Consider the following 250,721-nt stretch of genomic DNA (forward strand, 5'->3'; position numbering starts at 1 on the left):
AAAGAAATGTTTTATTAGTAATTTTACTTTTTAAGTGAAAGCATGTACTCATGCTCATAAATTAAGGATAATCTGATACATGGTGAAACAATGCTCTGGTGTCGGTTTGCGGGTTTAAATTACCTCGGGGTATGACCACGCGGTGCATTTGACCTGCAGTCGTCGCACGGTGGTGCTGGCAGCAGTCCACATACGTAGAGGTGTGTTGGTGCATGTCAGAGTACGGTGCAGCGGGTAAGTGTACAGAGACGTTTTCAGACGTGCTAATGGTGACTGTGTTGAAAATGGCTCAAAGAACACATACTGATGACGTTATGAGGGATAAAATACTAGGGCGACTGGAGGGTGGTCAAACACAGCAGGTTGTAGCAAGGGCCCTACGTGTGCCACGAGGTGTAATCTCAAGATTATGGCAACGATTCCAGCAGACAGGAAACGTGTCCAGGCGCTACAGTATGGGACGTCCATAGTGTGAAACACCACAAGAAGACCGATATCTCATCAGTGCCTGCAGACGGCCACGGAGTAATGCAGGTAGCCTTGCTCGGGCCCTTACCGCAGCCACTGGAACAGTTGTCTCTAGACCCACAGTCTACAGACGATTGAACAGACATGGGTTATTCACCCGGTGACCTGGAAGGTGCATTCCACTGACCCCTGGTCACAGGACAGCCCGTAAAGCCTGGTGTCAAGAACACAGTACGTGATCATTGGAACAGTGGTCTCAGGTTATGTTCAGACTAGTCTAGGTATAGTCCGAGCAGTGATTTTCACCGGGTTTTCATCTGGCGTGAACCAGGAACCAGATAAAACCCCTTAATGTCCTTGAAAGGGACCTGTATGGAGGTAGTGGTTTGATGGTGTGGGGTGGGATTAGGATTGGTGCACATAGATCCCTGAATGTCTTTGACAGGAGTTGTATCAGTTCAGGTGTATCGGGTCGTCATTTTGCACCAGTATGTCCGCCTTTTCAGGGGTGCAGTGGGTCCCACCTTCATTCCTGATGAATGATAACGCAGGGCCCCACCGAGCTGCCATCGTGGAGGAGTACCTTGAAACAGAAGATATCGGGCGAATGGAGTGGCCTGTCTGTTCTCCAGACGTAAACCCCATCGAGAACGTCTGGGATGCTCTCGGTTGACGTATCGCTGCACGTCTTCAAACCCCTAGGACACTTCAGGAGCTCAGACAGGCACTGGTACAAGAATTGGAGGCTATACCCCAGCAGCTGCTCGACCATCTGATCCAGAGTATGCCAACCCGTTGTACGGTCTGTGTACATGTGCACGGTGATCATATCCCATATTGATGTCGGGGTACATGCGCAGGAAACAGTGGCGTTTCGTAGCACATGTTTCGGGACGGTTTTCTTATCACCAATACCGTGGACTTAGATCTGTGTCGTGTTGGTTTCCTATGTGCCTATGCTATCAGCGCCAGTTTTGTGTAGTGCCACGTTGTGTGGCACCACATTCTGCAATTATCCTTAATTTATGACCATGAGTGTACGTCAATCTACTCTCCTGCGTAATCCACTCTGGCATTAAGGCACTTACCGTGTAGCACAACTAGCTTTTGGATACCACCATCGTAGAAATCTGCCGTGGCAACAATTGCGTAAAGCACATTTCTTGCCGCTTGATGAAACTCATCACATAACGTTGAAATCATAAAGCTTCTGTTCTGACACTTTCATAGGGTCAGTAACGACTGAACATCCCCACTTCGTCATGCGCATTAGTACGATAATCTGTCTGCGCTAGAAAGTAATTTCATGGCTTAGACAACAGTTCAGACACAGAACATTTAACTTACATGCCAGTAGACAGTCAAGTATGCAAAAATTTGCAATTTATTTTTAAACTTTTCTTTGGCGTAATCACAGGAGTTTCGAACTGTTAACCAGTATCGGCCACCGTTGGCAATCACAACGATTAAAGTAGTATCATGTCCCCTCTAATCTATCCATCTCTCCGTAACCAATGCATTTTAACGTGCCTACTGCGTTCCTCCTTCGGTCTTCCTCTAAATTTTCCCCTTCACACTTCCCTCAGTTACCTATCTGAAGATTCCTCCGTCTCAGAATCTGCATTATCAACGGATTCCTTTTCGTAAAGCTGTACCACTTTTTTTCGCAGTTCGATTATACTTCAATTGGTCGATTTACGCATCTAATTTTCGACATTATTCTGCATCACTACAGTTAAAATCATCTATTCGCTTCTTGTCTGAGCTGCTTATCTTCAAAATTTCCCTTCTTACAGGCTACGCTTCGTACATTGAATATAAGCATTGTAACACTTAAATTGATACTGAATGGTAACAAATTCTTTTTCTGAGAATTGTGTTCATTATAAATCAGTTTTTGCTATCCAAAAAGCAACCAGTCTGACACTTAAATTTCCTAATGGAATTCTCTCAGCACAGCCTGGTTTAATTACTCTTACTTTTGTTACCCTGTATCCTAGTTTAAAGTCCCTGTCCTTTTAATTAGTATATTACTCTTCTTAGCCATTTGCCGACTGACCGAATTTCAATGTTACCGGCAAACCTGTTTCTTCTCTCTAAACTTTAATTCTTTCACAATTTATCCTTGGCTTCCTTCCCTGCTTACTCAATGTACGGGCTAAATAACAATGAGGAGAGACAGTCACATAGTCTTACTCCCGTCTCAAACATTGCTTCACTTTCATGCCCTCATTCTTAGAACTGCCCTCCGGTTTCTGCACAAATTGCAAAGTAACTTTCCTTGTTTTACACCTCGCTCCTTCTGAACCGGAAACAGTGTATTCCAATCAACACTGAAAAATTTTGAGAAATACGACAAATGCTATAAACGTTCGTTCGCCTTTCCTCAATGTGTTTAAAAGTCGTGATAGTTCCCCAGTAATGCTGTCGCTCTCGGTAACCATCCTGCACTGCTTAAATTCGTCTGAAGGTCGCAGATGCCGTTCAGCTGTGTAAAACTCATGTAACCGTCAGACAACATAGTACTTGTGATATGGCCAATAACTGTTAGGCTAGAAATATCGTCGTTCCACAACAAAATCAGCATATGAATCTTTGCTTCTGGGAAAAGAAATATTTCAGCAACACGTGTTAATTTCCGTATAACTTCGTGGTATAATCGTCCTAATCTGGATATGGCCCGTTTGCATTCATCTCAACTGGTAGACGTACGTAATGCAGGTGAAGTCACTCGTGCTGAGCTGTATTGCTATGCACCGGGAAGGGGAGAGAGAGAGAGAGAGAGAGAGAGAGAGAGAGAGAGAGAGAGAGAGAGAGACACGTGGTTCGCAGTCACTCTTCCAGACATGCTCACAGCTTTCTCAGTAACCGTGAGCTAAAGAGCTTTTGGAACCTCTTGTAGGGAGTAACCAAGTAACTACCGCGTGCGCTCGTGCGTCTCTCTTCTAGCCTTCCTGCTTACTCTCGATATGGGAGGAGATTCCTTAAATCCCCCCCAATCTCAGAACGGTATAGTTAAATGTTTCGGACGCTCCTGCATGCCAGATGTTTATACTGGACTTAATCTTGTTACGTAACCACTCAACTCTGGAATCAAGCTGATTTCCCGGGACTTCCGGCGATTTTCCATTGGTGGGAGGGGACGGTAGGGGTGCACTCGGCCTCGTGATGCCAATTGATGAGCTACTTGACAGCAGTAGCGGCTCTGTCACAAAAATTGACAACGGCCGGGAGAGCGGCGTGCTGAGCCTACGCCCCTTCATGCCGCATCGAATGACACCATTGGTAGAGGATGATCGGTCGGTCAGTACCGAATAGCCGTCAGGACCTGTGGACGGAGTTAACGTTTACGTTACTGAGCTTGACTCGCATGCGATCAAGTAACCTCTATGCAGAAATGATGCAACAGCGGTGAGAACAGCTACTGTTTTCAAGGTGTTCTCGTAGCTACTACGCTAACTAATGACCAGGAAACATGCCATCGTGAAGAATATCCATGTGATAAAGGGTACTGGTTTCTACGCACAGGGACAGCGGAACTTGACCATAAGTACTAGCTTCTGCCACACCTCGATAACCTGAAACTAAGGTCCGCACAGAAAAGTTGGGCAGTAAACGTTCTGCGGTCTGTTGGTAGACGCTTTGATGTCACTATGGAACAGCCTCCGTCTAAAGAACAGCACTAACAAATGGACCGCATTTTCGCGGTTCTTTAGTCACCTTTTAATCAGACATTGGTAACTTATAAAGTCAAGTAATTATCACATCGAAACATGCATAGTGCTCAAAAATGCAAAAGTCTTTTTTGTAGGTTTGTCAATATAAATGCTTACTGCACTGCTGAAGTTGAGCCACGACCGGCGACCTGCTCAGAGAGGACACAGAACGTATTCGTATCTTTATCAACATCACATTTCCCAGTATTGATAATGAAGCTACTTTTGTGTCAACAGTAGCACAATTTTACGTACACTCGGGGCCCTTCTTGTGATAATTTTAGGATCAATCTGTCTCGTATAAATCATAATTTTCTGGAAGGGTTACTTCTTTCCTCCCCCTGCCAGGGACAAGGAGGGTTCCATTCTGCTGTTACCAAGGGGACTTCCGCCTCATCTCGCGAGTTACTTCTTAGTGTCGACGGGAGTATTCCTACGCCTAAGTCCCAGAGTATTAGACATCTCTTCCTTTTCCCTCTGGACGTCAGCTGTCGCCCACTCGAAGCGATCCCCGCGCCAAGTCTCGTCAACTTTCATGACAATGGTTGAACATGGCTGCCATTCATGAGTTCTGATGTTATCGATTAAAAACCACATAACACTCCAACCAAACGTCAGATTTAGACGTGGGTTGCATAAACAGAATCAGGAATTCCAGCCGTATATTTTACGATATGTTTTAAGTTATGCTTCTCAAGAGATTACGTAATAGGTTCAGAAACGAAACGAACTGACACGTCACAAATTGAAAACTTTGAAATATTTCGTAAAAGTAGCCGGAAATTTGTTTCAGCTGGATGTCAGTGCTGTTTCTCAGTTAAATTAGTGTGAAAGATGAGATAGTTAGCCCTTTTTGTGCTGCACTCTTTTACGTTTTCAGAGTGCCACTTCATACAGCACTCAGCTGAGATCACCTTAAGGATTAACTATACTTAACACTAGCTGACGACGAAAGCAAATTTGAGCAGTTTTTTTGCTTCCTCCGAGTGACTTCTATCCCCGTGTTTAACACTTGGACTATAATGGATTGAGGATGGACAGTTGTCGCTGGGACGCCTTCCTCCACTTGCTAAGCCACGGAGGAGGGACTGATGACCTCGCTATTAAGCTACTTAACCTACGAACAAAGATGGGATAGCTGTCTAAAAATTCACGGAAAATGAAGATGCACAATCCGAAGTATGATCTGACAGCTACTTCACTCATGGAAAAACACACATCGCTAGGAGCGCCACTAGATTTCTGTGGTTTCTGCATTGATGTGACCCGTCTAAGAACTTTCGGCTTTGAACAGACGTCTTTCTCGGCAAAATCAATGGTACAAAGTGTTCACAACGTAGGGGTGTGCGTCCTGTCCGCTATAATTGAAGTCTGGCCTCATCTCGCAGCGTAGTAGTTCCAGATGCTGCGGACACATACAAATAGTGAACATACTCTAACTTCCTTTTACTTCCACGTTCTCAGTTTAAAAACAGGATGGCACCATCCTCTCATAAAAATACTAAACTAAGTTTGTAGTTACGTGCACTCAACTTTTTACAACTTTTTACAAATCGCGTAGTGTAAATTATTGATCTGGCCAGTGATAGCGATGACAGCACAATCTAGTTTCTTCGTCATTCGTCAAGCTTAGATATCAGTAGCCTGACTTAGCGAGTTTGGCACAATAAGAACAATAAAATACGTATGTTAATGTATCGCGTCTAATAACGAACAGGGTTTCGCAGTGCGTGTGGAAGCTTGCCTTTGAAGGGCATTATCGATCTAAACATTATAAAACTTAGTTTTATGGCTGCTCTATACAACACAGAGCTACTGACTTATTCTATATTGAAGCCTCTGAAATTATTGGAATGTTTAGAAAATATTCTCGGGTAAAAACGTTTCTTCGAATCGACATGGGAAAATTAACGGATCCTCAGTAAAAGTGGACAGTTTTTCAGATCTGGCCCTGGTCTTGATAAGTGGTCATAGTGCTTGTTCGAAGCAGGAGGTCGAGGAGGACCTAATACAGAATTATTAGACATGGATTTAAAACTGCTCCAGAATGAATCCCAAAATCTAGGACACTAAGCTCGTTAAGTTTCACTGCGTAAAACAGCTACAAAGTTAGTTCCACGTCACAGAGGTAAATATCTGGCACTAGCGCAACAAAAGTTTAAATAATACGCCGCTTTCTAGACAGAAAATTCTTGAGTGATTGAAAAAATTGTTTCAGGCGATGACTTATGGCACTTGGTTAGCCGGAAATTATCTTGACAAGACATTCCCACACAAATACATTCAATACGACAGATATTGACGACTTTGTCTCAACGTAAATTCAGTAAAAGGCAATCTCTTTCATTCTAAGACTGATGCAGGTGACAGAATATGGTGACGTACTCCTTTGCATTAACAAAACTAGAGACCTTACTTTCACTTTCGAAGAAATGCAAACTTAAGCAAAAAATTTAAGTTTGGGGCGCTGTAAAACATTTGAAGCCATAACTTCATTAAGAAGTGGTATTTGTTGCATCGGATGGAAGCATTTCTTACGATCACTGCCTCATTTCAGACGAGGAATGGTCTCTTAATTTTCAAAGGCACACTATGTTCACACTCCGGTCTTACAGACCGTACGACGGGATATCAATTATTAATTCGATAAGCGTGCTTCAGGTTGGTTCTTGAAACACGTTCGAACAGCTTTTTTTTTCAAAAGCACGCAAACTGTAGGTTCTGAGTCAGATGTGAATACAGTTTCGTTCTGTCAGTGAAACGTCCCCTTTGAAGAATAGACACTCCTGGAAATTGAAATAAGAACACCGTGAATTCATTGTCCCAGGAAGGGGAAACTTTATTGACACATTCCTGGGGTCAGATACATCACATGATCACACTGACAGAACCAAAGGCACATAGACACAGGCAACAGAGCATGCACAATGTTGGCACTAGTACAGTGTATATCCATCTTTCGCAGCAATGCAGGCTGCTATTCTCCCATGGAGACGATCGTAGAGATGCTGGATGTAGTCCTGTGGAACGGCTTGCCATGCCATTTCCACCTGGCGCCTCAGTTGGACCAGCGTTCGTGCTGGACGTGCAGACCGCGTGAGACGACGCTTCATCCAGTCCCAAACATGCTCAATGGGGGACAGATCCGGAGATCTTGCTGGCCAGGGTAGTTGACTTACACCTTCTAGAGCACGTTGGGTGGCACGGGATACATGCGGACGTGCATTGTCCTGTTGGAACAGCAAGTTCCCTTGCCGGTCTAGGAATGGTAGAACGATGGGTTCGATGACGGTTTGGATGTACCGTGCACTATTCAGTGTCCCCTCGACGATCACCAGTGGTGTACGGCCAGTGTAGGAGATCGCTCCCCACACCATGATGCCGGGTGTTGGCCCTGTGTGCCTCGGTCGTATGCAGTCCTGATTGTGGCGCTCACCTGCACGGCGCCAAACACGCATACGACCATCATTGGCACCAAGGCAGAAGCGACTCTCATCGCTGAAGACGACACGTCTCCATTCGTCCCTCCATTCACGCCTGTCGCGACACCACTGGAGGCGGGCTGCACGATGTTGGGGCGTGAGCGGAAGACGGCCTAACGGTGTGCGGGACCGTAGCCCAGCTTCATGGAGACGGTTGCGAATGGTCCTCGCCGATACCCCAGGAGCAACAGTGTCCCTAATTTGCTGGGAAGTGGCGGTGCGGTCCCCTACGGCACTGCGTAGGATCCTACGGTCTTGGCGTGCATCCGTGCGTCGCTGCGGTCCGGTCCCAGGTCGACGGGCACGTGCACCTTCCGCCGACCACTGGCGACAACATCGATGTACTGTGGAGACCTCACGCCCCACGTGTTGAGCAATTAGGCGGTACGTCCACCTGGCCTCCCGCATGCCCACTATACGCCCTCGCTCAAAGTCCGTCGACTGCACATACGGTTCACGTCCACGCTGTCGCGGCATGCTACCAGTGTTAAAGACTGCGATGGAGCTCCGTATGCCACGGCAAACTGGCTGACACTGACGGCGGCGGTGCACAAATGCTGCGCAGCTAGCGCCATTCGACGGCCAACACCGCGGTTCCTGGTGTGTCCGCTGTGCCGTGCGTGTGATCATTGCTTGTACAGCCCTCTCGCAGTGTCCGGAGCAAGTATGGTGGGTCTGACACACCGGTGTCAATGTGTTCTTTTTTCCATTTCCAGGAGTGTACACGACTGTCCTTAACCTGACACACAATATTTTTAGCGCAACGCAATCTGACTTTCAAAATCCCTACAAAAGAATGGCCCTGACTAACATTAAACTATATCTTTCAGAAATCACTTACCTCACAAAAATCTTCATTACTCGAACTACTGCAATACAGCGAGCGCCACTACTGCCAGCTAAATAAAAGATTCAAACTACGGAAGGCACTAACAACTGATAGGGATAGTTAGCAAATGAAAGATATTAATAGAGAACAATGTATTTACCTTAATATCATATATAAATATAGCAGTTCATGACAAATTTCAAAACTCCGCCATCTCTCTCCCCTCATCCACCACTGCTGGCGGCTCACCTCCAACTGCGCAACGCTATGCGCTGTTCACATCCAGCTGCCGCTGCCCAACACTACAATGGCAGACAACAATGCAAACTAGCCACAGACTGCACACAGGTGGCGTTAGCAATAAAAGAACCTAAACAGCCTACTTACATAGCCCCCATGCTCCCCACAAAAAATTTTACAAAATTTTTTGGGCAGTGCCCAATAATGATTTGATAAAATTTTTCATAATTACAATAACAAAGATATCAAATGCACACACTTATTGATACAATGTTGGTCAAAAGCTAAAATTTTCTCACAGTCTATAAAGACAGTCCTGATTCATCACAGTAAAATTACAGGGTTTTTCTTTTTTTTCAAAGTCTGAACAGTAAAAGAGAATGCACACAGAAGTAGTGGATTTCCATGCAGTTTTGAAGAAGTAGTGTTGTCCTTCCAACGAAAAGACAATGCTGACTCTTGACATGCAGACAGGTAATGGGCCACAACAGAGCAAACCCACAGCAGAGTCAGTCGAAATTTTGAAGAGTATTGGTAGGTAGGTCATCACAGAGCAGACCCACTGTAGTCCTGGTAGAGATTATGGTATTGGTGGGCCACCAGAGGTGCAGACCCACTGCAGTCCTTGGAGAAATAATGGTATTGGTGAGTCATCAAAGGTGTAGACCCACTGTAGTCCTTGTAGAGACGGCCAGCAGCCATCCGTTGCGACTGTGCAGGTGCACAATCACCTTCGAAGATTCTTGCGGATAATATAGCAAGTCCATAACCACCACTTATACACTCACGAAGTTTTTGGAATTGGCCTTAGAACCAGCAATGCTGTTATCCAGTCCCTTGCTGAATTAGTAACACACGTGCAAACACTACGAGTCCCTACTTCTCACATATTGTCCATATACTATGACCAACAGAAACGTGTGCAGTGAAATGTAACTTAATTTGAAGAACTGGTGTCTATACAATTATAAATTTACAACATGAAAATACAATTACAAAGGTACAAAATACATCATTAAAAACACAACAATACAGATAACATTTGTAGTAACACAGGCTTTACAAAAGAATCGAAATAACATATACATCAGTGTTACAGGAATTATGACATGAGTACACACATAAAAGATCAGATTAACTTTCGAAACATTAACTTCACACATGAGCAGTAAAACAAAACAGAATAAATGTCTAAACATCTTTACAAGATAAATAACATAGTATTTGAAAAATTCTACAACATAAATCTTATTAGCTAAACACTTAAAGACAGTAAAAAGACAAATACACGATGGTACATACACACATAGCAAAATAATACAAAAGGAAAGGACAGGGTTTGTTTTACTGCAGTATTTTGCATGGAGATCTCCCTTGGTTCATCATTATTCCCAAAAGTCCTATCTATACCTGCTTTCTGTACTTTTTTTCGTATAACTTCTCAATGCATTTCTTCCAATTCATTGCAACTCATTCTCTTATATAGTCTACCCCCTCTTAAGCTAACTTCAATCTACTGAGCTCAGATGCTAAACTAAGAGACGAGGCAATGCAGCAGCACAAAACGATTAACACACACAGCAATGATCAAAAATACAAATGGCAAAGCAAGCAGCATAAATTACAACTAATGTAAGGCAATGAGCAGCAAACAAGAAAAATAAATCAGTAGTAAACTGGCTTGCAGAGTAACACAAATTAAAATTCAGTAGCACTATGCCTGGCAAACAGCAGAAGCAAATGATATAACTAGTACCTAAACATGACAAAGCTCGAACAGAAAAAAATATTACACTAAAAATGGCCATGTCTAATACCTGTCACATCTTAACACTAGTGATGCATCACGAGAACTTAATCTAGCAGATAAGTTACCAAATCGTAAAGAAATTATTTATGCAATTCCTGTGAAGGGAAATGTCTATGTGCCCTCGTTTTCTTGGAAGTAGATCATTAATTTCTTATTGACTGGATCTGTAGGCATAAAATAACTATATTAGTACATATGATAAATTTTATTTTAACCAATGCTGCAGGGCAGCTAGAAACTATATATTAAAGAAAATGAGCAATATCTCAACTAGAAAGACAATGGATATAAAATGTTTATCATTTCATTAGGCATTTTAGTAAATATCATAAATTAAGAGCTCCACAGTATAATTATATGTTTTCAAGTTTGAGCGTGTCGTATTTGCGATGCTTTCTACAAAGGAATGTCGATAGCGAGGATAATGGCCTCCCTTTTTTTTTTCTTCCTGTGCTCTGAAAAGGCACGCGCTAATGGCTTTTTCTCCAGGTGTCTGACACAGCTGGGTGCCCACGACGCATTACGTGCAGGTGGTCACTTACTTTTCTTACGGAAATATTTATGACAGCAGTTTCCACCACAGTGGCAGTCTCATATAAAAAATTTCAGAGGTCGAGAATTTGCGTTGCAAATGTGTAGATACAAAATCCTGTAAATATAACAGCGTCCAAAAAATTTTCGCCAGCATTGTGATACATTCACGCATATACACACATTTCATAACTCTTAAAGTAAGATTCTTGGTTTCCAACAACCTTTTCCACAAATCAGAGTCCCTAATCACTACTCATTATTCCTTACCTTATTCATCGACACTTCTTCAGTATTTCATCATAAGAAATACGTAGCATAATCAAACTCCTCATTTACGGTATCATCATATTATTGATCATAAACATACCTCAACAGCATAATACACATCATCGTAATAATATCATAAAACGTCAGCCAAATCTCAAAATCGTCGTAGCTTCCTCCAATAGTGTCAAAACCTAAAAAAATTCTCTGCTCATGTCAGTAGTGTCATTTACCTCATACGTACTTTAAAATCATGCTCCCTTACCAAATACATCATTCAAAGCTCTAATAGTATCACAATGGTTCTGAAAAAATATGAACAGTTCACAAAGTACAGACAAAATACAATTTCATAAGTGTGAAGTTACCCAACTGTGAAATTGCGTAAATATGTGTCACTGATGTAGTAAAAAAAATGTTTATCTCTCAGTTAAATGATCAGATAGCTGTGTAATTTGTGTTACAGAAATATGGTACCGATGTGTAAAGTTGTATAAGCAAATACCATATTAGCTAGGGCTCCTTGTGCTTGCCAAACACATGGTACACAAAGTAAGCATGTACCCACCTGAGGATCAATGTAATTATACCCTCAGGTGCTACAGATTACAGCAAAGGAATGAAATGTATCACAGAAATTCTTTGTATCATTGTACTTCAAATATCTTTAAAAATAAATGATTTAAGTGCAAAATTAATCACTCAAATACGTGTCCCGTAGCGCTAAATGTGCGTCTTGCTGTAAGATAATCTCTGTGGAAGTGTCGTAGTTATTGTCCTCTGAAAGCTAAGTTCTGCAAAAGTCAATGTACTTACCTCATCATAAACAAAAGTGAAATGCTTTGCGTATAGATATCTTAGTTATTATGCTTATTGGCGTGATGAAGAAATTACTGTGCTGTAACGTATTGTTGTGCTACGGAAAAGGCAGTCTCATTGTAGCTATACCACAAAAGTTACTACTAAAACATGTTTTACTTTCCAAAAGAATTCAGAAAAACTGTGCGGATATAAAACACACACACCGCAAAAACAACATTGTAAATTGTCACTCATTAGTAGCGTCGTGATATAGTCGTGTAGCTGTCAAAGAAACCAAATGCTAAGTCATCATTAATTCCACAGAAAGTACTTTAAATCCAGAATGTATTTTCAAGTAAACCAAAATGTTGCATTAAAATCTCATTAGCAGTACTGGTAAATGTTCTAAGTATGTGAGCCTTATAGTCATTACGTAAACGTGCAACTAACAAGCAAGAATGTACACATACAATAACACTGTCGTCTGTTCACAATAACAATGCATTCGTAATTTGTTTAAATAAGTTCTCTTGGTTCTTGACTGGATATTTAACTTCGAACATTGTTGCATATTAACAGATTCTAAGTCTGACAAAGCATACTAGTAATGTAAAGTGAAAAGTTATATGGCAAAGACAAAGTTAAAAAGCAGATTATCTTTCAATAAACGGTTTTACATGTGAAATGTGGTGTAAACCTTTACTCTTCCTAGTACGCAGAGTTTCAAATTCAACGCAATTATCATGTGGTATACGTCGGTAAAGAATACTGGAATTTTTTCTCAAGGTTAGTGTCTATGTTATTTTTCGCTGAGCCAGCCGGCGCACTCGGCTGCCTGCGGTGCGAGTCATTGTCTGTCTCTTTGTTGGCGCGCGCCGTTATTGGGATTTGGAGACCTAACTTCTACAAATTCACCGTGACGAGAGGGCCCTGCCCTGTTTAAATCCCGCCAGTTCTGATGCAATTCAGGTCTGTCGTTAGGATCGTACCGTCTGTTGTCATGTCGGTAGATTCCATAGTTTCTTTCTTGTCGGTCACGTGGTGAATTTCTCCCTGAGTCGTAACTGCGCGCTGGACCGTTGTGTCTAAAGTTATTCTGTCTCCCTTGATAATAATTATTCTGGTTCCCATATTGTCTGTTTCTAAGGTAATCTGTCATATTCATTACTACGGAAATGCGATCTTTCTCTGTAACTATTATTACTCTGCCAGTGGTTGTCATATGGGTGGTGTCTGTTTTGGTCACGATTTGCGTTGTAAGAATAGACCTGTCGTGTCCAGTTATTGTTTCTGTCGTCACGGAATTGTGACGGATGTGACCTGTAGTGATTGTTTTCCTGTTTTCGCATCCTGCGACTGTGTCAATTTCTAATTCTTGTAAGAGTCCCTGAAAAGCTTCAATGTCGTCTTTGCAACGTCCTGCTAAAATATGTCGCAAATGTTCAGGCAGTTTAAGCAAATGCGGAAGAGTTCTGAGGGGCTGTATGGGTTTGACAGGTACTGATTCTTGTGCAATGTGTCTTCAAAATATTTCACAAGACTGGAAAATTCAGATTGTTCGAAATGTTTCATCATTATGATGCTATGTTTTACTCGGTCTTGTGTAGCTTGAGGCCAATATGCTGAGAGGAAGGCATGATAAAAATCTCCTTCACTGTGACAATCGTGAATGACCGATCGCATTCTTTCAGCTGGTTCATTCTCTAAGTAGCCACACATAAATTCTAATCTGTACTCTAACGACCAGTTGGGAGGAAAACAATGAGAGAATTGGTGGAGCCAAGCTTGTGGATGAATGTCATTGCCAGAATTCTTAAATGTTTTGAATTTACGTGTAGTAATGAACAGCTTATAGTCAAAATCATCGTGTCGGCGAGTCGCATATCGGTCATTGTTACATTGTTTCGGTGGTTCCATCTCAAAATTCGGTGTGCCTTGCCAATTTCTTTCATAATTTCCGAAGTGCCCTGAGTTATTATTTTGTGGCTGTTCCGTACTTCTATGTCCCTCTTCCCGTGTTGGAGAGCGAGTGTCCTCTGAAATATGAAATTTTTGTATTACTTGTGCCAACTGATCTTGTACTTCCCGGATTTCTCTTTTGTATTGCGTATTAATTTGATTCTGATTTTGTTTGAATTTCTTAATTTGTTCATACTCTTCTGTGTCAATGATGGCTACAGGTCTTGTCATTCAGATCATCTACCTTTGTAGATAAGTTAGTGACCTGATCCGAAAGTTCGGCTACTTTCTCCGATAGTGAACACATTTCCTCAGTGTGTTTTTCTGAACCAAGTTTCAGAGTGTCCATTTGTGTTGAAATCGAATCTACTGTGTCCTTCAAGTTTTCCTGAGTTTTTGCAAGTTGCGTAACCGAATCGGTAGATGCAACTGAGTCAAATTTAGCTTGCAAGGTCTCATGATTTTCATGAACAATAGTTTGCAGTTCTTTTATGGCTGCTTCGTAACTCTATAATGCATTTTAATGCCGCGAAAAAATAGGTTGAAAATGCTAACAAATTTGTGTTTTTACGTCATTACAGACTTTTTCACAGTTCGATTCGATTTTATGTAACTCAGTAGTTAAATCTTCACGTGTTTGTTCAAGTGTGGTGTCTAACTTTTGAAGATTTTGTTCCATTGTGTCTAACTGTTGCTGTGTTTGTCTCTGGTGTTGTTCCATTGTGTCTAACTTTTCAAGCTTTTGGCCCATTTGTTGCATTAATTGTAATAACAATGCACTGGTGTCTGAAACATGTTCCTCAGTGCTTTTCGGAAGTGAATTTGCACCGGCAACATTCACATTTTGACAAGCGGAAAATGTCTTGACTCATTTGAGAAAACGGTGAGGACGCAAAACCTGAATCTACAGTATTTGCAAAATTGTGTCCTGTCATTTCGGATTCCTGAGGCGAGCTGTTGCCGAGCGAACGATCGATAATGCTTCCCTGTTCACTACTTGTTTCACTGTCTACGCCATTGTTTGCAGCCCGCTCCATTTCCCTATGCACAGTTACCAAATTACTACTTTGAACATTAGTTAATTCTTTACTCGGTGGCGCTAACACACTGCTTTCATTTTCACTGTCATTTCTCAGTTTACTTTGGAGCCTAGTATTACGTTTTTCACACGCCATTATTGTCACAGTATTTCACACAACACAGAAAAACACAATTTGAAGATCAAAAATAAGAGAACACATTAACATAGCACTGAAAATAATATCTAGTTAATTGCAAGCGCAGCAGCGAAATACTTGGTGCAAATCTACATGCATGTCACAACTGTTTTACTGTAAAACAATGAAAGACTGCAACTACAAAGGAGATTTTCTCTACAATTACGCGCTAGTAATAAACAAAATCTACTCTAATTACACAAACTACAAGAAAAAATCAGAAGATTCCAGTGAGGTATCCTCGGCTAAGGGTCGACATATGAAACGTCCCCTTTGAAGAATTATACACGACTGTCCTTAACCTGACACACAATATTTTTAGCGCAACGCAATCTGACTTTCAAAATCCCTACAAAAGAATGGCCCTGACTAACATTAAACTATATCTTTCAGAAATCACTTACCTCACAAAAATCTTCATTACTCGAACTACTGCAATACAGCGAGCGCCACTACTGCCAGCTAAATAAAAGATTCAAACTACGGAAGGCACTAACAACTGATAGGGATAGTTAGCAAATGAAAGATATTAATAGAGAACAATATATTTACCTTAATATCATCACATATAAATATAGCAGTTCATGACAAATTTCAAAACTCCGCCATCTCTCCCCCCTCATCCACCACTGCTGGCGGCTCACCTCCAACTGCGCAACGCTATGCGCTGTTCACACCCAGCTGCCGCTGCCCAACACTACAATGGCAGACAACAATGCAAACTAGCCACAGACTGCACACAGGTGGCGTTACCAATAAAAAAACCTAAACAGCCTACTTACATCAGGAAACCAAAATTCCACTGCAAAATAGTCGTCAGGTTTTGGTACGTCGCAATCAGAGGTCTTTCGAAAGTCTGAAGTGTTCAAAAGTTATAAATTTAAGTACAAATAACTTCAGATAACAAAGCACTGTGTGTATCGCATTTGACGTGAAGTTAGTCACGGGGCTTAGTAATGTCAATTGAAACGTAATTCCCAGATTAAATGAACGGTAGTGTGTATGAAGTGATAGGGAACAAATTTACAGAGGCGGAGAGATATTAATCCGTTTTAGAGAAGCGGTCATTGAATTTCGTGTCTCCAATAAATAAGCTGTTGACGTGCGTGGTGATAAAACGTCGTTCAGTTGCTTCAGGAATTCAGCATATCCGATGAAATTAATCTTGCGAAGGGTGTCAGGAGCGTGACAGGGATCGAAATTTGAGCAGCAGTGCTAAATACAGCGTTGTATTCGGATGGAGCGGGTTTCAAAACCGCCTGCTAACAGCTGTAGTTTACCATAGACCACGTCAGGGGACGGTCAGGATTGTTTCAACGAGCCGCGGTCGAATTTGTCTGTTAGCCTTAGTAGACAGTGTTCCATCGTACGTTGGAGATGCCAACAGAAAGTCTGAAACTAGGCTCCGTGGCGGTGTGTGAGAGGACAACTGCCTTCAGCCTTACATGGGTGCGAGGCGATAAGTTCGTCCCAGGCATATGAAACCCATAGTCAACAAATGATTCATGCTGACTGTGTCAATACGCCATTTGTCCTCACTAGGCGGAGTTAAGTGACTTAAACGTGGATACTCAACGTAGCCTCTGTGAACATTCATTGCGCGCATCACTATAGAAGGCGTACAAAACAAAAGAAATAACATTGCTGTGGGCCGAGCATGTGTAGTAGGCATTTCTGCCGTTAGGGGTGTATAGCGCAACTCATTGCCGGTTCAGTGCCGCCTGCGTTGTCGGCATGGCTTGTTCCGTTCATCTGCAGTGACTGTTTTTGTTAACGCTGTTCTTTCGTTTTTAAGATGGCAAGTGTAAGTGAACAACGAGCAGCAGTGAAATTTTTTACTCGATAAAATGCTACTGAAACTTTTTGTTGAAAACAGCTTACCAAGAATATGGGAAAAACTAGTGTGCAAGTGGTTTATTAGATTTAAAAATGACATGTTTTATGACAAACCACGTTCTGGAAATCAGCTTCCCGAATTGACGAAAATATTGAAAAAATAGTGCTCACTGTCGACAGACTTTCAGAAATTAGTGGGTTATCTTAGAGCTCCGTTCATCGAATTTTAATGGAAGATTTGGGAAAGAAAACAGTTGCTATAAATTTTGTTCCTCTGGTTATGACTGACAAAAGGAACGCTAAGTTGAAAAATGTCGCGCTTTGAAAGAGCTTGAAAGTGATACATTTTGTCAAAGGTAATTGCTGGTGATGAGATATAGCGCTATGGTTGCGACCCAGAAACAGTAAAGCCAGTGAAAGTCATCGCCACCCTGTCCAAAAGTCAAATCAAATATCAAAACAAACGCTGATATGCTTTTTTGATACTAATGGCGTAGTTCAGAGTTTTTCCTCCAGAGATAGTCAAACTATTTATTTTCAAGTTTTAAGCAGATTGTGCAGTGTCAATCAAGAGAGACCGTGTCTGTGGTACAGGCGGCTGGTTTTTCCACCACATCGAGCGCGCGCGCGCGCGCGCGCGCACACACACACACACACACACACACACACACACACACACACACACGTCTCTATTGGGCCAGTTTTTGGTTGAAACGGCACGGTTCCGTTGCCCCGCACACTTTACTCGCCTCAACTGACTCCATGCGGCTTTTTCAGATTGTTGATATTTGATTTGATATTTTTGATATGACTTCTTTTGGACAGGGTGACGATGACGTCTCCCACTGGCTTTACTGTCTGTTTCGGGCCGTAACCATAACTCAACAGTAATCCGCACATGAAAAGGGGCATGAAAGGACACCGATTTGACAACATTGAAGCAGTCAAGAAAAAACGAGGGAGTAGCTGACACCCAATTCTAAAGATGACCACAAAAATGTTCGAACAGTGCAAATGGTACAAATGTATTAGTTATAATGAAGAGTATTTTGAGGTTAAGGTAGTTTCGTTAACAATTTGAAAGTATACCGCTTTTAAAAATTTCTTTTTTCGATCCTTCTTGTAACATCAAACTTTTTGAGAAAATTAAGTGAATATAAAGTTTTATCACTAATGATTTTCTGTTGCCAATCATTTATCATTAGCACGAAAAATTTAACCCTGTGGTGCATGATTTTTACTGCAGTGGACATCTCTTAATGGTCACTTCCCTGGCGTTTTCAATCATATGAGGCTGCAAAGCCGGCCGAAGTGGCCGTGCGGTTCTAGGCACTGCAGCCTGGAACCGCGAGACCGCTACAGTCGCAGGTTCGAATCCTGCCTCGGGCATGGATGTGTGTAATGTCCTTAGGTTAGTTAACTTTAACTAGTTCTAAGGGACTAATGACCTCAGAAGTTGAGTCCCATAATGCTCAGAGCCATTTGAACCTTTGAGGCTGCAAATGCATGCAGGGCACAACACTAGTAAGTGCCCACTGCAGTGGACTGTGCATTTGCAGCCTCAGAGCTGACTGAAAACGCCAAAGAAACGACCGTTAGTAACTGTCCACTGTATTGGACGCTATGTGCCAAAGGGTTAAAAAATTCAAAGTAACTGCCTGTGCATTTCTGTTGAACAGCGGTTTATTACACAACCGCAAGAAAATTTTTGAAGTCAATGGTTTCGTTCTGTTGTAGACCATCTTCAGGCCTCTCACCATGGTGGTAGACGGTAGCGGTGAACGGAGCAGGCGCTAAGACTACACGAACGGTAACGCTTAGCTTTTTAGCAGTTAGCGTTCGTGGGTCTTAGCGCCTGCTCCGTTCACCGCCAGTGTACGATCATGGTGTGAGGTTCGAAGTTGGTCTAAAACAGAACGAAACCGATAACCTCATAAATTCCTTGCTGTTGACTGTTGTTCATTTTCAAACTGCCTATATACAGTTTTTCAAATTTACCATAAACTTGTTTGTAAGATTGAAGTGCTGAATTTTACATTAGTTTCGTTTTTTATTAATGTGAGAAACAAATGGAAGATAAATAATAGAAACACTGGTTCTACATTTAAACAATGGTAGTATGTAATTAACTGCGTAATTTTCGGCGCAGCAGTAACTGATTCCGTTAAATCAATCAACTTTCTAGTGAAATAGGTACGTCGAAGACTATAATTTTTACACGGTTAGGTTAAATATAAATAAAATGGAAAAATCTTCTACCTCAGATACAACTAATGTTAAAACTGGTGCAAATTTCCGTCATATAGCTACGCGATCAGATATAAAAACAGAAGAGATCTGAAAATCAGGAATTCTCGTAACGCTCAGTGCTTACCAAAATTACTGCTAGCAGAAATTAATTTCCTTGGGATATATTATTTAGTCACTCTTTCTCACAACCATTGTACAATGAATAAAGTGGAACACATTTCTTCTGTTCAAAGCAAAGGTAACATACTGAATCCGTGGTGCGACAGGAACTTTATAACGTTTGGTTTCTTGCAAATAATCCACTGCAGTTCAAAATGAAAAGTCCATAATCACAAGAAAAAGACCTTCATTACACCACGTGAAGGTTGTCTTTAGCATAAAGTGTTTGAGCACTCGTAGAATCAAAATTTTTGATATCTTAATCAGTGATGTAAAATGTCTGAGGTAGCAAATTAAAATTTACACACTGAAACTTTCTCCTTGACAACTCCTATTACCTAGAATTATTTCTGTTATTATGTTGTGTTAAAGTTGGTGTGTTTGTGTTTGAAACAAATAATAAATGATCATCGTGCAGCCACAATGAATTTTTCGCTCTGCAACGGAGTGTGCACTGACATGAAACTTGGTGGCAGATAACTCAGACGTGGACTCAAACGTCAAAAGCAAAGGCACCGGGAAGTTTCCGCATTTGCAACTTCTACAAAATTTATGATGTGAATACAAAATAACATGCTCCACTTCATTAAAATTTATCGTAAAGATATCCTTGGAACATGAAACTTGAAGCGGAAACTTCTGAAGAAACTCACGAACTAAACTGGATCCTCAGGCACTAAGTCTACTGTAAAACATGAACTAAAGCTTAATACTATGCTCAGCTGCAGCAAAACACCAATAATATTTCTAAGCATGAAAAATAATCTATTAGAAACTAAATAATTTGTCTCAAACATCAAGCTATCACAGATAACACTTAAATGTATATGTAATGATATCACAAGCATATGACTACACGTAGAAAATGTGAAAATGATTGCTGAAATGAGACAGTAGAGGTGGTAAAGCAATAATACACCAGAAACCCAGAAACAGATATTTCGATGTAGCAACTTGATCACTTAGATAGAAGCGAGTGATACAGAACTGCTTACTAGAGTTCATCATTCCAGCTATGTATTTAGGAAACCGCAAGCTTGTCAAGGTTTCAATGAAGGAATGGATCACAGTAGAGGTTAAAGGTAGGAAACAGCGGTGGGGCAAACATATGATGTAGTAAGGTACCAAATTTAATTTTATTATGTAAAGTGGAAACACCCAGAACAACATAGATAATTACTATCACCATTGGAACCATGCCGTGTGGCTCAGTGGAAGAGTAAGTCTTCAAACTGGACGCCACTTCGACTTGCCTCTAATACATCCCAGTTACACAAGGAAAGGTGACGTACAGTTCAACGTGGAATCCGAACAAATGTTTCGTTCCCGACGACTGCTCACATCGTACAGGTGACGCCATATAAAAGGCAGACTGAAAATTTCAGAGATTCCACCCCGCGACTTCTGCTTCCGAGCAACCTTTTCACATGGATCAGCTGAACACAAATGACAGCTCCGCCAATGCACTGTCCTACTGTCCTTTCATACCTTCTGTAAGCGATGCTACAGCTACCTGTATACGTGCATCTCTCTATCCCTTGACTTTCACCTCAGTGTACATCCATACTCTGCAAACCACGATGAAGCTCACAGCAGTGTACTTTTAGCGCACAAATTAAGGCTTCTTTCTATTCCATTCACAAGTGAAGTATGGGAAGAGTGATGCCTTTAAACTCCTCTGTGGCATGTAATTAGACCCCCGTGATGCCTACGGGAGCGATATGTAGGAAGCTGTAGTATATGGTTAGATAAATCATTTACTTCGTAAGCAAGCTTTCTCGGGACAGTTTGTCTACCTTTAAGAATTGCTTTCTTCAGCATTTCCGTGACGCACTCACATAGGTCGAATAAATATTTGACTATTCGTGCTGCCTTTGTATTCGTTCAATACCCCTGTTAGTCCCACACACTTGAGCAATATTCTAGGATGGGTCATGAGTTTGGTAAGCAGTCTAATTCGTAGACTGAAAGCATTTTCTAGTGTTCTATCAGTGAACTTACCCCTGCCACCTGCCTTACCTACGGCAGAGCCTATATGATAGTTCCACTTCATATCCTCGTAAGTCCTTGCACTCAGTTATTTGTATCAGTTGACATTCGAAACGTGACCTGTTGATAATCACGCCATAAGATACAAAGCTTCCTCGTTTCGTGACAATACTTAGCAGTTTTTCAGAAGTACATCATGTATAAATGCATCTCCAAAAGGCTGAGGATACTACTGTTGTATGAAGATTGTTAATACAGAACATGGACAGCAAAGGTTCCAACCCACTTCTTTAACGCACACTTCAAATTATATCTAAAACTGGTAATATGCAGGGTCCACTCTACCAACCAATCTTCAATTGAGTCGCAAATTTAGCTGGATACCTCATAAGATTGTATTTTGGATAACGAGGTAGCTATCGAACCAACTCAAGTGCTTTACGGAAGTTAAAAACGGCCTTGATCAATAACTGTCAGGATATTACTTGAGCAAAGTGTGAGTAGGCTTTCAAATGTTTTCGGAATCCTTGCTGGTTGGCCTGGGAGATCATTCTGTTAGAGATAACCCATTAGTCTGAACTCGGTAAATGTTGTAAGGCTCTACAACAAATTGATGTCAAGGATATAGGCCAACAGTTTTGTAGATCACTTCAGCTACCTTTCTTACAGATTGGTGTTACCTGTGCTTTCCTCTAAATACTGGGCACGGCTTTTTGTTAGACCTAAAATACATTATGCTTAAGAGGGGCAAACTCAGTCGCAAATTCCGTGTAATATGTTATTCCATCGCGCTCGGAGCTTCGTTCAATTTGAACAATATCAACTGTTTCTCAGCGTCACTGGATATCTATGTCCATCTGTAATGGTGCGAGAATGAAATTAGGACAATACTCATGGATATTCCTTTCTAAAGGAGTTAAGCACCTTTGCTTTAGATTTGCTACCCTCAGTTTGTTTCTATCTCGCCCATGATTATTTAGAAACTAACTTTCGTACCTTTAATAGCCAGGTCAGAATTTCTACCGATACGTGAATAATCTTTAGATAACATTGATAGTTGTTGAAGGCTTCAAGCATTTCCCTTTTAACCACCAAGCAATTTCATTCAGCATCTCTGTCTATAGCCCTACGCTTTTCGCATTTCCTATGCGGTAACATATTCATTTAGAAATTCCTTTAAAGTAACTATATACCACGGATGGTCTGTACTATGAAGTGTTCTACTAGATACGTAGCTATTACGTGCGTGGTAAACTATTTTGAACCTGAATCTCGCTCGAAAAGGCTCCTCTCCAGAGCTGTGTGTGGAGTTCCTTTCCAAGATGAAGATAACACTACTGCCTCTTTATCTAGTTTGCTGAACATATTTTCTTGTTGCCCTCTGTACTCCGGTAATCATTGACACTGTAGCTGCCTCGTGGTAGCTGACGAGTTTCTATTAAGACATTCTTAAAGAGCTCAGGTCTTCTTGTTAAACTTGATCCAATATGCCTCCATCAGGAATGGGCTTTAGAATTACGCTCTAAGTGGTTTCCAGAGAACGCATTTGTTTCACAGGACGTTTTGTCATGGAAACAACCTAAGACGCTGTAATTTTCCCAATCGATGGTTGGATGATTAAAGTATTCTCCAATTCCAGCATGGTCGGGGAACTTAAGGATTACTGAGCTTAAATTTTCTCAACTTTTTCTCAACTTTTTGGTTACTTCAGTAAAGATTCGGTGCTCGATAGGATCAGATAGTAAGTTTACGCTCATCCTTGATAATGCGTGTTTCTCAGTATCGCATGCAGCTTCGGTTTCGGTCTCTCGTTCATTTGCCATTATCCTCTCTCTTCGAGATAATTTAATTTTCTGCAAAAATCTCACTACTACCATTTTAGATTTTTACCAGGAACTTGCTACTAGCATTGCTGGATTACTTCAGCATTTAACCGAGGGATTTTGAGCTAAAGGCTTCTAAAAAGCTTTAAGTACATAGTGTTCACGCATATTGTTTCCAGTTGGCAAGTGACATAACGTCATTACCAGTCGAAGTGAAGCAGAATCGGAGACAGACGACGAAACTTACGCGAACTTCCTGTCACAGGAACAATGGCCCAGTTATCGGAACGTGCGATGATCTCATTAAAAACCTGCCTCAAAGACTTAGTGAAAATGAGCTGTTGGCTGTAATATCCTTGCAGACAAGTTATCAGTGTCAATAGTGTCGAATGTCGTCACCTGTTAAGGCAAACGGCAATAATACTCTGAGAGTCAGTTCTAAACATTAAGCCATTATTTTGTTGGTGTCAATAGATGGTTCAGAATTCTGCTGACGGTACGAATTGCTTCGTACCAGTTAAGATTTCTCTTGATCGGTGTTCTTGAACAGAAACCGCCAACAAACCCGAACGCTGTGTTATGCGGTCCATAGGACAAACCAGGACATGAAACGATAATTGCTTTCATATTTACGGCGGAATTTCGGAAAAATTTCCAGTCTCTCCAAGTGGAGATACGTGAGAGAACTGTTCTTGCACCCACGTTGCTGCAAGCGTAAGATACAGGAGGATGGAAAAGAAAACTGTAGATCTGTCGCTGGACAACAAGCTTTCCTTTAGGAAAGGAAGATGCTCCAGGGGCAGTTCTGACGTTTTGCGTGATAATGGAAACAAGACTGAAAAATGCATCTCCATTGGATTTGTAGAGGTCGAAAATGAAAAATTATGTTCCAGATTCTCAGGAAAACAAATCACTCCTGTGTCAATTCTAGAATATTGCTCAAATGCATGGGACCCGTATCAAACACCACAATAGGAATATCGAAATTATATAGAGAACAGCAGCACAAATGTTTACAGGTTTGATCCGTGGGAATGTCACAGATGCTGAAGAAACAGAACTGCCTAACACTTGAAGGTAGACGTAAACTATCCAGAGAAAGTCTACTAACAGTATAAAGAAGCGACTTTAAATGGTGACTCCACCAATAAACGCCCTACGTACCGCTCACATAGGGATAGTGAGAATAATTTCAGAATAATTACGGTACGCACAGAGGCATCCAAACTATCATTCTTCCCGCGCTCCCTACTAGAAATCAACGGAAAGAAACCCCAGTAACCGGTGCAGTGGGACGTACCTACTGCCATGCACTTCACGGTGCTTTGCAGAGTACAGACGTAGATGTAAGCTCTAGGGAAAGACGGGTAATGTGAAAAGAAAAAGCAGGGAAAATAAGAGCAGAAGACAAAGAACGAGTTGCTCTATATGACAGGGTAAGGCAGTTTAGTCTTCCACCCCTACTGTTACTTCTGGGAGAAGCAATAATTGAAACAAGGAATGTTAAAATTCAAGGTGACTGTACATCAATAAAAATCGCTGATGCCAGTATCAATAGTAAAAAGTGTGGCAGGGCGGGGAAGCACAGGACACAACTTAGTTCTATGTTGCATTCGCGGCAGGGTCTAGTGCCATATTGGTATAGAGCTATATTGTTTCCTAGTTAAGGTCGGCAACGGTTGAAAATAATCCACACCGCCTAGAAGCAGTTAGTCTTCCACAGAATCCTCTGTTACCAGAAAACTGTCAAGCTGAACTGAGAGTATGAATGGCAACTAAGGATACATTCGGAAAGAGGGAAAAACAAACTTAGAGGTTTGCCGATGATATTGTAATGCTGTCAACAACGCTCTTCGGAAGACAGTAGAACGGAATAGCGTCTTGAAAAGTTAAACATCCATCCAAGTAAAATACGGGCGACATCTTTGGCTGTTTCGTAATAGAGGTTTATTAGTAGTCTAGCTGTATACGGAAGTTAAACGTGGACAGTAAACAGTTTATACAGGAAGGCAATAGCTTTTGAGATACGGTGCTACATAAGAATCGTGGACGTAGGTAGGTCGGATAGCTAATAAACTACTTAATCGGACTGAGCAGAAAATAAATTAGCAAAAGTTGACTAAAAGCAGGGGTCTGTTGATAAGACACTTCTTGAGGCGTTAAGGAATAACCAGTTTCGTTGTGGAGAGAAGTGTGAAGGGGAGATGTTACAATGTGGAGGGACAGAAAGGTTTGACAGCAGTAAGCAGGTTCAAATCTGTTCCCAGTAGTCCTTCGGAGACGACTTGCTCAGGATAGATCAGCTTGAAGAGCTGCAGCAAACTATTCTACAGACTGAGGTCCACAACTACTGTACTCACTATCGTGTCGAAGATAACGGTATAATCATGAGTAGCGATGTTTGTCCTGCTCGCAGCAGGACAGAGGCATTCCCTCCCTCGCAACAGGAGTTAAAGACGTGAACCAGCCTCTCCGTTTCTGCTGTTTGCTTCGACTGAGAGATATCTTGATAGTAAGACTCGCGTTCTATCGGCTCTCGGTAGCCCAGCCCTAGCCCAGAAGTACGGAGGTATAACATTAATATTGAGAACATAATGAAAAGGGTGAGAGAGGTATGGAGCTCAGGCGAAATTTCCCTGGTTGCAGTCTTAAAAAGGCTTCAGAGCATGGAGCTCGTCGCACAGAATGCAACGCCGAGAGGGCACTTACTCGTACCTACCCGCCCCTCATCCATCATTTTAACACGTACCACCACCACATCCAAGTCACTGAGCGCGTTTATCGCATGGAAAGAAGGCTGAGAAGAATCAAAACGCCAGACACGCCAACAGTAACCTGCTCCTCAACCAGATGATTTTTACGGACAGGATATTCGGGTGACTGCGTCCAACGTTCACCATGAGGATTCAGGTAAATTACGGGAACTTCGCGTCTATATGGCAAGTCTTCTCGACTTGGCCAGGGACTCAAAACAAAGTGATTAAAATCCTATTTTTTGTGTACAGTGTCGCGACCTGCAATTTGAGACGGTGTACCTAAAGTGTTCCAATTTTGACAATGTATTGATGTAAGTTTGTCAGTGGCTTTTCTGAATTAGACTCGTTTACCGTTGTATGAAAGTGGAAATGCATTGCTCTTTGTTCTGGTCTCAGTAATGGGCATGGTTCGACGCGGGATAGCGTGCAGCGAGAGTTCTGCAGTTGTCTCTGGAAGTGTCATGGGGATGCATTAGCCCAGTGTGTTCATGCAAGATTTTCATTACATGTAGGTCTGTGTTTGCTTGTGGTAGATGGTTATTAAGAAATTTAATAACTGTCTTAATGGATGTTTCGTGGGACTAGGAAATCAAACGTTGTCATTGTTTGACTTATGTCAGCCTTAGAGTCGCACACCTTTCCTTAACCAGGCAATACTGTAAACTAACAATACAGCTTGTAAGCTCGCTCCCTACGCAGCCTGCACGTCTCAACTAGAACCGAAATATTAACCAGCGAGAGGAGAGTACGGGACAAGGGTACAAAGTCTTTAAAGACTAAGGAGATTCAAAAAAGCTTTTAAAATATTTTTACGGATTGGTAACACAGGTCGTACATATTTGAAGTTGGTTTTCTTGACGTCACAGTAACAATGATAAAATACAGCTGATGTAAAGAACTTTGTCACCTGTTCAGTTCGATCGAAACTGATTTCTACTAAAGATTAATTTCACACTTTCTCTCTGATATCATTACCTTTGCACTAAAAAAAAAACTACCTATAAAAGTTTTTGAGAGATTGTAAACTGCACATAGAATTTTACCTCTGTATGTGCTTCACAATTTCTTAGGTGTACCGCATGTGAAATTACTCCCTGCCATGCAATTCAGTGATTTGCAGAGTATAGATTAAGATGTACAATACGGAACTGACTGCACGATTGTCACATCAAACACTGGTAAATAATAAAACAAATGCCATCGAAGTACAGATTCCACGAAGAGCAATGCGAATAGACTAGACTGTCACTTCTACTGTCTGCTACTGCCTTGTATCAGCTGGTGGCTGCCGTTCGTAACAGATGATTTTTGGAGCCCAGGAGACAGTTAAGACATGATACTGTAGTTTCTGGTGATGAGACTGTTCGCTTGTCGACACACCCTTAAGAGGGCGCTTGGAATCAGTCTCCATTACTCACAGCGATGCGCCCCGCTTAGGTAGAAATTTCATTGATCGTAACACTGAAAGTTATTTTACAGGTTATAGGTTTTGAACTCATGGCAGTAGCCGAAACGACGCAATAAAGGAAGTTCATTGATTTAGACTTTTAATCACAAAGAACTTTTAGTGGCCGCAGTGGGCGTAATCATCCACTGTTCTACGGGCAATCTTTGACTTAACGTAGTATAAATACAAAAGCATGAATACAGCTCCGTCAATCGGCGGCGTGGGCGGCGGTTGATAAATGCTTAGTCTCTACTGAGAAATACGCATATATTGTCGGCGGTAGAAAATCGTGTGAAGTAGTTCTGAACAGTGTTATCAGAAAAGTTTAGAATAAGTAGTCGCTGCTGAATCGTTGGAGAGAATTTTAGATCTTACAGCTACAGGTCCGACATTTTATACAATATCATGAGACAGAAGCGTCGATGATTCTCACTGGAACAAGTTTATAAAGCAAGTTAAGGCTACATACATTCGATAGAACTATTAATTACTGACTTTCTGATAAACTGAGAACGTCTAAATCTTACACTAAAGTGATTAACGCCCACGCACATACTAAATCATGCTATTGATGAATAAATATTCAGTTACATAATACGCCACACGCCCACAGTATTCAAAATGTCACACTAGATGCAAAAAGGACGCACAAAAAATTTGTGGAACTACACGAAGGGAATCGCGTGAAAATTGAATTTCACTTGTAGAAAAATTTCAGAAAATTCTAGAAATTTGAAAAGTAAATGAGTCAACACACATTCCATTTAGGCGTCAGTTCTAGAAACAAAAGACAAAACAAATGCAGGTACTAAATATGCATATATAAATTCATTATAGGAACGTGCTAGCGTGTCACTTAAGAGATGGACAAAGCAGTCAATTTTACAGAACTATTCCTTTTGAGACAGTAATCTGTATTGAATTAAATAGTTTAACGAACTACGTAGTTCATTTAATGTCAAAGTACCAATAAATGAGCACTTATAAAAATATTAAACATATTATAAAGCAAATTTTAATACTTCAGTTGCATACAAAAATTGAATGATCTTTAGGACTAAACCAGTGTGTATTCCTAAGACTTTATCTTTTGTCAGTGGACCCACGCCTTTACTTGGGAACCTGGAAAGTAGGAAGCACTAAAGATTAAAGTATGCCCATCATCACCAAGCTTCTATTTGCTTCCTCGTTATTTTTCTTGTCCGATGAGGTCTGCAAATAGGAAGAACTCATTCTTATTTAATAGTTCCCAAAAATACACTCTTAATGTGGGAAAAAATACTTAGGTCTTGGGAGTGTTTACTCATTATCAAGGGAAGGAAATTTGCTCACGCGCATTCAGTCTTCCAATAGGTAGAAGAAATGAGTAAAAGAACCACAGTTCACAAAAACGAACGCTCCGAACACTTCCTTTCCCAGAATACATTTGATCTAGTTCGTTCATGAACTTCACATTCTTAGTATTACCACTGGGCTGCCGGGACGAAAATGATATAAGCACACCCGATGTTAAAGGCGAAATTACACTCAAATTGGAAAAGGCAAGCTTTAGATTCGATTGAATACAATGTGGAGTAAGCAGGATTGCCAGATATTTCCAAACCAGTCGGCAGGTTTTCGAACATGACGCTTCTACATTGGACAATGGCACACGCTTAACTGAAAGGTACACGATACGGTGAACATTCTGGCTAATCATTCCATGATTCATCATTAAAATTGGTTTTAAATTCCACTTCTCTTTCGGCATTGGTTCGTTATTTGCTTCGCTGCCGACGAATCCAATTGTAGAAATGCTTCACCATAAGGAACAATAAACGACGGTTTTGATAGATTGCTGACTCGCTACGGAGTTACATGAAAGTCAGCAGACTGCAAACCTTGCTCCCACATTCACCGCCACCGTGCGGAGTGAACAAGCAACAGCTGGTTCTGCAAGCAGAAGTCGGAGGTAAAAAGTTGATTAAAAGATGTTCGCGATCAGAACTGAAATCACATGTAATGGTATTTCAATAGAGATCCTAACTGCAACAACTACGTGTACACATCACAAAGAAATCACACTCGAAATAGTGAAGTACAACTCACAGTAACAAAGCAGACAATGGGCACCTCACACAGTCCTGTCAGCTATGAAGTGGCGTTGGTTGCAACCAGAAACAAATGACTGTCGGTCGAAGTCTAAAGACTTCTAACTACTGAGGACACTCTAGCCTAAACTGGCATCGTCATACAGCGATTCAGGATTAAGGAGCCGATCGGCACACTTAGTTGAGACTCTGAACGGCTGTTGAGTGCAACTCTGACGTCTAAGAGCTGCAGTTTTAAATTGTTACCTTTACCAGAGTGCATCTCGATTCGTATTGTGTGAAGTATTACCCGTTTCGGCGTAGTCAGGATTTTTATGTATCTCGACAAGATTAAATCGGGAGTTGGGTTTCCAACGGAAAAATTGGGAAAGTTCCGCCCAAATAAGATACCTGGCAACTCTAGAAATAAGCTTTTCCTAGCTTAAATATTTTTCGCAGCAAGTACAGACCTTAACTGGAAAAGAATAGTCATTCCTGTATAAGCACAAAAGTATTTCAGTTCAGCGCCATGTACCGTAGCGATGCAGTCAGAAGACATTTGGGATCTGGACTGAATGTGAAAAAAGCGTGTCGTAATTTCTGTGGATTACGTAGCTTTCCAAGAACATCTAGTAATCGAGCAGAGCTTCAATTTTGCAAAGTTGGCACAGGAAGAGAACAGTTACCATGTCAGTTGTGGCAGGCTCCTATGAAAGTGCCGTGTATTGAAATATTGATCAGATTCTAACATCAACACGTAGACAAATTTAGTTGGGTGGCCAAACGTATTGCCGCCTTAAAGGCCCAGTGGTGTCTCCCCCTCCCCACGTACCATTAACCTTCATTAGCAAGCTGGTAGTTACTTTCACACATTGCACGTCTTTACTAACTCGTAAAGACACTAGCAAACACCGTGAACACGTAACGCCTTAGCCTTCTCTCTGTTGAGTAACAATTACGGTCTGAAGTGTTTTCAAATTGAGCCGTAATGTATATCTAACACACTATCTGCCGCAATCACTTCAGTACAAGGTTATAGTGTGTGTGTGTGTGTGTGTGTGTGTGTGTGTGTGTGTGTGTGTGTGTGTTCCTCGTCTGCGGCACATTTCGCTGCTAGAATTGTCTCCGCTACACTTAAACAGGGTGTTACAAAAAGGTACAGCCAAACTTTCAGGAAACATTCCTCATTCACAAAGAGAATGTTATGTGGACATGTGTCCGGAAACGCTTACTTTCCATGTTAGAGCTCATTTATTATTTCTCTTCAAATCACATTAATCATGGAATGGAAACACACAGCAACAGAACGTACCAGCGTGACTTCAAACACTTTGTTACAGGAAATGTTCAAAATGTCCTCCGTTAGCGAGGATACATGCATCCACCCTTCGTCGCATTGAATCCCTGATGCGCTGATGCAGCCCTGGAGAATGGCGTATTGTATCACAGCCGTCCACAATATGAGCACGAAGAGTCTCTACATTTGGTACCGGGGTTGCGTAGACAAGAGCTTTCAAATGCCCCCATACATGAAAGTCAAGAGGGTTGAGGTCAGGAGAGCGTGGAGGCCATGGAATTGGTCCGCCTCTACCAATCCATCGGTCACCGAATCTGTTGTTGAGAAGCGTACGAACACTTCGACTGAAATGAGCAGGAGCTCCATCGTGCGTGAACCACATGTTGTCGTACTTGTAAAGGCACATGTTGTAGCAGCACAGGTAGAGTATTCCGTATGAAATCATAATGTGCTCCATTGAGCGTAGGTAGAACAAGACATCACCAACAATGCCTGCCCAAACGTTAACAGAAAATCTGTGTTGATGACGTGATTGCACAACTGCGTGCGGATTCTCGTCAGCCCACACACGCTGATTGTGAAAATTTACAATTTTACCACGTTGGAATGAAGCCTCATCCGTAGAGAGAACATTTGCACTGAAATGAGGATTGACACATTGTTGGATGAACCATTCGCAGAACTGTACCCGTGGAGGCCAATCAGTTGCTGATAGTGCCTGCACACGCTGTACATGGTAAGGAAACAACTGGTTCTCCCGTAGCACTCTCCATAAAGTGACGTGGTCAACGTTACCTTGTACAGCAGCAACTTCTCTGACGCTGACATTAGGATTATCGTCAACTGCACGAAGAATTGCCTCGTCCATTGCAGGTGTCCTCGTCGTTCTAGGTCTTCCCCAGTCGCGAGTCATAGGTTGGAATGTTCCGTGCTCCCTAAGACGCCGATCAATTGCTTCGAACGTCTTCCTGTCGGGACAGCTTCGTTCTGGAAATTTGTCCCGATACAAACGTACCGCGCCACGGCTATTGCCCCGTGCTAATCCATACATCAAATGGGCATCTGCCAACTCCGCATTTGTAAACATTGCACTGACTGGAAAACCACGTTCGTGATGAACACTAACCTGTTGATGCTACGTACTGATGTCCTTGATGCTAGTACTGTAGAGCAATGAGTCGCATGTCAACACAAGCACCGAAGTCAATATTACCTTCCTTCAATTGGGCCAACTGGCGGTGAATCGAGGAAGTACAGTACATACTGACGAAACTAAAATGAGCTCTAACATGGGAATTAAGCGTTTCCGGACACATGTCCACATAACCTCTTTTATCTGTGAGGAATGTTTCCTGAAAGTTTGGCCGTACCTTTGTATAACACCCTGTGGAGATTGAAATGTTTCTTCCAATGGTTTATTCGTTATTTCTCTTCCGTATATCCTTACAAATGTTTTCAAAGTTTTTGCCCTACGATAACTCTGTTTTCATGAGGGGCCTCTCAAGTAGCGAAAGTTTAGTCTGAACCACCCTGTAATTGCCTTGTCACGAGCCCGCAACGCCTCGAGTCCGCATCCCATCTGGAGAGGGGCAGTGTTGTAATAATAAGGCTCACCAGTGTCCGTTCCCATAGGGAGTGCCCCTTTCTCTCAACATAGCTTTGTCCGAAGGATAGTAGACGTTACCCAGAAACATTTTCCTCAATGGGATTTGTTCTTAAGAACAGTGGACAATGTATAGACGGGCTTGAGATATTCTTAGTTACCATTTTTTATATTGCAGAAGCAGTCGTGCAAATTCGACTTGAGCAGGAAACGACCATTTTGGAAATCTCAAACTACCTTGGTAAGTGATAATGAGGTGAAACCACCTTGCACTGAATGAATTTCTTCAAAGCACATGTCTCCTCGCGTAAAATATTACCACGTTCTCAAAAAGCTATCTAAAATAACAGAAAACAAGAAGCCTTAACTTGTCCCTCGCGTTAATGTTAGGCAAGCACACATGCCAGTTGACTTTCACATCGCAATAATTTATCATTTCTCATTTCATGTATAATGAGAACGTTCCAAATTTACTTTATTATACGTTCCACACACACAGTCTTCCACAATAACAACAAACATAGAATGTCTTCAATGGTCATGCTAGCAGCTTTGGCAAACTATTGCAATAAATTACCTAACTTACTTTTAACGATATCATGTCGTATTTGATATGAAGCACATACCTGTACTGACCTGCAGTTCTGAGTAAGTTTAAATCAAACGTTATGAACACAGGCTTTGGGCACTGTTTGTAAGATAACATGAATAATTACCAGTGAACTTAATGTCTCGTCAAATGCAGATGGCCTTTTTGTGAGGCGTTATTTCCTCCGCTACTGAGACTCAGAAAATGATATGGAATTCCAGGAAAAATTTTTACTTCAGGAAGGTTGTTTCTGTTGACACTTAGCTACGTGCTGGATGACTTAATACCCTACGCCGAAGATGTGACAGTTACTTGGTGAGTATAGCAGCGGGGCGGCGGCGGCAGTTGGAAGGAGCACCCCATCAGACACACTGACAACCACTGGGATTATTTCGCAATGAGCCAGTCACCAACTCAGTCTACGTCTACTAAACGCAAACGGAACGATGCTAAAGATTCCAAGACGCCTCCAGCTGCACCTTGTTTCCTCTTGGTATCATGTACTGAAGGACAGTCCTCTGCTACAGTTAATCCATTTGTTATTCAGGAAAGTGTTGCGGCAATTGCTGGCCCTGTGAAATCCTGCTCTTGTTTACGCAATGGCACTGTGCTTTTGGAGACTCGGGTACAATAATTGCTTGCGCCTTGTCCATGGCTAACCTGTTTGTCAAGACTCATCGAACTCTAAGTAACACCACGGGAAGAATTCAAACAAGGCTGCTCAATGGTCTGACAGAGGTAGAAATTCAAACTTACCTCTCTGATCTGGGCGTTACTGCAGCCTATTGGGTAATGGAAAAGGTTCATTCATTCTGCGTGCCTACACGCAATCTTCTCACGTTCGATAGTATTTCCATCAAAGATCAATTCTGGCTGAGAAGTCATCAAAGTCCGACTGTACATTGTGAACCCGGTGTGCTGCTACCAATGCCAACGTTACAACCATACTCGACTGTCCCGTGAAAACCTGGCCAAATGCATTAGTTGCAGTAGGGATGCTCACGAGGGTGACAGCCCACCACCTCCTCCCCACTGCATCAATTGCAATGGCGACCACGCAGCCTCATCCCGAGAGTGTCCCATTTATCTTGATGAGCTGGCCATACAGGCGATCCGGGTGAAGGAAAAAGTGCCTAACCCTGTCGCTAGTAAGTTGTTCGCTGGTCGGAAGCCATCCATTTTACTATAGAGCCCTTACAGTACCGTTCTCGCTACACCTGGCCCCATGAAGCATTCAGCCATGCAGAGTTCGGACTTCAAATTCAGCACCGCGGTTGTAAAATCACCCAGTGTTATCATCCTCCTCCTCCTCCTGCAGCTGCGCAACAAGCTAAAAAGTTTCACCTCCGGCGGCGAATTACTTGCTACACAACCGGCAGGCCGGAAAGGACAGAAGGAATACTCCTGTGAAGACTTCTCACGTCCCGCCAGCCAACAAATACCTGGGTCTTCATTTGCCAACCACAAAGGCCCAAAGAAACCAAACAAAGGCAAACAGTCTTCTCCTTCGGCGACTTGGATATTTTCTTCCATGTTGTCACCGCATGATAACCTCACACAGCCGGCCTCCGTTTCGCCGATGCACACTGTCAACTGTTCCTCTGCCTTGGAACCTGCTGGCAAACCCAGTGAGAATGTCAACACCTCTGTAGATATCAAACAGCAGGACCCATCAGCCTCTGCACCTTGTAGCAGTCTTTGAAGGTTGGCAATCAGGAGCCACTGAAGTTACCTCATTTTTCCTCCTCACCCCTTTCTGCATCATGACTCTCCTTCAATGGAATGTTTGTGGTGTTAGATCCAACCCAGAGGAATTATGGCTACGCTTAGAATTGCAGCGTCCTTTTGATTTCTGCCTCCAGGAAACAAAATTGCGTCCTGTCAACTGCTTTGATCTCCATTTCTTTCCAGACCGTTCGACCTGAGGGGAAACGGGGCTGCTGACGCTGCTGCCAAGGCTGCAATTCTACAGGGTGGAGCAGAGGAAACGCATGTTTTTTGAACATCTAGTATGCGGCGATGAGAGGGGGTATCGACCTTGAATGAATGTTAGCAGGTTGCCAATGCAATGTAGTTTGTCGCTATGGAGCGTAGACCATCGTGTGTTCGTTGTCGAGCAGTACTTTAGAAACAATGATTCCGTAGTTACAGTGCAACCTCTTTTCCGTCAAAATTTGACGTCAAGGTGCAGTGCATGATCGAAATACTGTACTCCGATGGCTTGCAGCGTTTAAGTACTGGATCTGCGATGAAAAAGAAACCACCTGGTCTTCCCTGTTCAGTTCGTAATCCGGAAAATGTAGACAGTGAGAATGGCAGTTCTTGCTAGTCGGAAACGGCTAGACGACAGGCTGTAGCGCTGGGTATGTCACGTCGTTCGCTTCACCGCATCTTACATGATAATCTTAAGTTACACTCGTACAAGATAATGATCGTCCAGCTGATTAGTGAAGGGGATTTTGTGCAACGCAGAGTTTTGTCGCGTAATGGAAGACATTTTTACGGAAGATGCAGATACTACAGTCTTCATGAGTGATGAAGCTACATTTTCATGTAGACGGTTACGTAAATGTTCAAAATTGTCGGCATTGGGCGCCGGAGAACCCACACGAATTACATCAAAGACCTCTCCACAGTTTAAAAGTGTGGTGCTGTATTTCAAAGATTGGGATTGTTGGACCTTATTTTTTTGAAGAGGAAAGAACTGGTTACTGTGACATCAGCGCACTACATTAAAATGTTAAACAGTTTTCTTCGTCCAGAACTTGAAAGGCGTCAAGTGAACATGGGAGGAATACAGTTTCTGCAGGACGGTGCCACAGCTCACACGGCGAGAGCATCCATGGAAGTAGTTCGACAAATGTTCCCAGGACATATTTAGAGATACGTTTAGTGGCCCCCCTCGCTCAACCCATTTGTCGATATGCGACTAATTTTGTTGGGGATATTTAAAATAAAGTGTACATGAACAAGCCTGGCACAATCGACGACCTAATTTCCACTCGTCAGGAAATTGAAGCCGTGCCGAATGAAATGTTGCCGAAAGCCATGCGTAACCTTCGGGAGAGGATCCAAATTTGCATCCAGCAGGGAGGACCTCATCTCAGACATTTTTCGAACTTTAAGTATGTATATTTCAAAACTGCATTAAAAATCTCACTAACTGCTTGTTTTTATTATCAAACCGTGTCCCAGTCATCCACTAATGAAAAACATGCAGTTTCCACTGCTCCACCCTGTACTTCCTCGGCACACTAGCTCTTCCATTCCCTCTAATCATCTTTATGTTGTCTGTCAGAAGGTAGTCACTTTGGCATCATCAGTGGTCTTCCCTTCATGGAAACAAGCTCAAAGAATTCAACCTTTCCCAGCTGCTTTGCCGACCTCCCCTCTGTCCTGTCGCCGCGAGATCACTTCAGCTCGGTTGCGTTTTGGGCACTCTTTCTAGCCATCGCGATTTAAGTGGTGATCCCCCCCCACCACTTTGTTCTCATTGTCCTCAGCCTTTGACAGTTAGTCATTTCTGACGGAATGCTCCTCTTTTAACGACTTAACTGAGACGGTAAACATGATCAGAACTTACCGGCCTCATTGCGAAGGAGTTCTGAACCTCCGTTGTCTTCACTGCGTATTTTGTCCACCTACTCTAAGAGGAAGTCCTTGTTTTTAGCTATTTACTTCCGTCGATTGGGCTTAGCGTGTAGTCGCTTTTAACTCCTTCTTTCGTCTTAGCGGCATGGGCGCATATGACCTTAATTTTAGCGCCCTTAAGTAAATCAGTTCCATTCTGTTGCTGCAGTATACATTCGAACCCCTTTGCGCAACTGATTTCCATTTTACGAAACGCTAAAGGGGTCAAAAGTTTGTTGCAAGTCACTAAGTGCTCTCATTATCGAATATTGGGTGAATATTGTTTCGGTAATTTGCGTTCAGTGTGTTACTGCCTCAAGAAGTGTAGATACTTTGTAACTTTGTGTTACACTTTCAGCATAAGAGAATACCACTTAATGAGTAAAACGACAGCATTTTAGATATTTAAATTCAATTACATGAAATACTGAAAATCATATTTTTGTTACTTCTGAAAGCTGGTAGGCTGGTTACAGTATATCTTGTAACACAATTAAATCAAGAACTGTTAGTTGGGAAATTAATAAATTTTTCGTAAACAGTAATGAGAGAGAATATGAAATGCTGGTTTGTGGCGATTTGGCATAGGTAATGTTCACAAAATTCTATTTCAAAATTACGAATGATTTTTATTTTTATGACTTTGTGTTCTCAAGGGGCGTATTTCCTTTAACTATTCACTCACGCATCTATAAGGCTATGTACAAATGATGTGACAAACTGCCGTTTCTGAAGCACTCTAGAACTGCTGTAATACATGGTTTGTCGTAGGCACCAAAAGTTCGTCTTCGTCTTTAGCTCGGGTGGTAGAGAGTTGGACGGTAGTCCTCGTGCCGTGGACGGAACTGCGCAAAGTACTTTGTGTTGGGCTCTGTAACTTGTATTAAAGATGCATTTGCAATGTGTAACGAATTTGTTGAGTACAGTGATTAGTATGAAATCTTTACTCAACAGAAAACTCTAGCGAAGTGCGGAAAAATGATGCATAAAATTCATTATTTTGCCAAGACTTCATGGCAAATAGTGATGAAAATGTAAATAGGTACATTCACTAATGTTCGTGAAATTTGGAACTTTGTCATACCCTGGATTAACAGTAGTCTTGAGCCCCACACACACTCACGAAATGAGTATGAGAACTTTTGCCCATTACATCATCCGACAGAGAACTGTTTAACATTGCTGTTTCTCATACTACCTAGCTAAGTATTCACATAGCTATGTGACTATCTGAAAAAATAGTTATCAGATTTCGTCACTATAACTTTTAAATGGATATAGAATAGCAGTTTTGGACTGTGCGTCCACCGATCTGCCACTAACTTGTATTTCGTGTAGTGATTAAGAGTTAGGCACGTATAGGAGCGCCGACAATTTTCCGGCGCTAAAGATGCGTATGGAACTGGAGAAAGTCTGCAATATTCGGACCGTGTACCCTTCGCAGTGCACAGTCCAATAGCTTGTGAGGCATAAACGTAATGTGGATAAAGTTTTAGGACAAGATGCCAGATCAGAAACTGGCTGCAACAATCCTAAGGAAAGGCAATTAATCTAGAAAAGATTTGGTTCACAAAACTACTTTGTCCAATTCTTCAGTACTGCTCGTCAGTCAGACCCTTAACAGTTAGGATTAATAGGGAATATAAGTAGATCGAAAAAGTGGTGCATTTGGTCCCGGATTCGGTTACCCAAAGCCAGAGCGTCCTATTAACAGTGGCAGAAGTTGCAAGACGTGTTACACATTACGGAGAGGTTTAATATTAAAATACAGAGGGCAGTGTGTTCCCGTAAGTTCGGCAGCTCTCGAAATTACTGGAAAATTGAAGAATTACTGCCCTTGCAGAAGAGTTTGCAAACTCCCTCCCGCTATATTTTGCCGATCGGAGATCGAACATGAGTAAGGTATGATAGCGAGCAGACTTTGTACGAAACCTGAGGATGCTAAAGCGAAAATGTGTCCATTTTGTTGACGAATATTAAAGTTCAGTGCTAAGTGAGAAAGGTTGATTTGAAAGATTCATAACGTTAACTTCGTTTTAGTTCGTTAAGTGACACACGTCCTGAAAATGACTACATCCAACCATGTCGACATTGGCAGCAAATGTACTTCAATTTGACACAAAAGTTTGCCATTGCTGTACTGATTTTCCAAATGAAAATGTCACAATTTAATAGTTCACGGTAGCCTAGGTAAATAATTCAGCAAATAATTCAGCCCGCAAACGGATGCTGCTGACGGAATGACTGTACTGATATGTATACTGGTTTCGTGTGTAATTACGCTCATCCTCCATGAATAAACTCACTGTCGCTCTACTACTCGGCGGAAAAATTTCCAAATTCATTTTATCAACACCTGCAATCTGTTCACACAAGTTTGGTGCGACTCTACTACAACCGATCGTTGTACGCGAAACCTGAAGTACTGCCCTCTCCTCGCATAACGGCACTCCTGCATTGTTGAACGAAATACCAGGACAACGCATCCTGGAGCGTTCAGCTGCGAATGTTCCCGAGAACCAGCAACACTCAAGGGGTAAGATTTACATCATACCACTACCGACAAGGAGTGCTTCCCAAGTCCTCTTCGGAATGGAATAGTAAAGGAGCAAAAGAGTACCGTCCGCAATACATCGCAAGAGTCTTGCGGAGTACAGAGTCAGGCTGGCAGCAGTAACTTCTCTGCTAGTTTTACGAGGGGTAAAAAAGTGTGTAGCGGGAGCATGAGTGTCCCGCGTGACCGGATGGTGGGCGGCAGTCACGCCAAGAAATGGCGCGCCTGCGTATATCGACCTAACACCTGCACGCGGCCGTCTCAACGGGTCACGTTACCCGCTCGTTCTCAGTTGAAAGCAATATTGTAATTAGTCGACTATTTCCTTGATGTTGGTAAAATTTAGGAATATGGTACACTCCTCTGTACTGACGTATTACCTTGGATTTAAAAAAAGTATGCAGGGCTACTGTGGATTCAGGGTTTCATTTCTAGAACTCTGGCGCGTACAAGGCTATGTTAAATCGACGACTGGGTATTTGCAACAAGGTGTAACTCCATTTCAAGAGTCAGAAAAAAATCCTAAGGGAATACCTGGATGTAGTGGGAAAGTACTTGCGCAAATGAATACTCCTAGCAAACACCAGCAAAATGGTTTCCTGTTTCCACCTAAATAATAAACTCGCCTGAAAGTCTCGGCGTACAGTTCGAAAATACTAAAAAACCGCAAAGTATCTTGAGTAACCCTTCATAACTCTTTCAGAAATCAATTAACAGCTTACTTTCAGAAAGAGATTTTCACTCTGCAGCGATTTGTGCTCTGGTATGAAGCTTCCTGGCAGATTAAAACTGTGTGCCGGACCGAGACTCGAACTCGGGACCTTTGCTTGTCGGGGCAAGTGCTCTACCATCTGAGGTCCCAAGTTCGAGTTTCGGTCTGGCACACAGTTTTAATCTGCCATGATATTTAAACAGCTTACTTATCTGTGGAGCGTCGGCACCCGCCCTACTTTCCTGGCCTTTGGTCTTCTCAACAGCCCAATACTGTGTCCAGATTGGCTAACCAGCCGACATGCACAAAAATTACACGTGTAATACGCCATGAGATTGATGTTGCCAAATACAGCTGCGTTGTGGCTACTAGTACTAACCAGGAGAGGTCCCCAGCCGTGGGATCCACTTTTTGACCCCAGGTATCAGCCACTGCAGCCATTAACCCTTGTGGGCCCGGGTCTGCGAGTAATTGACGAAAAAATTGGTAATTTGTGACAATAGCGTTAAAAAAGTTGCATGGTGTAATGGATAGACTAATAGCTTCACATGCGCTAATTGTGGGTTCGAATCTCGTTAGATGTGATCACTTACTTTTACATCTAAAACTTGGTTAAAGTAAATTTTCATTTTCCATGAAGACCTGATTTCACAAAGTTATCAACGGACGTACGGGCAATGCTTAAAATAAATAAGCTACTGACTTGCTCTAAAAGCTCGAGCCAGGCTGAGTCGGTCTTGCTTGAATGTTGGCTACCACTTAAGGAGAAAGTGTCTAAACTTGAATCCCACTAGGATCTACTTTCTTCGCTAGTGGCGGATCTTCGGTTTCGGAGCTTTCAGTACCGCAAGAATGGTCTGGCGGAGGTATTAGAGAAACTGTTTCATTCAAAGGAACACTACATTCTTCACAAGAGCTCTTGGCCGAACTTAGAGACGGAGATAGGGAAAGAAATATCCTTCAAAAAGGAAAGAGCGAGGCGGTAAGTTTGCAACAGGTACTGACTAATGCTATTAGTTAGGCTGGCTCCAGCTTTTTGTCATGTCTTCTTGTTCGATGCCCACCGCGAATTCCTCTCTCGTGCCAACCTTTCCATCTGTGAGTAGCACTTGCAATGTACGTCCTCCGTTAACTGAATGTATCCCAATCGGTCTTCAGTTTGTATCCTCCACAGCTCCCTCTTGTACCGTGGATGTCTTAGCATATGCTCTATCATCTATACCCTACGTCTTGTTTACCATAAATTCCTCTCCTCGATAATTCTCCAGAGAAAGCCCACACTACTTAGCTTATCAGTCGACCTAATTTTCAACATTCCTCTGTAATAACTAGTCTCAAATGCTTAGATTCTCTTCTGATTGTTTCCCAGCCGATTTTTCCCTGCTATAAAATTTTTTCCGAACGTACATTCTCAAAATTCATTCCGGACACTAAAACCCAGGTTTGGTGCTAGTAGGCTTCCCTTGGCCAAGAATGACATTTTTGCCAGTGCTAGTCCGCTTTTTATCTCCTTGCTCTCCTCGTCATGGGTTAGCTACCTCTGCAGTAGAAATACTTAACTTCACCTATCTAAGTTTCCTGCTGTTCTCATTACTACTACTTCTCATTACATTCGTATTTTTTAAATCTCAAACCATAATATGTACTACTCAGACTGTTCATTGCATTCAGCAGACCATGTAATTCACAACTTTCCGTGGTGATAGGTCACCAGCGAATCTTATCACTGATATCCTCACCCTGAATTTTAATCCCACTCTCGAACCTTCATTTGGTTCCCCTCATTGCTCCTTCGATGTATAAATTCAACAGTAGGGACGAAATATTACATCCATCTTAGCCCTTTTTAATCCCTGCACTTCGTTCCTGGTTTTCACTCTGTTCCTTCTTGGCTCTTGTATATGTTGTAAATCATCCGTCTTTCTCTATAGCTTACCCCTGTTTTTATCAGAATTTCGAACATCTTGCACCGTTTGACACCGTCGAAAGCTTTTCCTGCTCGACAAATCCTACGAGTGTCTGGATTTTTTTAGTCCTGCTTCCATTATCAACCGCAACGTCAGAACTGCCTCGCTGGTGCCTTTACCTTTCCCAAAGCCAAACTTATACTTATCAAACACATCCCCAATTTTCTTTTCCAGTCTTCTGTATATTCTTGTCAGCAGCTTGCATGCGTTGGCTGTTAAGCTGATTGTGAAATAATTCTCGCATTTATCAGCTCTTGCAATCTTCGGAGTTGTACAAATGACGTTTTTCCGAAAGTCTGATGCTCTGTCGCCGAACTCACACTCCACAAACATGAAGAATAGTCTTCTTGTCACTTCCTCCAATGATTCCAAAAACTCCGATCGAATGTTATCCATCGCTTCTGCCTTATTTGATCTCAAGTCTCCCAAAGCTCTTTAAAATTCTGATTTTAATACTGGATGCTCTACCTCTTCCCTGCCAACTCCTCTTCCCTGCCAACTCGTTTTTTTTCCTACCACGTCATCAGACGAGTCTTACCGATCATAGAGGCCTTCATTGTGCTTTCTCCACATATCTGCTCTCCCCTCTGCGTTCAACAGCGGAATTCCTATTGCACTCTGTTACCACCTTTGCTTTTAATTTCAGCGAAGGCTGTTTTGACTTTGCTGTACGGTGAGTCAGTCCTTTATTTCTTTTCAGATTTCTCCATATTTTTCAAGTAGTCTTTTCGCCTTAGCTTCCTGGGCTTCCTATTCATTTCATTCCTAAGTGACATGTTTTTCTGTCTTCCTAAATTTCCCAGAATATTTTTGTACGTTCTTCTTTCGTCAGTCAGCTGAAATATTTTATGTTACCCGTGGTTTCTTTGCAATTGCTTTCCATGTATCTAAGATTTTCTTTCCAACTTCTGTGATTACCCTTTCTAGAAATGTGACAGTTTCGATCCTATACTTCCACGTACTTTTTGTATTGACATACAGACTGTGGTATCAAGATGTTTTAGGAAACCTTTCATTTCCAGTGTTTTCCACAAAATGGTCTTTTTATCTTATCAAAGGTTTACTCAAAATCTGTTAAACGCATTTCCAAACAAAATTCCCAACGGTTTTCAATAATTTCTTATTAAAAATTCAAGCACCCTTTAATACCTTGTCTTTATGAATGCCTTTTTTAAATATACAAGTAAGTTTTGATGTGTCCCATTCAAGCACATATAAAAAAATGGAGAAAGAAAAATTCTGATAGTGCTCTACCATACTTCACTTTGCATTAATGTTATCTAGCCAGTAGACTTCCTCTTTTGTGTTACATTTAAGGCGGCTTTTAATTCTTCTATGCCTATTTGAGCTGCAGTTTTACTAATTTTTACAGGATAATATTCTTCACTATCATCACACCATAAATTTCCGTGATGGTGTATCCATTGTTTTTCCGTTATTACATTGTTTGCAGCATTCTGCTGAGTTTATTAATAAGCTTCACAAGTTAAAACGTTGTATTGTCTTCCGCCAATGTCATGTTAAACATTAGCGATGAATCTTTCCCAGTATTCACTACAATACCTTCTTATTAAATTCTTTATTCCTTTCCTGTCTATACAGGGTGTTACAAAAAGGTACGGCCAAACTTTCAGGAAACATTCCTCACACACAAAGAAAGAAAATGTTATGTGGACATGTGTCCGGAAACGCTTACTTTCAATGTTAGAGCTCATTTTATTACTTCTCTTCAAATCACGTTAATCATGGAATGGAAACACACAGCAACAGAACGTACCAGCGTGACTTTAAACGCTTTGTTACAGGAAATGTTCAAAATGTCCTCCGTTAGCGAGGATACAGGCATCCACCCTCCGTCGCATGGAATCCCTGATGCGCTGATGCAGCCCTGCAGAATGGTGTATTGTATCACAGCCGTCAACAATACGAGCACGAAGAGTCTCTACATTTGGTACCGGGGTTGCGAAGACAAGAGCTTTCAAATGCCCCCATAAATGAAAGTCAAGAGGGATGAGGTCAGGAGAGCGCGGAGGCCATGGAATTGGTCCGTCTCTACCAATCCATCGGTCACCGAATCTGTTGAAAGCGTACGAACACTTCGACTGAAATGTGCAGGAGCTCCATTGTGCATGAACCACATGTTGTCGTACTTGTAAAGGCACATGTTGTAGCAGCACAGGTAGAGTATCCCGTATGAAATCATAACGTGCTCCATTGAGCGTAGGTGGAAGAAACTAAAATGAGCTCTACAATGGAAATTAAGCGTTTCCGGACACATGTCCACATAACATCTTTTCTTTGTGTGTGAGGAATGTTGCCGGCCAGAGTGGCCGAGCGGTTAAAGGCGCTACAGTCTGGAACCGCACGACCACTGTGGTCGCAGGTTCGAATCCTGCCTCGGGCATGGATGTGTGTAATGTCCTTAGGTTAGTTAGGTTTAAGTAGTTCTAAGTTCTAGGGGACTTATGACCACAGCAGTTGAGTCCCATAGTGCTCAGAGCCATTTTTTTTTGTGAGGAATGTTTCCTGAAAGTTTGGCCGTACCTTTTTGTAACACCCTGTATATTGCCGATGCTTCATTTGTTCGTGTTTGTAAATGCGTTAAAAGCATTTTGTTTTTCTTGAATATTGTGAGCTATTTTTGTATTCCATATTTCCGGAATCCTTTCCCGGTTAGATTCTTTGCTTTCCTTAGTACCACTTTAGCTATTTTCAATATTTCTGTTTTTAATCTTCCCAGTTCTTCAATATTCTCTAGTTTCAACTATTTGCAACTGCTTTGTCTTTAAGTTCCTTATGCTTTCTTCCTGCAGAAGTCAAGTTTTGGATTTTGGTTTCTTTGCATTCGTTTCCTCCATCTTGCCGATATTTCAACCATCGAAGTAACTACGTAGTGGTTCTCCGACAGAGTATTAACTATTTCCATCTGAGATACATTGCACAACTGTCTCCTCCTCTCTTTCTTACTACCAAGCCCATATTCTCCCTTAACCCTTCCTTCTACTCCTCCCCTGCAATTGGATTCTAACCCTCCCATGACTGTTAAACTCCCTTTACATACTTAATTGCCCATTCAGTATCCTTATACTTCTCATCTTCTGCTTGCGACATCAGCATGTATACCTGAACTACTGTCGGTGCTGGTCTGCTGTGGATCCTGATAAGAACCCTATCACTGAACTGTTAACGGTCTACCATCATATCCCCTTTTCATACTTTTGTTTCCCTACCACTTTCAAACTTCAGACAATCCCCGCCTAGACTCGCAGAACGTTATCTTTTCTGTGATTATTCAGTCCTTTTGCTCATGGTCACCTGCTCCCTTGGCATTCATCTTCTAGAGATCCTTAAGGGGGACTAGTCCGGAATCTTCTGCCAATGGAGAGATCATAACACTTTCCAATTACAGGCCACATGTCCTATGGATACACATTCTTTAATGCAGTGGTTTCCATTGCGTCCTGCATCCTCGTGCCGTTCATCATTGCTGATTCTTCCGCCTTTGGGGGCACTTCAGCGCCACAAGGACAAGTGCCCTGACCCTCTGTCCGCTCCTCCGCCCTCTTTGACAAGGCCGTTGACTGAAGGGGAGTGGCCTCTAATGCCGGAAGTTTTCGGCTGCCATTGCTCATGAATTTTATTCCTAATTCAAGCAGTGGCGGGGTTCGAACACGGGACCGAGTAAGTTTTCATTACTAATCAGACGCTCCCCCCTACACCACGTGTAAATTAGGTACTGGGTAGTGCTCAGGGATGACAGTAACATGAAAAATGCGCATTGCATCACATCACACTGCAGACTGATAAAAATGTTAGCGAAAGATGCCGTAGTAAGACCAGAATCAGTTGCGGGTATACATTGATTTTATAATACTAAGACCCTAGTAACATGCAAAACTGGATTGCTGTCACAAGCCGTCTTCAATAGTGCAATGATACGCAATAATTCAAACAAATTAGGACAGTAGTAAGAGGTCAGAGGAGAACTGATTAGTAAGAGTTGTGCCACTATTAAAAGTAGCAGTCGACATGAAATGCTAAGATTAAAATCAGGATGAATTTAATGGAAATCTTCGTCTGAAGTATACAGATTTAGACATGCACCATTGGCTGACGGAGCAGATAGTTTGAATTCCGTGTCTTTCCGGAAACAGTCCCATAGGCTGCCGTTAAACCACACAGTTCGTCCAAAAAGTTCAGAGAACTTCATTCCTGACATATTAGCAACGTCATAGCAGAACTGCGTTGGCAGCTTGAACTGTAACCGGACGTGCATTCGACCAGTCAGTGTTACGTGGTGGACGGGTAGCCGTATCCTTATTACAAATCATAATGCAGCAGCGTCCCTAAATCAGTGTTAGACATTTTCCAGAATGAGGACACGTAGAAGGCCTGAAGCAATAATGCAGATCTTTTCTCTTTTTATTAGTCAAATCTCAAGACTACTTGGCCTCAGAATTTCCAAGATAACCTTTCTTCCGTTATGTGACGATCTACACATCAAAAAAGCTTTGTTAGTGTACTTCCTCGATGGACTATTTCCTAATCTGTGCCTATATTTAGCAGTCACCAAAACGGCAGTCAGATTTAAAGGTTCCACGTCAGTTGGTATCTGAAGCCTAATCCTCTCTCTTCAGTACCTCACCTATTTCTTCCCATTCGTTCATTGTCAAACGCTTTCTCAATATCTACAAAAATTGTTGTTAAATGGCTTTCAGTCCATTAATTGCGAATTACAAAGCTAATGATCCTTCTGCGAATCTTATGTTTCGTTGATAAATTTCTTATTGCTTCTGTTGAAGAAATTTATTTTCGGTGCACGGACAACTAGGCTGGGAGTTTGGTGATGTTCCACACATCTGCCTCTCTAGTACTGGGAATTTTCCTTAAATATACGTCCGCAGTTCGTAATCATGTTACGGGTAAGACTATATAACGGGTCATTCATTTCCGTTTCTACCGCCTTCCGTAGTCAGGCAGGAAAATTGTGTACTACCAAGGATGATTAAGGTGCTAATAATTGGCAGAAATTGCCTTCAAATTTCGTCCGATCATTCAGATTTAAGTTTTCGTTTCGTCTCGAAATTGCTAAAGGCAAATAGCCTATTCGATTTTGACGCTGGATACGTTTTTCTCCCCCGTCATCCATCACTTGCGCTCGACAGGACTTGAATAGCTAATCTTGCTCATTAGGCCACGCATTACCAGCTACTTGTATAGTATTACATATGGGGCGACTAGCTAGATTCTAAGTCCTACTGCTTTCGTCCTGGCAGAGCAGTTCACATTATCTTGGTCTGCTGTAGGATTTCATTTTAGGAATCTTAAGGACGTGCACATGGTTCAAGTATGGGGCATATCATTTAAATGGTACAACTTAACTGCGAGTGTCGTTAGACTTCCGCAGTGGTACTCTGTAGAGTACGTTCCTAGTATAGATCGTAAGAGCTTGGCTTTATAAGATCTCATAAGCAGCGTTACGCGTATTCACGGCACCAAAACGATGTTGTAAGACAGGGCTTAACAACTGGCCGGTTTTGAGCGCGAGTACTCGCGTCTGCTCAGGCACCTGCTCGCGAGCAGGTGCAAGGTCGCGGAGGAGGGAGGGAGGGGAAATGCGCGCGCACGTTTGAATGTGATCTCGCGTTCTAAGCAGATTTAACTAGCCATCTGAATGCTTTGAACATTTTACTACAAGGTAAAGATCTGCTAATTACTCATTTCATAGATCGAATACGAGCTTTTAAAATGAAATTGACACTTTGGGTGAGTCAGGTGGAAACAGGAAACCTAGATCATTTTCCTAAATTATCATCCATGCAAGATGTTCACAAAGACTGTGAACGTTATTAACATAGTTTAGTTGATCAGCGCTTTCAAGATCTGACAGCACTAGACAGTGATTTTGATCTGTTCTCTCCATATTCAGCGAATATTTGAGAGATTCGTCCTCAGCTGCAGCAAGAAATTATTGACCTGCAGTGTGACAGAGAATACAGAGACAAATTTCAGAACAAGAAAAACATTTTGGAATTGTAAAGACACTTCCCTCAGGATAGATTTCCTCGTTTGCACAAACTGGCGGCTACAATAATATCAATGTTCGGTTCCACGTATGTTTGTGAACAACTGTTCTCTGCAATGAAATGTAACAAGACGCGCCTGAGAAACGCATTGTCTGATCGAAATTTAAACTGCACGCTGCGCCTAAAATGCACAAGAACAATTACTCCGAACATAGACGCAATTGTAAAGGGCAAAAAGTACAAGATAACCGAGAATCCCACACTTCAGCGACACCTTTTATTGTGTAACAGTTCACAAGTTAATGCGAATGTAGAGGCATACACTAAGCTAATAAAATTAAGTGGCATGTGTACATTCTCCTTTGTTTCATTTGTCGCAGTAATAATTCGTGTGATATCCCTGCAGGTGGCCGCGGATTTACATTGACTGGCGGCAGCTATTGTGTGCCCCACGTGACTTTCCCCACTCTCTGCTGTGGTCCCGTAGTGGGGGTAGCGTGCTCACGCTGCTCCGTGCTCGCGCCGTGAGCTTGCTTCGCGAGCACGTATGTTGCGAAGCCCTGTTGTAAGAAGTGGAAAAAACAAATTGTGGACCCAGGCGATATAAATTGTGTGGTGAAAGTTACTTGTACTATCTTTGTAATTTGCTATTATATCTAGCTCTGCACAAGAATCCAATAACATACTCGAAAGTAAAACCCCCTTAAACGTCAAAGATCTGCAGACCGTGGCATTAACCACATAAACTTCCGAATCTCTTTCTTCAGTGCTCAGTGTCGTATTCGATCACATTGTACGAAACACTGACAAATGCATACAAAAGTGGTAATATCTAGTCCTTCTCTTCACTCCATCAGAACGCTATACATTCTGCTTGCTTGCCGTCTTTATGCTGGAAACAATGGTGTCAATGGCACGCTTGCTAAAGTTTTCTTGTCATATTTTGCAAATTCTGTGGTTAGTGTCATAAAACACTGGTATAAGCTTTCATTTGTCAGTATTTGACCTAAAAATTTCAACTGTCAGACATTTAATGTCCGCTTAAGTAAAATAATGTGTATGAAATGAAATGTGTAGAGAATATTTACAAATTACTTGCCTATGCAATAAGGAAATTAGTTTCTCACATCAAAGAAAAAGCTGTCGTATATATTCTCCACTAATTATTTTCTGTGAAGTATTTGTTACAGTAATTTGTGGCGGTCTTATTTCTTTGTTAGTGTATTGAACACTGAACGTAATCTTATACTAATCAATAAAATTACTCAAGATTTGTTAGTACTTGTGTTTAGACATAAGGAATCTCTTATTGATACCAGGTTTTGTTACAGGCGAAAATGGGCCGCAGGCGGCTGAAGACTTCTTCAACAAGGTAAGCGTTCAAAATCATTTGCAGCATAATGAAATCATGTGACAATATGTAATCAGTGTTACCTGTGGTTTGAAGCAAATGGGAAATTAGAACTATCGAAGTAAAGAGCTTCAGTGAAGAAAATGTTACAAGCGTAAATTATGATTAAACTATTCGAGCAGTTAGTAAAAAGAAGCTAAGTGTAAGGTTAAAATGAAGAGCCCATGTCCTTCACCTCGCCTTGTACGTACTGAGTTGTTTAACAACTGTGATCGTTACGTGGCTGGAATAGACCTCAGTTTAGTCCGTGGACGTGGCTTCTCCACGTCTACAATTTGGAAACCTGTTTATGAATTCGTTGTATATTGTCAAGGTATATTGGTGGTCCGAAAGAGAAACGGATAGCGATTATTTCCTGGGTGCAAATGTCGGCTGTGGGTAGAAAATAGGAAAGACCTTGCTTTGTCCGTTCAGCGTGATAATACTCATACCTAACGTTATGGTAGAAACTGGCTACACAGCTTGTCACGCAAACCAATTTTAAGATATTACATAATCATTACAAATTACGACTAAATGCTCTTCAGAGGAAGGCGATAGTTCGTGAGTACTGGGTAGGACTCAGTCCAAGGAGCGATACGCTTTGAAAATTATAGTACAGAAAGTCTTCAAAGAAGTGAGAAATCTTCGTGCACTTCCACTATGGAAAGTGTCTAGCTCGCGCTTGATATTTCCAAATCAGCTGTGAATTACGCGCTTCGGCAGACTGTCATCAAATTGAAAAACAAAGAATACAGAACTCTTTGGTACATTCCATGTTGATGAATTTTTGAATCTGTCTGTCGAAACAAGTAATTAAATGTCACGAAGAACAGTGCAATTGAGTACTTCAATCACTGTATGATTTTCAGTAGTTGGGTTGTATGTTCCCGAAACTTCATACAGCCAATTTGTGGCTGGTAATTTGTGTGTCTCTTTTCATTAATAAAAACCCTACCTTTCCGCTGGATTTCTAGAGTTCCTCCTTTTTATCGCCCTCGGTTTCGATCTTCATAGCGTTGCACCTGAGTTTGAAGTACTCTAATAAATTTCTGTATGTCCTCATATGTGGGGGGACCTGCAGAATCTTTAGAATTGGACACCTATTTAGCGTGAAGTGGCAAAGAAGGGTAGTTAAAGAATACTAAAATGTAGATTCGGCTCACGTTCCTTAGAAAAAAGGTTCAATGACAGTGGATCTCTGGAGTTTTTGTGTTCATCACATCAGGATTCTCTCCCACAAATTACGTTTCTTCACTTTTACTGTATCAAAAAGACAAGAGTATTAAGGCACCCGAACGGAATCTCACTTTAATCGCCCCGAACAACTGGAGTTGGGTCAGCTCTAACCCTGTTTATCGGCATATAACATTCCAGACTACATGAAATCGATACTGTAGTACTCGCACCAGGAGATAGTCTTATCGTCTGCATATTGTCGGATAACTAAAGCGGCCTCAGAACTAAGGCGCGCCAAAAAAGTGATAAGCTTATCAGGTCGATTTATTCAGGAGAGGTGTCAAGTCATCCGAAAAAGATGGTTTTAACGTTCGGTCGACGTAAGTAGATCACAAGCCAGGATTGTTAAAGGTGTATGGTTGGAAATTGTCCTATTGAAAGGGATCGTCCCCACATCGTGTAATTTTGGAACGCAGTACTAGTAGAGTGCCGTTTGTCAAGTCTGTAAAATAACTAAGAGTAACGTTACAAACTAGCATGAAATGGAACTCTCACACAGTCAGTTGCCGGGAAGGCGAATGGTGGACTTCAGTTTATTGGGAGAACTGTCGAAAAATGTAGCTCACCTACAAAGGTGACTGCATACAGAGTTCTTCTAACCACTCTTTGGTACTGTTAGTGTGTTTGGGGTCCGCACCAGGTCAGATTAAATCTCGACATCGAGGTCTGTTACTAAAACTGTTACCAGTAGTTTAGATAAACAGGCGATTATTAAGGCAATGTTCTGCCACTTCACTATCCCTTGATAGAAGACGTTATTTTCGCGAAGCACTATTGAGAAAGTTTAGAGAACCAATATTAGTGAAAGAATGCAGAACGATTCTACTGTCGCAAACACGTATCACACATGTAAACTGCAAAGAAAAATCAGGTCCTGTACAGAAGCATATAGACACTAGTACCTTCCCGTCGCTTCATTTGAGGGTGCAAGACTAGCTGTGGTACATGCTGCCGTGTGGCAGCTTGCGGGGTAGGTATTCAGACGTAGATATAGATAACGCCGTAAGCTGTTTGGAACCATGTAGAACATTAATTGGAATAAAAAGACAGACCTGAACGTCTTCGCGTGAGTCAAGAGCCTTTACCCCTCAGCCACCTTGCTCGACAAAGTCAGTTGCAAAGCTTCATTTTCTGGTTCTACTGAGGTGAAGATGAGGTATCATATTCGCCAAGCTTGACGCCTCGGTAAAGGACACAATATTTCTAAACTAATTTCGCCTATGTTGTGTATTGCTGGGCGGGCCGACTGAGTTATACAAGAAAACGTAGTTTTCTTCGTTCAGGTCTTGTTTTCCCAGCAGCTTTCGTTTGCTGCCAGAAGCTTTTGTATATCACTCAAAACCGTTTCCTAGCTCCAGACGACGTCTGGGATCACGTTTCAATTTGAAAATTTTGACGCTTTCCTGCCAACTGTGTCAGCAGTCACCAAAAATAATCGTGAGCGCTTTCTAGAATTTTTGAAACTATTCCGCTTGTGTTAGTTTCTCAATAATGAAATATCAAATTATTAGTTGGCGGGACATCACCCATGTTCTTTGAGCAAAGCCTCAGTGTAATAATTCTTCCTCAGATCTTGTGAATGTGTGTCCAGCAACCTATATTTTTGTAGTTACAAGCTTTCAATAGTTCAACCATTTGTAAATCTCACTTCACGTCTGCCCTTTAAGCGTTGACTTTTGGATATTCAGTGGTATTTCCTCTCAAAAAAAAGTTCTTGCTACTCTACCCAATTAGGAAGTTCCCTGGTCATTAGCATCAGTCAAAACATTGTTCATTCTCTAGTACATACTACAGTCTCTCCATTTCTTGCTTTATTTAACCGCCCGAACATCCCAGCACGCCATATGTCAAACTTTCAATTTTCTCTTTATTACGTACCTATCCAGCTGCATTCAATCTTTATGGATACACAGCGGCTGTAAATTTCTTCAAGGAAGTCATTTTACTACGAAGGGTCATTAATTTCGGTAAATATTTAAAGGTAAAATAAGCCTCCGCACGAAAATGACTTCTTCAAAGAAATTTTTGGTCTTCAATTCGTGTACAGTTGTTCAGACTTAACTATTTTATAATAGAACTTTCTGAATTACCGTGTAATTTGGTATATTCTGCATCATTCAATAAAAGCATTTCTTACTGGTTTCGTCTGTTGTGAAACATGGTCTGAGAATAGTACTTCTGATGATTTTAGTTGCCGTAATCGGCACCCATGTTGTATATTTCAGAACTCGTTCTTTCCTGATGGGAAAGCATCAGTGATAAATTCTTCCAATGTTCCGTGCTAAAGCGATATGCAGTGTTAGTTGGCAGCCATGTGATGAGCTTACAGTGTCTGAGTATATGGAATGGTTTCGTGCTGTTAATCGTTATGATCAGACAACTGAGTAAATCAAAACCAAATTGGAATAAATTGATACGGACTCTATACATTTGTCTGAAAGCAGCAGTTACTTTCTTAAGAAATTTAAGTGGTAGTGTTAGTCAGCATAGAAGACATCAGACCGGAAGCAAAGAGAAAGTTACTGATGTAAAAGTTGATTACAAAACAAAGGTGCATGAAATGCATCTAACACGATGCAAAAGTCGTCACGAACTTGGTGGTGATAAGTCCTATGTGCGCGAGTTACTGAAAATTTTCACCAAAAAGATAAAAAGGAAATGTCAATGCAGAATATAGCTACCAGTAACTGAGTGTAGACACGTATGTGCTGGATGCAGACTGAATCCATCATTGCACCCAGAACCATGCATGAAGTTCGCGAAAGTTCACAAACGAAGAGGCAGCTACAGTTCTGCTGACTAGGAAAGTGTAGACCAGAGATAATTTTCAAAGATTTAAATCTCATGTTAGTCAGATAAAAGCTGCACTGTAACACCCTATATTTTGTTTAAATACTTAGGAAACAATCCACGCACTAACATAGCAGCAGTCTCCTCAACAATCGTTAGCAGTCACAAAAGCGAAAACTGATCAGTTAGGACCCAAACTGCGTTCAAAGTTTTATTCCCCTAATTCAGTATACCGATATCAAAACTACGGTGTTTAGGTAAGAAATTCTTATCGAAGTTCTAAATGATAGGATAAAAATATCGGGACCTCGGTGGGTTAAGCGCATCTCCCTTTAGCAAACAGTTAAGAATGTTTAACCTTTTAAATAGTTCAGATTTGATATGCGGAACGTGCAGTCTCAACAGCAGGCAGCTCAGCAGACGAGGCGGTTGCTCAGTTGCGTCCGGAATGTCACGTCAGGAAACAAAACTTTCACTAGCGCGTTGGCTGCTAACTGATATGAATACTTCGCCAGGCCTGCGGTACGCCTGGAAAACCCTAACCGTTAGCAGGCTGAGAATACACGCATCACTTTCCTCCTAACGTTCTGCTTCAAGCTATCGGTACCAATACCTTTCACTGCTACGTTAGAGGGCAAAGTGATTCAGAGGGATGAGGAACAGGTTTTCACAGCTACTGGATTCAGTGTTTTGCGTGGATTTTAAAATAGCCCCTCAAAGTTTGCATTTCAAACTCTCTCTCTCTCTCTCTCTCTCTCTCTCTCTCTCTCTCTCTCTCTCTCTCTCTCTCCCTCCCCCTCTCTCCCTCCCCCTCTCTCTCTCCCCCTCCCCCCCCCCCCCTCCCAGAAATTGCGACCCTGATGAGAAAACAGCCCTGACTAGCCATCTTGATGTGATGTACAGAACCAAAAATTATCAAGGCTTCACATACTGTCAAGGGGAGAAACTTAAGAAAACTGACTTGCTAAAACACCTTCAGTCTCATGTCATACACTATGTACATTGTAACTAGTTTCATTGAGGTACTGGACATCTACAGATTGTAGTTCGGAGCAGTCATTTGCAGGTTCTGTGTAAAGCATTTGTCATTAAGGTAAGCAATAAAAATGTTAGCACGGGACCGTTGCATTCCCAAAACAGGCTAAACATCATGGGTCCCGATGATGGATCTTCCCTTTTATCGGCGCTGCTGAATCCACGTGTTTCCACAGCTTCTTTTGCTTAGTCTCGCGATCATACTGATACACGTAGAACTCGTCCATGGCAGTTACGCAGCAAAAGCAACCTTCTAGATTGGCCTCTCACAGCTGCGACATTTTCCGCTGTTGTCTAGGTTAGGCGGTCTTTCCGATTGGCTGTGTTCAGTCGCGTAATCCAGTCAGTGGCGAAAGTTGCTTCAAAATTTTGTGAAAGACGCTAAAAACTGTTTCGCAAGTGATTTTCACTTACTCCACTGTCACTTCGATTGTGATACGCCGGACTCCTGCGGTTCTTGGTTCGTTAGAGAGATTGAACGCCACTTCGTCATTAACAAGTCTTCTCGACTTGTTTGGCCACACTGGAAGATTCTGCGCCACCTAATACGTGTCATACGATGGTGCATTGTACACTTGGACCAACTCAGCATGGATTATTACCGAGCGAGATGGCGCATTGGTTAGCACAAAGGACTCGCATTCGGGAGGACGACAGTTCAAATCCGCGTCCTTCCATCCTGATTTAAGTCTTCCGTGATTTCTCTAAATCGCTTCAGTCAAATTCTGGGATGGTTCCTATGGAAGGGTACGGCCAACCTCCTTCCCCATCATTCCCTAATTCGATGGGACTGATGACCTTGCTGTTTGGTGCGTCCCTCAAATCAACTAACCAACTATGGATTATTGCAGCCTTGGCCCTTTCAAATGAAAAAAATGAATTACAGCGCCGTACTTCATTTAATCAATGAGCTGTGCTATTTATTATTAGCTCCTTCAGCGGCGTGCCACGCTACTGAGCCGAGGTCATTCCAATGTGCACCACTACCGCAGGCAAGTACCTGCAAACAAAATTACATAAAATTTTGGAAGTGATAATTGAAACTTTATACCTCGATGTGCTAACTGACTTATGTTTCCTTAAATTGAAAGCGAAAACAAAAAAATTGCATTTGATTCCTAACAATTAAGACGCGCGCGCTTAAAGGGGCAATCAGTTTACGAATGAAAATTTGGTGACCAGCTGCAACTGCTGAAAACAACCACGAAGGCAGTGGTATCTTCGGTGGGTACGCTGCCACGCTTTTAAAGTTAATCCGATGATCTGAGAACAGGTCCCGTGATAAGATAGTCCACGCAGCGCCTGCCGATCTCGAGCAGTTAGTTCCCGCGGCTATCTGGAATGAGACAACGCTCGCCGACAGGTACTACTGATATCATCTCCAACATTGAAAAGGTCTTGAGATAACTGCAGCTGGTACTACTACAATGCTGTCTGCCAATTGATGCTGCAGTAAACGGTGTTGAGGTTTGTAATTCAGTTCAGTGACTTGTAGTTCTTGGGTGAAAATGAAATAGAATCTGTTCCCGAAAAACTCAACGCTTTAGATGTTATAGTCTAAAACCTCAGTGTAGAGATACTGTCAATTTGGCATGATGGAATTAAGACTACTTTAATATTCTGAGTGTCCATCGTTCCACAGATCGTTGCGCGACCTCGGCCGTTCAACACAAAATGTCGAATCAAAACACCTTCAGCTGTCTAAATGTCCAGTTATTTGAGCACCCATTTTCAACGCCACATGATGCCATCTTCAGACCCCCGACAGACGTGTAAGGAGAATCATACCTCTGATACAGCCAAAATAGGAGCAAGCATTCAGACTGGTATCTGCAGATTTCTTTTTAACGCAGCGATTCCTTCCATCGCTTGCCGACTGTTCCACCTAATGATGATCGAAGGGATCGCTGTGTTAAAAAAACCTGCAAATACGTCACTGAATGCTGGCCCCTGTTTTGGCTGGACAAGAGGTGATATTCTTTCTACAAGTCAGGGGGGGCCTGAAGATCGCGTAATGTAAAACTGAAACTGGTTGCTCAAATAAAATAACTGGAAAATTAGATGGCTGGAGAGGTTTTGATTAGACATCTAATACTTCAAAATTACTTCTACACCATAAACCGAAATAGAGCGACGTGAGACTAGCGAATCAATAAATCACTTCTTTGCAGCTTTTAAATCGTAATCAATAGGAAAAGTACGTACGTGGAGAGAAAGACGTTGTCTGGGTGGATAAGCGATGAGAGCTGCATTAAGCTATTCTTCGCTGAATAAGAAATCGGTAACCATAGCACATTATTGGACTAGTTCTATGTATTCTACTAATTCCCGAAACTATTCTCTCTACCATATAAACTCCTTTCATGTCGTCACAGTTCATATTTAATACGTGGATCGTTAGTGGACGTTTCCTTCGGTATTCAGACAGTTAATACTATAATCCGTTAATCATAAGAATAAATCTGATGTACACATTGCATTATGTATTCTTCCGCGTTTGTTGGAACCTCTTTGGATTTTCGTTTCACGTGGGACTGCAGCCACGCTGTCTCGAGTACTGTCAAGTACGATAATAAGGGTACGTTTTGTGCTGTGCGTTACGCGCTCGTCGACTTGGCGATAATACGGGACAACAGCTCTACCGGCGCATTTAACTTGGACAGCACTGGCCGGTCAGCTGGTACAGTAAGTAGCCTGCAGTAACGTTGCCAGCTGCATGCAGTTCACCCATAAAGAGACGAGCAGAGGAGCAATACAGCTTCGAATGTCATTTAATTTTTATGCAGAATGAAATAACACAGCAAATCTCCCACAATAATTAGACGACTAGACGAAAACCGCAACACGTTATCGTTTTTAGCTAACTTACTACTGTAATTAAAACAAGAATAATGAAAATTCCTAAACCACAGAGTAATTTTTGTGCATAATCTGTGTGTAACGTAAGACAGTAGTGACGGATTTCACCGTATACTTAAAATTGAAGCCAATGAAGGTATTACTTAGTCACTCGTCAGGTAATCACTTAGCTCCTTCCATATCTCAATCCGAGAAATACATGGTGAGCACAAAGTCGTCCCCGATTATAAAAATTTCAAACAGAGTAACCGTTTAACATGTTACATTTGATGCCGTTACATAGGTTAGTGTTACTAGTTTTTTAAGACAACTTTCGTTAGTAATCCTCAACGTGTGCTCTCTTGGTAGCTCGGAGAATGTCGAGGCGGTATTCCAGTTCCCTCCAGGTGTTTCGTAACATGTGTTCTGTCACAGTACCCACTGCAGCTTGTATCGTAGCCTTCAGTTCGTCGACGTCAACTGGTATGACGAAGACTCTTCCCTTGATATAGCCCCTGAAAGAAGCCAAGGGGCGTAATGTCTGGAGAGCGGGGTGGCCAGGGCGTTGGACCGTTCCTTCCAATCCACCGATCCGGACGCTAGTCCCCTCTCCAGACATAAGGACAGTTCGCCGTGCTCTCCCGATCTACCTCAAGAGATGCCATTGCTGCAGATCTGTCACTAAAGACACCTTTTCATGGGATGACGAGGGACTGGCCCTCCACGACTCACTAGCTACTACGATTAAAGAGTACTAGAATAGGTTTAAAGCAGCATGGAGTGACGTACCAGTACCTTTAATCCAAGCTCAATTCGACTCGATGTCCAGCTGGGTTAGAGGTATTTCTGTTACCAAAGGTGGCAGTTGTGAGTACTAGATTTCACATTACGTATACTCACAAATTAACGAATTTAATCGTGTATTCTTCCTACCATGCCGTATAAGCACAAGAAGTAAAAATAAGTTTTCCTATCCTTCTTGTTGAATTTTAAGGCTTTATCAATTATTTCTCCCTAAAACTATCATTTTATCCATTATATTTTTTCAGTATCAGATCCTTCAGCAAGAAACCACCCCTGCTATTGCAAGAGAGCCCTTTTAGTACTCGGAGATACTGCTAACAATATGGTACATTGGAGTCATTCAGTTCGAAGCACGAGTCGGGGCGTGATTATAGGAGATCCACGGATGATGATGATGATGATGATGATGATGATGATGATGATGATGATGATGATGATGATGATGATGATGATGATGATGATGATGATGATGATGATGATGATGATGATGATGATGATGATGATGATGATGATGATGATGATGATGATGATCATCATCATCATCCTCGGAGAAATGCGAAACAGCTTTCAAATACAGCTAATGAAATGATGAGTGATGTAAAACTGTGTCCCACTGGATCCAAAGTGAAACCACACGTTAAAGTAGATTGTTTACTTCCCAATTTCTTCTCTTATTTGCTGCTTACTATGATAACGGTCAATTTTCTGAAAAACGTGAAAATTAAATGTATGACGTTGAGACTCAAAGCGTTAACCGCGAGCAATGTATTTGTACCTCAGGCTTGAGAATTTCAAAGCTCCCTAAACTTCTGTACATGTATCTGACAGGATAAAAGCGTTACACAACTTTGGAAGCAAATTCGCTGCCAACCAGGTGGATGTTCTTTCTGCAGTCAAAATATTCTGCTCCTTAGCCGTCGCCGTGATCAATTGTTACCAATGTTACTGTACCACTGGTGGTAAGACACTGACATCTTGCTCAGGTCCGAGATTTGCTTTCGTATTTACAACACCAGATACAACACTGTACATTTAACGACGTTTTAATTCGTAAAACTGCTTTAATACCACGTAAATAAGATTACTTGCTACTTGAGGTACAATGCCTATACCTTCTGACAAGACGTGCTATTGACCCCACTTTGCATGAATTACGAAACAATTGCTAGATTTCAAGTTGGCTGGGCACTGACAAGAGTCCATTGCACAGATTCACTATTTTTGCCGACAGGCCAATGAACTTATTTGATCACTATAAATCTTGTCATTGCTGTTCCTATGAAAGAAAGTTATTGGACATAACAATCTAGACGCAGTAGTTTTGGTACTCCGAAACCGTTAGTAGCACTAAAGTACGTGCTGCACATACTTTAGGAACATTGATCTCTCTCATAAGTCTTGCTATTTTAAAAGCGATCCCTATATTCCTGTTTGATTCGTATTTTCGCCATATACCACGGCTTTTGAAGAGCTTGATGGCTCGTAGAATTTGGGGAGGAAGTTAAATTTTCTGTCCCAATGCACTCTCATGCAAAGTCCCGCTGAAAATCTGTTACGTACGGTACATTCATCAAATGAGCAACTGAAATTAGAGCAGAGACCTCTACATGACTATACAGGAAGGATATCTCGCCACGCTACTAAACGCAGTTATCTATTAGCGATTTCACAGGTAAAATAGAAATAGGGCGGGCATTGACTGTGGCTGAGAAGGATCACATCATTTAAAAATGAATTCATTGCTAGTGAAATCTTTCACTCTCGCAGCACATATTGTGAATCAAGAAAAACCATGATGTCCTAAGTTGAGTTACGGGTTACCACTAGCATTATCTTTAAGATCAGCACATGGACTTCATGGGGACAGGAGGGACTATGGATAGATCAGGAAACAAAATAGATTTGAGACAACACATGAGCATTCGCACGTCAGACAACTACAAGGGATTTTGTACAATGTATTAATGCAGCATGCACTACAATCACAGATGGCTCCACTGAAAAGAAATCAACCAACTACACTGAATAAGTCAAGTTTGATAAATTCCTGTCGGAATATTCGGAGCCATATAGGCATTCGTCCTGATCAGCAAACTGGGTGCGATGCAATTAAATCAGTGTACAGTGGGTGGAAAATTGTGAGGATAAAGTCGTAAAAATACAACAAAATTTGTGACGCTTGAATATGCATATGGGTATTCAATCTACTCAATGACTTCAGAATTATTCGATTAACACTAAATTCCACTTGAAACTGAGAAACTTCGCAGAATAGAGACTGCCTTTCTGGAATGAATCATTTGACTACTAATATAAGTAAACGCGATAATAGCACACTTTGCAGAACGAAAATTTAGTTCCGACCAAACTGAAACACAGGATGAGAGTGCACAGAGGAACGAGATACTAAAGACATTATCCCGAGGAAGTGTCTAAAAAAACTGCCGGCCGTTGGTCGCCGGGGTCCGCCCCCCCTTTTTTACGTGCTGGAAGAGTGCTGGAGCAATCGAACAACTAAAAGCCGTTGGGTGCTTGACTCAGTGAAATACGCTAAAAGCAGGCAGGATGACGGTTTAACTACATCACACAAGTTACAAGAAACGTCTGAACAGGACTCGGTGGAAAATTTTCACGACTATACCAGAAAAGAATTTTTACCAGCACATACGTACTCAGTTATCCACACAAGATAGAGCTTATTCATAATGTGAGAGAGTTCGATGATGGGAAATAAAACTAAAACAAATTGGTCTGTATGCATTCTTTCGTAAAGCACAGGATGGAAATAGGATAAAACATACCAGGAAACTTAAGCTGTTAGGTTGATTCCGAAGTATAATAGACGTTTATATGGAGGCAGGCTGAAACACACTTCCAATTTTACATGTATCTTCATTATCGGCTCCTCACCTAAAGGGTTTTACATTTTTTAAACAATTTGTAGTAAACATGTCTCTGCTCCAGTTACTTCTATGAACTAGCTATAAATAAAACAGCTACTAACTTATCCTCAACTACCACCTTCCATCCAGTATTAGGAAACATATGTGTACTATATGTACTGTACGTTCCAGCTGGCAATTTGCATGACTTGGGTGTGATCAGTTCCTCAGAACGATATGGCTTTCTAATATAAATCTTGTTCACTTCGTCTCCCATAATGAACACTAACTTGGTATAGTTGTGCCGCACCTAAACCAACAGTAAATCAGGGTATTTTTGTATATCAGTTGCAGACGCTCAGAGAACCAACGGATCATTCAGCTTGGATGCTGCGCAACACTTTGGAGCTTGATAGCAACAAGTTTGATGATGACAAAGTATCATTGTTTAAACATTTGCTCAGCTAAACCTATTTCTTATTAATCAGTATTTACAGCATGTGGACAGCGTCACCATGTAATATACACAATCTCCCACGATAGCCAACTGTTATGGAAGATTTAGAGGAAAAATACTCTGATCAAAAACTTTCCTGCTTTTGGCTGTAAGTTTACAGATTTGTGGTGTGGCTCCGGGGAATAGACAATTACTCTCATGTGTGTTCTCACTCCACTCGAACATTGTTAGCCATGAAAGTGGAAAAAGACGTCAGCTTACCATTTTTTTTTGGATATCACGGTTAGAAGGATGAAGAGAACGCTACGCTAGGACACTGTCTATTGCAAGTCTACTCACAGTTACATTGGCAGGCCTAATAAGAGGAGGCAAAAGAGAATTGGCAGATGGACGACATCAGGAAGGGGCTAACATCCAGAAAGATGAAGAAAGATGCTCAGAGGACGTGGTGCAGAGCCTCCAGTTGAAACCTGACACCTACTTAAGGAGAGCTGTCATTACCCTGCACAATGCCGTATTCTCTTACGCTCCCTGGTACATAAAGCGCATGCGATCTCTGGCTATCCGCCAGGTGAGATACAACTTATAAAAACGGCGTTCAAGAGAGCGGTTATTGCGATAAACAGAAATGTGCCGCGCCGCAGTGTGTTCAGTCCTTTCTAGGGATGAAAGTGAAAATGCGGAGGCACCTGCTGCAACGGTTTTCGTGATGAATTTTGGGATATGTACTCAATAATAAAAGATAAAATATATAAAGCGAATCTTTCGTCCACCGATAAAATTGAGGAATTTACATTAAAGACTTCCGTCCTGAGAAAAAGGGGCGTATATCATATTCCGTGCCACTGTGGGAATCCTTAGATTGGACGGATGTGTCGCATCGTGCGAGAACGTGTTGGACACACACACACACACACACACACACACACACACACACACACACACACACACACACGTTCTGATATTCACCCTGGAAGCCTTAATTAGCCATGCGGCAATAAATCTCAACAGGAATGCGGGATTTCATCAAAGCTTATGAAGTATTGCCTGAAATCCAGCGCTGGTTGCCATTAAGGAAGCGAGAGAGAAACAAGAACCTCCGATTAGATACGGCGCAACTCACGGCAGAAATCCAATTCAGCTTTTAGCCACAGTAACGTTTACTCGCGTAAAAGACCTCTTTTCGGCAACCAACAAGGGGCAGTATGGGCGGTATTTTCGTTCAACACTAACCTTTCCCTGTGTGCTTGATCCCTTTTCGTGCGTCTGATGAATCTGGACACCGAAGCGGAATAACCCCTCCGTCACATCAAGCAGAAAAAGCCATAGCAGCCACCTGGTGATCATGGACAATTGCTACCCTGTACTGTAGGGCATAATGTCATACGGCGGCAAATCGTAAAGGCGCATTTGCAATAGACCCGCCGGGAAATCAGGGGTTCAAGGAAAAAATAAACATTAAATGTTATCCCGAGCACATCGAAATGAGCGCTACACACACATGCGCTAGAATCACGCTATTGGCTGATGTATTCTACACTCCTGGAAATGGAAAAAAGAACACATTGACACCGGTGTCAGACCCACCATACTTGCTCCGGACACTGCGAGAGGGCTGTACAAGCAATGATCACACGCACGGCACAGCGGACACACCAGGAACCGCGGTGTTGGCCGTCGAATGGCGCTAGCTGTGCAGCATTTGTGCACCGCCGCCGTCAGTGTCACCCAGTTTGCCGTGGCATACGGAGCTCCATCGCAGTCTTTAACACTGGTAGCATGCCGCGACAGCGTGGACGTGAACCGTATGTGCAGTTGACGGACTTTGACCGAGGGCGTATAGTGGGCATGCGGGAGGCCGGGTGGACGCAGCACGGATGCACGCCAAGACCGTAGGAGTAGGATCCTACGCAGTGCCGTAGGGGACCGCACCGCCACTTCCCAGCAAATTAGGGACACTGTTGCTCCTGGGGTATCGGCGAGGACCATTCGCAACCGTCTCCATGAAGCTGGGCTACGGTCCCGCACACCGTTAGGCCGTCTTCCGCTCACGCCCCAACATCGCGCAGCCCGCCTCCAGTGGTGTCGCGACAGGCGTGAATGGAGGGACGAATGGAGACGTGTCGTCTTCAGCGATGAGAGTCGCTTCTGCCTTGGTGCCAATGATGGTCGTATGCGTGTTTGGCGCCGTGCAGGTGAGCGCCACAATCAGGACTGCATACGACCGAGGCACACAGGGCCAACACCCGGCATCATGGTGTGGGGAGCGATCTCCTACACTGGCCGTACACCACTGGTGATCGTCGAGGGGACACTGAATAGTGCACGGTACATCCAAACCGTCATCGAACCCATCGTTCTACCATTCCTAGACCGGCCAGGACAATGCACGTCCGCATGTATCCCGTGCCACCCAACGTGCTCTAGAAGGTGTAAGTCAACTACCCTGGCCAGCAAGATCTCCGGATCTGTCCCCCATTGAGCATGTTTGGGACTGGATGAAGCGTCGTCTCACGCGGTCTTCACGTCCAGCACGAACGCTGGTCCAACTGAGGCGCCAGGTGGAAATGGCATGGCAAGCCGTTCCACAGGACTACATCCAGCATCTCTACGATCGTCTCCATGGGAGAATAGCAGCCTGCATTGCTGCGAAAGGTGGATATACACTGTACTAGTGCCGACATTGTGCATGCTCTGTTGCCTGTGTCTATGTGCCTGTGGTTCTGTCAGTGTGATCATGTGATGTATCTGACCCCAGGAATGTGTCAATAAAGTTTCACCTTCCTGGGACAATGAATTCACGGTGTTCTTATTTCAATTTCCAGGAGTGTATGATATACTGCCCTTCGCTAGCCCTTTGCCACTGCAGTTTGCCTCCCTCACTCGCCTTTCTACGCGCACATCACTCTGCGTTTTAATGGATCTATCAATAACTTCAGACTGAAAGGTCTAAATCCCACACTGCTTTTGACGACAGAATGTCAGCTTCATTGTGGCACGCCTTATATTACTCTTCTTTGTTAAGATAATTTATCATTGTGTGTTCGGAAGCTTCTGATCACTTAGCTGAGAGGCTATTACTTGAGTCTGAAATGTGCTAAAAGAACTGGGAAGAACTGGACCCACTCTCAATGTTTACATTCGGGAGCTGACTCCTTTCCCTTTGAAACTTAGATTGTAATGAACTGAGAATTTCTAGTGAAAATTTAGATTTTAGTTCACAAAAAATAGGCCTCTTACTTCATTGTGAAATAGTTTTCAACACACAGAAATGCTTCAGTTTTGTTGAAAGCGCTTTTCCATTTATTGCCTAGGTAATTCCCACGAAACACAATCAAATAATAGCTCATCAAAAAAGGGCCAAAACTTTGCTAAAAGATATAACTTTATGCTAGGTACAGCATCACCCGAAGCTGTTTACTAAGTAATACAGATACGAAGAAAAGCGAGATACAGGGTCGGGTCGCAAGGGACGTGATATGCTTAGTGTGTCTGTAAATCGAAATTATTTCGACCAAGCGAACCTTTAAGACGAGAAAAGGACAGGGCTTAGGAAGGATTTCTTCAGACGAGTTTTGTTAAACATGTCTGCACACTCAGAACTTAATATAAAATATATATGAAAAGGTATGATGACGGGATGCATTTTAATACCACAACAGTTTTAACACTGAAAGTATTTCTTTGGAGTCATAAATCAAAATTTTGACCTAAGTTAGCATTACCTAGCCCGACTAAGCGCGGAAAGATGTTAGAAATGTGCAGAATAGAGTAGTGCAATTATTTTTTATTCTTGCTACCACATTCTTGGAAAAGTTGTCAGCAAAAGAGGACGACCAACGTAGTTCCCACTATAGCACAGAAGTAACTATCACTGCTCCAAATAGCCTAAGGATAAGTCACCCAGTTGCGTGTCCAGTAGATTTCGATTCCTTTCCTGAGTATGACTGCGACAAGAGATAGCATTTAACAGCCGTGAGCTGGTGTTGAAGCACTTGTTGCGTAAGGTGACAGCGTTAGACGTTCAGAAACTTGTCTAAATATTCCCTGGCACAGACTGAAAGATACCTGGTTGCTATTAACAATATCCAGCTATCAAAACTATTTGTAAACACGGTGTGACCAGAATTAGCATCACGATCACATGTACGGCCATGTATGGACAGGAAAACACCTGAGCGTTACGTCTGAAGGAGAAACTTCAGACTTTCATAGCAGGACAGGAGCATGTAGAGGAGCTATGGCTCAAGCTTAAAAGGATAATTGGCCATGAACTGGATAGATACGTATCCAGCAGAACAGTCCATAACTGAAGAAACAGCGACTGTGCATATTAGGTGTAAAACAAAACATATGACTATAGGTAGAGATACTGAATGAAACGCATTTTGCTGTCAAGAGAGCAATGCGTGAATTGTTAATTGTCAAATAATCCTTCACAAAAATCAAAAACTCTGGTGATATAAAAGGCTGTTAGTGCCACCAAAGTTCGTGTCCATCCCGGACCAAATGCGGCAGGAACTGAAACTGAGGGTAGCAAAGCAAAAGCTGACGTACTTAACTCTGGTTTTAAATGTTTCTTTACGAACGAGAACACAGAATTGTCCCAATATAATCATCGTACACTAAAAAGATGAGTGAAGTAAGTATTAGTGTCAGTGGTGTTGATAAACAATTGAAATCGTAAATGAACAAAGCTCCAGGGTCCGATGGAATCCCTGTCAGATTCTATACTGAATCCGCGGTAGAGTTAGCCCCCTTTTACTACATTCTATAGCAAATTCTTGGAACATAAACCTTGGCCAGTAGTAAAAAGAAACCTCAGGTCGCAACCATCTACAAAAAGCTAGTAAAAATTATCCACAACACTGCCGCCAGCATCCTTGAGATCGATTTGTTGTAGAATCTTAGAAAATCTTCTAAGCGCACACAGTGTGATATCTTGAACAGAATGACCACCTCCATGCCAACCGGCGTGGATTACGAAAGAATCGTGTGAAACCTTACTCGCACTTTTATCACACGACCTGCTTAAAGCTTTGGACCAAGGCAGGCAGGTAGATGCAGTATATCTTGATTTGACTAGTTACAACACCTACGCTTATTGTCAAAATTACGATCATAAGGGGTATCAAGTGAAATTTGTGACTAGATTGAGGACTTTTAGGTAGGACGAAACAACGTTACATTAGATGGAGTAACTTCGGGTGTGTTGAGCCCTTGTAGTTAATGTTGCATATTAATGACCTTGCAGACAACGTTAAGTCAAATCAGGCTTTTGTAGATGGTTATCCATAATGAAGTACTATCTGAAAGAAGCTGCATAAATATTGTCAAATCTCCATAAAATTTCAGCGAGGTGCAAGGATTGCAACTTGCTTTAAATGTTCAGAAATGCAAGATTTTGCACTTCTCAAAATAAAAAAGATAGTATCCTATGACTATAACATCAATGAGTCACTGTTGGAATCGGCCAACTCCTACTAATACCTGGGTGTAACGCTGAACAGGGATATGAAATCGTAAAGGTTCAGTCATGGATAATAGATGATAGACTTGAGTTTATTAGTAGAATACTGAGGAAACTCAATCGGTCTACAAAGGAGCTTGTTTACAATCACTTGTGTGACCGATTCTAGAATACTGCTTAAGCATGTGGAACCCGTCCCAGATACGTCTTAGAGGATATTGAACACGCACAAAGAAGGGCGGCATGAATGATCAGGCTTATTTGATCCGTAAGAGTGTGTCACAGCGATACTGAAAAATTGTACGAGAAGACTCTTCAAGATAGACTTAAACTATCCCGAGAAAGTCTACTAACAAAGTGTAAAGTAGCAGCTTTAAATGGCTACTCTAGGAATATACTAAAACTCCAAACCTGTCGCTCACTTAAGGATCGTGATGACAAGATTAGAACAATTACAGCACGCACAGAGGCAGGCAGGCAGTCAGTCAGTCATTCTTCCCGCTCTCTATACGTGAATGAAGCGGTAAGAAACTCTAACTTACAATGCGACGTACCCACTGCCATAAACTTCACGGTTGTTTGCAAAGTATAGATGCAGATAAACCACTTGCTGTTAAGTTGGTGAAACGTACGATCAAAAGAATGTTGCGTATGAGGTGAGCACAAGGGCGAAACGATAGTGACGCCGTACAAGGAACATAATACCAAAGAGACAGAAGCATGTGCTGTAAAATACGGCGCCAACCCGCAGGTTTAGGGAATTACTGATAAATACACAGGACTAGGAACAGGCGCGGGGAGTATAACAGGAGATTTGTGCTGAAGACCAGACTTAGAATAACTGTACTGAGCCAATGAAAACGGCGAGGACCAAGAGCGCCCTGAGAACGCGTTAGTAACTTCAGGATAAGGAACTAGAAAAGAAACAGCAATGTACACGCAGATCTAGCAGGGACACAAACTTGCTAGATGGGAAAAGGGGCATGAACTTCACAAAGAACGACTTGGCCATGCAAAACAAGGAAAAACAAACATTCCCTGTCTGCGATGGAGAGAAACTCGGACAAGCACAAGGTCTACCACGGTCATCGTTCAAACTGAGTGAACGACATGGAGTAAGAGTACAGGCACGCATCATTGATAGACTTGTTATCGTCAACGCGAACAGAGGCGAATTAACGATTAAGATAAGTTTCCCGCAGTATTCGTACCGCAGCCGCAGACTTTCTGATAAAAGGAATTACTACTGGAAACCTAGTATGTGGATATGAGGCAATACTGAAACCCTGGAAAGAAGCCGGCACAGCTGTTTAGACGGGTTACAATGCACGCACCTAACAGTTACTGAATCAGCTTGCGGTATCGCAACTCACTTCCTAGGCATACAATTATCTACGCTCCCTTGGAAACAAACACCGTGCAAGAGCACAGTTTTTCGCCACAGAAATATCTAGACTAAAAATAGTATCAGTACACAGCGATTGTTGCCGGCGAATTTGTGTACTTACACAGATCAAACATCTAAAAGGAATTCTATCGTTGAGCTAGAAAATTTAATCAGTGGCTTCAAATTGACACCTGGTGGTTAAAATACCCAGAGAGCTTTATTTGTACATCACAGATAAATTTGAGAGGCAGTTAGGCCGCATATAAGTATCACAACTTGCAAAGAAAATACACCTGGCAGAAATTTGTCCCAAAGCCTTATCTGATCATTTCGCACGTGTCAGTGTTGCTCATGCAACGCAAAAATCCACTGAGGTAAGAGACATGTGAGAAAAGTAATAAGTCAGATTTATCCACCAAAGTTTTTATTTTTTCAAACAATATTAACTTCTTTCGTCCCGATCCATTCGGCACCTATACACTGGTGTAGTCGTTCCCAGTCTCGGTAGCAGCGGTGAAAGCCTACAGCTAGTAGGCGTTTAACATGTCGGTCAAATTCAACTGAATGTTCTCGAGAATCCCAAAATGACGTCCTCTCATTTTCTTAAAAAGAAAAGTCACAAGGACTCAGGTCAGATGAACAGGGAGCTGTGGAAAACACGAATGCCTTTTGAGACCAAAAATTTCTTGATGGAAGTGGCAGTGTGACATGGGGCGTTGTCATGATGCAGCATTCGCTTGCCTGCAATGTCGAATCTCACTAGATTTAAATTTTTCATGTGCTTCTGAAGGACATCTTCAGAAAGCACTTGGTTTACACTTTGTCTTAAAGGAACAAATTCTTCACACACTAGTACTGTCATATAAGCAGATCAGCTTTATGGTCTCAGATTTGCTTATTAAAGATCGTTTTCGATCGAAGAGATTTAAAAATGTGCCACTCCTCACTTTGCCGCTGTATCAGGATCGTACCCAAAAATTCAAGATTCATCACGCGACTGAACCATTTGTGGTCATTGGCAATCCTCTAAAAATGATCAATGTACGCGTTTCTTCTGTTCCCCTGCTCATATCTGACGCTTTTCGGCACCATTTTGGCACAAACCCTCCGCTTGTGCAAATCATCCATGTACGGTGAAAAAATGGTCACCCATCTTCCTTATTGCTAAACATCGGTCTGACATCATAAGAGCACGCTCACATTCGGTCTTGATAGTTTCTCTCAGCGAGGTTAATCTTCAATGTGTTCTCGGCCTTCCAAAATTGGTTTGTGCCAGCGGAAAACTTGTGCTCTTGATAACGAATGTTTTCCGTAGGCCCGTTTCAAATTTCCAGAGGTCACACTCGTAGATTCAGCAAGTTTAACGCAAAACTTGATGGGATAACTTTGATCTATATCCGCTGTTCCATTTTTATAACAGTTTCACTGATCTTGCTCTCAAAAATCGCGTGATGGCTGTATCGAGCTGAAATTCGCACTAAGCGTCTAGAAGAGATGAACTCACCAGTCTACACGAGAATAACAGAGTTGCCAGATCACTCTTTGTTGTCAGTATCATTGTTTATGGCAACTTCATTGGAGCTTACTTCATGATTCTAAAATCAAAGATAAAAATAAGGCAGAACTGGAATATACTGACACTATGTAAAGAGCAGAGCATACCTGTGATCCTGTGGTGGATACCGGAAGGTAAGACAGCATTAATCAACTGTGTGAAGGAAAACGCGACGCAAAATGTTGCATGGCAAAAACTAAGGCCAGAATATTACCCCACTGCAAGGGTTACACAAGGCAGGTAAGCGGACAAATTACACGCAATAACATACTAAAGCCAAAATTATTAACTTAAAACAAGCAAACGACAGGTTATCGCATCTCGGCTAGGGACGGAAACGATACGCGGAAACAATGAGAAACAACCCATCAGGCACAAGAACTTAAAAATCTGTGTCACCCTAGTTAGACTATTGCGGCAAAATTTCGCTTCTTCGTGTTCTAAAGAGTGGCACTTACGCTTAATGAAGACTTGGTAAAGTTCGCAACCCTGCAGTAGGGCGCCGTCTTTTGTGACGCTTCTCAGGCTTCTAAGGAGCGGAAAAGGAATCTACTAACAACAGTTACTAGCGATGAGAATAATGATCCAGTCCGAAAGGCGCCAAGGCACAAATCGCTGGGTACCGAGTGTTGGGTGATGGAATTCTGTGTCAAATTCTGGCTTGTACTAGTGGTGCTCAGAGGTAGAAGATCATTGGTATAATTAACGGTTACGGTAACATTACTAATCCCAAGGACACTAAAATCACTGCAGCCGACAATATGGGGCAGATTGCTTTCATCAGTCCCGACTACCAAATACTCGAGGGAGGTCATTACGAGTTGACTAAAAGCTGGAATATCTGGAGCCTCTCGACACTCAAATCCATGGCCCCACGATGTAGAATGATAGACGTATTGGCAGTCAAGACACATTGCTCCTCTTTCTTCGGGAGCGCAGAAAACTTGTATACTGCTCTTCTCTACTTCCAGAAAACGGCCATACAATACAGTTTCACGGCATTGCCACGGATAAAATAGGATTGATAGGAAATTCATAGAAATTCTCAATGTACGTGTGCGATATGCGTGCACTCGAATGTTCAGTGATCTTTCAGATCAGATACAGCTACAGAGGGCACGGTCATCCAGTCTGCTTCTGTCTTTGCCCTCCCTGCGGGCCTGGGGGTTAGAATAGGACCGAGGTATTCCTGCCTGTCGTAAGGAGTCTCACACCTTTCGGCCTCTGTGATGGTCCCCTGTAGGGTTTGACCTCCGTTTTTCAAAATCTTCCGGCGCCTTACTTGGTGCATGGTGCATTGAGATCTTCAGCCCACTTTCTCGTCGTGGCATTGCAGTTCCACTCGTCTTCAAACTCTTCTGCGAAGACACCTTCCTGGGTGTGTTTTCCTCCACCCAATATGCAGTGTCGTTTTCTGCGCCGACGACCATGAATCCTTTGCACCTCATAGCCAGCACGGTAGCCAGTCCGTTGTGATTGGGCCGCTATGTACCCTGTTGTTGTAGCTCCCTGACTACACAGGGATCGCTCTACTGATGCTTGCACTGTTAACTCCGCACGTATGCCAAAGAGTAGATGCCCGTCACCCTAGGGCATCGGGACTCCTAGCAATGGCCATTTTGCCAGGTGGCCGTTGCTGCGGCTGGGTGGGGCCTGTGGGGAGGGCCCCTGGTCGGAGTGGGTGGCATCAGGGCAGATGACGCGCGATGAAGCGTACCACATCATCACTTGATCAAACGTCAGCAGTCACTAAGCGTTCAAAGTCTCAGCACAGTGCGAGGAAGTAAGATCCTAAATCGTTCCCCTCCCTGGCCGCTCTATGGGCAGAACGCCAGGCTAAAGCTGGCACTGAACTTTATTCGCCCCAGTACCTCGTATGTACGAGAGCTGATCGGGATTCCTTTGTCTCGATGAAGCCTCAGTTTTTTGCAGAGCGTTTAGAGAACAAGTTTGGGGAAGTGGAGGGCTTGTCTAAAATGCAGCCAGGATCAGTCCTGATAAAAATGGCATCCTCTGGCCAGTCATGGGCATTACTCGCTTGTGACAAGCAGGTGGATGTATCAATCATCACGCCTCATACAGCTTAAATATGATCCAGGTTATTATATTCCACAGGGACCTTCTTTTGCAGTCTGACGACGAGCTGCGCGTCGACTTAGAGCTAGTAGTAGTTCATTTCGTTCGGCGCGTCCATCAGGGTCAGAGGGACAATCAGGTTGCCACCAGTGCCTTCATCTTGGCCTTAAAGGGAGACACATTACCCGAGGGGGTCAAGTTGATGGTCCACCGCTGTGATGTCAAGCTATATATCCCTCCCCCAATACAGTGGTTTAAGTGCTGGAATTTCGGCCATATGACTTCACACTGTGCTCCCAGCATCACATGTCGAGATTGTGGACACGACCTGGCAACATATCTTTGCCACATTGTATGAGTGGGGTCTTCAGGGCCCACTACTGATTTTTATCCAAAACTTCTTGTCACTCTGTACTTTGAGTCAAAGTTGCTGCCTCCTGTAGTTCCATCCATATCAAGGAGAATGGAGTCCCGCAGGGCTCTGTATTTTCTATTTTTAATGGCCATTAACAGCCTAGCAGCAGCTGTAGGACCGTCGGTCTCCCCTTCTCTGTATGCGGATGACTTCTGCATTTCGTATTGCTCCTACAGTACTGGTGTTGCTGAGCGGCGCCTCCAGGGAGCCATCCACAAGGCGGTCATGGGCTCTAGCCAATGGTTTAAAGTTTTTAGCGACAAAGTTGAGTGTCATGCACTTCTGTCGGCGTCGTACCATTCATCCGGAACCGGAACTTAACCTTAATGACGATCCACTCACTGTAATGGAGACATATCGATTCTTAGGACTGGTTTTCGGCACCCGATAGACTTCGCTACGTCACCTGCGTCAGCTTAAGCGGAAGTGTTGGCAGCACCTCAGTGCCCTCCGCGGCCTTAGTAACACCAACTGGGGTGCAGATCGCTCTACGCTGCTGCAGCTCTGCAGAGCCCTTGTTCAATCCCGCCTTGACTATGGGAGTCTGGTTTACGGTTCAGCGGCGCACTCAGCATCGCGTTTACTTGATCCAGTGCACCACTGTAGCATTCACCTAGCGACGGGAGCTTTTAGAAAAAGTCCGTTCACCAGTGTCCTGGTGGAAGCCAATCCCTCCACTGCGGATCCGACGTGTGCAACTGCTCGCCACTTAACTTGCACACATTCGTAGTGCTCCTGAGCATCCGAATTACTGTCTTTCCCCACCTGCAGCGGTTCATCTCCCGCATCAGCAGCCCAGGTCACCTGCATTCTGTCTTACGCCGCAAAGTTTTTCGCCTTTGGGAGACGGAGTGGCATAATAGTAAGCACAACAAACTGCGTGTCGTTAAGGAGACTGTGAATGTGTGGAAGTCTTCCCTGCGGTCGTCTCGCAGGGAATCAGTTGTCCTTTGTCGGTTCTGCATTGGCCATACGTGGCTCACACATGGTTACCTCCTCCGTCGCGAGGACCCACCTCAGTGTCATTATGTGGCTCCCAAATGACAGTCGTAAACCTCTTGCTGCACTGCCCACTTTTAGCCACTCTGCGACGGACTTCTCTCACGGCGCCCTACCTTAGGTGTTGGACGACAATGCCTCAACAGCAGCTTTAGTTTAACATTTTATTCGCTAGGGTGGGTTTTATCATGTGATCTAAGTTTTTTAGCGCATGTCCTTTGTCCCTGTCTCCTCCACCATAGTGCTTCTTGGGTGGAGGTTTTAATGTGCTGCAGAGTGACTGGCTTCTAGTTTTTATTCTCATGGTCAGCCAGCCATGGTAATCTTTGTTTTTTTAATCTCTTCTCCCTGTTTCTTGCGTCTCTCGGCGGTTTTCTTGTCCTATTTTGTCCATTGTAGTATTGTCCTTCTGTCGCTCTCCCGGTTCTTACTTCCACCTGTTGTGCCGTACGTCTTCGTTTTCTTCTTCCCCTTGGGTAATTGTTCTACTGGGAACAATGGACCGATGAACTCGCAGTTTGGTCCCTTTCCCTCCCTTTTAAACCAACCAACGAATCTGTCTTTGCAATAGCAACATAACCTCTTCGCCACAAATTGCGGACCACATTGTACGGACGCCGTATCATTGGGTGAATACCACGGTAACCACTTACGCAGGTCATTTTAAATGAGAAGGCAGAATGAACAAAGGGGACATAGCCACGAGTAGCAAAGATCGAGCGAAGCCAGAAAAATACCGTTTGAGCGTGATCACGATGAATCCCACGCGTATGTTGAACCTTAATCGAGAGAACGTACAATCAAACGAAGAGACATTAAGGAGCCTAAATCTTTGAAGTCTAGACAGTGCAAATGGCTTATTACATGAATGCTCCTTACACAAGGTCAGTCATGTAGCAGTAGTCTTGCCTATACACACTTCAGGGCGACGCGGCATGTCTGCAGGTTAAATTTGTTCAAACCGCCTTTTCTCAATACACCCACTCCACGAATCAACGGCGAATTGGTGTTGGGAAATCTGTACCAGCATTGCATGACAATATTCCCGAAATACACAAGCAAAAACCTCAGGGAAGACGCTACAAGCATCACATAAAAGCTCTTCCAATGTTTCGACCTTCAGATTTAAGGGTACAGACTTATATAATAGAGAATGCAAAATTTATGTGTATGTCGGCATCTTCCACATAAGAAACAGACACATTGAGGTAATCCTCAGCAAGACTCCACCAACAATTAGTCCAACGAGCTCTTAAGCTTTCTATGTCAATAAATTTTCATGCAAATTAGTCAAGTTGGGAGAAATGTCGGCACTGATTTTATTCGCAAGTTTTAGAGATATGTCGCTAGAAGTCATCACCGCGTCCTACCCTACTCTTGATAAGCAACATAATCAACCTGCCCCCTAATCGTTATGAGCTCTGTCTACTGTTGAAGCGACGACCCTAATCATTCCTTGCGTAGACATGTGTGTGCCATTTGGAATTGGGTGAGAAAAATTTCTCTCAAGAACTACCATAAGAATGATAAATGTCGACAAAGTTTGGCGGCAAGACTGGAAATTCTCCCGTCACAGTGAAGAAAATACCTTTGCCTGGTTTCTTGGAGACTTTAACAATTTTTTCACGCCTAACTTAAGGTTACTAATACACAGAACTCATTCCCTATTTGTCATTGCGACACTGGAGTCAAATCTCATCTGGGAGCCAGATGTGGAACAATAGTGCATAATCATTTGTCTATAATCTTTGACTAGTTAAGAACGGAAGAGAACACTGAGTCCGCAGTAAAGTCAGTAACTCCGTTACTTGATGGAACAATGAAATCAGGACATTTTATTTTAAGTGTAAGAGATAATTTACATTACATGTCTAGCTTTTTAATGTATATTTTAACCAACAAAAATTTTACACCAATTTCAGCTACAAAAACTGAAACAAATCATATCTTTAGGATAAATATCACATGTTCACTTTCTTGTAGTACCCGCCAATTATTTTATGACCTTCAATTCTGCAGCTGTTGTTCAAACTGTTAAATCTCTCTTTCAGATCTAAAAGCAGTTCAACAATATATTAATATAGCCTAAAGAAAATGCTCTGCAACGTGTTAATAAACAAAATATTCTGTGGGTATAAAATGTACAGTACTGTTACTATTGTCATCTTGGTGCTTAGTATAATGCCTGTGATAAGTCGGCAATTTGAATCTCGCTAATAGCATTCTTTTTATTCATTTGGGAGCCATATTTAATAAATACAAAAATTAACACATACTGAATTCATTAATAGACATCTTTTTACTGTAACAGTTGGTCATATGAAAATAAACAAATTTGATACACAATTGAAATGCCTTTTTCTTAAATGAAAAATAAGTACATAATACAATTAAACCTCTAGAAATGAAAGATTTGATTTTTACTGCATATTTAAAAGTTTTGTACCAAATTTTAATATATACTTGAAAGGAGAGACAGCATTGGTCGTATATTTTTGTTTATTATCGCAAAATCGATTTTCTGTCACTTAGTGACCATCTTCAGTGCTGTAATATATAACTTAAATTAGCAAGCACTGGTGTCAATAAGCTTACGGCCGTAAGCCTATTGACACCAGTGCTTAATAATTTAAGTTATATATTACAGCACTGAAGATGGTCACTGACAGAAAATCGATTTTGCGATAATAAACAAAAATATACGACCAATGCTGTCTCTCATTTCAAGTATACCCATTATCTGGTCGTAGTGCACAGGACACTATGGAGTCACCAATCAATAAATTTTAATATGTTGTAAGTCGCATTTACATACAAATAAGAATTAGGCAGATTTCTATTAATTACGATTCCATATTTCTATTTCTTCATAAACTTTTAATATAGAAATATGCTACTAACGTAGTTACAATCACACGTCAATCTTACAGATAACGGTACATTCTTAGGCACTAGCAAATACGTTAACAAACCGCAAACGTTTTATACCGAACACCACTCCGAAACCGTAATTTCAAAAGCGATTTTTAGGTTTTGAAAATTACGTCATGTTGCTTCAGGAAATTGGTGTCTGCGCACTGATCTGTCCTAAAAATATGAATAAGAGCGCCATTCATGGGTAAGATCTCCTTGTTAGACCGCCATATCTAAACTTAGTATGCATAGTTGCGTTATACACTGACATTTTGCAAAGTGAATTTTTTTCTGATTGCAGCTACTTTAAAATCTGGTATTTCACTTGAACCAACTGAGTTTTCTATCTAAAAATTCTTTTGTTATATTTTTGCATTTTTGTGAAGACCACGTTGACTGGTATCTCGCATTTGTCAATACCCACTTCAGTTTAATAAGTGATGACCATAATCCTCATCCAATGGTCCACTCGTTACAGAATCCATGTAGGCGATGATGCCTTGTATAGCAGTCAGGACACAGAAATAGTTGCAGCTGACAGTGGGTTATGGGACTGCTTTTGGGCTTGTGAACGTCACATGAGCAACTTTTATGTAAAAGAGTACTGCTTTTGCAGTGCAATATAGGCCCATTGTTAGAAATAGGTAACGCAACGCGGTACCAACAGTCTTCTCCTCTGGAATAGCTCTAAAGACTTTTACAAACAACGGATCACAGAAATTCGTCGCCAGATCGCAAATGTGACTAAATCGTAGACTGCAGCTATCGATAGATCATCGCTCGTAATTCCCAGGCAATACCATGATTTGCATTAAATGTGTGGCAGTATGGCTGCCTCGTCCTGGCTGTGACCGGGTTATCTAATTAACAACGGTGCTTGCGCAGGCGTTTCGTTCCGCAATGCCCACATGGGGTAAGGTGCTGAAGTAAGAATTTATATTCAGGGAAAAGTGAAACTGAGACCTGAGTTGCCACTTGCATTAAAAAGGAATACAAATAAAATGACACAGATTTTGCAGTATTCAGCATTCTGAAACTTGTGCTGTAGACCTAGAAATTCATTGGAAGTTCATAGTTAAAGTGGGCACCACCTAGCAATTTTGAGTTACCTATGAAACTCCCACACCTACTATTACTGTTTAACTTCTAAACAGGGTGATGTAGTATTAAATGGGTTTCCATTTAAATGTCTAGGAAATACTTCAGTATAGTTGCAGCTGTACTGAAATCTGTCGTTTCGTATAATCAAAGTCCCTCGAACAATAAATATCAAGAGTTATGGAAATCGGCAGTGCTGCATTCGATAACGTTCCCATACACATATATTGGAAAAACATTGTGTGAATAAACTGAAATGTCTTCACCAAAAGAATGACCACGACGTAAACACTACACGTATTTTTTCGCGTTTGCTGGAATCTCACTGGATTTCGTTTGACGTGGAGCGGAAGCCAATCCGTCTAGAATACAGGTAAAGTAAGAAAAGTTTCATGCTGTGCATTACGCGCACATAGACTAAGAGGTAATAAGAGATAACAGCCTGTCTGGCACATCTTGGACAGCACTGACCAGCAAGCTGGTACAACGAAACGAACAGAGAAACATCTCAGGTTTTAATGTCATTTAATTTTTAAAGAGAATGAAATAACATTCGTCAAAACTCTAGGCAGAAAGCATAATAATATGCTCTCGTTCTTATCTAACACAGTACGGTAATTATAGTACTATAACTGATAAATTCCGAAATCAAACAGGATAATTTTTCTGCGTGAGATACGTGTGATGTAATAGCGTAGTGCAGGGATTTCACCGTATAGTTAACTATTGAAGCCACTGAAAGTATTACGGTCGGTCGTCTGGTAGTCTCTTAGCTGCTTCCTTATCGGAATCCGAGAAATAAGTTCCAGTGGTGGAACTGTCTGCTGTAGAACTGATAACGAGTCGATCAACAAGACTCCACTTCTACGATGTGGCATTCTGTAGCCCGCCGACGTAAGTGACGTGTGACAAAGCTTCGTTCATTAGTTCCAGTACGTCTGGCAGCATAAATCTTATTTCTCGCGACAAATCCCTTAACGTGGCTCCAGATCTGTTCGGTTGGGTTGATACTGCAGTGTTACGGTGGCAGCTGTAAAAATAAACTTTGTATAGTGTGCTCGATGCTGTGATAATTGTTTTCCATGGTTTCCACGAAGCTTTTCACTCTGGCTCGTGAGAGATCGCATCTTTGGCACAAATCAGGGACATAGTCCAAATAGAGCGTTTTCTCATTTTGGTCCTAAAATTTTGGTTTATGGTTTCTTAAACAATCTTTATTAATATTTTATAAAACATCGATAATTAAAAATTGATTTGCAATGAAAACTGTAACTTTGCGTGCAATACCTATATAATTAGGCCTAGAAACGATATGGGCATTTTTCATTAAAAGTGAACATTATATATGTTAATTAGCCGAGGTTTGATGAAATTTACATTGGAAAATATGTAGCTATTCCAAATTAAATGAAAAAGACCTAGGGGATATTCGTACCATCGATTCATGGAGTGCACCGTATGATCATTCTACAAAGCTATCGGTTCAGCTATGCAATCAGTTTTCAAAATTTTCTGAACTTCAGTACATACACAAACTCGGAAAACTTAAAAGTTAATTTCATTTCTGTAAACGTGTGAAAAACCTGTATAACAACCTGTTTCTCGTCACTTTTAAGTGTTTCACTACGGTGCAGGAACAAGTGTTAGCGGTTTTCACAGTACATATTAACAGCGTGACAGAGCATAATAATATAGAGATTGCGACTGCACACATTTATTGAAATAAAAAGTATATAATTTAAGTACGATTAAGAAAAACGTTTGACTGTTAAGATTAAAACACCTTACTTCAATTTCCCGAAACATAGTAAAAGAAAATGACCTACCTTTAAGACCTTAACTCTGTGTGTGTTACGGCTATTGACCAATCATAATGTTTGTGTTTGTTCATCATAAGAATAAACCTGATGTAAACAAAGTACAGGTTCGTCGATATGCTGTGTAAAACATCTCTTGAGTCTCCTTCCTTCAAGGATGTGCATGTAATCGGCTCGGTTTCTAATTCAAAGATTAAGTAACTCTTAAGATAGTCTCAAAGAAACCTGACAATCACAAAAAAATCCTTTAATTCTCTGCAATGTTGCATACATCACATCGAAATATTTCGCTTCGTGTACAAAATATTTAAATTTATTAGTTTCATATTACCGAGATTTTAGCTACGCCTCCTGCCTAAAGTTGTAACTTTAATTCTCTGAAATAGTTTGTAAGAGGGAAGAGTGTCACACATTGTTAACCAGCGATAACACTTCCTTCGCAGTGTATGGTGAAGTAAGTTTCAAAATCCTGTCTCTGATCATTACGCAAAAACATGTCAAGAATTTTCTTGTAAATACATCAATACTGTCTGAATTCTATTCTGTAGTTGCAAAAGAAGCTTCCTCTTTCTATTGTCTGCTAAATGAGCAATTAATCAAGTCAGAATATTAACTACTAAAGCATAACACAGAATAGTTTTTTTAATAAAAACGTAAATTTGCTTCATTCAAATATACAGAACCGCTGAATCTAAGCTTTCAGCCAAATAAACATTTACGCTTGTCACAGTTAAACTTTGCCTTTAAGTTTTTTAAATTAACTAAATGCAGAAAGCTTCACACTTGAATACTAATCAAAAGTGGAGAAACATAATTAAATGTGTAATCTCTTAACTCCTTTTTCTTCCAGGACAAAGATTACTAAATTAAAACAGACCCTATTTAGCACTGAAAACCACATTCATGCCTCTTTTGTTCGCATATTTACCATCTGACTACCCGTGCAGAAGCACCGCTATCTAAACAAATGATACGCCTCGCAGTAATACCTATATATCAGTGGGCAACTAAACACACACATCTCGTGCACTCTGTAATTCGCCATTACCAACATCAAAGTTCTTCGTGCAAGGCTTTGCGCTTCCTTTAACTGCTGAATGGTCGCTTCAGCCGGCGATCAACAGATGGCTCTGCTATTGCTCAAGGAATTCACACACACACACACACACACACACACACACACACACACACACACACACAGTGGCGATAATTTGACATTGCTTCACGCCTCATGCAAAAATATACGAATACAAAACTTTAATTTCAAACAGTTCCCATGATTAGGCTGGTATGATTACAACTTAGTGATATTCCTCTTATTTTGGAACACGAGGACGGGTAACAAAGTGCTTAGATCCTTCAGTGCAGGTTTCAACTGAAGCCACAAGCTGTAGTCCGGAAGGAACTGTAAGACAGCACGTTGTTCTCTTAGCAATTTGGTTTCCGAACAGGTCATGCAAAACGCAACTCCTGCTTTTCACAAACCATTTCCTCAGCCATGAGTAAACGTAAGTTTATTCGGTATTTCCAGACCGCCAAAAAACGATTTTTATTACCGAACCTTTGTTCTGTAAAGTAAATACGTTGCGGTGGGCTATATAAACAGTTCTGCAACTGAATCGAAGTCACTCTAGCAGGACACACAAAGTTGTGGTGGATGAAGAGATTCACGATTCCTGAAATTGTCTTTTTTGGCCCAGGGAAGTGTAATAGGGCCTTCGCTGATAATCTTATACTCGGACATTGACTGAAATGATACCAAAAGTTCCAAATAATCAAGTTTGGCATAACTAGTCTACATGAAAAAACATCGAACCTCCTGAGTACACTCAAACTTACGCTTAGGGTTGAAAGTTCTTTTCGAAAGAACCATCCCACCTTAGAGTTAAATCTTCTGCAGACAAACACATACAAAGTCGAGTTATAATTTACAACTGCGTTTACGATAAAAATATTTCATTTATCTTTGCCCTCCACTTGTCCAGATAATAGTGGAAATCGTCCCATACCTTTGCGAGCGTGCATGGCATTATTGCATTCATTGCACTTGGTAGGCGACCTCGCATTTCAGCCAGCGTTGTTGTAGAGGAGACACACATGAACTAAATCTTTCACTTCCTCTGTTGAAACGGAGAAAGCATAACAGCCTCTTGTTGCATTATCGCTGTCGCATGAATCGGTAACTTAAGACTTTCGCCAAAATAGTAGCGGTTTCACTGCGAAATGTAAAATTCATCCGAGCTCTTTATTCTCAACCCCGTAAGAGATCATCTTATGAAGCCAGATGAATCTTTATGAAAAAGCCTGTATACACTGCATTCTCAGGATTTTCGCAAATAATGTAGTTACCTGAGGATACTGTCCCGGTTACAAGCACTGCGTGATAGAAAAGTGAAACATCAAGAAGTCATCGTCGGATGCCATTGTAATTTCGTACATGAACGTACCATCGGATGGTACGCAGTTATCTGTAAGAGGTAGAACAGCGACCAGAATGCGTTAGTGTGAGCATTCAGTGCTATTACCAGGCCTGATGGGAAATATTAGGCGTGAACAGTCAGGTGCGAACTGACCACTGTGGAGGGGACAGATGCTACGTACGTGGGTTAGAGAAAGTTATCAGCACCTGACTGAATTCGAAAGGGGTCTCACTGTGCGTCTCGATCTGATCAAATCGTGTGATATCCTTATTTATAGGGCAGTTGGTTCCGACAATGTCCCCATGTTGTGCTGTATGGGAAAGTGAGAACGGGCGTACTGGTCGTAAAGGTCAGTCTACCACGTCTGACAAACTCAAGAGGTCGCCGCATTGAGTACCATACAGATCGTAACCCCTACACATTAGCGCCTGCAACGTTGTGCATTATCCCGCACCACTGGTTGGACAATAGCAGCCGGATTGGAGAATTACTGTTCCGTGTGTAAGCTGCCGTTAACGTCTCAACACAAACGGCTGCGTCCGAAGTGGCGTCGTGAGTGGAAAGCCATGGACTGTTGATGAAAGGCGTCGAATTGTGTTCAGCGATGAAGCTGACCTGGATGATAGTCGTCAGAGTACACCAGCGACCTGGGCAGAGGACCAAATCCTCCAATGTTTTGAATACTCCGTGGTGTTTTGCTTGGCGACATGGTGTGGAGAGCAATCAGGTATGACTTCAGGTCACGGCTGGAGGTGACTGAGGGAACTCGGACGGCACGATGGTGTGTCACGAACATCCTGCGCCCTCGTGTGATACCTGTCGTGCAACGGTGCCATTTTTCTACAGACAAGGCTCGTCGAAAGATATCTGTACCTACAAACTGTCTGCATCACGATAAGGTATTCCTGTGGCCAGCAAGATCTCAAGATTATGACCCCCAAACAGGACCTGGGGGAGGGGAGGGGGGCGGATGGGCGGGAGAAGAGGAGGCGAGACCAGCTCGGTCATAAACACCGCCCCAGTGACTGTGTCAGATATCAAGGAGCAATAACGACAGCCGTGGATCAGCATGCTTCCGGAGAGGATACGAGAGCTGTAAGACGACATACCCAACTGAATCAGTGCATGCATTCGGGCCAGAGGGAGTGCAGTGTCGTGCTAATAAATAAGCTTCTTGTGCCTGTAAATATGACTAGATTTTGTAATCACTGAAGTATCACATATCCTCTCGACCCGTGAAGTTTTCCACCTCCCTTGTGTGTGTTTTGTCATTAATGTATTTGCAGAAATAATCAGTTACATCTAGACGCAATATTACGAGGGTAGTCCAAAAAGTCTATAGACCTGTTTTTCTACAATGGCTTACATCAGTTTACAGCTTGAACATTTAGCTATTTTTCGACATAATCACCATTTCTATCGATGCATTTATGTAGACGCTCTGTCAGTTTTTGTATGCCCATGTCATACCAGTTCGCCGTCATGCTGTTCAGAAAGTTATAAACATCTTTCAGCTCGTCGTCGGAGCTGAATAGCTTTCGGGCCAAATGTTCTTTTAACCTAGACAACAGGTTACTGGACGCAAAGTCAGGACTATAGGGTGGGTGATTGTTACACTGAAACTGTTGCGGGAGAGGAAAAGTTTGCCGAGCGGTGTGTGGGCGAGCGTTGTCATGGAGAATGTGTACGCCCTTGCTCAACAGTCCTCTTTTCCGGTTCTGAATTGCCCGTTTGAGATTTTTCAGTGTCTCACAGTACCTGTCAACGTTAATTGTGATCCCAGCGATTCAGCTCCGACGACGAGGTGAAAGAAGAGGTTCATAACTAAATGTTAAAGCTGTAAGCTGATGTAAACCATTGTAGAAATATACAAGTCTATGTATTTATAAAAAAATAGACGTTACTTTTGGGATTACCCACGTAGGATGGTGCAAAGAGGGCAAGTTGCTCCTAATGAAGAAAAATGCAAAGCTGTACACTTCATAAAACGTAAACTCACTGTGGCCTTTGACTGCCAGTTTCTCACATTGTATAGATATGGAGTGGCAGACAAAGATAGTAGAGACACTAGAAATCTGTAGATATCTAAGAAGATTGCATACATAACATTACTCGCCGATGTCTTAATGTGTCAAGAGTGTGGTGGAAGCTGTCAGGAAGGCTAAGGTGGGACACTGAGCGGATACAAAGGTGTATATTGTTAAAAGCTTCCTTACGGCTACTATTCCATTTCCCTATCCAGTAGTGTCTGGTAAGTGGCGAAACGAACACACAGTAGGCAGCTGGTATAATGGCTTGTTTTTCAGAAGCCGGTAACAAACGTCCAGTCCTGCGGGAGTACCAAAAAGTACAATTTTTTTCAGTTGGACGAGACCTATGACGTTTGCTGGAGGACGAGCATCCTCCTTACAATCCACGAATTGGTTTCCGAGGCCATTTTCCTCCACTTTATTTGGTAGTTTATAAAACGCGCAGATTTTAATGTAAGCTTGAATTAAGCTCACTTGAACCCATCTATTTGTAAGAACCTCAGGGTTCTGTGCTGACACTGAGCGTAACCTTATTTACTCCAGCAGTCAACCACACTCTCACGCCGGACGTGTCACGCTCTCTACGTCGAAGTTGTTCCACTCCAGCTCTCGGGGGACCTGTAAAACACAGTCGCAGCTTCAGCGCTGCCTTGACCATCTCTGCTCGTGGAGCATAGACAGCGGCTTCCACATTTCCACCGAAAAAGCCAATTTCTGGTGGCGAAAGCAGTCCCCTCCACTGCACTTACTCTGCCCCTCCGCTCTCTTTCCCCACTGGTCTTCCGTTCGTACACATAACGAAATTCTTAAGGTTAACGCTTGAAAGAAATTGGTTGGTCCTGCAGTATATCCTGGCTGGCATCGTTGTTTTTCTCAAATGTCCAACGCATTCTCTGCAGTACCTCATGGGGAACAGACCGGACATTGCTTAGTCTGCATTGGTCCTTAATCAGATCGAACCTGGACAAAGAATGTATAGTATATTCATTATAGCTCCGTCGATCTTACGTCGCCTCAGCAAGATTAATCATAGCGAAATCAGTTTCGCCACCGGTGAATGAAGTCTCTATCCGGAAGCTGCCGAATTACCACTCATTCAGGAGCGGTGTTATGCTCTGGAGATGCACTTACTAATGATGCTCTATATTCAGCCATCCACATTAAGCTTCCTTACTTTATAGCTTACTTGACCACTAACACGTTGTATTCAGCTTCTTTGTTGCCTCCCGGGGTTAATTTTCGTACTCCTCTTCGAAAGCTTCATCTCGCATTACCCGCTACGCTCACGAGGTGTTAGTCTATCTCCCCCTTGGCTTCGTGCACAGGTCCATCCTAGACTCACTTCACTTCCGAAAACCACTGTTTTGAGTTCGGTCTTTAGTTCGACGGAGCGTGGGGACAGGACCTCCCGTTACACAGAAGGGTCTAAGGGTTATTGGTACGGGATACCCACTTTTTTGGCGAAAATGTTTTAGGTACCGCCTTTTAGACAAGTGCTCAATATTCACTGCATAGCTTTCTGCCGTTCAACATGCAACCTGTACATCCATCGACAAAGTATCTGAACGTGTCGCATTCTGATTCCTTCAGTGCTTTCCAGACCCTCTGTACGCTCCACTCTTACCGCCCTTCAGTACAGCGGATCGAGGACTGCCTTCAATCGTAGATTCTGGCGCCAACGTATCGTTCATATGGGTTCTTGATCATGTCAGTGTGTACGGGAATGCAGTTCCTGATACTGCTGCTAAGGCTGCAGGTCTGTCCAGGCCTCTTTGCTACTCTGACACTCAGATATCGGCGCTGTTGTATTCTATTGCTCTGGTACGAACACTGGAAAAAAGTCGGGAGACTAGACTGCTACTTCAGGCTTAAGCGACATTCTAGCTAGGACACAATCTAGACAACGTACTGAGCACTGTATCTTCAGCCGTCGTTACCTGTTAAGCGGCCACCCTACGGTACTCTACGCTCATTGTAATGAACCACTGATGGGGAGCCACTTTCTAACCCTGTATCAGTTTCTCAACGCTCTTGCGTTTTAATGTTCATCTGAGCTATAAGAGAATGTAGAACGCATTCCACTAAGTATTCACCCTAGCGATATGGTCAGATTTAATTTCTGTCTGGATGATGAACCTTCCACCCATCGGCTCGTAAGTTCGTAAGTGGTTCGCCTTAATTGTTCGTTTCATCCCTTCGTTATGTTTGTTACCAGTGCGTTACAGATCCCCCGTCTTTATAGTTCCACCCACCTACTAATGCAGCTGAGACTCCGGAGTATCACCAAAATTAAGAGCTGATCTGCTCCGAAGCCATTACGTGAAACAAAGTAACCAATGTCAAGACGTTAGACATCTCACGTGCGTTTGTTTTTCTAAGTGACCGCTAACAATATTTGTTCACAGTAGCAAATAGTCAGACTTCCTGCTAATGTCACACACGCCACATACTTCGGATGTTTTTCATATGGAGCCAACCTGTTCTGGATGAACACTCTTGGTACTCCAGCTAATAGATTATTAGGCACGTTTGCTACCTAATGATGCATCTCCAAACAGCTAGCAAAACAAATGAACATTGAAATAGGATACGAATATGTGGAGAAAATGACATTTATAGGATCATTGGTAGTCAATTACTACCGTTCACTGCATGTATAAGACGATTAAAACGCCAAAACTAACTGAACGCCTTGTTCGACACTTCCAGTACCTTTGCATCTGATAATATCAATATAGGTCTCTCATTGCCTGAATACGGTAGTCTTTCGGTGTACTCACAAACACCTTTAGGATCCTACACACTCGGCATAAATCGTGTAATCTGCTTACAACCAAATATCTTGTATCTTTAACATACAAAATGTAATGGTTACATACTAGCGACAACATAATGCAAGCACTCCTGTTAGGTATTCTACGTTCACCTTCAATTAATATGCTTTTATCAGTTACGAAATTAAATGCATGCTTTAAATTGTGCACTGCTCGATACGACTTCGCACACAACTCGCGTATGCTACCATCTCGGCATAGCGACCAAACTCGGGTGATGAATAAACTTGCGCCAAAGATGGAGATGGGCCATATCGCCTGCTGCCCTTAGAACAGGGCTTCCGCACCCCATGGTCTTTGCTTATCCACCAGATCAGAGTCGACACGTCAGGTATAGGATCGATATGTCCCCTTCAAATTTGTCCATTATTTGTAACGATTAGTGGTAACGAATGCTTACGAAGTGGGATTAACACAAAAAGTGATAGGACAATTTCGACGAATTGAGCATTTTCTTCAGGGATTGGTTTAATCGGCGCCATGGTGTTAGAGATGTAAAGCAGTCATGTGGTAGACGGTGTAAGTTAGTTAGTTTTATAGAGCTGTATCGACAACTGCCCTTCCAGCACTCCGAAGTAGGAAAAAAACTGGAGGGCAGTGTAGTCCCTTCCCAAACCCTGAATAACATCAATGGCTTACGAAGCATACATAATCGCAGGAAATCCAAAGATGTTAATGTAAAGATTTCTCTTTAGTTCAGTTTGATACAAATGGAATCTAGTTGACCCAACAGCTCCTTGGCTATTCAGTTAATTTAAACAGATCCGTTGCGCCGAATGATCCAGAATGCGTCCGTGAAACTATCGGCGGTTTAACTAGGCAATGTGACGCATGCAAATTACTACCAATCTCATTTTGGCTGTAAAAAGCTACGCTGCGCCGTTAGCGATTCTGCGTGAGCCCAAGCTCTTAAATATCTCAAAACTAATTTGTAATATCATTTGCCGTCTCTTGCACTAGTGTCAGCAGAAGTGACTGAAACGGTGTCATATTGTTCGCAAGATAATTAATGTGCAAGAACTTAGCTGTAGTGCAAAGGAAATAAAAGAGGCACAACTCAAAATGTCAAGACTGACCTACTGTTCTGTTCATTACTGAAATCGTAATTTATTATAAAAAAAAATCGTAATTTATTATAAAAAAAATCGTAATTTATTATAAAAAAAAATCGTAATTTATTATAAAAAAATCGTAATTTATTATAAAAAAATCGTAATTTATTATAAAAAAATCGTAATTTATTATAAAAAAATCGTAATTTATTATAAAAATCGTAATTTATAAAAATCGAGTACATTGATTCACAATTTGAAATATTTTCTAAGGATTTCATTAGAGGTAATACGCCCTTAAAGCTTGTCAAAATGCAAACTCATGATTGACTAAAAGCCATCACTGTTACTAGGAGAGCGGTTCTGTAGCTGCCAATTGGAAGATATTACATTCTCCTCTTTAATGTTAAAAACTATCTACGTGATCTAAGTCTTCGAAAGATGGTCGCGTACCGCGCTCCTTTCGAATGTGGTATGTCTGACGCGGGCAGGCTACTAACGGTCCTGGTGGTGTGAAATGAACATTAGCAAAGCACCCGATTAAAGCAAGTAAACAAATAACTCAGTTGTCGCCGACCACTGTCTTCAGTGTAATCGAGAAGGAAATACATGTATCGTGCTACAAACACTGTTTCTGGAACAGCGTAATGGAGACCATCCAATAAACTGTTAAGCCTGGGATCCGGCACTCGATATACTGTGATCTAGCCTGATAACTCATCCATCAAAGCTGTAAAACGCTGAATGTTTTTAATGGAGTAAATTAGGGCTCCGAGAAACGAGTAACACATTAAGAGTATAGAGGGCTTCGAGAGTCGAACTCTACTTCAGCTAGAAGGAGCGACACCAACTGTACTTCAGTCTGGTGGGAGTCCAGGCAAGCAGTACGCACAGCTCGTATCACCTGAAGAAGCCATATTGGTCGGTCTGCCAGTCGGTGACAGAACTCCAGGAATCTGTCATTGCTATGGATTCATCCCAAAATGTTTCGTGGAGTTCTCAATGCATGCATCATTTAAATACCCGGTATTTCAAAATTAAGAGGTTTTGAGGCTTTCTAGGATTTATTACATCAAAATTATAAATATTATAGCAAATGAAACAGCTGTTTCGTTTATATGCCAGTATACGTGCATGGTTTCCCTTGTCTTCAGTTAGGAAACGCTAATGGCAAAGAGTACGACTAATGAACTGAAATATTTGTTCCATAGTTTGCAAGGACTCAACGTGTTACAGTGCAATGTGCGTTCCATACCAAGTTCTATTGTAATACTTCAAGTGATGATAACATCTGTAGATGGTATCATCTTTTTGAAGACACTGGCTGTCTTGGCAAAAGAGTACTGGACGACCAAGAGTGACTGAATAAAGTGTTAAATGGGTGAGCGTCTCTCAAGCTTAGCCCCAAGAAATTAGTTCAGAAGGCTAATCGTGAATCAGCAGTTCCAGTAATGTCTGTGTGGAGACTATCAAGAAGACCCTTAAACTGTCCTCTTACTGCTTGCAGCTGTTGAAAGATCTGTTCACTTGCTAACTTTGCAAACGAAATGTTGCTGCACGACTAAGATTTTCTGTATCATCGTTTTCACTAATGGTTCGGCATATCACCTAAGTGGAAATGTGTGCATACATAATATGCGCATCTGGGGGCCAGAAAATCGCCGGATGATGTCACAGCAGCAGAATTTTCTTGTGGCTTACCCCGGCGGAATGTTTATGGGCCGTTTTTTCGGGGAAGCGCCATAACTGATCAACTTGATGGGTTAGAATTATGGCTCTTAGCTCAATTGGAGGAAGATGAACCACAGAAAACAAAACAGTGCACCGTCTCACTGGCATAACCCAGCACACGAGTGGTTAAACGACGTTGTACCCAACTGCTGGACTGGCTGCAAGGGGGTCTGGATGACAGCTGTCTCTATGTTCACGCGATGTGAACTTCGGTGGTTCATAAAGGATCATATGTGCCTCCGCTACAAGCTGATCTACCGGACTTGAACAGGGGTGAAGCAGTTACTGCAACAATCGCTCCATACACACTGATTACAGTTTGGGAAGATCTCGCCTATCGACCTGATGTTCGCCATCTCAAATAGTGCTCATATAGAATACTTATAAGAAAAAACTGTCGTTGCTCTTTCATTTGATGTATTTCTTAAACTTGTTGGTTGAATGTAATAAACGAATAAAAAGCCTTAAAACCCTGATACTCACTTTGAAACACGAGGTATTTCTTTCGATGGTCCCACTGCTAAATTTGACGTTGGTTCTGTATTCTGTGTGTGTTCTATTTCAAATAAATGTCGTCTTTGATTGTATGTTTGGCGTGCTGGGTGTTAGTGCTGCAGCTGGAAGTTTCGGGTGTGCTACGGCAACCATTGCGTCAAGCAACAAGGAAACGTTATGTCATAGGAAACTGCATCTTTCCGTAACTACCCAGGTCATGACAATTGCGCTAACATTTACTTGCGTATCTGGATGAACAGACTGACAACTGACAGCCATCTGTATGATATGGGGACGTAGACAATGCGAGTTGTTGAAGTTTGTTGCTCCAGGAATAGTGCACGGATAACCAAAGTGGTAAAGGTGAGCCAGACTGGCAAAAAGTTTTCACAATTCACTAATATAGCATATCTATACCTAACACAGCTGATCCCAAGCTATTCGTATCCAGCGAATTTATTTCGAATTGGTTCTGTTAACCTCTGTGGAAGAAACCTTCAACCAAAGTTGCACTATTTCTGCCTGGGTGAACTACGTATTTCCCTAAGTTTTTACGACTAGTATGGAAAATAGTGATCTATCACTACAGAGTACCAGTATTAAATAGGTCTCTTGAGAAAAGCTGGAGAAACAGCCTTTCGGATCACGCAACTGCTAAACAAAAACAATTAACAGGACATTTGTTAATTCAAAACGTAAATTTATATAGTATGAGAAATGTAAGTATACAGTGTTTTTATTTTCACTAGAGTCCACAGAAACTGGTGTCAACTCTCAAATTTATGAAGTGACCCTTCTGGGTCACAGCCTGCAGCTGTGATCTTTACCTTTGTTATACTTCAGAACCGTCTAAGACTGAAATTGTACACTCGTACAACCAACAAAGGGAAAAAGACAGCTGCAGACAGCACTACGTTGTTCAAGCAAGTCATGGCAGCTGCGGACCTACTCTCAATGAAGGTTTTTTATTTGTGCGAAAACTCGAGCACTTGCGAGAATGACCTCCTTAAAAGTGAAACTAGCGTAAATAGTCGTCACTTGCACATGTGAGCATAAATTCAAATCAGAGCTAACTAGTGATACTTAACGGGAAAAAGTACATCATGACCAACCCTCAAGAAATTTGAAGAAAGGCAGTAGGCCTAAAGTGTTAGGCACCTCTGCAGCCAAAATCACATGTTCAGAAACTAACTTACATGAGTTAAGGACTATAACTGCTACCTTCGCAGTAGAAACGTAAAAGTAGCAGTTCTCCCAGAAAATCTCTTAATTTCTAGGTTCATCTAAAATGTTGGGGCTTAAACTTGCTATAGTTTGCACTAAAGATAAATTTGAAAGTTATCTGGTGATCAGAGCTAAAAACTGTTGCAAGTTTGTCTTCAACTAGTTAGCCAAGAAGCAAGCTCAGAAAATATTTCTAGGATTGACAAAATGAATACCATGAAAAACTAGTGGATTGCTAAGTTTGCCAGAGCGCACGTATCTGAACTACCTGAACTATCTGGTGTTAACCAAGGTTGCTCTTTACGGGCAGAAGAACGGAGGGGAGCGTAAGCTGTGCATATTTATGAAGGGAAAGAGGCGGCAAAAACATAAGATATGCATTACTGACGTCATTTTTAATTAAAAACGTGTTGCAGATTTATGTAGATCATAGAAACCTACTGAAAGGGCTTTCTCTGAATAAGTCCCACAGTTCATATTCCCGAGACCATAAAGCATAAATTTCAGTATCTTCGTATTTCTTAACACGGAAACAATTCTCAAAACGCAGTGGCGGAAACAGATTCTCTCCTAGTGTGCATTTAAATGTGTGTTATGCAAATGTAATAACAAAGCTGTCCTTTACAGAGATCAACAAAGAGACGATTTCTTAATTATGCGTTGCAGCAAAATTGGGCGAAGTGAACCACTTACAGACTTCAAAACCGTGCCTATTTGAAAATGTCGTTCTTGTCCAAACTATGAAGCACTAAGAGACCATCAACGTAAATACATGGCTATTAAAAAAGGAGCAGGTTTCAAACATTTATTGCTTCTAAACTACAAAAGATAAACACAACTTTCCTGGAAATAGAAAAGTTAAAATTTTTATGCATTCAATTCGAGCACTGTTATCACAATGAATGTATAAAAATTTGAACTTTCCAATTTCCAGGAACATTGGGATTGGTTATATCTTTCGTAGTTCGGAAGCTATAAATGTGTGTTTCTTCTTTATGAACGGCGCTGTAGATACATTTACTGGATTACTCTGAAACTGACATTAGAGTCCTGACAGTGGGTATTCGAACCACCTGTTTCTCGGTGAGTCGGAAAAATGAACACTTAAATCGTTCTGTAAGAGCTATGATTTCTCTTACGTTGTCAGGATGATTGTTTCTCCCTATATACGTTGGTGACAAAATAATTTCACTTTCACGGAAAGTTTGTGATCGAAATTTCGTGAAAAAGATTACGCCGCAATGAAAAACGCAAAGGTTTTAGCGATTGCCATCTCAATTATCGTATCATGTCTGTGGCACTCTTCCCTATTCAGCGATAATACATAACGAGCTGCCCTTGTTAGGAGTTTTCGATGTCCTACGTCAGTGATATGAGATTAGGATCCCTCACCGCACAGCAGTAAACCAGAAGAGGATAGACGAGCGTAGTATAAGGACACCCTTTAGTGGAGCTGTTGTATGTTCTACGTGTTTGGCCAATTAAACGCAGCCTTTGGTTTGCCTCCAGCCACATTATCCGTGTGATGGTACCAAGTTAAGTTGTTCGTAATTGTAATTCCGAATTATTTAGCTGAATTGACAGCCTTCAAAAGTGTTTCATCGAATAACAGAAATTTAACGCATTTCGTTTCGTACTCAAGACCTCACACTTTCCCTTATTCAGAGACTATTGCCACCATACAGATATTTTGTCTAAATAATTTTGCAACTGGATTTGACCTTCTGACGACTTTTCGAGACGGTAAACAGCATCATCCACGAACAGTGTAAGAGGTTTTCTGAGACTCACAAATCGTGTCTGTAGATTAGGAACAACACAGAGCCTATAACACTTCCATGGGGAACGCCGGATATCACTTCAGTTTCACTCGACGATTTACCGTAAATTTTTACGAACTGTGACTCTTCTGACAGGAAATCAGGATTTCAGTCACCCAAGTGAAGCGACACTCCATAGGCACGCAATATGATTAGAAGTGTCTCGTGAATGACGGGCCCATACTGTTCACTGACGATTCTTAAATAATTACTTTTGGATAACCACATATGAATCACGAGAGAATTACGGGGACTAATCAAAACAGCTTATCTTTAAATGTTCAGCGTACTGGGAAGAGGAAAATCGTTTAATCTGCCAATTTCTAAGAGTATTTTGATGTATTTTGACACAGGCGATAAGCTATTAAACTTGCGTAGTAAAACCAGAGTGATAGCCATTTCACAACTATTCTTCGCGCAAAGGTGGAAAGCAAACTGCCACCCACTGACGTCAGTCAAAACAAGCTCAGTTAACCTACAAGGAACTGTCACCAAAATAGTCAAAAAATTACTCGAAAAGTTATTGCACCCACGCGTTCAGATGACGCCATAGAGTTCAGTGGTTTAACCCCTAACCGGCTTGCTCACTGCATTGTTAAACATAGATTTGCGTGGGAAAGGATGGAAAAGGGTAGCATGTTCCTCGCGCGAGGCCACTGTAATGATAAAGTGGCATGAAGATTATTTTGCAGTCGCCCATAGTATTTTCGTAAAGTACGAAAAGGACAAAGGATGATAAAGAGCATCTCATAGCCTTCACGTTTAAGCACTACTAAAGTACGTAATACGGAAGGAAATAGCGGATCAAATTGGTACGAATTTCTCTCGGCTAAAGCAGAGATCTTGTCAGGAAAGAGGCAGAAGACAAATTTCGGTAATGGCTGCGGGAAAGGACATTAGCATATACTTAACCGTTAAAGTATTTTGACGAGTTACTGGCTTTCTTATCGAATTGTGCCATCTTCGTGTCTTCGCTTCTTACATACGTCGTCGATATTGTTACAAACTTCGTTATGAACAAGTGTTTCCCACTTTAACTTCGGTCTGAGTATTCATGATACGACCCAAGACGATCTTCCGCAAGCGTCCTCCATATTTTTCCCATTTTTGTATAATAATAAACAAAATTTACTGTGGCTTCCTTTTAAATATCCTTATCTGAAAGATTTTAAGTCTGTCGCCCGTACTCAAGGATTACCTCATTGTCTTGTTTACAACTAATAATATGCTTCAAATACGAGTAGTTGCAGAAATGTGTACCTGAATTCTAGGGCAGGGCTGTGAGTGTTTGGGTGTCTCCCACTGTAAGCAGTGTTCGGAGATTCCCGATTCCCCTCCCTAACCGAAATCCTCTTTTCTTCCCCTTTTACTCTGTTTTTACCCTTTTTTTTAAGGCTTGGTTAGTCTTTCTATTCCCATACGTACTTTCTACATTCTAGCAGTTGTACCTTTTACGTCACAGGTGGTCTTGCCTATGCTGCTTCAGCATAGTGTTGCGTTCGTTCTCTTGCCGACTTCCCTCATTTTGTTTTTTACCAATGACAACATGACTGCCCTTTTACGTTTTTACCTTCATCCGTTTTATTTTTCTGACTTTACTGAGATGTCCCATTAGCGGAATGGAGCCTATTTGAAACAAGGGACTGATGACCTTGCTGTTTGGTCCCTTAAACCTCAACCAACCAACCAACCTAAATTCTAGGGAAACTCTTGATCTTAGTAATTACGGAAAACCATTAGCTCGCGTACACCAGAATTCCTTATTGTACCATTTTTAGTATCGCGTTGTAAAAGACTGCCCAACCCAGGATCAGACCTTCTAAATTTGAGGTCACGCCTCACATGCACTTCTTACCAGCCCTCTCGATCCTCAAGCACTGCTTTTGTTAATTACTAACTTAGGCTGTTTGCCTTTAGTGACAGAAACACGCACTGTGTGTGTGTGTGTGTGTGTGTGTGTGTGTGTGTGTGTGTGTGTGTGTGTGTGTGTGTGTGTGTGTGTGTGTCCAAGTACCAGCATCATTAAATGTGGGGTGTATGAAGGGATACAGGTAAAAATAACTGGAAACGAACTAAAAATAATGAACAGCATCTGAAGTTCCAGAGACCTTTAGAGGATGATGCTGTTGTAGAGAGAATGCTATCAAATTGTACTGAGATTCAGAAAAGTTAGAGGATCAAGCTCTGTGCAAGGACTGTCAGTTAACCGTCAACATACCAGTAAATGTACTCTGTCGTGCACAAATAGGCGGAACAACCCGTTGTTGTACAGTGTGCCGCAGTTCCGTTAGAACTGCTTGTGTGAAATTCCAAACTTGTAATGCTATCTCGCAGAGAGCTGTGATGTTACAGTCCTTGAAGTTTCAAAAACAGCCAAGTGCTAGCTTCACTGCAGCACACGTCCTGGCTATAATTGTAAGAGTACGTGTGTCACTTGTAGGAAAATGAAGGTGGAGCAATGAGGCAACCAAAAAGTTGAGAGCTCCATCGCTTGTGGGCGAAAATTCATAGAATTTGACACGCATACCGACACAGGTTTCCGGTCGTTCCTTCGCGACGATGACCCAGTCCACAAAGTGAAGGCTGTCGACGAGATTTGGCCAGCAAATGGGACCCAGCGAGGTGGCGCAGTGGTTAGCACACTGGACTTGCATTCGGGAGGACGACGGTTCAAACCCACGTCCGGCCAACCTGATTTAGATTTTTCGTGATTTACCTAAATAGCTTCAGGTAAATGTCAAGATCGTTCCTTTGAAGGGGTACGGCCTATTTCCTTCCCTAATCCAATGGAACCGATGACCTCGGTGTTCGGCCCTCTTACAAATCAACCAACCAACCAGCAAATGGATCAATGTTGGATAACCGACATATTCGTCAGATCTGGCCCCAATCGACTTCTGGTTGTTCCCCCAGATTTAAGGTAGCAAATAAAGGGCACACATAAGAAGCAAAAGACATCTAAGAAAATTGTATTGCAGTTCTAAATGCAATTCAAAAAGTGTTTCAGAACACTTTTAAAACTAATTTAGCTCTGTATTGATTCAAGGGTGATTATACTGAATAAATACAGTGGTTCAGTAAAAATAATCGGACTTTAATTTTGCATAGCCCCAGTCCTAACGGAACTGGCACACACTATACACTTGACAATCACCGGAGGCAGTCACATCGATGAAATATCCGGTAATATGCGTATGGAGAGATTTAAAGTGGCACGGGCACATAAATCGAATCATCTGAAAAGCAAACTGAGATCTGTAGGAAAAATCAGGAGATAGTCCACACACAATGGAAGTAACTTCCTTCCTTATACCGATGTTAGAATATTGCTCCTCGGTTTGGGACCCTTTTCCAGACAGGACTGGTACATGAAGTAGAGAAGAGCAGTATGTTTTGTTAATTTAGTAACCGTGAAAGCATCACGGAGTTGCTCAGCCAACTCAAATATGAAGCGCTGAAAGGGATTAAATCCATCGCAGTGTAGTTCAAAGTTAAAATTTCGCTAAAGTGCATTCGTAGCAATCAACGAATATGATGCTCCCTCCCATGCACATCCCACGAAAAGTCAAAGACAGTAATTAACTCAAAAGGGAATTCACTGTTCAGTGATACCGATTGTGCGCAGATGGAAGATTTTACCTGCTCGTAAAGTGATCAGCTACGCGCGCCCTCACATTTCGAAATAGGTAAACTGCGGGTAATGGTCAATTTTTTGCGTCAAATGTTGCCACTACGGCATTTCCCTTCCCATTTTCCGAGACTTGCGTTTCTGTTTGCTAAGTTATACCAGTCATAGGTATGGTTAATAATGTTTGATAACTTCATCCCCGTGAAGGCGCACTCTTCATGGTCTTTGAAAAGACAAGGACACTATTTTCTTTCCTTAAGATAATACAGTTTTGTAAATGTAATCGTGTCAGACCCATTTTTGTATTTCAAAATAAATTGCTATATATACTGCACATGATTTTTCTCGTTTATTGTTATACAAGTGAGGCCTATTTGTATCATTCATCATACTGTATCGTTGTCAGATTTTGGACAATAGCGTCATCAAAATGATGCTTGTGGATGTGCACTGTGAAAATTAAGGCCGAAAGTCCTGTGAAATGCCTCAGAAATATTGATTATTCTCTCCGAACTTGCAGCATTGAAAGCCCAAATTTAGAGTGTAAATAGTCTGACACTGAAATTAGCTGACAATCAGCAAAACGTAACATTTTACATTGCGGGTTTACTGTTCATTAAATCTTCAACAAAAGCAGAGCACTATAAAACTGATCTGATACACTTTTATTCTAGTAACAACTTGGCTGGAAATAACCGATCCATTGGCGGCAATTTCTTTACGGATTACCTTGAGGGCTCTCACTTAATTCAGTAACAGCCTTTCGTTCTACACTATACTAAGTTATTTGTCTAAGTTTTCAATTGCTTCATGGTTATGACTGGCTTCGGAAAGACTGTAGGATTGAAGACTAGTTTAAATCAATACCTGACATGTTTTTACTATGCTCCACCACACTACCGTTGCGTTTTTGTATTCCCGAAATTTACTTCTTCCAACAACGATCAACTTAGGGATTTTGCATTCGCCATGTGCTCCACAGGTACACTATAATCGATGTATAGCGTACCAGTAACATAGGCGTTGTAGAAACTAGCACACACAGGACAGCACTCGGAGAAAGTCACTAATAAATGCCACAGTGTACGCATTACAAGAAGCGAACAAAACACGCGTGTCCTTTACACTTGTTCATGACATAGGTTGTCGCGTGCAGTCGACGTGTTTGCTGAGGTAATGCTGTATCTGCTCTCGTGCAAATGGGCAAACAGTAAGCCTTTCCGCGCGCAGTGCATACCCGCCCTATTGTTCTTGGGCATCATTAGCAATTGGATTCTGAAAGTGTATAAAGTGACAGTGTGCGCCCGACACAAAGCACCACTAGCTTGGTAAGTGTAGATGTATCCCATAGGTATTATTTTCCTGGGATTATTCATGACAATCCCGACGACATTTAACCCCCAGTGCTTCAGGAGTGGCACTAAGAACGCATGGCACATGAAACATGACTCTGAGACACTTGGATCAATTTCGACCAAACCTAAAACAGACTAATTGCTGTCTAGGAAAGAATATGGTGCAGCTGGGACGTCCGTAGCACCGTTAGGAGTGGAGTTCGGCCCCGCAATAAGGTGACATAATATAAATAATCGCAAACGGCCGACGTTAGTGCTAAATCGAAAACTTCCGCCGTCGGCACACTGGTAGACGAGTTAACGTTCGCCCCTACATAAGATAGAGGCAAGTAACAGGGCAACGCACAGTGATCAGCTAGTAAAAGATAAAAATCTCATCGGTTTAGGAGGATACTTAACAAATTGCTTCCGTGTATCCAACACGGATATATAGTGAACTAAAGTTGATTAGCGAAACAGAACATAGAAAAAACTTTTTATCAAACGGCTATTTATGTGCCTGCAACGATTTCCTCTCCTGTACCAATTGCTTAACCTCAGTGACATATCAAACGTCCTCCGTTATTTGTTGTACATATTCCATTCAGCCTTCTGTAAAATGTTTACCCCCACCCTTTTACTCCCTCTACTTACTAAGCCCGACATATGTTCTATCATCCTGTCCTTTATTCCAGTTACTGTGTTCCTCGTGTTCCTTTCCTCTCACACTTTATATGAGTCCACACTCTTAATCAGCCCACTTAACAAATCTCAAACGCTTGGATCCAAATGTTTCCAGTTTATCCCACTGTCCATAAATTCACTTTCGTACAATACTGAGTTCTAGACGTACATTCTAATAAAGACATATGTTCGATATGAGCTTAGTACTTACGGCCAGGAATTCCCTCTTCTTGCACAATTTTTCTCGTCATATCATCTTTTCCTTGTCCGTCATGAGTTACTTCGCTTCAGATGTAGCAGCCCTTAGCCTCGTCTACTAAACTGTCCCAAAGTTCGATCGGTTTATCGCTAACCTATTTTCTGCTACGCCGTGTTACTTCGGTCTCTGATTGGTTTATTTTCAAGCAGGTTCAGCGCTCATCACACTGTTCAGTCATTACTTCGCTCTGAAACTGTGATCCCTCTCTTTTTATTCCTGCAGACAGAAAACGTTCGTCCTGTTTGTGCCATTTCCGTACTTCGCAGACTTGGTTTCCTTCAGGTTCATAACAACTCAATAAAGATCTTTGGATAGATAGGTTACCAGAAAACATCTCGTACTGCCATCAAAGCTTCATCGCCTCACAATTGACTTCAGTTTGCACATTCTCTTCTTGAGAAGTTAGTGTTAAGTAAGGATGATTTTATAAAGGTAACTAAGGATACATAAATACTCCAGAGATAAGAATTTACCCCCGTCACAAACAGTAGCAACATTTATATTTGTCTAAGAACGTCAGGCTCACATTTCCAATTACACAAATTCGACGTTGGAAATTTTTGTGACTTAGACACTAATCGAAGGAACTGCAGCCTACTGTTCCAACTTGTCACTTCCTCATTCTATACGGTTTAATCGTAAAACAAAATTTTGTCGTCACACACTACTGTGTGCACCACTGGCAGAAGGGAACGTAAGATTTGAGAATACATGTGGGATTACAGTAGGTAAAATTAATGAATTTGTTAAAACTGTTCTCAAGGAATAAACCGCAAAGTCTAAACTTCACTAGGTTCGCCTACACGGTCGATATAGCATTAATAAAGAATTCCAGGACAGATTTAATTAGAATGGTGCAAAGCTATCACGAAACTAACGGAGAAACAGGGGTGCGTGTTAGAGATGATGGAACGCATGGAAAAGAAGATAAGAAGTGCCTTTTGGCTATAGATGACTCAATATTAAACAAGACTTGACAGTCTATATACGGGGTGGTTGCAGTTAAAACTTCGCTACCTCAGCCAGTGTAGATGGAAATTACTTACTGTATTGATACCCAACTTCAAAAGGATGACGTTCAGACTGTGTGCTGAACTTGAGCGTTACTAGTCTTAGTGTCACAACTTGAAGTTAGCAGCCGCTACCTGTACGGAGACGTAGGCCTGAAAACAAGCATCAGAGTGCATTGCAGTTGGAGACAGTCAACATGGTCTGGACACAGCGAGCGAGGCTTCACTTGTAAAACTGTTTTAATAAAAGAGCAATAGGTCTCTCGCTCATCCCAAGTATCGACGCATTAAAGGGATACCGGTAGGTCCTCTTTCGCACACTGAGGTTGAACACAATTTGGAAGTTGGAATCAACGGATGATTAGGAAGTTGCTCCTGAGAGTGGCCAACGACCAACTGTTGAAGTTACTGTTCCCATGGCTGAGAATGCTGGACGCAATGTGCGATCTTCAAGCAGTGTACGAGCTGTCAAAACGTCATGGCCAGCTGTCAAGACAGCTGAACACGTCATGGCCAGCTGTCAAGACAGCTGAACACGTCATGGCCAGCTGTCAAGACAGCTGAACACGTCATGGCCAGCTGTCAAGACAGCTGAACACGTCATGGCCAGCTGTCAAGACAGCTGAACACGTCATGGCCAGCTGTCAAGACAGCTGAACACGTCATGGCCAGCTGTCAAGACAGCTGAACACGTCATGGCCAGCTGTCAAGACAGCTGAACACGTCATGGCCAGCTGTCAAGACAGCTGAACACGTCATGGCCAGCTGTCAAGACAGCTGAACACGTCATGGCCAGCTGTCAAGACAGCTGAACACGTCATGGCCAGCTGTCAAGACAGCTGAACACGTCATGGCCAGCTGTCAAGACAGCTGAACACGTCATGGCCAGCTGTCAAGACAGCTGAACACGTCATGGCCAGCTGTCAAGACAGCTGAACACGTCATGGCCAGCTGTCAAGACAGCTGAACACGTCATGGCCAGCTGTCAAGACAGCTGAACACGTCATGGCCAGCTGTCAAGACAGCTGAACACGTCATGGCCAGCTGTCAAGACAGCTGAACACGTCATGGCCAGCTGTCAAGACAGCTGAACACGTCATGGCCAGCTGTCAAGACAGCTGAACACGTCATGGCCCACTGCTATTTCGGGTAGCGAGAGAAATATCTAGTGCTGTTCCAGGCCGTCGTGGATGCAGCTGGTCGTAACACTCAGCAACGTTTGTAACCTGGAATGTAAACATGGTATGCATTTTACAAACGTTATCTCTTCATGTGGAAATTAAAATCAAAATGCTTCTTGCAATGGTTTCTCTTGCTCACACTCTTACAGACTTCCTACGTTCCATGGTCTTATGACCACTCTGTTTTCATGGGACCTTCAGAAATACAGTTTAATCATAACCAACCTGTACTTCGGAAGTTTCTTCGCTAAAGAGAATAGCAGATGCCGAACTAGACGCAGATCACTTTAGTTGCATCAGAATCTGAAGAAAACTCAGCACGAACTACAAAATTAGCTGATAGAGCTCTACTGTAATGCCATTATGTGTCATGTGTGGCCTCAATATCGAGTAAATAATGAGGAAAACCAACATTTGAAAGAAATTTTTGGCATGTGATCGATAAGGTTCCAAACACTCGAAAAGAAATGAACTAAAATAACTGTAAAAACCCCGCACAGTCATAATGTTCAAAAATGGTTGGGATGGGTTGGTCATTAAGTATGAGAGAAGGTAGACTACATAACAAAGTATTCTCCAGAAAAATAGATAGAAAGTGAAGAAGACTGGATATAGTGGAACAACATCCGGGACGTCGTATCAAAGACGTAACAGCAAATACATAACACATTAGAAAGAAATCGAAGAGTCTTGGGCATTAGGTGTACGGGCGTCGATAAGTGCCTTGCCGATTGTAGGGAAGAAAGAAAATTAAGGCCTAAGAAACAGTAAAACTGCGAAAGAACGGTAAAGCAATGCAATTATTTATGACAACCAGTGAAGAAACTAAGCGCTTCACAAATAAAATAGCGAATGATACGTAACTGTTACAAAAATTACAATAAAACAATTGGTGAGATGTCTTTCTCTGCTATTGCTGAGCCCACTTGACCGACACTTTTCTCCTCCTCCCACCCTCATATTCTAGTAAATTCAACTTTGAAACACTCTTGGTTTGAGTTGTTGCCGGTTTCTTCCTTAGATTCTTAATATTATTCCTTGCTCTGTAGTCCGTCCGCATTCCTCGGAAATCAGAAATTTAAAATTAACACAGAAAATTTTACGTAATTCGAAAAAAAAACTGTCCAGGTTTCCTGCATAAGTTATTCATTTCGTCAGATATCCTTTCGTCTAAATGAACATCCGGTAAGTTTTTCTAATGTGCTACTTCTACTTAATATGTTCCAATCGAGTCGATCTCTGTTCGAACAAGGTGTGAATTTACGCGTATTTCTCTCTTCACCTTGAGGATAAGGAATTCAAGGTAATAATATAGCTCCTCTTTCTCTGGCTTTATACAGGCAGCGCTGCTAATTAAGAAACTAAATAATCCCTGCCATAACGTACTCTCTCTCTCTCTCTCTCTCTCTCTCTCTCTCTCTCTCTCTCCCCCCCCCCTCTCCCCCTCTCCCTCTCCCCTCTCTCCCCCCTCCCCCTCTCTCCCCCCTCCCCCTCTCTCCCTCCAAACCATTATGAATTGAGAGGCAGAGCGTACCTATCACTGAACAAGAAGTCACCAAGGTTTTTGTTCCAATCGTGTACAGTGCACAAAAATGACCGCTTAAACTCCTCTTTGCACGGTGATGGAGTGTACGCTACGGGAGTGATGCGTAAGATGCTGAAGAATCTCCTGAGGATCAAACATTTGTGCTACCCTTAGAATACGTTAAATATCAACTGTTAGTCCTGTTTCCTAGGGACTATACACACAGTATTTTAGGATGCGCTGCATAAATGTGTTCTCAGCAATTTCGTTGCTTGACTGACGGCATTCTCGCAGTATTTTATCGTTGAACCAAAGATTGTCATCTGCTCTTAAACCTACGTCGTCATTCAGTTTTATTCCCCACAAATTGTTACATACGGATAATTGTTAAAAGTTCAATCATGAAAGTTGACTCATTCATATTGTAGTTATAGTACATTACTTTTCAGGAATGTTCCCATCTTTCTCTAATTAAACTGCTTCCAGTTTCGTTAGTGATCATTAACTCCGTGACACCATCTTACCTTAATTTAATGGTATCGTTCCATCTATTCTCATTCTAAACTTCAAATTTCAACTTGATAAGCACCATACTATCAACACCCATGTCACGGTTTTTGCATGACTTTAATGCTGCGTAGATTAGGAAATACGATATGACAGTAATGTACCTTAATCGAAACTTCTTTCCTAATCATCATTCTTTCATTAGCTGAAAGATCGCAGTAGCACTTCCCATTCTTTCACGTTATCCTATGTTCTTCTGGTTTCAGTCCGAACACTGGTTTGCTTTTAGTCAGGTTGTTCCACATTTTTCCCCGTCTAACTTCCATCATTCTTTTGCAGCAGGACTTTCCAAAGGCTTCTATATTACTAAGTGCTTAATTTCCACATTTCACTAGAGTACAAAATTCTAAAATTTAAATTTACTTTCAGTATTAACAATTTCCTCTTTTGGACAAATTTTCTATTGCCACATTGTTTTATAAACTTCACTTCGGCCGTAACGAGATAATTTGATACCCAAATACGAGCGTCATTCAATAATATATCATTCTTTTACAGCTGTGTATGCAGGAAACGTCTTTCTCAGTGCTTAAAATTAGACGCTCCTTCCGCACTTCCGGGGAGTTTCGAAAAATTCTAACAGATCGTAGAGGCACAGTGAACCATCAAAAGGTATATGCGCTACACTCTATTAACAAGCAACGTGATATAATCGAATTCTTGGTTGCGGAAAAAGAATTCGTGGAGAACGTCCATAAACATTTCTGTTCAGCGTATTGTAATGATACAGTTAATAACAACATGGGGCGATGGGTAAAGTTGAAGCATTCGTAACAAAGTTCCAGAATTCACTAATCTCGAGGATAGTTCCCGCTCCCACATTATTCTTGGGAGAGCTGGCTGAAACTTTAAGTAGACAGCTCGGAGATGTTTAGTGAGTCATGGAATATATATTGGAAAGATAGGTTAAATACCCTAAGAGGGCGAGTGTTCATTGCAGTTGAGAGATATTCTCTCTGAGGTCGAAGTCCAGTCTGACAGTGAAGCTACCTGGTCGCATGTAGCGTGTGTCGGTGAAATAGTTAATTCTTGGATGTTTTTATCGCCCCACCCAATTCCGCTGTGAGAGTTCTAGAGGCATTCAAAGTACATCTACGTCCAGTAGCACGTAAATACCCAGATTATGCAGTACTGCTTGGAGGCGACTTTAACCTACCGAGTATATACTGAGACGTCTATGGATTCATTGCGGAGTGTTAGTTTTCCGAAGTACTTTTCAAAGCGTTCTTCTAAAACTGCTAAGCAGCTAGCCCACATGAAATATAAATATTTTAAACCTTGTAACTACAAGCAGACCGGACGTTACCTACCGCGTAAGCATAGAGACGGGGGATTAGTGATTGTCATCATAGTGAGTTTAGTTACAAAAGTTGATAAAGCAGCCAGGAAGGCTAACAGTGTTTGTTAGAAAGTGCAGAAGTTAAGATTGCAAATCGTAGTCAGTAGTAGTATGTGCCTAGTACGTGCATTAAGGCTGCAAGACCATCGTGGTTTAGTAACGAAATTCGGAAAATGCTGAGGGAGCAAAGGCCGCTGGACTTCGTCCGTCTGTGAAAAGATCTCTGCGCGAAGCATACAACTATCACAACCTTCATTCTTTAGCAAATTGATCGTTTGACAGGCTCTCGTATGGACGACATAGTAACAAACATCCCTGGCAAAGAGAGACACATGAAAGTTGGAAAGAAGTCAGTCGCCAGGTCCGGATGGAATCCCAGTTCGATTTTACTAATTGTTCTACGGCTCTGGCTCGTTATGTAATTTGCATTTATCACGAATCTCTCGCCCAGCGCAGAGTCCAAACGACTCGAAAAAAGCGCAGGTGATTCCTTTATATAAGAGTAAAAGAACAGACCCACAAAATTACACCACTATTCTTAACGTGTGTTTACTGCCAAATCCTTAAACATATTCTCAGTTCCAATATCATAAAATTTGAGGCCGAGAAGCTTACGTCCACGAATCAGTACGGTTTCAGGAAGCATCGCTCGTGCAAAGCTCAGCCTTCCCATTTCTCACATGATACTCTGCGAACTGTAGATGATGGTTACCAGGCAGATTTTATATACATATATTTCCGAAAAATATTTGGCACGGTGCCCTACTGCGACTGTTACCGAAGGTACGAGCATGTGGAATAGTTTCCAGAAAGAGATTTTCACTCTGCAGCTGAGTGTGCGCTGTGGCAGTGGGTCGAAGACTTCGTAAAAGACAGAACTCAGTATGTTGTCCTCTACGGCGAGTGTTAGAGATAAAGGTACACTCGGAAAAATCCCATGGAGGTGTGATTGGATCGCTGTTTACTGTATACGTAAATGATCTGGCGGACAGGGTGGGCAGCAATCGGTCGTTAGTTGTCGATGATCCCGTGTGTCGAAGTTGGGTGATTATAGGAGGATACACGATGACTTAAACAAAATTTCTAATCGTTGTGATGAATGAAAGCTAGTTCTAAACGTATAAAAACAATTAGTGTAGATGAGTAGGGAAACACAGCTGCATTGTTCGGATACAGCATTAGCGTCCTGCTTGACACCGCCACGTCGTTTAAATATCTGGACGTAACGTTGCAGAGCGATACGAAATGAAGTGAGCACGTAAAGATTGTAGAAGGCGAATGGTAGATTCCTCTTTATTGGGACAATTTTGAAGAACACAGACGCTGGTGCGACTTACTGAGTACTGTTAGTGTTTAGGAGTGTACTAGCGGAACGAATTGAAACAATTCTGAGGCAGGCTGCTGGACTTGTTACCAGTATGTTCGAACAACACGGAAGTTGTTCGGGATGGGAATTCCAGGGGAAGATGACATTCGTAAAGAGGAACATTACTGAGAAAATTTAGATAACCGAAAGTTGAAGCTGACTGCAGAAAGATTCCACCGCCAACATTTCGTATAAGGAATACGAGAAATTAGGGCTCACTCGGAGGTATATAGCCAGTCGTTTTGCCCTCGCTCTATTTGCGAGTGGAACCCAAAGGAAATGACCAGTAATGGTACCAGATAACTTCCGCCACACACTGTAAGCTAGCTTGCGAAGTATGCATATGTAGGAAGAGAGTTAAAGCGTCACGAGGTGCAGAAACTGATCTCACTCATCCACCTCTTTCCGGACGTTTTGTAATAGCCACTACCCCTGAAACCAAATTCCCACACTGTGGACCAGGCATGCAGTGAAAACATTGCTAAAAGCCCAAGAGCTTTTAATAATAGCGGATTACATTCTCTTACACATCTGTGGTGTAAGGCGACAGAATGACAGATGCTATCTAGGTAAATAGAGAGAGAGAGAGAGAGAGAGAGAGAGAGAGAGAGAGAGAGAGAGAGAGAGAGAGAGAGAGAGAACTGTGGGGCATTTATTCAAACACCCTCGTAGCAAAACTGCCTACTTTGTTTCTCGTTCCCTAACCTGACGTCTTCAACATCACCTGATTTAATTAAACAATACGATTGTTTTGGTTTTGTTGTTAATCTTGTATCCTTTAAAGACAATGTCCCTACCGTTCAACTGATCAAAGTCCTTTGGTATCCCTGACAATTAGATGTCATCGGCAAACATCAGAACTTTTATTTCTTCTCCCTGAACTTAAATATCTTCTCCAAATTTTTCTTTGGTTTCCATTCTGCTTTCTTAATGTGCAGATCAAATAACATCTGGGATAGGCTACATGTCACTTTTCAACCATTGCTTCCCTTTCACGCCCATCGACTCTTAACCGCCGTCTGCTTTCTGTACAGGTTACATAAAGCTTTTACGCTCTGCATTTTACCCCTACCACCTTCAAAATTTCACAGTGAATTCCAATCTACATAGCCAAAAGCTATCGCTAAATTTACAACTGCTTTAAACGTAGGCTTTCTATTCTTTAACACCTTTTCCAAGATAAAGGCGTAGTCCATAATGCTTCGCGGAGTTCCTACATTTCTCCGAAATACAAACTGATATTATTTAGATCTGATTCTATTATTTTTCTATACTTCCGTAAATAATGCGTCCGTTTCTTGAAAACATGGCTTATTAAACTGATGGTGAGGTAATTTTCACACCTGTTAGCATCTGCTTTCTTTGGAATAGAAGTTATTACCTCATTAACGTCAGAGCGTGTGTCGCTCCTACGATACAGATTGCACACAATATGAAACAGTATTATCACATTTGCGCCTCATCCCGCATTCCAACAGCATCTCCATAATTCTGAGAGCATGTCGTCTATTCCAGGGGAGCCTTGGTTCAATTAGATCTTTCAGTACTTCTTCAGATTCTGCAAACTGTATCATATTTCCATTTCCTGTACTTCCTCTTCCTTTTTTATAATTCGGTTCCTACTTCCAGGTTCCATCTCCTTAATTTCCTACGTCTGTTACAACCTGCAATTAGTTACTAATTTCAGTCGGACAATCTTTGTCCGGGAAATATTTTGCCGTGGAAATATTTCGCTGGCCAAAATCTGGCTTAGATATGCTTGATTGTATAATGGTAATCTGAACCAATCTGGTGTCGCCAGGTCACCCCACGTATGTAGCCTATCATAATTCCTACACAGTGTTAGTGAGGTTTAAATTACGCTGTGTAACATTCTTCAAGGCAGCTTCTCATTTAATCCTCCTCCCCCTTCCCCCTTCGTACCCCAGTCGTCTCTATATTCTCCTAGTTCTCAATCTCTTCCTTCACTTCCTACTAGATTCCTGTTCCACTGCTATATTTTCGGTTTCCTTAGATACCTGAATTTTTTCTCATTCTCCTCTGCAGAGCCATCGTGCTTCTGTCGTGGCTGTTGCCTTCGTGTCTCTCTTGACTACGATAATGGTTTTACTATGTTGATCGTAGCTTGCCTGCAGTGCTATTGTCATGTTATTAGACATACTACTACAGTACACTTATTTGATTTTGTACTCCTATCCCTATACAGAATGGACTAGAAGCTATTATCAAAAAACCACTTCGCTCTTCCCCTGCCTCACTCCAGCAGCATTCCGCGCTTTTGTTCGCTACGTTTCCACCGCCAGCCGCATATTCACTTCAAACGGCCCTTCTCTTAAAACATTTGTTTGTTCTTGCTCCTGAAACCCTCATATTAGGAGATTAGTTGAAAACCAGTTCCGTAATTTGTGTTGCAATGTACATGACTAAAACTTCAAGAAAGTTAAAGATACGAGCAGACGATATGTTAAATGCTGTATACTTCAGTAGTTCATTACTAAACATTTTCTTGAGTATATTTTTCCCGAAATGTTTCTCTCGACCGTGCATTTCAGTAGTCGACAAAGTGAATCCCCTCAATGGTCAGTTTATGGGATCTTTCCACGATATTCAGACTACGCGAAAGAAAACAAGAGATCGGATAGGCTGGCAGAACTTCCTCTCCTCGTGGAACGATTTTCGCTTTGCTTTAAGGAAGAAGGGGCTGATGACCTCGCAGTCTGGTCCCTTTCAAGATCGTTTTTCTGTAATCTTTGAAGTTAGCCATTAAGGGTAAGCCGAATGGAATGAGACGTACTGAGCCATGTCTGTCGTTCGTAATGAACTGTACTGTTGATGTACTTCAGATTTGTAATAACAATTTGGGAAATTCCTGTCTTTCAAGATCTCCAGAAAATAGATAACAGGGGTAAATCCTCTTTACAGCATTTACTGCAATAGGAAAGAGTATAGGCTACGAATAATGCACTGCCGTTTCCTGTTCTAAAATCTAAACGTGAGATAAAACTGGGACTTCCTTCAGGCTGTGATTTAAAAGTACTGACCCTTAAGAGTTTTCTTTCTGGTTAACGGGTACCTCAGCAACAGGTTCTAAAAATAAAGTAACTTTTCCTGATTAGGTTAATATTGTATATCTAAACTGTAGAATTCGTAACATACAAGACGCATTATTCTTATTTATGTGAATCAATAAGCATAACTCGTATTGTTTCAGGTTATGGAAGAAACTTGTACACACATATCGTGGCCTACCAGGCTGAAAATAGGAGCAAAATCTAAAAAAGGTAAGAGACAAAATATAAACTTTGACTTGTAGGCTAGCGAGAAGAAACCCTGAAAGTAATGACGCAGATCTTTGTCAACGATAATCGTACGCCTCTTCAACTGGATAAGACTCCAAAATGGGCCTCGTTCGCATTGGTAAATAATGCGCGCTTAGTGTTAAATTTGACGTAGAGAAGTTGCTCTGAACTAAGAGAACTGCCGCCGAACAAATTGTTACTTGGAGATATTCTTGTACAAATTAAAATTGCAGCGACATGCATATATCCCAGTGACCAATAAGTCACAAAATATCCAAAATGTAGGTAGAAAACATTTGATCATGCGAACATCCGCAACTGAGAATCGCTTCAGTTACCAGTAACTCATTCATTGCACGGCCGGTTTCGAAGCCTAATCTTCAGGCAGCATCAAATAACTGAGACATACATATCTGGAGGTCGGGCCAGTCAGTCACGGAGGGACAGGTCGCACTTGCGTCAAATTCCGTGTTGCGCTGTCAAGGCGGACGCAGCGGTTGCTGGTCCTAAACTCCCACGCGTTCGTTTGGCGTGGGTGGGATCCCGTGGCTGTCCCGACCGCTACATTTGTCTCCGTAATTACGTGGTTGCACTCAAGATAACGCATTAGGCTTAAAAACCGGATGTGTCATAAATATTACTCGCAACTGAAGCGGATTTTTTGTTCTATCGAAAATGCAGGAATCAGTGGTCATTGTGACACAGAGAAGTGGAAAAGTGGCTGTAAAGTATAAGCTGAATGTGTCTTATTCGTGATGTGTATATGATACTGTTTCACCTTTGTCACACATTAAAAGGTTACGGTCAGCACTTCCGAAACTGACATGCTACTGAAATGCGTTAACTTCTCCGTTGACATAATTCGCATACTCTTCTCGCCAGAGCAAGAATACAATCTAAGAGCTTACTCCTGTGTGCAGTAAGCAATTACCGGACTCACTAGGCTTACTGGTCAGTCCAGAAGCACAGTTTTTGTACTGTATTTATACTTTCAAAAATGTAAGTTTTGACATAATTGTCAGACTTTATTTTGCTGTCGAGTATGATGGCAACAGATTATATGGTAAATCAGGGCAAGCATTTGGTTCTATGTGAGCTGGCTTTAAGTGATAAAACATAACGCAGCTCGGAGCTCGAAATTAATGGAGCATATAAAGTCTTGCTGTGTCGCGCGTGCAACATTTTGATCGCCAGGATAAACTCGAGCGCCGAAAGTCGAATACGGGCAGTAACTAGCGGGAAGGGAAAAATTTTTGATGGAGAGAGGGAGGGGGCCGGGGGTTACGTGCAAAACGTACCAGTCAGCTAAGCACTTAAATTTGCAGCATCCGTTACAGCAGCCTACATAGAGATGCGCATCTAACAATAGTGGACCACTACAATGCGGACGCTGACTTGTCATCTCGGCCGTTTGGACCCGCAGCATCACTGCTACTAATTTAAATGTAACGTTCGTGGCTACCTGCCGTCTGAAGCGTGGAATCCCTGCACTTTGTTTCGGCGCTGACGGAGAGTCCTCTAGTACGAGAGTTGTCCCTCGATGGAAAAAGCCAGCAATAAGAAGAGAGGAAAAGAAAGTGTGAAATGGGCAGTTCAGCTTTCCGAGCCTGCAAGAGGTAATAAACATAAATTTTTCTTACACGCTATGAAGGTCTCGCTAATCGTAAAACGATCGCTCTTTCCTTCAGTTAGTCGTTGTGGTTTTCATAAGTGGTACCGAGATAAGTCGGAATAAAATCATTGCAAACAGCGGTTAGTAGACTACAAATTACGCAGGTGGAAGCGAAACCTACCTAGACGTGTTAGAACTGATCCAGCCATCGCATGCATATGTGAGCCTTCCGTAAAGGCGTGTAAAATAGCCAGATTGGTTTACACACTTAAATCCATAGATCCGTAACAAGACAGGTGGAAGATCAATGCATGATTACGATGATAGGTTAATGCGCCATCCGAGCGTCAGGTTGTCCTTAGCGATGCGGAAATAGTGAATCCTATATATTTCTTTTTCATGCATTAGATTATAAGCATTGAAATGTATACATATTTACGTAAGATAAATTTGCGGTACTGTAATAGAGGATCGTAGAAAGACTTCAGAGGCATACCTACACTTCTCATCGAAGGACTGGAACGTAACCGAAATAATTAGGTAACATTCGTGTTATGTGAAGAGGTCATTACATCAGTGACTTTCGTTGGAGCAATACATACTACAGAGAGTTGGCCTCTACGAAGTCCTTCAGGTATGTCTTAAACCGTAATTTACTGACAGAATATTCTTATGGTTGCCGGCAAGCAATTTAAATTGTTACTGAATAATTGACACGTTTCTGGGCAAAAGTGAGCAACTTAGTCTTCATGAATTTTGATCCTATTCCTAGTGTTAATTCCATTAACTGATCCGTAGGTTCGAATGAGGTGTATTACTCGAAACGAATTTTATTGTATGGTCTCAAAGACCTTTACTTAAGAATGGTGTAAGATGAGTTGTTATATGAACACGAAAATCTTTTGCTTGGCTTGATTTGTTAACTCGTTTAGCGTGTGACATTAGGAAATGGAAATAAACTGTCAAAGCTTTATTTTCACGTAGCCCATGCCTGACAATATTGCAAATAAATATTTCTTTAGGTATTCCAGCAGCTAAGCAACTTTCCTAATTGAACTTGTCATCCATGAATTCAATCAGCTGAGACTATTACTAGTTCAAAGCTTTCACGGCCCATAAATTTTATCATGTTTTTGGGAGTTGCTGTGCTGATCTGGCAGATGTTGGTACTGAGGAAATTTGGTAATGTCTTCAGTCTGTGTGTCTCAGTTGCTTGCAAGCAACATACAATTTTTGCTGCAGTGGGTATCCGTTTCGGGCTGACGCGCCCATCCCCAAACCAGACCTAAAAAGTACAGAGTACGTGCCGTACAATAATTTTCACATACAGTATGCATGTACTTACATGCTTACAGACATACCTCGTCATTAACCTAACAAGTCGTACAATATCGTGCCATAAAGTACAAATACTTCCTGTACAAAAGCAAACTGTAGGCAGTAAGTGCTCTGATATTAGCTTGTGTCCACAGTTGCACCTCACGCAAGAAAATTAATAAACTTACTTCCAGTAGTCAACAGGACACCTTCGTAGCTGTCGGCTGTCTACTAGTTTTCTATGGTGTTGCATCACCCATTGCCGTTTACTGATAACTTTCAAAAAGTAGAAAATTTTCAATTTTACGTTATAGGAACTGTTAACAATTTTGTTTTACAAAATAACGTAGCAGCCAAATGATACAAAACCAGGTGGTGACGACATAGCTCGCACCCATGTGTACAACCTTACATTTTTATTGTAGGGTACAGTATCAAGCATTCCACACAGGGAGTCGGTGCTAAAATCTAAAATTCGCTTTCCTTGTAGTGTAAGTTTCCACATACTGTCTAAAGACATAAGGTGGAAGACAGAAGAGTCACATCTTTTTCAAATTAATTTATGCAACCTTTGATAACAAACTGCAGTTCTGCAACAAACAAACATCAAACAGCACCACATTGAGCATTGCCCGACGTAATCATCATCCATGGCACGAAGGCAGGATTTAAAGCCAAAACGTTATCTTTACATTGATCGTACATATGTAAAATTGAAGGTAAAAGTATTATATATAAATGCCGGTAGAATATCACAGCGTATGGTTACATTACAATAAAAGCCTGTTACAAATAATATGGTAATCAGGACGTGTGCAGATACACATTTGAATAAGTGTATTAATTACCTATGCACGCAACATACGTGTGCTGGTAGTTCATCATATGCCTTTCACTCTGAAAAGGAATAACTATAAGTGCCACTGACACAAACAGCACAGCACATTTTGCGATCAATGCGTACCGTACCATATCGTACAACGTTATGGAATCGAACTCCTTACCGCCTTTCGTTTGATGAGCTAAAAATTTCTTAATAAAACAAAATCACCTATCACATGACGCCTTCCTAAACTTAAAAACACGAATAAAGTTATTATGCGCCAATTTCTATGCGCAGTCCTTGCGACATCAGGCCGTATACACTGGAGAGTCAAACTGCTACACCTGCCAATAAAGTGTAGTGCCCCTGGCGACAGTAAAGTTCGTTAAGCCACTAGAAAGTTAATACATACGTATGTATTCGTTGGCATAATTTCTCTCTGTCTCTGTCTCTGTCTCTGTCTCTGTCTCTCTGTGTGTGTGTGTGTGTGTGTGTGTGTGTGTGTGTGTGTGTGTGTGTGTGTGTGTGTGTGTAATTTTTATAAAACATTCATATTTTATGCATGACACCTTGTAAGAAACAGATTTTGTTTTAATAACTGATATTTAGTGCATCAAATGTGTGTGACCAATTTCCGGCACACGTCGTGATGGCGCATGTTATTTGTAACCTGTTCTTCTTTAATGTAGCCCTATAAATTGTAATGTCTTTTATAATTTGTGTTCGGTATTTACATTTTAAAGACATCAAGGAAGGAATTGGATTGCGTCTTGAAAGCCTTGGATCAAGTCAATCAGGAGGCTCCGTATATGTTGGCTCCAGAAAAAATCGGACTCTATATCTCACAACTTTTATTGAAAGTGCGATCTTACGGGTTATCAAACAAAATTTTGTTCTGGGTTGAGGATCTGTTCGTAGACACAGCATACTATCTGGTATGTCAATTTTCCGACAAGGTTTGGTGCAGGGAAATGTAGAGGGACCCTTAATGTTCTAGTTATTTTAATGACCTGTCAGACAGTATTGACAGTAACTTCAGTTCTTGCAGAAGTACTTAATTACGATCAAGTAAGCTTCATAAATATGAAGTAAAATCTTCAAAAGATTGCGAAACATTACGAGTGGCAACTCGTCTAAAATGATCGGAAGGTACAAATAGTGCACTCTCCACAATGCAAAAAAGTGCTATACAATGGCAATGGGCCACAAATGGAATCGGTGAACTCAAATATCTAGTGGTAACAACTTGCAGGGATGCAAAACGGAAGGATAGCATAGACTCAGGGATAAAGCAGATAGCAGACTTCAGTTCACTGGCGGGATACTGGGAAATCAGTAGGCTATTTTAAAATCATTTGTGTACACCATCTTACAATATTGCTAAAGTGTGTAGGAACCATACAAAGTAGAACCACTAAGAGATACTGAATATACAGGGTGGTCAGGAACATACTGGAGAGCTTGTAAGGGTGTTGTATGGTAGGTTCTGCTTAGAAATAATTACCAAAAAAATTAGACAAGTTGCGCCGTTTGTCAATTAGCGTTGAAGTCAGTCAGGCCGGCGCTATCGTCCCGCCAGATACGGTTTCGCAGAGAGAGAGAGAGAGAGAGAGAGAGAGAGAGAGAGAGAGAGAGACTCGACATGAGACGGCAGTAATAATCGAACCAGAGCCAAAAGCTTGGTAGTCTCATGCGCTGTCCTCTACGCCAAGGAATGGGAAACCTTTGGTGACCCGCAGTCCTGGTTCATATGTCCTTAAGCTCGCGGGCAATGTCACGATGCGTCGTGAACGATCTTTCCCTACGTTTTACCATAGGTGTTCTAAAAGTTTCCACTGCGAACTTCTGAACGGCATTAGTAAAGAAACAATGTTCACGACACTTACCGAAATGTAAATAAATGAAGATTGGATTCGAGGACCTCGAAATATCATGGAAAAATAAACGCATATGTCACTAAAGTCACTAGTGGCAACATTAAATGTAAATTACCTTCAGTTTCAATAGTGGCAGTTTTCTAACATGTCGATAGTGGGTAAGGCTTATTTAATGATAATGAGGATACACAAAACAAAATACGGCAGTGAGGCAGGCAATTTAGTTGACAAGCAATTAGGACTAACTTTGCTATTTTTGGCTTGAGGAAGCTCGTTAGCGTCTGTCAGATTCATTGTGTTAATATCCACAAATACGATCAAGAAGAATTTTTGAAATATTTGTCCTAAAATACTTAGGATGACTAATCGCACAGGTATGGGTTTGTTTTAGTAGCACTAGGTACATGCAATGCGAGCGGCTGCCGCTCTCCCGCTGGCCGGACCTGACCATCTAGCTGCCGGTTGCCCACCTGACCCACGGTTTGACAACCGAGACTTATTGTATCTGGCACGCCGCTTGAATCTGGACGTGCAACGGTCTGATCGGCTAACTTCAATGTTAGTTAACGCGGAACCGGCGCGACGTACCTAACTTTTTTAACAGAGTTCTCAGCACAACCTATATTCCAACATCCTTACAAGCTTTTCAGGCTTACTGATCCCTCTGTATACAGAGTGGCAGTATGAATGGTCACAGGTTTGTTCGAACCGTGGGATAGCGTCACTGAAAAGCTGAGAGAACTAAACTAGCAGGCGCCTGAAGAAAGACGCCAGGTATCACACGGAAGCCTACTTGCAAAGTTTCAACAACAAATGGTAAATGAAGAATCCAGAGCTATTCTTTAGCCCTGCGACGTATCGCCCGCATAAGAATAAACAAGACGAGAATAGACGACTTACTCCACGCACTGACATTTAAGCAGTCATTTTTCCTGCGCTCCGTAAACAACTGGAGCGGGAATACACAGTACAATCTGGAACTTCGTGCAATTGCTATGAACTTAGTGGAGTGCGGAGAACGGCTGCAGATACTCTGATAGGCCATGACACCTCCCAATGTGGTGTCGAACCACCACTTGCCCGACATAGCGCAGCAGCTCGACATGGCATGGCATCAACAAGTCGTTGGAACTCTCTCGAAGAAATATTAACCATTCTACCTCTATAGCTGTCCGTAAACGCGGAAGTGTTGCCGGTGCTAGATGTTGTGCACGAACCGACATCTCGATTATGTCCCATAATTGTTGGATGGGATTCATGTCTGGCGATCTAGGTGGCCAAATCATTCGCTCGATTTGTCCAGCAAGTTCTTCAAACCAGTATCGAAGTCTTGGGCCAGTGACATGTCGCATTGTCATCCGTTATAAAAATTCCATCGTTGTTGCCTGCAAATGGTCTCCAAGTAGCCGAACATAACCACACAAGTCAATAATTACTTCAGTTGGCTCAGGGGACTCAGTGCATTCCGTGTAAACACAGCTCACACCATTATACAGCCACCACCAGCTCGCTCAGTGCCTTATTGGCAACTTTGGTCCATGGTTTCGTGGGGTCTGCGACACATTCGAACTCTACCATCTGACCGGACCGCGGTTTTCCAGTCGTCTGGGGTCAAATCGACGTGGTCGCGAGCCCAAGAGGTGCTGCAGGCGATATCATGCTATTAGCAAAGACACTCGCGTCTCGTTGTCATCTGCTGCCATAGTCCATTAACGCCAAATTTTGCTGCAGTCCTAACGAATATGTTCGTCTTACGTATCTTACAGTTCTGCGATTATTTCACACAGTGTTGTCAGTTAGCCCTGAAACTGTAAGCAAACGCCGCTACTCTCGGACGTTAAGTGAAGACTATCGTCCATGGCGTTCCACGTGGTGGGAGGTAATGTCTGAAATTTGGTGTTCCCGACACACGTGGACCTCTGAATGTTGAATTCCCTAATGACTTCCGCAATAGAATGTTCCATTCGTCTAGCTCCAACTATCATTCAGCGTTCAAAGTCTGTTAACTCCTGTCGCGCGGCCATAACCACATCGGAAGCCTTTCCAGGTGAATCAACTGACTACAAATGACAGCTCCGTCAATTAAATGCCCTTTTATGCCTTGTGTTGATGTAACGTTCGGTCGACGACGATGTCGCTGAAACTGAAGCCCGGAGTAGGGAAGAGTGAGGAAGGAAACAGGCAGTATGTATCTAAGTGGATTAATCTCTTTGGTCCTAAGCGATTTGACAGGAAATGAAATCGAAGTTCATCTCTCCGTGATGGGAGTGCAGTGTGCTAGCCACTGCTCCACCCAGTTCGGCTTCTGAAAACGTGTAAATGCATAAAGTTTTTACAGTATAGTTATATTTATCAAATACAAGAAATAACTGGGTAACGGTGGGCAATCGGCCACTTAGCTCTTGAACTGAGACAACTAAAACTGTGCTTAGAGGTGTAGAATCTCCCACAAGCCATACACGTAAATTTCCAGCAAATGCTGCAGTGGTTTGCGCGATGGGCTACAGCTGATCACTGCGCTATCCTGCACCGAATGAAGCATCACGGACCTATAATTAGATGTGGTTTATAAGAGACAGTGTAAGATATAATAAAAAGCATCCCCTGCCACGTCATCTGATCAAAAGTATCAGGACACCCTACGAAAAGCGGAATTGCCCGCTAGGTTGCACCGCAAGCAGACTCGCCAGTATAAAATGAGGCGGCAGTACGGTGGTGTTAGTATAGAGGCTAACAGCAGAAAGGGCTGGTCCGCAGAACTCTGACTTCGAACATGAACCAAAACGTTGCCCGAGAAACAATTTTCAACCTGTCTAAAGGTGCCAAAGTCGAATGATGTGATTGCGAACTAGAAACGCAAAGGAATAACCACATCTCAACAAAGACCAGGCAGATATCATGTGCTGAGACAGGATCGTCGAGCACTGTGATGGGTGACTGAAAAAAAAATTGCATGAAATTAACGGAATGGATCACTTAACAGTTCCACAGTGCTACCGGCAGTCAGTCCAGCGCCATTACAGTTCGTAAGCAGCTAAAACGAATGGATACGGATACAGTGGTCGAGAAGCTCCTCATAACCCACACATTTCTGTAGTCACTGCTAAGTGACGCTTGAGATTGTGTAAAGAGTGACACCACTGGACAATGGATGACTGGAAACGAGTGATTTGGAGTGATGAATCACATTGTGCCTTTGGGGAATCCGATGGAAGGGTTCAGACATGATGAATTCCTGGGGAACGTTACCTGCCGTCGTTTGTAATCAACAGTGAAGTATCGAGAAAGTGATGTTAGGCGATCGGGTGGTGTTTGTTAGGTTGTCGTGTCTTTATTGCCCTTCAGAAAACGCCAAATGCAGGAGGACAACACATTTTACAGCTTTGCTTACTCTATACAGTAGTGTCACAGTTCAGAGACATGTCTGTATTAACATGACAACGCATCCAGTCACAGCAACATCTGTGAGGCGTTGTAAGCAGCATCTGTGAGGTGGTGGTTTGTAGAAAACAATTTTTGAAATGGATGGACCCGCCAAGAGTTCAGACGTGGACCCAACGGAATACCTTCGGGATAAGGTAGAAAGTAGATTTCGCTCCATACCCCAGTGACCATTGTCACTACCTTCCCTAGTTTCGGCTCTTGGAAAGAATGGGCTGCCATTCCTCGACACACCTTTAGACATCTCTTCGAAAATATCTCCAGAAGAGTTCAAGCAAAAAAAGGCAAATATTGGACATGACCATTAATGTTTGTCTGGACACTTTGATCAGTAGTGTATGTAGAGGTTACTTCCTGTTCCATTCATGAGGGAGGATGCGAGAAAATGGAATTGCTTAAGCACTCTGTTATTTGTGTAATATTACCTTAGTTTCAAAGAGCAACGCCTTATGGACAGAAGGGAAACTCCGCCCTGAAATCATGCTGATGGAATTTCCGAAGAAAGATTCGGTGCGGGACTGTGTTTAGATTCTACAGCACTGATCCAGCGAAACAAGGGTGCAGTTATTCGCTCTGTCCTTCACAATACAAATTCCTCTTCCAACCTAATATGGATATCTCACTTAAACATCATTCCAACACTTGACATGTAAATGTTTTGTAATCGTAAGGAAGCGTTAAACTGTACTAGAAAATTTACGTACTTTCAAATTGATAGCTAGCTGCCAAACATCGCGCCATATTTTGTCCAGATTGGAATTAACACTGGTGAGATGATAGGATCTTGTCTGATCAGCCTGTTGTTATGGCCACAGCGTTCGAGGCTGTTACTTCAAAAACTCAATCCTCCGCAAAATTCGTGTTCTTTCTTACACATTGATGTCAATAGACAACTTTGCAGCTGACGTGCGTACAGAGATGATGGTGCATGTGGGTAGTTCTGTTTTTACTTATCTAAAACGCATGTTAAAAGTTTGCAGGTTTCTTACCTAAATCGTCTTCTATGAGCTGTAATAATAGTCCACTGCGTATCATTAGCAGCGGAGAGGAAGAGAACCCTGACTTCCTCATTGCGGACCACTGCTCGGCTTCTACCACTTACAATCTGTTCCGAAATCAGAGTATGTGGTGTGTGATCTTAGCTAATCTACGCTCACATGTCTCTGGGTAAGAGTCGTATCGCACTGAAAATAACGTGCAAGCCATAAATAAGTGGCTGTCTAAAGCTTCATTCATCTTAAATTAACTCGAATCAGGTCAGTCGGATGTAACGTGCGAAACGTAGGAAAATTTGGCGACAATTTTCCGTCATCTGCATCAGAATATTAGATTCGTTACTGTTAACAATAGCTCTCCATTCATGCTGCGGCAGGGAAGTCCTTCATTTAAAGAAAAGAGCGTGCTCGTCTGTTCGGACGTCTTCCTGTAGCCGCACGTCCTACCTATACCTTTTTTTTCCTACCGCTCACTTTTGTATCTCTATTAATAGTAGAATTTTCTAACCGCCCACTGGTTCCACAGTATTGGTGATTCATAAAGTAGGAAGTAACTTTTAAATCATAAAATTTATAATGCGGACGTGCGGCAAATTTAAAGCTAATAATAATTACCATAGGCTTTGTCAAGATTTTGTGAAAACTTACAGAAAAGTTCTTAAAACCCCTACTGCTCATCACGAAAGCTGGAATGCCCTCTAGTGGTCGGTAGGGACAAGGGTACAAATCTTCATGCTTGAAATACATATACCGTGCTCTGCATAGCGATTTTTCACTCTGCGCGGATCATGAACAGTGCTGGGTTTCCAGTGCTGTACAATAAAAGATCCATATTTTTTAAAAGTTGAATGACGCTGTAATTAAGTTCTCAGATGCATCGCTGCCCTTCGGAACCGGTCACTTTCTGTATGCAAACTGGCGCAAATTTACCCTACAGCAGACTGATTCAAAAATGTTCGGCCAGCAGGTAGGACGCACTCCTCATAAACCACTCAAAAGGAGAGAACTGCCTCCACCATATTTCGCCGTAGCTCTCTATAGACGAAGACATACCCTGATTTCAAACTTTCCCATAAACTCATGAGCCAGAACATTTAGACCACTGGCCAGCGTGAGACTGAATGCGTCCTGGTGGTGGTGCAGATTCATGACGAAGTAAGGAAAGAATGTAAGCGGAAGAGAGACGAATGGGCAGTCGTTATAGCGAAGATACGGTCCGCAAAGGCGGAAATCCACTGATGTGTTTTGAGAAAGGGCACATTGATGTGGCACTACAACTGGAAACGGGGATCTCTGAAACGGGGATCTCTGAAACGGGGATCTCTGAAACGGGGATCTCTGAAACGGGGATGCTGGTCTCTCGTTGCACTGCAGTCGCGGGCACCTATGTCGCCCGTTGCGCTGCAGTCGCGGGCACCTATGTCGCCCGTTGCGCTGCAGTCGCGGGCACCTATGTCGCCCGTTGCGCTGCAGTCGCGGGCACCTATGGAAAGCAGTTGAAGGAGGGTGAATCCACAAGTAGGCCGTATGGTATTGGATGACCATGTCTCACCACAAAACGTAGGTCAGTAGATCCCCCCACTGTGTAATCTGGGAGAGAGAGCGATCTGTAGCAGATCTGACAAGAGTGCAGTCCTGATACAGGCACAAGTGCTTCGGAGCACACCGTTCAAAAGCCGTTTCTGAACACGCAGCTCCACATCACACGATCCCTATCTGTTCCTGTATTCACCCAACATCATCTGTTATGATTTCAGTGGGAACACAGTTTTCACCGTGGATCAATAGAAACTTTTTGCTTGTCGAATGAATTGCTTCTGTTACATTAAGTGGATATGGTTGCGTCCTTACACGCCGTCAGCCAGGCGAATGGTTGCACGACACATGCATTGCGCCGCAGATACAGCCTGGCAAGGTTGAATTACGCTGTGGGGTACATTGAGTTGGGCTTCCATGGGATCTGTGGCGATAATCGAAAGCATCATGACAGCACTGAACTACAAAAACATTATTGTGGACTACCTGCATCGCTCAGTGCTTGAACTCTCCCCCTGTGGCGATGACATCTTCCAGTAGGATAACTGCCCGTGTTGCAAGGTCAGAAGCGTGCTACAGTGGTTTGAGCGGTATTATAGCGAACTCCCATTGTCCTGTCCAGCAAATTAGCCTGGGCTGTACCGATTGGAACACACGGTCCCCGCTGCGGGCTCATAAACTGCCATCCCATAATTTGGGGAATTTCTTGACCTGTGCGTAGACATCTGATGCTATATACTTCTGAAATCCTGTCAAGGACTTCTCGAATCCATGCGAAGCAGAATCTGTTGATATAGGGGACAGGTGATGGATAATATCGGAAATAATGAATAGCATTGAAAAGTTTAAATTATCGTTGTTGTTGTTGTGGTCTTCAGTCCAGAGACTGGTTTGATGCAGCTCTCCGTGCTACTCTATCCTGTACAAGCTTCATCTCCCAGAACCTACTGCAACCTACATCCTTCTGAATCTGTTTAGTGTATTCATCTCTTGGTCTCCCTCTACGGTTTTTACCCTCTGCGCTGCCCTCCAATGCTAAACTTGTGATGCCCTGATGCCTCACAACATGTCCTACCAATCGATCCCTTCTTCTAGTAACGTTGTGCCACAGATTTCTCTTCTCCCGAATTCTATTCAGTACCACCTCATTAGTTATGTGATCTACCCATCTAATCTTCAGCATTCTTCTGTAGCACCACATTTCGAAAGCTTCTAGTCTCCTTTTTTCTAAACTATTTATCGTCCACGTTTCACTTCCATACATTGCTACACTCAAACAAATACTTTCAGAAAAGTGGCTAAATCAATACTCGATGTTAACAAATTGCTCTTCTTCAGAAATGCTTTCCTTGCCATTGCCAGTCTACATTTTATATCCTCTCTACTTCGACCATCAGTTATTTTGCTCCCCAAATAGCAAAATTCTTTTACTACTCTGTCTCATTTCCTAATCTAATACCCTCCGTATCACCCGATTTAATTAGACTAAATTCCATTATCCTCGTTTTGCTTTTGTTCATCTTATATCCTCCTTTCAAGACACTGTCCATTCCGATCAGCTGCTCTTCCAGGTCCTTCGCTGTCATCGGCGAACCTCAGTTTTCATTTCTTCTCCATGGACTTTAATACCTACTCCGGACTTTTCTTTTGTTTCCTTCATTGCTTGCTCAATATACAGATTGAATAACATCGGGGAGAGGCTACAACCCTGTCTCACTCCCTTCCCAACCACTGCTTCCCTTTCATGCCCCTCGACTCTTATAACTGCCATCTGGTTTCTGTACAAATTGTAAATAGCCTTTCGCTCCCTGTATTTTACCCCTGCCACCTTTAGAATTTGAAAGAGAATATTCCAATCAACATTGTCAAAAGCTTTCTCTAAATCTACAAATTCTAGAAACGTAGGTTTGCCGTTCCTTAATCTATTTTCTAAGATAAGTCATAGGGTCAGTATTCCCTCGCGTGTTCCAACATTTCTACGGAATCCGAACTGATCTTCCCCGAGGTCGGCTTCTACCAATTTTTCCATTCGTCTGTAAAGAATTCGTGTTACTATACAATTTCCAATAAGAATAACGCCCGCAAGCAAAGTAGCGCTTCAGGGAAATCTAACGGGGTTCAACGCAGCTACTTTTGTTTCTAAATGTTACTAAATAAACCATGCGCTGGTATTGTTAGTTCTTGTTTTTTCTGCACTCTAAATAAGTCTACGTAGCTGCGGCATGCGATATAGCTGGCATTTCTGTGAGATATGCTACGGAAGGGATCAGAGAACTTTAAACTCCAAGAAAATTGACTATAGTTAATTTATACGGTACAGACGTTTGGCGTAGGGTCATGGACTACGAATATCTGAGGAATTGTATGCGCGAGAAAAAGTAGCGCCAACTATTAAATTCTATTACATGCCAAATAACAGATAAGAGGATCTGTGGGTTATACAAAGTTACGTTAAACTGAATATAAGAACACTTAGCTTTGTGAAAGTAAAAGCGGGCAAAGTTTGAAAGATTTTATTGAAGTATAGTAATGGACCATAGTCTTAGCTATAATACGTTTGAGCGCCAAACTATAAAAATCGCGGACATTTTAGTTGCCGTAATTGCTGAGAGTAATTGTAGGTAGCCGTCCTCAGCCATCCTCCATTTCGCCAAGAAGCACTGCTGGCGGCCAATCAACCAGCCAATCACTGGCGGCAGGAGCTGCCCCCCCCCCCTCCCCCCCCCCCCCCAACCTATGGATTGGGGTCTTCTGGCTGGCTGGATGCCATTCCACGCTGTCAGCCACAGGCTCTCAGCAGTTGATAAGTTGACGGTAACAGTGGTGAGATTCCTCATTTTTCGTCCGCCCTATGCCAATTATCCATTGGAATAACCATGGAATTTGCTCAAATTGGAATGAAGTGTTGATCCTCTTAAGATCCTATTCCCCGGTCATCTTATTCCTTCAGGAAACAAAGCTATGCCTCCATGATCGCTTTTTCCCCTCATTTCTAATCATTCCTGTTTGATCACCCCTCTGTTGCTGCCATTCTGTCACATGGGAAGTTCAGATTCTTCTCCATGATACTATCCATTATCACCGAATCCACTTACACAGTTCACTGTACATCCTTCCCTTTTCTGGATTCGCCTTCACTTTTTGTACCATATACATTCCATCATCCACACCAATGGCAAGAGCTGATCTCCTTCATTCCCTTGGTCAGCTCCCACCACCTATTTGCTGGTTGGGGACTTCAATGCACACCACCCACTTTGGGGATATGTCCTTGTCAGTGTGCATCCCTATTGTTTGGCCTCTTCCACCAAGTGTATCTGGTTCATGTCAGCACTGGGAACCTACATTTTTGTCTGCCTCCATGTCAACCTACTCTCATTTGGACCTTTCGGTAGGTACTGTTCGGCTAGCTCGGCACTTTGAATGGTTCACTGTTGCTGATACACATGCGAGTGACAATTTTCTATGTGTCCTTAAATTATAGTCACAACTGCTACCTATGCACCCAAGATGCTGGAAGTTTGCCCTAGCTGACTGGACACTTCTCCTCTCTAGCAACGTTTGATGACAGTCAATTTCCTAGCACCAACGGAATGCTGAGTACCTCATACCTCCCCTTTTGTCTGGTGCCCCCCAGTTCCTTGGTGGCATGAGGTGTGCTGTGATGCAATACGTGAGCAGAGACATGCTCTTTACGTTTTCCACCATAATCCTACATTGGCCAACTGTATCCGCTATTAGTAGTTAAGTGTGCGATGCCATTGCATCACCGACCGAGGTGGCGCAGTGGTTAGCACAATGGACTCGCATTCGGGAGGACGACGGTTCAATCCTGCGTCCGGCCATTCTGATTTAGGTTTTCCGTGATTTCCCTAAAATTGCTCCAGGCAAATGCCGGGATGGTTCCTCTGAAAGGGCATGGCCGACTTCCTTCCCTGTCCTTCCCTAATCCAATGAGACCGATGACCTCGCTATTTGGTCTCTTTCCCCAAAACCAACCAACCAACCAACCATTGCATCAAATGCAATAAAAATAAGGCAAGCTGGGATTTTTTCACCAACTCCTTTAATATCTTCAGTCCCTCATCCATTGTTTGGAGCCGAATCGGACAGATATCTGGCATGTTCAGTTTCTCATCAACCTTTTGGGCTCACCATCACGCAGGATACCTTAGTGGACCGAGTCGCAATCTCTAACTCATTGGGTCAACACTTTGAGATTTTGAGCTCTTCTAATTACCCACCAGCCTTTCTTCTGAAGAAACAGGTAGCAGAAGAGCGACCTCTTGCTTTCTCCTCTCAAAATCGCGAAAGCTATAATGCCTTTTTTCTAGGTGGGAACCGACAAGCACACTCCTCCTCTCGCTCTTCTGCTTCGGGACTGCATGGTGTCCACGTCCAAACGTTTCTGCATCTATCATACCCTAGTCTGTGCTATCTGCTTCGCCTTTATAATAGACTTTGGGTCGACAGTATCTTTCCAGGAAAGATGGTGGGAAGCTATCGTCATTCCTGTTCTGAAACCTGGAAAGGACAAACATCTCCCCTCCAGCTATCGCCCAATCTCCTTCATGAGTAGTGTTTGTAAGGTTTTGGAGCATATGGTAAATTGCCGTATAGGCTGGTGGCTGGAGTCCTGAAACCTTTTAACAACTGCCCAATGCCGTTTCGGAAAGCATTGTTCGGCAGTTGACCATCTTGTCGCTCTCTCCACTTATATCATGAACAATTTTCTCAGGAAACGCCAAACGCTAGCTATATTTTTTTATCTGGATAGGGCATACGATACTTATTGGAGGACAGGCAGCCTCTACACACTGTTCTCTTGGGCTTCCGAAATGGACTACCCGTTTTCATCCCTGAATTTATGAAAGAGCGCACATTTAAGGTGTGGGTGAACACTTCTCTATCCTGTACTTTCTCCCAAGAAAACGGGGTTCCCTGGGGCTCCATCCTAAGTGTTGTACTGTTTATCACCATAAATCCATTTACAGACCGTCTCCTTCCCGACGTCTCAGGCTCCCTCTTTGTCGATGATTTTGCGGTCTGCTATAGCTCTCAATGGACCAGCCTTCTTGAACAACGTCTTAAAGGATGTCTCGATTGCCTCCACTCACGGAGGATAGAAACCAGGTTCCAATTTTCTCCCTGTAGGACAGTCAGTGTAAATTTTTGCCATCATACGGAGTTCTATCCGCCTTCCTTACATCTAGGCCCTGTTGACCTTCCATTCACGGATGTCACCAAATTCTTGGGACTTAAGTTTGACAGAAAACTGTGTTGGTCTTACCACGTTCCATATCTTTCGCCTAATGTCTGATCCTTCAACGCCCTCAATGTTTTGTGTGGTACCTCCTGGGAAGCGGACAGAGTGGTCCTCCTCCACCTATATCACACCTTAGTGTGCTCAGAATTGGACTATAGAAACCCAGTTTATTCCTCTGCATGGCTGTCTATTCTTCGCAGTCTCTCTCGCCAGCCGGAGTGGCCATGCGGTTCTAGGCGCTAGTCTGGAGCTGAGCGACCATGACGGTCTCAGGTTAGAATCCTGCCTCTGGCATGGATGTGTGTGATGTCCTTAGGTAGTTAGGTTAGTTAGGTTTAATTAGTTCTAAGTTCTAGGCGATTGATGACCTAAGAAGTTAAGTCACATAGTGCTCAGAGCCATTTTTTCTTCGGCTTCTCCATGCTGTTCACTGCCGTGGATTGTGTTTAGTGTCTGGAGCTTTTTACACTAGCCCTGTGGAGAGCCTTTAAGCTGAGACTGCTGAACCTCCAATGTCCAATCAGTGAGCTATCCTCCTGAGTTGTTATGCTAGTCACCTGTCTTCCATGCCTGATAATCTGACCCATGCCTTTCTTTTACACCACCTCAGACTTAGCGTATGCAGCCAGCCCTTCCTCTCTACCAACAGAGTCCACTTCTTTCGACTGCTACATTCACTTTCCTTTCATTTTCCAAAAACTTTCTTGACAAATGGAGTTAAGATGCCACCTTGGCTTCACCCCGGACCTGCCTTCTTTGTGACCTTCATCAGCTTTCCAACGATAGTACAACCCCCACTTCCCCCACAGTTTATCATCGGGCATTTGCTGCTCTATGCGCACAAATGGAGGATGCCACATTTATTTACACTGACGGCTCCAAGACCCCCTTTGTTGTTTAGAGTTTCTATACTACTGATGACACCCCTATTAGATTTTAGCTTCCCAACCAGTGTTCGGTTTTTACTGTGGAGCTTTATTCTGTTCTCCAGGCTGTACAATATATCTGTCGCCATCAGTGGGTACAGTATATTACATGCTTGGATTCGCTCAGCTCTCTTCTCAACCTCAAAGATCTTTATCCCATCCACCCTCTAGTCCACTGGACTCAGGACTGCCTCCACATGCTCCACTTTGGGGGCATCTCTGTGGCAGTCCTCTGGATCCCAGGGCATGTTTGTATACATGGAAATGAGGAAGCAGATATAGTGGCAAAGGCTGCTCTCTCTTCCTCGATCCGCTGTTAGCGTGGTTCCCTTTGCCGATCTGCAGAGTGTTTGTCATGTTGCTCTTTTATGGCACACAAACTAGTCTGCACTCTCGCATAATAAATTACGGGACATAAAATCTTTTCCCTGTGCTTGGGCCCCTTCCTCACTGCCTCATTGTCAGGAGGAGGTAAGTTTAACTATACTCCACATTGGGCACTGACTTTTTAGCTATCAACATTTTTTTAAGTAGCAGTCCTCCTCTGCTTTGTCCCCAATGCTCTCAAATGTGGATGGTGAGACAGCTTTTACTTCTGTGCCCCTATTTTAATCCACTATGCACCTGTTTGCAGCTGTCATCTAATATATCTTCCCTTTTAGCAGATGACACACACTCAGCAAATTGCATCCTTGAGTTAAGTGTTAGGGAGATGACATCGGTCATTTGAAGCTCTTTTCAGGAAAAACACCCCTCCCCCCCCCCCCCCCCCCATTCAATAGCACTTTTCTAAGGTTACCTTTCATTTTTAGTTTCCCTTCTCCTTGAGTTTCACTCCCATTTCTGCTGATTTAAATTCCTGTTTTCACTCTTGACTAAGCCCACAAAATGGTCATTTATAGCCATAGCTGTTTTGTGCCCTAGAACCGTAATAAACAGAACTTTCTTATTTATGATGACGTGATTATGTATCCTCGGTTGTAGATAAAATAGAAATGGTAAGTGTTTTGTTTGGTCCATGGGAGGCTGTTGTAGAAATGCCCAAAAATCTGAAATGGCAAACTCTTAAAGATTGACAGAAATTATCCTGCAAAAGTCTAATTAAAAGAATTTCTAGAACCAGTATTAAGTGAAGAATCTGGAGATTATTTTCATCCCTGGTATACATTGCTCCCATAGAGATTAAGACAAAATTAATTACTACATTTGCAGAGACATGCAAGTATTCTTTCCTCCCACACTATTTACACAGCTGGGATGGAAAGAAAATGTGATAACCCTGTCGTGCACATAAGTGGTTTGTAGAGCGTATATATTCATTTAACTAATTAACAATGATTGAAAATGTAATTAGGTGGATGAAAAATCTGCACACCTAGTGTGACAGGAAAAACACGCAAAGTTAAATGTACAAGGTTTAGTAGGCAGTGGCTCCTCATGGCAGAAGAGGGGGGTGAACAAAACTGACTGGTGAATTTACAAAATAGTGAGTTACAGAAAAATCACCCAGAACTTATAAGGGTCTTCTGGTCTGGGGTTAAGAGTGACTTCCCTTTCACTCTCCCCAGATAGTCCTTTCCCTGCAGCTTTATTCCTTCCTCTTCTGCCAGAAGGGACTACTGGCTCAGAAAACTTGTTTCTTTAACTTCGGTTTTTCTCCTGTCTGCTGCATGGTGAGAGGATTTTTTATCTATTCAATTATATTACACTATATTTTCAAGAATCAGTTATTTTCATTGGTATGTAACTAACAAGGATGATACAGGAAGATACCTGTACATGAATCTTGCTCATTAATTCATTATGTTAAATGCAAATGTACAGGCACAGCAACATAACAAATTCCAGAATTTGCCAGAGGGCAAGAAGACAGTCTAAACAAAAAACACAAACATACAGCAGGACAAAAAATAATGTACTGCTCAGGACAGGTCAACTACAGTGATGACATCCTGTATCAATTTATACTTAAGACTGCTTTCTGTTGGCAGTCTCAAGGTGCACACACAATACAGAAAATAAAATGATAAAAGAGAACTCTGTAAATAAAACTGTGGTGAAACATGTCTAGCTGTTAAACAAAAGCTTCTGTCAGTAGTCCTACAAATGTATCAGAAGAATAAATATAAATTTTAAAGTTGGATGTTAGTAGGTGGAAGTTACTCCATATGGCTTTCAGACAGATTGGCTGTCAAAATAGGGAAACTTGGAAACAACTATGTGGTGCTATAAGAGGTGTCTGATTTTGTTGAAATATCTTTGTCTTGGCATTCTACAACAGGCATGCTGAACTGCTACATTTACTTTTTCCTATCACAACATTTCTGGGAAAATGGGCTACACAGTAAGGTTAAAGAAAGAATAAATGTAAATCTTATAAGTTAGGTCAAGGAAAGGAAAACCTATGTTCCTAGTATTTGCAGATGTAGAAAAAGCTTTGACAATGTTGACTGGAAAACTCTTTCAAATTCTGAGTGTGGCATGTGTGTAATACAGGAAGTGAAAGGCTATTTACAAGTTGTACAGAAACCAAATGGCAGTTATGAGAGTAGAGTGGCCTGAAAGGGAAGCAGTAGTTGGGAAGGGAGTGCGACAGGGTTGTAGCCTATCTTCAATGTTATTCAATCTGTATATTGAGCACACAGTAAAGGAACAAAAGAAAAATTTGGAGTGGGAATTAAAATCCATGGAGAAGAAATTAAAGCTTTCATGTATACAGATGACATTGTAATTCTGTCAGACAGCAAAGGACCTGGAAGAGCAGTTGAATGGAATGGGCAGTGTCTTAAAAGGAGGTGAACATAAACAAAAGCAAAATGAGGATAATAGGATGTAGTCAAATTAAATGAGGTGATGCTTAGGGGATTATATTAGGAAATGAGGTATTTAAAGTAATTAATGAGTTGAGCTATTTGAGGAACAAAATAAATGATGGTCAAAGTAGAGAGGATATAAAATGTAGATCAGCTATGGCAACGAAAGCATTTCTGAAGAAAAGAAATTTATCATTGACTATAGATTTAAGTGTCAAGAAGTCTTTACTGGAAGTATTTGTATGGGGTGTAGCCCTGTATGGATGTGATGGATGTGAGAAGAAGAGAATAGAAGTTTTCAAAATGTGGTGCCCATGGCACAACTTGACTAAAAGAACAGATCAGTTGCTGGGACACATTTTGATACATTAAGGGATTACCAATTTAGTATTGGAGGGAGGTGTGGAGGGTAAAAATCATGGAGGGAGACAGGTGAATAAACAAAGCAGAATCGGGATGATGTAGGTTGCAGTAATTATTCAGAAGTGAAGAGGCTTGCACAGGATAGAGTAGCATGGAGAGCTGCATCAAACCAGTCTCTGGACTGAAGAAGACAAATTTAAAGAATTGTGTCCTTAACTTGGGGAGTAAAGATAGCAGTCATTAGATGCGAGTAAACAATGGTGTGATGGAGACTGCAAACTCCAGCTGTAGACAATGATCTTAATCTTGTCATAGATGGTACACACAAACTTCAGAGATGGATAAATATATTAGGCACTACGGCATTGGCATAAAAAATGAAGAGATGTGGGTTACTGGTACCTATCTGAAGGAAAACTTCCACCTATTGTCAGTGTAAGACATTAGTGTTCCTCTGGCCAGTACCATGTTGATTTTCATTCACATATTTTACATTATTCTACCAATAGCACATGCAGAGAACAGTGACTGAGGAGCTGTAAAGATAAGAGGCATATTCAAAAAGTAAGGGCTGTTATATCATAAATATCCTTCAGAAAAAGCTTGTAGCTGTTTGTTTCCTACAAACTTACCTCACTTTTCCATGCAGTCACTGAGCACTTTCAAGTAGTTTTTATAATGGTGTACTAGAGTCTTAAATTGCCTTGGACGAAATTACTATGCCTGAGAATTCATTTGAACCAGTTAAGTGGTCTTAAGTTAATCACCTTCAAGCCAATGTCCCACAAGCCACTGTTCAAAGTGTAAGAAGTGTTAAGTCAGAGATGATCTTGGTTTTTTGACAGATAATGGTACCACTGAATTTGCTTCTGATTTTGCATTTGTGTAGGTTTTTCAATATTGTGGGAAAAGAAGTCACCTTACAGCAGCCAGTACAAATCTTGCACACAGTTTTTGATACCAGAGATGTCTGTTACATCTTTGTAAGGAGTGCTGTTAAATAAGCAGAATAGGACTACTCATCCAGAGCACAAACTGTGAATTGGGTTGCAGTTTTTGGTCCACTTACTGCGCAGTTTCATCAGTTTGGATAATGGTTGTGCCCCTCTGTTCATGATGCACACTCCTAAGGCTACTTTTAATGTCTTGAAGTCACTATATAACTTTCATTCATTTATTACTGTAGGCACATGAACTGGTTGTAACTCCTAGTTGTAAACCCAAATTTACAACACTCATTACGTAACTGGCAGAAGTCAAGACTTCTTAAGCTGTAGTTCACTTTCAGCAGTCAAGACTGCTGAAACAAAACCAGGACTTTACTGGTTTTGTAAACAATCAACAAATAGTGCATTTGAACTAGTTCGTTTGAGCTGCCAACATGTAAATATCAGAAAACAGTTGTTTTGATTGCACCTCATATAAACTACTTTTGTGAGTTATTCTAAAATGAGAATGTAGGCTTTCTAAGCAAATTTAACTGAAGTCTCAGGTTATCTGCCAAGTTATGCTGGTGCAGTTTCCATGAGTTTCCTACCTGCCATATTGAGAAAATGTAAGGTTTATGTCAAATACATTCCTTCACAGTAGACTCATCTGCAAAGACCTCAATGAGTTGGTCAATTGCATTGCTCCAGAAGAGATGTCCAGTGGTGGGGGCCCTGTTGGGATGGAGTCAGTCTGGGCATCTAGTTCTGATGCTGCCTATCTAATTCACCCACTGCTCTATTGCTTTCACAAGGGAGCATTCCTGAAATTTCTGTTAGCACCACATCCCATGCAGATCTCACATGGAAACTGTTGTTAGAAATATCAAGGTTATCATGGACTTCAATCTCCACTGCCACTTTGACAGAATCCCAGAACCTGTTGGCCAGGCATAGCACCTTGCCTGCAAATGACAAATAGGAAGCTAATTGAAATACTGACAATATAATGCCATGACTTGACTGATAACCAAAAATATTTCATCAAAGAGTTAGTCTTTGTTTACTGTAGTAAAAATTCCATCTTCAGTGAAGATGGTAAAAACTATTATTCCTGAAGGAAGAGCAGCCATGAGTTGAATATGGTAATTGCTTGTACCAAGGAGACAACTGCTAAAGCATTGTGATGTGACAATACACAGGGTACTCAGAAAGGGAGTGGATGTTCCTGCTTGTGAAGCTCCACAAGTTTGAAGAACACTTGGACAAACTGGAATGAGGATCAATAATTTACAACCTTCAGTAATGGAACATATGGTAGTGTCATTCAGATCACATAAAAGCAAAGAAATAAAGAATGTCAGAAAGCATTTGCACTGCCCAAGAAATATGTGGAGAATAATTAGGAAAAGGCATTTCTTTGTCTGTGTGTAGATGAACATGATACAATTATGTATTACATATGGAGTACTTACAGATGAAAAAAGCATGAAAAGCACTTACACTAACATGGCGCTCCTACAGCTTTTTGGCTACTTGCAGAACACACACTTTTGTTGTCACAGATGAAAAAAAACTCTGTGCACATGGAGTATGTGGCTTCTGACTCAGAACCACAGGTGGTCAGTGATTATAGTGCCACATATGGGCTGCTGCACAGAGGTGGTGCCCATGTGAAGAGCCCTGGCTGGAGTGAGTGGCTCTGTGATAAATGATCTGCAATGGATAGTGTCAAACTTAACCATACTGGTGGCTACAAAACCCCAGCTTTCTCCCCAGATCTAGTTTTAATGTAGAAAGGAATGACTCGAACTTCCACTTACCTGACTACACCAGAGAAGAACAGTATAGTAAAAAAAAAAAATCCCTTTTGGGACTTAAACCACTGTGGAACATAATGGGGAAACTTTAGGGAAGTGAACTAAACTACCAAAACACTATCACAGGCTTTGCATTTCTATAACATATGATGTTCCCATCACCAATGCTCCTACGAAGAGCCTCAGCATGGCTCAGGGTGGGTTCCATTGCAAGCTCACATCAGACAGATGAAGAGTGAGCTGGGAATAATTTTGTCTGACTTACACAGCAGGGATTGAAAGGTAAGAAAACACACTGGTACTTTCATTTTTTTGCTTTCAAAGGGTAATATTGCCTAAAAAGGTAAGTGATGGCTAACTTTTGTATTGTAAAGCCAATTTTTACCTTCTGCCCCCATTGCCACCCCACCCCCAATTTTTTAAATGTTGTAATCTGAGAATGTCTTCACACTGGGCAAATGATACCAGCTGTGGAGACTGCAAATGACTTCTGCATGAGGACACATCATGGATCCAACCACCACCATGTATCAGTGACCACAGTTACCAACTCCCTTGTTGGTTGAGTATTACTCAATTGTCATGCCACTCCCAGCAGAGGGATATAGTCATCTGCACTTCCTCAGTAGAGTAAGACAGCCTTGTACCTCAACATCAGACAATACTGGAGGGAGCCAGGAGTTGTTAGCTGTAAAAGTTTTCTCATCCTCCCTTTAGTATACAGCCTAGTATCTCCATCCAGGGATGAAATTCTGTAAGGAGTATTAAGATGAAAAAAAGAGAAAGGAGCAAAGGCTAATGTGGGTCTTCAGTTCCCAACTGCACTGGAAAACCTGCTCCTGTAACTGGTGTTCCAGTTACACTTGTCGATGGTATACCTAATAGGTCATGTAAACTTCTCACCCCCTTCAAACTGCTCAGTACACTGATGGCTATCATCAACTAGGAATGTAAAGGATATTTCCACCACCTATCAAAATTCAGACAACTAGTATTTTATCCAGCAATATGCACTATCCTTCAGTAAATTCAGTTGTGTGAAACATATGCCCTGTTGTATATAATCACAGAGCACTTGCCCGCAAAAGGCAAAGGCAAAGGTCCTGATTTTGAGTCTCGGTCCGACACACAGTTTTGTCTGCCAGGAAGTTTCATATCAGTGCACACTCCGCTGCAGAGTGAAAACTCATTCTGGTAATCAATCTATTTTGAAAATAGTGGACTTTGAAAAGGATTTGGGTCCTACTTGTGCATCTGTACTTGTGAAAATGTTTCGTGATAAAGTACCACTCGGTAAAGGATTTGCTACCGAGGCTTTCTGCATACAGGTAACTATAGATTTTACTCTCCATAATGATTGTATCCCTCCAAATATGGAGTGTACATATCAAGATAGTTAACCTGTTCCATCAGATATCATCTTTCCATCTCCTGGGTGATTTTAGTACACACTCCCTCTCACCCTCTGAGTTTTTATCTGTAGTTTCCTCTTTTTGGTTGTCAAGCGTTAGATGATCCTATAGTACCCTTCATGCAAAGAACAATGGAGTTCTACATGTGTCTGTGCTGTGAGAGACTTTTTTTATACACTTTAATGGGTTCAGAGACTGTAGTGTGACCCCACTGAACCTAGATGTAGACTATTTTGTATTTACTACAGATCTTAAACCAGGAGTTTCGCTGAATGCAAGCTACAGGTGGGAAGTGTAGTTCTGGGCTGTCAGCAGTTTCTTCACAATTTCCACTGACAAAACATGTTAAACAATTTTGCCAGTTTAGAACTGCTTATTCACAAACATGACTTGACCTTCACAATGAACTGTTCAGTGTGATTGTTACCTCAATTTTTGTGAACTCTCGATGCCTAGTTGATTTCGCTGCCACTTACCTACCAGCTTAATAAGAAGTGTCAGTTGGAGCTCAACACTTTGATAGTTGTCATGCCTCCTTGGTTGCAGACCATTCTACCCTCTTGGGCTTCATAGGGTGCTTGATTAAACTTGATTGGATTACAGGAAATTGGCTAATGGATTGGTAGTCCCAAAAGCATTAGTTACTGCCCCAGCGCACCACTGCGGGATCTGACTTCTGACTAGTGGCTCAAGAACCTGTGAACAGCCTACTTGTAGGTTGGAATTCCTCCTCGACAGATAACACACCAGTTACTGTAGAATTTGGCAGCACATCTCCACAGCAATCTTGAACAGCAAGGATATTCACCTACTAAAGTGACTCGGGCCTGGAGTCCCAGTAAAAATTAATTTGCAGTCTATTCACTCTGACCTCAATCTTCCTCTTGTCAGATAAACTTCTGTCCATCTCACCCACCTGTCATTTCCTGCCACTCCTCAAGTTCCCCTGCTATGATTTGTACCTCAAAGATCTGTCTGGACTTAACCTGTGGACCAAAATAAATAATAAACTCCTCAAATTTCCATGTTCATTCCTCTGTTTTTGCCAGTTCTCCTGGTCAAAAGTAAACTATACTGATGGCCCAAAAGTCAATCGTCACATAGGCTATACCTTCATGCAGTGTGGGGGTTATGAACTAAACTTCATCATACTAGAGCAGTGCTTTTAAAGCAGTATTTGTGGCAGTTATTAGTAATTCACTGTACTTGCACCTGACCTCTGAAAGATTTCCAAAAATGCTGTGACTAAGCAATCTACACACAATAAACTAGTGCTATCATACCCCATTGGTTTTAAAATTATACAGTTTTATTACTGACCATCTCAATACTAGGTGCTCTACTATATTCCTCTGAACTTTATCATTTTGGAAATCTAGAGAAGGAACTTCTGATCAGTTGACAAAGACGTTGCTCTCCCGCTGTAAGGCCAGCTGCAGGGAGCCTTGGACAGTCTGTCAGGCACACTTTCCTTCCCTCGTTGCAGTTAAGTATCCTTTAACCAATGCATAAGATGATACCACAAAAGATCATATTTGCTCTCCACAGCTTATTTGTCCCAAAATTTTTCTTATTAAAGGAACAGAAGACCGTGATTAGTTCTTTTTAACTCTACTCATCAAACTAGAGTTAACACCCTTAATCCTACTTCAGAAAAGGAAAATAATGAAAGCTCTTAAATATAAGCAAGTTGGCTTAACCACATTTTTTATAAAAGTAATAAATGTTTCCTAAAAGCACAATGAGCACTATAATACTTACTCACACATCTTCAGAAGCAACAGCAGAACACACAGAAAATGTGATTCATCCCCTCAAGGGGTGCACTACTCACTCATGAGTACATGCCAACCAGCTTAGACTATATATGCATAGACAGCATGGGGGGCAGGGGGGGGGGGGGTGATGGTAGTGATGGAAGCTCTATTTTAAATGGCTGCCACATGGTAGGGGAGATGCAGTTACATTTCATGCCTGTGCACAAATGCATCTCTCGTAACTTGTAAGATGCAGATAGTGAGTCTGCAAATGATCATAGTAAGAGGTAGTTAATACAAACAATAATTCATCAAATGCAAAAATGTTAAAAGTATCTCACGAAACAGATGTACAAAAGCTAGCATGGTAGATATCACTTACTACTATACTGACAGTGTAAAATACAGAGCATGTGTCAAATGGAAATAAAATCTTCTGAGAACCTGTTCAGCAGTATTACCAAAAAATAAAATTATAAACTTAGCTTCTTCAATGTCTTTCCGAAGTAGTGAAGCCTAGGGAAGTAATAGCACTCAGGTTTCTCCTCTCCTACTTTAATCACTTTGTGTGTTGGGAACAGCTGCTACTTCCTGCAACTTTTTTCAGCAGTTGCAGATTCTTACTTTGTTTGCCTCTTCAAACAAAATTTTAATGATGTTGCATACAATAACACATCTGGTTATGAATAACTTCCCCTGCACCCACAATGCACAGACTGTGGTGTCATGCTGTGTAGTAAAAAGATGACTATGAAAAAACTTGGTATGCGGGTTGGTATGGACTGAGGCAGCTGCCCTTTCAGAATACAGGGGTGGACCTTACCCAGTGCTCAGGATGAGAATGTGTTTATGCAAAAATGCCACATTAGTTTGTTGCGTACAAATCACAAAACTTGCAAGAAGTGATGTCAGTGTGAAACTGGTGCTTATAATAGTATTGTACTTCAAAGATATGCAAATATGTTGAAGCTGTGTGTAATAATAGAAAAGTAATTTTTTAAAAAAGAAAAATGGTAAGCTTAACGATTAACTTTAGGTCCTTTTCTGTTTATACACCACACTGAGGACTAATTGTCCTACATAAGCATCACACTACCACATATGCTGAAGATACGTATGGCATATGTTTAGCTCAGAAATCTGTGATAAATACAGAGATATAAAATTTCCTTCAGAAGTCATAGATCCCTTTTATGAATGAACTCCTGAAGAGAGAGTGCAGCTAGCTAGGACTGCTTATAAACAGAACAGAAGTATAAAAGTGTATTCTTAGGTTTCCTATAATCAGAATAGCTCCACATCTTAATAACGGAGCATTATAAGTTGTTGACCTTCCTTTGGTATGCTCCTTTCTGTCTCTTGGAATTGGCTTTTGAGGTTGCAGCTGCCTAACCAATGAGGGGTTTCATCCATGATCCTTATTGATGTGTTTTGTAATATAAAGTAAAGCCAAGAACTTGAAAAACCTGCTTATTAGTTTTAATATTCTGGTGATTTATTATGTCAATACCTTAATGTTAGTCAGTTCATAATTACAATAACATGGAGAACACTTTCATACAAGCAGCATGAGGCTGACACTGATAGCAAAAAGGCCAAATATCAAACAAGCAGTACGTAATACCCTACCAAATTTATCAAAATCATTGAGTGGCAAAAATTTTTGAAAAGAGCTTCAGCAATGTCTTCCATTGATAACCTCAAAAACATCAAACTTACACGAATTTGCCATAGAAATGCACTGAAAAAAATCTTAAAATGTAAATATGTAAATTACACAATGCAGCATGAAACTGCATCACTTTCCTAATACCAGATATATCTTTGACACAGAAGTAACATGGATTCAACTAACATTACATTGCACAGTCATGTAAATAAATGATAAAAATGAAAAAAAATTACTTCTGAATGAAAATAAAGGTCCTGTGAAATTAACAGCATTAGTAATTAAATTGCAGCTAGGTTGTCCTTGTGGATTCTGAAAAACATTTATGTAAATTTGTTAAAGCAATATTGCACTAACAATAAGTAATTAAATTAGTTACTTGTTGCAGATCCACATATTCGTGTTGCTGGTCGACCTTCAGATGTGAAAAATGCCAAAGACATGGTGATGTCTGTTTTTGACACACGAGTGAGTAAACTTGATCTTTTACTCAAATTCAAAATCAATAACCTTGGAGAAAACATTTGTCCATAGAGATGGTTATGGTGATCTAACGCATTCCTGTAGAATCATAAGTAAATATATTATGCAAAACAGTGAAGCTATTCTTCCCCCTCATTATCAAACACCCCTTCATGTGGAATTCTATTTCTATCATCTACCAGTACAGGACATAATAAAGTTCTGGCTTCATACCAGTGTTCTGTACGTACAGTATTTGCTTTAATAGTTTCTCACATCTACAGTTAATCTACATTGCAAAGATAATGCTTACAAAACATACCCAACTGCAGCATACTGTAAAGTGTTTTGTGGTTACTAACTAAATTTAGCTGAAATCTTGCTGCTTTTATCACTTCAAATTTCTTTTGTCACTCTGAATTGAAATACATCATAAGCCTCAATTAATCGGACAGATGTACGCACATGCAAAGAAACTTCCAAATGAAACACATTCACAAAAACACAACATATGGCCATTACCTTGTTCCTTTGAGCAGTCACATGTACGTATATGGATGTTATCATTAACTTAGTGATTCATCTGAACTTTACACTCATTGCATAGTACATTATATAAAACTGTACCTGTAATAGAGAAAATTAGTAGATATGTCTATCTCCCCTTTCCCTGTTTCCAAGCCTTAAGTGACATTTATTCCTGTCACATGGTCACATGCTTAACTGTGGTTGGTCTTGTTCATGACATTGAAACTGACAAGGGTTGCAACATTAAAATGAAAATTCTGGTGGTGGTCAGAAAGGACAGACTGAATAAAATTGCTGATGTTATATTTGTTTGTTAGAAGCAGTTTATTTTGTAGTGAAATTGAAGATAGTTCCTGCGACTTGTGGGTGGAGGGTATACTTGGCAACTGGAATTAACTGGTTGCTTCTAGTGGTCTTTTGATTCACATAGAGTAGTTGCTGAAGGTTTCAAGAAAAATTAGGATTTCAAATGAGAACAGCAATCAGTCGTACTTTTCTTGCAGGTTTCATTTGACAAATCTAGATTTCAGCCAGTGCCTAGCCATTGTCAATGCTAAAAAATAATGGGAGTAAATCATCAGGCGATAGTATAAAAAGTGAACTCGTGCCATAACCTATATGGCTTAGATATTAGATTACATCCCACCTTTTTATAGTATAGATTAGAGTTCTGATACATCACTCCCCTGTTGTTCGGGCTTCTGTCACATTTATTTCAAGACTGCAGTATAGTGGAGGTAGGCTTTGTGGAGAACACAGATTCACTGTGGTGCCATCTATATGAACTACATAATATGTAGCACTCAAAGGAAAGCAATTAGGATCTTTCTTTTTATTAATTTCTGCTTCCTTTTAGTGTTATATATTACATAGTTCATATAGAGGGCACTACACAACCAATCAATGTGTTCTCCACAAAGCCTACCTCCATTATACTGTAGTGTTGAAAGAAATGACAGAAGCCCAAACAGGGAACTGACATACCAGAACTTGCATCGATATTATAAAATGTTGATATGTGATATAATGTATAAGCCATATAGACTATGGCATAAGTTGTAACTTTTTATACTATGGCAGGACTATGTACTTCCTGTATTTCTCAGCAATGATAATGGCTAGCACTAGCTGAAATCTAAATTTACTGGATAAAACCTGCAAGAAAAAGACAAATGACTGCTGCACTGTCACTTGAAAGCAATATCACAACTGCTTCGTAAACCCACATTCCTAATGGGAGGCAGCCTGATGAAAATTAGAGGCTCATTTTGAATAAAAATTTGCTCATACTACTATAATTGATAGTGACTCCAATTTGCCCAGAATGTGCTGGTGAAAAGAAATTTTTAAAGTGACTACTAGCCAAAAAACACCATCCAAAATTTCAATGAATACTTCCTCCAAAAATTTTGAGCAATATTTTTAGGAGCCCTTATAAAGTGCACTTGTTTGTGGTAACACAACTTTTCACAGCAAACAATCCTGAACACAAAGAGCTTTATTTCTTTATTTATTTCTTTAAGAATGTAACACTGGAATTTGCTTAATTTTTTAGCTCTTCCAGGAGCTCCTCGACAGAGGAGTGAGCCATGAGGAAACTCTTAAGTTTAGACTTAAAATAAGTTTGGGCTACTGCTAAGATTTTTGAGTTTTTGTGGTAGCTTATTGAAAATGGATGCAGCAGAATACTGCACTCCTTTCTGCACAAGAGTCAAGGAAGTGCACTCCATATGCAGATTAGATTTCTGCCTAGTATTAACTGAGTGAAATCTGCTAACTCTTGGGAATAAGCTAATATTGCTAACAACAAATGACATTAAAGAAAATATATACTGTGAGGGCAATGTCAAAATTCCCAGACTATTGAATAGGGGTTGACAAGAGGTTTTCAAACTTACACCACACATAGCACGAACAGCCCGTTTTTGAGCCAAAAATACCCTTTTTGAATCGGAAGAATTACCCCAAAAAATAATACCATATGACATAAGCGTATGAAAATATGCGAAGTAGACTACTTTTAGTGTTGGAATGTCACTTATTTCAGATACTGTTCTAATGGTAAATAAAGCGGCATTTAGTTTCTGAACAAGATCCTGAACATGGGCTTTCCACAACAGCTTACTATCTATCTGTACGCCTAGGAACTTGAACTGTTCCGTCTCGCTTATAACATGCCCATTCTGTCTGATTAAAATATCAGTTCTTGTTGAATTGTGAGTTAGAAACTGTAAAAACTGTGTCTTACTGTGATTTAGCATCAAATTATTTTCCACAATCCACGAACTTATTTCATGAACTACATTATTTGATAATGTTTCAACATTACACACAAGATCCTTCACTACCAAGCTGGTGTCATCAGCAAACAAATATTTTTGAATCACCTGTAATACTAGAAGGCATATCAATTATATAAATAAGAAACAGCAGTGGCCCCAGCACCTATCCTTGGGGAACGCCCCATTTAACAGTGCCCCATTGGGACTGAACATCATTACCACTCTCAATATTGCAGAGAATTACCTTCTGCTTCCTGTTCTTAAAGTAAGAGGCGAACCAATTGTAAGCTACTCCCCTTACTCCATAATATTCCAACTTCTGCAGTAATATTTTGTGGTCAACACAGTCAAAAGTGTGGTGTCACCGCCAGACACCACACTTGCTAGGTGGTAGTTTAAATCGGCCGCGGTCCATTTAGTACATGTCGGACCCGCGTGTCTCCACTGTGTGATCGCAGACCTAGCGCCACCACAAGGCAGGTCTCGAGATACGAACAAGCACTCGCCCCAGTTGTACGGACGACCTAGCTAGCGACTAGATGTACGAAGCCTTTCTCTCTCATTAGCCGAGAGACAGAGTAGCCTTCAGCTAAGTTAATGGCTACGAACTAGCAAGGTGCCATTAGCCTTACAGTGATTGTAATTAAAGTCTCCTGTGTATAGTCAAGAGCGATGTACCACAATGACTGATTAAAGATAAGTATTAATCCAGCTACGTACTTTTCTTCATAGCATTAATTACGTAGCCTGTTCCAGTACTTCACGCCCGTCGGCGTGTGTGCACGCGTGCCTTTCCTTCAGCTACCTCCAGTGGCGTAACAGTCTTGTTACGTCACTACAAAAAGCCTTCGTTAAATCAAAGAAAACACCTAACATTCGCATCCTTTTATTTAATCCGTCCAAAACCTCACAGAGAAAAGATACTATAGCATTTTCAGTTGTTAAGCCATTTCTAAAACCAAACTGTACATCTGACAGCAAATTATGTGAATTTAAATGCTGCAGTAACCTTGTATATACAACCCTCTTGATAACTTTAGCAAACACCAATGGCATAGAAATAGGTCTATAATTATCAACATTATCCCTGTTTCCTTTTTTATAAAGTGGCTTCACTACCGAGTACTTTAATCGGTCAGGAAACCGACCACTCCTAAAGGAAAAGTTACAGATATGGCTAGGTACTGGGCTAACATACATGGAACAATACTTCAGTATTCTGCTAGATACCCCATCATATCCATGAGAGTTCTTGGTCTTTAGTGATTTAATTATTAACTCAATCTCCCTCTTGTCAGTATCATGGAGGAGCATTTCAGGTAACAGTCTCGGGACACTTTTTTCTACGAGCGCTATATGATTCCCTGTTGGGACTAGGTTTCTATTTAGTTCACCTGCTATATTCAGAAAGTGATTATTAAATATTGTACATATATGCGACTTATCAGTAACACGGACATTCCCACTACGCACTGATTCTATATCCTCGACCTGTCTCTGCAGACCAGCCACTTCCTTTACGACTGACCATATGGTTTTAATTTTATCCTGAGACTTAGCTATTCTATCTGCATACCACATACTTTTTGCCTTCCTAATAACTTTTTTAAGCACCTTACAATACTGTTTGTAATTGGCTATTGCATTTAGATTGTGGCTGTTTCTAACGTTTTGATATAATTGCCACTTTGTTCTACAAGATATTCTTATACCTTTAGTCAGCCACCCAGGCTGCCTGTTTGTGTAGTACCCTGTTTTAAACGTTCTAATGGAAAGCAACTTTCAAAGAGCACGAGAAAAGTCTTGAGGAAAGCATTATATTTATTGTCTACTGTATTAGCACTATAAACATCTTGCCACTCTTGTTCCTTGATAAGGTTTACAAAAGTCTCTACAGCAACTGGATCAGCTTTCCTAAAAAGTTGGTAACTATATTTAACATGTGTTGCAGCACAAAAATCTTTTAGACTTAAAATTTGTGCAGCATGATCTGAAAGGCCATTCACCATTTTGCTAACAGAATGCCCTTCTAGTAATGATGAATGAACAAAAATATTGTCTATGGTTGTTCTACTGTTCCCTTGCACTCTTGTTGGAAAGAATATGGTTTGCATGAGATTATATGAATTAAGGTGGTCTACCAGCATCCTTTTCCTTGCACAATCACTTATACAATTTATAATGAAGTCACCACATATAACTAACTTCTTGTATTTCCTATAAAGTGAACCAAGAACCTCCTCTAGCTTTAGCAAAAATGTTGTGAAATTGGAGTCTGGGGATCTATAAATAACAACAGTAAGAAGTTTAGCTCCACTAAATTTAACCACACCTGCACAACATTCAAACACCTTTTCAGTGAAGTACTTTGAAACATCAATTGACTCAAATGGGATACAGTTTTTCACATACATGGCTACTCCCCCACACCGCAAAGAGCTCCTAGAAAAGCTGCCAGCCAACCTGTATCCTGGTACAGGAAGACTCTGAATTATCTCCTTATTTAAGAAGTGTTCAGATATACCAATAATTTCAGTCAACATCTATAAGCAGTTCACTAACTTTATCTCTAATGCCTTGTATGTTTTGATGAAATATACTAATTCCCTCATTAATCGGATACCTAAACTTTGTCGAAAGTGGTTTCTTTGTTAGAGAGACTTCCCTTAAGCAGGAATACCTATCAGCTGACTTCAATCTAAAAAAGGTACAGCTCTAACACCCACAACTATCGGAATTTTCCCATGAGTGATCCCACCACCCCCACCTATGCTGTCACCTATAAGCTTTGCCAACCTCCCCTTTCCATACCTGTTGAGGTGCAGGCCATGTCTAGTGAAACCCGTCCTGCTGATAGACTCCGACACCACTGAAATGTGACTCGTGCCTTCTGTCATTAGCGCACCCCCAAGTCTCATGTTATTATGCCTGACGGCTGTATTAAGATGAGGCCGATCGTGATGCTGAAACAGTTCCACGAAATGCACATTAGTGTTGCCAGTCTGAGTGGCTATCTTTTCCAGGTCACCATCTATGTCATACTCCCCATCCCTATCAATACTATTACCAGCCCCACCCACAATCACTACCTGATCCTCTTTTGTAAAATCCCTACATAGCCCCCCTATGATAAGTCACCCGAGCCAATCCTGCATTAGGCTTCACAATGCTGGTGACCTGGTACTCACTCCCCAAAACTTCCTGCAACTGCTGGCCTACACCTCTACCATGAGAACTACCTAACAGCAGAACCTCTTCTTTCTCTTAGACTTTGCAACTGTCCTAGCCACCGTAACTGCTGAGGTCTGCTGCATACTTCCTACATCTACAGCTACTAGAGATTCCTCTCCACTAGACCCTGACAGTTGGTCATATCTATTACAAACACCAATAGTAAAACTATCTGAAAATCTCCTTCTCCTAGCAGATCTCTTGCCAACAGCCAGCTCCCATTCCCCAACCTACTTCACCCTCCTCATCCTATCTAGCTCCTCCTGTGCAGATTTTCAACTGCACCTGAAGGGCACAGATCTTACGCTCCTGCTCCTCGATCAACTCCCTCTCGCTACATAACCTGCAGTTCCAAGAGAGGATCTCACCAGAATGCCCACTGCATTCCCCCCAGTGAAAATACTTCGAACAAGTCTCACACCGCAATCCACTACTCACGAACCTACGGCGAAGCCCACACTTCTCACTCATGGTAAAATTTTACAGTTATTGAAACAAGAAAACAACTTTATCTAAGTTCCGCTACTACAATAAGATGTTAAAAACTGACTACAATAATCACAAACTTACTCTACAAGGAAAGTAACTACTATTATTGACAGTATTAATCAACAACAAATGAGAATATAACAAAATACTAACACAGAAAAAAATCAAACGTCTAATGACAGTAACGAAACTGAAAGCAGTTTGCAAAAATTTTTTCTGAAGTTATTTCACCGGAAAACACCAAGAACACTGGTTGAAGACTACTAAAGTTCCTAAATAAAATACTATACACAAACAATTAGTACTTAGCTTTCGATGCGCCACTACAGCTGCAACTGGTCAGCGCGGAATGTAAACACGGGTAAGAGGTTAAGTTACTTGATACGAAACACTCACAAATATCAGGTGATGGATATAGGGATTAGTGGTCAGAAGATTGTTTTAGCAAGGTTGACAACCATGACATGGAAATCTGTCAAAAATACTTACCTAAAAAATCAGACAAAAATCCATTTGACAGCTTCCTTTCAGACAGTCTAACTATATAACTGTCAATCAAATCTGGCTGAAATTCAAAGAAAGTGTTAACAGCAACTGATACTTACATAAATGTGGAGTCTATTCTTTTGGACTCGTCAGAACACATACACCACATGTACATGCATCAGCAAGGTGTGTTGTTTGATGATGCATTCTGTCTGTGCGAGTGCACACAAAGCCTGATCACTTGTGGGAATCCAAAAGGGTGAATGAGGTCTTCATTGGCAGGTTACGCTACACAAGTAATGCACAACAGGCTGGAAATTTGGGTCGGCTGGGAAATGTGCTCAGATGATTAAGGCAGATGAGGTGACTGCTCACATTAAGTGGTAGATCTGTGTTAGTCCCAGTTTGACACATGTTTTCACCTCTTGCCACTGACAAATTTCAATGCCTAAATGCAGCTAATGTCAATGAAAACCTTCAAACAGCAATGGTGTTTTGCACCAGTTAGTTAAACATATGTCCCGTGTATACAAAACAGGCTAAGAGACTTGTGGAATCAATGAGGAAAGTAGACTATATTTAAAAGAACACTCACTATTAACAACCTTTTACACATGCTCAAAACTTAGTGTGGATGTCAATGGAATAAGCTTTCACTGTTTTCTCAATGAAACGGTCTCAAAATCTGACACACAATAAAACTTCTAATTGTATGTGAAGTATACCAGCAGCAAGACAAATAAGTACCTTCACTGCAAGATAGCAATGATAGTGAAAATGTTACTGGTGATGGGACTACTAAACTTGAGTTACTGAACAAAGCTTCCCAAAATACCTTCAGCAGAGATGATGATGATGATGATGATGATGATGATGATGATGATGATGATGATGATGATGATGATGATGATGATGATGATGATGATGATGATCCATATTATTAAACATCTTTCTCTCAATCAGATACAACTACAGGTTATGTGTCTAAAGGCTTCCAGAAACAACACAAAATCTGGTTTTCCATATTTTGTGTTAGTGACTGATTTTAAAAATTTAAAATGCTGACACCTACTGTTTAAGAGGTATAACCTTATATTAAAGGTTTAACACAGCAAGACAAATATTAAAACTAGAAACTCCATCTGTCTTGAGGCAATATAGCTCAGTATGTGCAAATTACCCTGACTACACTCATCTAGCATTAAAGTGAGAGCAGTTAGTGACTTAAAACAGAATTTATACATTATTTCAAACCTTGACAAAACTATTTCTTGTTGACACTTGCAAAAAATGATTAAAGGCGAAAAGTTTACCTTTTATAACATTTTTGTTCATGCAGTAAAATGACTGCATCAGGCACAATGATTTATTACTTTTTTACCACAAACTCCATTCACAACACTGTTTGCAAACAGTATGACATCTTTTACCCAGTATACCTGCAAAATTAATCTCCAGACCACACACATTTCAGGAGATACAAACAGTGAGGTTCATGAAACACCTGCTTTGGTTCAAAATGAAGTATGGATTACCTGACCAGTTTTAGCATTTCATAAAAAGAGCACTTAGACATCAAACTTGAAGCATAATTTAAAACCTTTCATAAGCTTTTTTATATGCAGGTGTTAGATTATTCAAAGAATTGGGTATTTAGTAGTATTCTAAAATTTAAATCCAGAACAGCCATCAACATGATGAATGTGGAAGCAGATTCCCTCAGAGTAATGAAGCAACAAAATTCACTTAAAAAAAGAGTCCTTCAGTCCAATTTGTATGCAAATTTGGTTCCTTTCAGATGTTGATAAAATAAGTCCATTTTTGGCAGCCATATACAACTGCTCACTTGATGAACTATTAATATCAATATACAAGAAAGGAAATAGTAGTTGTACACTGAATTATTGACAAATATTGTGGACAAAATGTGCAATAGGATTCAGTGTTCCTACCTTAAGAGTTACCTCAAACAAAACTACTATTGACATGTAACAAGCAAGAGTCAGAAAAGGTGTTTCTTGTGAAACAGTTGGCCATTCAAAAACACAAAAAATGGCTACTATCAACATGGACCCGAAGTTCATCCCACATTTCTTGGGTTCCATAATGTTACTGACAACATTAATCAAAAGTGACTTCAAATCAAACTGTGTGCCTATGTAATATTGTTTCTGTTGGGCAAATGGATTTGTCATTCCCTATTAAAAAGGCCACAGTTAGTAGTAACTGACAGAAAGTCAAAGAATGAAACCTAAGTGGCATCTGGGGATCTATGCCCTCGCCTGTTAATAATTTACACAGGCAATTTAAAAGACAATCTGAGCAGTCTTCTTTTTGCAGAGGATGATGCCATTTTCTACTAAAGTCATCAGAAACACACACACACACACACACACACACACACACACACACACACACACACACACACACACACACGATTCCCAGGCATTCCAGCTACTAATGCATGCCAAGGAGTTGGTGGCTGTTTGAAGACCCCTGGATCAGAGATCACTTAAAGGCACACATTTCACACACAAAACACATTAAATTACACCAAAGCCTTCAAAGTTCTGACCTGGCTGTTTCATCACGTAGAAATTTCAATATGGACAATTACAACCATACTGCTTTCCCTACTCTGGCTACTCTTCAGGAAGAGTGATACACAAGATGACTGGGAGAAACAAATACACCCAGTATTTACTATATAATGAAACTGAAGGGGATGTTCCCGGTGTGACAAAGACATTATTTTTGTGAAACATACTAAAAATAAACTTGGAGAAGTTGATTAACTGGGTTAAATGCACCATGCACCACTACTGACGAAAGCATCAAAATCTGTGATTACTCTGCAATTCACAATTAAGTGTGTGGCAAAGTGTTCAATGAACCACATTCAAGCTGCCTCTACCGTTCCACTCTCGTATGGCACGTGGGAAAAATGAGCACTCAGATTTTTCTGTGTGAGCCCTGATTTCTTTTCTTTTATCATGGTCATTTATCCCTATATAGGTAGGTGACAACAGAACGTCTTTGCAATTAGACGAGAAAACTGGTGATTGAAATTTCAAGAGAAGATCCTGTCGCAATGGAAAACGCCTTTCTTTTAACGATTTCCACTCCAATTCCTGTATCGTGTCTGTGGCACTGTCTCCCCTACTTCACAATAATACATAACGAGCTGCCCTTCTTTGAACTTTTTTGATGTCATCCGTCAGTCCCACCTGATGCAGATTCCACACTGCATAGCAATATTCCAGAATAGGGCAGGAATCTGGTGTAAGCAGTCTCTCTTAGTAGATCTGTTAGACCTTCTAAGTGTTCTACCAATGAATTACAGCTCAGATTTGCTCTACCCAAAACATTGTCTATGTGATCATTTCAGTTCAGGTTATTTGTAATTGTAATCCCTAAGTATTTAGTTGACTTTACAGCCTTCAGAATTGACTTATTGTGTAATCGAAATTCTTTTAGTACTCATGTGAATAACTTAACACTATTCTTTATTCAGGGTTGATTGCCACTTTTGCACCACACAGATATCTTATCTAAATCATTTTGCAATTTGTTTTGGTCATCTGATGACTTTACAAGATAGTAAATGACAGCATCATCTGCAAATAATCTAAGAGGGCTACTCAGATTTTCTCCTATGTCATTAATATAGATCTTTTGCTTAACAACCTACAGCCCCTCAGCCACTGACAATTTTCCCACACAGTGAGGTGGCACAATGGTTAGAACACTGGACTCACATTCAGGATGACGACTGTTCAAACCCGCGTCTGACTATCCTGATTGTTTTCTGTTATTTCTCTAAAGCGATTCAGGCAAATGCCAAGATGGTCCCTTTGAAAGGAACAGCTGATTTCCTTACCCATCCTTCCCTAGTCAAATGGGATCGATGACCTCACTGCTTGATCCCTCCCGCAAATCAACCAACCATTTCCCCACACAAAATTTTGAATATGGTCCAAAGAGTCATCTACCGTAGAGACCTTATGCTCCAAATAAGGAGCTATAGCCTAATTACAAGCAGGTTGGCACACACAGTTGGGCACATCCAAAAAGTCCCACGGATCTTTGAACAGATAATGTCTTTATCTTAGCCTCTGAAGGGAATGTCTTCCCAGAAAAGTTTGTCATAGTGCATAGGTGTGATGCGTACATCCCACAACCTATGAAGTGCTGCAGATGCTCAAGATTTGCTGATTTGTCATCCTGCTGCACCCATGAAGATAGTTCTTGTGAACAACCATCATATGTCAATTGTTTGGAACACCATCCTCCATAATACAGTTCTATCATCCTCCGTGTTTACTAGTCTGTCCAACATTGAAGAAATGAAAAAAGTACAGGAATACAAATCTACTGACAGTGATGCAAGCACTCAGTGGAATGGAATTAGAAGTTGCCTCAGGGTGGATGATATGCAGAAAAACAGATCAAAATCTCTTGTACTGGTGACCATGACAGCACGTCCATCTTAGCAGATAAAGCAATATTATAATGCAGATGCTTATGACCTCATAGTGTTTGTCTTCCACACATCATGAGATGAGTCAGACAAAAAGAAAGGGAGGGGGAACATTTACCCAGTTCTTGGTATGCTCCAGAACTTGTATAATCTTCTTCAAAAACAAATCCACTGCTATTTCTGTTCAGAGAAGTTGCTGCAATACAGAAAATGAGAAGCGGATCTTTGTTGATCAAACTTAGACTGCTAATTAATCACAGATAATTCAGGTCTGTGACATTCTTGGGAACATACCATTACCACCTCACCTCATAAAAACACAATAAAATTAAAGGTTTATCAGGATCTAACACTACACTGATGAACTAGAGTGGCATGGAGTTCATTTTGTTCATTGTCTAGAGGAGCTAAGGATAACAGGGTGGGCAAAGGAACTTCCATCCTAGCCTTTGATGGAAATGTTACCCAAGTAAGTTAATGTCATCTGTAGATGTGATGTCGGGGCCTATTTTCCTCCTCCTATGAGGCGTTTCATGTGCCAGAGATTTGGACACAGGTTCCCAAGCTGTAATAATGAACCTGCTTTTGTGGTGTGTGGCAGGACAACACATAAGGGCAGCCCTTGAGAAAAACTCCCTACATGCGTAAAGTGCCAGAACACATCCCCCTCATTTGCTGAAATCTTCTGTTTTCAAGAGGGAGAAGAAAATCCAGGAATATGCAACTTTACAACCTGTCTTATCAAGAAACTAAAAGTTTGAATGACACCACCCTGTGGAAACAATGTCAAATTCACACCTAGGCTGACAAGGTATCTAACAGCAACTCCTGGTCCTAGCCACATAAAAATTCCTGTTTTTGTCAGGGAAGGGATACCATCTCTCTCAACACATACTCACAGCACATGTAGTAACCATACCACAGATACAACTGGAGTAGCTACATCCTCCTCCAGCATCATCAGGGAAGAAGACTCCAGCCAATGAGTCAACTCCAGGATGAAACAGATCAGCAGTCAATCACCACCCACTGGCTGACAGTCACAGGCTGCAGGCTACCATCGCCACCTAGCTCAACTCTGTCAATTACAGGTTACTTAATCTACCATTAGTGTGGCACTTCAGGCAACAGTTTTCAGAACCCGAACTTCCTACTTTTAAAAAGTCAAATCCTACTGTAAAAATGGCATTAATGCTGATACTACATCTGGAGGAGTCGGCAGGTTTCTCTTTTGTGAGTAGGTGTGTTGTCATCATGGACAACCAGCCCTTGCGGCGCTGCTTCACTTACCGTGCTGCAAGTGTATCCCACTATTATTCCACCCCCCCCCCCCCCCCCCCCCCGCCTTTCTATTGAATGGTCTTCTTGGTACTGATTGTACTTGGATCTAGTTTGTGATTTTGGACACTCGTTTTCTTCCTTCTGGTATTCTTAATTACAGAATCCACTTGCAGGGCTCACTTAGTACTACTCTAAATTTTATAGACGTGCGGATGATGCAGGGAAGGTCACCCAGCATGGTGTATATTCCACATCTTATGCCTTTTTTCTTTGCACCTTTCCTTTCTTGGAAGTCACTACACCCAATACCCAGCACAGTAACCATTTTGCTGTGTGGGGAAGGGGATGCTGTCAAGTACCTGCACAGTGGCAGCCCCCTGATCACTCGGGGATCACACTGTTCACGCCTGTGCTGGAAACTCCCCTTGCAAGCCAAAGAGTATGTGCCCATCGTGGATTGGGCACAGTGACTCAGAGCAATGATTTACTGGCCAGGTAACCACAGATGTGGCTAAGAACTGCCTGCTCAGGGAGTGGGATCATGGCAGGTGATTCACACATGAAGCAAACTAAACTTTCTTTCACTGATAGTCGCAAGGCCCCACGAGTCTCTTCAGATGGGAAACATTATAATAATGCAGAAAGATATGATCCTGTGTCATTTCCTTCCCTGGCTACACCTTGGGAAGAGGGACAAGCCAGATGCCCGAGAGGAAAATACTTCACTCAATACTTGGTCGTGTGTGGAACATCACACTTCACATTTGCCAGTTTTAAAGACACAATAGAAGATACAGGCATAAAAATATATTGACTGTTGTACTCAGGCACAGAAGAAATATGAATGCATACATCTTGTGGATATGACAATCAATATGCTAAAATCATGATCATCATCCCCTACTTCAACCTTCCATAAACCAGATCACCTACCATCCTCCTCTCGCATGGTTCCTGCAGTACCTTCTTTAGGAACTGCTTCCCACACTTGACCAGAAAATCTTTCTTTTTCTGTGCTTGCTGGTGACACGGTTCAATATTTGTAACCCTCTCCCTAGCAACACCCGGACCAGAGACCAAACACCAAACAGCTGAAGGAGCCAAACCCAGTGTGTCCCAGGGCTGCCTGCTCTTCATTTGTCACCATGCTCAATGTGAGGTACTGGGTCCCCTCATCCAGCTGGATTCTGAGTAGATGTTTGAGGATGTGGTTCGATCCCCATTGGTGCCATGAGGTGATCCAGCAGTGTGACCAGTCCTGATTGTACCTTCACATCTAAGCTGGTCATGAGTAATGTGATCATTCAGTGGCTCTGTAATGAATGTTACTATCACCTGCCAGAACTAACACATTTTGCCCTTCTGCAGTTTACATTGCTCTTCAAGAACTGCACTTTACTGGTGACCATTTTCAAACAGTTGAGGGTTACTGCACATTGTTAGAACTGTATTAGTCCCCAGAGGGCATGTGGAGGTGCTTGCACCCTGATTTGTACAGATGTCAGTCAATGTATTCCCCTTTATATCCCATTGGAGGTGATCACAGTTTGGGTGCAAACCACCTTGGCTTTACTGTGTGCAACATTTCCCTATCTCCACACTGGCCACTTCCCATTTTCCCCCTCTTGCCCCCCCCCCCCCCCCCCCACTCTTTGTCCCTCAGTGCTTCCCTTTACAGTGGCTCAGCTATTCCCTTGTTTCTTCTACTCCTTTACAGACTTCTCTCCCTTTCCCACTCAATACATTTTTGGAGGAGCTCCCTTGCATCTCCAGTGTGGGTCCCTCTCCTCTCCCCACTTTCCCAACTGTAGCCTCCACCCCAAGCCCTATTCACTAGATCACCAGCATACTAGCCAGTGGGTTGAAGCTGTTATGTACCCATTTATCTGAGCCCCTGGGAACACAAGGATCACACTTCTGGTACATGAGCTGTCACCACCTATTGTGTCCCTAGAAATGATTGCTCATCTTTTCAGCTTCAGACAATGATACCATGGGGTGTTGATATGATTGCATTGAGTGAGTGGTACCAGGATGGCTACTTTGCACACAAAGCATGCTAAGGTCCACACTTCTGGCTGCTGTCTGCAGCCCTCTCTTCAGATAGGAATGGTTTTACCCCTGCTCCTACTTTTGCTTCCTCAGGCTTCCACTCCCTGGAAGGAGGGCTATGCCCATCAGCTTGGGGCAAAGTCCTTTCCCCATTACTTTGTTTGTTCCAGGACAGACGGGGAGACTTTCACCATCACCAAATCACTTTTTTTCAGAACAAATGGAGAATGTTTGGTGAAGTTGATGCCTTTAGTAATAAATGATCTGGTTCCTTACTGATCAAAACCTGTTCTGCCAGTCAGTCATCTTCCCTTTGTGCTTATGCATGCTTAGGAGACACTGTGGTGAGCATTAGTCCCCACCAGTCTTTAAATATGACCCAGGGCATTATTTTCCACAAAGTTGTCATCCTCCTTCACTCTGGTGAGGAACTCTGGGACTAAGCTGGCATGTCATGCTATTAATTTTATCCGGCAAGCCCAGATAGATCCTAAGGAGAATCATGTCAACACCTCCACTTTCATCCTGGCATTTGAGGTGGATACCCTTCTGGAAAGTTGGTTATGATTTACCATCACAATGTGAAGCCCTATATCCCACTTCTCATACATTGTTTACAGTGTCTCCATTTTGGTCACTTCTTGGCAATGTGAGGCAACTGCTGTTTATGGTGACTGCAGGCCACCCTCTCCATGTGGGGAGTCTTTGCACCTAACCACTAAAGTCTGTGTTATGGGCCATATTCTCCTCCTTCACCAGATTGCCCAATCTAGAAAAAGGGGAGAGAGATTCAGAATTCAAAACTCTCAACTGCCTATCTGATTCTGAGGCCTAACAGAAATTTGACATTCTCCACCCAGTATCTCTAACACCTTTGCTTCAGATATCCATTCCTCCTCCTCCTCCTCCTCCTCCTCCTCCTCCTCCTCCTCCAGTTCTCTAATTGGTTAAAATGCATCTTCAGGGTAACTATCATCCAATCAGTTTGACCAATGTCCTCTGCAAGTTACTTGAATGAATTGTCAGCCAAAGGCTATAGTGGATCCATGAATTCCAGGACCTCTTGGCTTCAACCCAGGGTGATATTCACTGAGACCATTCTACTGCAGATAATTTAGTCCAAGTGGAGTTTGCAATCTGAACAGCTTCGCGTGGTGTCAACACCTTGTTGCAGTCTCCTTAGATTTGCTTAAAGCTGATGATAGCACGTGACACCACCACACCCTTGTCCCCTTAAATGAATGGGTTCTCCATGGGTTTCTCCAGATTTTTACCTGGAACTTTCTTTCATGTTGCAGTGTTCAGGTTAAGGTTAGTGCTTTCCTTAGCATCTCCCAGCTGTGAGAGAATGAGGTTCTACAGTGTTTGGATTATACCTCTCATTTTAGTGGCTATTAAAGGTCTGGTGGCAGCTGTGAACCTGTGGTGCCCCTCTCTCTAGATGCTGATGATGTTTGTACCTATTTTTTTCACATGTGATAGGTGCTGCTGAAAGCAAACTGCAGGGAGCAATAAACAAGAGTTAAATCTTGGGCTCTCACTTGTGGCTTCTAATTTCTGGCTGCCAGGAGCTGCATCACATGTCTGTCATGACTGGGCAGTGCATCCCCATATGGATCTGTACCTTTATGACTAGCTCCTCAATGTGATACTGTCTCACCATTTCTTGGGATTGGTCATTTATGCCCAGTTGATACAGCCTCTTGATCTTCATCAACTAAAGCAGACATGATGGCTGCATCTAAATGCTCTTCAATGTCTCAGCAATACCAACTGGGGCATGGACCACTCTACTCCACTATGGCTCTACAAAGCATTGGTCCAGTCCTTTCTAGAGTATGGGAGTTTCACATATGGCTTGGCACCATGTTCAGTGTTAGATGCTGGACCCTATACACCATTGTGGAATCCAACAAAAAACAGACACCTTCACAACTAGCCCTTTGATCAGTCACCTAGCGGAGGCTGAGGCTCTTCCATTATGGGTACTGAGCCAACAACAGTTGATAGATTAGGCATTATGGCATTATGCATCCTCTGCTCACCAGAGCAGGTGAACCTACCCCCCCCCCCCCCCTCTCTCTCTCTCTCTCTCTCTCTCTCTCTCTCTCTCTCTCTCTCTCTCTCTCTCTCTCTCTCTCTCTCTCTCTCTCTCTCTCTCTCTCTCTCTCTCTCTCTCTCTCTCTCTCTCCCCCCTTCCCCCCCACCACCCCTCTTCCCCTCACCTCAGCCATGTCAGCCCGTTGATGGATTGGCATGACGACCTATTACCTCCACTGCCCTGACAAGGCAATGGCTGCAGCCTTCACACTACCTGTTCCTTTGCTCTTTTCCCCCTTCCCATGTGTTACATTGTCTTGGTGTCCTCGCTGTGTTTTCCTGTGCTTCTCTCACCTTATCCGTGTTGCTAGTCTTTCCTGCATATTGTTTGGTTGGGTGCCTCCAGTAAGTGGCATGGGGTATGGTACCCCTTGGCGTTATGTCTTTGAGGGCTCCTGGTAGACCTTGGAATTTTCTTACCTTGAATTTCATGCATTAGGCCCTTCTTTGGCATGTATTTTTGTTGACTCACCTGTTCAGATAGGAGGGATTGATGACCTCAGTTCAATTCCTTTAATTGTGAAACAAACCCATCACTTTGTCTGGTAGAGGGCTTGTAATTGACCAGCTTCTCACATACCAATATCAGTTCCTCCTCACTGATCATTCTTCTATCCACTAATGATGCCCAGGTACTTTCTCAGCTACTGAACTACTGATCTCTTCCCCTAATCTTGGGGCTTTGTTACATTGGTCATTGCACTATGATCTTAATGACAGTGACTACTTTCTGGGGATGCCATGGTTTCCTTGCCTCCACCAAACTAACTACTACGTTGGGCACTTAAGAACCAACTGGTCTTTGTATACCTCTGTAACATTCACCACCTCTTTCAGATTGCACTGATGAGGCTGTGTGAGGCATCTCATATGTGATCATCCATGCTACTAGAACTGCTATTCACCTTTTTTACAGGTCTCTCCCCCCTCCCCCCCCTTTCAAACAACCATCAGCCAGTGCCATACTGGACAAAATAGACTGCAGTAGCTATTCAGAATCACTGACTAGCCCTGAAATGATTCAAATGACATCCTTCGCAGACCAAATCAATCATTTTCACAAGCCTCCCTGCTGAGGCTAGCTGTTCAAATGCTGGGAGTGCTCTCTTCGCTCTGAGGATGTGTACTTCTTTATCTCGTGTGTAGACCAAGCTTCATAGTCATATGGGCCACGAATGTTAAAACAGCTGTTCAGGTTTTATCCTATGATGTGGTCTTCGTACTGATTAATCAGTTCTGGCACAACATTTTTCACTCCCTTTGCTGCTGCTGCTGCTGCTGCTGCTGCTGCTGCTGCAGCAGCAGCATCGGTGGCCCGATCTCACTAAATTTACACTGAAGAAGCAAGAAGTTGAAGACATCCCCTTACATTTGTCCCCATAAGCTGAATCCTATAATGAACCTTTCACTGACAGTGGAACTACTTCAGGTTCTTGCCTTGCCACCCTCCCCCTGCCATCCCCCCCCCCCCCCCCCCCCCCTGCTCTTTGTGGCTGACACTGCCACTGAGCCAGATGCTGTTGCCTGTCCTGTTTTAGAGGAAATCTCTCAGCCTGCAAGATCTGGAAAATCACAGAGGGTGGTATTGATAGTTAACAGCTCCAAAATTAGGTGTTACTGGGGCTCCTTAAGGACATGGCTGCCAAGAAGGTTAAGAAAGCCAATGTGCACTCCACGTGCCTACCGGGTGGAGTCATTCCAAATCAAATGCAGAACAGGTCCTCCCGGATGCTGTGAAGAGCACAGGGTACAGCCAACTGAAGGTGGTGGATCAAGTCGGTACCAATGATGTCACTTTGGATCAGAAGAGATTCTCTGGTTTTGAACGGCTAACAGAAGTGGTAAAAGCTGCCAGTCTTGCTTGCAAGATGAAAGCAGAGCTGACCATTTGCAGCATAGTAGACAGGACTGATTGTGGACCTCTGTTTCAGAGCCAAGTGGAGGGTCTGAATCAGAAGCTCAGACAGTTTTGTGACCATGTTGGATGCAGATTCCTTGACTTGTGTGAAAGGGTGGTTGGATTTAAAGTTCTGTTGAATAGGCCAGAAGTGCCACTATATGCAAGAGGCAGCTACATGGGTAGCAGGGTCTATGTGGCATGGACTAGGTTGTTTTTTACGTTAGAGGGTCTCAGGGAAAACATACAAAAGGCTTCAGTCACAAAGGGTGCAGGCTAAACACAGGAAGAACATAGATGCAGCAAGCATCCCTGCCTGCCTGCCTGCCTGCCTGCCTGCCTGCCTTCCTTCCTCCTTCCCTGTCTTGTTCTTCCAAAAAAGCATTTCATGATGACCACACTCCCCAATTTCATGGTTATTGGGCATTCTGTCAGAAGTGTTCTGGCCCTGGGATAGCATATGATGTGATCTGCACTTCAGTTTGCTCCAATGTCATTAATAACTAGACCCTCCTACATACCAACTTGGAAGCGATATTGGTTAGAGTACAAACGACTCTGCCAATCACCATTTGCCCTGTCTATCTCCCTCCCCAGGTAGACCACTTCTTCATGTTGCACTGTGTACCTTAATACAGCAACTCCCAGCCCCATTTGTCCTCCTTGGGGACTTCAATGAGATCAGGGATATCCTAATTGACCAGCTTATCATGGACCTTGAATTGTCTCCTCAATGATGGTCCCTCTACCCACTTCAGTGCTGCTCATGGCACCATCTCTATCAATCTCACGATCTCCTCCCCTGCCCTCTCATGATGACCTTTGTGACAATGACCACTTTCTGGTGATTCTATCATTCCCCTGCTGCCTCCAGGCAGACAGGCCCCCCACATTCAGCAGTCTGCAGGGCCAATTGGCCTTTATATATGTATGCTGTGATCTTTGGCACCACTCTCTCGAATTTGATCAATGTAGTTGTGCAAGGCATGCTGCTGGCACTGCTGTCCCCCCATTCCACAGATCCCTCTCATCAACTGGTACCATGGTGGACCAAGGGTACCTCATGTCAAGGATATCTTGGTGTCCAGGACTGCCAATGGGTGCTGCAGCAGTTTAAACACCACCCTTCACAGACCAACCTCCTCACTTCTAAGTTTCTTTCTGCTAAGGCTCGTTAACTTATTAAGCAGAGTGAAAGGAATGCTGAGAGTGCTGTTTCCTCCCTAGGGATGAATGCCTCTTCATTGTAGGTTTGGTCCAAGCTCTATAGCCTTCTGGGTCACCAGCAACAGTCCACTGTCCAGGGTCTGAACTCCAGTGAGCTCTGTGCACTGATCCATCGATCCTTGCCAAACACCTCACAAAACACTTTGTGATGGCTTGATCATCCTCTTCCTACCCTACTACCTTTCTCTGACAGAAACACAATGTATAACAGACCACCCTCTGTTTCACGCCCCAACTCATTGAGCCCTATAATGCACTCTCCACTGAATGGGAATTAGTCCAGGCTCTTGTCTCTTAGAGACACAGCCCCCAGGCTTGGATTCCATTCACAGCCAGATGATCCAACACTTGGCCATTCCCCAGTGGCAATAGCTCCTCAGGGTCTTCAACCACATTTGGATCACGGGTGCTTTCCTGTCACAATGGCAAGACAGTATAGTAATCCCCGTCTTTAAGCCCGGGAGAAACCCAACATCTCTAGACAGTTCCCTGTATCAGTGTGGCTTCTGGGCAAGGTGATCTCTACAGCTGGCCATTTTCTCCACAGCTAACCATTTTCTCCAATTAGAATCAGCCATCAGACTGACTTCTACTCACTGCCGGCACCTTGAGGCCTTCTTTGACCTACATGAGGAGTATGACATGTCATGGCACCATCACATTTTAGTTGCCCACCATGACTGGGGCTTCCATGGCCCCTCTCAGATTTTTATCCACAAGTTTTTATCTCATCGGCTCTTCTGGGTTAAAGTTGGCACTTCATTCAGCACCCCAGATTTATGAGAATTGTATCCCCCAGGGCTCTGTGCTCTACCTCATTGCCATCAATGGGCTTGTGACCTCTGTTAGGCCTCTAGCTACCCCATCATTGAACATCGACAGATTTTTGCATCTGGTGCAGTATGCACTCAGTAGCATCTGCTGAGCTCCAGCTCAAAGGCACCATCCGATGGACCTGTGTGTGGGCCACCGTCCATGGCTTAAAGTTCTCTCCCACCAAAACGCAGGTTATGTATTTTTGTCTTCGACCCACAGTACACCCCAATCCAGAGCTTTATTCACACAACCAACTCCTTGATGTTGCAGCACAGTCCCATTTCTTGAGCCTGATTTTTGATAACAAGCTGATGTGGCTGCCCCACATTCGCCACCTAAAGACTACATGCATGTGCAAGCTTAATGCTCTACGGCTCCTGGCCCACATGTCTTAGGATGCAGACCATTCCACTCTCTTACATCTTTACTGTGCTCTGGTCTTGTCCAGACTAGATTATGGTAGTCAGGTTATAGCTCAGCAGCTCCTCCCACTTCGAAACTCCTTGACCCTGTGCAGCATTGTGGGGTGCATCTGGCTACTGGTGCCTTTTGCACTAGTCATGTTGATAGTCTCGTCACAGAAGCAGGGATTCCCCCTCTACACATCTGATGGAGCCAATTCCTTGTTTCTTATGCAAATGCCATCCACCAGTTCCTTGCCCATCCTGTGTACCCTGTACCCTGTGCTCTTTGCCAGCATGGGATGTCTCCCTCATAACACCCACCCATGGGTGGGATTGCCAGTTGGCATGTGTCTCACTTCCCTCTGTAGGGATCCATCTCCAACCCCTTTCATGGTGCCTAGACCACGGATTAGGACCGATCTATTCCAGGGCCCTAAAGTCTCTGTTGCTCCTATGGTTTTCCGGTTTCTTCTATGTGCCATCCTTGCAGAGTTCCAGGGTGCCACCATCTTTTACACTGATGGTTCTAAGATGGTCAATACAGTGGGATATGCTTGCACATCTCCTCCTGACTCTGAGCACCACTTATTGCCAGGATCATGTAGTGTGTTAATAGCAGAGCTTCTAGTCATTCATAGGGGCCTCCTTTTTGTTTCTCGGACCTCCCTACAGTGTTTTAATTTGTTCAGACTCCATGAGCAGCCTGCAAGCTATTGACTGATGTTACTCTTGTCACCCCTTGGTCTCTGCCATCCATGACCTTCTCTTCCCTTGAGCATGCTGCCTGTTCAGTTGTCTTTCTCTGGGTCCCAAGTCATGTGCACAGCCCAGGGAATGAACTGGCTGACCATTTGGCTAGAGAAGCAGATACTTAAACCCATTTCCTTTCACGATTCCAGCTGCAGATATGCGGATCTATGTCAAATCTCTCTCCACCCAAATGTGGAATGTCATCTGGAGCGCTACTGCTCATAGTAACAAACTCCACACAATCAAGAAGTACACTGCAGTTTGGCGTTCTTCCTTCTGCTCCTCCTGGAAGGAGTCTATGGTTCTATGCTGTTTATGCATTAGTCATACCCAGCTCACCTATTATTCCCTCCTACTGATGATACCTCACATATTGGTGGAATGTCCCCTTCTTTTGGCCCTTCATGTTAAGTAGAGTCTTCCCGATTCCTTAAATTTTATATTGGCAGACAATCCATGGATGGCTGAACTGATCCTCAGTTCCTTCCATGAAAGTGGTTGCTATTTCTAGGTGTAAGATTCTACTTCAATCTTGGAGCAGGGGTAGGTTGGTTGTGGTTTGGACTGCTTTTACAATCTTCTCGATCTGTGACCCCATGACCGCCCCTTTCCTCTAGTTTTTAGATATGGTCTTAACTTTCATGCTCTTACTGTGCATGTTTAATGTTCATGATTTTATAATTTAACTTCCCTGACTGGATCCATCCACTTTTAGCAGACCCCCTTTCTTCTGGGACTCACTTCGGGATCATGGGACTGATGATGTTGCCGATTGGTCCCCTAACCCCTCTCAATTAATCAATCAATAGTGCTGCAAATGGTATAACAGGTGTAGGATTCGTTATGAATAGGAAGGTAGGGCGGAGGGTGTGTTACTGTGAACAGTTCAGTGACCGGGTTGTTCTAATCAGAATCGACAGCAGACCAACACCAACAACGATAGTTCAGGTATACATGCCAATGTCGCAAGCTGAAGATGAACAGATAGAGAAAGTGCATGAGGATATTGAAAGGGTAATGCAGTCCGAAGACGGCAAGAGCTGACAAGTGCGAGAATTATTGCACAATCAGCTTAACAGCTCATGCATCGCAGCTGCTTACAAGAATAATATACAGAAGAATGGAAAAGAAAATTGAGAATGCGCTAGGTGACGATCAGTTCGGCTTTAGGAAAAGTAAAGGGACGAGAGAGGCAATTCTGATGTTACGGCTAATAATGGAAGCAAGGCTAAAGAAAAATCAAGACACTTTCATAGGATTTGTCGACCTGGAAAAAGCGTTCGACAATATAAAATGGTGCAAGCTGTTAGAGATTCTGAGAAAAGTAGGGGTAAGTTATAGGGAGAGACTGGTCAAATACAATATGTACAACAACCAAGAGGGAATAATAAGAGTGGATGATCAAGAATGAAGTGCTTGTATTAAGAAGGGTGTAAGACAAGGCTGTAGCCTTTTGCCCCTACTCTTCAATCTGTACATCAAGGAAGCAACGATGGAAATAAAAGAAAGGCTCAGGGGTGGAATCAAAATACAAGGTGAAAGGATATCAATGATATGATTCACTGATGACATTGCTATCCTGAGTGAAAGTGAAGAAGAATTAAATGATCCGCTGAATGGAATGAACAGTCTAATGAGTACACAGTATGGTTTGAGAGTAAATCGGAGAAAGACGAAGGTAATGAGAAGTAGTAGAAATGAGAACAGCGAGAAACTTAACATTAGGATTGATAGTCACGAAGGCAATGAAGTTAAGGAATTCTGCTACCTAGGCAGTAAAATAACCAATGATGGACAGAGCAAGGAGGACATCAAAAGCAGACTCGCTATGGCAAAAAAGGCATTTCTGGCAAAGAGAAGTCTACTAATATCAAATACCGGCCTTAATTTGAGGAAGAAATTTCTGAGGATGTACGTCTGGAGTACAGCGTTGTATGATAGTGAAACATGGACTGTGGGGAAACCGGAACAGAAGAGAATCGAAGCATTTGAGATGTGGTGCTATAGACGAATGTTGAAAATTAGGTGGACTGATAAGGTAAGGAATGAGGAGATTCTACACAGAATCGGAGAGGAAAGGAATATTTGGAAAACACTGATATAGAGAAGGGACAGGATGATAGGTCATCTGCTAAGACATGAGGGAATGACTTCCATGGTACTAGAGGGAGCTGTAGAGGGCAAAAACTGTAGAGGACGACAGATTGGAATACGTCAAGCAAATAATTGAGAACGTAGGTTGCAAGTGCTACTCTGAGATAAAGAGGTTAGCACAGGAAAGGAATTCGTGGCGGGCTGCATCAAACCAGTCAGTAGACTGGTGACCAAAAAAAAAGTGCTGCAAAAGTAGAGTTACTAAATGCAACCTTCTGAAATGCCTTCACAGAAAAGACGAAGAAAATATTCCAGAATATGAATCAAGAGCAGCTGCCAACATGATTAACATAGAAGTAATTATCCTCAGAGTATTGAAGCAACTTAAATCACTTAATAAAAGCAATCCTTCTGGTCCAGACTGTATACCAATTAGGTTCCTTCCAGAGTATGCTCATGCAATAGCTCCATACTTATCGATCATATACAACTATTCGCTCGATGAAAGACATGTACCCAAAGACTGGAAAGTTCCACCAGTTCCACCAGTCACACCAGTATCCAAGAAAGGTAGGAGTAATCCACTAAATTACAGGCCCATATCGATAATGTCAATATGCAGCAGGATTTTGGGACATATATTGTCTTCGAACATTATGAATTAGCTTGAAGAAAACTATTGACACAGTCAACATGGGTTTAGAAAACATTGTTCCTGTAAAACACAACTAGCTCTTTACTCGCATGAAGTGTTGAGTGCTATTGACAAGCGACTTCAGATTGAGTCTATATTTCTGTAAGGCTTTTGGTATAATACCACACAAGTGGCTTCTAGTGAAATTGCTTGCTTATGGAATAGGTCTGTTATGTGACTGGATTCATGATTTCTTATCTGAGGGGTCACTGTTCATGGTAATTGACAGAAAGTCATAGAGTAAAACAGAAGTGATTCCTGGTGTTCCCCAGGGTAGTGTTACAGGCCCCTTACCTATATAAATGATTTGTTCACAGATGGGACTGTCATTTATCGACTAATAAAGTCAACAGAAGATCAAAACAAATTAAAAATGATTTAGATAAGATACATAAATGGTGCAAAAATTGGAAATTGACCCTAAATAACAAAGTGAGAGTTCATCCACGAGTGCTAAGAGGAATCCATTAAACTTCAGTTACATCATAAATCAGTCAAATCTAAAGGCCATAAATTCAAGAAAATACCTAGGAATTACAATTAGGAACAACTTAAATTGGAGAGAACATACAGAAAATATTGTGCGGAAGGCTAACCAAAGACTGTTTTATAGGCAGGACTCTTAAAAAATCTAACAGATCTTCTAAGGAGACTGCCTACACTATGCTTGTCTGTCCTCTATCACAATATTGATGCGCAGTGTGGCATCCTTACCAGATTGGATTGATGGAGTACACTGAAAAAGTTCAAAGGAGGACAGCATGTTTTGTATTATAGCAAAATAGGGAGTGTGTGTCACTGAAATGATACAGGGTTTGGGATGGACATCATTAAAACAAAGGCATTTTTCGTTGTGGTGGAATCTTTTCACGAAATTATAATCACCAACTTTCTCCTCCAAATGTGAAAATATTTTGTTGGCACCAACTTACATATGGAGAAATGATCACCATGATAAAATAAGGTAAATCGGAGCTCATCTGGGAAGATACAGGTGTTTCTTTGTGCACAATGAGAGATTGGAATGGAGCCCAGCACTATTGCAGCCAATTTTTCCGTCCCTGGCTGCATTTCCTTCACTCTGCTCTTCCTCCCTATTCCCCATTGCCCTCTTCTTACTCTTTCTCAGTGTTCTGATTTATATCAACCTGGCTATTCACCTGGTTCCCTGTATTCCTTGCAATTTTGTTCCTTCTGTCTTTTCTTTCATCCTGTCGTTTAGGTCTGCACATGGTTTGATCATCACTTCCAAATTTTCTGTTAGTAGCGAGCCAGTTGGGAAATTCCTCTCTGACATCTATGGTGTGGGTTCCTTCCCCCCCCCCCTCCCCCCTTCCTTCTTTCTGCTCTTCCTTTCCCTCCACCTTGCTATGTCACCAGCATGTGTAGACAGTCATGTGGTGGGGCTGTTACGTACCCATTGCGTGAGCCCCCTGACAACACAGGGATCACACGACTGATACCTGGGCTGTTCATCCCCATGGACATCAAGATGATGATGCTTTTCTTCCTGTAGCATGGGAACTCCAGGCAAGGGGTGCCATGTCAGGCAGTTGTGTGGTGCCTATCGGGAGAGCCCCCTCCCAATCAGTGGGTAGTGTCATAGTGTATGCTTGGCACATGGAGCATACCAAGCTGCAAAAATCTGGCTGTTCTCAAACAGCTGTCTTCAAGTGGGGAAGGATCATTGAAAGCTGCTTCATATGATCTGGCAGCCTTCACACCCATGGTTACACCATGGGAGGAAGGCCTGGCTTGCCATCTTGGAATGAACACTTTCCCCGTTACCTCATCTATACTAGGACAGATGGGGTCACATTCACTGCCACAAAGCCATTGTTTCTTGTGGAGAATAGTGAGGAGAAATTTGGTAAAATGGAGCCTCTCAGTAAGATGTGGTCAGCCTCCTTGTTTATCAAAGCTTCTTCTGCTGCCCAATCTGCAGCTATTTATACTTGTTATCATCTTGGCAATGCTCCAGTCTCTCTTACCCTTCACCAAACTCTGAGTAGGGTCCAGGGAGTGATTTTTCACAGGGACCTTATCCTACAAACTAATGAACTCTGGGCTAATCTGGAGATCTGGAGAGACTCTGCATTCATTTTGTTCGATGTGTGCAGAAGGGTCCAAAGACAACAGCACCTATTCTGGCACCTTCATTCTGGCTTTCAAGCGGGATAACTTTCCACAGAAGGTCAAGGTTATTTGCTACAGATGTGACGTGAAGCCGTACGTTCCACCATCTATGAGGTGTTTTCGGGGCTTTTGTTTTGGGCACATATCTTCCTGCTGTACAGCAGATCATGTGTGTGGTGTTTGTGGGCACCCACTCCATGAGGGAAGTGACTGTGTTCCACCACCTGTGTGTGTCAACTGTCACGATAACCACTCCTCTCGCTCACCAGATTGTCCAGCTTACAAGATAAAAGATCCAAGAGTACAAGTCCATGGACCACCTGTCTTATGCTGAGGCTCACCAGAAATATGAGAGAATCCATCCCGTGTCACTTTCAACTTGTGCCCTGTTAAATCCTTTTCCCCCTCCCCCTTCTTTCTTAGCCTCATCCCCCTCCCCCTTCCTTGCAGTTTTCCAGTGATGGGGCACCCCCCCCCCCCCCAAACCCCAGGAACCCATGCTCCTGTGTGTCTCGGGCCAGAAACCTCCTACCACAACTTGGCCATGAGATGCACTATCTTTGCACCCCAAGGTCACTTGCTGTCTTTCGGTTCCAGATCTTGCAGATGCCTGTACTCCCTCTGTGCCCTACCCTCCTCCACCTTCAAGAGGAGGAGGAGGAGGAGGAGGAGGAGGAGGAGGAGGAGGAGTATCCCATCCTTGTTATTGACAACCACTGATACTAAAATGATCTCCTCTCAGCTTATCTTGTCTGATCTGGAATCACACCACACAACCATCTAGTGAAATTCAACTGTCGTCACCTATCAGAAATATTTCATCTTGTTTCCTCCTATTCTGCATTCTTTTTTTCAAGCAATGCACTTCCACGATGACCACTCCCCAACATTTCATGGTTATCAGGTGTTCTGTTGGTACCGTGCTGGCCCACGAGTAGCAACTGGTGGGATCTGTATGACCCTAATTGGTTTTGTGCCCTAAAACGAAAATCTGGTTGGATCTCCACTTTGGTTCCCTCCATTGTCAGTAGTGACTGGATCCCATTTGTACCCACTTGGAAACAGTACTGGTAAGTGTGCAAAAGACTCCGCCGATTATCATTCGCAATGTCTACCTGCCTCCAGGTAGTCCAGTTCCTTATGTTGAATTGTCTACCTTAATACAGCAACTCCAGCCCCGTTTCTCCTCCTTGGGGACTTCAATGCCCACCATCTGCTGTGTGGGGGGGGGGGGGGGGGGGGGGTGCCACTAAAACGGATAGGGGTCTCTTAACTGACCAACTTACTACAGACTTAGATTTGTCTCCTCAATGACAGGTTCACTACCCACTGCAATGCCGTTCACAGCAGCTCTACTGCTGTCGATCTCACAATCTCCTCCTCTGTTCTCACAGCTTCCCTACATTCGTTACCCCATAATGATCATTGTGATAGTGACCATTTTCCAGTAATTCTATTGTCCCACTGCCACCGCCAGGCAGACGGGCCCACATGCAGGACCAATTGGCCTTTATATACATCTGCAGTGTGCACTTGGATACATCCCTCTTTGATTGCATTGATGCGGACATGCAAGGCATCTCTAACACTATTCTTTATGCTGCTGGCACTGCTGTACACCTATCCACAGGTCCCCTTTATTGTCGGGTATTGTGGTGGACAAAGGATGTAGCAGTTGCTGTCCAGAACTGCTGACAGATGCTGCGGTGATTGAAACGACACCCTTCACAAACCAACCTCATAAATTTTAAGCATTTCCATGCTAAGGCTTGTTAGAGCAGTGTAAAAAGGAATGCTGGGAGTGCTCTGTTTCCTCCATGGGAACATTTGCCTCTTCATCGCAGGTATGGTCCAACCTCTGTAGCCTTTTGAGCCACCAGCAACAGTCAACTGTTCAGGGTCTTAACCTCCAATGTGCACAGATCCATTTGTCCTTGCAGAATACCTGACAACACACTTCACAATGGCGTTGGCTTCCTGTTCCTATCTTACCACCTTTCTCCGGCAGAAACACAGTTCACCATACCCCACTCTCTCATCCCATAACACGTTGAACCCTATAATGAACCCTTCATTGAATGTGAATTATTGCAGGTTCTTATCTCTTCATGCAACACAGACCCAGGCCCAAATTCCATCCACAGCTAGATGATGCATCATTTGGTCACTCCCCCCGAGGCAGCATCTCCTCAGGGTCTGCAACCACATGTGGCTCACAAGTGCTTTCCTGTCATAATGGTGAGACGGTACAGTTTCCCTGTCCCTAAACCTGGTAAGAACCCAATGTCGCTTGACAGCTACCGACCAATTAGCCTGATGAATGTAGTTTGTAAACAGCTCAAGCAGTTGGTTGGCTTCAGATTATGTTGGGCACTCAAATCTCAGGGTCCTTCATCTCCATATCGTTGTCCTCTGCAAAGGATGATCTCTGACCATTTACTCAGAATGGAAACAGCAATCCAACAGGCTTTTACTAACTGCTAGCACTTTGTTGCAGCCTACTTCGACCTACATGAGACAAACAACATGCCTTGTTATCATCACATTTTAGTTACCCTCCATGAATGGGGTTTCCACGGCCTCCTTCAGATTTTTATACATGAGTTTTTATCTCACCGGCTCTTCCAGGTCAGATTGGCACTTCACTCAGCACCCCTGGATTCAGGAGAACAGTGTCCCACAAGATTCTGTATTGTCACACTATTCCTCATAGCCATCAGTCTGCCTGTAACCTCTATTGGGCCTGTGGTTACCCTGGCATTATACATTGATGATTTTTGCATCTGGTGCAGCTCCCACTTGGTAGCATCTGCTGACCAAGGCACCATCTGATGGACCTCTGTGTAGGCCATTCCCATGGCTTCCAGTTTCCTCCCTCCAAGATGCAGTTTAAGCATTTTTGTCATCACCTCAGAGTACACTCCAATCCAAAACTTTATTTAGGTGACAAGCTCCTCAATGTTGTAGCACAGTCCTGTTTCTTGGGCCTTATTTTTGATAAAAAGCTGACATGGCTGCCCCATATTCACCACCTAAAGGCTACATGTATGCGAAAGCTTAATTCTCTCTGCCTCCTGGCCTCTGCACCTTGATGTGGAGATTGTGCCACTTTTCTCCATCTTTTACCATTCTCTAGTATTGTCTGGACTAGATTATGATAGTCATGTTTATGGCTCAGTGGCTCCTTCCACTCTACAAATACTTGACCCGGTTCATCACTGTGGGGCGCATCTGGCTATTGGTGCCTTTTGCACTAGTTCCATTGACAGTCTTCTTGCAGAAGTGGGGACTCTCCCTCTACAGATGCAATGGTGCCAACTCATTGTTTCTTATGCAATCACCATTTGTCAATTCCCCTCACCATCCAGTGTACCATGCCTTCTTTCAGAATGAGGGATGTCTCCCTCATGACAACTGCCCATGGGTGGGATTGCTGGTTGGAATGCACCTCACTTCCCTTCATTGGGATCGCCATCTCCACTCACTGGAATTCAACCCCTGTATTTCATCCCCCCCCCCCCCACCCCCACCCTGGATGGTGCCTAGACCATGGATTATGACCAACTTATTGCAGGGTCCTAAGATCTGACACTCCTACAGTTTTTTGGCATCCTCTGTCCCATCCTTGCAGAGTTCCAGGGTGGCACCACCTTCTACCACCACACTGCTCAGTATTTACAGTTGAACTCTTCACCTGTATCAGGCCATGGAGTAAATCTGGCATCATAAATTGTGTCCTCTGCTCAGACTATCTCAGTGCCCTTCAAAGTATGTGTGTGCTGTACACTGCCCATCCCTTTGTGCAATGGCTCCAGGAAAACTCACTTGCTCACTCTTGATGGAGCCACTGTGATATTTATGTGGGTCTGTCAGGAAATGAGGCTGCTCAAAGGCTGCAGTCCTCCTGCCTCAGCCCACTAGTTCATACATTCCCTCCAATGATCCCTGCATTGCCGTCTATCAGGAGGCGGTGTCTCTTTGGCATCGCCATTGGTCCTCCCTTCATGGGAGTAAGCTCTGGATTATTAAGCCTCCCCCAGCACCTTAGACAACCTCCTTGGCCTTCCTACTGGGAGGAGGTCATTTTAACTATGTTGTGTATTGGTCACAGCATTTTTAGCCATCCACATTTGATAAGTGGCACTCCTCCACCACTTCATGTACATTGTGCCCATGTTTTAACTGTACACAAATTTTTTAACCATTTATTTTCCGCTTGGCTGTTCTAGCATATGAAGTGCGGGCTATTGATGACATTTTATTTATCTGTCAAAGCAATATGGCGAAGGTCATTTAATTTTTAGTTTTTGATCTCTATTTCTGTGTGGTGTCTTCTGTAGCCATTTCTCCACATCCCTGTTTTTAACTGTCTTATCTTATGTCCATTGGGATTGACAGTCACTTTGTAACTCCTGCCTTCCTGTTCTATAGTTTTGACTTGGATGCATATGACCCCAGTTGTTCTTGTGCCCTAAAACCAAACAAACCACCTTCTACACTGATAATTCTAAGATGATAGATAAGATGGAATATGCTTTCACATCTCCCACTGGCTTAGAACACCTTTTATTGCTGGAATCATGTAGTGTATTCACAGCAGAGCTTCTAGCCATTCAGAGCCCTCCATTTTGTTTCTCTGGCCTCCCTCCACAGTGTCTTAATTTGTACCAACTCAATGAGCAGCCTGCAGGGTATCGACCAATGCTACTCTTCACACCCTTTAGTATCTGCTTACCATGACCTTCTCTCTGCTCTTGGCCTTGCTGCCTGCTCAGTTGTCTTTCTCTGGGTCCCACGTAATGTGGGCATCCCAGGGAATGAATTGGCTGACCGTTTGGCTAGAGAAGCAGATACTTGCCCCCATTTCCTTTCACGATTCCAGCTGCAGATATGTGAATCTACATGAAACCTCTCTTTGCATGAAAGTGGAATGACATCTGGTATGCTGCTGTTCCCAGTAATAAATTAAACACAATCAAGGAGCCTACTACAGTTTGGCAATCTTCCTTCTGCTCCTCTAGGAAGTAGTCCACTGTTCTATGCTATCTACACAGTGATCATACCAGGCTCACCCTGTGTTTCCTCCTGTGTAAAGAACCACCCAACACAATGTGGTTGTGGAGCCATACTGATGGTATCCCACATGTTGGTGTAATGTCCCCTCCTTTTGGTCCTTTGTGCTAAATATAGCCTTCCAGATTTCTTATTTTCACATTAGCCTGGTGGAACTGGTCCTCAGTTTCCTCTGTGAAAATGGTTTTTATTTCCAGATACAAGGTTTTGCTTTGCTCCTGAAGAAGCAGCAGCAGCAAGGTGGTTGTGGTTGGGACCTCTCTTTGTCTTCTGTCTGGGACACCATGACAGCTCCCCCATGGGAAGACCACTCTATTTTTCCACTTTTTAGATTTGGTCTCACCTTTTATGCCTTTTATTGTGTTTTTTTTAAATTTATTACTTTATACTTTGACTCCCCTGACTAGATCTGTCCACTTTTTGCGGAGGAATTATGGGACTGATGACTTTGCTGTTTGGTCCCATATACCCTCTCAAACTAACCTACCTTGGCCCACAACCCAGCCCCAGGCCCTGATACAATTAACAATCAGATGAGCCAGCGCCTGAACACACTCCAAAGGTAAAGTCTGCCCATGGTTTGAAACAGTCATTGGCTCAAAGGTGCCTTCCCTCTTACAGTTAGATAGCATGGCCTATCATTAAGCCAAGCAAGAACACCATCATCTCTCAATAATTACTGGCCAATTGGCTTGACAAACATGCTCTGTAAGCTGCTCAAAAGGATGGTTGCCTGCATGTGGTGCTAGGTTCTCAAATCCTGGGGCTTTTTGTACCCCTATCAGTGCTGTTTCTGGGACGGACAATCCATAATCTTCTGCTTATGTTGGAAATGGCTATTTGACAGGCTTTTTCTAAATGCCAACATCTTGTCCCAATCTTTCTGACATGCATAATGTGTGACATTGCTTGGCATTCTCAAGTTTCTCATCTTCCATGACCCCCTACAGTTTTTTGTCAGTTTTTATCCCACAGATTGTTCTGAGTTAGTCAGCACTTCACTCAGCTCCCCACATTTCCAAGAGGAAGTTGCCCCACAGATCTCCATTGAGTGTCACTCTTTCCCTCATCATTAATGAGTCAGTGTCCTCTGTTGGGCCACTGGTCACAGCTGCATTGTATGTTGGATTTTTACATTTGGTAAAGCTCACACTTGGTAGCCTCTTCTTAATGCCAGGTCAAAGGCACCGTCTGGTGAACCTCTACATGGGCTGTTTCCTAATGCTTCCAGTTCTCTTCTACAAAAACATGGGTCATCCATTTCTGCCCTCATGCTGTGATTCACCCTGACCTGGGATTCTACTTGGGTACCTAGTACCTGCACACTGCAGCACAGTCCCATTTCTTGGGTCTCCTTTTTTATAAAAAGCCAACCTAGCTGCACAATAATCATAAAATGAAGACTAGCTGCATGCAGAAGCTTAAAGGTGTCTGCTTCCTTGCCCACATATCTTGAGGTGCAGATTATGCTACTCTTATCCACACTTCCTGGCTCTGGTTTCTTCCTGACTGGGCTATGATTGCCAGGTTTATGACTTGGTTACTTCATCAACTTTAAACCTTTGTAGTATGCATCTGGCCACTGGTGCCTTTCAGACTAGTCCCATTAGCAGTTCCTTGCTGTAGCAGGATCTTCTCCCTTCAGATTACAATACCAACTGTATCATATGCAATCACCATTCAACATTTCCCTTACACCTTACTCATCCCATTCTCTTTACATCCATGGATGTGGTCATCCTGATACCTACCCTCGGATGGGAATCCCCACTGCTGGTATTACTCTTATCCTTAAACCAGGAAAGGCCCTCAAATTTTGACCAATTGTTGACCATTCTCTTCAATGAATGGGCTGCACAAACAGGAAAGTATGGTCAACCATAGGTCATGTTGGTGCCAGAGGACATGCACTGCAATTTTAAAGTGGCTTTCAGGAATTCTGGCCCACCACCAACCAAATAATGTCTGGAATCTGCAGTGTTCAATGTTTTCACGCTTTACCGACACCTGAGCACTTAGCTCTTTGACCTAAACAAGGCAGACGATACTACTTAGCACCATCACATCCCTTTTAGACTGCAGGAGTGCTGCTCTGGGGCTATTTACCCTTTTTAATAAAAAATTTGCCATCTCTCCAACTGCATGCGTGATTGGTATGACCTTCAATAACCAATACAAACAGATAACTGGGAACCTCGGCGACTGGTTCAAAGTGTAATACCGATGCCGTCGCAACCGATGATATGACTGCAGTGGGTCCCTTAGTCTCACTGCCACTGTGGATGATCTTCACCTATATCACAGCTTTCAATCATTGTGTGCCACAGAGGGCCAACTTCAGGGGTCATAAGAAAGTATATAATTTGGCCAAAATCATGGATATGTACTCTCTCCCACAAAAACTAGCATAATGCATTTTTATTTACTCAGAACTGTGCATCCACACAACGAATTTTATCTGGGTAGCTAGTTAACAGAATTCATCAAAACAACCTGTTTTTAAGACTCTTACTTGAAAGTAAGTTAACATGATTATCATGTGTATGCTATATTAAGGCAAACAGCATAAGACAACTTAACACTCAGATTTCTCAGCACTAGTTCATAGGTTTTCCAATTTTTTTGAAGCTTAGATTTTGTTCTGACTGAATTATAGATACGTCGCCAATGAGCCAGCAGCACCATCGGTACTGAGTCTGAGTCAATCATGGTGGTGTGTAGCTGGCAACTGGAGCATTCCATACAAGCCATGTAGATGGCAGAGTGTGAGATGGCAGTGTAGTCAGCACACTGGACTCACACTGGAGGGGATGGCAGTTCCGATCCCCCTCCAGCCATAAGATTTCGATTTTCTGTGATCTCCTTAAATCACTGTAGGCAAATGGTTGGATGCATCCTTTTAAATGTCATGGATGATTTCCTTACCAATCATTACAAAAACAAATTAGGATTATGCTCCATCTGTAATATCATTGTTGATCGGACATTAACCATAACCCTTACCTCTTTCTTCTTCATTATTTCTTTCTTCATTCATTCATTTTCCTGCCTGCCTGCCTGCCTGTCTGTTTCTTCGTCCTTCCTTCCTTCCTTCCCTCCTTCCCTCCTTCCTTCCTTCCTGCCTCTCTCTTCTTTCTTTAGACATCCTCTAGGTGGAAGCTGGTATCTCACCTCTGAGTGTCAGACAGCATAACTCAGGGCACATTATGCAGTCACAAACTGTCAGATAAGTGAGTTGAGGTGGTGGTCATTAAAATAATTGCATTTTTCATTATGGTGAAATCTTTCCAACGAACTTTCTCCTCCAGATGCCAAACTTTTTGACCCATCTAGATAGGTGCTCATGGTGTCCATGTGTTAACTGAGAGTGGAACTGTAAAGAAATTGGCTAGTTGGAAAGTAGCTTTAAGAATTCTGACACTCTACAGTGTGAATTATAGAGTAATCATGTAGATGTAGAATACATTTTGATACTCATTTTGTACCAATATCTGTAACTAATTTGAAAAGAAGTTCGTTTCTTATGTCAATAAGAGTTAATTCACATGTGGTGTACTTGTATACTTTCAGAAAATAAGTTTTAGGGTAACTGGAGGTGGTGCATTGGTATTACTGATTTCTGCATGTCCTTCAGTACTGGTCTCTGTGTAAGAAGCTGAAGAAATATTTTAAAAGCTAATAAACTAAATTTAACTTCCTTACAGAGCAACAGGGTGACAATGAAACTGGATGTCAGCTACACTGATCATTCACATATAATAGGAAAGGGAGGTCTGACAATAAAGAAAGTAATGGAGGAAACAGGTTGTCACATTCATTTTCCTGATTCGAATCGCAGTAACCCAACTGAAAAAAATAACCAAGTTTCAATATCTGGTGAAATGCAAGCTGTGGAGAAAGCTAGGGCAAGAGTAAGGGTAAGTAAGAATTCAGTACATATCTGTGCATATCATGTAATAGTAGTTTTACTGCCCCCAAGGAATGGAAGCAACTGAGTTGTTTTAATGATGTCAGTTATTGCCATTTCACGCCCTTTCACTTATCACACAAGATATTTCAGTATGATCATATTTTTCTTAAATGACATTGCAAATTTATTTTTAATTACTGAAGAGAATTTTAAGGCCTAGTTGCAACTGAAAATTCATGAACCGTTGAATTTAATATCCCACTCGAATTTCACAAGGTGATTGGTGTACTTCTACATGTTCAGCTGACTTTATATTTCTATTTTTGCACACCGTTCTTGCAACCAATCCTGTTATCCTACAGAGCCGGGAGTTCTGAAGTTGTGTATAGTTACAGACTATTTGGAGTCCAGGCTAAGAGTATACGTGACAGCACGACTTGGAGCACCTGAAGACAAAGAATGAGCCAGTCGGTGAAATACTGAGTGAAAACGGAAATATAAACACCTATGAACACCCAGAGGGACACAATTAACCAATCGTGCTGAGAGAACCTGGGAGATACTGTAATTTCTCATGATAAATACATCTGAAAACAGTAGCTGTGCCTTAACATACTACATACAAAGCAAAGATAGTTTTCAGTCTGCTGTACTTCTATTCTGTGCAGTAACAAAACTATGTAACGTTTATAAACAAAGTAAGACAGCAAAAAGCCATATGTGACATCTGTTATTTCAGGCATATCAGAAAGAATAGACATTGTATACATATAATTAAGGTGGGGACAACAAACTGATAATTCCAGTGCAGATGCACACAATGCTCGAACTCTTGTGGGGCTTGGCAAAATACTGTGAGTAATAAAGATAATTGGCAAGGGCACTACATCTGCAGTGTGTGGATAAGTTGAGAATTTGAGTCTGACAAGGAGCATGTTATGGTAGTCTGTGCAGTTGTGATGACCACAGTATCAGCATAGTGCAATGGTCAGTGCATTAACCTAGTAGGCAGATCATCTGGGTTAGTCCTGGTCTGGTACAAATTTTTAACTTTCCCCATTGATTTAAATCAGTGACCCCTAGCAGCTAATGTCATTAATCCCTTTGTGTCTTAAAAAGTGTCTTAGTTGATGCAAAACATAATTAAGTAAATAAAAATTCTAGGCCAATTAAGTGTATTTTAAAACAGTGAATTTATGAAACAAAATTATAAGAACTAAGATACACATTGGCAATAGTGGGAATATATTCATATAAGAATTAGCTTTCCCGATCTAGAAGAAAATGTGTACAAAGCATCTAAGTATACTAGAACAGAAACATCGTATTTGAGTGTGTAGTGTACGATGCAGACTCTGCAAAAGTATATGAAGTAAGAAGTGTCACAATCCTAAAAATATTAAGAACTTCCATTCACTTAAGAAAAGTAGGGTAAACCTATATGTAAGTTTTAAGAGACTCAAAGTATTCTAAAAGAATAAATTGTTTCTGGGAGACTATATTCACTTCCAGACCATACTGATGGAGATAGAAATGAGCCATGTTACTTCAGGGGAGATGGAAGGCAAGTGGGCTTAAAAAAAAAAAACTCTTTAGATTTTAGTGTCTTTCAAATGCCTGGTCTTTTCTGCGTGAAACAGTTTGTTTTATATAAATAAGACAATTTTTTTCTTGAGATGCGATGGTTTTCCTGACGCTCTGTGCAATCTGGCATTTAAATGCCATGCCTTCCTTTTTGCACCATGCAGACATAATGCACAGCATTCTTTTACTACTTGTATATTATTTCATGCTCCTATTGTTTTATCGCTTCAATGTTTCCTACCCTGTATCTACTATCAATACTCATTCTTCTGATCATGTTTATTGTTTTCGAGCATTAATGGTTGTACTTGGTGAAGTTTGTTGTGAGTGAAGTATTTCTTTGGTTTCACGTGTTTTCATAAAAATGACGCAAATAAAGAAATTCTCACATAAATTAAAATTCAGAGGAAATAAATATGTAAAGGTAAATAAGATTAGTGGGTGAAAGGACCCAAGAATGTTAGACATAAAGAAAATCCACACATCAAGAAAGAAACTGAAGTGTCTTAAAGGCATTCCCTCCCAGTCAGCTTGTGGAGATGAATATTTGTTTGGAAATATTATGGTGAACCTTGGTATTTTTGGAAATGAAACCACAGAGCATGCTGTGTGCAGAATATGTGGTGGTGATGCATCTTTGGGTGAGAATCAGTATTTTCATAAAAAGATTGTGTCAAACCTGACACAGTCTTAAAAAATTTGGTGCAGTTGTTACAACAGACATAAAAAATAGCTAATAATAATTTATATGAGAACAACATAAGACTAGTTCATGGTGTCATATCTATTGGTAAAGGGATGGGTGTAGGCAAACTATTATGTGCATTACTTTACATTCCAAATCATCCTGCAAAATTTATGACTTACAGTAAGGTTACTGGTACTGCTGTTGCTGAAGTTCGTAACATCTCAGTGAAGGAAGCAGCTGAAGAAGCACTCAAGGAAAGTGATGTCAGTGAAAGTGGTGCTATTTGTGCATGTTTTGATGGCAGCTGGCAGAAACATGGACACACTTAACTAAATAGTGTTGTGACAGCTACAAAATTTCATACTGGCAAGGTAATTGATGTAGAGATTCTAAGCAATACTGTAAAACTTGTGGTAGTGGAACTGAGAAAGAGCATGAACATAAGTCAGATGAATTATACTGCTTCAAGTGGTGGGATGGAAGTAACAGGAGTTCTCAGGATTTTTAACTGTTCAGTGGCAAACAGGTACACACAGTATTTAAAGAGACGAAGACAGCAAGGCTTATGACCGGGTGTGTGCAGAACAACCTTATGGTCCTAATGTCACAATTTCTAAATTAGTGCATTTGGCATATCCAGAAGAGAATGGGGTCCAGGTTGAGAAGATTATTGAAAGAAAAGTCAAAAATAGTATTCGAAGATGGTAAGAAGGTGGGTGATAAAAATCGCCTGACAAATATTGAAATAGATAACGGAATTATGGCTTGGTCACGAGAAGAAATGTAAGGAATTTAGAAAACATGAAAAAAACCCATTTGGGCTATCTTTTTCCATAAGATTTCCACGAATGAAAATCCAGTGCATGGTCTTTGCCCGAATGATCCTGACACTAGGTGCAAGTACAGTAGTAGTGTCAGATAAGACCACAAACATTCTTTACCAGCATCAGTAATGAATGAAATTAAACCCATATTTAAAGACCTTCATAAAGATACCTTGTTGAAGAAATGTCTTCATGGGAAAACCCAAAATTCAAATGAATGTGTGAATTCTGTCATTTGGAACCAGTTACCAAAAACTGTATTTGTTCAGCTTACAGCCCTCAAATTTGGTGTTTAAGATGCTATTTTATGCTTCAATGATAGTGTAATTAGAAAACAGGATGTTTTGGAATTATTGGGCATAAAATCTAGTGGAAATACTGCAAAATCCTTGGTGCAAATAGATAGAGAGAATCAGCAAAGCAGATATTGCTAATTTAAAATGCACAAAAAAGCCAGACAGAAAGGAAAAGGGACCAATAGAAGAAAAGATCAGTATGATTCAGATGATGCTCAGTATGGTGCATGAAAATATTAGTGGTAAGTAATTCTCATCAATAACTGTACTAGAATTTCGATATTAAACTTTAAATGGATTTTTCTCAAAACTACATTTTTTTACTTTCAGGTACCATTATTTGATGAACTTGAGTTTATGTAACATGGCACAACGGATCATTCTGTAGAGCAATGGTACGCTATCAAATTTTGTGTTAAACTTGGGAAGTCCATCACCAAAACGTTTCTATTACTTCAGCATACATTTGGGAATGATTTCTTGTCCAAATCAAGTTTTCTGATGGCACAAGTCATTCATGGAGAGCCGAGAGGAGAACACAGATGAACCTCACAGTGAACAGCCATCAACCACATGAGTCAACAAAAATGTAATGCGTGTGCGCGATTGTTTGAAATCTGACAGATGACTGAGCCTTCAATTGATAGCACAAACTCCAACCATGTCAAAAACAGTCTTCCACATTGTGACCAAAGATTTGAACGTGAGAAAGGTGTGTGCCAAACATGTCCCAAAAGTGTTCACTGATGAACACAAGCACATGTGAGTGCTTTGGTGCCGAGGATGTTGGAAATGTGTGAAAATAATACTCATATTTTACACTCGGTTATCGCTGGTGATGAGTTGTGGATTTTTGAGTATGACCCTGATACAAAAAGGCATAGTTCAGAGTGGTACACCCCATTGTAGCCCCGTCCCAAGAAGGCATGCATGAGCAAGTCCAGGATCTAAACCATGCTCATTGTCTTCTTTGACATCAGAGGCATTGTGCACCATGAATTCATACCTGCCAGGACTACAGCGAACTCGGCTTTTACTTGGAAGTGCTCAAAAGAATGAAGAGGGTCTTGCACTGCCAAAGTGACATCAAGGACACATGGAAAGTTCATCGTGACAACATGCCAAGTCACAGCACTTTCATTGTCAAAGACTTCCTGGCCACAACCAAGATCCCATTGGTCCCCCAGCCTCCCTACAGTCCTGACCTGGCTCCCGCAGATTTTTTTTTTTTTTTTTTTTTTTTTTTTTTTTTTTTTTTTTTTTTTTTTTTTTTCCCCCCCCCTTGGTTAAAAGGAGTCATGAAAGGAAAACATTGGGACATGATTGAAAGCATCCAGGTGCATGTTACATCAGCTCTAAAGAACATTCCGGAAGAGGCATTCTAAGATGCCTTCCAGGCATGGAAACACTGCCTCCAGAAATGTATCGATGAAAGAGGATGCTATTTTGAAAATTTTGATTATTTGTACGAATATATTAAATACCAAATTTTTATGAATTTGGTCACATTACTCGTGGAACACACCTTTTGTATGTGTGCGTGTGGTAAAAATTTCATTGTTTCATCACTTACAGTTCTTTTGAAAAGTGTACCTATTCAAAGGGTAAAATAGCACTGGCAGAATAGGAATAAAAATTGCCTTCCACCCATGAACCCCTAAGATGCACAGGAAAATTTAACAACAAAAACCTAGTACCATAAAATACTTGATTTTATTTGTACTAAATTCTGACTAAGTTCTGGGCCTTACTAAAACCTTGCTATAACCCATTTCTCCAGATCTCTTAAATTCTTTGTCCTCTAACTTCTTGTGCTTCCTGTGTAAGGAATTATGGCTACTTTGACATAAATTTCTTGCATTATTCTGAGCCTTTGTATTGACTTCTATTATGTTTTCATTCTTTTCTTACATACAAGCTATATGTAAACTAAATGGGTTAGAAACAGCACCAGAGGTAAAGTAAAGAGTTGTTTTGTGGCAAGGATAGTGTTTCGATACAGCATTAAATATCTATATGGACCGAAGAAGAAATATGCTCTTCAATTCATTAATTCATGTATCTTCACCCTTTTGTTTTGAAAAGTGGTAGAGTATGGATGTATGCTTGGATCAATCGTACTGGCATTGTTAAAAATGTGTATTTCGACTTCATTAAAAATTTTATAAAAAGTTATTGGAAAAGCAATATTTATTCACACCGTAAACAGAACAACTTGCCACAGATATCCAGCATCAAGAAGTTCAGTGCAGACAATGATTTACGCAGTATCCAGAGGAGTGTTCCTGCACTGACATTGTCACCATCAAGATAAAATAAAATAAAATTAATGGGAAGCAGTACACGGCACAAATTATATTTATTGATCTTGAATGTATCGATACTAAAGGTCTGCTGATATTTGTATCAGTTAAAGTTCACCCAGGATTATGCACAGATTCACAAATTACCTTCAAAGTTCTTTCAAACATTCTTTACAATCCAGTTTTGCATTAATCAAGCAATTATCAATAAATTTCCATTACGTACATCCCTATTTACCTTCTACATCTAAGTGGAAATATTCGTTACTCCTTGTGCTATAACTGTGAAACTCCATACTGCTGCTTGCATATTTTCTGTCTTCTGTTACTATTTTAATAGTTTCGTACATGGATGTTGCATTTCCAGTCATAATGATAAAATATAAAACATATGTCTTCACAGACTATCCTTCGCACTTAGTGAAGGTCAGGTGTACCATCAGGATACAAGAGCGGTTCCATTTTTGTCTGTCGAATGACTCTTAATAGTCACATGATTTCCATTAAGACTGTCATTTGCAAGCTTTGACAGTCTTTCGAATGCTCTAATCCTGACAGTCTTTCGAATGCTCTAAAAGACTTTGGATATGTGCTTGCTATAATTTTTATTACAGTCCTGTATAAAAATTGCACTACTACTGACATGGTTCTATCTACTTAAATCATGCTGAAAATAACTTGATGTATCTTTAACATTATGATCCAGCATGTGTTTGACAATTTTTCAAAAAGTATACTGAAATTGAAATTAGAGCAACAGGTCTATAGGTTTAAGAAATTTACAATATCTCCATTCAAATAAAAGCTTGACAATTGTCATCTTTAAGTTACTGTGGAGTATGTATTTATGGAAAACAGTTTATTATATGAACCAGTGGTATAACTGATTGCTGTTTCTGTTTCTAAATAAAAATAGTTAAGTTTTGTAACATCCTCTTGATCTAATGTTCTTCAGGCTATTCATCAGCTGGAGGCCATCCTTTATATCTATCTCAGGAATCTCTTAAAACTCCAGTTCATTCTGCTGCATAAGTTTCTTGTACACTGTTCACCATATGACTGGCACTCTATAACACCTAAAAAAAAATAATTACTTAAAAGGTTACTGTGAAAGTGACACTTAAATGTTTATCAGCAAGTCATTTGTGGGTTGCTGAGTTCATGTTAAATGATGGTTGGCACTTAGTCAGAATGTCCTTGTACTGTAATACAGGGGCGTTGCTTTGTCAGCCGAGTAGTTAGTACACTACATCTGCTTACATAAGTAGCAGACAACTTTGTATTTTTTGGCTGATATTCACTTCATTAAATAACTTGATCAGATGCTCACTAAGAACTATTTTAAATTTATAAAATTGTGCACACTTACTATCGGCTGTCTACACCAATCTGTTAAATTTTTGTAAGTACAATAAAATGTAGTGCTGATAAAACTACTAAAGCCTTCATTGTTAATGAAATAAGTTAATGTCCATGAAATAGTATCGAATAACTTTGGAATAATAACTGCTGTCAGCACTGTACAAATCAGTAATAACTAGTTTTGCAGACAGAGTGCAAATTACATAAATCAAATTAACCAAGGATAATAAGACACAGCAGTGGTTCTGAGATTACAAGATGAATGTGAGCTAATAACAAGTGTCTATCAAATGCAGGAATATATTCTGAGCACTAGTTCCACTGGTAATGAAAGAAAAACCATTGTCGTGATTAGAGTTTAAATCTAAAACAGTGGACAAATGCAATAAGAGACAAGAAGGCAAAAATATTACTGTAGCACACAGCACAGAGCATGAAGGAAGTATATTGACATATGGAAGTAAAGAGATGTTTACTATACAAAATGAGCCAAAATTAACTGAAGTATTCAACACACAGGCAAGCAGAAGCTGACAAATGTATTTTACTCCATGTCTACAGATACTATTGGAACTTTGACCATCATGGCACTAGATCAATGTTGGCATCCATTGTTCTTAGTTCCCTATGTGGAAAAAAGATCTACTGGACAATCTCTCCCATGTTAGAATAAATTTACTTTAGCCCACCCAGTGTGTGTAGCCATACTTACCGTTAAGTCCATTTAATGTTTTGTAATAGAAATGTTGCAACACAGGTTGTCAAAAATGAATAGCTGTTCATGACTGATATTTTGTATTGGTACAGAATGAGGTACAATAGTAAAGACAGACATCTTAAATTTGTGAAGACTGAGTTTGAAATCCCCATCCAGGCACACAAATTTGTGGTTTGTGTGTGTTACCTGAGGCATAAGTTATGGTAGTTCCTTTAACAACAATTTGTCAGACTTCATGATTTTTTTAGTCTACAACATCATTCCTTTTCTAAAGTGGTGGCACTTTTTAGACAAAGTAGTGTAATTAACCTTGATGCAGAGACTTTTTTTCACAATGTGTTACTTATCTGTAAATGTTCATCCTTTGACAGATGCTGACACCACTTATCTTTAGTTTTGAATTACCTGTAGTGGAGCTTGCACACTGGGACCCAGCCTCAGCTTATGTACAACAGCTGCAGCATAAGTACAATGTACAGGTGACTTTCCGTACAAGAGCTCGTCTTAATGCGACCTTGGTTATGGTGAAAGGCTGCGAATGGGAAGTGGCTCAAGTAAAGGAAGCGACACTTCTTTTGGTGTCGCATCTCTTTAGAGGAGCAGTGGTCAGTACTTAAACATAAACAAAATTCTCTCAAATGTTTGATTACTCACTAATTACAAAATACAAACCCTACATTTCAGGAGCAAGTAGTAATGCAGATGACAATTGAAATATCACCTCAGCATCACCCAATTGTTTTGGGAAAGAACAGAGAAAACTTAAAGCTTATAATGCAACGAACTGGAACACAAATACTTTTCCCTGATGCTGGTGATCCTGGCATTCCTAGTCTGAAGAAAAGCAGTGTAAACATAACTGGAACAATACATAATGTTTACAAAGCCAGGCAGCAGCTAATGGTAAGTACTAGAAATTAATGGTAGGTTTGTCACTTAAGATTTTACACTAGCAATGGTTTGTTTCACTTTGTAATTTGAAATTAGGTATATAAATGTATTTTTATATGCATAGTCTTAATAATCACAAAATGTACTAAAATCAATTTAACAGTGTTCAGAAATAATTTTTTGTTAAAATTGTAACAGTGATGGGAGGCAGATTTTTAAAAAATGGTCCATCAGCTCCATAAATTATCACTTTATAGACAGTACAGTAATGAATGAAGAGGAAATAATTTCTCCGTTCTAAATTATGTTGCAGCCACGTTCATGACCTTTCATTGTATCAACATTTGATGGTCCATCTATTCTTTAAATCTGCATGTCCTTAATCTTAACTTCTGAAGACAATTTCCATTACCTCCTCTTTTATTCAAGGCTCCAGTACACTTTTTCATCCAAAAGCATAAAGACTGCAGAAAACGTTTTGCTTGCAATATTGTTGATATAATGTCTCAAGTACCAATTTCTGTGTTGTGAAAACCTTTCATAGGTATTCATCTTAAGTAAGTCACCTGCAGTCAGAATTCATTTCCTCCATTGATTAAGGTGCACTTTCTTGCATCTTAAAACTCTAAAATTGGGACAGTTGGTTATGCTTCATCTTAAGCTTAGAGCATTGTTTGGTTTTCTGGCTTTGAATGTCTGTTTTTGACTATCCCATGTAAACATGAGGCGGCAAAATAAATAACTGCAAGTTGAAAAGCCACTGTGCCTTTCTAGTTACACTCTATCAGATAGCAATAAGGTGATCATTATCAGGGAAGTGGCATCCTCCTTTGAATGTGAAATACTTAATATTAATTCAGATGTTGGGCCTTATATGGAAATAAGTGGAGTCGGATAGTTTCTAAATGAATTTTTAAGGTTCATTTAAAGAAACAGCTGCTATTATATTCCATTACTGGCAAAACAATTTGGGCTGGGCTACAAGGCGCTGGCCAGGGTGGCCGAGCGGTTCTAGGCGTTAGTCTGGAACTGTGCAACCACTATGGTCGCAGGTTCGAATCCTGCCTCGGGCATGGATGTGTGAGATGTACTTAGGTTAGTTAGGTTTAAGTAGTTCTAAGTTCTAGGGGACTGATGACCTCAGAAGTCAAGTCCCATAGTGCTCAGAGCCATTTTTGGGCTACAAGGCGACACCTGCATGCTACAGGCAGTGTTTGACCAGGCCTACCATATTCACAATTCAAATTTACGGTATAATTTTCGTCAGTCAGCTGTGATGAAAAATCTCATGCAGGAGCTTTCAAAGGAGTATGTAAATGTGGAAAGAGATTCCTCGGAATACTTAATTGATGACAATTAAGTGGATTGTGAATATGGCTGCCAAATTCATTCATATAATTTGATCTCAATCTCATGGGATTCGTCAAGCTTTCCCAGTGGATATGTTGTAAATAGTCTTCACAGGTTTGCCACTGGTTCATGTTGTGCAAATTCCACAATATTTCCTTGGAGTAACTGTCAGACATATTCAGGTGGTTCAACCTTGCAGGCAGCTAAGTACAACTGACGGTATTGGCACATTGACATGCTGTTTCTAGAGCATGTGTTCGAAGAAAGCATGGGCATGGAAATAAGATGTGCAAAATGATCTGCAGATAGATGGTGACATACTCAAATGCCCTCTGCCGAAAATCAGAGTGGCTTACCTGCATGTGTGCTGTATGCTGTGTTAACTAACAGGGCAGCCAGACATTTCTCAATAAAGACTGTAAGAGACCAATGTTATGACGGGTCTGTTGCTCTGAGGACAGTTGCTCTGAGGAAGTACTGTGGAATTTGCACAACATGATCCAGTGGCCAACCCATGAAGACTGTTCTCAATCTGTATGACACTACATGCAAAGTTTGATCTTTGAGTGGGTGTTAAATTGGTTGGCAGCAGTACATTAAGTACAGAGCTAGTTCCTAATAAACATAACATGCAGAAATTCATATTCTACATTGGTTAATTATGGATTCCAAAACATAATCATAATGTTAATCTGTGACAACCCCAATAAGGACATATAGTTATGGTACAAGAGTATTTATGAAAACTTGCTTGTTTCATTGTACCAATGTAACAATAAAAGCCAAGTATCATCTTTTTCCAGCATAAGGATGTAATTATCACATGCCATCAAATATTACGATCAATAAATGTTGAAGTATTTTGTGCAGTTATTTTTTTCTATGAAATAAAATATTGTAATACTGTTGCAGTTTAATTCAGAATTATCTTATTTACACATTAATTGTTTCAGGGATCACTTCCTTTGTTGCTGATGTTTGACTTGCCTGAAGATGTTATTGTGGATCTAGAAAAAATAAATAGTGTGATGGAGACCTTGGATGTTCATATCAATGTTAGACACAAGCCTAAGCAGAACACCCTTTCTTTAAGTATAAAGGGAATTGAGCGTCATGCAAGTAAGTTTATCAATAATTATCCCTTATAATCTGGACTTAAGCCCATAAACAACAAATATTGAATTTAGTATTACCACATTAATAGAGAATTAAGAGCATTTGTTTCATGAAAAATTTGATTAATGGTGTCGAGAAAATTTTGATCATGCATACATGTGCACATGAAACCTAAAGTAGCTTGCGGCAAAAGATATTCCTTCTGATGCCGGTATACCCTCAAAATGTACTATAGAAGATAGAATGACTCTGCAGAGTCAAATATAATTTGTATCCTTTTGCTAACTATGATCAATTGGAATGAGTATGAAAGAGGATCTCGCATATCAAACATCACAGAACCAGGGGTTGGGACTCAATATTCCTGGGACTGGACCAATAAATAAATAATCGATCTCCATATACGAAGTCTTATATTGACAAATTAACAAGTTCAAAAAAATGACAGAATATTGGCTGAAAGTTTTCTACACTGTTGAGTAAAATATGAAACATTTCAATTCTTAAAGATACCTTACATTTTCTTTTAGTTCTTAAAAGTATGTGCATGGCAAATACTACTGGCAGTGATGAATTCAGGGGGTGGCCCAGGGGGGAAAGTCCCCCCCCCCTCCCCCCCCCCCCCCCTGCCCTGAGAAATTCATATCTACAGTTGTGGTGAAACATAAAAATTATCACCTGGTCTGTTAACTTGTACTGTTGTGACAAAATTTAAACTACACCAGCTGCTGTTGCTAACGAAGTTTGGAGTCAACAATGGAGAAGTCATGAAGACATGCATTTTTTACAAGCAGAATGAATGTGTAACACAATAGGTGGCGGGTGGGTCCCTATAGTTAGATTTCGTTACTTATTGGTTCAGTTTGGAACACTTAGCGTCGATTGTTCTGTTCTTTATTATTATTATTATTATTATTATTATTATTATTATTATTATTACTATTATTTCTTTACTTTCTCAGATGTTAAGTCTGGTTAAAAATGGAAAGTGGCGTGGACCTTGATCAAGCGTCACTTCCTTTTAACTGTACAGTATATGTTATATTGCATTTAGGAACTTTCAGGTAATTGAACATGTATCAATAATTATGGATTTCTGTGGTTGTATATATAAGTTTGGATCTAGCTGTATTGCATTGAGGTACTGGTGGATATTGTGTGGTATGACTCCTGTAGTTAATAGTATAATTGGTATAATGTCAACTTTATCCTGATGCCACATGTCCTTGACTTCCTCAGCCAGTTGGATGTATTTTTCAGTTTTTTCTCCTGTTTTCTTTTGTATAATTGTTGTATTGGGTATGGATATTTCAATTAGTTGTGTTAATTTCTTCTTTTTATTGGTGAGTACGATGTCAGGTTTGTTATGTGGTGGTGTTTTATCTGCTATAATGGTTCTGTTCCAGTATTATTACTATTATTATTATTATTATTATTATAACTATTATTATTATTATTGCCAACACCAACAAATTAGCAGTTGCTGTACAATAAATGTGCGGTAAAGCTAAGCGTTGCAAGGTGTGTTGGCAACGCCGATTGTAGAATAAGTCAGCCTTTCCTCTCTCATGTCTTCCCTCACCGCACCTGCAATCACCTTAACATGTAAGCTAATCCCTTAGCTACGCAGCCCACCCTCGCTACGAACTTTATTCTTATCCGCCACTCACATCTATACTTCGTTTGCCCTTAGAATCAACCTGATGTCGCAAAACATGTCCCGGGTATTGCTACGGAATTGGAAGTAGCATCTGACATCATAAAAGATAGTTTCAATTTTTTATTGCATTACTGGGAATATTTCAAAGATTCAATAGCCATATAGATTTTTCGTAATCGATGAGTCCAAAGCTCAAACCAAATATTTGTGTACACTGGACAAAGATTTTCGCAGTGTCAATGGGGATACACAATTTCTGCCTAAAGAAGCGGTAGATTCCACCATGAGTGGGACATTTTGCAACGATGCTATAAGAGTATAATCTAAGCTTTCATTGTTATATAAAAACTCGATGCATTGTTGAAACTGTTGTAAGGTTGTAACAGTCAGTCGATAAGTTACTATGGAAGTGTGATGTGATTATGTAGTGTACTACGTGCAGTCTTAGTCAGTTCATAACATAAAAAGAAATGTTAGTGCCGAAATACAATGTCCAAACAAGAAACTTTAATTCCTTTCTTTTCTAATAAAAGACAGTGTATTGCAAAAGACAAAGATGAGTGTGAGTCTACTGAAAGAAGTGCTAGTGATTGTGACAATGAATTGCGTAGGTCTACCAAGTCTTCAGATTCCCTTCCACAGTTTTCAAATGATAAATGTACTGTTTCTGGCCCATCCGTAAATTGCAATTCTAAACAAATGATTGAACGCAAGATTAAGTATCAGCAAAAATGGGAGTGTAATAGTTTTGCACATAATAGTTCACGGCTGGGAACATTCAGTTTAATTTGCGGGTCCGTCGCGAACTAGATTGCTCTTCCAGTTCGTTAGTTCCCATCTGTTTCCAGAAAGACAGTTCGCTCGCTCGCTTTGCTACCGCTACTGCACACACTCTTTTAATCGTTATGCTAGTCTTTTAAATAATGACCAGTGTTGCCAATGTCTGTATTATTACAGTTTTATGTCGAGTAATTCGACTTCCCCCCCAGCAAGAACCATGGACCTTGCCGTTGGTGGGGAGGCTTGCGTGCTTCAGCGATACAGATAACCGTACCGTAGGTGCAACCACAACGAAGGGGTATCTGTTGAGAGACCAGACAAACGTGTGATTCCTGAAGAGGGGCAGCAGCCTTTTCAGTAGTTGCAGGGTCAACAGTCTGGATGATTGACTGATCTGGCCTTGTAACACTAACCAAAAAGGCCTTGCTGTTGTGGTACTGCGAACGGCTGAAAGCAAGGGGAAACTACAGCGGTAATTTTTCCCGAGGGCATGCAGCTTTACTGTATGGTTAAATGATGATGGTGTCCTCTTGGGTAAAATATTCTGGAGGTAAAATAGTCCCCCATTTGGATCTCCGGGCGGGGCCTACTCAGGACGACGTCTTTATCAGGAGAAAGAAAACTGGCGTTCCACGAATCGGAGCGTGGAATGTCAGATCCCTTAATCGGGCAGGTAGGTTAGAAAATCTAAAAAGGGAAATGGATAGGTTAAAGTTATATATAGTGGGAATTAGTGAAGTTTAGTGGCAGGAGGAACAAGACTGCTGGTCAGGTGAATACAGGGTTATAAATACAAAGTCAAATAGGGGTAATGCAGTAGTTGGTTTAATAATGAATAGGAAAAATAGGAGTGTGGGTACGCTACTACAAACAGCATAGTGAAAGCATTATTGTGGCCAAGATAGATACAAAGCCCACGCCTACTAAAGTAGTAAAGGTTTATATGCCAACTAGCTCTGCAGATGAAGAAATTGAAGAAATGTATGATCAAATAAAAGAAATTATTCAGATAGTGAAGGGAGACGAAAATTTAATAGTCATGGGTGACTGGAATTCGGTAGTAGGAAAAGGGAGAGAAGGAAACATAGTAGGTGAATATGGATTGGGGCTAAGAAATCAAAGAGGAAGCCGCCTGATAGAATTTTGCACAGAGCACAGCTTAATCATAGCTAACACTTGGTTCAAGAATCATAGGAGGAGGTTGTATACATGGAAGAAACCTGGAGATACTGACAGGTTTCAGATTGATTACATAATTGTAAAACAGAGATTTAGGAACCAGGTTTTAAATTGTAAGACATTTCCAGGGCAGATGTGGACTCTAGCCACAACCTATTGTTTATGAACTGTAGATTAAAACTGAAGAAACTGCAAAGAGGTGGGAATTTAAGGAGATGGGACCTGGATAATTTGACTAAACCAGAGGTTGTACTGAGTTTCTGGGAGAGCATAAGGGAACAATTGACAGGAATGGGGGAAAGAAATACAGTAGAAGAAGAATGGGTAGCTTTGAGAAATGAAGTAGTGAAGGCAGCTGGGGATCAAGTAGGTAAAAAGATGAGGGCTAGTAGAAATCCTTGGGTAACAGAAGAGATACTGAATTTAATTGATGAAAGGAGAAAATACAAAAACCCTCTAAATGAAGCAGAAAAAAAGGAATACAAACGTCTCAAAAATGAGATCGACAGGAAGTGCAAAATGGCTAAGCAGGCATGGCTAGAGGACAAATGTGAGGATGTAGAGGCTTATCTCACGAGGGGTAAGATAGATACTGCCTACAGGAAAATTAGAGACCTTTGGAGAAAAGAGAACCACTTGTATGAATATCAAGAGCTCAGATGGAAACCCAGTTCTAAGTAAAGAAGGGAATGCAGAAAGGTGGAAGGAGTTTATAGCGGGTCTATACAAGGGTGATGTTCTTGAGGACAATATTATGGAAATCGAAGAGGATGTTTATGAAGATGAAATGGGAGATATGATTCTGTGTGAAGAGTTTGACAGAGCACTGAAAGACCTAAGTTGAAACAAGGCCTCGGGAGTAGACAACATTCCATTAGAACTACTGATAGCCTTGGGAGAGCCAGCCCTGACAGAACTCTACCATCTGGTGAGCAAGATGTATGAGACAGGCAAAATACTGTCAGACTTCAAGAAGAATATAATAATACCAATCCCAAAGAAAACAGGTGCTGACAGATGTGAAAATTACAGAACTATCAGTTTAATACATCACGGATGCAAAATACTAACGCAGATTCTTTACAGGCGAATGGAAAAACTGGTAGAAGATGACCTCGGGGAAGATAAGTTTGGATTTCGTAGAAATATTGGAACACGTGAGGCAATACTGACCTTAAGACTTATCTTAGAAGAAAGATTAAGGAAAGACAAACCTACATTTGTAGCGTTTGTAGACTTACAGAAAGCTTCTGACAATGTTGACTGGACTACTATCTTTCAAATTCTGAAGGTGGCAGGAGTAAAATACTGGGAGTGAAGGGCTATTTACAATTTGTACAGAAACCAGATGGCAGTTATAAGAGTCGAGGGGCATGAAAGGGAAGCAGTGGTTGGGAAGGGAGCGAGACAGGGATGTATCCTATCCCTGACATTGTTCAATCTGTATATTGAGCAAGCAGTGAAAGAAACAAAAGAAAAATTTGAAGTAGGTATTAAAATCCATGGAGAAGAAATAAAAACTTTGAGGTTCACCGATGACGTTGTAATTCTGTCAGAGACAGCAAAGGACTTAGAAGAGCAGTTGAATGGAGTGGATAGTGTCTTGAAAGGAGGATATAAGATGAACATCATCAAAAGCAAAACGAGGATAATGGAATGTAGTCGAATTAAGTCGGGTGATGCTGAGGGAATTAGATTAGGAAATGAGACACTTAAAGTAGTAAAGGAGTTTAGCCATTTGGGGAGCAAAATAACTGATGGTCGAAGTAGAGAGGATATCAAATCTAGACTGTCAATGGCAAGGAAAGCGTTTCTGAAGAAGGGAAATTGGTTAATATAAAGTATAGATTTAAGTGTCAGCAAGTCGTTTCTGAAAGTATTTGTATGGAGCGTAGCCATGTATGGAAGTGGAACATGGACGATAACTAGTTTGGACAACGAGAGAATAGCTTTTGAAATGTGGTGCTACAGAAGAATGCTGAAGATCAGATGGGTGAGATCACATAACTAATGAGGTATTGAATAGGATTGGGGAGGAGAGAAGTTTGTGGCACAACTTGACTATAAGAAGGGATCGGTTGGTAGGACATGTTCTGAGGCATCAAGGGATCACCAATTTAGTATTGGAGGGCAGTGTGGAGGGTAAAAATCGTAGAGGGAGACCAAGAGATGAATACACTAAGCAGATTCAGAAGGATGTAGGTTGCCGTAGGTACTGGGATATGAAGCAGCTTGCACAGGATAGAGCAGCATGGAGAGCTGCATCAAACCAGTCTCAGGACTGAAGACCACAACAACAAACAACAATTAGACTTCGAAACGACAAACCAGTTGTTTACACAAATTGGTAAAATGAGCTAGTCAACTACTTTACATACAGTGCACTTCTAGTATTTTAATTTTAAAATATTTATTTATTAGTTCGTTGTAGGAATATTACTTACAGAAGATGCTAATGTTTTTTTTTTTTGGTTTTTTTTTTGTGAATAAAAATACACTTTCATAAATAATCGACTTTTTAAAGTTTTGGAAATAACCAACAAAAAATATTTCTGCTTTAGGTACAGGTTAACTACTATATGGCACAAACAATAATACCTTTATCATTAACAGAAGAAACACTAGCACTTGTAATTTGTTACCAAAGAATTAGACATAGAAAAAATAACTGACCCCTGAGTGAAATAGTACTCTAAAGCATACTTTCTGTGCTTTGCATTATCATTCTTTAAATAATCAGTCTTCTAATTTTCAACTGAAATATTATAAAAATTTACATATTATTATGTAGAGTCATTAATTTGGAAGCTTTGTTCATTGATAAGAGTTCATTCATTAAGGATTTGTCCCGTCGCTGAAAAAATGCGTTCGCAGGGCATTGATGTCGCTACTATGCAACATCTTTTTAACACATATGCATATACATGAGGATATAACTGACGATGCTCATGCCACCTCTCAAGTGGATCTTTTTCTTGATCTAAATACTCTTCATTGAGGTGTTTATTGAGTTTGCGAATACCAGCAGAAAGTTGGTTATCTGGTCTAGTGATTTCTCTTATTTCTTGGTCATACTTGTCCCATATAGTCTCTCATTTTCATTAGTGCTGCTACTTACTAGAACAAGACGCCAAAGGGTCACTAGCAGTAGGATCAGCCACTAAAAAAATATTTAGATTCTCCCTCTGAAGTAACTGCACTCTGCCAACTTTATTTTTGAGGTGTTGTATTGCAACTTCACAAGCTTTTTGATTTCTAAATCCCCTTCGTCTAAATAGGGGGTCCAGAATAGTACACTCAGCATACAGAATGTTATTCTCTAAATCTTTAAAATGGTCTTCCATGCCTTTCTTGAGCACTGGTTGCACAGCAACAATTTTTTTATTGTTAGAACCATGCTTCTGCAGAAAACTGTTGAGCAGGTTACAAAACACATTAACTTTTGACAGTCACATTTCTTTCGGCACTTATTTCTACCATAATTTCATAGAACGGACTAAGTAAGGGCAAAACTCCTATTATTTGCCAGTCACTTTCTTTTATTGTTAGGTCAGAGCACAGAAGTGCTAATAGCAATCACTGCATCCTTTACCATTCGCTGAAGCATGTCAAAAGAAGAATTCCAGCGGGTCTGGACGTCCTGTTTGAGCTTGAGGACAGGCAGATTCATTTGCTGTTGTGTAGCTATCTTCCCCCCCCCCCCCTTTGTGTACTACTATTGAAAAACTCGACAATAATTTTAACTTGCACCAAAACGTCAGGGGAGCATGTGATTTTTTTTTTTTTTTTTTTTTTTTTTTTTTTTTTTTTTTTTTTTTTTTTTTTTAAAAAAAAAGCCTACTGTTGGCTCTCGCACCGTCTCGCTATTGTCTGGCGGTCTTTGGAAAAGAGCAAACGAACTAAGTAGTGAGGTTATCCATGAACTAGTTCGCCTGTGGGAGTGTTCTTCTGAACTAGTTCGTTCGTGAACTACACAAGACTATAGTGTAAGTAAATTGGTTGAACTTTGATAACGAGTAGGGTGGGGCTTTCTGCAAATTGTGTGAAATGCATTTAAAAAATGATATCGAAGCTCTGCAGAAAACAGGAGGAGTGTTCATTTCTGTACCTTTCACTAAATCACCGGAAGCATGGGAAAACTAGAAAAGCACGCCAACTCATAAAAACATGTAAGAGCTGTTGCACTTGAAAATTGTGGATTACACGGATTAAATGCTCCAATTCATACACAGATATTCAAAGAAAATGAAAATGAAAAAGAAAAAGCTTTAAACCACCAAGCATTGTCATAATTAATTTGAAGTCTACATTTCCTTAATAAGGAAGAAATACCCCACACAACAAAATATGAACCTCTAATTTGTAAGGTAGTACTGAAAAGTGACATTAATCTTGAAAAGTGGTGAAAATTTCAGAGTGAAAGGTCCACATATCTTAATAAGTATACTGTGTCAGAATTGTTGACTTGTTTGGGAGAGTCTTTAGACTTTCAAGATTGAAACACTTCTCCATGACAAATATTTCTCATTAATGGCACACGAATCTGCAAATGTTTCCAACCAAAGTGAACTGTCTTTAGTAGTTAGATATGTTGCACCGTCTCCATCGTTTGAAGTGAAGGTTTTTATGTCTCGTTGAGTTGAAAAGCACTTCAGCTGAATCCATACTTACAGCAATTGATATTGAACTAAAGAAAAGAAAACTTTCTTATGACAGACCATTATCTTGTTCTTTCAACGGTGCTGCTAATTTTAGTGGTTCTATCTCAGGAGTCCACACTGTTGTCACAGAGGAAGGGCCATAAGCTGCCATACATTCACTGTAGAGCACATGTTTTGTCAATTGCTGCCACCAACTCTAGGAATAAACACCCCATTATAAAACGAACATTACATCTTGTTAAAGACATTAACAAACTTTTTCATGGTTCTTCCAAACGACAAAATGTTTTGCATGAAATTCAGTGTGCTTTAGGGTAACCTGTTTTAAAAATACCTGAAGCTGTTGACATCCGATGGTTAAGTACCTATCACACAGTTCATGCTATTTTCCTAACCTTATGCCATTATAATGGCATGCGAACGTATACACAAGGACGGCGCGGATTTAACAAGTTTAGTTGGAGGAATCTTGTTAGAAATGATGAAATTCCAATTTCATTGTAGATTTTGTGATTTTAGATGATACGTTAAATGCAGCCTCAAACTTATGTCAAGTTTTGCAGACACAATCACTTAAAAGTTCGCTAATCCCTCTACTTGTTTCTGGAACATTTAAAACATATAGACTGTCTTTGCGACTGCAATAGACATATTGCAAAAAATGAAACTCTTAATAAAATTAGAAAACTGTAAGGAGTACACAACAAAAGTTAAAGGTGTACTATTCACGAACATAGAGGAGAAGATTAAAGCTATGAAAATTGCAAAGAAATTTGTTAAAAGTATGATTGATGAAATTGAGCAACGGTTTGATGAGAAGGCAATTAAAGTGATAAAAGTGCATATTTTGAAAGTTTTAAAAAATTTCTAGAGTTTATTGATAATGATTGTAAAGAACTGTGCTTGATTTTGGGACTTACAAACGTTGACCCTGTTATTGCAGACTTGCATTCTTTTAGGCACGTTGTTAGTAATCAATGAGACGATATGTCTTCTGATGTTGCTTCTTCCATTCTGAGAGCCGACATCGGCTACGAAGCACTACGGACACTCGCTGAACGTGTACTGTGCATTCCCGTTTCGACTTGCAGAGTGGAAAGGTCATTTAGTACAATGAACAGGGTGATTACAAAATTAAGGAATTGGATGAGTCAGGAAATGCTCAAAGCTTGTGTGAAAATTTCAGCTGAAGGGGACGACAAGCCAACGACGTTTTATTGATGTCAAGAGATACGCTAAAAAAAAGCCTCGACACACTAGTTTGATGCAAATGTGAGTTATTTTTTTGCATGCAATAAAATTATTTAATATAATTAACTTAGGCCTAGCCTAACAGCTTAGTACTTAACCTACATATTATTTAATTATACATTAGCTATTCATGAAAAATTTTAAGTATTAATAGTGCTTCTACATCTTTAGAATGCTATCACTTGAATTTTAAGCCTATAACTTTGTTCTCTCCCCCTCCCCCGTCAAGCTACATATACCCCCCCCCCCCCCCCCGTATTCATCACTGACTAGTAGTGTAACTACAAATTGGGTTTGTATAGCTATTCAATTATATGTTTAAACTATTAAGTCCAGCAAGGAATACATAATATGGAAAGAATAAATTGTTACTTGTACCATTGTCATACAGGCACAATGGAAAAAGAAGGCTAGAAATATTCAGATTTCGGAAATCACTTCTCGGAAGTAGAAATAACACATACACACTATCATCGCTGGGTACTCAAGCCAAACTGTTGGAAGGAACGAAGGAAGGAAGGAACGAAGACTGGATTCAACATCCAGTAGACATCAGTCATTAGATACATAGAGCAAGCTCGGATTGTGGGAGGGATGGGGAGAATCAGCAGTGTCCTTTCAGAGGAACCATCCTGGCGTTTGCCTGGAGGGGTTTAGAGAAATTACAGAAAACTTAGGTCTAGATGGCTGACCTGGGTTTGAACAGTCATACTTCAGAATGAGAGTCCAGTGGGTTAACAACTGTGCCACCTTGCTAAGTCCACCATTAGCTCTACATATGAATTGGAGGGAGGTGAGAGGGAAGGAGGAGAAGATAAAAATAGGGGGGGAAAACTATGTGGGTGTGTTAATGGTATTGGCGTGCGTGCGTGCGCGTGCAATTTTTGTCTGGCCAGGGATGGTTAAGAGAACGAAGGGACAGTTCCCATCTGCACAACTCAGAAGCTGGTGTGGCAGAGGGAAAACCAGAAGGGACAAGGTGTGAAGCAGCTGTTGAAGTGCAGCACACGGTACTGGACAGCATGCTCAGTCACTGAATGGTCCAGCTCTCTTGGTCACAGTTCGGTGGTGGCCCTTCATGCAGACACAGCTTGTTAGTTTTTATGCAAACATAGTGTGTGTCAAAGCAATTACAGCTTATTTATAGATCACGTGGCTGCTTTAACAGGTGATTCTACCTTGGATGGGGTAGGAGACGAGTGATAATGGAGTGGATGGTATTGGCAGGATGTACGAAACAAATCTTGCATGAAAGTCAGATTGTAGGGATATGAATCATGAGGGAAGGAGTTGGGAACAGGGGTGGAGTAGGGCCAGACAAGGACATGTATAGGTTGGATGTGCTGTGGAATACCACAATGGGAGGTGTGGGGAGGGCACAATGAGAGGTAGTCATAATCTTCACAGTTAGGGTTATCCATTTGCTCCAATCATTAATGGTGTGAGTCAAAAGAGTGGTTCTTTGTGGCCAGTGTGGGTATTTGGGTATGATAGGTGATTGCTCATAAGACTCACGAAATGTTTCTGTACAGGGTTAGAGAGTAATTTCAGGGTGTAAAGACCTAAGTAAGACCTTTGGCATATCTGGAGAGTGATTGTTCGTCACTACAGATCAGATGACCACAGGTTGTTAGGCAGTAGGGAAGGGACTTCTCATTACAGAATGGGTGGCAGCTGTTGAAGGGGAGATATTGTTGGTGGTTTCAACGTGTGGTGTGGAAAGGGGTACTGATGTAGCAAATGAGATGATAGCCAAAAAGAAGAGTGCTTGTTGGGCTGAGATGTACCAGATGAAGTGGATGGTGAGATGGGGTTGAGTTTCTAAAGAACTGCGGCCAGGATGTCTTCCTCGTTGATCCAGGTCATAAAGATACCGCCAATGAATCTGAGCCAAGCTAGGGGTTTGGGATTCTAGGTGGTTATAAAGAAATTCTCTAAATGGCAAGAGAGATGTTGGCATAAGATGGTGCCATGTGGGTGACAATGGAGTCAGATGGACATATGGTTGTATGGAAGGGTAGCATTCAATAACAGCAATGTCATGGGCATTGGGGAGAAGAATGAAGAGGTGGGTGGCATAGACACTGGTGAGCAGCAACTGTATGGTAAAAAATGGGGAACTGGAGGAAGTGATAGGTGCCTTTTATACAGAAAGGTCAGAAACAGTCTGAAAACTTTGTGATGGTGTTGCAGGGAAGGTTGTTCTGAGAAATGACCACTCAGAAAAAAGCGATGTGATGCACATTTTCAAAGTTAAATAGCAATGAAGTTAGCTGATCGTTAATTGAGTGTACACATTCTACATCTACATTTATACTCTGCAAGCCACCCAACGGTGTGTGGCAGAGGGCACTTCACGTGCCACTGTCATTACCTCCCTTTCCTGTTCCAGTTGCATATGGTTCGCGGGAGGAACGACTGCTGGAAAGCCTCCGTGCGTGCTCGAGTCCCCCTAATTTTACATTCGTGATTTCCTCGCGAGGTATAAGTAGAGGGAAGCAATATATTAGATACCTCATCCAGAAATGCACTCTAGAAACCTGGACAGCAAGCTACACCGCGATGCAGGGTGCCTCTCTTGCAGAGTCTGCCACTTCAGTTTGCTAAAGATCTCCGTAATGCTATCACGCTTACCAAATAACCCTGTGACGAAACATGGGACTCTTCTTTGGATCTTCTCTGTCTCCTCCGTCAACCCGATCTGGTACGGATCCCACACTGATGAGCAATACTCAAGTATAGGTCGAACGAGTGTTTCGTAAGCCACCTCCTTTGTTGATGTCCTAAATTTTCTAAGGACTCTCCCAATGAATATCAACCTGGCACCCGCCTTACCAACAATCAATTTTATCTGATCATTCTACTTCAAATCGTACTCCCAGATACTTTACAGAAGTAACTGCTACCAGTGTCTGTTCCGCTATCATATAATCATACAATAAAGGATCCTTTCCATGCATTCGCAATACATTACATTTATCTATGTTAAGGGTCAGTTGCCACTCCCTGCACCAAGTACCTATCTGCTGCAGATCTTCCTGCATTTCGCTACAATTTTCTAATTCTGCAACTTCTCTGTATACTACAGCATCATCCGCGAAAAGCCGCATGGAACTTCAGACACTATCTACTAGTTCATTTATATATATATTGTGAAAAGCAATGGTCCCAAAACACTCCCCTGTGGCATGCCAGAGGTTACTTCAACGCCTGTAGATGTCTCTCCATTGAGAACAACATGCTGTATTCTGTTCGCTAAACACTCTTCAATCCAACCACACAGCTGGTCTGATATTCCGTAGGCTCTTACTTTATCAGGCGACAGTGCGGAACAGTATTGAAAGCCTTCTTGAAGTCAAGGAAAATAGCATCTACCTGGGAGCCTGTATCTAATATTTTCTGGGTCTCATGAACAAATAAAGAGAGTTGGGTCTCAGACGATCACTATTTCCGGAATCCATGTTGATTCCTACAGAGTAGATTCTGGGTTTCCAGAAAAGACGCTACCCCCCCTGTGGGTCCGGGGTAAGAATAGGCCTGAGGTATTCCTGCCTGTCGTAAGAGGCGACTAAAAGGAGTTTCAACTGTTTCGGCCTTCCATGTGATGGTCCTCCTTGGGGTTTGACCTCCATTTTTCAAAATTCTACAGAACTACAAGCCTTTTGGGGAAGGATGCCTTACGTGGTGTCTCACTGGTCCTCAGTGCACTAAGACCTTGGCACTCAGCATTGTAACGGTGTTGTAACCACACTCGCTATTCCTCAAATTGGGCATAAACGCCTGATGGGGTGCACAAGTTATGCCCATAGTGCGTCCCCATCTGCACCTATGATCATGATGGACTTTCCATGGCACCCGAAATCCAGCATGGTAGCCAGCCCGTTGTGGTGGGGTCGTCATGTACCCTCTAGGTTGTAGCCCCCTGACAACACAGGGATCGTACTGCCGATACCTGAGCTGCACCCTCCCCACGTTGGCCAAGGAGTAGATGCCCGTCTCCTTGGGGCATCAGGACTCCTGACAACGGTCATCCTGCCAGGTGGCCCTTGCTGAGGCTGGGTGGCGCCCGTGGGGAGAGCCCCTGGTCGGAGTGGGTGGTATCGGGGCGGACGTTTCGCAGATGAAACGTCAACATGTATCGGGTCACTCTGCGGCCAAGTCTTTTAAAAAGAAAGGTACTGTCTCTGATTCTGGTTCTCCTGCCCCTTCCCCCTTGGCCACTCCCTGGGAGGAAGGACAGGCCCGCCGGCTTGGGGCAAAGTACTTCACCCAATATTTGGTCTGTTCTCGAACCGATGGGGGGGACGTTCGCCACCTCCAAGCCCATTTTCTTTGTCCAGCACATCGAGGATATCTTCGGGGAAATCGAGACTCTCAGTAAAATGCGTTAAATGTCCGTTCTTACAAAGACCACCTCCGCCACTGTCGGCGGCGCTCCAGCCGTGCGACCGACTAGGGGACATCCCAGTGTCTATTGTCCCGCATCTGGCACTGAATAGGACGCAGGGAGTTATTTTTCATCAGGACCTCCTGCTGCAATCTGATGTCTGAGGAGCTCGGGGCCAACCTGGAGCGCCGAGGCGTGCATTTCGTCCGGCGAGTCCAGCGCGGCCCCAAAGACCATCGCATCGACACCAGGGCCTTTATCCTCGCCTTCGAGGGGACGTTCTCCCAGAGAAGGTAAAGGTGATGCGCTACAGGTGCGATGTGCGACCTTACGTCCCGCCTCCTATGCACTGCTTTCGGTGTTTCCGCTTTGGGCGCATGTCATGGTGTGAGGCTGAGCCCCTTTGTGGCGATTGTGGACGTCCTCTTCATGAGGAACATACATGCACTCCACCACCTCGGTGCGTCACTTGTCCTGGCATCCACTCACCTAGATCTTTAGACTGTCCCACGTATCAGATGGAGAAGAAGATCCAAGAATTAAAAACTTTGGATCGCCTCTCTTATTCTGAGGCCAGGAAAAAGTATGACCGCCTCCATCCCATGACATTGACAACTTAATTTGCCTCAGTCATGTCCACTCCTTCCACAGTATCCTCACCCCTATCCTGTCCCCCCTCCACCTCCTCACCCCATCCGGGGTCTATGCCTCCGCCTCCCAAATCCCTCCCTTCCAAATCCTCCTCCCTCGTGGCCCCTGCCCCCTCTGCCCCAGGGGCCACCCTTCCTCCTCCTCCTCCTCCTCCTCCTCCTCCTCCTCCTCCTCCGCCACCTGAGAAGTGATCCTCTTCTCAGGCGTCCATCGGGGGAAACGTTCCGGACCCCGAGTGTGAGGACCTTCTTCGGGTCCAGCCCACCATCCCCGTGTCTCATCGGACTTCCCAGAAGGCCTCCAAGAAGAAGTCTTTATCCCCTCTCCACCCCGGCGCGTTTCGTCTGACGCTCCATCTGTGAGTCGCTGCTCCTGGCCGTCCTCAGTTTCGCCGGGACGCTCTGCTGCCAGGCGCTCAGCTGGCCTCTCATGGGCGAATGATGCTGCCCCTTCTACGCAACCTGGGAAAGCAGCCGCAGCTGGCGACAACTCAATGGAACAGGATCCGCCTCCCGCCGGTTGTAGCATTGTTCCCTCGAAACCTGGCCCTCCGCGGCTGTCGAGGTGACCAGCTCTTCACCCATTTCGTTCCCCCTTTTTCTGACTAGCGATGGCTTTGTTACATTGGAACATAAGAGGTATTCAATCTAATCAGGAGGAATTACAACTGCTCCTCTGCCTGCACTGTCCGCTCGTCCTTGGTCTCCAGGAAACAAAGTTGCGCCCAACTGACCGCCTTGCTTTTACCCACTCTACCTCGGAGCGGTCTGACCTCACCCCTGTGGACGGTATTCCAGCTCATGGTGGGGTCATGTTGCTCGTTCGGGACGATGTCTATTACCATCCCATCCCATTGACCACCCCACTCCAAGCAATAGCTGTCCGTATTACTCTTTCTGCCTTTACTTTTTCCATTTCTACCGTCTACGCTCCATCATCATCCGCAGTTAGTCGGGCTGACATGATGCACCTGTTTGTTCAGCTTCCTCCGCCGTTTTTATTGTTTGGCGACTTCAATGCCCATCATCCCCTTTGGGGCTCTCCTGCATCCTGTCAGAGAGGCTCCCTCTTGGCGGATGTCTTCAACCATCTCAATCTTGTCTGCCTCAATACTGGCGCCCCGACTTTCCTCTCGGACTCTACTCATACCTACTCCCACTTGGACCTCTCGATCTGTTCCACCACTCTTGCCCGTCGGTTCGAGTGGTATGTCCTTTCTGACACCTATTCGAGGGACCACTTACCCTGCGTCGTTCGTCTCCTGCACCACACCCTGTATCCACGTCCTTCGAGCTGGAACATACCGAAAGCTAACGGGACTTTACTCCTCCCTGGCGACCTTTCTGGACCACGATTTTCTCAGTTGTGACAGTCAGGTCGAATACCTCACGGCTGTTATCATCAATGCTGCCGAACATTCCATTCCTCGTACTACCTCTTCTTCACGTCGCGTTTCCATCCCCTGGTGGAATGAGGCTTGTAGAGACGCTATCCGTGCTCGATGACGTGCTTTACGCACCTTTCGCCACCATCCTACGTTGGCGAATTGTATTGGATACAAACGACTCCGAGCGCAATGCCGTAGAGTCATCAAAGACAGCAAAAAAGATTGTTGGGCCTCTTTCACCAGCTCCTTTAACAGTTTTACTCCCTCTTCTGTCGTTTGGGGTGGCCTGCGCCGGCTGTCGGGCATTAAGGCCCACTCCTCGGTACCTGGCCTGACTTCAGGTAAACAGGTCCTGGTTGAGCCTGTGGATGTCTCCAACGCCTTCGGTCGTTTTTTTGCAGAGGTTTCAAGCTCCGCCCGTTACCACCCTGACTTCCTTCCCAGAAAAGAGGCAGAAGAGGCTCGGTGACCTTCCTTCCACTCTCTGAATCTGGAAAATTATAGTGCCCCCTTTACTATGCGGGAACTCGAATGTGCACTTGCACTGTCCCGGTCCTCTGCTCCGGGGCCAGATGCCATTCACGTTCAGATGCTGGCCCACCTTTCTCCGGCAGGCAAAAGCTTCCTTCTTCATACCTATAATCGCGTCTGGACCGAAGGTCAAATCCCCATGCGTTGGCGTGATGCTGTTGTTGTTCCTATACCCAAAGCCGGGAAGGATAGACACCTTCCTTCTAGTTACTGCCCCCATTTCTCTTACAAGCTGTCTCTGTAAGGTGATGGAGCGCATGGTTAACGCTCGGTTAGTTCGGATTCTTGAATCTCGATGGCTACTTACCAATGTTCAATGCGGCTTTCGTCCCCGCCGCTCCGCTGTTAACCACCTTGTGACCTTGTCGACATTCATCATGAACAACTTTTTGCGAAAGCGCCAAACGGTAGCCGTGTTCTTAGATTTGGAGAAGGCTTATGATACCTGTTGGAGAGGAGGTATCCTCCGCACTATGCACAGGTGGGGTCTACGCGGTTGCCTGCCCCTTTTTATTGATTCCTTTTTAACAGATCAAAAGTTTAGGGTACGTGTGGGTTCCGTATTGTCCGACGTCTTCCTCCAGGAGAACGGAGTGCCTCAGGGCTCCGTCTTGAGCGTAGCCGTTTTTGCCATAGCGATCAATAAAATTATGGATTGCATTCCACCTAATGTCTCGGGCTCTCTTTTTGTCGATGTCTTCGCGATCTACTGCAGTGCCCAGAGAACATGCCTCCTGGGGCGCTGCCTTCAGCGTTGTCTAGACAGCCTATACTCGTGGAGTGTGGCCAATGGCTTTCGGTTCTCTGAAGAGAAGACGGTCTACATCAACTTTTGGCAATATAAAGTGTTCCTTCCGCCATCCTTAAATCTCGGTCCCGTTGTTTTCCCATTTGTGGAAACAACTAAGTTTCTAGGGCTCACACTGGACAGGAAACTTTGTTGGTCTCCAAACGTCTCTTATTTGGCTGCCCGTTGTACACGTTCCCTTAATGTCCTCAGAGTTCTTAGTGGTTCATCTTGGGGAGCGGATCGCACTGTCCTGCTTCGCTTGTATTGGTCCATAGTCCAATCAAAGCTGGATTATGGGAGCCTCGTCTACTCGGCCATCCCTCTTACGCCATCTCGACTCCATCCACCATTGGGGGTTACGTCTTGCGACCAGAGCATTCTACACTAGTCCCGTCGAGAGTCTTTATGCTGAAGCTGCTGAATTACCATTGACCTACCGGCATGACGTACTGCTTTGTTGGTATGCCTGCCGGCTGTTGTCAATGCCCGACCACCCCTCTTATCAGTCCTCCTTCGCCGATTCTCTCGACCGTCAGTATGGGTTGTATGTGTCTGCCCTGCTGCGCACTGGAGTCCGCTTTTGTCGCCTGCTTTGACAATTGGATTTTGCGCTCCCTCCCTCCTACAGAGAGGGTGAGAGCCCAACACCACCGTGGCTCCAGGCTCCAGTTCATATTTATCTCGACCTCACCTCGCTCCCGAAGGAGGGTACTCCGGCTGCAGTGCATTGCTCACGGTTTGTCGAACTTCGTGCGCGACTTGCCAGTCACACCTTTATTTACACTGATGGCTCCAAAACTGACGATGGTGTCGGCTGTGCCTTTGTCGTCGGGGCCGGCACCTTTAAATACCGGCTCCTCGACCAGTGTTCCAGCTTTACGGCCGAGCTTTTTGCTCTCCATCAGGCCGTTCAGTATGCCCGCCGCCACCGCCATTCATTGTATGTACTCTGTTCTGATTCACTCAGTGCTCTTCAGAACCTTGGAGCTCCATATCCAGTCCATCCCTTGGTGCCACGGACCCAGCAGTCCCTCCATTCTTCTGCTGCTGATGGCTCTCCTGTCAGTTTTCTGTGGGTTCCCGGCCATGTAGGAGTGCCTGTGAATGAGGCTGCTGATGCTGCAGCCAAGGCTGCAGTCCTCCTGCCTCGGCCAGCCTCCCATTGTGTCCCGTCATCTGACATTAGGGGGGTTGTTTGTAGGAGGCTTGTGTCTTTGTGGTGGGATACTTGGTCATCACTTCAAGGAAACAAGCTCCGGGCAGTAAAACCGTTCCCAACTGCTTGGACAACCTCCTCCCGACCATCTCGGCGAGAAGAGGTCCTTCTGACTAGGTTGCGGATTGGGTATTGCCGGTTTAGCCACCGCTACCTGCTCTCCGGTGACCCAGCCCCGCAGTGCCCTTGTGGTCATGCATTAACAGTGTGCCATGTTTTATTGTCGTGTCCCCGTTTTAGTCAATCTTGTGTTGTCCTGTCTCTGCCATCTACTTTACCGGATATTTTAGCTGATGACGCTCGAGCAGCTGCTCGTGTTCTTCGTTTCATTACTTTGACTGGCTTGTCCAAAGACATCTAACTCCTTCACTTATTTTATCTGCATCTTTGTAAGAACTTTCTGCTGTCCCCCCCCCCCCCCCCCCCCCCTTGAGTTTTACTAGATTCTATGTGCTCTAACAATTGTGACTGGGCGCTAATGACCTCAGTAGTTGAGTGCCCTTAAACCAAAAAAAAAGACAAGATACACGAGCAAAAACATGTTCTAAAATTCTAAAACAGATCGACGTCAGAGATATAGGTACATAGTTTTGCGCATCTGCTCGACGACCCTTCTTGTAGACTGGGACTGCCTGTGCTCTTTTCCAATCATTTGGAACCTTCTGTTCCTCTAGAGACTTACGGTACATGGCTGTTAGAAGGGGGGCAAGTTCTTTCGCGTACTCCATGTAGAATCGAATTGGTATTCCATCAGGTCCAGTGGACTTTCCTCCGAGTGATTCCAGTTGCTTTTGTATTCCTTGGACACTTATTTCAATGTCAGCCATTTTTTCGTTTGTGCGAGGATTTAGAGAAGGAACTACAGTGCGGTCTTCCTAGTGGCCCTCAAGTCAGTGTCATCGAATGTGTTCTCCATTTGGTTTTCTTAAGCCAAGCAACAGAGAAATACAAAATTCAGATGCAATCTGCTGTATTTGCAGTGACGTCCAGCTAAGGGCTAGTAACACGAGACTTCTCTTGACAAAGCATCTGCAACAAAAGCACCAGGCCTGCTCTTCTGTGGACAGAGCCAGGCTGGAAGGTCAACATACTACATTATGTCATGTCAGTGTATTTGCCATGCTCATGAGGGATCAACACTACCAGCATCAAACATTGAGGGATGTAAACAAACAGATTCAGTGTTTTTTGTATCCCTGAACTGTCTTCTGGTGCATCCACACCTCTCTCTGCAAAGAATCATTGCCTACACAAAGCCATTCTAGACACATCACCATGAGAGCTGGTTACAGGTAAGAAGCTGAAGCTGTCTGGGGCATGAGCATAGAGATTATCTGTGGGCGTACAGTATTCAGGCTAAATGGGGCATCCTGGGTGACTGGGTTCTTGTAGTTACACAAGCATGTAGAAGGTAGGATTGCAGTGAAGAGTGGGGGTGAGGAGGGACAGATCCATCCCAGACAGTCTCCCATGAGTCTGTGAAAGTAGCCATAGAATCTACCAACTTACCTGCAACCATTGGTTGTGTTGTTAGAGGTAGCTCATTACATTTGTGCTCGGAGTATACTCGAAACTACTGTGAAGTGTTCAGCAGCAAGGTATGTGAACATGACAAATAACAAGCTGCCTGTCCACATTAATGGCCACTGCCAGACAGCCGGACAGCCCAGGTGCTAAGTATGCAGTTCAACATGCAGTGCTTCTCTACAATGATTGCTTCATGGCCTGTTACACCTGGATTCTTCCCTTAACACCAGCTTTTCTGAATTGTGTAGCTGGAAACACTCTGAAAAATTTACTTCATCCTTGTAACGCCTCTGGCCTGAATTTTCTGTTCATGTCCCCATCTGTGCCAGTGTCTGTAAAGCCCTGCTACTTATCCAATCAGGGAAAGGGGACCTACAGTTCAATGTGAAATCATAACATTTATTGTGCATAGTGACTCCCCACACAGAGAGGTTAAGGCCAGATTAAAGGCAGATAGAAAATTTTTCTGGTCTGACAAGGATTTGATCTCACTTCCTCTCTGTTCCCAGACACACCATTCACTGCTTTATGACAAGGCCTGAAACCTACACAAATGAGCAGTGTCAATGATCAGTTGAATCACTGTTTTGCAAGCATTCTCCTTTTTAGATTGACTGTTTTTCCCTAGTATTCCACTAATTAACTGAAACTGCCAAGTTGTCACCTAAGACTGAGCATATGTGATTGTTCCACTTCACATTTCTGCAAATTGCTATGCTCCAGATTTGTGAGAGTTGACAACACTGTAACTGTTACATTGACTTCCCAGCCATAGGACGCTAAGTATTCTATTTTACTTATTTATTTATTTATTTGAGAAGTGCACATATTGAAGAGAAAGCTGCCAGTCTTTGTGCCATTCTGAAATCTTACCAAGATTTGACTGAATACTTTTGCAGCTTTTTCCAGGCAATACACTACAGACAGCTGCACCATCTGCAAAAACTCTGAGGTTACTATTAATTGTTTTCATGGTCATTAATATATAAAACAAAGAGCAAGGGTCCAAATACACTTGTCTAGGGCACACCTGATGTCATTTCAACTATCAATTCTTGATCAAAGATTTGTTGTCCTCGTACCACAAAAACCTCAATTCAGTCACAAATTATGCTTGATATCCCATATGATCAAACTTCTCTTAAGTCTAGATGTGTTACTAATTAAATGCTTTCTGGAAGTTGAGAAATACTATATCTACCAGACTACCTTGAGCCCTGGTTTTCAGAATGTTAAAAGAGAAATATGTGTCTGTTTTCATATGATCAGTGATTTCACAGGTCTTGCTGGTTGGCATAAAGTGGCTGTTATTAGAGGTAACTCATTACATTTGTGCTAAGAGTATTCTTGAAACTACTGTGAAGTGTTCAGCAGAGGGTACACTCCACTGTACCAATTAATGGAATTTTTTCCTATTCCATTCACATATGCAGTTCAGGAAGAATGACTGTTTAATGCCTCTTTGCGTGCTCTAATTAATCTTGTCCCCATAATCCCCACGTGAGCAGTGTTTATGGAATTGTAGATTATTCCTACAGTCAAGTTCTTTTAACTTAAGTAGTTAGACTTCCTCAGAATAGTTTCCATCTATCTTAGTCTGCCAGTTCAGTTCTTCGAACATCTGTGACACAATCTCCTTTCGGTCAAATAAACTTTTGACCATTCATGTTGGCCTTCTCTGAATGCATTCTGTGTTAACTGTTGTCCTCTTGTGTATGCATCCCACACAACTATGCAGTATTCTATAATGGCTCACACAAGTGTTTAATATGTGCTGCTCTTTGTAAATAGATTGTTTCACAGATGATAGTTATCTACAATGGAATAGTCTGCAAGAAGCTACATAATATTCAGTTAGCTTAAACTGGTGCAAAGACTGACAACTTGCTTTAAATGTTCAGAAATGTAAAACTGTTCACTCAACAAAATGAATAAAATTTAGTATCCTATTATGATGAATCTCGGAACTTTCATGCTGTGAACCAAAATGTTTGATTCTATATAAATTTTGAACTGACTTAAGTTAATTTTCTGACCTATGTTCAGAAATATCTACAGAGTAGAAATGTGTAATTTAGGTAAGAAAATTCACCCAAGTCAACCCAAAACTTATACATAATTGAAAATTTCAGTTGACAGTGCAAAAGTCCTGAGGTGGCTACATTCATTACAATAGGATATTAAGTTTTTGCATATGGTTAAGCGCACAGTTTCACATTTCTAAACATATAAAAGAAGTTGCCAGTATTCGCACCACGTTAAGACCTTATGATCTAACTGAATATTTATGCAGCTTCTTTCACTCACTACCATTATAGGTAACTGAATCATCCATGAAGTCTGTTCTAAGATTTTATAAGAAATGGATGTGAAGGTTATTGGATGTTACTTCTGTTGATCACTTCAGCTATACTTCTAGATGGGTGTGATTTGCGCCTCTTTCTAACCACAAGGTTTGTGTACACACACTTAAATTCATCAGAGAATGTTTCCTGTTCTAAACTAGGACACAAAGTATTTTAGCATTGATTTGGTGAAACTGAATATAAGGGCAGACTAATTTTGAATAAAATGCCACACTTAAGTTGCTGTCACAGCTGCTCTGAATAACTGAAAGGTTAAAATAATTTCAAACATTTTTTTTTTTAAGTTCTGTCTTTGACACACTGCATCTTAAATACTTCTAAATCGATTTCAACTTCAGTCTACAAAAACATAGTGAAATAAATCCTCCAAAAATAACAGCCACTTCATAGATCAATATGGATTACAGATGTGTATTCTGGTTATTTATCAGTGTGTGTTTGACAATGAAAAGCTATTATGCAGATTGTACAAAATAATGAACTTCCACTTCATCTAGTGGAAACATGATTTAAAGATGAACTACGTGTCTTCATAAGATGAATTGCTTCAGATTGTTTACTAGCACAAATCAATACAGTCACAGCACCAGCAGTGTGTGGTAGTAATCATCTCTGATAAACTGTAAAGATAACTTGAAGTTTAAAAGTGCTCTGTCATAGAGCTGAGAATTTGTGTATTTTCAGGGTGTGCATGCATGTGTGTGTGTGCTGACTAAAATCAATCTTCATAAAATAAAATAAAAAGTTAGTTTGTGCTTCATAGCTAGTGTCTTTGCTAATCTAAACATTGTAAACTGTTTACCATTTTTGATAATAAGTTGTAATGTACTCAATAGCACTTTTGATGTAAAGAATATTTAAGACAATCACTAAGTGGACAGCAGTAGTTCATGCGCTAGCTCTGGAGAGTGATTTTTTTTTAATTCAGACCACTGTTTGCAAGGTCAGTAAGATTATATACAGTCAAATTCAAGAAGACAATAGGGGTGACAGTTCACTATTTCATTCAGTCAATAAAAGTGGAATACTTTGTCAATGTTATACTTATCTTGGAACCAGAGCATATTTTCCCATCAATATGAAAAGACACATTATTACAATGATCCACATCTACGTCTATGTCCATACCCTGCAAATCACTATGAAGTGCATGACTGGAGGTATTGTAACTGTTACTAGGGCTGCTTCCTGTTTACTCCATGTAAGGAGTGTGGAAAGAATGGTTGTTCAAATGCCTCTCTGCATGCTGTAATTAGCTTGATCTTGTCCTCATGGTCCCTGTTGAAGTGATATGTAAGTGGTTGTAACAGGGATTATCATAGTGACAGTTTTGTGGACAACTGGATTTCAGTGTGTTGTAAAATTTTCAAGAAAATTTTACCAGGTAATTACTTCAAATAATTAAACCATGGTACCAGATGCTAAGATCTAATCTCACTTCCTGTTGGACGTTTCAGTAGTATGAAGACCTACAAGTAATGGAGACTCAATTCCCTCACTCATCAAAACTGGATGAAAGTGCAGTTTTCAAAAGTGTAACATAATGCAAACAATTCTGTAACTATATTGCACTAAAGATAATCTCCTTCCTTTGCTCTGGTGTTGCAATTGTTTACGAAATTGATACAGGTTACTGGCTTCAAGTAGGCTAAGTGTCCAGCAACTGTTCTAAAATGACAAAATAATTTACTGGGCATTAGTCTTTCCTTTTCCAATCAATATTACATAATAAAACCCATTTGGCATTGGAAAACTGAATGGAATGACTTCTACAAATACACACTCTTTTTAACTAATGTGATTAGATTGTTTTGAAGTTCTCAAATGAGATCCTTCATTCTGCAAGGTTGGCAGATGGATGGAGGATTGTCTGAGTGATCCCTTCCTCTTCAATTTTTGTAACTTAGCCCCCCCCCCCCCCCCCCCCCTCCTCTCAGAGGAAGGAACTCCTATTCCTGAAAGCTACGGTACTGTTGTGTACTTCTGTATGCACCTATTGGTAGCATTAATATTTTGACTCCTGATGGTGAATACTGGTCACCAATTCTCTCAAAATATTCTCAATGCAGTTTCTGTATTTACAAAAGCACATGAAACTTTGTAGTTAATATTTAGGATTCTGATAGGTTTACTTTAGTTTATCAAATATTGTTAAGCAGTCCTTTCAAGGAGACACACAACTTAGTTTACTTAGTATTCTGTACATTTTATCCAACATAAGACATAACAGTATTCAGAGAGGAAATAAAGATAAGCATTTGGTTCGAGTTAATACTTCATTAAAGCATTAAATGTTCAAAAAGTAACAACACTGTTACACCTCCACATTACCAATATTAACATTTTGCCCTTGAATTCAGATATGTAATTGTTAAGTGTACTAATGTCTGTCCTGTACATTCATAATTAAACCAAAAGTTGGTATAAACCTATTTATTATAAGCAATAAAATATCAGACAAAAAGCTTAGATCTATTTCAGAATTATTACAAAACACTTCCACATTTCTATTACTTTTAGTGTAGGTGAAATTTTATCATGATTTAATTTCAGGCAAGATATATGAAGCAAGAAAATTGCTACTGAGCCTCAAGGAGCCCTCAGTTCATGCTGATATACCAGACTCTTACTTCATCCCTGACGATCATCCAGTATTTGAAGTCAACAGTAGTATGTATATCTGGAAAAAGTTCATTAATCACTGAGTTCACGAAGAACATTACATTAAAATGGTGTATAATTCATTTTCCAGGTGGAAAAACAGATAGTGAAAAGTATGACACACCACTGCTGATGAACAATAATTACCAGTGTTCACCGTGTTCTTCAGGATACAATTCACCATCACTTCCACTGCTCTCGCCAGACCTAGCTAGTCAGGCTACTCCATGGGGATTGTCAACAGTTTTGCCTTCTCTACCGAGCCCATATCTTCCTCCTCATCTGTTGATGCAGCATCCTTCAATTCTCAGCAGCATGTCTTGCAGCAGTGGATATGCCAGTCGGTCAAACAGTCCTTTATCACTTGCCTCGGAATCAAACGCGTGCAAAGGTAGTTGGTAGAAACTGTAAACTATAAGTATGTTCTCATGTTTTATTACTGCTAGAAACTGTAGACAAATTCAGTAGTTTCAGAATGTTAACAAAAGTAATTGTTTGTTTGAAACATCTTTCAATGTTGCAGCAAATTCTCCACTAAGTCATTCAACTAGTCCAGTAAGAAGTCCTGCAGAGAGCCCAAGAACAAAAAGTTGTTCTCCAGTGCAGGATGACACTCTCACAAATATTTCTGGTAAGTTTGTCACACATGACCAGTTATGGTCTCTTCAAATTGTACTTCAGAGTGAGTTTGTTCTAAGCATATGTAAAAAATGTATAACTGAAGTAAGAAGAATGAAACAATCTTGTTAGTGACATGTGGGTTAGTCATTTTTATTGGTAAAAATATAGGAGTACTTAGTTAAAGACAGTGCAAGAAGTAAAAATAGGCAAAGAACTGTCATACATGCATTTAGGCAGCCATACTGTAGCCTACACAATCATACTAACCAGGCTGAGCATCTGTGGGCAGGCAAGTAACTCGTGTACACTCAAAGAACACGTTCAATAGGGCTATACTAGCTGAGCCTCCCTTGAGCAAGCTGGCAAGTGCTCACACATGCCTGTGCCTCATGGGGCAGCTTAAGTGAAAAAAATTCTCTAGAATATTAATTCCCTTATAGAGAGCAGCATTGGAAAATACTGTACATCTCATGTTTCAAAAATACTCTTATTTTCAGTATTTGGCCACTTCAGTGTGGTGGCCACTGCAGCATTCAGGAAATTTTCCCTAAAATTGATGTGTCCCTTACCACTTTCTTTCCATTCAACTAGGGGCACTTCTTCAGTGAGATTTTTTGATACATTGAAATCTCACTGAAAAAGTGTACTCATTAGTTAAATGTTCTACACAATTTTTTCAAAATAATTTCAGCAGCATATTAACATTTTGATTTACTATGCACAGTGACAAGAATATACTTAATTCTGTTTAAGAGTTGTTCCACTGGAATGCAATGTACATCAAACCTTATACCATGACCCTTAATAACACCTTCTGTTCCATTACAAATTTGACTAGACACCTTGGATGTGGAACTGGTTAGGAGAGCCAGTTCTGAAATAGCCTTTGGCTAATAAATAACAACATAGGGGCAGATTGTGAACTGTTGAAAAATAATTTTCATAAAATTTATTTGCAGAGCTTTCTTCCTTGGATCATACAATTACTGTAAGTGTTGTCTATGTTATTGTTGAAACTAGACAGCACTGTAATTTATTTCAAATCAGAATGTTTAAGATCTTTTTTGGATAAAAATTGCACACAGTAACTCAAAAGCAGCTCACTAAATGAACAAGATAAATTTCCTATGTGTACTGTCATCTAAGTCCCACACAGATCTCTCTTGCAAAATTTTTAATCTTTCACTATGCAGCTATTGTCAGCCAGGAAACTCTGAAGACAAACCTTGTCTGTACTCACTCTCCACACAATTTCCTCACTCCCATATCCCAGAACAGTGTATCCTTCCTCATCCTAAAACTACTACTCTCCTCCATCCCTTCCATCCTATATGTTCCTGGACTACTTTAGATATATAGCCACAAATGTAGTCCACCACTGCTTGACTCTTTTACTGCCACCTATCCTGCCATGCCATCATCAGCGACACAGCTGAACGAGATATAAAATTTAAAATTTTAAAGCCTGTTGACTAATTTATACAAATAACATCCTAGATGTTCACTAAAATGCACAGTAATTCAATGCTCTAAAACATAATTAATAAATTATGAGGGACACGAAATAGACACAGACTGATGTCAAAATGAGTTGGTAGCAGCTTTGTACTTAGAATGGTGTCATTGAGCTGAGCTGAGAACAGCTGATGGATAAAAATTGTTTCCTTTACATCAATATTGCATTTAACAATGGTGTGGCCACTTGAAGTTGACACATCAGCTGGAAAATATTCAGTGATACATTTCTTGCTTTCTGAAGGTGAAAAACTGGCTAAAATGTTTCCTTGAATGGCTTTACAGTATGGTGAAAGTTCTGTGACCTACAGAAATTTTTATAAGTGGTCAGAACAGTTCAAAAATAGTCAAACCTCAGTGACTGACAAGCACTGTCCTGGCCAGCCAGTTGCATTGTCAACCCCTTCACTTCAAACCCACATGTTTGTGAAGACTTACATATTACAGATGAACCTACAGCAAAAACAGTTGCAGGCTGAAGTACAGCACAATGAGTACCACATCGGTCCTGAAATTACTTTATATTACTTTATATTACATTACATTTATTGTATTCCATGGATCCCTTGGAGAGGAGTCTCTGCGATGTGGAAAGAGTCAGTTTTTTCCTACTCAGATACATGGATATTGTAAAATTCTAGTGCAGACAAAGCTATGAGCTATAATCCTTGTGAAGATATTCATAAATGGAATAAGAGTTGGCCAGCAGGAAGTTCGTTGATTCTCTCTGAAATCGATATTTATCACTTACAAGACCTTTGATATGCTCTGATAAGTTATGGATTTGAGTACCCATGTATTTGACTACTTTTTGTACTAATGTTAAGCTTTTATAGTCCTTATACAGATCGTTTTTGGTTGTAGTATTATCATGTTTTGCACTATTTTGTGTAAAAAGTGACATGTTGGAAATGACACAGGAGATTAATGAGTATGAGAAGTAGTAGTTAGAATACAAAGTTTCTTAAAGAGGTCTCTGTATGATCTAGGACTGACAGCAGATATAATTCTAATGACTCACTTCTGAATTTTGAAAATGTTCTCTTTGTGAGAGGAGTTTCCCAAACAGATAATTCCATAACTCATTAGTGAAAGGAAGTAGGCTGAATAAACTAACTTTTTCATTTTTAAATCGCCTGTTTCTGCTATCGTGTGTAGTGCAAATGTAGCTGAACTAAGTCGTTTCATTAAGTCTAGAGTGTGAGTTTTCAAATTTAGGTTGTGGTCAATTTGTTCTGGTAGCCCTAAAAATTTGACACTGTCTACTGCTTCAATTTCATTGTTTGAATATTGTACTTACAGGGTTAGGTATTCTGTGTGAGGTACTAAATGGTATGTACTGGGTCTTGTCAAAATTCAGTGACAATCCATTTGCTGTGAACCACCCATTGATACTCACAAATATTTCATTAGCTGATTGCTCAGCGAGATCACGGGAACTAGTTTCTTATGCCAATACTTGTATTATCTGCAAATAAGACAAAATTGTGACACTGCATATGGAAGGTCATCAACATATAATAGGAACAACAAGGGACCTGAAATAGAGCCCTGGGCACCCCTTCTCTGATGGTTTCATATTTTGAATGACTTGTTACGTGGTAAGCCTGATACACAAACACAGTTTCTTATTAAAAAGATAAGATGAGAACCATGAGCCTGCTACTCCTGTTGTCCCACAATTTTTAAATTTTGTATACAGATATCATGCTTAACATAATTGAAGCTTTAGGCAGATCACAGAATATTCCAAGTGATAATAAATTTCATTTATTGATTCTAATATATCATCTGTAAAAGTGAATATAGCTTGATCAGTTGAAAACCCTTTCTGAAATACAAACTGATCGTGAATGAGAATATTTTTCTGTATTAAGTATTTATAAAGTCTATTGCACATAACCCTTTGAAGCACTTTTCAAAATATTGCCAATAATGAAATGGGATGGAAGTTTTCCACTGATGATTTCTCCTTTTTTGTGTAATTGTTTGACAATAGCATATTTAAGCCTGTCTGCAAAAGTACGACTGTGCAGGGATTCATACATAAGTAACTCAGTATGCCACAAAGTTGTGAGGAGCAACTTTTAATAATGGTAGTGCTGATTTAATCATAACCAATGGACCATTTGTTTCTAAGAGAGCTAACAATATTATAAATCTCTTTCAGTGAGGTAGTATATAGTTGAATTTTGTTAAACTTCAGTGGAAATGCATTTTTTAAATATTTTAAGTTGTCTTCTGAGGAACTATGCAAACCTAAGTTGTCTGCTAGTGAAAGGATTTTGGAAGTATCTCTAATCAACTCATTATTTACATTTAACATAACTTCATTTGCCTGATTAGTTTTCTGTTTTACTTTTTACTATGTTCTGTATAGTTTTTATCTTGTTATTAGAGACATTTATTTTTCTTGGAAATAAATACATTTTGAGGTTCCGATTGCATTGTTTACAATTTTACGATACAATTTGTAATATGATTTAGCTCTGTAGTCATCATTTTCCCTTGACATTAAATACAATCTTCTTTTTGTTTTGCAAGATACTTTTATTCCATTTGCAATCCAATGTTTTAAAACATTTAATCTATTTGCTTTGATTACTTTCTTAGGGCAAAGTTTTCAATGTTACCTATGACCATATTACAGAAGCAGTTATATTTTTCATTTATCTTGGGGAATTGTATACGTCTGTATTCCACAAACAGTTTTTTATACTTTGAATTCCTGTTTCATTTATTATTTGTAGTTTCCCACTTCCTGTTATTAGTTCAATCAGACCCCACTACATTAAATGTAAGCAACTGAGCATGATGATCTGAAAAGCCATTAAATATTGGATTTATACTAAGATTCGCTAGTGTGGTAGTATCTATGAAAATGTTATCAATAGCAGTGCTGCAGGTACCCATAACCCTAGTTGGAAACTCTACTAAGGGAATGAGATTATAAGAAGTTGTAAGAGACTCTAGTATGGATCTTCAGTGACTATCCTATAGAAAGTTTAAATTAAAAACTTCACTTAGTATGAGTTCATTATTTTTAGAAGTTAATAAATTTAATACTGCATCAAAATGTTCATTGAATAGCTGGAAATTACCAGTTGGAGCTCTGTGTATTGTGACTATAATTATTTTTCTTTTGTGTGTTTCTACTTGTGTGGTACATGCTTCAAAATGCTGATCACTAAATTATTTAAGAATGTCAATGTTTTTATAATTCTAACCCTTTCTAAAGTGAGTGACAACTCCTCCTTTCTCCCCCTTTCTCCATCTTAGGTAAGGTAACACAAGGAAACAATACTGAGCCTGTACAGACTTAAAAGAATGCTATGAAAGGGAAGGTGACCCTTTCCTAGATAAGATTTTAGTGTCTGATGAAACTTGGGTTCACCATTTTGAATCATAGCCCAAAAGACAGAGCATGTAATGGAAGCACATTAGCTTGCTTGTCGAAAAGAAATGCAGAATGCAAGCATCAGTGTGAGAAAGTCACGTTGGTTGTGTTTTGGGGTGCTCAAAATGTCATTTGTGCCTAATTGTAAGATCAGCAAACAATAAACAGGGCCTATTACTCAGACATACTCACCAGCAAAGTAAAACTAGCAATGACAGAAATGTAGTGAATCTAAAAGGAAGTGTGGGACATTACTACACATCAATGTTCATTCTCACACTGCCCCATGACCCAACAAAATGCAGAAAACATGAGTTAGGAGATACTAGCTAATTCTTCCTACAGTCTGGATTTGGCTCCCTTGGCTTCCCTGTGTTTCCTCCACTCAAGAAGGCATTATGTAGGAAAAATTGCAGCAGCAATGAGGTGGTCAAAGTGTTTCTGGAAAATTGGCTCAAACAAGACTGACACTTCTGCAAAAACTATAAAAAAAATAGTTAATTGTTGGGAGAACTGTGTTAATATTGGTGGGTATTATGTTGAAGTGGTAAAATATAATTTTGTTAAAAACGCAGTTTCTTCTACATCAATTTGTCTCTTCACCTTAGTAATAAGGTGCAGTGTATGACCCTTCTGAATTCTGCACAAGTCCTACTTTTACAGCATGAATTTTGGGATAAAGCTAATGAGATTTCTATTTTTGCATGCTATGGTTTTTTAATATATAATTCAGCGCATCAGTGTGATTTCAACCTTTCTCTTGTTGGTTGTACACTACTAAGTACTTTCTGCACCAACTCACAACAGACAGAAATGAACCATCTACAGCTGGATGTTCCTGGTCACATTTTTACGTCCACAAGTAACTATTTCTAGGTCTTTCCTATGTGGAAACCACTTCTAAGTGACTTCTAGTTGGGCTAAATGCTGAGTTAAGTGACAGTTTAAAACTTCCCTTTACAATTTTACAGCACTATTACGCCAAGACAGATGGTTATTCTGGTAAATCCTTTCACGAGGCAGACTTTCCACCTGAAGGATACAATGCAATCCAGTGCCTAGATTCTAGATTGAAGGAACCTCATGTTACTTTAAACATTTCTACATGAAATACTGTAATTTTACAATATGCAATTAAGAAGTTTGTCCCACATTACAATCCTCCAGCCTGTAATGTCTGTTTAGTCAATTTATGTCTGGAGTGACCACTCAATATTTGTGAAGTCACATTTACAAACCAGTTACAGAAACCCAAAAGATCCATACAGTTATGCATGTGTTCTTGAATGATGCTGATAGGATCTTAACAACCCAAAGGAATACTGGATGACCAGTAAAGGATTCTACTGGATTTGTGTGTGGCAAAGTCATGCAAAAAATCATTGCATAATTTATTTGTTGTAGTGTGATGATTTTCAAGTCACTAATACTAGACTTTTAGCTGAGTCTCAGGAGCAACATGAATGAACTCGGAACTGTTGTCTGATACAACTGCTTTCATTTAACAGGATGTGAGCAATGCATTACTGGCCTACACTACAGTAATTAAAGGCACGATTGCCACACTATGTTCTACATCTACAGGATTACTCTGCAATTCACATTTAAGTGCTTGGCAGAGGGTTCATCGAACCACAGTCACACTATCTCTCTACCATTCCACTCTCGAACAGTGCACGGGAAAAACGAACACCTAAACCTTTCTGTTCCAGTTCAGGTTTCTCTTATTTTATTTTGATCATCATTCCTACCTATGTAGGTTCAGCTCAACAAAATGTTTTCGCATTCGGAAGAGAAAGTTGGTGACTGAAATTTAGTAAATAGATCTCGCCACAAACGTCTTTGCTTTAATGACTTCCATCCCAACTCGCGTATCATATCTGCCACACTCTCTCCCCTATTATGTGATAATACAAAACGAGCTGCCCTTTTTTGCACCCTTTCAATGTCCTCCGTCAATCCCACCTGGTAAGGAACCCACACCGCGCAGCAATATTCTAACAGAGGACGAACGAGTGTAGTGTAAGCTGTCTCTTTAGTGGACTTGTTGCATCTTCTAAGTGTCCTGCCAATGAAACGCAACCTTTGGCTCGCCTTCCCCACAATATAATCTATGTGGTCTTTCCAACTGAAGTTGTTCGTAATTTTTACACCCAGGTACTTAGTTGAATTGACAGCCTTGAGAATTGTACTATTTATCGAGTAATCAAATTCCAACGGATTTCTTTTGGAACTCATGTTGATCACCTCACACTTTTCGTTATTTAGCGTCAACTGCCACCTGCCACACCATACAGCAATCTTTTCTAAATCGCTTTGCAACTGATACTGGTCTTCGGATGACCTTACTAGACGGTAAATTACAGCATCATCTGCGAACAACCTAAGAGAACTGCTCAGATTGTCACCCAGGTCATTTATATAGATCAGGAACAGCAGAGGTCCCAGGACGCTTCCCTGGGGAATACCTGATATCACTTCAGTTTTACTCGATAATTTGCCATCTATTACTACGAACTGCGACCTTCCTGACAGGAAATCACGAATCCAGTCGCACAACTGAGACGATACCCCATAGGCCCACAGCTTGATTAGAAGTCGCTTGTGAGGAACGGTGTCAAAAGCTTTCCGGAAATCTAGAAATACGGAATCAACCCGAGATCCCCTGTCTATAGCGGCCATTACTTCATGCGAATAAAGAGCTAGCTGTGTTGCACAAGAATGTTGTTTTCTGAAACCATGATTATTACGTATCAATAGATGTTCCTTAGAGGTGATTCATAATGTTTGAATACAGTATATGCTCCAAAACCCTACTGCAAACCGACATCAATGATATAGGTCTGTAGTTCGATGGTTTACTCCTATTACCCTTCTTAAACACTGGTGCGACCTGCAAAATTTGCCAATCTGTAGGTACAGATCTATTGGTGAGCAAGTGGTTGTACACGATTGCTAAGTAGGGAGCTATTGTATCAGCGTAATCTGAAAGGAACCTAATCGGTATACAATCTGGACCTGAAGACTTGGCCGTATCATGTGATTTGAGTTGCTTCGCAACCCCTAAGGTATCTGCTTCTACGAAACTCATGCTAGCAGCTGTTCGTGTTTCAAATTCTGGAATATTCCATTCATCTTCCCCGGTGAAGGAATTTCGGAAAACTGCATTCAATAACTCCACTTCAGCGGCACAGTCGTCGGTAACAGTACCATCGGCACTGCGCAGCGAAGGTATTGACTGCGTCTTGCCACTTGTGTACATTACATACAACCAGAATTTCTTCAGATTTTCTACCAAATTTCAAGACAATGTTTCGTTGTGGAACCTATTAAAGCCATCTCGCATTGAAGTCTGTGCCAAATTTCACGTGTCTGTAAATTTTAGCCAATCTTCGGGATTTTGCATATGTTCCAGAATAAAGTCTTACAATGGCCAAAAAATAGTTGTATACAATACAAAAAGTGATGGAGTGCACATAAATTTAAAGGCTATTACTAAGTATAGTGACATGACAAGCAAGTGAATGCATCATGTTCTTGCTTGACAGTTTATAAAGATGTTTATGAAATATGACACCCTAACAACTGAAAATAGGTGAAAGATGTTTGTTTAGTTTCATAGTAAATAGTGAAAAGTTATTTCACTACAAATGGTTCTTGGTACACTTCCTACCAGTCAGCATCCATTACACTTTCTGGCTTTCTTCAAACTGGCGATACTGTTTGACTGTGGTGGGTGCAGAATCTAGTTCCAAAGAGTGGTGCCCAAGAGTAATTCAACAATTATTTTGGGTTATTAGTGAGCCAAAATTTTCCAAAATTGAGCTTGCAATTCTACTGTTCGCAGGGAGTGCATATACTGCATACAGAGTCTAGCACAGTCTGCATAAACACACATTCGACAAAGCAGCTGGCTTTTCATGTGGACAAATAAAGTGACAAGTTGTGTGCCATTGATGGCTGAGAGACCCAAAGGTGTTCGTGGTGGTGGTGGCGGGAGGAGGATGATTCCCAGTTCAGCACACAGCCTACTACTTTCGAAGCAAGGGGACTGCCAAGCTTAATGTTCACATCTGGCAGGTGGATCACCATAAAGTGTCACATGCCCCCACTGCAGAGAGAACATGAATTCAATCTGGGACACAGGCACAATCAGGCAATATGGAATTTTATGCCATCATCTCTCCTCCCCTTGCTGTAAAAAAATACGGGCAACAAAAATTTCATCTACCATAAAGATTCAAACTGGCTTACATTAAAATAGTACCACTGCAGTGGCACACATCAGTGAGCTCATCTCTGGAAGTGGGTAATAGTGAAGTGAACTGCAGTGCCAGGAATGACATTCTGACAATGTAAGACAGTTCCAGAGTGACCCTTTTTTTTTTTTTTTTTTTTTTTTTTTTTTTTTTTTTTTTTTTTTTTTTTTTTTTTACAAAAAAGACCTCAGTCACACTTTCACAGGCTTCCACCAATTCATTCCACTCACAACAACATGGCTTCTCTTCCTCTTATAACAAATGAACAGTGCATTGGGAAGGTGGAGAAAAGGGCCTAAGCAGGGCCTTCCTTTAATGGGTGTGGTACACTGGACTACTATTAAATTTAATGTTAGAGCTTTTTCTGCAAAATGTAAACTCAAATTTTATGTTGATAAAACAAATCATAAAAACATCTATTCATCTGCAGTACTAATTTCTCATTTCTCATCACATTCACCAGGCCGAGTGAGACAGGATAATGATAAATGTAACTCCACCAGGTCATTCATATCAGAAATTGTTTCTGAAGGATGCACATACTCTCATGTTGTATTGTGGCAGAGAGACTTTGTGAGAACTACATTGTATCAGTTTCATGTTGTATTGCGGCAAAGAGACTTTGTGAGAACTACATTGTATCAGTTTGTGGCTTGTTTGTGTCTCACAAGGGACAGTTTTCTAACCAGATACTCAGCCAGAATTTATGTGGACAAGTTGATCCCATTAACAATGAAGATCAAGGTCTACAGAACTTTGAGGTAAATTCGGACACAAGGTCTACCAAAAACCAACACATACCTACTGATACCTACATGCCAAATCATACAACCCTAAGAGCAGGAAAGTGTTCCATCCATGTCACTGCCTGAACAAACTGCATTGATGATACAAACAAGATGAAATAAGAACTGAAAGAGCTGCATAACATTTACTGACCCAACCATTATGACAGTAAAACAATCCAAACACTAACAAACTTAAAAAGGAAATTCTACAGAAAATAAAACAGCAGCTGCTGGTTGTGCACTTATCTTGTATCAAAGGTGTAGGACAAACTGCTCCTCAGAGTGGCATCAAACCAGTTTTCCACAGTGGCTGCAAGTTACTTGGTAGGTTCCACTAAGGATCTAGTAAAAGCCCCAGACATTGCAAAACACACACACACACACACACACACACACACACACACACACACACACACACACACATTAGTGTAGTAGTCTTTATTGTGCACAGCCTACAACATTTGACAAAGCCAGAGTTCTTGTAAGACAGTTGTAGGTGCCCATACACAAAATTTGAGACACCACTGAAAACCTAAAGCAACCTAACATAGTCACCAGAGAACAAAGCTAGAGGTTCTGAGTATGATGGCTACCAACAAGCTGGGTACAACATGTTGAGTGAGACTGCAGGGAACTTGAACCACTGGACATTGCCATGACATACTAAACATACAGCTGTGGCCAAGTAGTTCTAGGCACTTCAGTCTGGAACCACACTGCTGCTACGGTCGCAGGTTTGAATCCTGCCTCGGGCATGGATGTGTGTGCAGTCCATAGGTTACTTAAGTTTAAGTAGTTCCAAGTCTAGGGGACTGATGACCTCAGATGTTAAGTCCCATAATACTTACAGCCATTTGAACTAAACATACAGCACATACGTATCTTTGCAACTAACAGCAGAAAATGAAAAGCCTTAAAGTTTGCTAATGAGGCACAGTGGGCTGCCAGTTATTAGCAAACAATGTAACCCCCATTGAGTAACACGTACCCCAAACTTAACTCATTCACTCACTCACTACTTTGTGACATCAGTCAATGGTACTTTATGGTCAATAAAATCTAAGAAACTGATTAAGTTCTTTGACATTGCATGTAAACGTATCGAGACAAACTGATTGCCTGATTGAACGTTCTTCACTAGCATGCATTTCTCTCTATATTGGGTTTCCTGCTTGCTGTTATCTAGAGGCTGTTGCAGCCCTGGAAGTGGAAAGTCAGTAAATTTTCATTTATCAACTGTGCTGCATTTCTATTAAAGTAATATATATTTTTAATATTGGTTTCTCATTTATGTATTTTGTATTCACTAAAGTAAGCTACTTTAGTGAAAAATGGTTGCTAGTTATTATGGCAGAGGCATGATGCCATGTCAGTAAGAATTTAAAGATCGGAAAAAAATTAACTATCAAATACACAATTTTCAACAATAATTGCTGAATAAACTGACCCCTATTACAATATATGAAGTATAATAATTTTTAATGAATTTTATACTTTCCAACAAACATTGCAATAAATTATCCAAGTTAAAAGCATAGTTTAATAATTTTATTGTTTTTAGGGCTTGGAAATGCATTGTTGGATCTAATGGACTGTGCTGATCTCAGGGCATCTAGCTGTGAGAAGAAAAATGTGGAGATTGTAACACAGCAAACAAGTCTCTTTGACTATGACGAGAAAAGAAATATGGCCTTAGAAGGTTTGTTCTATTAAGAGCATTTTTCATCAAATATGATGTATGTAAATATTTATGTATATCATTTATTAGGGCAAACTTGTATTTTTCTAGTCCCATTAGACCTGAATATACCCAAAACTATTAATTTTCTGTAGGAGAGACTAAAGCTGTTAGTTTTGGCATAATCAATTAAAATGTGAAACTTCCAGGCAGATTAAAACTGTGTGCCAGACTGAGACTGGAACTCGGGATCTTTGCCTTTCATGGGCAAGTGCTCTACCAACTGAGCTAAGCACGACTCGCGCCCTGTCCTCACAGCTTTTCTACCACCAGTACCTCGTCTCCTACTTTCCAAACTTCACAGAAGCTCTCCTGCGAACCATGAATATCAGTGCACACTCCGCTGCAGAGTGAAAATCTCATTCTGGAATTAGAATGTGTTGGCAGATTATTTAATATTTTGAGTAGTTCAAAGAATATCTGAAGCTAATGCCTTCTATACAATTAATTTTATTGTATGTAGTGAAGCAGGAATTTTTCTAAATATTCTTGTACTTCATGGATTGATTTATTTCTGATGACACAACAGGACAATAATTTGACTCTTGCTAATTATAGCTCAGTTTCTGGACTTCATAAGTAAGGGTGAATTATTCATGAAAAGACTTCTCTCATATTCTAAATAGGACAGCATGCATATGAAAGGTGTATTTTTGGAAACTGCTACAGAACTTTGAAGAGTGGCTTCTGCTATGAAAGTTGTTCTTGTGCTCCTCTTGTCTGTGTGCTTAGTGGTGATGATCATAAAGGAAATGCTTAGCCCACAACTGTAGACAGAATTGGTGTCCGTATGAAAGGTATTTGAGTAGATTGCACCAGTGAGGAAGACAGCTTAGTTTCTATAAATCAATTCACCAAAAACAAAGTAAAATTCCATACTGACTTCATAACACCACCCTTGAGTTATGTTTCAATCAATGAGTCGAGTAGTATTCCTGAAAGACTGAAATGTGCAGCAGTAAAACCAATATACAAAAGTGGAGATCAGCAATTAACCTCTAATTATAGCCAAATCTCACTTACTGTCATTATCTCAAGTTTTTGAAGCAGTACCTTGAAACAAAATGAAGACTCTTGTTTCTGAAAATCATCTTACAGTTTGGCTTCTGTGAAGGCTTCTTTGCTGAGGATGCAACATACAATCTCACAAGCTCAATTTTAGTAGAAATAAACAACAAAAATTAGACTGACATTTTCTGTGATGCTGTCAAGATCCTAAAACTCTATAGATCTCTCAATACTGCTAGGGAAGCTAAAACAGTATGGCATTAAAGGTCTTTTCCTTGCTAGGATAGTCACATCTTAACAACACAAGAGAGCTGATCACATTGTCAAATGAAACAGTTGGAATAAGATTAAACCCAGAATAGGATCAATGATAGCATGCCACAAGGTTCAGTGTTCAATTTTTGCACTCCTGTTCTTGGTCTACATAAATGATTCATTAAGGATATTGGAGGCCTCTTCAGAACCTGTAATGTTGTGCAATGATAAAAGTACATAATGTGATTACTCTGCTATTCAGTGCCTGGCAGAGGGTACAATGAACCACCTTAAAGCTCTCTCTCTCTCTCTACCGTTCCACTCTCGAACAGTGTGTGGGGAAAAACAAGCATTTAAATTTTTCTGTGCAAGCCCTGATTTCTCTTATTTTATCACGATGATCCATTCTCTCTATGTAGGTGGGTGCCAACAGAATGTTTTCGCAATGGGAAGAGAAAACTGGTGATTGAAATTTCATGAGAAGATCCTATTGCAATGAAAATGCCTATGTTTTAATGACTGCCACTCCAATTCTCGTATCATGTCTGTGGTGCTATCTCCCCTATTTCATGATAGTACAAAATGAGCTCCCTTCTTTGTACTCTTTCAATGTCATCGGTCAGTCTCACCTGATGCGGATCCCACACGGCACCACAATACTCCACAATAGGGCGGACAAGCGTGGTGTAAGCAGTCTCTTTAGTAGACCTGTTGGACCTTCTAAGTGTTTTGCCAATGAATCACAATCTTTGGTTTGCTCTACCCACAACATTATTTATGTGATCATTCCAATTTAGGTTATTTTATAATTGTAATCCCTAAGTATTTAGTTGAATTTACAGCCTTCAGATTTGTTACTTATTGCATAATTGAAATTTAGCAGATTTCTTTTAGTACTCAGATGAATAACTTCACACTTCTCTTTATTCAGTGTCAATTGACACTTTCCGCACCACGCAGATATCTTAACTAAATTATTTTGCAATTAATTTTATCCATCTGATGACTTCACGAGACAGTAAATGACAGCATCATCTGCAAACAATCTGACAGCTACTCAAATTGTCTCCTATGTTGTTAATATAAACAATACAGGGCCTAAAACACTTCCTTCGGCGCAACTGAATATTACTTATGTTTTACTCTAAGGCTTTCTGTCTATTACTATGAACTGTGACCTTTCTGACAGGAAGTCTCAAACCCAGTTGCATAACTGAAGAGATATTCCATAGGAACACAGTTCGGTTAGAAATGAGGAATGGTGTCGAAAGCCTTCTGGAAATCCAAAAATACGGAAACAATTTGACATCCCTGTCGATAGCACTCACTACTTCGTGAGCGTAAAGAGCTAGTTGTGTTTCACAAGAATGATATTTTCTGAATCTGTGCTGACTATGTGTCAATAAATTGTTTTCTTCAAGGTACTTTATAATGTTCGAACACAGTACATGTTCCAGTAATTCAGCAGATTACTCCTATTTTCCTTTTTGGGTGTGGGTGTGACTTGAGCAATAGTATATTGATAAAAAGTCCAAATATATCAATACCATATATTGCCAGGAGAATGAAGAAACAGGCTTAAAACCCTCTTTTGTGGGCAATAGAATATAGAATTTTTTGAAGGAAATTTTTCCACTTCACTGCTAACTGTTGATTTATTTTTATTTATATGAACAAGTCGGTCAAATTGCAGAAATTCCTTTCAAAAAATGGTTTAAAACTGGTTCACAGCAAACATCTTAATCTTGCAAAAAACATATTGTGCAACTGACACAAATAAATTACAGGTACCTGAAGTAGATATCAGTGTGCGCTCTCTCTCTCTCTCTCTCTCTCTCTCTCTCTCTCTCTCTCTCTCTCTCTCTCTCTCTGGATGAGATCAATGTTTGACTCTTCTAGGCATCCAGATGGTACCAATCCCCATGGCTCACTGTATTCCAGCTTTAGTTCACTTGATGGTACTCCTTGGACTGGCAGTGTCTGCTTCTGTTTTCCAACTAAAATTTGAGGTTTGCCAGAACAGTGTCTTCAACTCCATATTCACTGAGCTTGTTTAGGAGTACCTCAAGAGGAATGCAGTCAAATGTCTACTAAGGTCAGAAAGTGTCAGTGCTGCTGATTCTTTTTTCTCAAAACTCTTAACCTAGTAACCAGACCCAGTGCTGCTGCTGCTGTTGTAAATTTGCATTTTCAGAAACCATGCTGTGCATCTGTGAAGAGTAAAAATTTCAAAGCAATGTGATATTTGGTCTCACATTGCAGTTTTGATGACTTCAGTGAAGACTGGATTTATTGAGATTGGCCTGAAGCCTGCTACCATGGTTGGGTCATCCTTTCTATAAACTGGCACTGACAGTGCAAGTTTCACAGTGTCTGGAAATACATCAGGAGTGAAACACTTACTAGTTATTATAGTCAATGGTTCAGCAATTCCATACATAATTTTCTTGAGGACACTAGTAAACATCCTGTATATAATCTGACTATTATAATACTTTAACACCTTTATTTTTCCATTTTCTTCTTCTTCCATCTAGTTAATCATGTTGCATCTTTTGTCATTTATTCCAGCAGCTGCAGGGTCTATATTGAGGTCTGGGATTGTACGTAGCATTTTCCCCAATGTAATAATTAACTATTAGTCGTAAATATCTGCTGTAGAACACGCCTTTTGCACTGAGAACTGTTGGTGTTTTATAATGATAATGTAATAGCAGAACTATGCATTTTAATTTTTTCAGTTCGTCTGTATACTGCGAGTATTCTTTCACACTGTGGCTGTGTTGTGACTGCTCTCACACTGTGGCTGTGTTGTGACTGCTCACAGGAATTTCCTGGTCTTCTGTGGCTAGATAGTCATTTATCTTCTATAATCTGGAAAAATTCTGTAAATGCATCAGTTGCTGCCATTGTCTGCAGTCTAGGCTGCACTTTTAAGCAGATACTGCTGTTGGAAAACTATTCAATGTTACTTATTTATTACCATTTTGTGAATACATAATTAGAATGCCAGGTAACAGTTGATTATTTTGGGCAGATATTGTTTGGTCAATTAGTGATCTCATATTCACAAGAACTTAGTTTTGTGATAAGTGTCAAGGCAGGCATAACATCTGGTTGGTAGAAAAAAAAAATGCCCAAAACTGGCAACTAGCTTCATAAAATCTGTCTCCTTAGTGATCCCTTCATCAAAGTGTACACAGAAATCGCCATAAAATGCATTTTTTTTTCTTTAAAGTGTGTGTTAAGTAGCACATTGCATTTGGTACAGAAAATTTTCAAAGTTGCTATTCGGAGAATGAGACAACAATTATGTTAAGATATAATAACTTAAAGGCAGCCAACTCTGAAACCAGGTCCACAGAGTAGCTTTTAAATAAACTTCTTTAATATTGAATTTCCTGTTCACATACATATACACCGCCAAAGGAAGCAGTTCTGTATCATGCACTTACCAAGTTTAGGTACTCGTTACAGTTTTAGTACTTAGCTTTCTGTGCTGATATTCACCTACACACAGCATATATGGCTTCGCTTCTTTTTCTATAAAGAATGACAACACCCTAAGACACTGTACTTCAGTACTTCAGCACTGCTTACAGCTATAAGAGTGATGTTCTTAGTAGTATGTGACCCATTTTCACTTAGCTGTTCTTGGTAATGTTTTGTCATGGAGGAGGCTGTTTCATATGGATACTGGTAATTTGTCAGAATAAAAAAAGCTTAAGCATATTTTTGAGCCATGTAGTGACTGACTGGTTTGTTTAATCTCACTACATAGTTTATGTATGTTCGCTGTGTATGTCACTTAGCACCATGTTTTTGTTTACTTGAGAGGTTACTCATAAGTATTAAGTCTTTGTATACATTTCTTTCAATTTTGTTTGTTTGTTTGTTTACTATTTGTATTTGAGCTGCAGCATCCCTGTGTTGTTACATTGTTGACTCTCAGCACATTTTTTTAGGGAAATCACTTGCAAAATGCAGTGAACTATTATCTTCAGTTTGTTGTCTTGTGAACTCTGATGCACGGCACTTCACTTGTTTACTATTTATACTTCACCCGTGAAGTTCGTTTCATTGTTTTGTTCACCAATGTCTGATTTTTGTTTGATAGAATTAATTTTCATAAAGTCAACACTGTTGTCGTTGCTTTCTTCACTAAGCTTTTCTGTGCACTTTGATGACTGCAGGAAGTATTTTTCTAATCTTCCATTTGAACTGAGAATTGTTGGTTTTGTTATTGCTGAGTTGTAATTCATAGTTCATCTGTTAACTTGACTAGATTTTGGACTGACTCCAATAAACTGATGCAATTGTTTAACAATTCTCTGGTTTTTCAGGTTCCTGTATTTTCCTCTGAAAAGTTTGATGCCAAAACTCTTCTACAGGCTTCACAATGTAACTTAATTTGCTCTTTTGAATACGTGGTATTCTCATGCTATTATTTAGCCCTACACAATCTATATCAAAATCCACACAACTATTTCAAAGCTTTCAACTGCTTTTTTGCACTTTACAATTTTCTAGATAATCTTTATTTTATGGCTACATTGGTATATTTTAGTTTGGCCTGTGGTGGGTAGGATAAAAGCCTGCACTTCAGTCACATGTCATCTCTTCCCTGTATTGTACCCACACACTTAAAATGAAACACTTAAAATTTGTGATGATAAATGTCTAGTTTCTTAATGACAGTAAAAATGAGTGATCACAATTATTTGTAAATGGTAGTATTATTATGGATAGCTAATTATATTAAAGGTAAATAAAATGAATATGGTCCTGTTAAGACAGCACACAACACTTCACTGATTATACAGTGTTCCTACACTACTTGTGAGCTTGTTGCATCCTTGGCATCAACATTACCACTGTCCTTTCAACCTTTATAATCATTCGCATATTCCCTCTCACAAACTTGATTCCATTAACATCTCTTACTTGCAGATTTCTGTCTCCAATACCTGCTCTGGACTTGTTTAGTTCATTTTTATGTATAATCTAAAACATTATGTTCAGTAACGGGAATGTATTAGGATTCCTAATTAGAAATGTTATTTTGCCCTGGCTTACACTTCGAGAGGGCATGAGAATACCACGTACTCAGGGATTCTAAGTTCCCACTGTCACACAATGCTGCCAGTCTCTTTCCTGTTCTTTGTGTGTACTGGAGGTAAGGGTTGTATTGCCATAAAACAAACCGTACCTCTGGTGGGGATGATCAGATAAATTTCTAGTATCTATGATAACTGGATGATGATGATGATGATGATGATGATGATGATGATGATGATGGATGATGATGATGATGATGATGATGATGATGATGATGATGATGTATCTGCCTGGCATCCTGTATTTCCACTGCCCCAGGCCCACTGCCTTTGTTAAGAGTCCAGTTTTGAATATCTTATTTGTTATGTAATACCTCATACTTAGCATATGTTACCTCACCACAACCAATATGCTGCGGCAAGGTATCATCCTGTGATGTCAGAGGGACATACTCAGTGATACAAAAAGCCTCGGCTGGTGCAATACAATACACTCCTGGCAACCCTAGCATCCCTCACTATTTTAAGTCTTCCAAGGAGCCCCTTGAGTGCGAGCTTGTGAATGAATGGTGAATGACACTTATGGAATTCCATGCCCAATGTATTGTCTAACATCGAACCACAATATTGGCCGCTAATGGCAACCGGGGCAGAACTGGAGGTATCCAGTGGTGAGTACTGCATAAGGCTAAGAAGTGTAGCTGACTGCTTAGTCAACAGGCAAGTCAATATATTGCTATAGTGTTAGTGATTTTGATACAAAGCAGAGCTAGGGCAACAATAAACAAAGCAAACATCGTGTTACATCTAAAACGTCAGTTGCTGAAGTTGACTTTGCATCAGAAAAGTCCCCAAGGAATTTTGCAGAGTGAAACAGAAGTGGCAGATGAAATATTAGCATTTTTGCAAGATGCTGTGGAATGCATAGTGTCATATACGCTCAACTGTTCAGACAATGTACATAAGGAGTACAATGATGACAATACTTGCTTAACAAGTGAAGGTGATATTGAAGCAGATGAACCATGTAGTTAATCCCCTTTGTCAGACAGGGAGTCACAAATTCCATCTCCAGTGGGTACTAAAAATAACCTCGCACATGAAAGATAAATTGCAGCATAGAGAGAACATTTATGAACAGATTTTGAATAAGTATGCACCAGTATGACTGTAGTCTGTGAGACTAAGGATATTCAATGGAGGGTAAGGCACACTTGCTACAAAAACATTGGTGTTTCCATGTTTAAAGGATGCTTGATCCAATTTCCAGGATGTGCAAGATTGCAACCTCCTATGTTATACACATCAAACTGTGCACAACATAGATTATAGTGATTTCAAGGAAAGCAGTGGATGGTTGCCAAACTTCAAACAGTGCTACAGAATTGGAAGATGAAAGATAATGAAATTTCAAACAGTGTCAACTTGACAATATACAGCAAATTACAGAACTGGCCAGAAAATTTGTAGATGAGATAAACTTACATCATTCAGTAAAGAATTTGTTTTAAACTCAAGTGATTTGGGATATGAAAAGGAAATGCATATGAAAGGAACCATTGAAATTGCAGGTACAAAGATTTGGATCAAGCTCAACTAACATCAATGCCTTAATCACTCACATATAATTATGCTGACTGTTAATCTGGATGATAAATTGACTAGAAAGTTATTTATTGTGCAGGGAGAAGTCAGAGGTGCCCTGCCCCTACGTTTCTTTCTCATGTGAGTGATCTTGCAAGAGCAGTAAACAAGGTTTGTCACAGAAAGCTAGAAAGGAAAAAGTGCATTAGAGAACTAAAACTGTGGTGTGAGCACTGCTTTTGGCCAGTAGATGGTCAAAATAACTTGCTTTTGCTTGATTCATGGTCTGCGCGTAAAAATCCATACTCCTTTAGAACAAACTATCCATCATGGAAAGTGTGACTTTGCAATTCATACTATGAGACCAATGTAGAAATTCAGCCTTGTTTGCATTTCTGTACCTATAAAACATATTACCACACTATATGCAGCTACATCTTAAAGGTTAGCCTCTTTCACAATAAGCTCCACGAAAGACTGTTTTGTGATCAACTGCAAGCCATCACATTCCATCAATTCTTGTAACACCAATATGGTTACGTACGCATTCTTTAAGAGTGGATACCTAGCTGAATATCCTGCATGGTTTGTAACTCCAAGGAACTTTCCCTTCGATCTTGATGGTTTGAATCTTTGTGATCACTGCGGTGTGCCATTTTTTGTTTAGTATTCTTGGTGCAAGTCAAGTTTTTTTTTGAATGTTTCTTGAATGTTGTCCATTTTGTGAAGTGTAATACATACATCCCATAAGAGGCTGGTCTCAGCATCTCCTGACACTGATGTGTTCCACTGCACTCCTGACGTCTTCCACTGCGCTCCTGAGGTGTTTGGTCAGTCACTAGCAGCTAATATTTTTCCTGTCACGATTGTTAAATCATCATTTTCAAATGAGCCTTACTGAAGACTGAATTTGAGACCTCGCACTCAAGGGGTTCTTTACTATGATGATGTCTGTCATACCAGGTGTAGCTGGTGAACCCACGTGCTTGCTGCAAAACCCACAATGGCAATCAGTATTCCATAGTGGTACAGTTTTGCAGCCTCCAGGGTTAAGTTAGCAGTGTCAGCAGAGGCTATTTTGTGCAATGTTTAAGAGGTCTTTAGGCAAGCTGTCTGCATGTGCTGAAAAGTTTCTTCTGTTATCAAGGAAAACTCCTAAATACAGAGCATGCAATTGGGCTGTTAATCAACCTAAAGATTTGATTCCTGTTTAGGATGAGTTTGCTTTTAAGCAGTATGTATGTAGTTTTATTTGCAGCTACCATTAATTTGTTGCCCCTGAGCCACCATTGTCCCTCTGAGTGTACATGGTTTGCATTTTCTTTGAGCTTGCATCTATTACCTCCAGAAACCACCACCAGGATACTATCAAGCCACAACTCTGTTTGCTTCATCAGCCCCATCCATCAGTTCATGATCGTCAGGTTCCAAAATATTGGCCCATATATCAACCCTTGTGGGCAACCCTTTGCATTTTTTAATAACTTGTGCCACCCAGGAAACTATTAGACTGTCCAACCCTTCCAGTAGCCCATAAAATTTCAAAGTATTTTGGGATCCAGAGACATCTTAGGTAACTGAATATTTCGTGTGTGTGTGTGTGTGTGTGTGTGTGTGTGTGTGTGTGTGTGTGTGTGTGTGTGTGTGTGTGTGTGTGTGTGTGTGTGTGTGTGTGTCCATGTCCATCCCCTCCACCTTCCCTTTCTAGTAAACCCATATTATATGGAATGTAGTACCTACATTAAGTTATCAAATAAACCGCCAGAACTGTAGCTTACGTGAAACCCACACAGACACAATGATAGTATCAAAAGCAATAAAAACCTTTCCCCACACAGGAAGAATCAGTTACAAAATCAGGCAACAAATGGCAAGAGTCTTACACTTTTGCCCTTCAAGCAAAAGAAATTACATTTACAAAACAATATTTGTATATTAGAAAGGATAGTGAAATGTAAGAAAGGGCAAGTCATTGGCCTCCATAAAAAAATGTAAGTGTCAAGGAAAGTGCTATGATAGTAACAACAGACAAAAATAGAAATATACGCTTCTCAAGCATGAGCTGTGTTTGCATTTTTTGCTGTCAGCAGAATATACTGCAAATAAATAAATCTTCCAAAGTATTTCATCATCAAGTTGTAGCTTACATCACTGAATCGATGTGATTCGGCTGTTTTTACATCTATCATGATAATTCATGTCTATTGGTAACTTACTAAAGCACGGAATGCAAAAGTGTAGCAACTGTTCCATCAATTAAGTAGAAAATAATCGAAAACAATCATTATCCTTAAGACGCATGTGACTCTCACCGCTTGGAGTGCTAGGGTCCCTCTAGCTGTCAAATGGTAACAACTTTCACACTAATGTGTGTCATGACTGTATTTATTCGCCTGTGGCTTTAACGTTCCTCTTGCACTTGGCACAAACATACTCTCACAGGACGCCCGCTTTGGAACAGCCAAAAATGTTGTTAACCACTTCTAACTTGCAGGAAGGTGTCACTTGTGATGAATTTTGAGTAAAATGTAAACATTTATCTTGTTACCATGTCAAAATTTGCTTCTTTTGCCAAAACATAGTGGAATTTACAGTCTCACCTCACTAACATATTGTGCAGACACAGGTGCTAGATATTTTGCAGTACTTACCAGCTATAGCTGAAGTAGATGAGTCACATTTTGGAAAGAGAAAGTACGAAAGGGGGCACTAGGTTGTTGCATTTTTGTAGTAGTAGTTTCTGGAGCAGAATGTGTGCTGATGTATTAAGGGTTGTACCAAATTGGACAAAGGAAGTCTTGACATCTTTAATTTAAAAAAATGTAGTTGAAGGTTCTGTAGTCATTTCGGATGGGTTTGCTTCGTATAAGGGGTTGAGTGAAAGGGGTTATCATCATTTGCTCCTGAATCACAATATTCAGTTTAAAGATTATAAGATGGGGGCATGCACTAATACTATTGAGGGGTATTGGGGGGGGGGGGGGGGGCTGTAAAATATGTTGTCGGGTGGGGAAAGAAAAAGATTTCGGTGTTGCAAGACCATTCAGATGAATACTGTTGGAGGAAGAGTATTCCTGAAGGTTATTGTTTATTTCTTGCATCTATGAAAGTAGTCAGCAAAATGTACAAGCCTCATTTTGTTAGTTAGGTGTTGGTGGGTCTGACACGTTTTTCTTGTTTTATGTTGCATTTTTTATGTTACTGTATTGTGTGTGTGCTACTTTTTCGGTTTCCCTGGAGTGAGGTTTTTTTGTCATTTTAATATTTTCTGGTTGCAATGGTGGGCCGAGGGGTATTGCTGTGTCTTTGCTAGAGTGTTTATGTGAATGACTCGTTTCATTTTTTATTATTTTAAAACTTTGCATCTGATTGAGCGTGGGTGATAGGAAAGAACTGATTTGGGTGGTACCTCATTCGTGCCTGGCAGTTTTTCTTATTACTTTTTTTATTAGTTATTCTGGATTTTGCTTCTTTCATTACAGTTTGACCTTCCAACATTATTATTTCTTGTAATGTCCTTACTTCATTCTTATCAGCTTCCATCTTTGATTCCTATGGTAGTTCGTATACGGGAAGTTTGTGTTTTCCTTTTGGATGTATCTGCTACACTTCTCTTATTTTTACTGTCACTCCTGGTGTATTGGTTTTACTGAGTTATTTGGAGCTACTGTAGCTGGTGTGACTTTAGTGTAGTATAGTTATCAGTTGCAAGGTTTGGTCATTTTTACATTTTATTTCTTTACGTGTGCAGTAATGTGTGTAAAGATTTTCATTTTTTGAAAGTCTAGTCGTATTCTGTAGTTCACTAATGAGATCATTTTTAAGCACATTTCTGATATAAGATTTTTGCATAACAAACAGTAATATTGGAATCTGTAACTAGAAATGATTTCTTACAAACGTTGCTTCTAGTTACTGATTCCAACTATTTGACAGTTCATTATTTAGATCATTTTTGTAGTACATATGGAAAATATTATATAATATATGCACTCGTAATTGCTCTCATTCTTATTTATTTCAGTCATCTTCAACTCGTTTAAATGAAATTTGCGCGTAAATAATAGTCACGTTAAATGTATTTTATGGCATGCTACATTTGTTTGTTGAAGAGTATGATATGTTCCATTCACAGATTGTCATTGCAGCATCTTTGACCAATGACGTCATACGTAAGGCAAAGCCGACAGGTGGTATCGGACACTGGCAATGTGGCAACATTTTACAGTCCTTTGTAGATATATCCAGGTTGCTGGCTGTCAGCAACCAGAAAGAATACTCTCTCTTGCAAATAAACAAACTTCAATTACAAAATAACCTTCAGTAATTAAGAACAATATAGCTCCTGTCACTGTCGTTTGAACAAGAGTACCAAAAACAGTCTATTCAAGGAATTTCTACTCCTGCCTGAGCGATACTCTCCTCCAGACCGATACTGGTCGCCACACCTTCACCGTTCCACACTACCTCCATATTTTTTTCAAGGGCGTATCACCACTGACACTTTATGTGTAATTACATGAATAATGTTAAATTAGGAAAATCGTAATTAAATGGTAGAATAACATGCAAAACTAAATTAATGGGTAATTACTATTAAAAACAGTCTTGATCACGATTTATTTTACAAGGTGACCGGTTTTGACCACTACTGTGGTCATCTTCAGACCATTGAGTAGGAACCCCTTTCTGTTGGAGAATCTCCAACAGAAAGGGGTTCCTACTCAATGGTCTGAAGATGACCACAGTAGTGGTCGAAACCGGTCACCTTGTAAAATAAATCGTGATCAAGACTGTTTTTAATAGTAATTATTTACAAGACATTGATCACTGCGGTTCCCATAATGCATTCAAAAGTAATTAAATTAATGGGGTTGAAGGGAAGAAATTTCCAAATTAAGTGTATCACAGTTGTTGCTAAAAAATTAAGCTGGTGAAAAGTGATTTTCAAACACGTATGACTGGGTGTCCAAAAATCTGCAATGCTGTACATAAAATTTAAGACTGATATGGGAAACAAAAATACCTAAATAAACCAAGAAAAACAAAGATCACTTATTTGAAGAGCTATGTTACTAAAATGTGTAATACAACCAAGCCACTATTTATTTTAAATAAATTGTTGAAATTGAGGGAAGAACATTGATACCACTACTTCTCATATTACTGTGCAGACAATGTTCTTGATTATTTTATACGAGAAGGTTCTATAAAGATTCAAAAATATTAAAAATTGATAGTAGGATTTTTAATTATTTTCTTTTTGTTCTCATGTGCATAATTAAATGCTAAAGACAAAAAATGGTGCTTAAAAGTATTGTGGCAATGAAACTGTCACTGCACTGTGTAATGAAAACAAAATGTGAACAAGTATTTATACATAACTTAAAAGGCTGCTCATCTTTCAAAATCTTAAGAGAATTGCTTAACGTATGAGAAATGTAAGAAACTAGTATTAAAATAGTTTAAAGAGAATTGTAACATATTCTGGACCTTATTATGATAGTTGCCAGCTGTGATGAACATTCACGATTGTACAGTGAAATAATAATATTGCCTTATTAGGCAGGAGGTCCCATCTGGGGTTGTCTGATTGCCTGGTGCAAGTATTTTTAATTTGACATAACTTTGGTTCCTTGGGTGTCGTCAATGATAAAACTCCGTCGTCTCCAAGTGGATACACTCTCCGACCTGACTGGGAATTGAATGCAGGACCCCATAAGCTAGAAGCAGTGATGATAACCACTAGATCACTGTCGGTAGTAAATATACAAAACCACTGTCTCATAGACGTCTACTATTTAAGTTACAGAAACTCATTTTGAAATATTAAAGGTAAAGAAATTTAAACAGAACTGTAAATGAATCCCCCACTGTACATTTAATAAATTTCTTGCTTCTTATTGTAAAAAAAATAAACTAACTTTCATTTATTAAGCATGATTTTAATTCTCCCAACAGCGATTCAGAAACCTCTCGGAACTAATTTAAGAACTCCAACATCACTGTGGTCTGGATATGGCTTCAGCCAGTCCAGTCCAACACCAGAAATGAAACCAAAACACAATGGACTTCTCCAGGTAAGCATTATACATCAAAAGATGTTAAAATACACCATTTCATTAAGCATGACTAATAATTAGATTCCAAACTAGGATTCTGGTGATCTGGACCCATGGAAAACAAACAACTCTATGGTATCTCCAACATTAAATTCGGCCTCAGACTTCAGCAGTACATTATTAACTGGTGAAAATGGACTGATGAGTGCAAGCAACTACCTAGATTCTGCACCCACATCTGCTGTGAATCAAATTGCAGGATTGAAGACAAAGGATATTGCTTCACTTCTAACATCCATTGGACTAGAAAAATACATTTGTAAGTTATGGTCATTCTCTAGTCCTTAGTAAACATTTGTAACTGATTTGATAGGTTAATATGTGGCATAGAATTACTTTTGCATGTAACCATAATTAATAATATTGAATCCTAGATGGACTTGCCTAGCACTTAAAGCAAATTCAGAAGCCCTTGTCAACAAGTAATACCTAGGCATCTGATCTTCAATACATTACCACCAAGGCATAACAGTCAAGCTGCAATTGTCTTCACAAGATAAGACGCGGATCCACACTATGTTAATATTCTGAAGAACATAATCATAATCTCACACCTTCTCTTAGAATTACCTGGAACAATCGAATAATCAGAATTGAAAGAGGATAACTAGTATCCTCTAAACTATATTCACCATGCCTAACAGAAGTTGAGATTCTGAAAATTAGAAAATGAAGAAATAAGTTTTAATCCAGAAATCTTAATCATCTTCATTTCATGAGTGCCTATTGTATTGTCTGTGCAGGTGAATTTAAACATAACTTGAACTTAATAGTGAAAGCTTGAAATTAAGTCTGAAAACCAGCTACTGAATTAATCTATAACAAACAAGTTGAAAATAAAATGATGTAAATTAATAATGAAGTCATACAACCACTTTGTTTTTGTATTTAAGGCAGTTAGAGAACACGAGATAGATTGGGAAAGAAAGGGGAGTAAAAATACATTTGAAATCCTTTCAGAAAATTTATTCACTGAATTTAGCTAATAGCATTTCTGAAAAGAACAATGCTAGTGTAGGTTCAGAGCTCTGTCAATGAGATATGGTCCTAAAACACAAAAGCCCATGTAAAAACTTGGGTTTCCCAGGGAGCAGAAGTCTGACAAGAAATATTGAGATGAGAACCACCATTTGGATCAGGGAACAAACTAAAATGGAAGACGTAATCATGACATGACTGTAATGGGTATGCAATGTAGGTGCGTAGTTCACACAGACCAACAGTAGACATATGGATCAAGGAAGTTCACCATTTGATACAAAGAGAGAAAAAGATAACTAATGGAAAGTGCATAACTAGTATTAGAAAATGTGGAAGACCAACATTGTGTACAGGTGATCATAATAATGAATGGAAAGGTTGAGAGAGAATTATGTAGTAATGGATCTCAACTGGCTGATTGAATATTTACACATTGTACACACTTTGCGAGTCATGATCTAGCATGACATAAAGGTTATGTTACATGCTGCATTTTTCATGTACCTATGGATGATGGATAGTGTAGTTGATCTCGATTAAAATGCACAGACTTACTTATTTTTCTGGAGTCAATTGCAAAATAAAATGCATACCAACTGGCTAGTATTGAGGAGTGAAATAAACTGATATCTAAATCTAGATTCCAGAAGGACTACTACACTCAAAATGAATTCAGAAATGCCATTGTCCAAACCCGTGCATTTGTGTGACCGCATACAAAAGCTGGCTGAGTGACTTAGTTCATTTCAACAGTGCTTAATTTGACAGTGTCATGCACCAGCTCAGTTAAGAATTTCAAATAAGAGGTAAGATAACACTTCGCTGCCTTGTCGAGTCATGGACCAGTTGACTGGAAGATACATGAGACAGATTGTGCTGAACATTAGGACAGTCACCTTCAGACAAAACAAATAATGTACATGCACACCAACTTGTTTCTGACCTTGTCAACAGCTTAACAGTTAAATGATTGGTGGAAGGAGCATCTGCAGTAACAAGAGAGTGTACAAAGTAAGATGACGTTTTTCTACGTGGATGCTTGATCATTATTTCAATAAAGCCATTCATGCTCCCACAATCTTGTCCATCAGTCATGATCCCCTTTTATTCCTATAGTCCCAACGTATCCATGCATTACATTTCTCATATATCATACTGAAATATTAAATAATGGAAAGTCCAGGATGGAATAATGACAACTTGGAAAGGGCAGGTTGCTGCAAACCCCATAGGGCAAGTGTTGTCACAGATGGGCACAATGAAAAACAATGCTAGTAATAGTTCAGCTTTTGGAAAGTACTTCAAAACTTGCACACTTTGTTAATGAGTCGCACTCTTTGTTAATGACTATCGCACTCTTTGTTAATGACTATCGCACTCTTTGTTAATGACTATCGCACTCTTTGTTAATGACTATCGCACTCTTTGTTAATGACTATCGCACTCTTTGTTAATGACTATCGCACTCTTTGTTAATGACTATCGCACTCTTTGTTAATGACTATCGCACTCTTTGTTAATGACTATCGCACTCTTTGTTAATGACTATCGCACTCTTTGTTAATGACTATCGCACTCTTTGTTAATGACTATCGCACTCTTTGTTAATGACTATCGCACTCTTTGTTAATGACTATCGCACTCTTTGTTAATGACTATCGCACACACATAACCAATGTCTCTAGACACACCAGTATTTGATTTAGTCCATTCTTACTTAACATAGTTCTGGTCTATCTAATGTCCAGAATAAATTTAGACATCTAAACTTTCTCTACTTCCATATATCAGTATGACCTACCGTGAAGGGAATAGCGGTTTGAAGAGAAACAGTTGCATACATTACTAAGAGTTCACAGAGCAGTGCCATAACTTGCGTTACAAAGCACACATTATAGCTGCTGCTGCTACTACTACTAAGGTTTCAGGTTGTCATGTTTCTAATTACTTTCTAGAATAAATGTATACAAACTGCCTTCAGCCTAAAAAGAATTTTTACATTTTCAGGTATTTTCACTAACCAAGAAATAGACGTTGACATCTTTCGTTCTCTCACTGAAAGTGATCTCCGAGAAATTGGTGTAACTGCCTTAGGAGCTCGTCGGAAGTTGTTACTTGCAATTTCAGGTACAAATAAAACTAATTTCATGAAATATTTGACTTAAGAATCAAAAAGTTGATTTCTCTTCATTGTGTGAACTAAAAGACTGGATGGCTAAAGTTGAATTGTTGTTTACTGTTGTAACATATGACCCTTCAGCTGGAAAATCCTAATGACTGGCCAATAATTTGGTAAAAAACTTAGAGGTTAGGCAATGAATGAGAGGCTAAACACCTTGGAAGACAAGATACTGCTTATATTGATATACACATATAGTAGTCATTTACAACAAGAGTAGTATGTGGAGTTGGAGAAACTTTTGGTTTAAGAAAGTCTTTCTACAAATTACTCAGTTTTGCACCACAGTCATGACTTAAATTGTTTTTGTTTTATTGGAATCCTCATTCTCAACACTCATTCTTAAAAGGAATGACTACATAAGTCAACATGGGTAATGAGGGTAACCACAAACCCACATTCTCAGTGTACTTCATCGGCTTGTGTACACTGTTAAATCTATAAACATGCATGGAAGTGTTATGGAAAAGTTAGACCATGCTCACATATTGCATTATGGCAATAAGGGTTCCTAGCATGGGAAGTTGCCCATGGGATTACCATATACAAAGGCAACCAAAATATCCAACTTCTGTCATGATACAAAACAGTGGTGTCTCTCAGGTGTCATCCATAGCTGACACCAGTTGACAATTGATACTTAATGGTTACAGGCCATAAATACATATATGAGAATACAACAGGAGTGTGCATTGCCTTTCTGGAAGCAGCTGGGAAAGCTGTGTCCAGTCAAATACTACACAATCATCCCTCCTTGATTAATTTGGCTTCCATTATGAACAGTTGTATAAACTCACCAGCACCTACACTCAGAGGTAGTGGACAAGGGGTCAATTGGAATGGAACATGGATCAAAGGCATCAGGTTCTCTTCATTGAAAAATACAGGATGGGGCAAATAAGTGGCCCGCAGAAGTGTCCTAAGGTACAAAGAAAAACAGCAGAGGAAAGGAAATACAGTACTAACCTGCCTGAAGCAGATGTTTAAAGTGAACACCATTCACATCTTTGTAGTTTCGGGCCCCGGTCAGCAGGTTGCTAGAGGCAGATCAAAGCTAGACTGCTGGAATTGCTGCAATCTCATCCAAAATGTTCGGCTGCAGTTTGTCAAGACTGAGGGTTATTGCAAAGCACTTCAGACTTCAGGGATCCCCACACAATGTAATCGTACACTGACAGATCTGGTGACCTGGGGGCCAGCTCTCGCCATAACCAGACTGACCTCTGCTAACTACTGTCAGGCTTGAAGATTGTGTAAATGTGCTACAAGGTTCGGCCAGTTGTATGAGCAGTTGCTCCATCCTGTTGGAAGTAACAGTAGGTCTTTTAATGTTGCCACAAATGATTTCAAAATGTTGGCAATTTAACATGCCAAAGTCAGCTTCTGATCATAAAAGGTGAGGCCAATAATATGGTGTGCAGACATTGCACACCAAACCCTAACCTTCTGACCATGCAGTGGTGTTTTGTGGAAGTTAGGCAGTTTCTCTGCCACTCAGAACCTGTGATTTGATATAACCACTCAGGTGAAATTAGGCTTCATCAGACATCACAAACAGATCCATGTCCAAATACATTCATTGTTACCTCGGTGAACAACCATTCACAACACTAGAGGTGCTGAGGAGACATCTGCTGTATTTAATGCATGAATGACACAGACTTGCTAGAAATAAATATGCAAGTCCAGGTGGAGTATTTGTCCACATGATCAATGTGACATGCTGGACTGTTGCAAAAAGCATTGTGCTGATTTGGTAGAACTCTGAAGCATTATCTGGTGAACTGCGCCACATTTTCTGGTGTGTGGCCTGTTTCAGAATGTTTTTTGACTTGCTCAAAACAGATCTTGTCGGGTGCCATTTTCAGACTAAGTGCTGCATGGCACTCTTTGCTGGCACTTTGACACTATTAAACTTCTCAGCAAACTACTGACCACACTGTTTCCATCTTCATCATGCATAAAACAGCTAAGACTGTGGATGATAAAGTCCTCAGATCAATGTATTATGGACTTGTCTTCCCACATTTGTCTTATTCGGTTCATATATGGGGAAATGCACAAACTGGCTACCTAAAAAGAATATTCACAATTCAGAAAAGGGCAGTGAGATGCATTGCAAAAATACCACCAAGACAGACCTGTAGGCAAGCTTTTGTACACTATAATATTATGACAGTATATTCACTGTATATATACCAAAGCATAATGGTGGTAAGGTCAAGTGATAAACACCTCCTAAATAAAGATGTACACAAACACGGTACAAGAGGAAATGAAAATTACTACATGATAAACAGAAATCTAAAACTGTCTATGACTGCCCCAGAAGAAGCAGGCAAAAGGTTTTTTAATAAACTCCCCAAAATCATTAAAAAAGAAACAGATCTAAAATGTTTTAAAAATCATTTGAAACTATATCTCACAGAGAAATGTATATACAGTTTGAGTGAATACTAAGATGTGTTTAAATATATCATTACTGAAATGTACCTGTAAAAATTATCATTTCTGTATGTTTTTTTGATTTGTGTGTACATATAATGTGAAACATGTAAAACCTTTGTATGATTATGGACTATTTCTGTTTAATCATTTGTTTCATTTATATATATATTGAAATCAAGTTTGATGTTAATAGGCTATTGTATGACACACCCAATACTCTCAGCTGGATTTTCAGCTGGAGTCCATGGGCAAAGAATAAATAAATAAATAAATAAATAAATAAATAAATAAACTAGGTGGCACACTACAGTAATTTACATTAGGCAGCTCTGTCCAATCCACAGGATAGCTCTGGGAGAAATTGAAGTATTAGTAGAGGATCCAGAGAAAAGCTACAAATTCAAATGCTTCAGCACTGTTAGACTGTGCAAACATGATCTTCCTTATTTCTCTCTGCCACTTCTTAATGACAAATTTTTGCTTGGCTGAAAAGAAGATACAATGAAATATTATTGGATGTCACTAGAGTTGCAAGTTTACTTTTAGAGGACCTTCTGTAATGAAAAAGTCCCATTACTGCAACAGTACTAAAATGAGAGTTTGTAAACAAAACTAAATGTTATGTCTACTAATGTAATTTTTTAAAGTTTCTCTGTCTTACCTATTTACAATAGTTTCTTCCTCCTACATGCACAGTGTGATTTTCTGCAAACTTCACGATGCAAGTGCAGAACATATAAAGCAACAGTTGGGTAACAATTAAATTCAATCCAGATGCCCCAGGAAACAGTTTACTAAAGGGACATGATTGCCTTACAAAACTTACGTCCAAAGAATAAAAGTATACTCAAAGCCAGGAATTTTATCCAGATGCAATAAAGTTAACTGGCTGTGAAAATAACATTTCGATAAACCCTAAGTTCCTTTCACAACTAAAGTCTAGTTAATAAATGTTTACCTCATTTTTACTTCATTCCTTAATTAAGGAATTTTATTGGCAGAGCTCAACAAACGCCAGAGCCCATTCTCTGGAAGTGCGGCCCCAGGAGCTGAACGTAAACTTGGTTCAACAATAAATAACAGTCCAATAGGAGATAAATGGTAAGATATACCTACTACTATTAAAAAAGGTGCAATAGCAAGTGTGTTGATGGTTGGAAGTGGAGATAACCAAAGAAGACTGACATGGTTATGCTTTGTGTGTTATATGGAATTCCATTATTTGTTTATTGATGATCTCAGTTGCCAATAAGAGCTTAGTGTTCTTGTTTCGCAAGTCAAAATGTTTATGCATGACAGTGTGCAGCACTTTTCTTTTATTCATTGCTAGTCTCTTTTTTACCATTATCTGAGTTTGTTAGTCAGCTCCAACAATTTAGGATTTTCTTCTATTGCAGTATTTTAATGAGATTGAAGTAATGGAACTATTGTATATTTGTCATGCATATTTTATGGTGGGAAGGGATAAGCACTACTACTCCTGCTCTCTGGATTTAAGTTAAGTAGGAGGTAGTTGTGAATGTTGAATAAAGAAGATAATTATTGTATATCAATTTGTTAGCTTCATGTAAGCACAAAAGCACTAACAGTAATGTAGTATGGAATTGCAAAGTGTTTTTGTATATTTAATTACATTGAATACTTCCACTGTTGCAACAAATGCATGAAACTGGTTTTCTTACTAACATATACTGAAATTTATTTTATATAACTGATTTTTTAGAGTTTGATTTCTAATTTTTATGAAATTGAATAAAATCTAAGTACACTTTGTGCTTACTGTTGCTGAAAATGACAATGAGTTTTCTTAAAAAAGGACAGTCAAAATTTTGTAATGAATGACTGTTGAAACTGCAAATTGATGGAAACTTGCCTTGAAATTTCTGTTAGTAAGAAACATAAAATGTATAATTTTTTTCTGCATTGGAAATTGAGCTTAAAATTGCCCAAAGATAATAACATGGGCAAGGGAACAATATGGTTGCAAGAAAGACATGTAGATAATAATCTGAAATTAGAAAGTTTTGTACAGTAAGTACTGACTCAAAAGTTCCCATTTTCTTGTAGTTAACTGATGAAAATAATACTAAATTCTAAAACTGTTGTAATAGTCATACAAATTTTACTAAGATACTTTTTTAAATTCCACAAAATATTTTTTAAATGTGCCTACAATAACTAATTACCAAAGAAATTCCTGGGGCCCAACTTGCCTATTTAATACACTTAACTTTGAAAATGAAGAGTTTTCATATTGTGCAATCCTTGACTTTCTAAATTTATGTATAAAAAAATATCCTTTGGCCTCCAGTAAAACATAACTTTTTAAATTTGTTTTAACTTTCAGTAGTACTGTTGAACCATCAATGTGATATTAGGACCATGACCGATATATTAAACTAAATTTTTCATTACAGAAAATATTTTTTAAAAATTTGAGATCTTTACATTTTGCTTAAATGGGCAAATTGAGCTCAAAATGTAGGTGTATTTTTGAGGCTGAAGTGGAACAACATTCTAAATATTGTGTTAATACTAAAATGCTAATATTTTAACAGCAGTATAATGTCTGTGATACTGTTCTTGTTATGTAAATGTGTTCATCAGAAATATTATTTTATATATTTAATCTTGGGCTTGTTTTAAAATTATGAATGGGAGTTAACAGGATTTCCTTAGTTAATTGTGACTATAATATGGATCCATACACAAGTTACGTACACATCTGAAATAATTTAGTTAAAAGCAAATTCAATTTAGGAATTGTGCTGCAATGTATTACAGGTCAAACATGTAACTAAAAACTGTGCAAAAGTCACTGAAAACAACAATACTGCAGCTGTGAACAGAAAAATTCAAAATGTTATGAAAGTTTCCAAGCTAGTTCATTATTCAGAGTATTATTTAATCAGTTTGTGCAGCACTTGCTACTTTATTAAACAAAGCAGAACTGGCATATCTGAAAGTCTCTCAATTGCATTAGTTTTTGTGGCATACTACATAAAGGACTCACTCATCAGCTCATAAATATTTCTGGATCTTTCAACCTAATTATAGACATTACAATTACACTAAAATTTTATAATCATTTATTTCACTCTATAACTGTCATCTAGGGCTTCCATGTAATTTCATGTTTTTACAAGAGGCCCATTCCTCTAAATTTATCTAAACCATGATAACATAATATTTAATCAAAGTTATCATTAAACCAGACCAGATACATTGCATATAGAATAAGACAATAGTGATGTAAAAAACAGGTAACCTGTAGCCAGTGCTGCTTATCAGGGACTCTGAAACAGTGTGTCAAATGGCAATTGATTTAGAAATCAGTTTAGGATTAGCACAAGTAAATCTGTTACTGTAAATGCTGCAAAGATGTGGACTGTAAAAGCACATGAATTGAAGTAGAGAATGTTTTGTAAAGTTATAAATGTATAAATTTTTGTTACTGTTGCTATTATTATTATTATTATTATTATTATTATTATTATTATTATTTAGAGAATTGCAAGCCCTAGCTGAAGCTCTGTTTTTACGTGTTCATTTTTATAAAAATATCTCCATGTAGGTTATGAAAGACAATACAGGGGAAACTAGCATTTTATGTGAAAAGATTATTTTTACACCATTGCCTGTGCCAAAAATATTTATTACAACTAAAGCTGTCCCTTCTAGCATACCTGCTACAGGAATCCTTCAAAAGCAGTTCTCTCTCTCTTTTTTTAGGAAAAATGCCTGTGTATAATGAAATTTAGTATTCCTCCCCCTGCCCCTCTCCACAGCCACCCATACTGCACAGTTTTTAGTTTCTACATAGTAAATCAACAATTAAAAAGCAGTTTAGACAAATACAATTTCCATGTTCAGAATACTACAAATAACTTACACAAATGACTAAATTCTAATACGCTAAAAGTTCTAAAGTTTCCCAGGTTAGAGAGATTAAATATTGATGATACAGAATGCCACTCTGGTTGGTGAAGGTCAGTGATTACTGACATAGGTACAGACAAATTGACATCGTCATATAGTGTACTGGAAACACAAAACACCAAAGTCCAACTTTGCTTTTATAGTTACTGTGAAATGCAGTTTAACTACACACAAAAAATACTGTGATCACATCTTTCTCTGTTGTTCCTATTATTATTATTATTCTTATTATTATTATTATTATTATTATTATCATCATTACTACTCTCATTACTATTATTTACAACTAGCCTACGTCTTGTAATAGAAACATTCTTGCATTAAATGTCCAACATGATCATTGGAATTACTCTTACTGTTTCTTGGGAATGTCCAGTTCTGTTTGCATGTATTACCATTCACAAATACATTGTGGTGATGCTGCCTTAGTATCCCCTTCACAGTACTTTAAGTCTTTTTCTATGGTCCCTTGTTTTATCACCATTCATTATTTGTAACTCATGTTTCTAGACCAAATTTGGGTCTATTCAGGAACACTAGCTTTTGACATTTTGGGGTTCATTTGATTTTGCATAAACAATAACACTGTAGATCATCCCTCACATAGTAGATGAATATTGTTTTCAAACAAAATTCAATTACAATGTGTGTTTCCAAGTGCAACAACAGTAGTAAATAAAATTTAAATTTTTAACGTCATTTGTCAGTGTAAATGTGTATGTGTTCAGTGATCTTTCTTAAATTATCCAATAGTTGATGTGAAGAAATAAATTTGGCCCATGCTTTGGTTCTACATTAATACAAAACACAACACAACATTCATTCACTTTGCATCATTTGACACCAAAATCAACAAATGTTTTGTAAACATAGTTCACACAAGCTTCAGGCAAACTTGTCATTGAAACATGAAACTAAAATTACTTCCACAAAATTCACAACTAACAAATTTGTTTGTCTATTACTTATTCACATACGAGTTTTTACTTGCTAATGAATGTAAATCATTCTACCTATATTTTAGATTTTAATATTTCAGAAACAAATGTTGTATGAACCTTACTCAAATATCAAGCTGTGCCAAAATTGAAGTTTTTAAAAATATTTTGCGGAAAAGTATTTGAAAATGTTCTTGCCTACTCAGGCTTACCACCATAACTTCAAAACTGCCACAACAGTGTAGTTTATTTTTAATTAAAGATAGCCTGGGAAAATCATTTTGAACATAGTTCTCAGTTTAGTGCTTCAGTATAAAATTAGTTCAGTAAATAAACTAATGAAAATGGTCTAGTTTGGTGAGGTGCAAATCACTGCTTCCACAAAGCAGTCCCTTTGGGTAGTCAAAGTCCTATAAGATGCTTAATAGCTAGTTTTATATCAACCCTAATGGTTGATAAATTGTTTGATATGTTCATCAAAGTACATAATAATAGCTACAAAGTAAATAATCAGGTAGCAACTTCATTAAAATCATATTTTGTACCAACAGGTTAGAGATGAAATGCATTAAATTAAAAAAAAAAAGTATCTCTTAGTTAGGCTACTGTCCCACTGGGTCTGTACCTCTTTAAATACCACTTAGAGTTTATACTCACATATAACACATTAGTGAGAATGTATGCAAAGAATATTACTTTATTCACAAAAAATTTTAATATCCCTTTCATCCTCTAACCAGTTTTGCATACTGTTAATGCAGTTATTCTCTTAAGAGATTTTGACTGCATTGTGCTGAAAATTATCCACCAAATTGTCCTTTAGTGTAAATACTGGAAAATTTAGACATGCTGTCCAGCTTATTTATAGTAAATTATAATTTGCCAAAGCTTGAAGTTGAAGCTATTTTTTTCTTTAGACTAACAAACATCTTTCCTTGAGATATGTAGTGATCTGTAATGACAAATTTAAGTATCAAAACCTGTTGAATTTTTGTCCTCTAATGTTTCTGTGTTTCTGAAGTCAATGTTAGATTAAATTTTTTCTGTGGTCATGTAGTATATACTGTTGGTGCAAGTGGGTGTTATGTTTGCATTTCTAGATAAGCAGGAAAAGTTTGTACAGTGGTCTAATAAACACTAAGTTTCCCCATTCTGATTTAGGCTTTCCGTGGTTTACCTCATCCTACACTGGACTGCTGGGAGCTCAGTGATATAAACTATTCCTGCTTCCTAAAAAGTGCAAGTTAAACATTTAAACATTCCTGACATCTCAGATGATTAAAAGTGACTATAAGACATTCTTGCTCATTAGTAGGTGTTACGGTCAGTAATGTACTCTTAATCTCCCAATTTGTATTGGCATAGTCAGTCGGTTACAGCCCTAAAGGTATCATCTTATCAACCTTTCCTAAATACGTAACCTGAAGCCTAATGCATTCTTTAAATGTTCATCAGTATGGTCTTCTAATACTCTTAGGACAACTAATTAATTTCCATTAAAGATTTCAAATAAGGCAACATTTTGCTGATAAATCTTTCCTTTAGGTGGTTAAACTTGAGTGGTGGGCTATTTATATCTTGGTGTAATAGTCAGAGGCAATAAAATGCAATGTGGAAATGAAAATAATTTTTTGTGACTCTTGCTGTCAGTTAAACAATTTAATTTTGATAATTGGAGAAAGTATAAATCAGCTTAAGGACTCAATACCCTGCTATTGTCTTTGATACATGAAAAATTCAATCAAAGTTCTTCACTTATCCAGGACACAATGAACAAAGGTGGTTAAAAGTACAGTTCTCAACTTTGGCTGAATGGGATGCTTTCAGTTGCAAAATATTCTGACTGGTGAGATCACAATTGTAGGTATCCAGTTCACCAGGGCTTCCAAGAATGCTAGAACTTGACACCATATAAAATGTCTCTCTAACCATTTTATAGCTGTAATATAAGTTTTACTAAATTTTGTGACAATACGTAAAGAATTCATTATATTTGCTGATGCCTAGTTCATGATATACTCTTTCATACTGCTAACTCTTGTAGTATTAATTGCAGATTCACTAGAATTACACAGTTTCATCCCTTTATATTTGTTCTGTAATTGAAGCATGAATGAACAAAAGTTTTTCCTTTTACTTAAATTTAACTCAAAATAACAAATAATCGCACTTCATATGTATACAGGAGTGAGGCAGCAATCTCTTAAATACATGGAATTAAGGTAGTGCATTTTTAGTCGTGCCTTCGGAGATCTCTCTTTAAAACATCCTACAGATAAAGATATGATAAGAGTCCAGATATATTGGTTGTAATTTTTGTGGATACATTTTTTCTCTCGTAAAAACACAGATGATGTGTGCAACACAGTTCAAATATATTAGATGACACCAACTCTGAAATTGTCACACCAAGTACCAACTGCTTCAGTATAAAGTGTAACCTCCAAATATTGCAGAGAGAATGATCACAAGATAAGTATTGCCCAACGTTTCTCAACAAGGACACCATCTAAAGACACTTACCATGTTGTTACAGTTCACAATGGTCCTCCAATTTGTGAGAAATTGTAAGGTAAATAAGACAGAAAAATCAGAGGAATTTATCTGAATCTCAATTATTGTAGGTAATAGTGGTAAATGGGAAAACAGTGTACACAATGCAGATTGTTAAATGGGTAGAGACTCTATTACATGCTATTACTAGAATAGGTGTAAAACAGAGCTTCAGTTCAGAGCCTTAGAAATAAAAATGGACTGTTTATTTCAAGACTGTAAACATATTAATGTAGAGATGAACTGAAGATTTTGACAAGTGGCCTGCCTTATTTTTTTATGTAAAATTGGAAGGTTTTTTAATTTAATGAGATTATATCAGCACAATGGTAAAACATGCTGCAGACATTGTGAAATATAGATAGATGTACCTTACTGTGGCCACAGATGTAAGTTAATTTACATAAGTAACATGACCCATCATGTTAAAAGTTCTTTAATTTATTAAAATTTTAGTTTGACATTCTGTGACTGGAGTGTTGCAATTTGCACACACTGTCATGACATTAATTTGACCAAGTGCTTCTGTACATGATGACTGTTCCTATTGTTGACTAGTATGCTGTACTTAATAAAAGAGAAACTACAAAACACAGATTTCTCACTGAATAAAATAATTATTGTAGATCAGTCTTGTGTATAATTTGTTCCCTTATTCCTTCAAAACTTAACAACTTAAACCATTTATGGTGTGCTTCTACACCAGACAAAACCCAAGTAATCTGCAGAATATCCACAACAACCTAGTCATATAGTACTTTTATTATATTTACAACCATTTCCCAATATGAGTAGTCCATCACATTATCAAAAATTCTGCTCACTAGAAAATGTGCTAAAATTCCTCATAAGAAGGCTGGCCATTACTGCAGTTTCAAATCTGGTAAAAGAAAGTGTAACGCAGTAACATTTCAAACTCAATGCAAAACAATATTAAAGATTTGCATGATAATTGTGCATCATTTACTTTATAAAATCTCTTACATACAATTATTTTTTCTGATAAACTGTGTGATGCATTCCCTTTTTATGTTTACTAGTTTGTTTTTGAATATATTGACAGTGTAAACTGTTAATATAATATACCTCATTTTTTCCATGTTTCCCATAATTTCTTTAATTCCCACTTTTTGCTAATCAAATTACATTATCCCAGGCATTTTTAGCAACGTAATTCAAATCTCAACTCCACCTGCTGATGTGTATCACTGGAATATGTACATTA

The 250,721-nt window shown here is 40.9% G+C and overlaps 1 protein-coding gene and 1 non-coding gene across 2 annotated transcripts; both read left to right on the plus strand.

Moving 5' to 3' along the window:
• Nucleotides 1–44,321: 44,321 nt before the first annotated feature.
• Trnas-gga (transfer RNA serine (anticodon GGA)) lies at nt 44,322–44,405 on the plus strand. The gene is given in 2 exon segments: nt 44,322–44,361; nt 44,371–44,405. It is a non-coding gene; the product is annotated as a tRNA-Ser (tRNA).
• A 64,500-nt stretch (nt 44,406–108,905) lies between these two features.
• LOC126455856 (protein bicaudal C) lies at nt 108,906–243,171 on the plus strand. Its single transcript, XM_050091618.1, has 14 exons — nt 108,906–108,972; nt 137,932–138,011; nt 173,730–173,942; nt 182,082–182,315; nt 182,395–182,613; nt 184,905–185,070; nt 210,007–210,123; nt 210,206–210,454; nt 210,638–210,745; nt 222,256–222,393; nt 236,298–236,416; nt 236,492–236,717; nt 239,447–239,566; nt 243,068–243,171. Exons 1-14 carry the CDS (start codon nt 108,906–108,908, stop codon nt 243,169–243,171), a joined length of 2,160 nt encoding a protein of 719 aa, XP_049947575.1.
• Nucleotides 243,172–250,721: the final 7,550 nt, after the last annotated feature.

Source organism: Schistocerca serialis, chromosome 2 (assembly GCF_023864345.2).
Source record: "Schistocerca serialis cubense isolate TAMUIC-IGC-003099 chromosome 2, iqSchSeri2.2, whole genome shotgun sequence".
Lineage (NCBI taxonomy): Eukaryota > Metazoa > Arthropoda > Insecta > Orthoptera > Acrididae > Schistocerca > Schistocerca serialis.

Excerpts from the sequence above, each read along its gene's own strand:
- LOC126455856 (XM_050091618.1), top strand. The coding sequence starts at position 108,906 with ATGGAAGAAACTTGTACACACATATCGTGGCCTACCAGGCTGAAAATA. Across the intron at positions 210,455-210,637 it reads TTGCAGCAGTGGATATGCCA|CAAATTCTCCACTAAGTCAT; the intron begins GTCGGTCAAACA and ends TCAATGTTGCAG. Across the intron at positions 222,394-236,297 it reads AAGAAATATGGCCTTAGAAG|CGATTCAGAAACCTCTCGGA; the intron begins GTTTGTTCTATT and ends TTCTCCCAACAG.